Genomic DNA, 252,534 nt, shown 5'->3' with positions numbered 1-252,534 from the left:
GAGGGGAGGGGGGGAGGGGAGGGAAAGAGGTCCGGTGCACAATCAAGCTGTAAATGCGCCTCAGGCACTCAGTACGGGAGGCACAGGGCAGTCTGACTCTGTTCGAGGAGAAAACAGCCTCAGCTAGAATGACTTGTCCAAGGTGGCCTTTGGTGACTCATAAGATCTCAGTCCCTCAGCTTCCTCCTTGCCACCATATCACCTACAACGCTTTCTAGTTTCCTTCTCTAAAAAATGAGGTAATTGGAGAATTAAAAGTGTGTTTGGGGCTTGAGGTCTAGACACCACTTCTCCTCTAAGTACTCCAGTCACCTATGACCTCATGTCCTCTCCCTTTACCACACTCCCAGGCCTCTCCCTCTGCCCATTGTGCCTGGTGGTTGTCTCTGTGTGGTTATGAAGAACAGCGTGTGCCTGTTTGACGTGGTGTCTGGAAATGCATGCATTTGTGCCTCTGCTTATCACCCACGTGCGAGTACACAGTGTGACTTCTAACGTGAGGTGCAGATCCCATGTCAGTGGGAGACACTCAGCCTGGGCTTTGACTAGCTTTGAGCTGCAAAGTAGAACCAGGTGGGTTTGGGACAAGGTTGAAAAAAGGCAAAAAGATTGAACTAAAGGGGCCTCGGAGATGGGATTTTGGAAACTGTCTGATTGGGGTCAAGAGATACTAGTTCTGTGCAGAGAGGAGGGGAAAAGAGAGGGAGGGAGGGAGGGAGGGAGAGAAAGCAGCGTGGGCAACTGTAAGAGACACTTTCATGTTCTGTATTATAAAGACACACATGCACTCTGTATTGTAAAAAGGAATTATTAGTTAATTGTCTATTGTGGATTAACTACCCCAGCCCAGCCCAGATGCCCCTGGAGGAGTTCAAGGTTGATACTAGCAGACACTAGACTCAGCTTTTCACCAAGGGCCTGAGCCCCAACAGTTCCCAGGATTGTGGCTGACTACCTGACCAGAGGGGCAAAACTGGGCTTTGTCACACACACACACACACACACACACACACACACACACACACACACACCCCTATTTAGTTTGCTGACCGGAGGTAGAATTATCCAACACACCTCTAGGATGTTCCTCTGCTGTCTCCTCAGATTGCCAGCTTTAGAGGACACTAACCCTATCCCTCCTCTCTGGAATCTGCAAGTGTAACTTACCAACTAGGGCAGCAGGGCTGACCTAGAAAGACTCCACTATCCACACCCTCTGGGGTTTCGCCAGTGGCAAAATGATGTGGCCAGAGACTCCTAAACTTCTCCATTCGTATCACCTTTGTGTGCCCCTAGACTAAAGACTCACTTGATCCAAGACTGCATGTCCTACTGCAGTGACGACTTCCTGGAATGGGTGTACCTTTGGAGCCCTGACCAGCTTTTCAAAAGCAGGCATCAGGTTGGGCGCCACCTGCCTCTTTTCTCCTACATAATGATTTCTGTGCACCATCTGCTCTTTATCACAGTAACCCCTGAACACCCTGCTTCCTAAAGATGTGCAAGCCTAAGGTTAGTAACCTAGAGCTTCCCTGGGGCTAGCAGTGTGTGCGGAATATACCATAACTACTTCCCTCAGATGCCTGAGCACCAGTGGTCACTGGTTAAAAACACGGGCTTCGAAACTAGTCTGGCTAGGACCAAGATCCTGACCATACAATTCCCAGAGTGATTTTGGACTTCTTCGTCCTTCAGTGTTCCCACATATAAAAAGGGGGTGATGACAGCAGTTTGGGACGATCAAATGAAGTTTCTATGTATGATGTATTTTGCAAAATAGTCACACAGGGGATATTAGGTTCAGCTCTTTGCTCAACACAGTGTATGGATTTATGAACTGATGAGCCCACTCACTCTGCTAACAGTCTCAATTTCTGAAATTATTATTTGAAACCTCCCGAGTTACTCAGGCTTGGAAGATAAATTGCCCTGGTTTGTAGCCTACTGTGGCGGTTGAATGAGAATGGCTTCCATAGGCTCATATATTTGAATGTCTGGGTCCCAGATGGTGGAACTGTTTGGGAAGGATTAGGAGGTGTGGCCTTGGAGGAGGTGTGTCACTGAGGGTGGGCTTTAAGATTTCAAAACTACAGGACGTTTTCCAGCGTCTCTTTCTCTGCCTGGTAATTGTGTCTCAACATGTGAGCTCTCAGCTACTGCTCCAGTGCCAAGCCTGCCTGCCTGCTGCCATGCTCCCCACCATGATGGTCATGAACTAAACCTCTGAAACTGTAAGCAAGACCCCCAACAAAATCTTTCTTTGGGAAGTCGCCTTGGTCATGGTTTCTCTTCACAGCAGTAGAAGAGGAAGATACTTACCTATAAAAATCACCTTACCTTTATGCTTATGAACATATTTGAGTTTCCTACACATTGAGGCACTGTGCTTGGAATCATAGCAGTATGACTCCCAGAATCCTTACTTCATCACACCAGAGTGGTGTTGCCTAACTAGGTGTATTAGTCCATTTTCAGTTGCTGTAATGAAGTACTGAGACTGGGTAATTGAGCTCGGTTGTAAAGACTGAAAGACCAAGGCCAGGCCATCCCATCTGTCCAGCCTCCGATGAGGTCCTCATGGTGGATGGTGATGGCAGGATTGATTTCCGAAAATGTCACATGGCAAGGCCAGAAGCCAGAGCCATTCTGTAGTGGGGCTTGAACTTTACAACTCACTCTCACAGGAACAAACTGGGGGTCCCACAACAACTTCCCAGGGCAGTATCCCCAATGGCCAATCACTTTCCATTCTTAAAGGTTCCAAAGGCCCAGTGTTACCACACTAGGACCAAGGTCCCAACACATGAAACTTCGGAGAACACACTGAAACTATATCACAACAATAGCACCAGGGCTGGAGAGATGGCTCAGCAGCTCAGAGCACTGACTTCTTTTCCAGAGGACCCGGGTTCAATTCCCAGCACCCACAAGGCAGCCAACAACTGTCTGTAACTCCAAGATCTGATACCTTCACACATACATGCAGGCAAAACACCAATGCAAATAAAATAAAAATAAAAAAAATTATTAAAAACAAACAAACAAACAAAAAACAAAGCCCATAGCACCAGGATGTTTGGTGCCATGTTTTTGTTGTTGCAACTCGTGTGTGTGTGTGTGTGTGTGTGTGTGTGTGTGTGTGTGTGTGTGTGTTACTGGCTTCTAGGGGGATGGGAGCCAGTGATGCCACTGACTGTCCTACAAGGCACAGGAAGGTCCCCACAACAAATAACTATCTACACCCAGCTCTTGGGAGACTGAAGCACTGTGATTGTTGAGTTCAAGGCCAGCCCGGGCCTCTCTCCAGTTGGTGAGAGGGGTGGTAATGCTGAGGTCAAGAAATCTTAGTCTCTTGAAACTTGACAAGAGTACTTCCTACTCTCTGCCCTGTGGTAGAGTCACATTTAGTTATGAAAGCCTAATGTGTTATCATTTCTGTCATAGAGGTTTCACTACCAGCTCTGGAAACCCTTAGCGTACCAGCTGAGGCTTGATGTGTGCTATGGCACCGGACTTCCACGCTGTGAATCCCCTGCATCCACCAGCTGTGTAGAGTCATCAGGGCATCTACACCTTCCGTAGACACCCAACCAGGAAACCGTGGGCTGAAAGTCAACTGATTGCTCCTGGCCATTAATTACTATTAGCGTGCTCTTTTGCCTCTTCCTCTCTCGGGTGGAACCATGGAAACAAGACAGGGGCCCACCAAATGTAAATATGGACAGTAGGTTTCTGAGCTAAAGGGAAGTCCAGCATTTGTGGATGATTTTGTTCCTCTTGGCCTCACATTTTCTACAGAGCAGGAGTGGGGCGGGCGGTGGCAGAGGGGACTTTTTCTTTGCATAGTTTTATTTCTCTTCTTGCAAAAAATGTTATCAAGTTCATATGGAAATGCTTACTGCTCTATCGATCACTATCTTTCTCACCTCCCGTGCTTTTATCAAGTATCAAGGGTGCTCTCCCTATCTACACTTGCTTCCTGTGCTAGTATTTGAGTTTGAACACCACTCAGAGCCTTGTCCATCAGCGATCTCTCAGGTTCCTTGAAGAAAGCACAGTGAACACCGGAGAGCAGGGGCTCTGGGGGTGTATCCCAGGTGCTAGAGTGCTTGCCTGGCATGCAGGAGGCCCTGGGTACAATCCGAGCATGGCTAAAACCAGATGTGGTGGCACACACCTGTGTCCCAGCCTTTTGAGAGGGGGAAGCATGAGGATCAAAATATCAGGGTCACCTTCTGACTGCATAATGAGGTCAAGGCTGTCTATGAGACCCTGTCTCAAAACACAAAAGCCAATATAAACTTCCCGAATAAGAGGCAGGAGGAACCTTCTTCAGAGTGTGAGATGCCCACCCCACCCCGTCCCCGTCCCCACTCAGGGGCTTGGGATCCTATCCTGAGAAGATGGGGCAACAGAGGCAGGAGGGAAAGGAAAGTGTTTTTTTTTGGGGGGGGGGGGGATGACACACTCTGCCTGCTGCTCTGCAGTAGATCCTGACTGCAAGAGGAGAGACAATAGACTGCAGATTGGAACCACCCAGGAAAGGACAGGTACACAAGGTGATGCTCCTCCATGCCTCAGGCCCGTGACATGCCTCAGGCCCATGAACTTAGACCTAAAGCTAAAGGAAATAGGTAGAAACTGAAACACCCAGAGGCTGAACCGAAAGTGATGAGCTGCCTCTTTCTGAATTATTCACAGGTGAGAGGCCAGGGCAGGCATGTGAAGCACCGTGCTCACAGCTAGCCCACCACCTCTCATTAAACACAGAACCTGCTCCGAGCAGGCCTGTGAGGAGGAGGCATCGCCTCTTCAGGGTTGACACACCCAAGGTTCCGGGGTTGGCAAGCAGGCCCTAGCTGGGTTTAAGCCTCTACAAACAGCCCGAGGTTGCTATTTTCTGCAAGGTATAGCCTACATACTGGAGAGAGGTAACTCTGTCTTCTTGCTGTTGGGTTTTGTCCAAACTCTCCAATTTCATTCTACTCTGTCACACCTGGGTACCAGGTGGGCAAGGGCCCTGTGTGAGTGTCCCACTGACCTGACTGGGGTATTTCCCCAGGCTCATTGTTGTGGGCATCTCACTGAGGAGATGAAGAGAGGAGAGCAAGGATCAACCCTTTAGCAAGCATAAGGATTGAGATGCCCCCCCCCGACTGGACAGCCCTGCCTGACCCCCATCATGGAGTCCTGGTGTGACTCAGCATTACCTCCCTTGGTATAGAAAGGATTAGGACCAATCCAAAGAGGCTGCTGCTACTCTCAAGAGGCCCCAAAAGTCAATAAAGAGGAGCAACCTCCATTGTTGAGGTGACTTTAGGGAGAGAGAACTGAGGAGCAGGCCAGGAAGGCAAATAAAACAGTAACCGTAGTAACAAGAATAGCATGAATGGCCATCGCTCAGGTGTCAGGACCACGTGCCTGGCAGTCTCAAGCACGTCCTTGCATTAATTCATTCAGTGTTCACTACAGTCCTGAGAGTGTGCTGGTTATGAAGCACGTTTGCTCCCTGGGAACGGGAGGGAGACCCAAAGTCCCAGCCTTAACTGTGAAGCTGTTTGCATTTGAGACCTGCAGGGAAAGGGAAAATCAGTTTTCTCTACTCCAAATCCAGGTGTCACCGGGTCTATCAGCAATACTTGAGGGCAGGTCCCATGCCCAAGATGACAAAAAACCAAAATGAACTCCATTTGTGTGTGTGTGCTTTTTGTTTGGTTTTAGTATTGTTTTTTGTCTTATTGAGTTTTTATTTGTTTGGTTTTTTGATTACTGTTTTGTCTTTTGGTTTTTTTTTTTTTTTTGAGAGAGGGAGAAAGAGCATGAAGTTAGATTGTTAGGGTTTGGGAGAAACTTGGGGAAGAGGAAGAATATGATCAAACTATTGTATAAAAAATTTAAATAAATTTTAAAAAATTAAAAGATAAGCACAGCAGCTGGAAGTTGAGGCTTATCCTGAGACGTGACCAATACTCGGAACTCTGCCTTTCATGAAATATGCATATGTATATGGAGATAAAATTATTAATCATACAAATTAAGGGAATTGGGCCTTTGCATATGTAAGGCTGTGTTGTATGCATGCATGCATGCATGGTGTATGAGATGTGTGTGTTCAAGTGTGCACACTGTGCATGTGCTCACAGAGGCTAGAGGAGAACACACAGTTTCCTCCTCCTCTATCACTCTCCACCTTATTCCTTTCGAACATAGTCTCTCTCATTGAACCAGGAGTTCAGCTGGCATGCAGCAAGCCCCAGGAATCCTCCTGTCTGTGCCCCACAGCACTGAGGTCACGGGCATGTGCATCCATACCTGACTTTTTAAATGGGCACTAGGGACTATTCTTTTCCACTAAGCCATCTCTTCAGGCTATTTTATTTTGTAAGATTTCACTATGTAGCCCAGCCTGGCCTTGAATCTGTTATCATCCTGTCTCGGCCTCTATAGTCTGCAACCAGTGCTGAAATTACAAGCATGAGCCACCACCCCTAGGTGGGAATAGATTTACTGAATAAGAAATCTGTCTTTGGGGAAAACAACCCCCCCACTCTCTCACCTTGGAGAGTGGGACCCATTCTCTGTGGCTACTTGGGACTGCTGTGAAAGTAGTTCATTTGGGGAAAACTGAGTCCTTCTGTCAACAATACCAAAATTGCTGGCCATGAGGACTGAGATGGCCCCCACTGGACAGCCATGCCTGACCACTGTCAGTGAAGTCCTGCTGTGACTGATCCTACCTCACCCAGGTATAGAAAGGGTTAGGACCGATCCAAAGAGGCCGCTGCCACTCTCAGGAGATGGGTCCTTTTTGGAAACAGATCCCCCAGCCTCGATAGAGCCTTCAGATGATCAACACCTGACTGAAGCTTGTATGAAGTCTCAGTGTCAGCTGGGCATGGTGGCGCACGCCTTTAATCCCAGCACTTGGGAGGCACAGGCAGGCGGATCTCTGCAAGTTCGAGGCCAACCTGGTATACAAAGTGAGTTCCAGGACAGCCAGAGCTGTTACACAGAGAAACCCTGTCTAAAAATAAATAAATAAACAAACAAACAAGTAAATAAATGAATGAAAATTATAAAAATAAAAAGAGAAGAAAAAGAAAAAAGTCTCAGTGTCCTGCTAAGCCTTTCCCAAACACCTGACCCACAGAAATGGAGGTAACAAATGTTTATTATTGGTTTAAGCTATCAGACCTGGGGAGTAATTTGTTGCACAGAAAGAAAGGATTAGTGCAAGTTGGTGTTTTCATTATCCTCTCTTTGCAGATGTGGAACTGAGGCTATGGGATTTGCCTAAGGTCCTGCAAAGTATGATCTGAACCTGAGCAGCCTGGCTCCAAGGTCATGTCAAGACTCAGAATTGTAAGACAGCAGGTTCTGTGTGAGAAGAAGGGCTCAGTCTGTGGCTGGGTGACTGCTGGGTGGCTCTCCAGTCCCTTTGCCTGGGCTCTACAGTCTCCCTGTCCCAACTGGGAAGCTCTCCAGTGCACCTCTCTCCTGCTGGGACTGGACAGAAATAATCTGGTCACCAAAAAACCAGATCAGAAGAAAACTTAACCACCTTTCATTTTCTTCTAATGAGGGTCAGCCTATCCCAACCCAGGAGCCTCCGTTTGCTCCTTCTACAGAAAGATACAAATCCCTCAATACAAACTTTTTAACTCTGGAAGGGCAATTCTTTCCACTTAAATGGCAACTTCTCTCTGTGGCCTTCTCTTGGCTCAGGGCCACACGGCTCACCTAGTGGGAAAGAGGTTCATTCAGCACACACTGCTTAAGCACGTACTGCATGCCACCAGTGCCAGGACCACAAAGATGACAGGTGAGTGACGTCAGAGCAAGCCCAAAAGAGCAGGCTACAGTCCAAGACCCATTGGAACTGTGAGTGTCCCAGGGAGACCAGGGGCCAAGGTCTTGCACATGATTGCATAATTCCTCTTGCATTACTTTTTCCCCCCTTTCTTGGCTTCTTTATTTATTCTGTTTCCAATTACAAAATATAAGAAGTTACCTCAGAAAAAAATAACAAAGTTATCCATTCTTCTATGCAGAGATAGCCTCGTGGGATTTTGCTGTAAAAGATGGAGATATTTGTTCTGTTCTGTGGGGCTGTCTACATGGATAAGAGTCTTGTACACAATGGAGATCACACACCTTTATTGTAGCATGCTGCTGTGATTTAATCTGACCCTAAAAGGTCAGGGGTGAGATGAACTGTATTGGTTCACTTTCCTATTCCTGTAGGGGTGCTATTTGAATACGGGGTGTTTGGAAGTGATTGGGATTGGGTGAAGTCTAAAGGTGGGCTCCAGTCATGGCTGCAGTAGACTTACAAGAAAAGAACACCCCAAAGCATTTATTCTGTCTCTCCAGATGTCCTCCACCATGTTGTGCTGTTATTCAACAAAAAAGTCCTCCTCAAATGCTAGAATCCAGACTCATAACCTATACAAACCCTTATTCTTTATGAATCACCTATACTCAAGAATTTTGATGTAGTAACAGAAAATAGACGAAGACACATGGGGTCGAAAGCTTCTTTGTCCAGAGTGTTGTTTTTTCTATTCTATCCTTAGGTCCCCTCAATGCTTAGCTTTTCTCCTAGGGCTTGGCAGCTAGGCAAAGGGACACATCCCCCAGCAGTGACTCTCAGACACCAGTTACTGCTTGCCTCTGTTTCCTGTGTCTAAAGTGAGAAGGAAATAATAAAGACCAGGCAGTTTTCCCCAAGACTACAACACCACATCCAGTTTTTAGGAGACCAATTATGTCCTATATTTGTTAAAGACAGGATGTTTGTGTCAGTCAGAGAAAAGGGGAGATAAGAAGAGGGAGAAAAAGAGAAGGAAATCTTACACTTTTTTTTAGAGAGTGGCGATCTCGCATGAGTTCCAAGATTGCACTTTATTTTGGGAGCTGCACTATATAGCTCAGGTTGGCCTTGAACTTGTGACAACCTTCCTGTTTCAGCTCCCAAGTTCTGGGATAACGTGTGTAAGCTGCAGCGCACAGCTGAGTTACTGAGATTTATAGTAGACACATATTACCCAGACCTGTGAAGTCCCAAAGACCAGAGAGACAGCTTGAGGCCGTCCCAGGCCTCGTCAGCCTTGCACTCGGTGGTGGGAAGTACTCTTACTTATACAAGGAAAACCTCAGAATTAAAAACCCTTTCCCTGGGACTGAGGGGGTGTGGCTCAGTAGTAGAGCATTTGCCAGTGTGTGTGACGTCTTGAGTTTGATTCCAGGCACACAAACACACACACATACAAAAAAAAATTTTTAAATAAATAAATGAAACCCTTTCCCATTTATGTTCTTATCTCCTCCCGTGGACAGCTCTCCGGGCAGGTAGGAAAGACTCTCACTTCACAGATGAAGCGGCGAAGGACTCAGCAGGCCTTGGGGAGATGCCGTAGCTGGCATGGCTCGTCAGGTTCAAAGCCAGCGGGCTCATCCTGACTCAGCACAGTTACTGTGATGGGCCTGCTCTGTAGATCTCCGACTCTGTGGTGATGCTGGGCTCCCCAAAATGGGAAGAGGGGGAATTGAAAACGGGAAAACATTCTGGAATTCTGTTCCAGGAGTCAGAAAGTTACCGGGCACTTCCGTGGCAGAAGCCCAGGTGGGGGTGGTGGGGCGGGTCTCTGCCTTCCCGCTTGTCCTGTGCCTCTTATGGTCAGTTCCTAATCGACGATGTGCCGCCTCCTGTGGAGATGCAGCTCAGTGGGGACCATCTGACCCACAAGGGACATCTTCAAAAGTGCCCGGTCGTGGACAGCCAGCCACCTCCTGGTTCTCCGTGTCTGTAGCTGACTGGCAGTGCTCCCCTGGACAAGGAACACTGTTTTCTAGACCTCTGTTTTCTCATCTGTAAGATGGAAATGAATCTGGTTCCCTTACAAGCTTGTGAAAAGATGATAACGCCAGACAATAACGACTTTGGAAGAGGAAGGGTTAATAAAGAGTGTGGTTTTCTTTTCTTTTCTTTTTTCTTTTTTTTTTTTTAGTATTAAATACATTGTGCAAGCTTTAAATATTTTTAAAATTTTAAGTATTTATTTATTATTATTGTTTATGTGTGCTGGGGCGGGGCATGCCATAGTCAGTGTGTAGGGGTCAGAGGATAACTCTGTGGAGTCTGTTCTCTCCCCCAACCTTTACATGGGTTCTAAGGATTGAACTCAAGTCACCACACTCAGGTGGCCAGCGCCTTTGCTAGCTCAGCTATCCTCCTGACTCAAAATGTTTTTAACTAGTTGAATAATTCAAAAAGTGATTGAAAAGAAAATCAGGCCGGCGGTGGTGGCACACGCCTTTAATCCCAGCACTTGGGAGGCAGAGCCAGGCGGATCTCTGTGAGTTCGAGGCCAGCCTGGGCTACAGAGCGAGTTTCAGAAAAGGTGCAAAGCTACACAGAGAAACCCTGTCTCGAAAAACCAAAAAGAAGAAAAAGAAAAAGAAAAGAAAATCAAGTTTTATGTGTCCTTCAGATGTCTCTTTGTCATAGCCATCAGGTGACTGTGGTGAAGGTGCATGGGGTCAGGGATGGGGTGGGAGGGTGAGGGGGTGGAGAGGTGGGGGGCTCACAACCACCACCACTACAGTACTGCTCTGCCCACTTCCACTACCCTGGGAAAAACAACGGAAGCTGGAAAGCAGGATTGTAGGGAAAGCCAGCCTGAGGAGGCAGACGAGCACTGGATGACGTGGAGATGAACTTGTGTCAGCCTTCAGGATGTGGGCAGGTGCAGACAAAAGCAGCATTTCCCAAGGTGAAATCCACTACAAGTATCACCAATTCGCCAGCTGAGGCTTCTGATAGACTCAGCCACTCTGGACTGTGCTATTTTATCCCGAGTCCTGGACTTCTCCCCGGGAGGAGTCCACTGCAGGCGACTATCTGTCCCACAAACTGGATTTCATCGAAGGTAAATCCAGCCCTGGTTTTTTGAACTGCTTGTAGGAGCCAGAGAGATGACCCAGCATTTAAGACCATTCACTGTTTTTGCAGAAGACCCAAGTTCCTTTCCCAGCACCCAATCAGACTGCTCACAGCCACCTATGACTCAAGATCCACGGGGTCTGACACCCTCGTCCGGCCCATGTGGGCACCTGCACACCTGTGACATTCATTCAAAAACACACATAAGAATGAAGAATAAATAAATTTTGTTTTGTTTTTCAAGACAGGGTTTCTCTGTGTGTATTCCTGGATGTTCTAGAACTTGCTCTGTAGACCAGGCTGGCCTTGAACTCACAGAGATCCACCTGCCTCTGCCTCCCAAGTGCTGGAATTAAAGTCGTGCACTACCACCATCCAGCAGAAGGCTTAACATCCCTTTTCTCTTTGAAGATACTTTGACAAGGACTCTAAAGCCTGTGCTTTGCTGGCCTCTAACAGGGCCTCAGGGGAGCCAGAGGGTTGAAATCCTAAGGGAGAAGGGGTAATAAGTCAGACCCAAACTTCTCTGACTCAGAGGTACAGGGAATATCTGCCCCACAGGCCTGGCACATCTTTGAAGGTGGTTCACTATTTCGTTTAACAGGTATGGAGTGCGGGGGGGGGGGGGGGGGGGGATATGCATCCACATCTAGGGCACCTGACAAGTAAGCCATAGTGGTGCAGTGGTCTGGACTTAGGAAAAGTGACAGTTTATAATAAGGGGACAGGGTTTCCTGCTGTTGGTAGTGGCTTAAATGAAATCCCAGGGTGCTGTGGGATGGTCTGTATGTCAAATTGCTCTGATTGGTCAATAAATAAAACACTGATTGGCCAGTGGCCAGGCAGGAAGTAGGTGGGACAAGGAGAGAGGAGAATTCTGGGAAGCGGAAGGCTGAGGCGGAGAGACACTGCCAGCCGCAGCCATGACCAGAAGCATGTGAAGACGCCGGTAAGCCACCAGCCACGTGGCAAGGTATAGATGTATGGAAATGGATTAATTTAAGATAGAAGAACAGTTAGCAAGAAGCCTGCCACGGCCATACAGTTTGTAAGCAATGTAAGTCTCTGTGTTTACTTGGTTGGGTCTGAGCGGCTGTGGGACTGGCGGGTGACAAAGATTTGTCCTGACTGTGGGCAAGGCAGGAAAACTCTAGCTACACCAGGGGACCTGAGAAGGGGACCTAGACACAGGTTATACGCCTACTTCATGTATGTATGCACACATAATACAGGTACTTGTCTGTGGGATGTATATCATACTTCCAATGTCTCTTCAAGGTGCAAGTCAACACTAGCTCCTCCATCCCCTTACAACACGGCCTCTTTCCTGAACTTAGCCCATCAGACACATTGTGAGAGATGCACATTTCAGGAGAATGAGGAAGCTAGGTGTGTAGAGAAGCAAAGGATGGGATCACAGACACCCACCGTCGAGGGCTGCTGGTATCCAGAAGTGCAACACCAGCAACGGGTGTGTGCCTTAGAACAGCCCCAGCGTGTAGACACTGTCTCAGGCTGGGGAATCTTGGGGACCAGTTCTCTAGCCCTCCCACTGGAGAGTCTATGAACTACAGAATGTCCTTTTTGTTAAGCCAGCCCGAGTGTGTTCCTCTGCACGCGTGTGGGAGCTCACGTCCATTTCAGTCCGGCTGTGCTAACATCTGGCTGAGCTTCAGACGGAGCCTTGAGAGGCTTGGCTTCATCACACCCTTGACGTCCTGCTCAAACAGCCAGTCTTCACTGAGCAGGTCCCCAGTGCCAGCACCGTGTCCTCTATTTCTACAGCCAATGCAAGGCGGAGGCCCTGAGGCCAGGCTAACTCTCCCCTAGATTATTCTCCTTCTCTCCAGTCTGTATTGCAAAACCAGCTGTTTCTGCGCTGCCAACCACTGCAGCTCCCGTCCTCCATGCCCAGTCCTCCAGCTGTTTCTAATGACTGCTGACACAGTGGCTTGGGTTCCCCCACCTCCCCCCGGACCCAGCACCACCTGGAATCCTGAGAGGGTGAGCGTGTGTGTTCGTGCATGTATGCATGGGCATATGTGTGAGAAAGGTGGGGTTGGTGACTCCAAAGCCATAAATTCTGAACTCTCGGCTTGCCGGTGGACTCATTAACCTCTTTTCTCATGCTCTGGGCTCTGCTTTGCCTTTACTTTTTCTTTTTTAGAAAGGAACATCCCCCTGAATTCAGCTTTCCTTGAGGCCTTAGAAGCAATGGGTGACATTTACTGACCCCTCAGTGCCCGATAAGCTCCATGCTTATCGTGACAATACTGATTCATGCAAGTGTCCCAGCCTGTGCGGAAGCTGAGTGTTATTATCACCCTCAGTCTAGAGAGAAAACTGAGGTCGCAGACTATATTCTCACAAAATATGTAGTTGATAGCTAATAGGAATTCCACAACACCAAGAAAATCAAACCAGGGGGGAAATAGAGGGAGAAAAGCAAGAAGAATGATGAGAAATGAAGGAGGGGGAGTAAAGATGTCTCATAGGCACAAGCAAGCACAAAGTCCAAGAGGCGGATCTACTGGAGCACATCTGGACTGAGCTATCCAAAGACTTGGCCAGCTGTCACCCTGTTTCCTCCTCTGAACTGGCTTTCTGTCAACACCCTGTCCTAGAGGGGAAGGGAAGCCACTGCCCCAAACTCTTTTCTGACATCGCTGGCAGGATTCCAAGGCAGGCTCTTGATGGTGGGGCTGGAGTCACCCACATCTGGAATCTGGACAGAGACCGAGGAGGGGAGGCTTCCAGTGCTGCCACCACCGCGAAGGATGGAGCGGTGGACTCTGGGTAGCTAGAGAGGCAGGGAGGCAGGCAGCTGGCACATGAGGAGATGAAGTGGCATAGCAAATGGATTCTCCAAATCCAAAAGTAAACGCCAGCTCGCAGTCTGCTGTGATAGCATCTGAGGGCCGTGAGGGCCCTGGAGAGCCGGCTGCCCCCAGCTGCCAGTAATTAGCCAGGTTAGCTCTACAGACTTACAGAAACGACACTGTGGTCCAATCTTCTGGGGCTGTAGACATCAAATTAGACCTTGAATTAAAAAGCATTTGAAAGAGTCAGATGAAAGGTCCCTATGCATACCTTCCACGTTGGTTGTTGAAGTCAGCTTAATCTGACCCTTTTCAATAAATAAATAAATCAAACAAAAATTTCCATCAAAAGTAATACCTGGGCCTATGAGATGGCTCCCTGGGTACCTACTGCACAGATCTGAAGACCTGAATTCGATTCCAAGATCCCTGAGTGGAAGGAGAAACCTGACTCCTGAAAGGTGTCCTCTGACCTCTGCATGCCCTGCAAGCATGAACATGCAACACACACATACACAAATAATGACAATAATGGTAACGTCTGTTATGTACCATTTGAAAATATAAAGAAGAAAAAGAAGCACCGCTCAGAATCCCCCATTCTGAGATGAATATCATTACTGTTTTCTTCCCTTTTTTATTTGGACTTATCTTCTGCATAGGATGATAATGTGAGTGTGTTAATAAAAAAAGAGGGTAGGGGCTGGAGGGATGGCTCAGGGCTTCAGAGCACTGACTGCTCTTCCAGAGGACTGGGGTTCAATTCCCAGCACCCACATGGCAGCTCACAACTGTCTGTAACTCCAGTTCCAGGAGATCTGACACCTTCACACCAATGCACATAAAATAAATTAAATAATTATAAACAATTTCTAAAAAGAGGGTAATATCATATTCTTTCAAAATTCTCCTTTTTCCCTATAAACAACACTGCAATCATTTATGTGTAGAGCTAAATATTTTTTCTACAGCATCATTTAAAAAGAGTATTCTCTCATGGTTTAGCAAAACCCTTCTTACTAGACATTTAAGTTTTCTTGCTTGTTTTATTTTATCTTATTTTGTTTTTGAGACAGGGTCCCTTCCATACATGACCAAGCTGGTCTCTGAATTGCTAGGTAGCTGAGGCTGGCCTTGAACTCCTGATCCTCCTGCTTCTACTCCCCAGTGCTGAGAGTATAGGAATGTACCACCATGCCAGACTTAGATGCTTAATTATTTCTGATTTTTAACTTTAATTTTAATTTTTATATTTAAACAGGGTCTCACTAAGTAGTCCTGGCTAACCAGAAGCTTGTTATGTAGACCATACTGGCCTTGAACTTAAAGGTGTGTATTACCCTCCCCAGCTAACTAATTTTTAAATCCTAGAAAAAGTCTTAGAAAGCACATTGAATATTTCTGGATATTTGTATAAAGGATGGATCCAGATAAAAATATTTTCCTTAGAAAATTTTCTGGATGTGAATTTCCCAGCCAACCTTCACAGCTTTTAGTATCTATAGCACGTCTGGAAACTTGCACAAATCGTACCCTGGCAAGTGGTGGATGCATGTCGGTTTCTCAGCGTTGAGACACTCACCACTGCGCTATCCTTTATGTTTTAAACGTTGGCTCCATAATTCCCTCCCCTGGATTACAGTGAGCTGTTGGAGATTCTGTCTTCTTCCCATTTCATCCACAGTGCCCAAGAGTTCTGAACCTCGGTGATTTAGAGAATTCTATGAAGTCCACTAGCCTAGGAACTGGAACACCAAAGCTCCAGTCCTATGTTCCCATAAAGAAATAGTGTGACGTGACTTTTGCAGAGAAAAATTCCCTAGACTCCGTGTGTGTGTGTGTGTGTGTGTGTGTGTGTGTGTGTGTGTGTGTGTGTGTATTGGAGATCTACTGGGCCTGCCCACCTCACAGGCTATGAAAGACCATACTCAAGGGATAGGAAAGTGCCAGAGGGTTCTGTACTTTGCTCACCTAGGTTTGCCCACAGAGCTGGCAGTCTCTAAAATAGTTCCCAACAGAGGGTGGATCCTGACCATCACCCTCTTGTGTAGTCCCCTCCCCTGGCATCTAGCTTGGTCGTGAGGCCATTTCCAAATAACAGAATGCAGTAGAGGTGGCACTGAGTGACATTTAAAGCTAGGCCACAAGATGATCTAACTTCAAGTAAATGAGAAGCTAAAGGGACCAACCAGCTGGGCCTGTCAAGCCAGGAACACATGAGTGGAAAGAGAAATACACTGTTGTTACAAGCCAGTAGATTTGGGCCAAGAGTCCGACCAATTTGTTTCCAGGACCATGAGCCTGGATCCAACTAAAGCTTGATGATTAAAATCTGTTGCTCTTGGAATTGGAGAGACAGTCTGGTTTTCATCTTTCCTGCCATCACCTCAGAAGCTAAATAGCCCCTCTTGCAGACAGCAGCAAATAGGCATGGAAATGGGACCTGACTTGTGGCCGAGTTGGACCGTTCATTAGATATGGTGCCCTGAAGAATTAATTCTCTATACACTTTGGCCACAGTGGTGGTGACAATCCTTACTGGTCGTGTACCTCACTTGCCAGAGTTCCTTAATTAAATTTCCTGGAAAGTATACCTCAAACCAACCTCTTTTTAAATTATTTCTTCTATTTTTGAGCTTATAATTACATCATTTCCCTCCTTGCCTTTCCTCCATTCAAACACTCTCATATACCCCTCCTTACTCTTTCAAAGTCATGGCCTCTTTTTTCATTGTTATTATTATTCACTGTTATTATATATATATATATATACTTATATACATATATATATATACTTATATACATATATATTCCTTAGTACAACCTGCTTGGTCTGTATAATATTCTTTTTATGTATGTTTTTAGGATTGGCCATTTGCTATTAGATAACCAATTGATGTGTTCTTCCCTGGGAAAGACTGTTTCTCCTTGTCTCAGCATTTTTTAGTTGACTGTAGCTCTTTGTGTGGGCTTGAGGCCTCATGGGCTTCCCCATCAGCTTTGGCATGCCTATTGGTATTGTCCATGTTCAGCCAGTTATGTTGGTGAGGCTTTATGAGTGTAGCTCCTGGCATTCCTAGGAGACACGATCTCACAGCAAACTCCCTGATCCTCTGGCCCTTACCCCACCCCACCCCGCTCTTTCCTCCCTCTCTTCCACAATGTTCTCTAAGTCTTTGGTGCAGGACTTGTTTTGGGACTGGGCTCCATAGCTCTGTATTTTGATTGGTTGTGGTTTTCTGTCATGGTCTCCCTCTGTTGCAAAGTGAAGTTTCCTTGATGAGGGGTGAGGGCTACACTTATCTGTGGATATAAAGATAAATGTTTAGTTAGGGATTATGCTGGTTTAGTAAATATTGTTGGTTCTCCTTCAAGATCCATGACTGGCCCTGGGTAGGCTAGGTTTCCAGTACCAGGCATTGCTCCGCTCTTGTGTCAGCCACCATGGCTGTGACATAAGAAACTTTTAACACCAGCCTTGGAGAAGGACTTTCAGTTGCAGTCCCAAAGCTAGGCATTTTCAGGCACTTAGAGTTTCCAAAAGCCAGTTCCTTTAAAGAACTGTTTGCCCAGGTCATGTAATTGATCCAATATTGACTTTATTTATGGCCACATACGTGAGGTCTGCTTTACAGTCCCTTTTACAGCCATGTTTGCTTAATGGCTGATTCATCCACCTTGCTCTGCCATGATTCTACTGGAAATTCTAAAGATAAAACGTCAGGTATGTCTTAGATACAAATGGTTGAAATCACTGTTTGTAAAAGATGCTCATTCTTATTGGGGTTCCTTAAAACATCTGTGGAGTCCACACCATGCACCAGGCATGAAAGATGGAGGGGAAACACAGTCTCTGACCTTGTAAAACTTACATCTTTTTGAGGGATGGGAGGGTGAGATGACAAGTGAAAAATGGCCATGATACTGAGAGAAAAGGGCTATGAAGAGAGGCAAAGAGAGACCATGGAAGCCCAAAGGGGACCTTTTCTTTTGCTCCATCCTTCACCAGGCGTCTGGTCTGGTGGCAGATCATTCACAGGTCTCTTCTCCAGCATCTCTGAGTGACTTTGTGTGGCACGGTGCAATGTGGTCATCACACTATCTACCTTGGGGGGGGGGGATCGCTCTTTCCAGCCACCTTTGCCGTAAGTGGAGCCATGGGACCAAGCTCTGCCTCATCGTAATGTGTCCCTTCTGGAAGTTAGAACTAGTGTGTAGTGGGTAGCCACTCCAGCTTTGATCTGGAAGTTCCAGCCCCCATTGAGGCTTCCGTAACTGTCACACCTACAAGGCGGGCCGAGAGAGGACCCTGAAGACCTCTTTCCCAGACCCTGCAACCTATCCCTTCACTTGTAAGTTACCCCACAAAAGAAACCTCCCCTTTAACTACGTGAAGTGGCTTTAATAATTTCACCAATATCTGGTGTTCACGTGGGGCAAATTCCAACGGCCTGGGTGGCTCCCACCCTCAGCTCCTTCCCCGGCTGGCGGGGACTTGAAGCTGCAGGGTAGGAACTCATGAGCTTTAGACCAACAGCTATGGAACCTGCATGTGACCAGACAAAGCCCTCTATACGGGAGATAGTTGTGTAGCTGGGTCTGTTTGAGGGGGCCCTGGCAGTGTGATCTATCCCTGGTGCATGAGCAGGCTTTCTGGATCCCATTACCTGTGGTTGGACACCTTGCTCGCCCTTGATGAAGCAGAGAGGGGCTTGGTCCTGTCTCAACTGAATGTACCAGGCTTTGATGTCCCACCGTGGGAGGACTTACCCTTTTGGAGGAGGGGATGGGAGGTGAGTTGGGAGGGAGAAGGCAGAGATTGGGGGAGTGGGAGAAGGGATGAGAGGGATCTGTGGTTTTTCTGTAAAATGAATAAAAAAATTTAAATAAATAAAAAATATCCCCCCCCAAAGAAAGAAAGCAGGAGCTGCTGCAGCCCTACTATGTATATGAAGAAGATACCAACAGAATTACAGAACTAATAGTGTGACATTGCTGATCTAAACTGACACTGTCTGGGGCCGTACTTCACTTTATCATTTCTAAAGTTGTAATTAATTTCTTAATTATTGGGGTGGGGCCCACGTGTGCCACAGTGCATGTCTGCAGATCGGAGGACAACTCTCGGGAGCCAGTTGCCACGCCCCACCTTCCAGGCAGGGTCTCTCTTCCTGTTTCTGCTGTTCTGTGTATTCAGGCTAGCTGGTCCATGAGCTTCCGGGCTCTTCTGTCTCCATCACCATATCACTGTAACAACGTCGGACTTATGGATGCATGTCCCCCCACCCCACACACACACATCTGCCTTTTTACATGGGTTCCAGGGATTAAACTCAGGTTGTCAGCGTATAAGGCCAGTGTCTTCATCTGATGAGCCACCTCTCCGGCGCATTTTTTAAACTTATTACTGTTGTGCAGTGTGTGTGTGTGTGTGTGTGTGTGTGTGTGTGTGTGTGTGTGTGTGTGTGTGAGAGAGAGAGAGAGAGAGAGAGAGAGAGAGAGAGAGAGAGAGAGAGGCATGTACAGAGGTCAGAGGACAGCACTGGGGTTTGTAGGATCTGGTCTCTCCTTCTACCTGACCTGAGTTCCAGGAATTGAACTCAGGTCATCAGGTCTGTGCAGCACGCACCTTTACCAGCTGAGTCACCTCGCTGACTCTCTTTTCTCTAAGCAATAAACATCCTTGATTGGGTAGTTCTCCTCAGCTATTCATATTTGAACGCCTCTGTACTGCTGCTGGATAAGGGCGAAGAAATGCCGTTTAGATGGATAGGCAAAACGAACGGGGACCTTGGGGCCAGGTGATGTCACCCTCTTCCCCTGTATTCTTTCCACCACCCACCCCCATCTACACTGTAGTCATTGCTAGGAAACAGAAATGATTCTGGATGTTACTCTCCATTTGCAATGTGCTCTCCCCTGTTTTCTGGCTTTGAAGGCTTGAAAAGCAGGGGCCTGACTGGGGATGGGTGGTAGTAGCTCAGTCTCGGGAAGCAGACACTCATATTCACATTTTAGGTGCCGCTGTCCTCATTGTCACCTTGAGTAGGTCACTTACGTTCTCCCAACACAGCTTTCTTATCTGTGTGATGCTCACAGCATTGTCATACTGCGTGACTATGAGAATAAATCTCCATGGCCCACGAGGTGTCACGGGACACACATAGGAGTCTCTGATATAAAGCAGACACTGGTGGTCAGAACACCCTATCATGCTAGCTGGGGGCCACCATTCCCATCTTGGGGCTGAGGAAACTAAGGACAGAGAATGTCAGGTGGCTTGCCCAGCACTGATCATCACTAGAATTTCAACCTGGGTCAATGGACTCCCTGTCTAGGTTTTTCCCAGGTATTGTGCTCTGCTGATGTTGTCTGAGGTACAAAAGAAACTTTCAAAATGGAAGTGCTTCCCTCCTCATCTGCAATAACCAGACTCATTTCCAATAAAGTGCATTCCTTCGAGGGAAAAAATCTTTACTGCAGCATGCATGCCTTAAAGTCATAGAACACCCTCAACCTAATAAGCAGCTCATTGTTTATATTGATGATGAGATGCTCAGGAAGGCTGTTCTTGGTTCTGCTGTCTGCTGCCTGGCATTCACCTCTACCTCATGAAGATGAAATGAAAAGGTACATCATCATCTTCGCCTTCATGCACCTTCATCATCCAAGGAAGGTAGCTTGTCCTCATTGTCTTGCCTTTGTCACTCATACCTTCATCATCCACGGGAGGAGGCTTACCTTCATCATCCACACAGAGGCTCACCTTTGTCTTCCATACAAGGTGGCTCATGTGCATTAGCATAATTTGTGACTAAAACAGCCAAGTGATGTTTTATGTTTATCCTTTAATGCATGCACCTTTTTGGTACATTTCAGATCCAAACTATAGCAGGGAGCTTACCTGAGTGAGTGAGGCTGCAAGGCTGAGTGAAGGCCACCGTCAGATGCCAACCTGTTCCTTCTGGCATGTGTTATTCCTTCTCTGCTTGCTGGGTTTGGGGACACTACATGAGGTTGGTTCTTTGGGGATTCCCACCTTTTCAGGACTGTGGGACAATCTTAGGGCTTTGTCCTGTCAGCTGCCTCTACATAAACCTCACCCTCGCTCCCTGACCTCTCAGCCTTGTTTGAGCATTACCACTAGAAGCAGACAGGAGACTTCTCTTGAATGCCAGCCTGGTATTTCCATTAAACCAGCCAGAGTTAACATCACTAGAGCATTAGTGAAAAGGGGGAGCAAGGCCCATAAATGAGCAGATCTGACTTAGGAGAACAAAATCCTGGGGATCTCCAAAAGAAAGATTTCACCAAAATCATAACACACAAGGCCAGACAGCAGGACAGCCACTGCCTTGAAGAACCTTGGTTCCGCCCTCTTCCCTGTGACCTTGGGTAAGTGACTCCATCTCTGGGATCTGTTGTGCCACTAGGTTGGATTAGTTCCAATCAGTAATGCCCAGAAACCCCCAGAGAGTTTGTTAAGTATACACTCTCCCAAATATCAGATGGAGATCCGGAGGCCTGGGGATAAGCATTTACAAGAAGCTCCGAGGGAATTTCCTGGATCCAAAATCCATATATAGATGGTCTGAAGCCAGTTCCTCCCACTGCTGACCTTCCTTGTGTGGGGGCCTGGAGGCACGGAAAGTAATCAGGAAATGCTGGCTGCTAGTCACCTCTGTCCAGAAATGCAGCCATCAACAGCTGCCAGATGGCAGGTGGCAGGGAGGGTTAGGGAGGGCTGTATTTGCTGTGTTGTTCAAACAGCACCTGTTGGACTGCAGTGGACACAGGAAACCTCACGCGGCAGATAAGAACCCTGTACTTTCCTTGGCTTCCTTCTCATCGCAGGCAAGTGTGGAGGCCCACAAAGGTTTCCTAGTGAGATCTGAGCTTGTTTTACCCAGCAGGGTATGACTCATATGTATTAGAGGATTGCTTGACCATGTGCATGCTTACTAGGTGATTGGAAGGGTCTACACTTGGCTGAGCTACGGAAAGGTCTTTGCTCCACCCCTTGGCATTCCTATAAAAACTCTTTAGAAGAGCCGGGAGGGGCCAGCGGATAAGGATTCAGGCCCTCCTGAGGCTGTCCTGTGTTTCTGTCTCTTCCTTCTATCCTTTTATCTAAATATTTCTCACTTCATCCTCCTCAAGAGTACCCTGTGGGGGAAAAGTGGGAGCTGGTCTCCCACAGGCAAGTAACTCTTTGGAAGTCACAAACTGCGAGGTTTTTTTGTTTGCTTGTTTGTTTGTTCGTTTTGTGGGAGGTTCCATATTTTGAAATTTCAGGTTTCTCTCAGAAAAAAAACTAAAAGTTAAGTCATCGTGGTGGTTTCACTGAGAAATGTCCTCCACAGGCTCCCTTGCTGGTGGCCCTGATTGGGGAGGTGTGAGAGGTATAGTTTTGCTGGAGGAAGCATGTCACTGGAGGTGGGCTTTGAGAGCTTACCGTATTGCTTCACTTCCGGTTTGCCCTCTCTGTTCTGTGCTGGTGGTTAGGATGTGAACTGTCAGCTTCCTGTCATCCCTGCCCCTTACGGCCAAGCCTCCCCATGATGGATGCTTACCCCTCTGGAACTATAAGCCAAAATAAACGCTTCCTGCTAGAAGTTGCCTTAGTCATGGTGTTTTATTAAAGCAACAGAAGAGTTAACTAATGCGGCCATATGGCAGTCATTGTTCTTGGACAAACAGCTCCCCCTGAGAACATGCACCTCCAGCCTCCACTGTAGCAGCTGCCCCATCTCATTGCCCACCAGGCCCCTGAGAAGCAGATATTGAAGTACTTCCACTCTAAAAATGTGGCTGGGACAAACCAGAGGAACAGACAGCTGGACACAGCGTGCCCCTGAGGACTGGGAGTTGCCTCTGGGCCTCAGGTTTTCACCTATGTAGAGACATTAAGAAATCAGTGGTGTATTTATAACAAAATTGTTGCAGAGGTCACTGACCATTGTGTACATGGTTTGTCCCTGTGGAGGGTCATTGGAAAAAAGAATTCCTTTAGTCACTGAAAAATACTGTTGAATAGTTGTCAGTAAGGATAAGTATCACGTATTGTGACCCATTCTATCTCCCTAATAGAAATGAAAAGAGAGACCCTCAAAAATACTTGCATAAGGGGACTGGGTTGTAGCTCAGCAATAAAGCACACACACAGCATGCATAAGGCTCTGGGTTTGATTCCCACACCACCAATACTAACAAACAAACAAATACGCACAACACTTACACAAGATATGATGCCAATTCCTACCAAGAGAAGTATAGAAATAATAAATTAATAAAAATATAGTGTGTTTAGAAAATGGAATGTTATTCAGCTATTAAAAAACAAATTATATGTACATGGAGGAACTGAGTGTATTTGTGTGTGAATGTCTGTGTGTGTGCAGGTCATCATGAGAAAGGAGGAAAATATCTTAAGAATGGAAAGAAAGTGAATAATGCAATATATGTGGATGAAAGCAGAGACTATCAGGAGGAAGGAGATAAATGATGAAAAAAGTAGAGTGTTATATATATGTATAAGTATATGTATATATATATATATATATATACACTATGATGAAACCCATTACTACGCTAACCTTAATTTTGAAAGAAGTAATGAAAATTTAAAAAATAAAAACATGGAAGAGTTTGAAAGCACTAATGAGTCAAAGAAGCAAGATCCAAATATGTAAAACCATATATGTGAACTTCAAAACCTTACAAACCCAGTGCATGATAAAAGACACAAGATTGCCTCTGTGAGGAAGGGCTTCTGGACTGAAACCGGAGTAAAGAAACTGTCAGGGATGGTGCTGTAGTCTATATGTCTATTTGGCTGATGGTTACAAGAATGTGTGTCAAAATCCATTAATTTGGTGGATAGGGAGATGGCTCTGTGGCTAAGAACACTGACTGCTCTTCCAGAGGACCCAGGTTCAATTCCCCAAACACATGGCACCTTACAACCCTGTGAAATTCTAGTCCTAGGGATCTGATGCCCTCTTCTGGCCTCTGTGGACACAACAAACATGTACAGGTATCAATGCTGGCAAACACTCAAAAATACAAGATAAAAATAAAATCTCAAATATTTCTTAAAAATCTCAATTTGTATATATGATGCATAAAATAGTTTTTTCTGTAGGCTTTTTTTTTTTTTTTTTTTTTGTCTTTTGTTATTTGAATCAGTCTTGCTATGTAGTGACTGGACTAGAACTCAATAAATCAGCATCCTGAGTGTTAGGATCATATATGTGTACCAACCTGCATGGCATACTGGAGAGGGGGAGATTCCTGGAATGACAGCCCCAGTGTGTGCTTGTTGGAACTAACAATATAATGTAAAAGAGGGATGATGGATCCTTCCGTAGACACTGCTTTCCTACACATCGGTGATGACCCTGGGTGTCCTGCTTAGTCTCTGAATGGTGCTGATGCCAGTAAATACTTCACAGAGCGGCAACCAGGAATAAGTGTTCAACAGCTAGTGGTCTCTGGCGCAGCAGCATACCATCCTCCAGAATCAACATGGCCTAAGCACAGGCGGCCATGTGCCATAAAAAACAGTCAGTGAAGAAAAACAACAGTTTGACCCTTCAAGTGATTTCAGGTCTTGACTGACCCTTGCTTCTGTAACATGATCCAGGAAAAAAGGACTCTTCCTGTTCTAATCATCTACAAACGAAAATATGCAAAAAAGCTGAACACGGGGCACACTTCAGAACTGTTCCGTTTTCTTGACACCTTCCCAAAGTCGTTCTGATACTGGTGCCCAGACGGTGGTTGAAGCACCCAGGGAAAGCACCCAGCTCCAGCTCTCCCTGGACTACAGAAATGTCCTCCAGGAGTCAGTCAGGGGCTGCCAGGGCAGAGGGGCTGCTAACCCTGCCTTCTGCTCAAACAGGCAGAGACCAACGGCCTGCTCTCTACTTCTGAATGAGCAAGCCCTCACCCACTGCATGGACAAGCCATTTTTTGTATCTATAAGTTCAAAGTAATGAAAGCCAGGCAGTGGTGGTGCACACCTTTAATACCAGTGCTTGGGGGGGGGGGGGGGGGGGGGAGCAGAGACAGGTAGATCTCTGAGTTCAAGGCCAGCCTGGTCTACAGAATGAATTCCAGGATAGTCAGGGCTACACAGGGAAACTCTGTCTCAAAAAAAACAAACAAAAGAACAAAATTCAAGGTAATGCCTGGCTTTCTGAAAAGTTGCGAAGGGAAACCTCTTCTTTCTTCTTCCTTCTCCTTCTTTCTTTTTTGGTTTTTTGAGACAGGGTTTCTCTGTGTAGCTTTGGAGCCTGTCCTGGAACTCACTCTGTAGACCAGGCTGGCCTCAAACTCACAGAGATCTGCCTGGCTCTGCCTCCCGCCATGCTGGGATTAAAGGTATTCGCGGCCTGCCGCCGCCACCCGGCTGAGAAACCTCTTCTTATAGCACACATTTAGAATGAAATCCTGTGGCCTCTGGCATAGCACTGTGGGTCAGAGTAAGAGCTATCTAACTGAAAAGTACTTCTCTATCTTTCCTCCAACCAAGGTTGAAGATACTAGGCATATGGGACTATTAACTCCGAAGGCAAAATTTTATTTACATTAACAAATCTATACAGTTTTTATGCCCCCCAAATTCAAAAGCCAAAATCACATATTCCTTCACAGGCTTGTTGCTTTGCCTTTGTAACAAACAGCTCAGAAAAGTATTTATTAAGAGTTGCAGCCTGGCCGGCAGAGACACCTCCAACTCCTTGACCTCCCTCACAGCATGGCTCTGGTGTCTCTCAGTTCCCGTCACCTTATGTGCGTCAATCCAGAACCCCAATACCACTTTGTGACTAGAGATCTTAAGAACATATGTACATACATACATAGTAGACACGAACTTATTAAATAATAAATTTATTTCCTCCTTCATATTGCTAACAGTAGCTCAGGTTTAAGCAAGTTAGAAAATCTGAAGAAATAACACCTTTTGGTTTACATGAAGCATATATAAAAATATCTATTCAGAAAACAAATATTGGATAATTACCCCGCTCACCTATCTCTGAGAATGCCAAAAAACAAAAACCAATCAAGCTATAATAAAAGACCTGCAAACTGAATGAGGAGGCAAGATAATTTTGTTTTGTTCCTTTTGGCATTTTAGGGAACTGACGTGTGCTACTGAAATTTAAGTCAAAGTTATGGTCAGAAAATGTGAGTGAAAATGTGCAACTACTTAAAGGCATTCTTCAAACAAAACCTGCTTTGTGCTTAGAAGAGTTAACAGCAATAAAGATTACAAAACTCCCTGATTTTTCTAGTAACCGTTCGACAATAGCAAGAGGTATCACGTTGGAAGTGTCAGTATACCAAGCATTTATATAAAAAGGATCAGCACAGTAAGAGCTGCAGTTAGTTACCGTCTGATTCTCTGAAAACCCCCGAAGCATAAAATATTTGCTTGCTGGCCCATAGCTTTAAGCCGTAATCAATAACCCAAATAGCTCTTGTTCATTGAATCTAGAACAGCGTGAAGTGCTAGTTAGAAGAAAAGTGTGAAGTGCTAGTCGTCTGGGTACCCGCTGCTCACCACATTCACTGCAGCCTGATGATGAAGCGGCTCAGGAAGGTATCACTACAAAGAAAACGTAAAGTGGCCAGAAAAACGTAAGGATGCCCTCATATGGCAGAGGCCAAGGGCAGACAGGGAGCTTCTTATACAAGAGATGTAATCTGTGATTCAAAGTGCCCATAAACAAACATAGGATACAGTGTGGACTTGTTCAGTACAGAGGCAGGAGCACTTCTGCTACTTCATGCAGTATTCAACATGGACGAGCAGGTCTCGATGTTCATTGGCTGGGTACTGTACACTGCACTTGGGACATTCCACCAGGCTGTCGTTGAGTCCAGCAGTGGGGCTTTTAGGTGAGGAACCTTTCACTCTGCTTTCAGGCTCTCTCTGGAGTGGGAAGGATTGCTCTGGGAAAGCAAACCCATGTAGCTGCTTCTGCAAAACAAATTTCAAATGAACACTGTTTGAACGGAAGACTGAGGGCTGGGCAGTTTCAACTGCTTTGTGCACCCTCTGCATGCTTCAGCCCTGCAGGGAGCTTAGTTTGGATTTCTGTTCATTATTGTTTTAATGGTAACATATAAGGTAGTCATGAATAACTTGGGTAATTTAACTACTCAGGAAAGTAGTGAGTTAGTGCTCATATAGACAGACTGTGCTTAAGGCACAGAGTCAAATGTAAAAAAAAAAAAAATTACTTTTTTAATTCAGTGTACAAAATAATGGGATTTATCATGACATTTTCAAGAGTGTGTATACATTTGCCAGAAGTAAATTAAGAAATAAAGAAGTACAAAGTTCCCAGCACCTGGGAGGTTGAAGTGGGAAGATGGAGATGTTCGTTGGGGAGTGTTTCACATCCTGGGGAGTAAAATCATAATGCAGAAAAGAGAGCAGCAACGAAATCCTACACAGAATGGAGAGCAGCAGAGAATTTTAGTAGCTCAGATAGGTTACATACACAGATGACCAGGATGCTACATACCTTTGAGACTTGGCTTTTTCATTTCTTTAAAGAAAATTTAAAATAGTCAAGAAAGCGTAAACATTCATATTTTATAGCACATTATGAAGATATTTATTTTATTAACATACAAGTTATAAATTACTTTAACAACTGTTTTTTTCTCCTCTCCCTTAGAAACTAGGAGTTGTTTATAATATTCTCCATTTCCAAATGTTCTGCAGTTCAAGGACAATATATAAATGTGCACTAATAGGACATCTGGGCACATTCACAGACACATAAATGCACACAAACTCATCAGAAATATGAAAAAGGAATGCCACGATGCCCTATTTTCTACCTTCTGCCCTCTATGCAAAGTACTGTTGGACATCTCTAGAATGGCAGTGCCCAACCTGGGTAGGAGATGATCCCAGACACCAGGAAAGTAACTATGAGCAAGAGCTTCGTAAGGCCCCGCCTTCTGAGTCCTGCACTGGTGCTGTAAGGTTAGGTGCCACAGAGGAGGCAACTATGATTTGAGATAAGTTCATTTGAGGCTCTATTACTGGTTTGGGAACTGAGCTGACACATCAATGAAGAAGTAGAAAAAGAGAATGAAGAATAAGTTTTATATTAGCCATTCAAAACTTACCAAGGATTCCAACTGTGTTATTTGACTTCTTGCTTTTCGGAGTTCCTTAAGAATCACATACAGTTGATGCTGCATATTCTGGCGGTCAAGTTTTTCATTTTCAAAGTCTAGAGTACAGGCCTGCATCTGGAATATGTAAGAACAAGGCAGTTAAAACTGGTAGATCCTGCCCAATTGTAGACGAATTGCTAAACGGTCTTATTAATAAAAACCCAGAGCCAAATACTGGGGTAAAAAAAGCTGAGAGAATGGCCGGGCAGTGGTGGTGCACGCCTTTAATCCCAGCACTTGGGAGGCAGAGGCAGGCGGATCTCTATGAGTTCAAGGCCAGCCTGGACTACCAAGTGAGTCCCAGGAAAGGCACAAAGCTACACAGAGAAACCCTGTCTCGAAACGCCCCCCCCCCCAAAAAAAAAGCTGAGAGAAGCCGGGTGGTGGTGGTACACGCCTTTAATCCCAGCACTCGGGAGGCAGAGCCAGGTGGGTCTCTGTGAGTTCGAGGCCAGCTTGGTCTATAGGGCGAGATCTAGGCCAGGCACCAGAACTACAGAGAAACCCTGTCTTGAGGGAAAAAAAAAGGTGTGTGCTACCATTGCCTGACTTCTATGTTTAATATAGTGGCTGGCTTTTTCTCTGACCCTCAGATAAATTTTATTGGGGGACACAGATAAAATATCACCACACCTAGTTCTCTTTATTGACTGTTTAGTCTTTATTAGCACAAGAGAATACTTGCTGGGCCTGCTTATCAAGAACTCATCTGAGCATATCAAGATTATTAGTAAAGGAAGTTTATGGTTAAAGAGCTGCTTTATGAACTAGCAAAGCCAAGGCCTAAGGTATGGATGAGTGGAGGGCAGTTTAAGAAGTTGCTGGAGTTATTCCTAACATTCTTGGAATTTTTGGTGGGGGTGGGAGATGGCTACTCCCTGGTTTGAAATATCTTAAGAAATTCTATTATACATTGTGAGAATAAATGGTGTCCACTCTGCTTGAACTCACAGGGTGACCTAGGAAGAGACCCTGTTAGCCTAGAGTAGGAACTACAGCCATGGAAGAGCAACATTTGCCCAAGCCAACCTGTCAGGAAAACCGCCACCACACCTTTAAGAATCCAGTTTAGGGTGTACGCCTTTAATTCCAGCACTCGGGAGGCAGAGCCAGCCGGATCTCAGTGAGTTCGAGGCCAGCCTGGTTTACAGAGCGAGATCCAGGACAGGCACCAAAGCTACACAGAGAAACCCTGTCTCGAAAAACAAACAAACAAACAAAGAATCTGGTTTAGGCTAAGAACAGCTGTAGAATATGTGAGTGGTACAGAGTCTCTAAGAAAACCATCTTGTTCAATAACTTTCAAGTCGTTCTCCATAGAACAGTATAAACACCGGAGTTCTGTTTTTTACCAGCTGAATGGACTTCCGAGCATGCCCAGTAAGTACCTGCTGCTCCAGCAGAGCTACCCTGGTCTGCTCCTCCTGGTGCTTTAACAGAGACTCGTAGAGAATTCGGACCTGGAGGATGCAAAGACAGCCAGCATTATCCCACCTGCCTCTCCTCACTAGACCTGGGACAGACAAGGAACTACATCGCAAGTCCCACTTCTAACTAGGACAACACCTACTGAGCGGGATGAGTCATCCCAGCTGGTTACTTGAGGCTTTCCACTTAAGCAGGATGAGCAGTATCATCCCAAATGAAAGTTCCCTAAGCAGCCAGACTGAGTGAGGAACACTGCTCTGTGTGGCCACACCCCTTTCCTGGAGGCTTTGGTAGAATAGCAAGGAGGGAATGTGTCAAAATGGGAAGTAAAATTTCCTTCTAGCTGTTTAACCTTTCCCAAATGTCACAACTCACACCTACAGGTCAAAGTTTAGCAAAGTGAAGACGAAGGAAGAAGATATTAGGATTACTGACTCTTCCTCAGCTCTCAACTTCTGCAGGATGTTAAAAATTACAATTTAGTAGCAATAACCTCCACTGGCATCTACTTAGTTTACAAAGTGCTTTCATATTACTCAGTTGCCCCCCACAAAATTTGACTAGTGAACACTGTGTGAGACAAGCATTTTGCTGCAGGCATGTACTCTGTCTACAGTCCAGCTGTGAATTCCAAACACTGTTCTTTCTAAGGGACTCTGGGAATTCATTTGAGCACATCAGCACACTCATGAGCACAGCCTAGGAATCAAGTGGATTCCTCTCACTGCCTTTACTTCGCACACAATCTACCTCTTCACTCAAGCCTTCGCATGTGTGGTGTCCTCCACTGAAGGGATTCCCAGAGTCACTGTGCGGGATCCCACTGTCAAGTCTCTAAATGCCACAGCCCCTTTCTTCTCACATCATCTTGTTTTAGTTTCCTTGGCTTATCTGTTTATTTAGTACTAACTCGTGGTCTGCTTCCATGCTAGACTATGAATGCCCAAAGGAGGCAGGGACTGGTTCTGCTCCTTGCTGGCTCCCGGGTGGTCTGGGTTCCCTGACCTTGGTTGAAATCTGCAGAACAGAGACCTCAGTGGCTGGCTCACCTGAGATAAGAGCTCTTCAGACTTCCTCTTCTCCTCTTCCAGTTTTCCCTTGAAGATACTGCTCTCCTCCCTGAGCTTCTGGATCTTCTCTGTCTTATGTCTGTCCTCTTCCAGCTGCTGGATGTCTGCCTTTCGCTGAGAACTCAACAGCTGATTTAAATCTTCAACTTCTTTTTGACTTTCTTCATATTTTCTCCTAAACTCATCAAGTTCTAAACGCAACTGAGTTACTGTTTGTCGTTCAACTTCAAGATCCTTCTTGGCATTTTCCAAGAGATGATCATATTTTTGCTTCTCCTCTTTAAAATAAACTGTAACAAACAACATTACAATGCATTTTGTAATATCCCAAGAAGTTAAAACTTCAAACATATTCATACAAATGAGACCTCAGCATTTCTTCAGCTTATAAAATAAAGAGTCAGGAGGTGGGGGCTATGGCTGGCATTTGAGATGGTAGATCTTTTCTTCCTAGCTCACTGCCTGTCAAGCTTATTTCTTTATAAGCTGTTAAATATGACTCTTCCTGGCCCACCTTCTAAAAGATGTTGTCTAACTCTGGGGAAATGAATGTAAGGGAAACTGTAGAACACTGGGCAGAAACAGCATCATGGGTAACTACTCAAGCTCACAGCAAGGATTAAATGGTTGAGGCATCATCTACAAGGCCTGTTCTTTCTCCTGGATCTGATACAAGAGCCAAAGGCAAGCAAAGCGAAATGACGACTAATGCCAAGTATAGTAGCACACACCTATAATTCCAGCACTTAGGAGACCGAGGCAGGACGACCGCTCTGAATTGGAAGCTAGCCTGGGCTACATTTTAAGTACCAGACTGCCAGGGCTATGTGGAAAAACCTTATCTCAATCCATCATCCTACCCATTTACCCCCGCAAAAGGAAATTGGTGCCCAGGTCAGCTCTGGAGGGACTGAGAAGAACTTTGAATGGGAAAGGTGTTCATGTAGGGAAAATCACCCTGACTTCAGAACTAACTCTGTGATGGATGGCTCTCTCACCTGTGGCCTCTTATATCTGGAAACAAGGGAGAAGGAAACAGACTTGCCAAGTGCTATTTCTTACTTCAAGCGTAAAGGACATGATGTTATTTTACTTTCTAACACATATCTACATAAAAGAAAAATCTAAATTTGATGACTCACTCCTGTTGGAAAATGTCAGGCTTATCCCAAAAGAGCCCTTTTATAGCTCAGTACCTTCTGATTCCATCTTTTTCATCTGCTGTGGGAGTGAAGCAGCGGCTGCTTCTGCTCTCTTTTCCAGCTCAAAGATCTTTGCTAAAAGTCCTTTAACGTAGGCCTCTCGCTGCTGGTCATACACAAGCCACTGCTGGTTTTTCTCCAGAGCCTTAGAGTGAATGAAAAATCAACAGCAGAATAAAAAGCCCAGATCGTAATATGTGTAAGGAAGTTCCTATGACATTATCTTTTCCAACACACACAATATCTTATGACTTATAAACTACTCACAGGCAGCCACTGCATGTCCCTTTAGAGTACAGGAGGGTCAGTTTCCAGGGGATTCATTTTGTCTGTATGCCGCCTCCCACACACAGCTCCCTTTGTGTTCATGTACACATCAGTGCCTGGGAACCAGAATGCCCCTGGGGCAGATGCACACATGAGCTGTTCCAATCTCACATCTAGAAAGAGCTTTGATTCTAAGTCTCTATCCTTCACTGTTGACTCTTGGAAACTTAACCAAATCAAAATAAAAGGAGTTTGTCAGGCAGCCAGGCATTCCTAGAAAACACATACTGCTCCCCTTGCCACCTCCACCCCCTTTGCTAGGGAAGGTGGTAGTTCTGCTACTGAAAATAGGGCATGTTCAAGTGAAAAGCTACATTCCAGAAGGGCCAGGCTGAAGCCTGTAACCCCAGCACTACCGGGCTAAGCCTTGAGCCGAAGACCCGCCGCCTATGTGCTGCGGCCTTGTCCCTAAATAACTAAAAAGCTGGGTGTGGCGGCACACACCTTTAGTCTTAGCACTGGGGCAGGGGAATGGGCAAGAGGATCTCTGTGAGTTTGAGACTAGCCAGGGCTATATAGTGAGACACTGTTTCAAAGATAAAAATGAAAAAATAAATAAACAAGCTAGCTAGGGAAGACCACGAAGCTGCTGTTAATGGGGAGGGGGACAAAGTCTAGAAATTCTAACACAATATAAATATACAATGAGATTACAACTCCTATCCAATCTACTTGTTCGGTCTAATAGGAAAGAATTGTCTCCTCTTGTTCTACGATCCTGAGAGGCTGGAAATACGCCTTAACAATTATTTGTGCAAAAAGGTCATGCACATCCAAACCTGCTACCATGTGCATGTTAAATGTTTTGGGTAAAGGGTCCCAAAAGACACATACATGGTGATGTATGCCTTAAGCCTAATATTCTTTCACAGTGGCCAAACTACTCTGGATTGAGTTCTCATGAGGACCTCCAGCTCATGCTCAAATTCAGTTCTAAAGAACACCGAATGTTACCAGGCCCAGTGGCACACATCTTTAATCCCAGCACTTGGAGGCAGAGGCAGGTGGATCTCTGTGAGTTCGAGGCCAGTCTGGTCTACAGAGGGAGATCCAGGACAGCCAGGACTATACAGAGAAACCCTATCTCAAACAAACAAAACAAACCAAAACAAAAGAACACCGTGTGACCCAGAGAGCACATGTGTATATCTAACTACCTATAAATTACAATGTTACATAGTAAAGACATCTAATTTTCTATCAAACTTTGTATTTGTCCATCTTTAGGAAGTACCAATACAAATAATTTAAATCTACATTAGATGGTCATCAATGTTTTTCAAATGAACTTGTTCATACTTTACTCAAGTACATGAACTAAAAATTTAAGATTTCAGTTACAGGCAATTTACAATTGCTGGGGAAGAACCAGTCTTTCCCAGAGATGAGCCCCACTAACTGGCTATCCAATATCAAGTGATGAACCCTAAAAACATATACATGTGTGTAACATTAAATGAACTCATCAGCCTGGCGGTGGTGGCACACACCTTTAATCCCAGCACTCAGGAGGCAGAGCCAGGCGGATCTCTGTGAGTTCGAGACCAGCCTGGTCTACAGAACAAGATCTAGGACAGGCACCAAAACTACACAGAGAAACCCTGTCTCAAAAAAAAAAAATGAACTCATCAAATTGTATTTATATTCTTTAAATGTACATATACATGGAACAGTAATTAAAGATAAAAACCTTTTTAAAGAAAAGATTTAAGAGGTAATACTCAGAAAAGCCACACGATGGCGATGTTACTTAACAAAGTAAGCTCTTCTCGCCCCTACCTCTGCCTTGCCTGGCCTGGCCTTGAACTTGAGATCCTCCTGCCACAGCCTCTCAAGCATAATATTATGGTCTAAGTCACCATGCCCAGCTAAGGCAAACATTCCTTTTCTCTCCAATTCTTTTATATGCATCCACCCTTTCTTCTACTATTAATGATCAGATTAGAAAGCTCCCATTGAACATAGATATAGGTTTGAATTTTTAGAGACATCATCACATTAGCTATTTCTTCTAACTTTGTGTCTACACATACAGGAGGCATGCACTAACATGTACCTTAAAAAAATATATGAAGTGCATGGAAGTGCATTCCACCTTTGGCCAGGGATCTGCTAAGTACTCTGTGGATAAAAATTTCAAAATAGATCAAAATGCAAGCTGTACTGGAGGAATAAAACATGTGAGTTCATCGATAAGACTGGATTAGGGACGGTAGGCTAACCAGAAGTATTGTGTCCATGTTAAATTTATTAAGTTCCTGTTTAAGATATAAGAAATGCATATGTAGGTAGGGCTAAGTAATTACAGATATGTGCAGCTCCCCCTTGAATGGCTCAGAAAAAGAACTTTGTGTATTTGTGTAGGTGAACGGTAAGAGAAAAACACAAAAAACGGGATTAAAAAGTGTGACACATGGTTACATTTAGATAGAGTATAACAGTGATACAAGTATCATTCTCATTCGTAGAACTCTTCTAATAATTTATATTTTCTAAATAAAAAAATATTAAAATTACACATCTTCTCTAAGACAAAGTAAAAATCCAATTTTGTAACATTAAGACCAAAACATGCCTACTGTTTTCAGCTAGTTATTTGGTTGATATAGTTTGTACAAAAATGATAACAGTTTTGATATTTGACAACATCTATGGCATTACTGATAGCTTCCTGCAGAAAGATTATACTTCCCAGCTAGGCAAGCCAACTCCAAAAGGGAAGGAGGACTGAGGCAGGGAAGTTAATAAACACATGGTAGTCATTTCTGCCTATCTTTTTCCATGGGCATTCTCTCATGTATGGCACAATCACCCATGTGAGTGAGTTCATGTCCCTTCCAAAACATGCATGCCACACAGCAAAATGCTATGAGGGACAAGGTAATCTATTACACTTAACTTGGAGGAGCCCCAATTAGGTTTGGGGATCGCCATATTGGTCAAAGATTCCAAGAGCTTTCCACTGGCTAAGATAGACTAAGAACTCTGGAATTCTCCACTGGCCAGTTAGCTGAAAGCTCTGAGGACCTTTCACTGGCCCTATGGCCTATCTGAATCATGTGTGACAGAAGTAGAGGAACACCACCTATTTATGGGACATATGGCTCAACCACCCATCAATAAATATATAGTCCTGCCTAAGGTCAGACGCGCCTCCCTTTCTGCCTTTATCTTAAGATGCCTAAGAAATCTAACAATTATGACTAGGTAATTATTTCAAGCTGTCTGAGAGACCTAAATGGTGGCTGAAAAATAAGAAACATACACATGCATTCTAACGCTTATTTTACTTTACTAACGCTAATTCTCAATAAGATAAGCCTCCTTAGGCACTCCTCTGGGAACTCTGAGATGGAATTAGTTTCCAAGCTCTCACAAGGCGAACATGTCAGTGTAGATGAGGAGTGAGTGAGATGTCTCTTTCCCACTCTCCAAGTCTGCCAACTACAGTTTTCCTCCTCCTCAAAGATTTGCTGAGATCTTCAGGAAACCAGGCCTGAACTGCCTGGAGCTCTTCAGAAGTTAGAATGATCCAAGTGTGCTCCTGGGACCAGCAGCCACAGCAGGCCAGAGGTACAGCCCCACCCCAGACCCATTAAATCCAAATCTACATTTCAAGAAAACCATCTAGATAAACACCACTCAGTTTAGATTTAGCCTGAAGGTGAATTGAGTTAGATTTTACTGCATTTGAGTAAGTCTTTCTCATGTAAACAGAGTGCCCAGCCAGAGGAAGCAGAAGAGGAAAGGCTATTCCTTTCAAGAAGTGGCTGGAAACTCAGCGTGACAGAAGTAAACAATGAGAAAATGAAAGGTGTACAAAGTAAATTACCTAAATACATGCATCTACTCAGTAGGTACTAGTATGCACAGAGGGGCCAAATTCACTGTAAAATAAAACCCATTTATAATTTTTAAAATTATATTTATTTCAATTACCTCCAGGTAAACACTTTGATAAAGGTACCATAGCACCCGGTATAGACACTCAAGATATTTAAATTCTTCTTTTGAAAGTCAAATAGGCTTCAAGGGACACTTGCTAGATTAAACAAAACAGGAATCTTAAGGGCATTCTTATCAGTATCAGGGTGGACACACCTGTAGACACACAGGTAATGTTTCTGTAATCAGAATAGCTATCTAGTGATCTATTAATTAAAATCAATAACTTTATACTTCACATATTTAATCTGAAACCTGAAAAAATACAAATAGTCCTGTGCCCTCAGTTTATCCAATTTCCAGCAAAACTTACTTGTCCATTTGTAAGTTTGAAGTAATAAACCTTTCTGGTACATCTAAAGTAACCCTCACGTCTAATTCTAGAGAACTACTGAATATTCGTGTGTTTCCTTTCCAACTATTCTCAGAGAAAGACTTGAAGATAATGAATATATAACAAATAGATAAACAAAAAGAAAAGCATAAATTAAATTACATTATAATGAGCAACCATTTGGGCAAATTAGATTTGGGTGAAAAAGTATGCTGCTAAGGTAGTTGGAAGCTTATTTCTAGAACTTTCTAGTCTATGGATACCCTTGACAATGATCTCAAACACTCAGTTCTCCTACCTCATTAGATTTGTTTTTTTTTTAAATCATAACACTAATGCTTCCAATTTCTATGAAATTTAAGAACATATGAATTAGTCCTCTTTATCCATTGTTTAACCAAACAAACAAACAAACAAACAACTTACATCTTTCAGCTGCATTTCTTTTTCATGAATACTACTCATTGATGAGTTGAAGCAGTTTGCAGGCATGCTCTGTAAATAACCCAACATCAGTTAACACCATCCACTCAACAATACAAGTTTCATTATACTTAGTTCCATAAAAGTACAAATTATTTCTCTAGACATCCCAAACTCACCTCTGTACTAAGCCAGGGGAGAATTACCAAGGGACATTGGACAGAATTCAATTCCCTGGGAATGCGCTTGAGCTAACAGTTCTCAACATGTGGGCCCCGACCCCTCTGACAAACCTCCATCTCCAGAAATAGTTACATGATGATTCACAACAGTAGCAAAATATGAAGTAGCAATACAAATAACTTTATGGTTGGGGATCACCACAACATGAGGAACTGTATTAAAGAGTGGTACCATTAGGAAGGTTGGGAACCCCTGTCCTAAGTGATCTGGAAACCCTGAGACTTCAGACCTAATTTTATTCTGAGAGTTTTTGGATCCCACAATCCCCAGAACCTTTAATGCATATAAATAGCCCACCGAGTTTTCACCAAAAGGAGTCAAACAATTCAGCTATTTCAAAGAAATAAACCAAACTGTCAAAGATTAAAAGTTTGAGTATAGGTTGAGTATTCCTAAACTAAAAAGGGATGGGACTAAACTCTAAATGTGAAATTCATTTTTTCTTTTTTTCTTTCTCCTTTTAGTACAGGGTTTCTCTGTATAGCCCTGGCTGTCCTGGAACTCACTTAGACCAGGCTAGCCTCAAACTCAGAGATCTTTGCGCTTGCCTCTGCCTTCCGAGTGCAAGGCATGCACCACCACTGCCAGGCCGTTTGTTTCATGTACACATTACCTGTAGACAATTTTACACAAAACATTTAATGTGCCTGGATTCTGGCTGTGACAGTCATGTGAGGTCAGGTGTGAAATTTTCCACTTGATAACATTCAAAAAGTTTCAGATTTGGGAGACTATAATAATATTAATAAGTACCTCTTCAAATAGATTGCATGGAACTCAAAACATACTTTCATAACAGCTCTCCTTTCTTCATTCTTCCATAGAGGAAAACCGAGTGGTAATAATCCCAGATTAACCAGCAGACTCTAAAAATCCTGCTTTTCAGGGTTTGGGGGATTTGGGTGTTTTTCTTAAGCATCCATAAGGAAAGTCCTATGTGGGTGCTGGGGTTGTTTGGGAAGGCTGAAGAGCCTTTAGGGGCGGAGTCTTGCTGGAGGATGTGGGTCACGAGGGTCAGCCTTGGAGTTTTAAGGCAGGGCTCCACTTCCTGTTCTCCCCTGCTTCCTGAGTAACCATCAGGCCCCCTGTTCTTGCTGCCTTCCCCACCATGACAGAACGATCCCCAGACCATAAGCCAGAACAAACCTCCCTCCCTTAAACACAGCGACAGGAGAAGTAACTAATACAGCACTCCACCACTGAGAAGTTACAACTCAAACTTGTTCTTCTACGGACAGTAATATTCAAAGGCCAAAAGAACCAAAGGTTTGGCCAATAGGTAATTTCTGCAAGGCACCTGGTCAGTCATTATCATAGGACATCATCAGTGCTCTTAGCTCGGTTTTACTGATGTGAAATCAAGGCTTATAAAAGGAGACTGACCAAGCTACTCTAACACTGTCTCTCATCCCCCAGAAGCTAAGGCAATCACTCAGTGTTACATGATATCAGCTGGCAAAATCAAGATGGAGACTCAGGTGATTTTACACAGATCCTTGTTCATTCTATGACACAGTTCCTCTCAAACAAGAGGGAGAAGAAATGTATGTGCAGTTAGGGAAAAATCTATTTGGTATAACTTTTTATCTCAAATACGAAAACTAACCCAAAACTTAAACCTAATGTTTATACAAACTACTGAAATAAAATCTCAGCAAAATCTTTCTTGACTTTTGTAGTTACAGCACAGACTGTCTTCTGAATAGTCTTCTGGGTGAAACAACAGTGTGGGAGAGCAGGGAACTGCATTGTTTTTAATTTATGGAAGAAGACTCAACTAAAAACCAAAAAGAAGTGATCTGTAGGTACACTAAGGTTCTATATCATTTCACAAACATTAAAAAACTCATTATTCTTCATAAGAACTATAAACTGTAGCAGACAGGAAAAAGCTCTGAAGAAAGTCTTAGCACCTGGGACAGATGGAGGGCACAGGCCTTGTCTTCCAGTTCAGAAAGTCTTTTGGTTGTGGCGGACAGCTGCTTCTTCAGGACATCTGTCTCTTTGGATAAGGACTCCAGCAACTGCTGCTTCTTGTCACATTCCTTCGCTTTCTCCTCCAGTTGCTCAAGTAATGAGGAAGAACTGTATCTGGCCTTTAGCTGGTCTTTGAGTCTCTGTATTTCTCTGTCCTTCTCTGTGAGGTAATAAACGTTCTTCTCTCTCTCAGCTTCAAGAACTTGAATTTTCTAAATAGAAACTGAGAAGACTCTTAGAACTCAGCCAAGTCAAGCATCCAGCTAAACAATGCATTTCCATACATTTATGAAGCATTTATAAAATATTTACTACTTATCAAATTTGATTTTATGATAGATATCAGGACCAAAAATATAAGCTAAAGTTCAGTGCTATGCTCGGACAGCCCTTACATTAAGGGCAGCTGTGCTCTAGTTAACACGCACACACCCTGAAGAGGCAGACACAGAGGAAGACCCATCTGTGTCAAGGGTGGGGGGAGGAGGCTAAATCAATGCTTATCACATTACTGTGGCAAAAGAGGGAAAGAGACGAGAAAAGGATAAAAACGGTCGTCAGAATGAGTAGGCTAACAGGGCAGCAGCCAAGATGAATGATTAAAATGGGTTTCTAAACCTTTACAAGGAAACCTGAACACTATTTAATACTTTGAAATTGATAAACAATTCAGGGTATCTGAAATGCATAGATTTTTTTTTTAATTTAGTGAACTAACAAAAATAAATAAATAAATAAAATCACGAAATATTTGAGAAAATATTTTCTCTTCAACTATATATAGGAAAGCGAAGATGTGAGAATGTCACAGTATTCTTCCAGTATCCCAAAAAGCATGGAAATACCATCCAGTTCCAAGTTAAATAGCCAATAAAAATTTATAAACAGTAAGCCAGTATGTTTTACAATCTTAAACACAGCATGCTACGGCTTGACTATGATTCCTCAAATTTACTTAACCCTCACTGTACCAATGTATGAGGCGATGGGGTCATGAGGGCACGACCCCATGAGTGGATTCACAGGGCTGCCGTGGGTCACTTATCAGTTCCAATGAATTCAGCCCTGGTCCCCATATACTTCCTATGCCTGCCTGGCCTTATTTCATGCGATGACACAGCTTGAAGACCCTTATCAGATGCTCTGTGCTTTTGGACTTTGCAGCTAAACCAATCTCTCTCTCTCTCTCTCTCTCCTCTCTCTCTCTCTCTCTCTCTCTCTCATTACCTAGTCTGTAGCACTGTGTTGTAACAACACAAAACAGACTGATATTGTATAAATTTTTTTTTTTTTTTTTTTTTTTTTTTTTTTTTTTTTTTTTTGGTTTTTCGAGACAGGGTTTCTCGGTGTAGCTTTGCGCCTTTCCTGGAACTCATTTTGGAGACCAGGATGGCCTCGAACTCACAGAGATCCGCCTGGTTCTGCCTCCCGAGTGCTGGGATTAAATGCGTGCGCCACCACCGCCTGGCTCTGTATAACAAATTTTTATCAAAAATATTAATGTTGGGGCTGGAGAGATGGCTCAGAGGTTAAGAGCACTGGTTGTTCTTCCAGAGGTCCTGAGTTCAATTCCCAACAACCACATGGTGGCTCACAACCATCTGTAATGAGATCTGGTGCCCTCTTCTGGCCTGAAGGGATATGTGCAGACAGAACACTGTATATATAATAAATAAATAGATCTTAAAAAAAAAAAAAGAATATTAATGTAATTAAGATAAATAATCAGCCGGGCGGTGGTGGCGCACGCCTTTAATCCCAGCACTCGGGAGGCGGATCTCTGTGAGTTCGAGGCCAACCTGGACTACCAAGTGAGTTCCAGGAAAGGCTCAAAGCTACACAGAGAAAGCCTGTCTCGAAAAACAAAAAAAAAAAAAAAAAAAAAAGATAAATAATCAAAAAGTTACATGATGAATGCCAGATTAGCTTATTAGTTTGGTTTCAATATGTGAAAGAATACATTAAGTGCAATGACATATGCCTATAATCATAGCACTTAAAGGTGGCGGAGGGGAACCAGAAGTTTGAGGTCATCCTCAGCCAAACAGCTCAAGCTCCAGACCAACCTGGGCTACACGAGACCCTATCTGAAAAAGCAAAACAAAACAACAACAAAAGACGTAAGGGTCTGAGTCTGGAGAGTTGGCTCAGCAGTTAAGAGTACTTGTTGCTTTTGCAGAGGAACCATATTTAGTTCCCAGCACCCATATCATAGCTTATAACCATCCAAACTCCAATTCCAGGGGATCCTATACCTTCCTCTGACCTCTGCAGGCACCAGGCACACATATGATACACATACATACCTGCAGAGAAAACTCATACACATAAAATAAGGTAAATCTTTTTATAGTAAGGAAGAAAAACAGATCATAAGATCACAGCATTATATTAAAGGTACAAAACTACTCATCACGATGTCTTATTTCTGAAACAACTTAATATCTGATAACCTCAAAACACATACTCAATAACATTTTAAAAGAGCGAATTAAAGTATGTCTGAAGGTTGGTAAAATCAAAGTAGGAATTTAAGATTCCAAATTCAAGATCAACTTCCTAGAACTAGAAAGAACAGGTCAAACAAGGACATAGAAGAATGAGAACGCAGCATCAGAGAGCCAAATGCACGGCTTTCCAGAATGTGTGCACCTTTAAAGGACTCTGCACCACTTACCTCCAAAAGTCTGCATTTGTCTTTATCAGGCACTTTTCCTTTCCCACTTGTGATTTCATCCAGGGATGTTTTAAAGGCTGCGATTTCTCCCTTAAATTTCTCTAATGCAGTGTCCGATTTGGAGCTGCTAGGCCTTGACCCCCACTTGCTTTTAATTAAATCTTTGGGACTTCTGGAAGACATCTTTAAAATGATCTGTGAAAAATAGATAAATAAATACAATTTTTAAATTCAAATGCAATTGAAGTCTGAGTTTAAACTTTTATATTTCAGGTCTGGAAGAGGCCTTATGGCCTATTTGCTCTAAACAGAAGTGATTTATACAAATCAGTGGGATCCATAAAAAAACTGAGGAAGATTTCTGGGGCATTGTAATGATCCTTAAAAAAAAAACAAAAAAAAAAAAAAAAAAAAAAAACCTCAGTTTGAGAGTAGATTTTGATATAGTCCAGGCTGGTGTGGAACTCACTATGTAACCAGAATAGCACTGAATTCACAATCATCCTGCTTCTGCCTCCCAGGTACTGGGGTTATAGGAATGCACCACTACGCCTGGCAATGTTCTATAAACTAACAGAAAGTTTTTGTTTACAATTAATGGAAGGGTCCCCAAACCTCATACTTTCAAGGAGATATACCCAAGAATAAAAAGCTGGTGGTAATCTAATTTTCAGTTTATGGGCATTATAAGTCATTAACATGTGTCCTCTGTTTTAGAAGGCATGTCTAATTGAACTCTATCTTAATAGCCTTTTGAGAGTAAGGCGGGAAGAAGGGAGGAAATCCAACATAAGACATTTATAGAAAAAGAGGTATAATACTGAGATTTCGGGATGAAAGGAATTAGCGGTGGTGGCGCACGCCTTTAATCCCAGCACTCGGGAGGCAGAGTCAGGCGGATCTCTGTGAGTTTGAGGCCAACCTGGGCAACAGAAAGGCACAAAGCTACACAGAGTAACCCTGTCTCGTTAAAAAAAAAAAAAAAAAAAGAAAAGAAAAAGAAAAAGAAAAGGAATTAAGGAGTCACAGAAATAAGGATATGCTTCATATCTGCTAATAGTACTAGATGACAGTTTAGAAGCAAATGTGTAATACAAACTCTAGCAGCCAAATGTATAGTAAAATATACTGTACAAATAGTGTATAAAATAGTTCTTCAATAAGGAGATTAAAAACAAACAAACATTTTCTACCTTTTGTATGCCCTGAGATAAAAATGATGGCAGTGTGATTAAGGACTCTAAAAAAAGAGACCATTAATGCATTCAACAATTACTACACAGCCAGGCATGGGGGTGCGTGCCAATAATACCAATACTCAGGAAGTGGAGGCAAGACAACCAGTAGTTCAAGGACAGCCTCATTTGCATATGGAGTTTGAGGGCTGCCTGCACTGCACAGAACTGTTTAAACAAACAACAACAACAAATTACTACAAAGCCTATTTACCAGGTAGCCCAATAGGGACTGGGTATAAGCTGGTTAAAGCAACAGGAGGAAGAGGAGACACCAAGGTCTCTGCAGCCAGGAAGCCTTCAGGACAGTGAGGCAGGCAACAAACTACAACAACAGAAACACAGATTCACATAGTCTCAAACTATGTGAAATAATCATAGTCATAAAAGCTACCAACAGAAACAGGGAGATCCACTTAGGGTAGTCAGTGTAAGGTCATCCTGCATGAAATCAGCCTAAAAATAATAGAACTGTAAAGACAGAGTCGAATAAAGTCTACATTAAAGCATTCACCCTCGATTTTTGCCCATCATCCCGTCAAAAACTAAGGCAGCTAGTCCACTCCACTGAGGCAAATGCAGTTATTATGTCTCAGGAACCTGCTACCACAAAAGCTTCTCCCTGGGCTTCTGTTTATGTCACAGGGAGGACTTGATACCCTGGACTGGCAGAAAGGAAGCTACCAAGTCATTGAGACAAGAATGGAAGACACACAGATCAACACAACTTGGAAGAACCCTCAGGACATTTGCTTCCTAACTCTTGCAGAGGCCGCCTAAATGACTAGGGCTCCTGGCTCTGGTCTAGACCGACCTAGTCCACTCTTCCCCACGCATGCAACCCTGCTACCACCGAGGTCTACCACCTTCCTTTCCCAGTATTTTCCACTCCATTCATTCATAAAGTCTCTTCAGGAACTCCGCAGTCCCGGTGGCATCTTCTTCAGGAAGCCCTCTCTTAACTCTAAGAAGGGCCACAGAATTCACCACACAGACACAAGCTGGTAGTCACTGGTACCTGCTCCCAACATTTTTTTCAGTCAATAATTGTTCAAAAGAGCTGTATTTTATTATTTCTTTTCTTTTCTTTTCTTTTTTTTTTTTTTTTTTTTTGGTCATCCAAGAGCTGAAAGACAGATGCTCGGAAATCTCTGGACTGGAGGGACCTAAGACATTCTGGTCAGGAAGAGACCAAAGAAGCCTTTCCATTCAGTAAATCGCACCAATTGTCTACGGGAGTGGGGGGGGAGGGGGCAGGAGGGAAAGAGGAAAATAAAAACAAAGAGAAGCGCTTGTTAATAGCAAAAGGCCGAGCGCACGAGAGACCTGCGTCAGGTCGCTGGCCTCCCGATGCCTCTGTTAGGGAAGCGACAATACCGCAAAGTTGAAAGGGATCGAAAGGATGACGGTCGAGGTCGGCTGGCACCCAGCGTGGTGTCTCTCAGGAAACGGGCATGTATTCCAGCGAGCCGAGACGGAGTCCTGAGGCCGTGATCTGCCCACCGATGCCGCCTCCTGTGCGGTCCAGTCCGGCCCTGGGGCTGCGGGCCCCGGCTGTCCTCTCCACCCTCCCCCGCCAAGGCCGGGGCCACTCAGTACCTGAGACCAAACACAGCGCTCGCGCAGCTGCGTCAGACCCCCTGCAACTCTCCAGCCCGGACACCGCTTCCGGGAGTTTGAATCCCGCGGCGGAGGGGCGGGACACGTCACTGCCGGCTTGGAAAAGGGCGGGGCGAGAGAGGGCGGGGCGAGAGAGGGCGGGGCCTGCAATCTGAGCGAGGGCGAGGCGGGAGAGGGCGGGGCCTACAATCTGAGGGCAGGCGAGAGAGGGCGGGGCCTGAAAGCTGAGCAGCGGAGGGCGGGGCCTGCAATCTGAGCGAGGCGAGGCGGGGAGGGCGGGGTCTGCAATCTGAGCGAGGGCGAGGCGGGAGAGGGCGGGGCCTGTAATCTGAGCGAGGGCGAGGCGGGAGAGGGCGGGGTCTACAATCTGAGCGAGGGCGAGGCGGGGCCTGGAATCGAGATTGGCGGAGAGAGGGAGGAGCCCAGGAGCCTGAGGGCGGGGTCTGGAACCTGAGGCAGGCGGAGCGAAGGCGGGCTCTGGAATCTGGGGGAGGGCGGGGCGGGGCGGGGCTTGGAAGTAGGGGGCAGGCGGGGTAGGGGCAGAGCAGGAAACGTAAGGGCCGGCAGGGCTCAGAGCGGGACTGGGGATTCTGCCTAACCCGAACTCTTAAGAAGGATTGCATGGGGCGGGGGCAGGGGGAGGTTGTGGGTGGAGGGAGGCGGGTAGGGTAGAGTCGGGGTGTGGGGGTGGTAGGGGCGCGGCCAAGGACAGACTCGGATTCTGGAGCTGCCTGTTTTGTCTGCAGGTTCCGACACCGCTGTTCTCCATAGGACGAGCTCTGTGACCCTCGCCTGGGAATGACTAGTGGTCTGTGTTCTTTGAGAACCAGTTTTCCTCTGTGTAAAATGGAGCCCTGTCATCTCCGGGATAACTGGATTCCCCAGGGAAGCACGGCTTCCTAGTCTTCCCGGTGGACCATTCGCTTCCCTGCCAAAGTCAGGGGCGGAGCAGGGGCGCTGATAGACTCTCCCAGTTTTCAAACTGAGATTGTGAGCCCCGGCGGTGACTCCAGGTTGCTGCCTACGGACGGATGTGTCTTTATCGGTCAAGTCTGGGTCTTGGTTGGCGTCCTTGGGAATTTTATTGTTTGCTAGGGCGTGTCTTTCTTAGACGGAGGGTTATATAGTACAATGCCTCTTATTAGATGTGTGACCTTAAGTACAACATTTAACCTCTGAGCCTCAGTTTCCTGATCTATCTTATAGAGTGGCTGTGAGGGTCAAATGATAGAATCCATGGGAAATGCTTAGGGTTTAACAAATGTAGTGTGCCAATTAAAAGGCGACAAACCCTCGTCTTACTGAGTCAAGTGGATGAGAAAGCATGTAAGGAATTTCAGATTTTTTTTTTTTTTAAGGAGGAAGATGGCAATCCAAGAAACTCGAATTCTCTAATCCCCACAGGGTTCTGCTTCCTCCTGCTTGAAGTCTGTGAATGGAGAGGCGGAGATGGAGAAAAGAATAGCCTTATTAACCACAAGGTGGCATGCTAGAAGGCTGCAAAGAGGCCTTTGCCTTTCAATGGCCATCCTGGCCCCTGTCCTGTTTTTCAAGGAAAAGTATGTGGGCCCCAAATAGAGTCGTCAGTAACCCAGTGTTCCAAAGAGCAGCCTGTTGGGGTGTGCTGGCCGTGCACATCCTACTTCTTTACACAGAGCCACAAGGAGTGAAGTTCAACGTTTCTGTGTTGATTACAATGACATGTCTGGTGGAGGCTATGACCAGTTTTTCTGGCAAGCACCCTTTCTGGCAACCTGACCTCTCATAACTTGGGACTAGGGAGTGCTCAGGAAGGGGAGGGTCTGTGTTTCTAGCTAACTTCAGTGAGCAGGTGATCTACAAAAAGGTGGATTTCAGTGGGCAGCTAATTCTGGAGCGTGCAGGATGGAGCAAGCAGAACCGGGTTATTATGTATACTTTCATCTCCAGGAAACAGTTTTGGTTTTCTTCACATTTGCGTCAGATGGGAGGGATTTGGGGTGGGAAAAAGCGTGTCATAATGAAGTCAGGAAGTGAATATTTGCTGTCCAGATTCCAGATAAGAGGCAAAATTAGAATCAAGTATAGGGGTTTCTCTCTCTCTCTCTCTCTCTCTCTCTCTCTCTCTCTCTCTCTCTCTCTCTCTCACACACACACACACACACACACACACACACACACACACACTGGGGAGGGGGTACTTTAAAGCCAATGGGAAGCAGAGAACAGAGGAGGAGTAGAGAAGGGATGTTGAGGAGAAGGTAGCAAGTACACCCTGTATGACACTTGGTACTGGGGCCTGTGGAACCAGACACTGCAACTCTCCATCTGCCCTCCAGGACCTTGTTTCTGTTGAGAGCTGCCCCATGAATAGGGACTATTGAGAGAGAGGAGCAGACCGGAAGCTCATTGGGAGGCTTGGTTAATTTTATAAAGGCTGTCCTTGGATCTAGACATCAGTGTTTGCTCTTTATAGACAGGCGCTGCCAGTCCTGAAGCTTCTGGCTGTTTCCAGAACCTCTCAAGGTGATCACATTCTCAAGGTGATGGTGGTGACCGTTCACTCAGGGTATTCTAGGATAAGGATTGAAAACTCATCTTTATTCATGTAAGGAGGAAAACGGGACAGGCAGCAGAGTAGTCTTTATCTCAGCAGGAGAGCTCCTTCTCTTCCCAGGAGGAAAGTGTTCTTGGGAAACAGAGCCAAAGGCTGCTGCATGGCTTTAGACTTACCAATTGGCAATCTGGCGGCTGTTTTGATTTGAAGGGTTGCATTTTCCAAAGGGTCTCTCATGAATCCACAGGACCCTGCCTGATAACAGGTCTGCATGTCTAACAGAACATTCTGCCGGAACAGAAAACCTCCAGTGCTCTGTCAATATGGCAGCACTGGCCACCTCTGGCTGGTGACTGCTTGAAACTTGGCTGCTGTAAGTGAGAAACTGAGTTTTAAATTTTACTTAATTTTATTTTGGAACTGACACATAATTCCATTATTAGAGAAAAGTTTAAGGGCTGGAGAGATGGTTCACGGTGAAAAGCACTGGTTGCTCTACCTGAGGTCCTGAGTTCAATTTCCAGCAACCACATGGTGGCTCACAACCATCTATAGTGGGATCTGATGCCCTCTTCTGACATAAAGGCATACATGCATATGGAGCACTCATATACATACAATAAATAAACAAATCTTTAAAAAAAATTAAGTATGTTTGCAAAAAGACTTGGGTATGGGAGCCAGTGAGATGGTTCAGTATTTGATCCTCAGGATCCATACAGTAGACAAGTACTGACCCTATAAGTTTGTCCACGCACAAAATAAATAAATGTTATTTTTTTTAAAAAAAAAAAAGGCATACACATATCTTTTAAGTTGTAAATCTTAAAAAGATTTAAATATAGATCAGCTACTTCTGATGAAAACTTTATGTCCAAATTGAGATCTGATACACATATCAGATTTTAAAGACTTAGTATAAAAAATATAAAAGATTGCACTGATCCTTGTTTATCTCCTTACATATTGAAAACCATAATATTCTGGATTGACTAGCTAAAATGAAACGTTGAAATCAATCGTAACTATTGTGTGTATTGTTTAGTGTGACGCCTGGGAAGTCCACATGGTGACTATGACTCCGGTTACATTCCTGTAGGACAGCACTGGATGCACAGAAGAAAGGTTTTCTTTATTGCAGGGTGGGTTTCTAGGTTTATTTTTAAGATATTGCTTGGTGATAGAGCTTAGTGATAGAACATCTACCTAACAAGCATAAGGCTTTTGGTTTGATCCGGAGCAGAGAAAGAAAGACAGACAAAAGAAGGGGGAAGGGAAGAAATTCTTTTTGGATTGTTACTCTGTGGGGGGTAGGTGTGGGTGTGTGCTCGCACCTGTGCATGGAGGCCAGGGGTCAGCCTCAGGTGCTGTTCCTCAGGAGCCATCCACCTTGTATTTTGTTAGAAGGTTTCTCACTGGGACTTTGTCTTAGTTAGGGTTTCTGTGGCTGTGAAGAGACACCATGACCACAGCAACTGTTATAAAGGAAAACATTTAAATTGAGGTGGCAGCTTACAGTTCAGAGGTTCAGTCTATTATCATCATGGCAGGGAGCGTGGTTGTGTGCAGGCAGACATGGAGCTGGCTACTTGATAGAAGGCAACAGGAAATGGTCTCCATGTCACCACAGGGAGCAAAAGAGACCTCAAAGCCAGTCCCCACGGGGACACTTCCTCCAACAAGACCACACCTACTTCAACAAAGCCACACTTCCTAATAGTGCCACTTCCTTTGGGGGCCCTTTTCTTTCAAACCTAAACTTTCTGAGGAGGCTACGCTGATTGGCCAAGGAGCCCCAGGGATCCTCCTCCTCGTTCTTCCCTGAGCAGTACTGAGAATACAAGTGCATGATCCTTGATATGGATTCTTTGGTTCTTTGATATGGATTCCAGGGACCAAACTCAGGTCTTCACATGTGCAGAACATACACTTTACAGATTGAACCACCTCCCATGTCCCTGATATATACTTTCTCAGAGAAGGCCGTGGTCACACCTGTCAGACATGTTGCTTCCCAAAGTATCTTGAATAGTGACAAAAACCAGAGTCAAATGTTCTGAAATACGTTATCTCCTCCTGACTTCTGTGTAGGCTTGGTCTCTGCCAAGCATGTCTTTCAAGGAATAAAGACGTCAAAATACTATTTATAATTGGTTCACCTTTTAAATGGATTCCACACTCATGGATTCAACCAATTATAGAATAAAAGATATTTGAAGGGAAAAAACAAACAAACAAACCTGTATTGAATATGCACAGACTTTCTTTATTGTCTCTATTCCCTAAAAATACAGCACAATAACTACTCATACATTATTAACATAGTAGATATCATAAGTAATCTAGAGGTGATTTACAGGAGGATGTGTATAATTTATAGGCAGATACTGTTTGGTTTCATGTAAGGGATTAGAGGGTGTGTGAATGTATCCATGGTAGAGTATAGAACTAAGCTCTCATGTATACTGAAGGAAAGCTGCATGAAGTTACCTAAAAATAGTATTCACCACTGTGCAAAGCCCTATAATTAAGCTAGTAAAGTATAGTATTTTCATCCTTTTAGTTGTTAACTGAAATCATTTCTATATAAATATATCATCAACAGGTCTTGAAGTGGACTGGGCATGGGTGCCATGCTGTTAGATAATCCATTCCTAAGAAGCCGAGAAACTGGAATTGCAAGCAGATGTTGTAAATCTGTCTTCACTTTCTTCTGCTAAATTCTTTTTAGAGTCTCTACTATTTTGTTCCTCATCTCTGTATCTTCCCCCAAATTTTTCTCTCCATTCCTCTGAACATTTTGCTCTCTGTACTTCTTCTCCCTGGTGCTCCAGGGCGCAGGCCCAAAGCTACTCACAAGGATTAATGCAGAGCTCTCTTAAGTGACAAATATAGAAAACAAGGAAACAAATGTGAAGTCTTGGCTGAGGAGCAGATGGACAGATGGACAGAAAATAGTTAGTTTGAATCCCAATCAAGCTTTCAATTTTTTGAAATAAAAATTTTTACATGAATCATGCATGTGTGATGTATGCATGTGGGGTGGGGAGAGTGAACCTGTGTGGGTGTGTGTGTGTGTGTGTGTGTGTGTGTGTGTGTGTGTGTAGGCCAGAGTCTGAATTTGGGTGACTTCTTCGATAACTCTCTACCTTATTTTTGAGATAGGGTCTCTGAAGCAAGACCTCACTATCTTGGCAAGGCTGGATGGCCAGTGGATCCCAGGTATCTGCATGTCTCTGGCCCAGTATGCCCAGTGCTGGGTTACAGCAGTGATTGCTACCTTTCAGAGTTCTCTAAAAGAAGAGGACTGATAGGATAAATATTTATACTCAGTGCTGTCTCCTGACAGAAAGGCTGAGAACCCAGAATTGTTCAGTCTATGAGATCAGATGTCTCAGCTGTCCTAATTTGGTTCTGGAGTCCTGGGGAATTCCTAGGGTGTTGTGGGATATTTGTACACTGTGTGAAAATATATTGCTGTGATTGATGTAATAAAAAGCTGAATGGCCAATAGCTAGGCAGGAGGTATAGGAGGGACTTCCGGATAGAGAAAGGAAGAGGAAGAGGAAACTAGGCATGCAGGAGATGTGAGTAGAGATGGGGCGGAAACAGGACGTGTAAGATGGAAGAGAGGTAACTCCACATGATAGAGTGTAGACAAATATAAATGGGTTAATTGAAGTTATAAGAGCTAGTGGGGTAAGCCTAAACTAATGGCCAAGCTTTCACAATTAATAAGAAATCTCCATGTCGTTATTTGGGAACTGGCTGACAGTACAGAGAAAGGCATGCTACACTAGGGAGCTGCTGGTCTTCAGTCACTATGGAATCCCAGAGAAATAGGTTCTAATTCCAGTGGCCATTATTGTCTGCTTGAACTAGGAAGCTAGTGAGCATCAGGCACAAAGATCTTGTGAGCTTAGGGTTTCTTAGGGTTTCTCTTACCGTAAAGAGACAGCATTATAAAAGAAAGCATTTAATTGGTCCTGGCTTACAGTTCAGAGGTTTAGTCCGTTGTCATCGTGGCAGGAAGATTGGCAGCACACAGGCAGATATGGTGCTGGAGAAGGAGCTGAGAGTTCTACATCCGAAAGAGCAGGCAGCACAAAGAGAGACTGACACTGGGCCTGGCTTGGGCATCTGAAACCTCAAAGCCCACCCCCAATGACGCACTGCCTCCAACAAGGCCACACCTACTCCATTAAGGCCACACCTCCTAGTAGTGCCACACCCTGAGCATATGGGGGGGGCATTTTCATTCAAGCCACCACACCAGGGGGACAGAAGTGTCATATTAACTTCCTGTGATGTCACAATAAATCACTGCAAACTGAGTGCCACTAAACAACAGAAACCCATTCTCTCATAGTCCTGGAGGCCGGAGGTCTAGGACGAAGGTCAAAGTTATGTGTTCTGCCCTTCCCCCTTTCTTTCTCTACCACTTTTCCCGGTTTTGGTGATTTCTGACAATCTTTCCATTCTTTGACTTGGAGATGTGTCATTACAACTTTTCCTCTTTTTACATAGCATCCTCCTGTGTGCTCTACATCCAGATGTCCGTCTTATAAAGACACTAGTCATATTAGACTTAGGGCCCACTTTAATCCAGTTAAACTTCATCTTGACATGATGTCAACTGAAAAGACCCTACTTTACAAATAAGGTGACATAGGTTCCAGGTTGACATAAAGTTGGGAAACATTATTACCCAGTATACACATCTTAATGATATCAAGGGTAGAGTCTATGTGTTCTAGGGTGTGTGGGTAAAAATGAAGCACATTATGATCATGTTCGACTTGACCCTCAGCTCTGCTATTTATGAGCTATAAATTTAGCCAGTTGTTTAATATTGTTGTGCCTTAGTTTTCCCACCTACTAAGTGAAAAGAGAACCTACCTATAGGTTTGCTTTTAGGAACAAAGGAATTGCTGCAAAGGAAGCAGTTGGGGAGCTCATTGAGGATGGTGCCCCTGAGCCAGAGGTGACAGAAGGAGGGACGGCAGAGTTGATGGTGAGGATGCCACATCTGTTGGGGTCTAAGATACATGGATTGCCTTTTTGTCAGCCTCTTTATATTCGTATCTCCCCAGTGCGTTCTCTCTGACTGTGATAGTTCATTTTGAGCATCAGCTTGGCTGAGTTAGGAAATTCGTAGGAGTGCAGCGGTGGTGCATGTCTTTAATCTCAGCCCTTGGGAGGCAGAGGCAGGTGGATCTCTGTGAGTTTGAGGCCAGCCTGGTCTACAGAACGAGTTCCAGGACAGCCAGAGCTGCTACACAGAGAAACCCTGTCTCAAAAAACAAACAAAAAAAGAACTAGAAGAAGAAGGAAACAAGTAGGAGATTAATAAGGTAAAAGGTAAGGTGTGTGTGTTTGTGATGATATTTCTAGAAACAGGTCATGAAGCCTCTGGTTTAATCAATGGCTGAATCCTTTAAATGAATTCATACTCTGATGACATTATTGGGAGGTAGTGATGTAGGAAGTAGGACTTGGTTGGAGGAAGTAGATCTTGGGGGCCATATTCATCTCAGTCCCTTCTTATATCTCCTTTCTCTTTTTCCTCAGCCACACACTCCCACCACCATGATTTTCTGCCCAGTGCAGCTTGGTTATTTGTCAGGAGTTTTGAAACAGTAATGGGAAAGAAAAGTAATGAACACACCATCTAATACCCAGAATACCTCCCTACACACATACACACACACACACACACACACACACACACACATGCGCAAACACACAGGCACACACAGACACACCAGCAGACACACAGGCACAGACACACACACAAGCACACACAGACACAGCACAGACAGACAGACACACACACACACAGGCACACACAGACACACACAGGCACAGACACACAGGCACAGACACAGGCACAGGCACACACAGACACAGACAGACAGACAGACACACACACACACAGGCACACACACACACACACACACACACACAAGCACACACAGACACACAGGCACACACACACACACAGGCACACACAGACACACAGGCACATACAAGCACACACACACACACACAAAGGCACACACATTTAATAGCATTTGCAGCACACATGCACACACATGTCACAAGCCATCGTGACATCAGACTGGAGTTAATTTATCAGCAGTCTCTGCACATGCCCCACCTCCAACACAAACCCCTGCAGCTGCCCCTCACTCTGAGTTCTCCTTCAAACTCTTCTCCAGGAAACACAGTTCAAGCTCCTGCACTTCCAGTGTGAACCCCTCCTTGCCTTCAGTCAGGACTCTCGGTCCCAAATGGAAGAATCCAGGAGACAAATGCTAGGGGGCTGCGGAGTCCATCCTTCTCGTGGCTTACTTAACCATTTTACAGGACCAAATTGGATGCATCGTATCAAATTTGCTTAATGTACCTTAGGCCATGTTTAAAATAATATTTCTCAAACAATGATGCTGAAAATTTGGATTATGAGGCATTTATGATGGACTGTGATTCCCTGTGTTTATTACACATACTCTGGATTTCTTTTACAATTTGAATGCCTAACCATGAATTCTTATGAGATTAACATTTTTATCAATATAAAAACCTACTAATCAGCGAAGGAGGCATTCTTTTGCTTTATTCATGTGTGTGTGTGTGTTTTTTAAAATAGGATTTATTTTTAGAATAGTTTTAGAACCATAGCAAAATCAAATAGGAAGTAGAATATCCATGTACACTCTGCTCTCCAACACCCCCCACCAGAGTTCATATTAGTAATAATTAAAGAACCTGTTTGCACATCATTGGCCCCCAAAGTCCATAGTTTCCATTAGGTGCTTGCTCTTGATGTAGTTCTATGGGTTTGGACAAGTACATAGAGAATACCGTAGCTTCACTGTCCTCAAAGTTCTCAGTGCTCTGCCTGTTCAGTGCTCCCCCTCCTCCCTACCTCCTGGAGATTGTGGGTCTTTCATTGCCCCCATCATTTGCCTTTTGCAGAAGGTGATATCCTTGGAATCATGCACATGCAGTCTTTTCAGCTTGGTTTCTTTCACTTAGTAACATTCAAGTTTCTTTCATGTCTTTCCATAGCTAGATAGCTTGTGTATTTTTAGCCCTGCACAAACTGGATGCATCACAGTTCATTCATCAATTCATTCAGGACCCTTTATTAGGGACTGTTTTGGGGGGAAAAAGGATTTCTTAGAGTCAAGGCTTTTACTCCAGTGACCAAGGCTATGTTGTGCTTATATCAATGACCAAAATATGTCCATTACAATGAAATGTCCAGTGTCTTAGTTAGGATTTCTGTTGCAGTAATAAAACACCATGGAACTTGGGGAGAAAGGGGTTTATTTCTCTTACACTTCCAAGTGATGGTCTGTAACTGGGGGATGAGTTAGAGAAATCATTCTCATGGACACCTGCTATGGAAATGGGAGGTTGTTAGAGACTGCAAGGGATATAGCTGGATGGCACTGAACAGAACTCCTGTTTGCCACCCATCTTTTCTGTTCTGGAATATTGTTTCCTAGGAATGCTGCTGTGATACTGTGTGCATTCACTGGCTGCTGCTCCAATCTGGATACTTATTTGTTTATTATGATAATTCTGAGACTTATGTACCACCTCCTATGATGTGTTTTTCTGAGGTTCTGTCATCCCTGCTGGCATTAGCCCAGTCAACTTCACACAAAAAAAAGTAGACATTTTCTTTGACTGTTGATTGATGTGAAATTCCCAGCTCACTGTGGGTGATACCATTCCTGATCTGATGGTCCTGGATGATATAAAAAGGAAGTTGAACAAGCCATGAGGAACAAGTCAGTAAGCAGCACACCTCTATGACCTCTCATAAGTTCCTGCCTTCTTGAGTTCCAGACCTGACTTCCCAGAATGATGAGCTTCAACGTGTAAGATGAAATAACCCCTTCCTCCCCATGATGCTTTTGACCATGGTATTTTATCGCACCAATAGAAACTCTAACTAAGACACAGAATCTCTATCTCCTGGCCTACAGAGGACTGAGTCTTTGCCAGTGTGTTCTCTGGTGTCTTCAAAATGACAATTCCTTCAAGACCCTAGAGGTAGGTAGGATATGGTTCTTCTGGCCTTTGATGGTACTATATAATCTATCATTGTCCATTTTTGGGGGGAGGGGTATTTTCAACCTACCTTCCACTGCCTGCTAGAGAATTCAGGCTTTTCCTCCTAACTGGAGGTGGGCCATTTTTATAATGCAGGTAGAGTCATTCTTATAGTGCACTCACCCAGTGTCCAAGGGCCACTTAACATGAAACTCAGCCAGTGTCCTTGGAGAGTGTCCACATCCATAACTTCGCATCAAGGTCTGTGCCATTCCTTGAAGCAGGGTCTTGAAATCAAGTCTCTTGAGCACGACACAGCCATTGCAATCAGGAACTCTCAATAACTTCAGATGAATGTGCTGGGTCTGCACAAGAACGAGGCTTCAACAGCCAGCCATGGATGGAGGAAGGGCTCAGAAAGCCCTACTCCTCCTCGATGGACTATTTGCTTCTGACAGACTTGAAGACTGGAGGAGTCATTGCCTTTAAGTTGTGTACCCACTGGCGACTCCGACAGGCTTAAATGGATAGTCCCAATTCAGGGGTCCCACAGATGACTCTGGTTAAACTAGACAGGTCACAAAACTGAAAGTCCTAAGTCTAGGAAGGATTGATGAGAGTGAAAATGGTGTGAGGAAGGGCTGGGGAAGCTGGGTGGTGGTGGCACACGCGTTTAATCCCGACACTCTGCCCTGAGGCCAAGGCAGGTGGATCTCTGTGAGTTCAAGCCTGGTCTACAGAGTGAGTTCCAGGACAGCCAGGACTAAGCAGAGACACTCTGTCTCAAAAAAAAAAAAAAGAAAGAGAGAGAGAGAGAGAGAGAGAGAGAGAGAGAGAGAGAAGAGAAGGAAGAAAGAAAGAAAGAAAGAAAGGAAGGAAGAAAGGAAGAAAGAAGGAAGGCTCTGGAGAATGTAATCAGAATGCATTATTTACATCTATGAAATTGTCAAAGGACTAACTTAATAAAGAAAAATGAGGGTGATTTTCTAGTGGATAAAAATGTCTTTCACATATGGGGTAGATCTAGGGGCTTGTGCAGTGTGGCATCCTTTGTCTTGACATGGAGGGTAGTTAAGTGGTCACATTTATAATGTATTCATCTTTAGAGAAATGTGTTTCACAGTAAAAGGATAAAAATCAGTTAAATTAAACAAAATTAATGTTTTATAAATTCCACTTAGACTTTCTCTGGCCACTAAATACAATCCTGTATATAACTCCTTACTTTGTATAAGAATTTGAGAAACTTACTGAGATAGAATTCTATAAGTTTAGTACTACTTTCCCAATACACTTGAGTTGTCTGCTTCCAGTTGGTTCTTCTTGATTGTATGCCAGAAGCAAAAATAGGTTCTACGTTTCCACAGCCTGATCTGGCCCTTCTGAAACACAATAATCTGTTTTACCAACTTGCATTAACAGTAAAACTATGGAAATCATAAAATTCTGGCAAGACAGGCGGGATTTTCTACATGCTTCCTGCCAGGCCCCGCAGAACTTGCGTCTTACAACATGTATCTATTTATATCTACTTACAAATAAGGACATGGAAGGAGAAAATGGCTAGGAAATTTGCTCCTGTGATGTGGCCCTAAGTGGTAAAGAACTACTCATGTGCTCTAACCATCAGGAGCCATAGCCTTACGTCACCCTCTTTAGAAGCAGACCGTTCATACTCAGAACAGCGGACAGCCCCTTCTCCATTTCCACTGGAGTCTATTGCTTTCCGAGGTCCAGAGAAGCTAGGATCCTACTTTTGAAGGGTTCCTATGGCGAAGCTGTTGGGAAGGAAAGGGACCAAAGACTGAAATCTGTATAAGCCTGTTTCTTCCAGTTCCTGGACTTTAACTCAGCTATTCCTGCTCTATGCAGTAGGGGGCGCCTCTTGGCAGTTTTTAAAAAGCCTTTAATGTTGCTGAGGGGGCGTGTCCACCAGCGCAAGAAGAAAAGGCAAAAGTAAATTAAAACCCGACTGAATAGTTTTAAAACTCCCCGAAACTCGGTAAACAGTACAAGAGGTGGTAGAAAAGCAACGAATTAGGTTTCGCGAGTTACTGCTAAAAGGCAACAACATTTCTGTGGTTTTCCTGAACTGCCTGCAGTTCGTCCCGAATCCATCCTGGTTTCTTACGCTGCACAGAATTACTTTTCGTCGCGGTGTCCTTTTTCAGGTCCACATTTTGTGAATTCATAAGCTGTGCCTGTGGCCCTGCGTGGACTCCGAGAGTGTGGATATCAGTTTACACTTGGCCTTCAGCAAATAATCCTCCAGAGCACCCCTACCCCCCCACTCCCCTCCCCTCCCCGCCTCCTCCACCCTCCCGGCCCTGGAGAAACCCTCCCCTGGCCTGGAGACATCCTCTCCCAGGGCGGAGGGCCCAGCGCCAGCGCTCGCGTCTTCTCCGCCGTTTGGCTGAAACTTGGTTTCTCTAAGAGCCATGCTTCGAGTGATTGTGGAATCTGCCACTAACATCCCTAAAACGAAATTTGGGAAACCGGATCCTATCGTTTCTGTCATCTTTAAGGGTAAGGCAACGTTTTCTTCTCTTTCTGAAGCCCTTTTCTGGAAGGCTATAGGCACTTGGATCTCGTTCTTTTCAAATCAGCCCTTGGAGCATGGTGAAGCCAACCCTCTCTCTGCTCCCCTGGCGGTTCCAGGCTTACCTGGCAGGTCGCGATCGATCATTGCTGAGGGCATTTAACTTTATCTATGAGACTCACTGACTGACCTGACGTTTCTGTAAACTCTTGGGGGACCCTCTATTTGCTCCTCTCTTGATTTCAGGTATGGAGGGCTTTGCTGGTTCAAAGTTAGTGTCCATAGATGAGGGTGCATTTTTAAAACTTTCCCTCCTTGTGAGAAATGAGTGATGAGGAAGAGGAGCAATTCATTAACTGCTGGAGGCACCATTACACTATTAACCCGTTCGATGCCGCTTTTACTGTCATGTGGTTTTTCGGTACGTTGTGAGGTTACTCTTTGTAATGTTCCGCATCTCCAGGAGTTGGGGGACTTGGGTATGTTCTGTAACTTTGAGATTGCCCACCCCAAAGGAGCTGGAAGCACGTCTGCAGCTTGGGAGTCTGGCTGTGTGACCCGGGGCAAATGACTTCATCATTCCTCTGTGTCTCCGTGCTCCTGCAAAACAAGGGAGGGAGGTTTAGATTGGCTGGTCTTTAAACGGCCTCTTGGAATTCCAAGTAGTTATTTATGACACTAACTATGATTGTGGTCAAGGGGACTGGGACGGGTGGCTGCTAACACAGGATGCCCCTGCTCCTCCCAGGCGGGGTTAGGTGACCCAGCTTGGGTTGGAGGGCTGGGGCAAACCTGGACTTGGGGGTTTCGTCTGTTTTCCCTTTAGCCTCACTTCTCGGTGGGACACCCTGCTGAACCAGAGCTTTGACAGGCAGGCATTTCCTTACCACACCTTGGCATATTTCCCACCAACCCCAGGAACTTGACAACTTGTCTCTCACAGGTTCTGTGTAGTTTGCCCCTTTCTCCATTCTTGTGTCCATTTCTATTTCTCTTCTCAAATCTCTCCCTCCCCCCTCCAGAGGGTGAGCAAGAAAAGGAAAGACGGGGGTAGGGGGGTGGGGAAGAAAAGGAAAGACACAAAACTCAAAGCTGCTAAATGGCTGTCCAGTTAGAAAGAGGGAAAGGAAGGAAGGAAGGAAGGAAGGAAGGAAGGAAGGAAGGAAGGAAGGAAGGAAGGAAGGAAGGAAGGAAGGAAGGAAGAAGGGAGGGAGGGAGGGAGGGAGGGAGGGAGGAAGAAAGGAAAAGAGAAGAGACCTAGGAAACAAAACTGAGACTTTTACAGGACAGTGTGGTTTGCAGTTCTTATTCTGGATTATGGGAGTCATATTGAATCCATTTGCACGTAGTACTTACAAAAATCTGTTTATCTTAAAGCCGTTACACAACACTAAAATAACATGAAGAATTTGCACCTTTCATCATTGGCATGTAAAAGGAGTCACTTTTGAGGCAAATTGTACAGATTATGGAATGATCTGGAACTTTCACTTAAAAATCTAACTTATCTTGGAAGAATATGGAGTAATTGAAATTTAATTGTCTGAAAATATGTTGATGAATGCAAATACTCAGTTGAAACAAGGAAACTTTTAAATTGGTAAATGCGGTCTAACCAAACAATCATGTTTCTGATTCCCTTTGGTTGTACAGATTGTGTAGTAAAGTCACTCACTCACTCACTCACTCATTCATTCATTCATCTAATGAAAGATCTTTGAACTCATCTGAACTTGGGCAAGCATTTCTTCTTGGTGGGGTCTCCCCTTTTTTTGGTCCTGGGGATCAATCCTAGGGTCTTGCACACATTGCCACTGAGCTGTGTCTCTGTCCTGCACATTGACACCAGCCAGCATTCCTAAATAACTGATCGATCACCTTGGCTATCCCAGCTTGAACCATTGGGGTCTCAGCTTTTTTGGCTCTGGCATGTAGCAGGATACTCTCTTTCTAGCTTTAAGATGCTGTAATTTTCTAGGACCAAGACTTTGACCATCTATCTGCTCTCAGTGGGTTCTGAAAGCCAGTGTCTCAGAAGGTATGGGAAATGCAGTAATGAATATGATTTCTTCTCTTGCCTTCCTTATTTCTCAGCAGTCTGAAAACCTTGCTGATGGCAAATTCTTTCCTGCTGTGTATCCAGTTTTGAGCACTGTGTAAAATTAAGTAGGATTAAGTCCTGATAGAACTAAGGATCTTACAACGTGGTATCAATGTTCATAAATGACCAGGGGGAAGAACAGCTCTGCCTACTTCCTGTGGTGGCAGGAAACATGGCTGATTGAGAGGAGGACATGGGGATGATGACGCATGTGTGGATACTGTGAGGCTGTGTCCATCAGCTTTCCATCACTGTGACAAGGACAGAGATAGCCATCCAGGAAGAGAGAACATTGCTTTTGACTCAGGGTTTTGGAGATTCAGTCTATAACTGAGCAGATCTACTGCTTTTCAGCCTCCAAGGGAGGGTGGAGGTGGTGCTTCCTGGTAGGAGTGTGTGGCAGAGCAATCCTGTTCACATCATGGCCAGAAAGGGGGGAGGGAGGAAGAAATAAGGGTCTTGAAACCTCTGCAATGATACACCCCAGTGATCTAAATCCTCCCACAAGTTCCCGGCTCTTACAGGTTCACAACTAGGTTCTGCTAGCTGGACAATAAGCCTTTCACTGCTGGGACTTTGAGGACCACGTCTCTGAACCCCAGCAAAGGCCCTGCCTGCTGGCCTGCAGCCACAGTGCCATTGGGAGCATGCATACTAATCACCAGCTAGCTTGGAGCTGACCTCAGGTCTTGTGTAGCCTTCCACACCAACTATTGGGTGTCCCTCCGGGCCTCGTATGAACCAGGAAGGCTAGTTGTGCTTCTGCTGTTAGAATTTGCATGTGCAGGAAGGCAACAGAGATTATGAAGGCAACAGAGCTTATGCCATTTTTCTCCTTCTTGGGTTCCAAGAACTAGTTCTAAATTTTAAGCCAGCTTGTCTGAGAGCTGCAGGTAGCCATCTGCCTCTAGCTCCTCATAGACAGAGTGTGCAGCTGGGTCCAGCAGGAATTAGACTGTCCAGACCTCTGAAACCTCTGAACTCTGAGACATAACCATTTAGAGATTTGAAGTATGGGCTGGCAAGAAGGCTCAATGGTTAAAAAATACTTGCTTGCTACCAAGACTGGTGGCCTGAGTGCAGTTCTTGGAACCCATGTGGAGAAAAAGAACATACTCCTGTAATTTGTCCTCTGATCACCCCCAACACACACACACACACACACACACACACACACACACACACACGCATACAGACATTCACACACAGACATATACACACTTACAGACACACATTCACATACAGACACACACACAAACAAAAGAAAAATTTAAATTTTAGTCAATATCATATCTTAATTCTTTGAATAACAGCAAAATAAAGTTAAAAAAACAAACCAACACTATAGAAGAGATTATAGAGCTGAAAAGTGAAAATTCTCACTCCATCCCTTCCTATGGCTTGCACTCTTCCTGGGAATCACTAGTCCAAACAATGTGTTTGTATGAGGCAGGGGCTCATGTAGCCAAGCTCAGCCTGCAAGTCTTGCCTATCTGAGGATGAATAGAAATTTCTAATCCACCTCATCCTCCATCTCCCAAGTGCTGGCAACTTGAGGTTCATGCCATCACATCTGGTTTATTGGTCTAAACAGGTGGGTTTAAATCTCTTATAGCCTCTTGCTGTAGACATGCAAGGTGTTTCAGTCTTGTGAGCATGCACACTCCTGAAGATGTTGTGGGGGTTTCTTGTTTTGTTTTGTTTGTTGGCCTGTAGTCTTTTAAAGGTCATTTTGTTTGACGGATGTTACCATACACTTTCATTTTCCCTCTGACTCATCCCTTGCTTCTGTGTGAAAGAATTCTCTTGGAAATGTTGGTGGAGAGAAATCTTCCTTGTATACTCTTACACTGGTGTGCCTTTACAACTTGGCAGCGTTTTATTCCTAGCACCACCCTGCTCCTGGGAAACATGGCTGCCACAACAGCAGCTTTCCTATCCTGTCCTTACGATAGGGTTGTTTTGCCCCCAAGTTTTCTGTCTTCTCGCCACTTGCGGAACTTTTCCTGTGGGACGTCTACTGCCACGTCCAGATGTCCACTTGGTAATTGTTGAGTTAGTGTATAGTTTTCTGCATTCTTATTTCGCTTGAACCTGTTCTAGTATGTAAGCCTAGACATTTTGAGTGCTTCTTCCAATTAGCACATCCAACTTTGAAATCTTCCTCCCCATTTTTTGTTTTGTTTTGTTTTCGAGCCAGGGTCTCACTACGTAGCTTTGTCGTCTGTCCTGGACTCACTGTGTAGACCAGGCTGACCTCAAACTCACAGAGATCTTCCTGTCTCTGCCTCCTATGTGCTGGGATTAAAGACATGTACCACTATGCCCAGCCCCAACTTTGAAAACTTAAGAAAATCACTTCCTCTCCTTAAGAATCTTTGGGGGTATGGGCAGGGGCCAGTAGTGGCCTCTCTGGAAGGAATAAATCTGCAGAGATTCCCATGGCCTGTGAGTCTTCTAATAGTGACTTACCTGTTCTCATTTACCTATACCCGCTGGCCCCACTTGCCTGTTTCTTAGAAGAACCACTTTGTTATTTGAAATTACTACTTGAAACTTTATTATAAAATACTTGCATGTGAAAAGCATCACACACTAAAATTAACCAGACAGGAAGTCTATGCATCTCAATGAATTTCACTGTACAGTTACAATAGTCAATCAAATAGCTTCATAATAATAAAAATAACTAAATGCAATGATGAGCCAAAATCAAATGAAAAAGAAATTGCTACCTGAAATTTGTTATTTGATTTTATTTTCATTTGGGGGTATTAATATAGAATGTGTGTGTGTGTGTGTGTGTGTGTGTGTGTATGTGTGATTTCCTGCAGCAAGTTTTCTATTTTCAAGTGTAATTTATTTTTCTGTGACACAGTAATGGTTTATATTTATGAGGTATAGTGCAGCATTGCAATACAGAGCAATACACCACACTGCTGGGCATGTGGTACATGGCTGCACTCCCAGAGCTCAGGAGGTAGAGTTAGGAAGATTGAAAGCTTGGATTCAAAGCCAGATTGGGGAACACAGTAAGCATGTAATGTGTACATGTGTGTGTGTGTAAAATGGTCAGATGAAGGCAAATTGACATATTACTACCTCAAGATTTTTTATTTCCTTGTATGAGAAACATCCAAAATCCTGAGATATTTTCTACCCTTCTTTTCTTTCTTTCTTTTTCTTTTTGTGTGTATGTATCTGTATGTGTGTGATGTGTGTGTGTATGTATGGTGTGCATGCCGGTGGCACATGTATGGAGGTCAGAGGTCAGCCTTGAGTGGCACTTGTCATCTGTTGAGGCAGGTCTCTTGTTTGTGGGTGGCACACAAGTTTCTGCGGAGTCTCCTGACTCCTCTGTAAGAGAGTTGGAAAGATTGATAGAATCACACTGTACAGATTTATGTAGACTTTGGAGATTTGAACTCAGATCCTTGCCCTTGCTCAGCAAGCACTTTACCCACTGAGCCATCCCGCCACTGTCCAGAGTTAATTTTTCAAAGAATTTTTAGATGAAGTTTAAAAAGCTGTGAGATTCCACTAAGAATGGTGAGATGTGGTAGGTGAAGCTTTCGCAGGGTTCATTTGCTGTAGCCTGTGAAGATGAGGTGCTCATATAGAAGCTTGATGCACCGGTGGTACATTACAGAGTCTAGAAGATTCTTCCCAGCTAATGATGGTCATGGAACATGGGTACTTCAGTAGAGCCATGGTTTTGTATTGACAAATACTCAGGAAGGTCAAACTGTTTAATCGACTGAGTCATTCTCCTCACTTCCGGGAGAAAAGGGCTTGGACACTCACCATTGAAGGCTGGTGGCCCCACCCTGCTGAAGCATGGGGACTGTACATTTCCCAAAGGCACATTCTTTGGATCTCAGTCATTTCACAAAACCACAGTTGCCTTGTAGAAATGAATTAACATGCCCTATTTTTCCTTCCCTCCTCCACAACAGCTCACCCAATGCCTCCGCCAGGGGCACTGGCACTTTGCTGGCTTCTTTTCTGATCATTGGTTTCTTCCTGCCCCTGGGATTTCTAAGCCCTGTCCCAGTGACATGGTATGTTTATACCTTTGCCAACACCTGACACATTGATGTGGAGTATGCTTTCTCAGTGTTGACCACTGAAAGCAAAGAGCTGGCGGAAGATTAGACACATTTTGGAGGAATGAAGCCTTTGCTTGCTAATCCTGAAGGGGCCATGATGATTGGCCCATCTTCCTTTGTTCAGGAAGGATGACAGTAAAAATCCACTCAGGTGCTCGGTGGATGGATCTAGGTAAAGAGCTACTGCTCCACACGTTCCTGAACACCCAGCACAGCCAGTTTATAGCACCTGCTATCTGGAAAAATTTGCATTTATGCATTCTTATACTTGGGAAGGACTATGAGAAGCTGCTGGTTTTCATGCTGAAAACGTGTATGAGAAACATGCACTGGTCTACAGCACAAATGCTACCTAGAACACTCTGGTGTGACAACAGCCACCTTTTGACTTCATGGCTTCCACTGAACAGCTGCTCTGTTGAATGGTGGTGTACTTTGAGCACAGTTCTCACAGAAATAGCTGTGGGACATCTGTCACCTTGAGCCTTTATCAACTAACTTCTAATTGGCCATTGAAGAGCAAAGGCACTGGACTCTAGAGCCAGGGAGGCCTGAATGAGAATTCTAATTGCTGCTTCTTATGTCCTAATTGCTCACGAGCAAATGAAACATCTTCAGTGTTTTAAATAATACTCGGTGTTGGTTAGTTTCTTATCAACTGGACACAAACTAGAGTCACCTGGGAAGAAGGAACCTCAACTGAGAAGCTGCCTGCCTCAGACTGGCCTGTAGGCAAGGCTGTGGGGTCATTTTCTTGATTAGTGATTGATGTGGGAGGGCCTAGTCCACTGTGGGTGGTGCCATCCCTAGGCAGACGGTCCTGAGTTATATTAGAAAACAAGCCCAGCAAGGATGGTCAGCAAGCCAGTAATTCAGTTCCTCTCTGCAGGTTCCTGCCTTGGCTTCCCTTTATGACCATTTGGGATCAGAACATGGCAGTCAAATACACTTTCTTCCCTTAAGTTGTTTTTGGTCCTGGCATTTTTATCACAGCACCAGAAAAGAGAAGTAGAATAACCGTTACTTGTGGATCGGGTGGAAATGCAGAAGGCCTTGCACAGAGGAATTCTAAATTTCTCTCCAGTTTGACAAGTCGCTTTTATGGAGTCCTACAGTGCACCCGACAGTGTAAGGAGCCAGAGTGAAAAACAGATTGAACATGATCTATTCTTCTAGACCTAGGAAACCAACTAATTAGGACATTAGAATGAGATTAAAACTAGAATAAGCATGGGGAATTTGCAATTTAAGAGTGAAAAGAGGCCAGATTTGGTGACATATGCTTGTAACCTGGACCTGAGAAACAGATGTGAGAGGATCAGTGTAAGTTCAAGGCCAGCCTGGTCTACATAGTCAGTTCCAGATCAGGCATATATAGGGAGGCCTTGTCTCAAAAATCGAACCAACCAAGCGAACAAACAAACAAAAAGAGTAAATAGAAAATTGAAAGCTTTGGGAAGAAGGTGTTGACATTTAATTTGGTCTTAAAGGATAAGTGGAAGTTAGGAGGCAGCTGGACAGGGTTTACGTCTTAGTGCCTGGGAAGCTGAGACAGGAGTGTCACAAGTTCAAGGTCTGGCTGGGCTGAATAGTGAGATTCTATAAATGGAGAAGGAGAGAGGGAGAGAGGGAGAGACAGAGGGACGGAGGGACTGAGAGAAGAAGAAAGAGGATATTCCAGGCTTTGAAACAATCACAAAGGACAGTGGAATTGTGGGTTTGTGTGGTGAGATTAACAGTAGTCTGATGAGGAAATTGTGATTCACTGGTATCTCCGTGAATGGCGTCCCCAGTAGTCTGGGAGATTGTTTAGGTTCATTGATTGCCCTGGGAAGCATTGGCTCAGAGGGACCTCCTTCAGGCTGCCATTGGAAGGGAAGGGCTACTGAAAGGTACTAAGGAAGCAGCCTGATTGATCCAGAGGAGCGAGGAAACCACACCTAGCAGACTTCTTGCACTTCACTGGAATGGAACACCAGACTGCCCTGTGTCCAGTTGGAGTGTTTACCCTGTGGGTGAGCACAGAGTGGGTGGGGTAGCTGTAAGAGGCCATCGTGAGGCAGGCAGCCAGAGACTACAGTTTAGAATGTGAAAGTGATATTTGAGAAGAAACATAGCTGGTCTCCCAAAGGTCGAATGGGGAGCATTTCCTCAGCCAAGCTGAGATGTGGGTAGATGTGGGTCTCATTCATTCCTTTCCCTGCATCCTTGTCAATCCTGGAAGGGTAAAGTGTCACAGGCAGGAGTCATTCTGCAAGGAGCAGAAGCCTATTCCAGCTTGTGCAAGGAAAGTGTGGAGGTTTCTGAAGCCACAGAGAAATCTTACAGAGTACAGATTATGGGCTTCCCCAGAGCCAGGCTCATGTCAGCCAAGGACCATTTACACTTGTGTTCTCTCTCTCTTCCCCTTCCCTCTGTCCCCCAAGTGAGACCTGGAGAGAGTGATTCCAGCTGGCTCAGTTGTTGTAAGTTGATTCACCCCAATCAGCTGTGGCCAAAGAGTGCAGCAGTCCAGGACCTACAAAGCAGGTATACCAGATGTATGGACTGCAGTGTGAGTCCTAAAGACCTAGAAACTGAACCACTCACACGAAGCAGGTATACCAGATGTATCGACTGCAGTGTGAGTCCTAAAGACCTAGAAGCTGAACCACTCACATGAAGCAGGTATACCAGATGTATGACTGCAGTGTGAGACCTAAAGACCTAGAAGCTGAACCACTCACACGAAGCAGGTATACCAGATGTATGGACTGCAGTGTGAGACCTAAAGACCTAGAAGTCAAACCACTTGGCTCATCTCCCTTCAGCTCTGGGAACTAGACTGGTTTTCAGTCAATCACTCGACCCAAACCCCTATATAAAGAACCCCTTCTTTCTATGTGGAAAGGGATGGTCTTTGGACTAGGGAGGTTAAGTTTCACCCCTGGTTTTATTACTAGGAGGTGAATATCTTTGGGCAACTGAATTTCTAGCCTTCATTTCTCTATCTAAAAAATGTTAGGGAAAATGTTCCCCTCCTAGGGTGTTATAAGGAGTAGTAAGTGGTAAAATATCTAAAGTACTTTCAAGAGTTCGTACCCTCCCTCTCTTGTGACCTCTCCTCCCATCTCTGGGGGTGAATATGGGGGTGAGGAGGAGATGCCAGGAATCCTGGGGGACATTCCTCAGGGGCAGCCCAGGCTTAGTTGCTCAGAATAAGTGGGGTTCTCTTTAGCTATGACTGCACCAGAATCTTAAGGCAGAGTGTCCCAGGGCCTCTCTTAGGCACAAGGTTAAGTTCTTTGTTTTTAGTTGTGGTGAAAGACATATAACATTTATCATCTCAACATTTTAAAGTACACAGTTCTGTTATTAAATATTCATGATGTTGCTCTTACCTCTAGGCTACGGTGAATAATGCTGCTATGAACAGCGGTATGCAAATATGGGCCTATATGCATTTTGGGGGGCAGGAAATCAGAGGGGAATTACTGAACCCCAACATCATTTTGTTTCCAATTTACTGCTGTGTTCCACAGCAGCCGCTCTACCAGCAGTGCCCTGAGGTTCCAGTGTCTCAGCTTCATGGACAACACTTTTTCAGCTTTTCGAGAAGAGCTGTCTCAATGAATGGACCATGTAGGTTAATAGCCACCTCCCCTTGGAGTGCTCATTCAGCTCATTTGCCTCATTAGCACAATAACAATGGCTACAGTGTCACTGATTCCTGAGGTTGTGTGGCCAGAGTTGTGCTGGGAGCCAAAGCAAAGTTGAAGGCACTTGGGACACAGCCTTGGTCCTCTGCATACAGGTCTTTTTTTGGTCCGGGATCCTCAGCTGGTGCTGAAGGCAAAGGTCACTCTGCTCTTCCCACAAATGTATGTTGGGAGATCAGATTATCATTGTCCTTAAATGGTCTTGAAATCCTCTCCTCACTCGCTCACTCTCTGGCAGCACCTACTGACTGGCAGGTGCGTTCTGCATTTGCTGGACTGTAAGCTTTCTGTCTGCCCCCTCCCTTAGACAGTGCACACAGTGAACACAGTACTGGGTCTCTTTCTCTAGAAACTAACTGGGTGCCTGGCAAACAGGTAACAGGAAACAAGTAATAATTGACTTAATGACCTTGTCTGTTCTCACTCTTCTGGACCAGGGAGTCACATACCACAGGGACTGAATGGGAGCAGATCTCTGTCCCCATAACTACAAACCTGATTTTGAATGTTTAGGACTTTGGGGTTTTTACAGGCTGATTAGGATCCATGAGGCTGTACCTCAAAGAAAACTGAAAGGCAGGATGCATAAGAATACTCCTGCCCTGGCCCTAGAGCCTTTACTTGTTTTGTTTGAGACAGGATTTCTCTGTGTGACAGTTCTGAGACTCATTATGTAGACCAGGCTGGCCTTGAACTCACAGTGACCCACCTGCCTCTGCTTCCTGAGTGCTGGGATGAAAGGCCTGTGACACCACACCCATCTTATGAGTCACAAGAACCTCTCCAAGTCTCAGTTTCCCCAGCTGTTCTAAGATCTTGATCTATAAAAATAGAACAAGATGGTGTGTCTCAGGTGTCTGGACGTAAGAGGATGTTTATCTGCACCCCACTTTTGAAGTCTGCCTCTCTTTGGAAAAGCCAGTGAGCTAAGTTAGGGACTAAAGAGACAGGAAGTTTGTGAGTCAAGTGAGGACAACCGGCCTGAGCTGGAAGCTCTCCTCTAGAAGGCCAAGCTGAGTCTTGAGAGGTTTTCACACCATGGTAAAATGACCATTCAGTGTTCTAAAAGCAGAATATTTTGTTAATTTTTCAAATGTCATTCAGCAGTCATTTTCTGTGAACCTACTGTGTGCTCCATTATCTTGAGACACGCTGTCCAATAGAGCTTCCTAAGATGTGGAAATAGTCAATCAAGATCTGCCCTGTGGGATAGGAAGCCACTAACCACATGGGGTTGCCATTCACCAAAATGTAGCCACTGTGACCAAGGGATTCAAATTTTAATATTAATTGCAACTAATTTAAGTGTCCCTAACTGCATGTGGCTACTGATGGCCTATAGGACAGCACAGCTAGCAGTAGGTGGCCAGAGTGGCTGAGAGTCCATACCATCCACTTATTCATAGTTGCCAGCACCTCCAGATCCCAGAGGCCTCGTCTGTCAAACGTGAGTGTAATAGTCACCACCCCATGCAGTGCAGGTGTGAGGATTCACAGGCAGGCAGTGAGAGCAGAGGCCGGCTGCTAGTCTTCTGGAGGCCTGGATAGGTGGCCAGCCTGAGGGATCATCTCATGTCACCACCACCCCTTACTCGGTGCTCCTGCGTGCCCCCAGTGCATGCCCCCACTTCGTGCATTATTGAATCCTCATTGTTTTCTTAGGGAAGTCTTTCATCTTTATATATTACATGCAGGAAACTTGGGCAGAGGCAGGGCTGGGTTTAATTGGATTCCAGATTGTCCCTGGGCTCTGATGGAACTCAGTGTCGATGAGGAGACAGAACATAGTTGGGCCCTGACACCAAGTCGGATTAGTACTTTGGTTCCCCTCTACAAGGATGGGGTTGTTCAGTATGCTCGGGTCATTTGGATCTAGTCAGAAAGCAGGAGAAAGTTTACAAGAACAAAAGTTTTTTTGTTTTCTTTTCTTTTGTTTTTGAAAGAGAGAGAAGGAACAAAACCTAGTTCCGCTGGCTGAGCTTTGCCCCAGGTAATGCAAACATTTATGGCTGGCTGTGGGACTCAGAGGCCCAGAGGTGACATAGCTTAACAGTGAATCAATCCCACTGATAATCAAGATCGGACTGTTTTATTAGCAGGAACTAAGGTCTAACTTACTATATATCAAGTATTTCTTTTCTTAATCTCATATTTAACTGGCAGGGTGAGGCCTCATTTCATTTCACCACAGATTTCTATTTTTTGTTTGTTTGCTTTTTTTTTACCTATACCGTCTTTTTCATCCCAGTAGCACTCACTGTGTATGAATCAGGAAAACAGTTCTGCTATCTTTCTCTTCCTTCCTTCCTTCCTTCCTTCCTTCCTTCCTTCCTTCCTTCCTTCCTTCCTCCCTCCCTCCCTCCCTCCCTCCCTCTCTCTTCTCTCTCTCTCTCTCTCTCTCTCTCCTATTTTTAATTTTTTGGTTTTTTTCCAGAAGGGCTTCTCTGTATAACAGCCCTGGCTGTCCTGGAACTCATTTTGTAGACCAGGTTGGCCTCGAACTCACAGAGATCTCCCTGCCTCTGCCTCCTCAGTGCTGATATTAAAGGTGTGTACAGGGGTTGGAGATTTAGCTCAGTGGTAGAGCACTTGCCTAGCAAGCGCAAGGCCCTGGGTTCAATCCTCAGCTCCAAAAAAATAAAATAAAATAAAGGCGTGTACCACCACTCCTGGCCTGCTATCTCTTAGTAAACATTGTAAAAAGTTCTGTTTCTGCTCATCCTTCCTTACTGCCTGGACCCTCCCTGTCTCTCCATCTCTCCCCCTTGGTGGCTTCTGCTTGGGTCTTACAAATATGAATTAATCAATAAATATTGGGTGAGGGCTGCCCATATGGGTGAGGCATCGCCCCATCTCTTCGGAGAATGGGGAGCAAGCTAGATTTATTCCCTGCCCACAGGCAGCCTATAGGCCGTGCTGACACAGAGCCGAGTTTGATCAATCAAATGTTTTAAGCCTGGAAAGTTTTGATGATGAGAGCTTGGCGACTGTTATGGACTGTGTAACAGTTTCACATCTATGAACTTCATTTATTTTATCACTGAAAATATATAGTCTTTTTTTGTTTGTCTGTTTGTTTGTTTGGTTTTGGTTTTTGAAAATAGAGTTTCTCTATGTAACCCTGCCTGTCCTGTCCTATAGACCAGACTAGCCCCAAACTCACAGAGATTCACCTTTCTCTGCCCTCCCAAGTGCTGGGATTATAGGTGTGTGCTGCCCACCACCACCACCACCTGGCTGTAAAGTCTTTAAGTTGTGTTTGTGTATGTTGTATGCCTGTTTGTACATAGGTATGTGCATGTTAGGTGTGCTTGGTGAGTGTGTAGAGGTCGAAGGAGGACCTGAGCATCTTCTAATGCTCTCTACCTTATTCCTTTGAGACAGGGTCTCTCACTGAACCGTGCAGTTTTTAAGCTAGGCTAGATAGGAAACCACCACGCCTTTCTGGTCTTCCTATCTTCCAATCCCTATTAATAGGGTTACAGGTACATGCAGCCACATCCAGTTTTTAAGATGCAAATTCAAGTCCTCATGCTTGCTCAGCAAGTGCTCCCTGTGTCCCCCGCCCCCCCCCCCCCTCCCCCGCCAAGCCTTCTCTTCAGTCCAGAAATGAAATCTTCTGGAGCTGGAGAAACTGTTTGGGGTAGAATGGGGAAAGTCTCATAGCAGGTTCCAGGTGGAGTTGGGAAGAACAGTACCCTACCCTCTGCTCAGGCTGTTACATTGTTTCCTCCCCGGACAGGATTTCTTAGTGTAGTTTTGGTGCCTGTCTTAGATCTCGCTCTGTAGACCTGGCTGGCCTGGAACTCACAAAGATCCGCCTGGCTCTGCCTCCTGAGTGCTAAGATTAAAGGTGTGCACCACCACTGCCCAGCCTTACATTGTTTCTCATGCAGAGCTGAGTGTTATCTCAGCCATGTCTGCTGTGGCTGACTCTCTCCCACCCACCACACTTCTGGCACTCTTTCTTCCAAAGGAGTGCCGTAATGTAGTATTTTTGTTGTTGTTTTTAATACATTGTCTCACTATGCAGCCCTGGCTGTCCTGGAACTTTCTATGTAGACCAGGTTGGCCTCGAACTCGAAGAGATCTATCTCCCTGCCTTCATCTTCCGAGTTTCTGGGATCAGAAGCGTCAACCACCATGCCTGGCTCTAAGCTCTTTCTTTTCTACCACTGCATTTCCTTGGGAAATTCAGCCCTTGGGTTTCTTACCCTACTGGGGTCAGAGCTTGGGCACTGGGGCCTTTGGTCTGGACACTTCTGACCTCCAAGGCTTTGTTGGAGACTCCTGATGCTATCTCTGTGAGTGGTGTGACTTGGAGGAGAAGCCCTTACCCAAACACAATGTGCAAAGTCATTTCATGGACTTGGTCTTTACTTGTTCACAGCCCTAGGAGCTGCTGGGGCAGATTATATCTGTTCTGTAAGTGAGGAGGGTGTGTGCCTCAGCGAGACTGAGGGAGAGCAGAGGAAGAGGCAGAGGAGGAACAGAACATGGGCTTACATCTGGGGTGATAGCCTGGACATGACCTCTCTTCCTCAGCTCAGTACACAGCCAGTTCCCTCTGCACATCGAATCTCTCCCTTTAATTCTTCCCTCTCTTCCCTCCTAGGCTCCACTGACAGTGAGCAGCCCACCTCCACCCCTGACTCCCTGTCTTCCCTCAGATCTGCAGCTAACAACCAGCCAGCTTATTCAGGAGCTAGAGGCCAGAGGGGACCACAGCGTAGGAAGGAGAGCTGAGAATGTATTGAGTTGTTGGCAATGATGAAGCCCTCTTCAAAGAGAGAAGATTAATTGTGAGATGAGAGATTGTCTACTGTAGAACATGGAGTCTGAGGCTCAGGGTAAATTCGGTCATTTTTTTTCCCTCCGAGGAGTACCAGGATCTGATTATCACAATTTCTACTCTGCTTTGCTTTTGTTTTCAAAATTCTCTTCTGGGGTTATTTGACTTCCTCTTGATACCATGTCTTGGGTAGGGACTGGCAGATTGAAGCAGTTACTAATTCTGATTCACAGAAACTCCCCATTTTTGTTCTTTCATTTGCTTTTTGTTGCCTTCAAGCCTGGCAGGCTTTTTTGTTTGTTTGTTTGTTTGTTTGTTTGTTTTGTTTTTCGAGACAGGATTTCTCTGTGTAGCTTTGCGTCTTTCCTGGAACTCACTCTGTAGCCCAGGCTGGCCTCGAACCCACAGAGATCTGCCTGGCTCTGCCTCCCGAGTGCTGGGATTAAAGGCGTGCGCCACCACCCGGCTGCCTGGCTGGCTTTTAAATCCTCCCTTTTACAGTGGTTCTGGGCCCCCTAAGATTCATGTCTTCAGCTGGGCTGGGTGAGAATTTGCCACAGAGCAGCCTGGATTCACTCTCTAGCAGATTGTGTCTCAGAATCAGAGGGGCTGAGAGGCTTAGGAGTGGAAACTCCGGCATTAAAATTCTTTGTTTTCTTAGTAGCAGGTGACCCTGGATAAACTATTTAATTTTATTCTGTCTTAAAATGAAGGTAATGAGAATAGGTTAGGCAGGGTGTGTGTGTGTGGTGTGTGTGTGTGTGTGTGTGTGTGTGTGTGTGTGTGTGTGTGAGAGAGAGAGAGAGAGAGAGAGAGAGAGAGAGAGAGAGAGAGAGAGAGAAACAGAGAGAGAGTTGATGTAGTGCTTACTTAGCATACAGGAGGCCCTGGGTACAATTTTTGAAAAATCCCAGAATGTAGGTTGAGGCAGGCAAACTATGTATCAAGTTTGTGGCCAGCCTGGGATATGTGAGACTCTGTCTCAAAAATTAAAATTAAAATAAAAAAAGAGCAGGTAACCTCCAGCCAGCCCTTACAAGTGTCTGGCAGATTATAAATCCTGTATGTGGAAGCTAGTGCTCCCTAATGTTAGATATCAAGACTTCTTAGTGGAGACATCTAGATAGAGTCGGGAGGAGCAGGTCATACGGCTGGGAAGTCCTGAGAAAGACATGATTGCTGGGCTCCCCTGCCTATGGGGACATCTCAGAGCTCTGGCTTAGAAATGGGGCTGACATAGAGTCCTGCTCCTTCCCCTGTAGGAAGCCTGGGACAAGTCCGTTAACATCGCCTGCTTCCATTCCTTCATCTGTAAAATGGGCACGCTGGTACCCCAGGAGTAAGGTTAGGCGTGGGTCTAATTAAAGTGCCCACACACCTGCCCGTGGGGCTGGATACCGCTCTCCGGGGTGGCTCTAAGAGGGGGGTTTGTGAGTCTTTCAGACTGCCAGGGTTCACTGCAAGTCCCTTGGAGGACTAGAGTTTTATTTCAGGAGCTCACAACCCGGAAGGACGTCTCAGAGGCAGTGGGGCATTGGGCTGCGGACGGCGGAGCGGGAACCCAGCCTGCTTTGGCCTGGGGCATTCCTGTGTCTGTGTTATCGGCTGTCTCAGAAATGCACAAAGCCCCTTCTCTGTGTATCATGGTTGCGGTTTGGCCCCAGTGCCTTTTCCTTGAACTTGTTTGGCAACATCTTTCTGAAGCGTTGGAGCAGCCAGGGTTGGAATGAAAAAGTCAGACATGCCCTCAGAGAGTTCTCCTGGGTGTCTTGCCAGGACTCCCTTTAACTCCTGGGAACTGAGAAGTCTCCTCTTCCCCCTCCCCTACCACAGACAGCTCTGGCCCCTGGTCCTTGTGGAATTGCCCTATCCTTGCAGTTGCCAGGCTGACTGACAATCAGGACAGTCACTGCCCATGTGTCAGCTGCCCTAGGTGGCTACTGAGATCTGGAATGGAGCCATGAAAGAACTATTCCACCAGTGCTATCCCTTGCTTCACTGGGCACTTCCTGTCCCTTGGGGCTCTGGGGCCTGGGCACGCCCTAGGGAAGGCAAAATGGGGTTCTGCCCTGGTACTTAATGAGAAACACTCTAATGGCTACTGTTTGCTCAGGGCTTTGTGGTTGATATATTGTGCACCCCAATAAACTTATCTGGCGGTCAGAAAACAGAACAGCCACTATATTAAACATAGAGGTCAGGCAGTGGTAGCACACGCCTTTAATCCTGGCACTCAGGAGGCAGAGATCCAGCTGGATCTCTGTGAGTTCAAAGCCACACTGGGAACAGCCAGGCATGGTGACACACGCCTTTAATCCCGGAAGTGATGGCAGGAAGCAGAAAGGTATATAAGGCATGAGGACCAGGAACTACAGTCTATTAAGCTTTTAGGCTTTTAGCAGCAGTTCAACTGAGATATATTTGGATGAAGACACAGAAGTTTTCAGTCTGAGGAAACAAGATCAGCCGAGGAATTGGCCAGGCGAGGTTGGCTGTGACTTGTTGTGTTTCTCTGATCTTCCAGCGTTCACCCCAATATCTGGTTCCAGGTTTGTTTTTATTGATAAGACTTTTTAAGATTCGTGCTACAGTGCTTAGACTCGGCACTGCAGATTTGGTGTTCATGCTCTCTTTTGATCATTAAGGCAGCCCTGCTCACCACACTCATGCACACCCAACAAGTCCATCCATGCAAATCATGGGGAAGCTACTCAGTAACAACACTCTGGGGGACACCTGAATAACAGTATTAGTATTTTACGCTCGTGACCTTCAAGGAGTCCTGTTCTTTCTTTTTTTTTTTAAAGGTAATTTAAGAGGTATTTAAAACACCTCTTTAAAAAAATTTTAAATTAAAAAATAAATAAAATAAAATAATTAATTTTTTAAATTAATTAATTTATCTTTCTCTCATAAAATACATCCCAAGCATATCCTTCCCTCTCTCCACTCCTCCCATTCCCCACCCTCCCCCCACCAACCTCCCCTCTAGAAGTCATCTTCTTTAAGATTGATTTTTATTATTTGTATGCATCTGTGCATGCATATGCGTGTGTGTATGTGTGTGTGTATCTGTGTCTATACACATGAATGCTAGTGTCTGCAAGGCTGGAGGTGTTAGATCCTGAGAACTGGAGTTCCATGTGGCTGTGTGCTGACTGATGTGGGTGCTGGGAATGAAACTCAGATTCTCTGCAAGAGCAGTAAGCACTCTTAACTGATGAGCTGTCGTCCCAACCCCAAGGAGCCACATTCCTACGTTGATCCTTCACCTTTTGAAACTGTCCTGTGTGTTTTGACCACAAGGCTGAGATTCCAGGTCCACCCTTTGCTTGCTGTGCGACTTCTGATAATGGGTGATCATCACAAGACTCACTATCGAGAACTGCTAAGATGAAACCAGATAATTCATTGGAAAGGGTGGGAATAATGGCCACTTCTGAAAACCTAATCTTTGTCAGCCATGCTTAAAGGCTTAGATGTTCTGGGACATTTTTTTTTTTTTTTTTTTTTTTTTTTAGCAAGATAGGGCATGAATTTATATGTGGCTGTTCATTTCTCAGAAGAAAGGGTGTGGACCTGAGAACCTGGAAACTTAATGGGAGGACAAGTTTAGATTCAGGGCCAAACCTTTGGGCCTTTTTCTTTCTTTTCTTCTCTGTTTTTAAAGAAGATTTAATTATTTTTATTGTATGTGTGTATGTGTGTGTTTGCCTGAGTGTCTGTATGTTTGTGTACTCTGTGTGTGTGTGTGTGTATGTGTGGTACCTGAGGAGGCCAGAAGAGAGTCCCAGATCCCCTGGAACTGGAGTTACAGATAGTTGTGGGTGCTGGGAACAGAGCCCTGGTCCATTTCAAGAGCAAGTCTTAACCACTGAGCCATCCCCGCAATCCCATCATTCTTTTCTCGTTGTTTGTGAGGAAGGGCCTCATGCAGCCCAGGCTGGTCTTGAACTTGCTCTGTAGCCAAAGGTGACATTGAACTTTTGATCCTTGTGCCTCCACCTCCTGAGTACTGAGATGACAAACACGAATCACCATGCTTGGTTTCTGCAGCACCGGATCAAACCTAGGGCCTCAAGGAACTCAAGACAACATCTCAACAGTGCAAAGTCTACTCGGAAGAGTTGGCTGGCAGTGGTCCTTTCCCTGCAGGGGGTTTTAGGGTTACTGAGATGTGTGTTTGGAAGTGTTTTAAAACCTGTTACCATTGTAGATGTTGTTATTAAGAACAATGGCTATCATTAGTTAACTAAGTCAGGTTCTCTGTAAAAACAATAGGGTGATGGGGATGAGTGTGTGTGTGTGTGTGTGTGTGTGTGTGTGTGTGTGTGTGTGTGTGTAAAGAGAGGGGCAGAGAAAGAGACATGTTTTGTTTAAGGAATTGGTAGTTGCCTATGTGATTGTGCCCTAGCAGGTCTGAAGCTTGACATGGGGTGACAGTGTTGTCTGGAGGCTGAAGTTTTGGGGGATATGTCTGGAAACTTATGTCCAGAGCTTCTGTTGTATCTTGAGGTAGAATTTCTTCTCTGGAGAACTTCAGATTTACTTTTTGGACTTCCAAGTGTTTAGATGAGGACCACCTCCATGATGAAGGGTGTGATGGTGAATACCAACTGTAACTTGACTGAATCTAGAAGCATGAGAGAGAAAAGCCTGGAGAGGTCTATGAGGGATTACCTAGACTTGGGTAATGGAGGAGAGAACACTCAGACTCAATGTGAATGGTGTTATTCCAGAGCTGAGGTTCCAGAATGAATATAAAGAAAAAAGAGCCACGCACCAGCCAGCGTCCGTCTTTCTGTGCCCTCCTGAGCGCAGGAGCAGTGTGACCAGCCACTTCAAGCTCTGGCTGCCATGATGGACTGTCTCTGGACTGGACACCAAAGTGACCTCTTCGGTGGCTTTCGTTGGGTACATTGTCACAGCCACAAAGAAGTAACTAAGAGAGAAAGTAAATCTCTCTTCCAATCCAGCTGACTGTAAAATGTGAAGTCCAGCTGCCCATCACAACTGGCCTCTGTGCACAGCTGCAACAGGCTGGTCAGCCTTGAGTTCTCTGTCAGACCTTGTCTGTAGGATCTGTCCTAGATTCCTTTCTGTTAACATGCTAAAATATCCTGACAAAAAGCAACGCTGAGGAGAAAGGGCGTGTCATAGGTTATAGCTCCGGGTTACAGTCCATTGTTGGGTGGCAGGAACTTGAAGCAGCTAGTCATAACACACCCACAGTCAAAGGCCTGAAGAAGTTAATGCTGCTGGCTGGCTTGCTTTCTCTACTTTATACATTTTAGGACATCATACCTAGGGAATGCTTCCAGATATCTGGGTCTTCCCATATCAATGACTTTAATAAGAGAATCCCCCATAGACACACCCACAGGCCAAGCCAAGGTACACAATCCCTTGAGACTCTCTTCCCAGGTGATTTCTGGCTGGGTCAAATTGACAGAGTTAACCATTACAGGGTCTGAACAGTCTGAACAGGGAGCAGCAAGGAATTATTCTGTGAAAACAGACAGGGGTGTCTGGGTCTCTGGCACAGAGGCTGGCACACCCCTTCAGCTTTCCCGAGCTGAGCCAGAGACAGGCTCCACTAATCAGAAACAGGAAACGTCCGGAAGAATGCCTCCAGCCATGGTCCAGAGTGTTCTGCTTTTGAGTCTGTTGTTTTGTTCTGGGATGAAAGTGCTCAGTTCCTTTCCAAAGGAAGGAACCGTTATCTTAATAACTGCAGAGGTGGCAGCCCACCAACGTAGGTGATGGGGAGAAGGGAGAGGGCATTTCCGGCCATTTAATCTGATGTTCAGAGTCTGCAACTCTGACCTTTGGTGGGAAGAAAAGAAGCAGAATACACTGAAGAGAATAAATACCTGCCTGTGGCTGCTGATAAGAAATTATTTTTTCTACTTTTTTTTTTTGGCTAATCAGATGTATTCACCTTTTATACAAATCAGAACCCCCTCATTGGGAGAGATCCAGCTGAGTTTCTCCAGAAGGGGAGAAACTCTTTTCTGCTTCCTTGTTTGTTGGGAAGCTGGGAGAGAGCAGGGGTTATATATAAGATCTTGGAATCAACTAGGCCTGGCTAGAGGCCTTCTTCCTAGCTCTGCGTTCTTGGGTAAGAGTTCCCGGAAAGGAGCTCAGCAATGCCTGGCTCTCATTGAGTCCTCTGTCTCCACCCTCAAGGCAACGCCTTTAGCAGGTGTGTCATGTGACCAGCCTGGAGTCTACTGGAAGTTCCAGGTGAATAGCTCCACCTGGTTTGTGGTCAGCCAGCTTCTGTTTAGCTTTGCTGAATATCCATTGTTCTCAACATCTGCCTGGGTTAGGGTCACTGGATATCCATTGTTCTCAACATCTGCCTGGGTCATGTGCTCAGCAGCATGTGTTGGATGTTTTGGGGGGTAGCTTGGTTTTTCTCGTTGGCTTATGAACTTCTGAAAGTCCTTAAGGCTGGATTCTAATATGTTCTTTCCTTCATCGGCTTGTATCAGTCAAATGAAACCGCATGGAACCCAAGGTTCGCATTGTCTCTTGCCATAACCTTCCTAGACAGCCTCTACCTCCTCTCATGCCCCTCGCTTCCAGACAACGGGTGCTGTGCAGTGTGCCCAGATGTGACTGACCCCCTCCAGCTGGCCTGCCCACCTCATTGCCACTTCCCCAAGTGAGCTTTTCTTCAGTCCCACCTTGTCATTGAACCCTGACTCACCTCTTCTTCCTCTGTGAGGTCTTTTCTAGTACCCAAGCTTGACATCACCTCTCTTCCCTCTGAATTTTCACTTTCTGAATCCCTTGGATGGCAGCTGAAATCATCTTTCCCTCGTCAGTTACCTCTGGACACACTCCCACAAGACCACCTGATGGCCATGAGCACATACAGGAGATCATTTTCTATCTCCCTCAGTGTCCAGTTTAATGCCTAGCAAGTGGTATTTAAAAAAAAAAAATATTTGCTGGGTGGTGGAATGAAGGAGTTATGTTTGTGGAAGACCCCACTTAGAGAAAGAACCATCGATGTGAGGTGCCTTGGCCTGCGCCGCCTGGTCATTTCTCCCATTGCTTCTCCTCCTCTAGGAGGGAAGCTTAAGAAAGAAAGCCAGCTGGACCATGTGATGCCCACTCAAGCGGAAAAGTTAATGCTTAGCAGAGTGAGGGTCATGACTCACAGTGTTGCTATGCTGAGGTCTAGGAAGAATGAGGTGGCTAGTCCCCAGCCGGCTGTGTGCCGAGAGCAGACTCCGTGTAGCAAGCAGCTGAACAAAACCCACGACCTCCTACATTCCTCAGCAGCAGAGCAAAAGCAATAGTTAAGTGTGGCCGCCAATGTGTCCCTGCCTGGGTTTAATCTTGAACCCTACCACTTAGTGACGGGGTGGCTTTGAAAACGTTATTTAACCTAATTTGTTTGGCTATGAAAGCAGGGGATGGCAATTTTAATAGTAAAAAATACACTGCTTCCAAGGAGATGAGATGATCCTTTCAATGCATATGGTACTCAGAGAGGCAAGCTTTTATTTTGGTAAGTATTGGCAGATGGTCACAAGGCACTGGCTGGATTTACCCATTTTCTCATTAAGGTAGATGGACTTTCCAGGCTTGGACACAGAAAAAAGATCTTAAGTCTCAAAAGGTGGTCCAGTAGTGAAGGGAACCTCCAAGTCCTCCACTGGCCATCGAGAGCTAGACAGAAGTCCTTTCTGGATGAGTGTGTGGATGAGGCTTTGGGAGGGAGCCCAGCTTAATTGCTAAGCCAAGTGTTGCCTTACCAACTTTGGAGCAATGAGGACTTCAGAGTTGAAATCTCGGGTTTCCGTCAGGTCCCACTGCCACCTGTGAGCTCACTGTTTCATGTTCCATCCTCAGTGTGCTCATCTGCAGAACGGCCATCCCTTTGGATTGTTTCTGCAGCAAAGTGGAAATGTCGGTCAGGAGGGCTCCGTGAGGGAGGGCGGAGCAGAACAGCCTTCCATGATGTTGAATCCTTATTCCTTAACTCCGTGTAGCTCTGGCGATGGGGGAAAACCGACCCAGACCCAGGTGTTCCCCACACTGGCAAACAAAGGGGTAAATGGGTAGCATGAGAGGCTCTGAGGAATGGTTTTTAGGGGCGTCGAATGGACATGATCTTTAATTATTTCTAGTTGATTGAATCTCTTACTTTTTTTATTTGCAGATGAGAAAAAGAAAACAAAGAAAGTTGATAATGAACTCAACCCGGTCTGGAATGAGGTGACTTCATTGCCTTTTTCAACTTTGTTTTAAAGGATAAGCTTTGTCCGATTGTCCCCTCTTTGGGTTGGGGGTTAATGCTCTTCCTTGTAAGATGACACCCCCATCCATTCCAACTCCCTTCATGCCCCCCTAAGATCAGAGCAGCTCAGTGGTGACCAGTACTTGTGCCCATTTACTGAACACCGGAGATGTGTGCACAGAGCCTGGGCAGGAGGCGTGAGTCCTAGCCTAGCTCACTACCCTGATCTATGACCCCCCACTTCTTTAGTACAGCAGTGAACACTGGAACATCTCCAGTCTTGGAAAGCTCCATGTAAAACCACGTGTGCATGCATGCCATTTATCAAAAGACAATCCCTTTATACTTCAAGTATCTAGCTGAGTAATGACTGATTTACGTGATAAAAGTAAAGTTCTCCAATAGAAATCATAGGACTTCAGGTAAATATTTGTCTTAGTTAGGGTTTTTATTGTTGTGATAAAACATCATGATCGAAAGCAACCGAGGGAGGAAAGGGTTTATTTCATTTTGCAGCTTCCATCATCCAGAGAAGTCAGGGCAGGAACTCAAGCAGGACAGGAGCCTTGGAAGCAGGAACTAACAGAGACCACAGAGGAATGATACTTCCTGGCTTGCTCCTCATGGCTTGCTTCCTTTCTTATAACACCCAAGACCACCAACCCAAGGACGCCACACAGTGAGCGGGGCCCTCCTACATCAATCATCAATCTAGAAAACACACCACAGGCTTACCTGTAGGCCAGTCTGGTGGAGATATTTTCTCAACTGAGGTTCCCTCTTCCAAAATGACTCTGGCACAGCTGGACATAATGGTGCATGCCTTTAATTCCAGCACCTGGGAGGCAGAGACAGGTAGATCTTTATGAGTTCAAGTCTAGCCTGATCTGTTGACATAGCCAGTTCCAGGACATCCAGATCTATAGAGAGAGACCCTGTCTCAAAAGAAAAAAAATCGATCTCAAAAACACAAAAGCAAAATGATTCTGACTTGTGTCAAGTTGGCACAAAACTAGCTAACAGAATTACAAAAGAAACTTTGACTTAACTCTCTAGAAGAGTGGTTCTCAACCTATGGATTGTGACCCCTACAGGGGTCACATATCAGAGACCCTACATGAATTTACATTATAATTCGTAACAGTAGCACAATTATAGTTATGAAGTAGCAACAAAAATAATTTTATGGTTGGAAGTCACATGAGGAACAGTATTAAAGGGTCTCAGCATTAGGAAGGTTGAGAACCACTGCTCTAGAAACAAATAGTTAACTTCTATATGTATAAGCAATTGCTTTCTCCGTGAACATATTTGATGTCTGAAATACTATTATGCATCATAAATTAATGTGTTTTCCTATGATATTTATTCTTACTATCATATCCCAAGCATGTATTAGTATCATTCAACTCAAAAGTATTTTCATGGCTGTGTAATATTCTACTGACCAGAATGTAGCTTATTTATACCCCCTACACAAACACTCTCTCTCTCTCTCTCTCTCTCTCTCTCTCTCTCTCTCTCTCTCTCTCTCTCTTGACTTTACATTTATTTTATAAGTGACTCTAAGTTTAGTGTTTTTACAGACAGATGAAATGTTTCATTCTTCCCACAGAGTAGGAATTTCCCAGTCTGACTAATTTTTTGATGACCAGTCTCATTGTTTCATTCAAAATCTGGACTGAACCTCCCTGGACCAGAGCAATGTCTTTGTTATTTTCCCTGAGTCATCAGAGGAGACTTCCCTTTCACCCATCCCAAATTCTTCCTCTGCCAACTTCTTTTACTATGTCTAAATATAAAGACCATAGCTGGGCATCAGTGAGGTGAAGCTGTGAAACCTCTGTGAGAGACCCTGCTGGTCTGCAGGCTGTGACGAAGTCTACTCTCTGTAACTCACAACACAGCCAGCTGAACCTTAAGACCCGTGAGAGCAAGAGGCCCCTGGTACCTTGTGCACTCCTAGTACTTGGAGCTCCAAGGATAAAACAAAGCAAAACCACATTTGCATGCTTGCATTGCCTCTGAGTTGAACTAGTCTGACATGCCTGTCAAACCACGTGACCCAAGGAGAGAGGTTCATGTGAGGTCATTACCCACCTTCCTCCATTTTGTTCCCAGTGTGTTTCCCTCTTCATTTTACAAATGTAGTGGACAAGTAAGTCTTCTACCTGCTGTTTCGTAGCTGAACCCAAACCTCAGGGAACTGCCAGCCCACACTCCTTAGGTCTGGTGGGTGTGTTCTCATAGGAACTGTGAGGTAAACTTCTACTCCAAAGCCAATACAAGGAGGCTCAAACGGCTTACTTTGAACAATCAGTTGATTGATCACCTAGTCAATCAAAGGCATCCATGGTGCTTTGTTCTTTCTTTTGCATCGATTATTAGAAAGCAAGTTACTGGATTAAAGTGAGAAGCTGAGAAACAACAACAGCTGGATAAATCACAGCACTGGCCACAGTGGGCTTGAAGTGCATCGTAGAAGGTGGGTTTCTGGGCTAGTCATTACTGTTCCACAGTAATGCATAAAGAGCACAGGGTTTAAAAATAACCATCGAAGGAAGTATTTTCTCAACAGTTGTGGTAGGCGTTAAGCTCATTTTTCTGACCATGAGTCAGAGGTTTGATGACCCAGCTACAGCCCCAAGATCTAGAAAATGGGAAGCCAGGAATGGCCCACACATTCGCTGAATCTCTTTCTAATATGTTTTTTCCATGACCCAAACTATCGAATTTGGTGATTCAAAAGATTGTTAGTGAAGATTACTGCCCAGTATATCTTATATTCTCTTTAACAGCCTTTTTGTCTTCATAACCTTTCTGTGAACAGATTTTGGAATTTGACTTGAAGGGGATACCACTGGACTCTTCATCTTCCCTTGTGATTGTTGTCAAAGATTTTGAGACAATTGGACAAAATAAGTAAGTTACTTCCAGAGACTTTTTATCATTTTACATATTGCAGTAGTTTGAATGTAATTGGCCCACATAATCTCACAGGCAGTGGCACCATTAAAGGTGTGGCTTTGTTGGAGAGGTCATAGCCTTAGTGCGGGAAGTGTGTCACTGTGGGGGCAGGCTTTGTGGTTTCCTGTGCTCAGGATACTGCTCAGTGTCTCAGTTGACTTCCTGTTGCCTGCAAGATGTAGCACTCTCAGCTCCAGCACCATATCTGCCAGCACATTGCCATGCTCCCCGTCATGATGATAATGGACTGAACCTCTGAAACTGTAAGCGAGCCATGCAAATTAAATGTTTTCTTTATAACAGTTGCATGGTCATGGTGTCTCTTCACAGCAATGAAACCCCTAATTAAGACACATATCATCTTACATATTATAGCATTTTTACTAACAAATCCGTAGTATTTTCAATATACTAATGCTTCAGCTCTATACCCCCAAGCTCTTACCCCTTCATGAGTCATGTCAGCTGAGTGCTGCAGCCAGTGAGGAGCAGAGCTGGTTCTCCCTAGTGTTGCAGCCAGTGAGGGATGAGGCCAACTCTGTGCAGCCCTATCCTCTCGGCTTTCAGTGGTAACGGGGGCCACGGTTATTCAGTCACAGAACTTTTCCCCAGTGACTACAGCATTCAACACTTAGCCGTCACCAGTCTGTCTCACACCTTCTCTGCCGCCTGTACCTCTCACCTCTAGTCACTTTCTGAGTTGTAGCATGTTAGCTGTAACAAAGATCCTTTCTCTGATCGTGTGTGCTTTGCTAGTGTGTGCTTGTGTGTGTGTGTGTGTGTGTGTGTGTGTGTGTGTGTGTGTGTGTGAGAGAGAGAGAGAGAGAGTGTGCGCGCGCGTGCATGCCACAGTATGCATGAAGTCAGGGAAGAAATTGTGGGAGACAGTTCTCTCTTTTCACCACACATACATGTGTGTTGCGTATTCCCCAGTCAGACATATGTGGAGGCCAGAGGCGACACTGGGATGTCCTCTTCAACTGCTTCACTACTTCATTTTATTTCATTTTTAACTTTTTATTTATTCTTTGTGGCTTTCACATCATGCATCTCAATTCCATTCATCTCCCCATCCCTTGGTATCCATCCACCTTCTGCCCTTGCCACTTCCCCACAAGCCCAAATAAAATGAAATAACTTAAGAGAAAAGAGAAAGAAAGAAAAATCTCATCATGGAGGCTGTATTAGGACACAGTGAGTAACACGGTATACCCTTTAGTCCATATATCTTTACTTGCGAATGTTCATTGAAAAGATTCATTGGTCTGGTTTGAGGACCCTGGTTTCTGCCACACTATTGATACTGCGACCTCATTGGGACTCGGCTTAGATACTCTGTTGTTGCCCTGTGTCATGAGATCTTGCAGATCCAAAGCAGACCAGCCCATTCCATGCTCCAGCAAATCATGGAGGGGGTGGATTCTGGGGTGCCCTAACTCATAGCCCTGGTTCTGGGGCTGGGTAGTTGCAGGGTTGGTTAGCTCGCCAGCTCTTCCCCATCCTCACCACCAGGGTGAGCTCTCCAACACTGCCCTGGTTAGTTCACCCTAAGCAGCAAGGAGCAAGGAGTGGGGCCGGTTCTCCAGCTTTCATGTCCTCAGGGCAGGCTCACCCACACCAGCTCTACTGAGTGCTGCAGCTGGTAAGGATCAGGAGCAGCTATCCTGCTCTCATGACCTCAGGACCAGCTCTCCCACTTGCATGAAGTCAGGGAAGAAATTGGGACGCACGCACGCACGCACGCACGCACGCACGCACGCACACCACATTTCTCCCTCACCCACTATGGCAGATGAGGCGGGTGGGACCAGATCTCCTACAATCACATTCTCAGAGCTGGCTTACCCCTGCCCCCGTCGACAGGGTCAACTCTACTGTGCTGCCCAGGGGAGGTGCAGAGTCCACTCTCCTGAGTGCTGCAGGTGGGGAGGGGCAGGGCCAGTTCCCCCTAGTGCTGTGGACAGTGAGGGGTGGGGCCAACTCTATGCAGCCCTATCCTATCAGTGGTAACAGGAATGACAGATGTCTGTCTATACAGACAGTGGCGGCAGCAGGGCCACAGACCCAGACACAGGTGTTGGCAGCAGCCCAGGCCCGGACATCACCATGACCCTGAGTGACAAGCAAGCTACCTACCTCATTCTGCTCCTCACTGCCTTCTTTGCCTCTTCAGATCTGCCTCTCTCCATAGGACATGAACCATCCTGTCTGTCTTTCTGTCCCCCCCCCCTCTTTTCCATACCCCACCATGTATTTGCTCACCATAATAGTGCTCCTGTGGTAGGCCCATGTTTTCTCCTCTCAGACAGGTCACCCCGGGCAGATGTGTGTGTCTCCTTCTCCCACTCACTCTTTTTGTTTTCTTGTGTATTTTATGAGACAGGGTTTCACTGTGTAGCCTCACTGTCCTGGAATTCACTCTGTAGGCCAGGCTGGCCTTGAACTCACAGAGATCCTCCTGCCTCTGCCTCCTGAGTGCTGGGATTAAAGGTGTGCACCACTATCCCCTGGTCCCTCCTGCTCAGTCTTAATGACCTCATTTTACTTAAGAAAAAAAAAAAAACTTTTTGGAGGCAGGGTTTCTCACTGAATCTGAGACAAGCTGGCAAATACACATCCCATTCAAGTTCAACTTCCTGCTGCATTTCTGTTCTAGTGTCTCATTCATCTTTTAAACATCAGATCTAAACCAGGCTGCCCACTTTACTTACTGACTTTTTGAGTTTCCAAGAGGGAGGGCCCTGTTGGTACCCATGAGCTACTGAAGCATGTCTTCCAGATAAAACTTCTCAAGTACAGCTAGCTCCACAAGGCAGGATGGAATTCACCTCATTCCTGAAGCAGGACATTGGTCTCAAAGACTCGGAACCCAGCCTTAGGTTCATAATTCTGAGTAATGAAGTCCTTCGATGAGGCCATAACTCATGGGAAGGCAGGCAGGTTACTCTCAACTATGATCATAAGGTGTCATTGTTTATCAGGTCTACTGCTACATTAAAAACAGATTTGGGGGAGGAGGGAGGACAGGGGAATCCATGGTTGATAGGGAAAATGAATAGAAAAATCTCTTAATAAAAAGAAGAGAGAGAAAAAAAAACAGATTTGAGAGAAAAGGAGAGCCCAATGTTCAATCCACATGAGTCATAAGAAACACCTTGACATTCAGTGTTAGTGCATTTAAAAACGTAAGACTTACATCAGGCACATTTGGCCCAATCGGAAGGCTGCGATGAGAGGAATTAGGGAGCTGAGAGTGAAGCCACATGCTCTGGTTTGCTTGGCTACCTCCTGGCACAGCACAGATTACTAGTGCCTGATTTGCTGTCTGTGGGGCGTGGCTTAGACAGTCAATTCTATGGTCAACCTAATTGTTGGGGTCTTTTGCTCAGTGGTGTCAGGGAGTCTTGACAGACGTCTGCTCCCTAGATAGTGCTTTGTTAGGGAGTGTGTGTGTGTGTGTGTGTGTGTGTGATGCACTCTCAGTTTGAAAATGTGGAGGTCAGAGGCTGACATTGAAATGTCTTCCTCAATGTTTTTCCACTTTTGTTATTATTATTAATATTAATTATTATTATTACTATTTGAGACAGTGTCTCTCACTAAATCTGGGTTTTCTGGTTAGACAAGGCTAGCTGGCCAGTGAGCCCCGGGACCCACTTGTCTCTGGCCCCCAGCATCAGGGTTACATTGCCATCAAACCTGGCTTTTTATATGGGTTCCAGTGGTCCAAACTCATACTTGTGTACCAAACACCTTACCCACTGACCATCTGAACTTCAGGCCTTTTAAAATGTACTCTATCACTTACTCAAGCACTTTGCAACTAAAACAGTTTTTTAAATTGTAGAAGTTTATTCTGGAATGTTCTGGTCCTACCCACTCTCTTAGACTAAAAACCAATGTAATATTTTGTTTGTTTGTTTGTTTGTTTGTTTGGAGACAGGGTCTCATGTAACCCAAACTGGTCTCAAACTTGCTGTGTGGCAGGAGATGACCTTGAACTTTGGGGTTTTTTTTTTTGCTCACACTTCCTGAGTGCTGGGATTATAGGGATGCCCCACCACACCCAGCTCCAATCTAGCCTTATAAGGTTATGTTGCATATCTTAGTTTTGAACCATTATATAAACAGTAATCTTCCCCTCAACCTCCAGAGGAGAGTTTTAGTTCCCATAATTCACCGTTCTGGGGAAGTGGTTAGTAGAGCCCACAGCAGCCTCCGACTGTCACCGGCAGTATGTACGCCCTTCTCTCCCCCTCTCTGCAAATGGATTCATTGTCAGTGTTCTAGACAAGCCCCCTCCGATAGGAATAGCTAGAGAGTGCACGTGCACCTTAACATTTCCTAGTGGTTACATTAGCAACATGAAAATGAAACCAGAGACATTAATCCTACCGTTCTTAACCCAGCATATCCAAGATGGCATCACCTCAGCCTGGGATCAGTATGCCTGAAATCGTCAAGATAGTGCTTGTACAGCCTGTGAAATCCATTCTACACTCTGCCTACTTCTCACTCCAAGGCTTGACGCATTTCTAGACAGAGTGGTTGTGTAGTCTCTCTGAATCTCTCCATTCTTTTTTTCCAGTCTGAACAAAGGAAATATGATAAGTTCTGTTATAAGAGGACCCACGTCTTGGGGATTCTGCACATCTTGCTTAGATACAGATTTTTATAAGCAACTGTTTATTGTAGGGTTTGGGGAGGGCATGCTATGTCAGCAGGGGTTGGGGAGGGCATGGCTGTGTCACCGTATTTCTCCTCCGACCATGTAGGTACCAGGGATCTAACTCAGGTAATCAGGCTTAGCAGCAAGTGCCTGTATCTGCTGAGCCTTCTCTTCATCCTTGTTTTTGTTTTGTTGAGATATGATCTCATGTAGTCCAGGCTAGCCTCTAACCCCTCTGTAACCAAGGATGATGGTCAAGTTCTGGCCCTTCTGCCTCCCCTCCCAAGTGCTAGATTACAGTCATGCACCACCATGCCAGTTTTATGCGATGCTAGCGATTGAATGCATACCACGCAAACACTCTACCCCCTCAACTATATCTCCATACCGTGACTGAGATATGCTGCTCTTGTTTCTGGGTGTAAAGAGCAAACGAGAACATGTTCACTATAAAGAGCAAATGAAGCACATGTTCACTATACAGACCAGAGGAGCAGAAACAGGTCAGTTCTAGACAAAACATAACACTGGTCCTCATCACTCTTTTCTCCCTCTCCATCCCCCTTTTCTTCCCAGTGACTAAGGTGCCCAGTGCCCTTGACTTCCTGGGCTCCCATGGGGTACCCACCCAGCCTGCCCTCTGGCTGTGCGTGTACTCTCTGCGAGTTCTTTTCTTCATAGAAACTCACCTCCTCTGTAGTTCCATGGTCTTCAAGGTCCCACATTAGGTGCTGTCTGAAAACCTGAGCTGAGTGATGCTAAGTGGGTACTAGGAGCTTCCAGGTTGTCTTAGTTATGATTGCTGTGATGAAACACCGTAACCAAAAGTAACTTGGGGAGGAAAGGGTTGATTTCACACACAGTTCCTTTCAACAGTTCATCATCAAAAGCAGTGATGGCAGAAACTCAAACAGAGCAAGAACCCGGAGGCAAGGAGCTGAGGCAGAGGCCATGGAGGGGTGCTGTTAACTGGCTTGCTCCTCAAGGTTTGCTCAGGATGCTTTCTTATAGAACCCAGGACCAGTATCCCAGGATGGCCCCACCCACAATGGGCTGGGCCCTCCCCCTTTCAATCGCTAATTAAGAAAATGTCCTACAGCCAGATCTTACAGAGACATTTTTTCAATTGATTCATCCTGTGTCAAGTTGACATAAAACTAGCCAGCACACAAGTCATCAACTCAGAAACACTAAGTTTTAGATTGAGGCCCACTCACCTGAAAAAATGGACAAAATGGATTTTAGTCTGTATGGTCCCATCAAGTTTTTTTTTTTAATTATTTTATTGATTGATTGATTGATTGACTGGTTTTTTTGAGACAGAGTTTCTCTGTGTAGTTTTGTGCCTTTCCTGGAGCTCCCTCTGTAGTCTAGGCTGGCCTTGAACTCATAGAGATTCGCCTGCCTCTGCCTCCCGAGTGCTGGAATTAAAGGCGTGCACCACCACCGCCTGGCCAGGTTTTTTTTTAATGAGATCATTTCTCTGCACTGAAGATGTCTCTCTGTATAGTTGCTTACTGTCTTGAAATTCTGGCCTGCGTCAGCTCAGCATGGAGCAGAGGATGCTTTTCCATCTTCCCTGTACTTACTCTACTAAGAGCATGCCCAGAACTATGCATAACCTTTGGCTCTTTAGACATTTCCACCAAGCCAAAGATACATCCAGAGATGTATCTGTGCCGGTCAAGTTACCTGTACATTTTAGGAGGGAAAGACATTGGGAATACGCTGTATGTTTGTGCAAAGTATCTGTGCATTTGGCTTTTCTGCTAGGGATTTTTAGCCTTGGGGATCTGCTGGCTGCCTAGGGAGGGGAGGCTTTTCAGGGTGGGGCTGAGGGTTTTTCTGCCAGTTTGAGGATGTTCTCTGTGCTGACTTACCTGTTGCCATGGAGACTGGCAGTACAAACACAAGTTCCCACTTGGCTTCTGCTGTTCTATTGCTTAGGGCCTGTCAGCAAACAGTGCCAGGCAGCCTGGGCTGGCCTGTGTGAGGTGGCCACACCCACAGGGATCAGCCAGGCGGTCCCCGCATGCTGTGCATTGACTCAGCAGCAGCAGGGATTTGCTCCAGGCTGGGAGCCAGTGGATTGCTCTAGCCGGCCCCACTTCAGTCCTCGGAGGGAGAAGAGCCGAAAGCTTCATGTTCACAGGAGGCACATGAAGGGATATTTTTAAAAGTCTATTCTGAGATGTCAGAGTGGAATGATTGGTCCAGATAGTTCCCTCTACAGACAAGCAATGGCTTCACTTGTAAGGATTTAGCTTAGCAGAGACCAATGGCTGGCCCAGCACCCACAAACAGGCTCACAATAAGCCAGGGCCTTTCTTCAGAGTGGTTTGGTAACCTGCTCAAAGCTCACTCAGCAGGCCTGAGATGGAGTCAGGTCATTTTCATACAGACTTAAAGTTTTGACTTTTTGTTGTTGTTGTTGTTATTCTGGAAGCCTCGGACCTGTTGGAACAAGACTGTAGATAGAATGACAGATTTTGTCTTTGCTAAAATAGAAGCATTTTTTCTCCCTATTTCTAAAAAAGAGACAACCCTTTCCCACAAAAATAGTTGACTGCTCTCGGTGTCAAGAGTACTGGTGCCGTTCCTGGGCTCCTTCTTTAAGATGGCCTGTTTGTGCTGTTAGATAGTAAGTTACTTATGCTCGTATACGGCACTGGTCAAAATATGGTCCAAGATAGTTTTGCATCTCAGTTAAACTTCATACCAACCTTAGAGCAGAGGACACTTGAGGCTCAGAGAGGTTGAGGACCCTGATCCTTGTCATCCACTGGAGTTCCTGCAGAACAATGGCCTGGTTCCTAGATGGGCAGGAATGAGAGAGACTGCCAGGTCCTCAGATGTGCATGTACATGCACACATGCATGTGCACACATGTCCATTCAAAAAAGAACCCAGGAGGAAACGGCACCAAGGAGGGTGTCGACATCTACTGCCCGCTCTGCATGGGATGCTCTTTCCCTTACACTGCAAATGTGACATCTTGCCGTGGGTCCTTGGCCACTCTGATCACCAAGTCACAGCACAGGAGCCGAGCCTCTCACTTTGTCACTGCCCTGTCCTGTGCAGCTCTGAATGAGTGTAGCAGTGATGTGGGGAAGCAGAATTTAGGCCAGGTCGGAGATCAGTGCTCAGCATATGTGCTGTCCCTATAGCTGCTGCATTTAGCTTGGCATTCATCTCCATTGTCAAGGCTCTTGTGTAAGTTAGCCATTTGTGTCCTTTTGCTAGACTATAGGCTCCATATTTGTGGGCTGACATGACAGCCACAAGGTGACTGTAAATGGTAAATGCCACCCATGTAGTAGTGTCATAAACACACTTGTTCTCTCATTCCGTCAACAAACATTTATTGAGAGCCCCATGCATGCTGGGCATGAACAGTGTAACAATGCCATTTACAGTCACCTTGCGGCTGTCATATCAGCCCACTAGTAAGAGGCTACTTTGTAGAATCTGTCTATCTCGGATCTCTGGAACAGTTCTCAGACAACTTACTTTTGGCTATAAAAGGCTCAGGACAATTAAAACACAAGGGACAGAAGTGTCCTCGCAAAGCCAGTGCCCTTTTGAGGAGATGTAGAACTGAAGATTGGGCTCATAGGCGGCGAGAGAACCGAGGCTAAACACTGATATCTGGAGACAACGAGACTGGTTAGAGATCCGCTCTCGGTCAGTAGGGAGTGGGCCTTGGGCACGTTGCTTGCTGTCTCCCAGCATCAGGATCCCCATCCTTAAAGTGCCCATAGTTTAGCATAGCAGTTCTGCTTTAGTGAAGGCGATATTACAGGGACCGTATTTACCCTCCAACCAGACACAATTATAAACCTGCGCACAACGCACGTGGCGGTAGTTTTCAGACGGCAGATGCTCTTGACACAGTGCTGTGGTCCTGAGCGAGGGAGAGGAACGATGTGAGCCAGCTGAGTACCCTAGTACAGTACAGTGAGAGGGTCCAGGGCCGATTCCGGCAGTCCCTCAGAATTGGAGAGATGCAGGTAAAGTTATACAGATGCCCAGGAAACTGTAGGGTCAAGAGGGGGAGACCTACAAAAGAAAGAAAGGAGGGAAATAGTGACTGACCCAGAGGGGGATAGTGACTGACCCAGATGGTATTGTCATACATATGAATGGTGGATCAGTGCCAGTGGATAGATTAAAGAAGATAGAGGCATGTGTAGGCAGTAGAGACAAGGATGTTATAAACAGGATCGAAATTGGGCTGCTGGAGAAGGAAAATGACAATGTCTGAGATACAATGACCATAATTATCTCTGCAGGAGCCTGTGTTTCAAGGGTTCTTTTCTCATTTGCACGAATGTACGTGTTCATGCAAAATCCCCACCACATCCTGCCACCCCAACACACACACACACACACACACACACACACACACACACACACAGTGTAAAATTAGCAATAGTGTCGGAATGTTGGTCCCTGGGCAAGGCTCTGATTTGCTATATTGTGCATCAGAAGGAGGTAACGGAAAGCCTAGTTCTATACCAAGAAGGAAAATTACCAAGTTCTTGCATAAGAGATTGCAAAGGAGCCAGCTGCCTTATCCTGGGCTTAGGTGGGATTTCATTTTGCCACTTACTAGTTGGGTAACTCTTGAGGAGTTCCTTCATCTTTACAATGGGAAGTACAGCACTTCCTCAGTTAAGGCTGGCCAGGGCACATTTGATATAATTAGAGAACCATTACTTCAACTTCCTGATGAACAATATAATCACTGTTTTTGTGGGTTTACAGAAATCCAGGGATTGGACTACAACTATTCCACATGGAGCTGCATTTAATCTTCGTAACAATTCAGTCAGACAGTCATACCCTCAATTGACCAATGAGAGAAATATGGCTCAAGAGGTTCAGCAAAGCACCGAGGAGGGTCACCCGGCTCCCTCAGTGGAAATGAGTGGAGTTAACTGGGGAATGTTAAATCCTCTTATCCAGAGGCCGGAACTGGTTGTCTCCCTCCGTGGGTGCGCACATGCTCTAGGGTTGAGAGTCAGGATTCGAGAATGGGAGCGAGAGGACAGCCCGGCAGACACGAGTATGTAAGCGTGCACACATGGTTTGGGGAGATATGAAATAGAAAACGAAAATGACAGATTTACGTTGTGCAATATACTAACTTCCTGAGCAAAAGTGCTTTTCAACTGGAGAAGACAGGAAGAAAGACTGGCTTGGAATGAAACGAACTCTTTTCTGGGGCAAAGTGTAGTCCTGCTTGTGAGAAGTTTTGGTTCTGTGGTATGTCAAAGACCTTGCCTTCTAGCCCTTAATCCTGTTTTTTCTCATGGCTCTGACTTCCTCCTGAGAATGACTGTCCTGTCCTCTCCTGAGGGTGCTTGGTGAGAGGTCAGAAGCTGTGGTCTCTACAGTTTTCCTTAAAAGAGAGAAGCTCTTAGGAAAAGTTTTCTTAAAAGAGAAAAGCGGAGAGCAGCCCTACCAGCCATGTGAAAACCCGAGCAGACGCAGGGGGACTGTGGAGTAGAATCCCTAGTTTGGGTTAAAAACAAAACCAACCCAACCAAAAAAGCCTGTATTTTCGGCAGAGCAGCCCCAGTATGAGAAGACAGGGACTGTTACTGATGAATATCTTTGAACGCTGGAGAGATCTCAGAAACAGACAAACGTGTCTGTGTATTTCTAAAGCGTCTGGATTTATGGACTAACACTAAAGTCATAAGGGATGGCGGCTTCGTTGGCAGCAATTTGCCAGATAATCCCACTTTCCTTGATAGCTAGGACTGAGACAATCACAGGTTCTTTTATTCCAACCTTAATTGCTAATATTAACTCTCAGATCACATGTTACGCATCACACGATAAATGCCTATTTTTGTAAGTATATATGTATGTATGCATGCATGCATGCATATTACATCATTACAGAGAGGCTACAAAGGGTTAAAGAGGCAAGGCATTTCAAAGAAATCCTAGCGGTCAGAGCTGGGAAACTGATAGAAATGTGAGGGAGTCCTGTTGGGCGTGGGCCAGGTACCAAACCCAGCCGCACAAGAGGCTGGAGGAGCTGCTGGCCGTTGGTAATAGTCGGGCTGAAGGACCCAAGTGGAGCTGCAGAAGTGAGGTGAGAAGGACAGACCTGGTCTGGACAGATGGCCAGCTGAGCAGATGGATGGTCAGCAGGTCCAGATGGGTGAGCAGATAGATAGACAGACAACAATTCCAGTAAGCGGCATCAGCAGTGGGGACCCAATGAAGCTGAAGGCCCTGGCACAGTTGGAAGTTCTCTGCCTGTCCATCCCTTGACCACATAGAAGGCAGTCAGATGACGTTCGCCATCACAGTGTCAGAAGTCCATCTCTTTATGGGGTCCAGGAGAGGGGGTTATATCTTTCCTCGGTCTAGCGTGTCTGGTAAGTTCTTGGTCCTGGTTTTTCTACTGTGATTTTAATATGCCCAGGTGGCCCCAGAGTCTCAATTGACATGAGAAATTTATAGGGCCACACTCTTTGTACTCTCAGGAATAGGTCATTTTTTGGTCTGTGCTGTGAAGGTGGTGTTTGACAGATGATGCCGTTCACATGTCCACCCAGATGCAGAGTCATCCTGCTTCCTCAAAATGGATTCAAAAGCTGCCTGTAAATGGAATCTCTCAAGGCAAGATGCAGCCTAAAGAAACAACTATTTCACATGATACAGGAGTAACTTAAGGCAGTGCACAGTCCAATCCTAGTAAGAAACTGAACTACAGGACCTGAGGGAGGCCAATGACATTCCTAGAAGTTCTAGGCCTCCATTTTGGTCATATGAGTAGGTCAGCATGGAGCATAGATCTTGAGAAAGATGTGCTGGGAAGTGAAAGAGAAAGGCACTTCATAATAGTAGCAGCCGCAATGACCCCTTTGCTCTTCAGAGGCCGATCTCTTAAGAGAGGAAGCTTTATAACGTATAAACGATGTGCAGTCATTGGACTATCTTTAATGACAATGTCAGTTCACTCACTTGTCCCACAAACACTCACTAATGCCTAACTCATGTCAGCAACAGCCGGAGGCACTGGGGACACCCCACACCTTTCATAGAGGTAATGTCTGATCAGAGGGTCAGGGTACAGTTCAGTGGAAAGGCATAAGGCCTGGGTTTGATTCTCAGCCCTGCAAAACAAAGCAAAAGAAAACAACTTCTTCCCCACGCACTTGTTTGAATGGAGGGAACAGATCACCAACAAATAAATACATACACAGTAGCAGCAGATGATGAGATACAGGAAGGTCTTACTTAGTAGGGGTTGGGGATTGGTATAGACGTCCCATTCAGGACTGAGCACTCATAGAACTTATTCTTAGCACTTTGACCGATTTGCATCTCTGCATTGACTGCTGTCCACTGCAGAGAGGCTTCTGGCCGAGGTTGGGGGCAGTATTAATCTATGGGTATAAGCATAAGTATTTAGAAGACAGTTTGACAACATGTTGTATAGCAATAACAACTGTAGTTGGTTCCTCTCCAGGCCTGGGAGGTCGCAGCCTTCATTTGACTGACAGTTTCCTTTGAAATGTAAAACTTTTTAATTTCATGAGATACTGTTTGTTGATTATTGGCCTTATTTCCTGAGTGATCAAAGTCCTGTCCAAAAAGTCCTTACCTATGCCTATATTTATAAGTGTGCTCTCTAATTTTTTCTTTAGTAGTTTCATGTTGGTTTGTTTTTCAAGATTTCTTTTTTTCTTTATTCATGTGCATATATGTTTGTGTAGGTGCTTGTATGCATGTATATGCAGAGGCCAGAAGAGGACAGCCTGGTCTTTCTGTATCATTCTCTGCCCATTTCTTTGAAGCAGGGTCTCTCCCTGAATCTGGGGCTTTTGTTTTCTTGTCTAAGCTGAAAGCCAGCAAACCCTAGGGTTCCCCTATCACATGGGTTCCGCAATTTGAACTCTGGTCCCCATGATTGTGGAGCAAGTGCTATTAACCTCTGGGCCTTTTCTCCAGCCCCTTGCTTGTTTGAGACTGTCTTGCTGTGTAGCCTGGGCTGACTTCAAACTCATGGCAATCTTTCTGTCTCAGATTCTGGGGTGCTAGGATTCCAACATTTTCTAAGAAATCTTATATTCATGCCCACCTGCTCTGCCCATGTCTTTGGGGATTTGGGCTGGGCATAGGTCTGGACCAGAGGTCCCTCCAAGTATCCTCCCATGCTTTGCTTAGCTTCCTCTTCCAGAGTAGTATCTGAAATAGTTAAAGCCGATTTTTAAGTACTTGACACGTTGTTTGGCTTTTTTGTTTGTTTTATTTTGTTTTTCGAGACATGGTTTCTCTGTGTAGCTCTTGCTGTCCTGGAACTCACTCAGTAGACCAGGCTGGCCTCGAACTCACAAAGATCCACCTGCCTCTGCCTCCCGAGTGCTGGAATTAAAGGTGTGGGTCACCACTGCCAGACTTTGTTGTTATTCGTTTGTCTCGGCACTATTAGATAAGATCTGTCATCCCCATTTATAGATACAGAATCTGGGAGCTCTGAGAAGTTAGTCTGTTCACAGGTGATAGTCGAAAGCTGAGTCCAAATTAGTTAAGTTTATGTCTTCAGAATCACTGTACTGTGATATTCCCTTCGCTCCTAAGGCCCACGTGTGAATGGATGAAGGAATGTGTTTATGAATGATAAAAACTGATCTGATTCTGATATCTAGGCAATTAGATGGCCAGAGTCTGGGAACCCCACTGACCTGTTGCAGAAAGCAAGCATAGATTGAAACCCTTGAGCACTGAGAGAACAGAATTGGAAAGAGTGGAAAGAGTAAAGTATCAGAGTACAGTCATTAATCACAATTATATTTATTTAATGTGTGTGTGTGTGTGTGTGTGTGTGTGTGTGTGTGTGTGTGTGTGTGAATACACATGCCGTAATGCATATGAGGAAGTCAGAGGACAACTTGCAGGGATCAGTGTTCTTCTTCTACCATCTGGGTACCAGGGATCAAAGTCAGTCATCGTATTTGAAGGTAGCAGCCTTTATCTGCTGAGCATCTCACCTGCCTGACTACAGCCATTTGTAAGAAATAATATTGAGGGAGTGGAGTTTGTGAAGAGTGCAGAGAAGGCCTGCCCACGTCAGCTTTGGGAACATTGTGGAGGGCCACTACGTCTGCGTTTTGTTTTTGTTTTTGTTTTTAAGCTCATGATGCCTTTGAATGGCCAAGAAGAATGCCTCAGGGCTGTCTTTAAGAATCCTGGTCTGCAGCAAGAAGGGAAGGCCATAGGAAGAGTGTCTAGATACTGATGGAGTTCTGTTGACTACAATTTATTCTGGGAAATAATTGAACTTCTATACACATTTCTCACCTGTGACCCTGTATGATCATATTGAATGATTTTGAAACACTTCCTGATTCTGCTTTGCCAGACACCTTCTCCAGGCCCTCATGAGAGTTCCTGGTATGAGGCTATGGGTGTAAGAATCACCTCAAGGTTCTGGAGAGGTTAATGGTTAAGAGCACTTGCTTTTGTAGAGGACCGGGTTCAGTTCTCAGTGTCCACACAGTGGGTCACACTCATCTGTAACTCCAGTTCTAGAGGACCAAGCTTCCTCTTCTGGCCCCCATGGTCAATAAGAATACATTCAGCGCACTAATTTACATGTAGGCAAAACACTCGTACACATAAAATAAAAATAAAAGGAAAGAAAAAGAATCGCCTTAAGAAATAATCCAACTCTAGGCTCTGGGAATCTGCAGATATCTGCTGCTGCTGCTGCTGCTGCTGCTGCTGCTGCTGCTGCTGCTGTTTCTGGGAGCTTCGAGGGCATACTCTGAGGGACAGTTGGGGCAAGATCAGAGACCAGTGGGAATGGGCCCCTCTGGTGCAACTGAATCTGAGAACTGAGGGAGTGCCCTCTGAGGGGCATTTACCTTAGTAAGGGACTCTGGTGCTATGACCTCTGTCACTGCTGTGTCCAAGAGGAAACTGTTCTGTGCCACGTGTTGAGGAAGAATACCCAGGGCCATCGCCACAGGTACAGGACGGATGAACTACAGTAGAAGAGAGAGAGATGGGGTTCAAGTCCCTACACAGCAAAGCCAAACGTGAAAGTCACAGCCAAGGGGCAGGAAGGGGTCAGTGGATGGAAAATTTCTAAGAGGAAACATCAGGGATATGGGAAATTCTGGCAAGCCTAAAAGGATTCTTGCTGAAGACAGGCCAGGGTATCCCCATGTCACAGTCACGTGGTTGATTTTTCTCTCCCTTGTTCTCAGGACGCAGGAGGAGCTTGATGGGCATAGGCCCAGAGGGGAGAGCAGTGTGGGGAAGTGATAGGAACCCCATACAGGCCCAACCAAAATGACAAAGGCAGCCAGCCAGAGCCTGAGCCTTCAAAGAATGGGATAGCATGGTCTCTCCAGATCCAGATCGTCTGCAGGAGACTTGGGGACAGCTTGGAAACTTTTTCTGTCACCAGCTCATTTGCAGGCTATGACTCCTGCCAGAGGATGGCAGTCCTCTGGCTGTTTACAGTCCCTAGAGGCAGCAGCAGTGAGCGTATGATTAATTTTCCTTTCCTTTGTGAAGGAATTTCCAGCAGTCCCCATGGGCTGTGTCCCAGCTGCACAGAGAAGGGACCTGCTGTGCTGTTATATGAGCTCCCTGCCACCCCCAGAGGCCCTCAGCCGGCAGAGTCCTTACTCACCACAGAGGCATGTGGCTGTAAATGTGGGCCCGGTCTGTGGGGAGAACATTTCCATTCCTCTTTTTAAAACCAGTTGCATGTTTGCAGAGGAACACAGCGATGAAGAGGTTCTTAACTGACACCACGTAGCTAAGCTGACTAGCTTGGCTCTCCCCCCTCACCCCTCCCCCCACGTATAACGTCTAGTCACCAGGTCATTCCCGTGGCTTAGAATTAGGTCCACGGCATGCATTAGAGGCCTGACAGTCACGGATGGAAGGGGCAGCGGCCTGGGTTTCCTTCAGTGTCAGATGCACCTGGAGCTTGTTAGTTCCCCAAAGAGCTGCAGGGCCAGGGCCCTGGCACTTCTTCCGCTGTAGTTTCCTTTAGGGTCTGTGGCCCATCAGTTGTAGTCTAGGGGGCAGTCCATAGGAGGCTCTTCCTTTTCTGTGAGCCACAGGGCAAAGCGCCCCCATTTCCAGCACACCCTATCATCTCGGCCTAGTTACAGTATCATATTAGAAACAGGGAGGGAAAGAGGTCCTTGACTCATGTCACCTCCTTTAAAGGAAATAAGCTTATGGTCAGACTGAGCCGTTCCTGTCCCTTGTGTAGGAGGCCAAGCTATCATCCCCCATGTTCTCATAGTTTTCCGTATCCAGGCAACGGCTCAGGAAACAGGCCCGGCTGGCCGTCCTGCAGGACTGGCCGGAGGAGGCAGTCTTCCTTCAGTTCCCAGTCAAAGGTCTCGGGAGCCGCATCTGTTTACATCTCTCCTCAACTCAACCTCACTGTGAAATGTCTGAGATTATCTTCCAAGGCTCTAACAAAACACAGTCTTTACATGTAGTCTCTCATGCACTCACACACAGACACAGACAGACAGACACACACACACAGACGCACGCACGCACACAAACACACACATGCAACAAGTTTTCTTTTACATGCCCCCCCCCAATAAAACCATCAGAATTTTATGACAAGAAAGTAAATCTTAGGAAGTAGGACTCAAGCTTTTTAAAAGACGGAATTAAGTTTAGAGCTTGTAATTGGCTGCTTTTACTTTTCTCCATTCCTGCCCAGTCATCTGAGACTGCCCCCTCCTGGGGAAGGAGACCCAGCAGGCTGAGTCGGAACAGGTCATGAATCATTGAGCAGCCTAAAAAGATGAACCAATGGGCTGTGCACGTACTCAAGCCTGTTCTTTCCAGGTAGCCACCAGTCCCATTGTCTGCTACTGTACTGTGGAACGTCACTGTATTTTATGGTTCTATTACGGACTTCATCTTTGCCCCTACACTGTGTGTGAATGAGTTTTGATCTGTGACATTATAGAGCAATAATTTGGAAGGTGGAAACCCTGCCTTTCATGAAGATCCAAAACAATTCTAGGAGATTTTAAACACACACACACACACACACACACACACCCCAAAAGTGGTAAAGTAAGAAAGGAACTATTTAATACATAGTAGTCTCCTAAATAGACGTGTATAGGACACATCATATGTGTAAGCCTAGCCTGCGATATTATTCACTTCTTTCCATTTGTTTGCCAATAATACAATGGCTCAGGGAATGGAGGGCCTAAGGCAAGGCCTCAGAGGGAGCTAGAACACAACACTTGGGGTTACAACAGCAACTGTTCTCCACCTGGTGACTTAGTCCTCCAGGACTCTAGGTAATGCCTCTGGTGGTCACAGCTAAAGGGACTGTCCTGGGCATCGAGTGGGTGGAGGCCAGCGGTTCTGCTGCATGTCTGACAAAGTGCAGGGTAGACCCCACAACATGGATGTTCTCAGGTTCAAATGTCATTAGTGGTGAGGTCTAGGATGCTGGCTGATCCCTCGTCAGGCCTTTCCCTGATGGCCTTTTCCCACATGGCCTGGGCATGGCACCCTGTCCTGTTCTCAGATTTCTTTACTGCTGATAAGAAACTAAGATTGTTCTGGCTCTGGTTGGCTTTACCAAAAACAAATCAGTACATGTTCAAGTGTGTGATGTCATTCATTATCTTAATCATAGAACTACACCATGAATCACAGACTGTGAAGGATAACGTTTGTTTCCCATCTTGCCAGGAGAACACCATATTTAGACAAAGCCAGACAGATTTTCTATAAAAGAAGGAAAAGTACACATTTTTTTTGTGTGTATGTGATTGTATGATGTGAGTTCCTGTGGTGTGTGTGTGTGTGTGTGTGTGTGTGTGTGTGTGTGTGTGTATGGTGTAAGTGCATGTGATGTGTGTGTGAGTACCTGTGATGTGAGTGTGTGTGTGTGTGTGTGTGTGAGAGAGAGAGAGAGAGAGAGAGAGAGAGAGAGAGAGAGAGACTGTGGTGTGTGTGTGTGTGTGTGTGTGAGAGAGAGAGAGAGAGAGAGAGACTGTGGTGTGTGTGTGTGTGTGTGTGTGGAGAGAGAGAGAGAGAGAGAGAGACTGTGGTGTGTGTGTGTGTGTGTGTGTGTGTGTGTGCACATGCCACTGTACAGAGTGGAAGTCAGAGGACAACCCCTGAGAGTCAGTTCTCACTTTTCACCTCATTAAGGGAGGGTCTTTCTTGCTTCTTCTTCCATCTCTATGTACTGTAGGCTGGCCAGCTCACAAGCTCCTGTCCATGCCTCCCACCTCCAGGCAGGAGTGCTGGAATTACAGATGTGGTCTAGTACATCTGGCTCTTAACACTGAATTCAGGTCACCAGGCTTCCACAACACACAAGTACCCTTAAACATTGAGTCAGCTCCCCAGCCCTCCCAGGTGACTTTCAAGCATGCTATTTTTACTATATTGATCTTTTTAAACTTGTAATTTTAATTTTTTGTGTATGTGTGAGTGATCATGTGTACGGATAGACATGTGTGAGGAGGTCAAAGGTCAACCTTGGGTGTCACTTCCCAGGAGCCAGCTACAATTGTTTTTGAAATAAGTTCTCTCTCTCACTGGCGCCTAGGCTACCTGATTAGACTAGGCTGGCTGGCCATCAGGCCCCAGGGACCGCCCTCACCCCCACCCCCTCAACCCCCCACCCCCCACCATCTCCCCCTTCCCAGCAGTGAGATTACAGTTGTGCACCTTGACAGGAAGCTTTTTACATGGGTGCAGAGACTAAACCCAAGTCCTTGTGCATTTGCAGCAAACATTTTATTGACCCCAACCCCCCATTTCATTATTCTTAAAATATCAATTAACCAACCCCATAGCTGATTGTCGTATTTAAAATCCATGAATCAAAACTCTCCCTGGGTGTCTGTAGGGGCTGTGCAAGTGTGGTGGAAATAGTAGGGCCCTCATCTCGTGCTGTGGGGTAACTGTTTTGTCTGGTGGAGGTGGATTGAGGTGTGTAACTCTGTCTTCATCGTGTTAGAGAAATCCAGCCCAAGTAAGGTGAAAACAATGCTCCAAGTATACTAATTTTGTTTTAATATGCTAACGTTCATTAAGGTACTGTACAAAGTTCCCATCCGTTCTCAGCATTGTCTGGTAGACCTGACTGCTGTATGGATCTACAAAGAGTAAAAAGCTCACTCATGCTTCTGGGGGCCAATGACTTTCTATTGCTGGCTTGGGGATGCCTTGTGCTGTATCACAAGAGATGAGAAAATGAGATGGTTCTCATATGCAGAGAGTTGTGTGTACATACGGCTACATATCAGAACATGTACTCTTCCAAGAAACCATGGCCAAATAGTCCAGATACCTAGGCAAACTGTGAAACTGCCATGATGTTCTGATCTTCTGCAATAGAATCTACTATTCCCAGAGTAAAACAGCTCAATACCCAAAGTCACTGAGGTATGTGGTGAGCCACAGATCCTATAGGCTGAGGTCTGGGAGCATGGATGTACATATGGCACTCCAAAAATGATGTGCCTATACCAACACCAAGACTTCAAAAGATGATATATCCATACTTAGCCTTCACTTCCTATTTTTTTTTTCTGGTGGTGCAAGAGATTGAACCCAAGGCCTTGAGCATGATAGGCAAGAGCCATATTCCAAACCTGCTTCCTGATTTTTAAAGAAAATATAATACAGTCTAAGATGAAACAGTTTTCTACAAGATGAAATTTTCTGATTTTTACTTATGCCTAAAAGAACACTTTACCTAGAGTTACATGAAAATAATCAACCAGTCTCTCCACCATGCGCTGTTGTTGGGGATGTTTTTGGAGGCAGGGTGTTACTATGTAGTCCTGGCTAGCCTTGGACCCTTGATTCCCCCTGTCTCTGTCTTCTGGGTGCTCAGATTATAAATGTGTACGGCCATGCTTGGCTTATCCTGATATACACAAACATACACATATAACATACATACATACATACATAAAAACATAATATACTCATACATACACACACATACATATGTATATACATGTGCATAGACACGCATGTTGGTACAAGCCAGTAATGTCAGCACTCAGGATGCAGAAGTAGAAGGAATTTGAGTTTGTGACCAGCCTAGCCTAGGCTACATAGTGAGTTCAAGCACATCCTGAGTTACTTAGTAAACCCCTGTGTCTTAGTTTCCTTTCTATTGCTGTGACAAAACACCATGACCAAGGCAACTTAACAAAATGAAACACTAATTGGGCTTACAGTTTCAGGGCTGAATGATGGTGGAGCAGAGGCCTGCCAGCAGGAGCTGCCGAGAGGTCACATCTTGATCCACAGCAAGAGGCTGAGAACAGTGCACACTACAAGTGGCAAATCTTTTGAAACCTCAAAGCTCAGCCCCAGTGACATAACTCTTCCAGCAAGGCCACACCCCTTCATCCTTCCCAAACAGTTCTACCAGCTGGGGGCCAAGTATTCAAACAGATATGCCTATAGGGACCATTCAAACTACACACCCTGTCTCCAGAACAAAACAGAATGAACAGAACTATGAATCTCTTTTGGCCTGGAGATGCAGCTCAGTAGTTGGGTGCTTTAGCATCATGTAAGGTCCTGAGTAGCACCACAAGCACAAAAGTCATGCCCCCCCATCAGTTAGGGCTCAGCGCTCAGTTTTCTGTTTTAACGCTAGTGATACTCTGTTCTATAACATTGCTTCCTATTAATAGGAGTCACTGTAAACATCGATGAGTTGTAAGTAACCGGACATCATTCCTCCTATTTCTCTATCCCCTTTTGCAGTCTGCACATTGAAATGAAAGCCCCCAGGCTCCATGCCTCTCTAATTCCTCCTCCAGCCACATTTCAGGTAACATCCTCCAAGTTAGAGATAATTTTCCATGGGTTACTTTTCCCTTTAAACATTTTAATATTAACTGCTTGTGTATTCTATTAAAAAAACTTTTAAAAACAGGCCTTAATTATATAAAATTTTCAGATATTCATTCGCAGTACCTGTAGACTTACTCATTCTTCCCACCAGTCCACAAAGACCTTGTAAGTGCCTGCCATGTTCCAGACAATGGGTTGAGCAGAACAGAAGCAACCAGTGTGCCCAGGGAGCATATGCTAGAGACCGGCCCACCGTGTGCTCTTCTGCCCATCGGTCTTGTGCCCAGGGAGCATATGCTAGAGACCGGCCCACCGTGTACTCTTCTGCCCATCCGTCTTGTGCAACAGGGAGCAGAGGAGTGAGTGACAGGGACCAGACACAGAGAGCAGAGAGTACATCTTCATGTGGATGCTGTGGCAGAGGGTATGGGCTAGCGAGTCAGCCCCAAATGTAAGTCTAACCCCAGCAGCCAAGTATTAAAGCAGCACTTCGAGAAGGGTGACTTGGGGAAATACTGCCCAGTGGGCAGTGTCTGGATCCCTTTAAGTCCCTGTTAGAAAGGACTGCTGTCCTTGACTACTGAGGTTTTTCTTACATCTCTCTCTTTCTGAAGTCTGGGGGCCTGTACTCAATGGATCCCTCACTCATGATAGTCAGAATTTTGTGGACATGGTTAGTCTGACTCTCAGATGAGTCCTGGTCATGGAGAAGTAACATATGTCCTGTTCACTGCGGAAATACTGTGGCCCACATTCATTTTGCGGTGATTTTAATGAGATGTTAGGGTCAAAGCCTGGGCCCTGGCAACCCTAACAAGTTAGGCTCAACTACCCATCCCCAGGAAGCCAATTAAAGAGAGACCTAGCCGGTCGGTGCTGGCACACGCTTTAATCCCAGCACTCAGGAGGCAGAGGCAGTTGAACTTCTGTGAGTTTGAGGCCAGCCTGGTCTACAGAGAGAGTTCCAGGACAGCCAGGGCTACACAGAGAAACCCTGTCTCGAAAAACCAAAAAAAAAAAAAAAAGAAAGAAGAGAGAGAGAGAGAGAGAGAGAGAGAGAGAGAGAGAGAGAGAGAGCTCAAAGGCAGGGAAAGGTTTATTCAGTGTGGACACACCAGGTGAGAGTAACAAGTAAAGAGGTAAACTGCCCCCCAAGTCCGTCTTTGGGGTCCTGATATGTGTTTTATGTTTAACAGGGGGTAATGGGTACACAGAATTGAGTAGTCCTGATCAAGGTGTGGCCCCACCCATCAATGACCTATCATCACTAGTCCCCCCTAAGTTCCTCTTCTGGCTGGTACAACATTTTAACCTCTTCCGTCTCCTCGAATGAGTCTCCTTGGGGAATACTAACTTCTTGGGGACCACTGTTTCAATAGTCTGACAGCCAAAGGGAGGGGCATGCATCTCTCTTCAGAGTATCTGCGTTCCTGCCAGGGCAGTTACCGGGATGGATGGGTGTGAGGGCAGGGAGTGTCCCAGGGTCTGTGGATGCATGTCCCACTTAGGCTGCTGTGTCTTCTCGTCTCCCTGCAGATTAATTGGCACAGCAAGTGTCTCCCTGAAGGACCTGACCGGGGACCAGAACAGATCCTTGCCCTACAAGCAGATCTCCCTGCTGAATGAAAAGGGGCAAGACACTGGGGTGAGCGCTCTGCTTTTGTGGAAAGGCAAAATAAGATGGTTAAGTCAAACCTCATTTAGGAAAGACTTTCGTCTGACGATCGGCTCACTATACAAAATACTGGAAGTCTGATTTCATGATAAATGGGTCCATTTGTCAATGATATGGGCCTTATCCTCCTCAGTGTTCAGTCACAGAGCCAGCAAATTTGAGATTTGATTTGATTCGATAGAATTCTGTATGGTAAGCTGGACCCCTCTTGATATAGCTCAGTGCTATCCATGTGAATGTTGGCATTTGGGTGGTGGCCGTTAGCTTTGGGTAGCTTTGAGAACATACCAGACATACAGAAGGTTTTTTATTATTATTATTATTATTATTATTATTACCTTCTGTGTTACAATGGTAATATCATGGTAACTGTCACCACATCGGTTGATGAGTATTTTCTGATCCCAGCCCCTCTATATAAGTATGTATTATCTAACATAAAACCAGAATTCAAAGCTGGGTGTGGTGGCTCACACCTTTAATCCCAGCAATCAGGAGGCCGAGTTTCAGCCTGATCTACATAGTAAATTCCAGGCCAGCCAGGGATACACAAAGAGATACCGTGTTTAAAAAAAAAAAAAAAAAAAAAAAGGATTCAAGTGTGTTTTGCTCAAGAAACTCAGGTTTAGATGTCATGTACCTACTAAGAAGTCTTCAGAAACTCAGCCCATGACTTCTAACTCCTTCATTTTCCAACCAACTTGCTTTGCTTGTAAATCTGAGCCAAATTTTATAATACAGACATTACTGTAAGCCTTGTCAGAGGCGAGAACTCTTGGAATGCAGGGGAGAGGATGCCAGTGTGGCTGCACTGATCTCTGAGGCTATCAGCTTGCCATGAGTCAGGATGCTAATCATAACATGTGCATTCAGAATGCCCTCTGCCATCTGACTACCCAAAACTTGGCCGAGAGAAATGATGCCAAGGCGAGATGGGACGTCTGTGTTCTTTTCGGATTGCTGGTGTTTTATAAAGCATGGAAGGAAGCTCATGGACTGTCCAACACAGCAGAACTATGAGATGAACACTGCCCCTGGGATGCCCTCATCCCACTGAGATTTCTAAGCGTCCCTAGGAATACTGGGGCAACTGGGACTGCGGCATGTAAAACAGCAATCTGAGGATGAGTCACCATGGGTTCCACTGGGTTTTAAAAGTACAATTTCTCATGTTAAATTTGAGCTCCAGGGTGCCAGCACATGGCCTTCATGTTGAGCCTTGGTCTGTGGAATAAGTAGCCACAGATGCTGTTCTTGTGACTGCTGGCTTGCTATAGAACTGTGGGCAGGCCTATTGACTAATCTGTTCAGTGTCCCCAGGCCAGTCTCAGGCACCAAATGTGCTGATCCATGAGAAAACATTCACTGATGAATAGAGAAGAAAAAACAGGATCAATACAGACATGTGTCTGTACATGCATATGTGAGAGTCACTGGCCATAGCAAACCCGAAAAAGAAGGAAGAGAGGCCCACTTAGATTTGGACTTCAGAGAAATAATGAATCATTTTTAACACTGATATGTCCTAAATATTAGAATATCTTATTCTCTATTTAAATTTTTGTTTTATTTGTTTTTGTTGTTGTTTTTTAAGACAGGGTTTTTCTGTATAACAACCCTGGCTGTCCTGGAACTCGCTTTGTAGACCAGGCTGGCCTCAAACTAAAAACATTTTTTTTTAACCTTTATTTTTATTTTATGTGAAGGAGTGTTTTGCCTGTATGTATGTCTGTGCACCAGGTGCACACAGTGACCACAGAGGCCAGAAGGAGGTGTCAGATCACCTGAGGCTGGACTTACAGAGCTGCCATGTGGGTGCTGGGAATCAAACCCCAGTCCTCTGCAAGAGTAGCTGGTGCTCTTAACCACTGAGCTATCTCTCCAGTCCCTGTATTTTATCTTCTAACTTGGTGTGTGTGTATGTGTTGGGGTAGTAGATGTGAGGTGAGAATCCTCATTTGCAAAAGACTTCCTTAGTTTTAAAGTTTGTCTTTCCTCACTTTGGGTATCAACATGCCTTTCTTTTATGAAATGATTGTGGTAGGCAATGGGCATGTGTTTGCTGGGATAAAAGTTGTCGACTCTTCTTCAAGGTTGAGGATGTTGTTCAGGGTCAGAATATTTACATAGCACGTGTGAGGCCCTGGTTCCCCTCCGTGGTACTGAAGAGAAAGAGGCAATACATTTTTTTCCCAGCAAACTGTTTTGAAGTCTTGTAGGTCCGTGAAATGTAGAGACATAAGCTTTGCCTTGGTGCCCTTTTGTTTGATTCCTGGGTATCTTTGGATTACAGTTAACACAGGAGGGGTGGCAACTATGTTATCTTTATGATTTGTGCATTTCTCTTTAATCAGACTTGGTTTCCCCTTTCATTCTGTCTTATGACTATGCTACTATATACCATTTTGTTAATTACTTAAAAATCTTTCCTGGAGAGAAATATAAAAATAAACCCTAGTAATTAGTATTCATGAGCAACAAATGAAGTAATCGTTCTAAACGAGCATCTCTGTTGATATTTCTATGAGCAGAGGCCCGTCTCCACTAGCTAGCTACAAGTTCACACAAGCTTGTTACAGTTTTACTTCAGTCAGTGAGGTTGCCCTTGGCAACCTGTGACAAAGCGGCTTCTTTCTAACTCTGCCCTGGCTCCCCTGGGGGAAGACAGGCACAGTCCAATGTGACATCACCCTCCCCGCCTTTCCAGTCTCACTTTCTTGCCCAGCTCTTCCAAGACTCTTACCCCTATGAACTATTCATACTGAGTCTGTGATATTCTTTTCCCTGCCCTGATTCTCTGTGCAATGGATTCTTTCTACTCAGGCCACCATTGACCTGGTGATCGGCTATAACCCACCTTCTGCTCCACATCCGAATGACCCGAGCGGGACCAGTGTGCCAGGCATGGGTGGTAAGTTGACCTTCCTGATGACCCAAGGAGAATCTGCCAAAGCACACAGAGTCTCTTAAGAAATGGCCTTTGCAGTGCCCATCGCACCCTGCCCACCAGACAGATGCAATGGTTTACAAAATGCCCTTCCGGTAGGTAGAGCGGATGCTGAAACAGCTCCCAGGGCGAGCTCTCTCCCAGCCGCGTCCGGTATACGCGGACTGCAGCACGTTATGGTGTTGTTGCAGCTTTGTGATTTGCACTGGCTACAGTGTCTCAGGTTGTGAGGTTCACCAGCGGCTTCTCTGTTCCCCCTCCTGTGTCACAGCTCCCAAAGGTGTGACTGCTGGGATGTGTTCTCAGCCACTGGCCTGTGGATCCTCTTTCCTCCCCCAAACACCCTCTCTGTCCTCTGAGTCGTTTCCTCCGCACAAGCCGCTTGGAGTCATTTTGTCAGCAGACGGCACTCTGGACGGGGCAGCCTGGGGCCTCTGGGAAGGGCTCTAAGCCTCAGGTAGAGGGAAGGTCTAGAAGACGATCCAGTCTTTCACAAAGCTGAGTTTGACTTCCCTTGATGTTTTCTGTGGGATGACAGTGGTGCTGAAAATGAGTATTGTCCCAGTGAAACAGGAAGGCTTTCAGAACAAGCTGTGTATTAAACTACCTAAGGTGGAGGGAGATTTTGTCTCCTTAGATTGTCCAGAGGAGCCCAAACTACTCCGTGCACAAGTATGGTTTCCCCAGAGTGGGTCTCTCTGCTTCCTTAGAAATGAGCAACCCTCACAGGGAAGAAAGCCCCCCCCCAACCCCGTATCCCACAACCCCTCGCACCCCTCCCCCAAAGGCTCCCTTTACCGAGGCTGTTTCTCAGTACTTGGCATGATGTCGTCTGTAGAAGCCTGGTGTCCTGGTAGCACTGTAGACTGGAGAGTCTACCCAGGCCCAGGCGGCTGCCTCCCTGCAGCACATGGCAGACACTGGGCAAGCACAGGCCAGGTCTCCTATAGAGGCTCCACAATCCTGATCGGCCTGATGGACTGCACTACAGCGGAGATGAATCAGCCCTGGGGTTCCCTGACTTGGGGTTTTAAAGACCATGACCGTGCACTGTACTGCAAAAGAGCAGGCTGTGTAAGGGCAAGGGACAGTGTAAGTGTGATACGACAAGGCGAGATTTCTTGATTTAGGAAAAAGGACAAGACTCTTTAGTCTGAAAGTATTCTTTGTCATACAACATGGTTCCTCACCGAGGCTGGGTCAGGGGTGGCATTCAGAATGCTGCCCTCAGACTCAGGATGAAAGACACTTCTTTGAGGAGGTACAAAAAGGGAAGAAAGACAGAAGGAGGGAAAAGGAGTGTGTGTGTGTGTGTGTGTGTGTGTGTGTGTGTGTGTGTGTGTGTGTAGGTGTGTGTGTATCAGAGTGGGGGGCTATGGAAGATAAGACCACAACCGTTGGTCTTACTGTTATACACCTTAATGGCATACACAGGGCATCTGGCCTAGAATTATTGCACCTTACCCCCTTAACTTATATAGATATTTTCAAATTTTCTGCAATTTTAGCTTGTTATCTTTTTTTGAATACAAAAGAAATATCTGCTTATTAAAATGCAAGCATCACAGAAAAGACCTCATAAGGCACAGGAAGGAAAAAAAAATCTCCTTCTCCTGAGATACATCTGCCAGCAGCCATTGGCAGTGATGAGGGCAGTGAAAGGCATCGACTCCCACAGCGGCTGCTACACAGAAATGTGAAATCTTAGTATAACACAAAGGTAAGGTGGTCAGAGAATGCCCTCAGCAAGCTGAAGAAACTAGTCATTACCGTGGACTGAAGAATCGAACGCTGCAGGAGTTCCCTTTGAAGGAATGCTTTTGATGAGCCTTTATGTCAAAATGACAGAAGATTCAGAGCTGCATGCATTGGTGATTGATTGACAGTATGTTGTATCAAAGATATCCCCTTCACTGACTGCCTTTGAAGCTGGTCCTGTAGCAGAAAGATGGGCTGAACCAGTCTATAGACTTGGCAGCCTGGAAACTTGTTACCATGGCAACTTGTTCACCTTCTGCCAGTCAGCTTGGCTGGAGTGTATATTTCTGTTACCAGAATGAACTATTTTTAAAACCTCACATCTATTTTTAAAGAACCATCTGTTAAATGTATACTTTGCCCAACTAAAGAAAAGCGAAACTTCATTCATAGCCCGACTCCAGTATTTTAAATTTATATCATTTCATGAATAACAAAGTGTTTTTGCTTGGAGCTAAATTTGATCTACTTCAGAAAAACAGTTACTGTTACCTGTACACGTTGCTCGCAGAGATGATGAGAAGGGCAGTGTTTGGCCACAAGGAGCTCCCAGTCAGTAGAAAGAAAAGATACAAACTGAGTAACAACAGCCCAGCAAATGTGATACATTCTTCTCCAAAAAGGAGCCAAACGGGCTGGAGTGCGGCTTGGTGGTTAAAGAGCGCCGTCTGCTCTTCCAGGGACAGGGGTTCAATTCCCAGCACCCACAGGCAGGCTCTCAGTGATCTGTAACTCCAGTTCCAGGGGATCCAATGTCCTCCTCTGGCCTTCTCAAGCTCTGCAATGAACACGGTGCACAGATGTATACACACGCCGAATACCCAAATACATAAAATAGAATGAAAAGAGTTTAAAGGAGCCAAACAAATTAGTGCGTGTTTACCCAGTCACCTTATGCCAACAGGCCTATGAGGTGGTGTACCCCACGCTGTGCTAGCAAAGACAGATGTGTTTCTCTCACTGTTTGCTAAGTACTTTTCTTCAGTGTGTGCGTGTGTGCGTGCGTGCGTGCGTGCGTGCATGTGTGTGTGTGTGTGTGTGTGTGTACCATGTCAGAAGTTTCTTGGGGCACACTTAGTGCTATTTATCTGAGAGTTGGGATGGAAGGATTAGGAATATCTTACAGTAGCACACAGTTATAAACTTCTAACCACAACAAAGAAAAAACAACAAAGAAAAGAAACCCAGAAATATTGTAATTAAACATCCTGCTGCTATGGTACCCTTTTGTGTTTCTAAGCTTCCTTTTTTTTTATGTTCCATATTATATTTTTCTTAGTATAATTCCGTCTAAAGATTTATTTATTTATGTGTTTTATGTATATGAATGCTTCATGTACATCTGCAGGCCAGAAGAGGGAGTTGGATCTCATTATAGATCTTGTGAGCCACCATGTGGTTGCTGGGAACTGAACTCAGGACCTCTGAAAGAGCAGCAATCAGTGCTCGTAACCTCTGAGCCATCTCTCCAGTCCCTCTGTATTATATTTTGACCTTACTCTGAAGATAATGTTCTGGTTTACAATGACCTTTGTTTCAAGATCATAGGATTCTACCTTGACCAGTACAGACATCCAGCCAGACTTCATTGTAAGAAGCCAGATTACTATCATAGGCAAAGAAGGCCAACATGGTGGCAATAGGAAAATAGTAAATAATTGGCTGAAGGGGTGGAGAGGAAGAGACTAGTCTAGAAAAGCCTTTTTTATTGAGAACAGAAAGGATTAAGTGGGTACTTAGGCAGAAAGAATGAGTGGTGTGAGAGCCTGAAGAAGAGGTCTGTGTGCCCTAGCATGAAGGTCGAGGTGACTGGGCAAGTGCTGTTCCTCAGTGCCATCCCTAGGCAGCCCTGCCTACCCTGGGACCTCCTGCCAGGCTCTCCCTCCCTAGTAGTGTGAGGGCAGTGGGTGGCCCGCAGATGTGGTAACATCTGTGCTGTCTTCTGCTGGGTGGGGAAAGGGCATGAGGAGGGTGCCTGGAAGGAGCAGAGCAGTTGGCACCCATGGGCAAAGAGGCAGTCAGGATGCCAGAGGCTAGCTAATGTGATTGAAGTGTAAGGTGTCTGCACACTGCCGGCTTTCTGTGGTGGAGAAGAACTGTCCCTGTTACCAGGATTGTGTAGAGTGGCAGTCTTCAAAAATACTACTGTTAAGTGTCCGGAAAGAAGATGATTCATTTTAGGAATTGGGAAGACTCGTGTGATTGAGTTGCTGGTGCTATGATGGGGGACCAGTCCCGAGTATTAATGGAAACATCCCTGGTAGAATAAGGGTTACATAAAGAGCTGCTAGCATTTGGGAAGGGCTCGGGTGATCAAAGCTTACGAGGATTTGACCAAGTAACACTGTCTGTCATTGTTAGGAAGCAGGGTGGCATTTGTACAGGGACACAGCTAGACAGGGACACTAAGACTCTGAGCTGCAATAAGTCAGCAGATCTGATTCTGAACATTGGTGCATTCTCAGGTGGTCAGTCTCTCTGATCCTCTAATAACTTGCACCATCGGGAGACTGGATTAAACGGCACATAGCGTCTCTAACTAGTAAGCTCTATTTGTTGTTGTTTTAAGACAGGGTCCCCCTGTAGCTCAGACTGGTCTGGAACCCACTATGTAGTTTGAAGGCAATTTTAACTAGCAAGAGGAGGTGAGATCTATTTAAATGTAGTAGTTGGTCTGAAGTTGGGAGTCGTGGTTATTTCAGGAGAGAACACACATGTTAGTAGGATGGTTGATTTATAGTTGAAGAAAATGGAGATTTTGCATCCAGGCTCTGTTATCTCAATGAAATAAGCAGGATCATTAATGGAAATTGAAGCTTTCCAGGTAAAAATAACTGCTGGGTGTTGGAGGCTGGGAGTGTAGCTTGGTGGTAGAATGCCTGACTAGCTCGTGCATTATCCTGGGTATATTCTCAGCAATGAAAAAGTTAGGCGTTGAGAAAGATGAACCGATGTGACCTTGGTGGCTTAGAGTAGCCCTCTCAGGTCAGGATCCAAGAAAACTTTGCCTTAGAAATGTTGGAGATAGCCAGGCCACCCCAGACATCCACTTAAGGTTGGTGAGACCAGTTGAGATGGAGTGTGCCCTCCTCAGCTGGCTTGAGCTGTCTAGATGCAGAGGGAGAAGAAGTCCAGAGTTGAACAAGCACGTGGGTATGATGCATGAGAGGAGAAGGGCTGAAGGGTGTGCATGGCAACCGCAATGTTAGATCACAGGCTCCAGTGCCTAGGAAACTACTGAAGGAATGGAGGAGCACCAGGCAGGAAGGTTGAGTGGGTGGTGTGGACTGGGACTGCCCATGTAGAGAAGTCGGTAAGCAAACCAGGAAGAATCAAGAGATGCCTTCTCTAGTGGGTTGAGTAATGTCTCCTGAAAAGTCATGTGTATGTGAAATTTCAGAACCCATCATTTGGAAATAGTATGTGTATGTGGTTGGTTAAGATGAGGTTGTCCTGATTATGGCAAACTCTACATCCCATGACTGGTGTCCTTAGGAGATGAAGTAAGGGTACTCATCTATGCAGGGAGTAGGTCACATGATCACAGGCACCGACTGGAGTGAGGCATGGCTGCTAAGAACTACTAGGGGCCACTGTGTGGGAAGCAGCAGGAGAACTCTTTCTCAGAGGCTTCATGTGGAATATGCCTCAGCCCACACCTGCGAGTTCTCTTCCAGAGTCTGGAGCTGGCAGAGAACATTGCTTCAAGCCCGCAGTTTGTAGATCTTTGTTAGGATAGTGCTGGGAAGGGCCACACCCCTTCAGCGAGCAGCTCCTAGCTTGGCATTGTGCTTTGTGGTCATGACAGAGTCAGTCATTGTTTGTGGCTCTGGGTCACATCCATGCCCGGGTCTCTTTAGTGTACTGTGCCAGCATAGGTGCTAGCATGTTGGCAAGGAGACAACCTGTGCATAGGGTGTGTCCAGCAAGACCTTGGGGTTCCCTCACCCTTCACGGAACACTCTCTGTTGTTCAGCCCTGAAACGGGGAAGTTCAGGATCCAAAGGTAGATTGAACAAATGCTGCTATTTTTCATCTTCTAGGCTTTCTTAGCTTATAGTCTACAGACAACCAGGAGTTTGAAGTCTTGTCACAAGTGTGTCTAGAGGTCAATGTCTGATGACTTCCTCAGCTGCTCTTCACCTTATTCTTTGAGATGGGAGTCGCCTATTGAACCTGAGGCTCACTGAATCAGCAAGGCTGCTTAGCCAACGAGCTCCAGGGATCTGTCTGGCCCTGGCTCCCTCAGCATTGGTGTCGTACTCTGCTGAGTGGGCCGTCTTCCCACCCCCTTTCTGTCTGCTAAGAAATGAAAAGCTCCAGTTTGTCAATGAGTTTCAAGGATTTAGTGAATGGAAGAGAGGGGAGAGGAGATAGGCAGAGTTGATTTTCAGTTTTGTAGGGAAAGAAAAGTTTGTGTGTGGTTGAAGGCAGGAGGGAGGTGGCCGTGGGAAGGAGGAGCCACTGGGGGTACTTAGGAGTTAGGGGGCATTTGTGGAGTAGGACCGTAGAGACAGCAGAGGGTGGGGACATTAACCTGCTAAGTGGGGAAAACTTTCTCCCTTGAATCCATGAAGTGGCAGGGAGGAAAAGGAGGGGCAGATGAGTGTTGAAGAAACAGACAGGAAGACAGGGGCAGGACGCGGCCACTGTGGCTACTTGGCAAGAAAAGGGAAGTTTTCATCTGCCACGAGGGCACTCTTAGCGATCACGATGATCATGAACTAAGAACCTGAGCAGGAGGGATCCCAACGTGGCTCCTGGGTCAGTCTTCAGAGGAAGACCTGCAGTGAGAAGCAGGTGGTGGGGGCTTGAAGTGTGTCTATAAGTTTGGCTCTCCATGACATTTTCTTATCTCTCTAGCCCCTGATCTGAAGCTGGCTCCTGAGACGAGAGCTCACATCACAGCCAATCCAAGACCACAGTACTCCTCTCCCTGGGCTCTCTGATGTTCTCTTGTCTATTTGAAGGCAACCTGACCAATGATCCTAAGACACTATGAATGCATTTTCTTAAAGAAGCTGTAGCTTAGCCCCAGCCTGCCACTCAGGGCCACCAAAAGCATCTCCTTCACCTGCTACCTCAGAAACAGGACACGTCCAGGAAGCCAGGGTACTAGACTGTTACAGGCTAAGGGCCATTGCTAACTGGACCCCCTTTCCATATTTCAGAAGAAGAGGATGAAGACCAGGGAGATGAAGACAGGGTAGATGGTATAGTCAGGGGCCCTGGGCCCAAGGGGCCATCTGGGACACTGTCAGAGGCTCAGCTTGCTCGGAGGATCACCAAAGGGAAGAACAGCCGGCGGATGCTGTCCAACAAGCCACAGGATTTCCAGGTGGGAAGGGATCGGCTGCTCTGTGTACTCACTGTCACCTATGGCCCATGACCCAGCCACTGCTGTGATGTCGGGATAGACCCACTCCTATGGGAAGGACTCATCTGCTAAAACAGAAAGGAGAGTCCCATGCCCTACAAGCATGAGGGCATCAGAGAAAACAAACTGTTCAGAGTGATGTAACTAGAACCTTCCTTCCCTGTTAGTAGGTGAGAGCTAATTAGCAAAGAAGAGCAGCTCCAGCACCTGTTGCGTTTTTTCTTAGCTCTCAGCATGAGTGTATCGCAGAGACACTTGAAGACCAGGCGAAGGGCTACAGTGCTATGACCTCAGCTTGCCCTGCTTTTCCCAGGCTAGCTCTGAACCCTTTTCTCCTGCTCAGCAGGTCTGGGTTGAGTTCCCATGTTGGAGATGGTCAGAGATGGCCCCTTCTAGACTGAGGGTCTCAGTACAGTAAAAACTGCCTGCTTGGTTTTAGCTATCCTTGTGAGCCAGAGAGCAGAGGCGACGCCTGAGGATTCCTTCGCACCATCCAATTGGGAAGGTGCGGTAACAATGCTGCTTTGTGCTTGCAGATCCGTGTCCGAGTGATCGAGGGCCGACAGTTAAGTGGCAACAACATAAGGCCCGTGGTGAAAGTCCACATCTGTGGCCAGACACACCGAACAAGAATCAAGAGAGGGAACAATCCGTTTTTTGATGAGGTGAGTGGGTGGAGAATGCGTGGCCCTGCTCACCCGGTCTGTCCTGTTTGTACTCACCCCCTCCTCCTGCCAATCCCACCCGGTTCACAGAGGAGGCAAACAGGGCTCAGAACTGGAAAACATAACACAGGGCTCCGGTGTAAAGCGCGGAGAGGTCAGAGCCACACGGGCCTGAAGCCATCTAACCAGCTTCCACTGATTGCCGACTGCCCGCGTCTTCCTGTCATTCTTACAGTTTCCCTGTGGGTCCCTTCATCCTGGTGATGGAACACGTGATGTCACCTGCACCCACCCTAGCTCTTTTAGATCGCAGAATGACTCTGAAGGTTGACTGTGTCACTGTGTGATCTATATTTTAAGAGGTGTCGAATTATGCTTGGCTGCAAAAAATAATTCCTATTAAAGGAAAGCCACATGCACAAACAAGGCCTTGTTTTTCTTTGTACTGGGAACACAGCCCATTCTGTTGACTTCTGTGAGACAACTCAGTGGTGTTTAATACCTTACCAGTCATCTCCCACACAAAACCATAACTGGGTATGGGCAGAAACGATTTAGGAGTCTCTCAGAGGCTAGCTGTGCTGTGCTGAGGAGATACAGCTCTGAGCTTCCTGGGGCTGAGCTTCATACTCTGCTCTCATGCATGGTCTTTCCTAGCCTCTCTTTGTTTCCCACAGCAGCTAATCCCAGCCCCAGGTCTGCCTTTGTCTTTTTTCCTGTCTATATTCACGAAAAGAGACTAGTTTCTGCACCCTGTCTCTTGTCTTGTTCAAGTGAAATAAGGAACCCCACTTTCTTCAAACCTGTACTTCTTAGGTGGAAGACAGACAATAGCATATAGATGCCCACAGATGCCGGTGACTAGGGGCTTTAGACATGGGACCTGTCAGTTAACACCTTCATAATATAGGCTTTATGTTCACTAAGCTTCTATAAGGAGTCCAGCAAGAGTCTCCATCTTCCTCAGAGTTTTCATACTCATCGTCTTAACCAAGTCATTAACTCATTATTACCAATAACACAACAAAATGACATAGATACCTTTTGCTTGTGTGTACGTGGTACCAGGCATTGAACCCGAAGCATCGTCCATGCTAGGTGTACCCTGATCTATATCCCCAGCCCCCTCCCCCTTTTATAGGACACATATGTTAAACAGAAATGATAGAACTTAAAATATTAGTGAACTAAATGCGCATTCCAGGCTTCAGCACCCACTTTAGTCAAAGTGACGATGTGGGATAACCTAGATCCATTTTAGTTAGCTAGAAATGCCTAGTGCTAAACAAACAAGTTTGCTTGTAATGTTAGGTAAATGTTTATATTAGTTATTTCTCGTGTTTTCCTTTGCCGGCATATAGAAATGGGTAATGTGTTCACATGGCCATACCTAATTATGAAAGTGTTTTGTCGTCTCGCAGACAAACTGTCAGTGTCAGATCCTCTAGACCCAAGTCACCGGCTAATATGTGATTGTGTTCTGTGTCGTTTGACAGTTATTTTTCTACAATGTGCACATCACACCTTCCGAACTCATGGATGAGATCATCAGCATCCGGGTAAGGGGCTGGGGCATGAGGACACTGCTCACTGACCACTGGATGAAGGCCATCAGCTCACCTCTCTCCTGTCTTCCAGGTTTATAATTCCCATTCCTTGAGGGCAGATTGTCTGATGGGGGAATTTAAGGTGAGTGGCAGCAGCGTACTTCTTTCAGTTATGGGAAGATGAGAACTCTCATAATGAGGAATCTGTTGCACGAATCCTAAATGGTCTTACAATAAAAACTCGGTCTGGCATCCAACTTTTGGGGCACGAATTCACAAAAGGAGTCTGACTCACAGCCAGACCTCATGGCACACATCTTGGTGACATCTTAGGGTTCTAGGAAAAGAGCAGAGACACCATGATTTTTGCTGAAGGCTTCACGAGTTTTGTCTACCCTCAAAATATAACACTAATAGTTATATAAGTCACCATAGGCATGGTGCCTTGGTGTGTCACTGAGAGTCCTTGCCAGCTCCCGTCTGTGAATGGAAGCAAAGCCACTGTTAGAAAGAGTGTGCTTGGTACTGACAAAAAGCCCCTCAACTAGCTGTACTTACCAGTGACCCCAGTGACCCCAGAGCTCTGTCTGCAAAGCCAGTAGTTGTAAGTGAAATGAGAAAGAAAAGTGAAATTGAGCAAGAGAAGCCACACTTTTTTAAGTAGTTCCCACTGGGCCGATTCTTGATGGGCACCTCAGCAGTTCTTAGAGGATGAGCTACCTTCTGAAGGAAGAAGTTCCAGTCACCAAAATGCTCATAGGACGATCTGGGTCAGACGCACCTCTGGTCATACCCCTGCCTGCCTGACACCTGGGTGAAATCTCTTAACTGCTCTAATCCTCAGTTGCTTCATCTGCAAGAGGGAATCATCACAATGAAGATGTGGACAGACATCATGGAACTGTCCAATCAGAGATTAGATTAGTGTTCACATTAGTGTTCACTGGAGAAGAAGGAAGGGTGGACAGGAGTTGGGGCCAGGTGACATCCTGCAGGGTGATTAATGGTCCCAGTTTCTCTGGTATTTTCAATGCTGAAACTAATGAAGTCTTAGGCAAACTGGGGCATGTGGGCCAACCTGCTTTCATGGTCTCTTCTAGCCCTAAGTCTAGCTCATTCATTCAACAATGATTCATTAAGAGTCTTCTGCATCAGGCATAGTGCTGATACAGAGTGGGTGAGGTAGAAATTTAGGTCTTGGAAATTTAAGAGCAAGAGTTTTGTATCTAAATATAATGCTGTTTTCTTTAAAATGAATAGACTAGTTTTAAGATCTATTTAACTTGCTTTTAACTTTCCCCCAGATTGATGTTGGATTTGTGTACGATGAACCTGGTAAGTAATGTCCTTCCTATCAACTTGAAGTCTCAACTCCTAATTCTGAAGAAAATTCTAGAGCTTAAGAAAATCTCAAAGATTGAAGAAATGTCTTTTCAATGGTGGTGATTAAGTTCAGGTCTTTATAAATACTAGGAAAGAGCTCTTCCATAGAGGCATACTCCCCAAATCTATCACAGGAATAAGGAAACACTGTTTCTATGATGGGGAGGATGCTGAATGAGAATAGATAATAGCAGGTGAATACAGATATCTATTTTTATTTTATTTTAACACTCATTAATAGGTAATGTCTTTGTTTTGTGATGGTCTCTTGATCTTACTAAGATCAAATAGTGAAAGTGTTACAGAGCTTGGAGAGTCTTGCTTGAGTCACACACCAGGATAGGAGGGTGGGTCTAAGGTGTGGGTAGGGAATGAACGTGAGATGTTGCTATGTGGACTTGATCAGGGAATTGGTTGAAATCACAGACCTGCCGGCACACCTTTAGAATGTCCCTGTTCTTTTGTTCCTTTGTGTTAGGCCATGCTGTCATGAGGAAATGGCTTCTTCTCAATGACCCAGAAGATGCCAGCTCGGGTGCAAAAGGTTACATGAAAGTCAGCATGTTTGTCCTGGGGACCGGTGACGAACCTCCTGTGAGTCCCTCATCCTCTGCCTTCCGTTATTAAAAAGGAACTAAGCAAGCGGGCTGTGAAACAGAGCTCAGCCTCCAAGCTGTCACCCTTGCCCAGGATTCTTCCGATGCCAGGAAGCCGTCCTTTCTGCTCACTGATTACCAGTGTAGCTCAGCTTCCTTCTTGGTGCTCCCTAGCGTTTGTGAGGCTTTCTTTTAGGGGACAGGGGTGCTGAGTCAGGGTCTCGTGTAGCTCAAGCTGGCCTCAGATCTGGCTAGGTAGCTAAGGTTGGCTTTGAACTTCTGGTCTTCCTGCTCCACCTGCTATGTGCTGGGATTACAAGCGTGCACCACAGCATCTGGGAATAAGGTGTGTGTGTTTAGTAATCGCCTTGCATCATTGGAGAGACTCGAACCCATCTTCTGTGCAAGGATTCCTTACCTCATCACTGCCTTCTACCCAAAGGGTTAGCGATAGTTCTGAGAAATCTAGAAACTAGGAACAGGAATGGGCCAGAGAGAAGCCAGAACACAGAAATATATACACATCCTTAACATGGGTGCTTGTGAGACTACAGAAGGATGTGGAGACACTGAAGCATTGATGTTGTAGAGGCTTTAAGGCTGAAGGAAAGTCAGTGGGTGAACCTTTAAGCTCCAGACATTAGAGACCATAATGGAGACCGTTCTGGGCATCAATAGCTTGGTTTCTTTTGGAAATGCTTCTTTTTATACGTGTGATGTAACCGCGTGTCTCTGATAGCCTGAGAAACGAGATCGTGATAATGATAGTGATGACGTGGAGAGCAACTTGTTACTTCCGGCCGGCATAGCCCTCCGGTGGGTAACCTTCTTGCTGAAGATCTACCGCGCCGAGGACATCCCCCAGAGTATGTACTGCCTTAGTCACACGTGGGGTTTCAGGAGTCTTTGAGGTGGTACATGTTGGACTCACTCTGAATGCTGATGGATGCTCCGTCCGTAGGTCCCCTCTGAAAGGCCTTCTTGGATTTACTTCCATTCATCTGGCCCCACGGAACGCTTTCTGAGCAGCTGCTGGGCAGCCATTGCTCATCCATGTTCCCTCTTGAGTGCCTGCCTTTGATCTTTCTGCTCTGTCCTTTCTCCCTTCCGTGTTCTGTTTCCTTCTAGAGACTGCTAGAGAAAGATAAGCAGTCAGCACTTCCAACCTCTTTTTTTCCCCATTCTATTTAGTGCATGTATGTGTGCGTGTGTGTGTGTGTGTGTGTGTGTGTGTGTGCATGTATGTGGGGGGGCGGCATAGGTACATGTGCCACAGTACACATGGAATCAGAGGACAACTTGCAGGCGTCTGTTCTCCCTCCCATCATGTGGGCCTTGTAAGCAAGAGCGCAGTGAAACCACTGAGCTGGACCACTCCATGGAGAGAAAGGAAGGCTTATTGGGGACCAGACTGCCAAGGCTCTCCCTTGGGGGCCAGAGAGAAGCAGGGTGAGGTCGTTGAGCTGATTCAGGCTGTTCAGATTGACCCAGAACTAGATGTCCTTACCCGAAGTGGGTGATCTAGAAGGTGGACTAAGGGAAGCTCCTAGTAAACAGGAAGCCATCTTTAGGCCTCTGTTACCCACTAACAGTCCTTCCGTTTACATGGCTAAATCCCTCTATTTTTAGGACACTGTCACCAGAACTGCCATTTTGGGACCCCGATTTGGACCTAACTGATCTCAGGGACTGAATTCAGATTGTAGGGCTTGGAGGCAAGTGCCTCTACCTACTGAGACATGTTACTGGACCCTATAAACCTTTTTTTCCTAAAGAAAATGTACAATTCTATAACAAAAAATGTGTTTACTATTGAACTATTAAATATGGCTGAGCAGCGACCAGGAAGATGGATCAGTGAGCAAAAGTGCCTTGCTCTGCAGGGTGGACGATCTGACTTCAGGTCCCCAGAACCCAGGTGAAAGATGGATGTGGTGGCTTGTACAGGCCTAGCACCCCTAAAACTAGATGGGATGCCAGACAGGGATATGCCCCTGAAGCTGGGTGGACCAACTAACCTGGAGTACACAGCATAGCAGCAAACAGCTGAGGAGACCCCACCTCAAACACAAGTTAGAAGATGAAGCTAGACACCTAAGGTTGTCCTCTGACTTCTACACGTGTCACGGCATGCATGTGCCCTCACATACAAAACGTGTACACACACACATTATATGCACATATATATGCACAATAAGTAAGTAAACATATTTTAAGAGGTATTGAGCAAAGGACAGTCAAGTCTCAACAACTATGTCTGTCCCTATTATGAGACATGTTTAATGAGAGATTGACCATTTTAAAACAAAGGACTTACAGAGATTTCACTTGTAGGGACCAAGCCAACCACTGACTAGCACTGCCAAGCCAGCATCATTTCTGTCTCCCCTGCTGGGCTCTGGGGCACAGGACTCTTTCCCAAGTCCCCAGGTGGCAGCACAGACCATTCACATCTTCAGGATTTGCTTCTTTTCCTAGGAACTCTTCCCTCCTTTCAAAGATGCTAGAATGTTCCCATACTATCTTTCCCTCAAAAATGTCTTCAATAGATTAAACTTAGCATCACATCATTCTTCCTACACTGGCCCATTCAATTGATTTTGTCCACTTTAGAGTTTGATGAAACAGAGCCACCCACATTTGTAGTGAGCTGATGTGTGAGAACTGCCTGACTTATGAATATGTTGACTTCTCTTGCATTTCTCTAAAACATCATATTGGGCCTGTATCATTTTGACCTGATACACATTCTCCAGATTGAATGAAGGCCTGAATTTGACAATTGCCTCTTGCCCTAACCAAATGGATGTCTGGAATCCTATTTTTTCTTTCATGAATGATCAATTCTTTTTAACATAATAATTTATCAGTTTATTTTTCAAGGCACTCTATTATTTGAAAACTTCCAGGGAGAAAACATGTTCTTCATCTCCCTCTTCCCCCTCCCACTAGACAAAGAGGGTTTCTGTGGCTCATGCTTGCCACCCCAGAGAACAATTCTTCTTAAAGTTCTTTTGACGTGTTGGGGAAATGTTTAACTTCATTGTTTGAAGAGAGTAGGTTTGGTTTCTGCCATGTGACCTGTTCCTTTCCAGTGGATGATGCCTTCTCACAGACAGTGAAGGAGATATTTGGTGGCACAGCAGATAAGAAAAATCTCGTGGACCCTTTTGTAGAAGTCTCCTTTGCTGGGAAAAAGGTTTGTATGTGGTCTAAATGTGTGCATCTCTTACAACAGACATTTGAAGTGCTATGATTTCCTTGGGAGTGAATTCCTGGTTATCTTTGGTAAGTAGTTCCGGCCAGTGGGCCACCCTGCAGTGAGATGGGCTATTTGAATCTGGCTGTGCCAGATTTCTCCACAGCCTGTTTTTGGGAGTAAAAGGTATCGTCGACTCAATTAGAAAATCCTGCCTTCTGAAGATTAGAACAGTGAGAGCTACCACTGGACTGTTGTAGTTATTTCTCAGGTTCAGCTATTCTCGTAATCTTGAGCAAAACCTCCAGCCAGCTATTAACCATTCTGTTGCTGAGATAAAACACTCCGACTAGAAACACCTAGGGGAGGGAAGGGTTTGTTTCGGCTTCCAGATCAGGGCCCGTCATTAAGGGCAGTCAGGCAGGGGTTCAAGCAGAAACTGGAAACAGAAACCACACAGGAACACAGCTTACGGGCTCAGGTTCCCTGGCTCATGCTTAGCTAGCTTTCCTACACGCCCAGGATCACCTGCTCAGGGAACGGTGCTGTCTGTCCCAGTGGGCTGGACCCTCCTCCGTCAACTAACAACCGAGACAGTCCCCCCCCCCCAGACGTTCTCACGTGCCAGTTTGATGTAGGTAGTTTGTGAAAGGACTTTCCTCTCAGATGACTCTAGACTGAGTCAAGTGGACAATCAAGCTTACAAGGACACCCCAACTCCTGACTTCTCGGTCCTATCAGGTTTCTCGCCTTCCATGCCCTAACAAGTTGTTGAGACAGGAGAGTAGAGCTGAGAAGCCTCATCTTAGAGCTCTGGAAAAATCAGAGAGACCCTTGGTATAAGGGAGACCATATCCACCACAGAGATGGTCAAAGGCGGAGACTTTCATTTCATAGAATGGCATGTCCTGGATGGTTACAGGAATGAAGAGCCAGCACCTTCTTTGTGTTGGAGCTAGTTAGTTATGAATGCAAGAATTCTAAACACGTGTGACTGGATAGGATTTCCTAAGAGGGTCACTGGAGATGATGCAGTGGGAAAGCCCCTGCCCCTGGGATAAGATGAAGTCTGATTCGAACTGCAGACTTTACTCCACAGTCAGCCACACTCCCTAACTTAACTCCGATAGTTTCAATTTCCTAAACTGTAAATGTGAGTGCTAATGGTCTCATAGGATCGTTGAGTTGGTTAATTAGTTTAAGAAGTAATTCGTCTCGTGTTCTGGGAACGTGGAAATGAGTACATCGGCCAGCCATAGTTCTCACAGAGCCTAGAAGACACTGGCTGTCTTAATCTGTTTCCTGTTGTTGGAACAACATACCCAAGACTGGGTAATGTACAGAGTAGAAGCCTGTGTGCCTCGTGGCTTTGAGGCTGGAAAGTCCAGGAGCACAGCACGGATGTGTGCTCAGCATCTTGTAAGGACCTTCTTCTGCACTGTACTGTGGCAGAAGGGCCACATGACAAGAGAGAGTACATGTGACAGTCAAAGTCTCCTCCTCTCCTAACAAAGCTACTAATGCCATCATGGGAACCTCACTCTCATGACCTCGTCACTTTTAATTTTCTCCGAAGGTCCCACTTCCAAACACTATGCACATAGGCATATAGGTACTAGGTTTTCAATTTGTGAGCTTGAGGGGAACCTATGAAACTGTCACATAGTTAACAAACAAGCAAACAAGAACTGGACGATTTTAGTGGTTGCTTAGAACCACACAGAAAGCAAAGTGACAGCGAGTGATAGATGTGTATATGCATGTGTCTGTGTGTATCTGTGTGTGTGTGTGTGTGTGTGTGTGTGTGTGTGTGTGTGTGTGTGTGTGTTGGGGGGGTGGGTACTTAGTGACATTACCAGGTGGCACACCTTGGAAGAAGTAACATTTGAGCAGAGGCCTAGATGTGTAGAGATTCTAAGGAGCAGGGGCTTCCAGGCAGGGACAGGAGCAATGGGAGAGGCCATGAAAGAAGAAGCATCCTTGCAGAGAAGGAAAGCCTATGCGACCACAGGAAAGCAAGCAAGGAGAAGTGAGATGTGCAGTCAGCAGGGGTGGATAGGGAGGGCTTTGTGAGGCAGAGAGAGCTCTGAATTGCATTCTAAGGGAACTCTGGGGGAACACAATAGAGTGGTGTAAGAGTCAGGAGGCAGGAAGGGAAGTGAGGAGCCAAGTGCAGATGCTTGTGAGGACGTGTGTCCAGTATGTGAGGAAGAATGTCAGGATTTACTGACAGGTTGGGTGGGATGGGGGAGGAGGGGAGAAGGATGTCTCACTGACTCACCGTAACCTAAGCAACTGAGTGACTGGAAATACCGAGACAGGAGTAGACAGGAAGCTGGTGAATGGGATTGAAAGGACTGGTTAATTAATAACCATGAGGTGCTTATCAAATAGTATATAATAATGCTCAGTAACCTCAGTTCCTGTTACATTCACTGGTTAGACATCTAGTAAGTGAAAACTTGAAGACATGGATAAAAAACAACTTTTGGTGGACAGGAGAAACAAAGGCCAATGCTAAACTCAAACCCTTGTCATATTTTACACACTTGTTGCCAGAAAAAATAAACTTCAGGCCTAAGGTGTAGATGTACGTGCTCTGTATGTGCAAAACCCTGGTTAAGTCCCTGTCACCAAGACAAAAAGGGAGGGGTTGGGAGACAGGGAAGACAGAGAGGAAGGAGAAGGAGGAGAGGGAAAAGAGAGAGAAAGGAGGAGAGTGAAGAGAAGGAGGAAGAAAGGAGGGGGGAGAAAGGGAAGCAAGGAAGGGAGGGAAAGAGGGAGGAATGATGGAGGGAGGGACAGAGGGAGGGACGGAGGAAGGACTTACAGGTTACTAAATATATAACGAATAAGTAGACTGCTAAAGTCACAGCTGTAGGCACACACATGAAAAGCTCTCAGCAGTTAGAAATGTGGCTGTCTACTGTTTTCTTTGGTGATTTTTGCAGGTTTGCACCAATATAATTGAGAGAAATGCAAACCCCGAATGGAATCAAATTGTCAATCTTCAGATCAAGGTTTGACTTTCTTTTCTTTCATAAAAAACTAAGCATGTTGACTCCATTAGTTAGTGAGTGAATGAAGAAATAATTACCTTTTTCTGTTTCACTTTAACAGTTTCCCTCCATGTGTGAGAAAATAAAACTAACTGTATATGACTGGTGAGTTGACGGTGTATTGGATTCAGTATTAGAGTTAAGCATTTGGGGACCAAGTGCATTGCTTTAGGTGATCTAACTCACACCATTTGGTGTATTTGCCATTTTTTCATAAGAAAGCTGAACCTGGAACTGGGTGGTAGGGGGTTCTTTAAAAAACACAATAAAACAATGACAAAAACAACAACAACAACAACAACAATAATAATAATAATAATAATAATATAAAAGGTTTTTCAGAAATGTTTTGGATATCTTGATTCAATTGCTCATAAACAAAATTAGGGAGGTAGTCACCTAAAAATGCTCAAAGGTAAGAAATCAGGAATTTTAATTTCATTAGTCTGTCCAAAATAGGTTTTAGAAAGAGAATAGACTGGTATTTAGGAAGAACCACCAAAATGTCTGAAAAAAAAAATCTTTGTTATTATAAGAAGGGAAAAATCAATAAAATTGCTTACCTAAAGGCAAAACAAATTTTTTTTTCATTAAGTCAGGCATGATAGCACATGTCTGTGATACCAGAATTTAAAAGGCTGGGGAGCATTGTGAGTTCTAGGTCATCCTGGGCTACATAGTAAGACCAGGGCTCAAGAAAAAAAGGGAAGGAGGAGGAGGAAGGAGGGGATTTGTTGAAGTCTTCCTACTAGACCAACTTCTCAGAACCAATTGGCCGTCATAAGACCACTCATAGAATGTGCTTGTTGGATGGAGTGTTCAAATGGCAGCCCTCAGCCCTCTGAGGAAGAAGCATGGGCAAACGTCATCATCATTTCCATGGTGACTCTGTGGGGCAGGGACTGCTCTCAGCTTCCCTTGACAGTAAGGTCATGAAGCCCAGAGAGGCCAGGTGACTTACTCTCAGACACTTGGTGATTCCAGACACAGCTGAGCTCACATGCTGCCTGGGGGCCCCACATTTCTCCTTTGGTCCCATGCGTCTGACTTTCATGTGAAGGCCCTATTGGTACCACAGCAAGATGACATCCTAGGTGTGGAGAGCAACACTTACAGTGTGACCACATCACAGCTGAGAGCTGCAGCTGAGATCTGAGGACAAAATGTCCCCTTCTTTCATGTAAAAGTTTCAAGACACTGGGGATCCTCAGCTTCATGGCAGCAGAATGAACGGTCAGATTGGATCAGGGTTTCTAGAGAGGCTGGAGAGTCATCAGCATTGGACTCACGGGCTGTGTGTACACTCCTGGACACTAGCCAAGGTTTCTTGAATTGAGCTTGGGTGGATGAGGATGGGAAGTTTCCACATAATCCTTAAGTACATTAAGACTGGAGGCCACTGGGTAGCATTCTTCTAACTCTTCTGTTAAGAATATTGAAATGAGCCGGGCGGTGGTGGCACATGCCTTTAATGCCAGCACTCAGGAGGCAGAAGCAGGCAGATTTCTGTGATTTAGAGGCCAGCCTGGCCTACAAAGTGAGTTCCAAGATAGCCAGAGCTGTTGCACAGAGAAACCATGTCTCAAAAAAACCAAAACAACAACAACAAAAAAGATGATTGCAATGAGGCTATAACTTCACAGGCAGAAGGTGTAACCTTTTGTTTCACACAGGGACCGGCTTACCAAAAATGATGTCGTTGGGACAACGTACCTATACCTCTCTAAAATTGCCGCCTCTGGGGGAGAAGTGGAAGGTAAGTCCCTTGTGGGTCAGAGCGAGACAGGATCCAAAGCTTCTAGAAAAGAAGGGGCCAAGGTGCTCCAACAGTTTCATGGTTAGGGAGTAGTACTTATACAGTGAGCATGAACCAAGGTGGTTACCTGGGGACAGGCTTGATGTCTTAAAAGGCAAGTGTATCTGGGCCTGATGGCACAGGACTGTAACCCTGGCTGCAGAGGGGGCTAAGACAGGAGAATCACATGTTCGGGGCCTGTCTGGGCTACATAGGAAGGTTCGTTTTAGCCTAGGCAACTAGACCTAACAAGACCCTGCCTCAAAACAGAAATGAAAGATAGGGCCGGCAGTGTAGCTAGTCAGGAGAGTGTGCGCCTAGAGAATACAAAGCACTGCACTCAATCCCTAGTATCCCCTCAGCCTACCCCGCCAGCCTCCCAGCACCCCCCTCCTCACCCCCACCCCACCCCCAACAGAAACACAGTGAGTCCAGTGAGCAGAGCCAGTGATGTTTGGGTGATAAACAGCAAAATGATTAACGATGGCAGCAAATGACAATTTAAATATTTTTAGGTTTCTTGCTCGCATCCAAACCCTTTTGGCCAGGACCTGTTTTAGAATTGTCCTGATCGGCAGTATAGTGTCCACACACTATTGTACCTGTTGCTACAATTTGGTGCATACCCAGGGACTGAAGTGAAGAGAAGGAAAGCAGTTAAAATGATAAGAAAAAATAATGTAAGCGGAGTAATACCTGCAGCCTGGGTTTCCCAAGGGCCGGTAGATTAAACATACTGAATAACGTGAAGTAATTTGGAATATAACCTTGTCTTGAGAAACTGGGGTTTCCTTTTGTCCTGATTTTATGTTTTAAGAAGAACATCAATATGGGGATGGAGAGATGGCTCAGTGGTTAAGAGCACTTACTGCTATTGTACAGGACCCAGGTTTGATTCCGAGTACCTTCAAGGTGGCTCACAACCATCCGCAACCCCAATTCCGGGGCCTCTGGTGCCCTCTTCAGGCCTCTGCAGGCCCTGTACATATGTGATCCACATATATACATGCTGGCAAAACACATAAAATAACAAATAAATAGTATCAATCCCAACCAATGTCAAGAAGATAGAAGGTCCTCGAGATAAGATTAAAAAAAGGCACCAATTTCAGATCTTGAGACGTTAAAAAGAAAGGCAATTATAAATCTCAGGGAAAACTAATGGAAATGCATGGGCCAAATATAAAGCCATGTGTGGCATTATTTTAAGCAAACAGTTGAAGTCAGAATGAGATTTCCACCTGCACATTCTCTGCTGAAGGGATCATATGACTGGAGCTTCACCAAAGGGAATGGAATCATGGCCCCTTTCTCTGCAGAACACAAGTATTAAAATGGTTACTAAAACATAAGAACTAGTTATTTTCTTTTTTCTAAAACCCACAGCCTTAACTCTGAACAGAACATAAATATCATCACCCTTCTCAAATGTAAAACACAAGCACAGAACGTAGAGATGAAAAGTGGACAGAGGAAGGGTAGGTGTGCTCAGGGCCTCTTTTTGTTGAGTGGGCAACATGAATGCACCCACTTTAGGTTAAAGAAAACCAATAGAGGCTAAAAGGGGCCACATCTGTATAGAGAATGAGTAAAAGCAACCCAATCCATTTGTTAAGTAGGGAGTCACTAAATAGTATCTAAAGGTAGTGGTTCAAAGAGATACTGGTGAGAGCATTTTACTTCGTGATAATATCAAAACCAAACCCAGAAATTGTTACAGGCAGTTTCACCGCCCTTCGCTGAGAATTCTTGCCATTACCGGTCCTGCAGGTGACCTGGTTCAGGGTCTCAAAACAACAAGGAGCTGCCTCCCCACCCCGACCCCATGCCTCCCCAACCCCCGACTCCATGAACACAAAGAAACAAACCATGCTTTGCATCACATAATCCAGGGTTAACTGCAGCTGTGTGCTTATATTACCTCAAACCAAATTAACTTGCACTCTCTGGCCATGGGCCCAGCTAAAGACATGTAAATGTTTTATTAAGAGCATGCTGTGTCGTTAACTTCACCCGCTTCCTATGGCTGTGGGGAGCCAGCTCTTCTCAAATGCGGGCTCCTTGGAGCTGGTGAATTTGGATTATTCACATGTGCTGGTTCTACCACTTGTCCCAAAGCTTTGAGCCAGCTGACATTTAACTGGTAAGACGAGTATAAATTCAAAAGGCTCATGGGATTTGGGTGTGAGCTGGGGATTCGCTGCTGTTGCTAAGCGGCTTATTCAGCACAGAATCCCATTAACTTTGCGATGTGTGTTTTATACTGTCCACGTTTCTCTTGTTTTTAACCAATCATGTTTTTACTACATAGATTTCTCATCTTCGGGAACTGGGGCTGCATCATACACAGGTTTACGCTTTGTAATTTTGCTGTCTTCTCGAGCTCACCTATCAACTGTCATCTTACTAAGAATATATTAATTCATTGCCTTAAAACCTTTTCATTGATGTTTCACTGTCTCAAATACAGTTTTCCTAGAGTTAGAATGTTCCATGAGTGGTGGGTGCTTGTCCTGCATGGCTAAAAACTTAAAGTAAATTTGATAGCCAGCCTTTGTGCTATGTTTCATATTTTCAACTTGATGCACACCGTTCTGTGCGGCTTGACTGCAAACAACTGTTTGTGAGATACACTACTTTTTGTTACGGTTTATGTTCAGTGGGTAGAGACGTGGGGCACTACTAAGTCAATAATTCTAATGACGTGTGATGTATCTTTGCCCCACTTCTGATGTGAATCTCTAGGTTGGAAGATACAAGTACTTTCCACTTTTTGGGCCTCCCCAATAGGAGATATCATAACATGTCCCTCGGTTTGTGTAGTCAGTGCTCGCCATTTTTTGCAAGTTTGCCCCGTGTTGGCCACCACAGTTCTCTTAAGACAGATGTTCGTGTTCCTCTAATAGATGAGGTTCTGAGTTAGAGAAGCATTGGCTTTAGCAACCTTCTTGTATAAATATTTTTTTTCTAAGACTCTCTGCTTCAATCCTTTATTCCTAACCAACACCCTGGCCCTATTCCACTGAGTGTTAAAGACATAAAATCAAAATAAAAAGAACCAAATTTGACCTCCATGTACTGTCCAAGAATGTTCCTAACTCTGTTTTTTGGAGAAAAATCCACTTCCACTTGGGAGGTATTCAGACTGTTGAAGAAAGCTCTTGTATTCCCTGTGGTCACCCATGATTTCCTCTGGATTTGGCTGTTTCCTTATATTGTTCTCAGTACCCTTTATTGAGGGGTAATCTTGCTGAGTCCAAGTAGCAGAGACAGAGCCTATCAGATGATCATCGGAGAGAGGAAGCAGTGAATGACAGCCTGCTTAACACTTCCGGATATCATTTTAAAATTTCAGCATATTTTTAATGTACCTACTGTACTACTTAAGGTTAAGTGACATTCTTATGGGAGATATATATATATATATATATATATATAAGTAAATCTGGTACATCATTTAAATAACTTCTTAAAACAGTATCTTTTACTCCAAATATGACAAAATATTTAATGTCGGTTATAAACTTGCAAAAAATGGGAAGACCAACTTATGATTCTTTTGTTAAATAGTGTTCTTTTCATAAAGATAAGTTTTCTGAATTATCTCAATTTTTTGTTTATTATCTTACAGTGAATAGTAAAATGGAAATATGGCAGGTCCCAGAGTATTCATAATTTTCACTAATACAGCTAATTCACAAACTAGAGGAAAAACTTCATCTCACCTAACTGACTAATAACTAATATTTATTTCCATGGTTTGAAATGTTAAAGACCTGAAATCTAATGGTGATGTTTATGTCTCAGCAAATACAGGAGAGACAGAGGTGGGCTTTGTCCCAACATTTGGACCTTGTTATTTGAACCTTTACGGAAGCCCCAGAGAGTACACGGGATTCCCAGATCCCTATGATGAGCTGAATACAGGGAAGGTTAGTTTCTCAATGAAGACTGTGGTTACCGGGCACTGGTTAATGGGATTCCTTCTTATAATAGCAATAAACATTTCATGTACGGGCGCTAACATTCCCCACCCCAACACAGACCTACCATTCAGCTGATAAAGTGTTAAAGGAGAGAAGTCTTACACTTCTTAAGACTTAGAATTAAAGAATAGAAAAGGATCCTGGAAGGCTGGGCATAGTAGTACACACCTTTAATCCCAGCACTCAGGAGGCAGAGGCAGGAGGATCTCTGTGAGTTCGAGGCCAGCCTAGTCTATATAATGAATTCTAGGCCAGCCAGAGCTACACAGCAAGACTCTGTCTAAAAAAGGAAAGAAAAGAAACAGATTCTGGAGACCAAGTAATCAAGTATGGGGCGAGCGGCACACCCACGTCCATCCAGTCTTCAGCTTCACATCGGTGGGAACCATCAGCAACCAGTGCTGGCTGGCTTCCTAGAACAACATCGCACCGCTGCATCCCAGTGACCATCCATGGATCAGCAGTGACGCGACTGTGGAGACACCATGCTGTCCTTGGGCTTCATTTCACTGATGGAGAATTCTCTTTTGACTACAGTAGAAGCCAAATGTCTTTTGATTATCCCCCAATACTAAAAGCAAAACAAAACAAACAAACAAACAAAAAAAAGGATTATCAATAGCCCTGGGAAGGGAACAGTAAAGACAGTGAGGAATTGGGAACCTCTCATTTCTCTCCAGCTGATGCTATTAGCAACCACAGCCGAGTGTGGTGGGAGGAGTATCCACTCTTGACTTGCACTTTAGCATACCCAGAGCATCTTCATCCTTTGTTTCCTGGCCACTCTGAGACTCCTAGTTGCCACATGTCGGTTTCTTTATTATGAGAAGAAGAGAAAAAGGTCCAAGTTAACAAACACAAATGCAGGGCTGTTCTGATGAATTGAGATGGAGGTGACTTTGAGCTTATTCTCCTCACCACCCTGCTTAAGGGACTCCTTCCAGACCCAGAGCATGACTTCAAAACCTCTGGTCTTAGTCAAGATAAGGCCATTTTCTGCCCTGGCATCATTTGGAATCCATTTGAAAGTAAATGGCTCTTCCTTCAGATATTAAGGACTTAGATTAGTAGGAAATGCTAGCTGGTTCACTTAGGGGGTTAGGACCATGGAGAGAACAGTGTGTGTGTGTGTGTGTGTGTGTGTGTGTGTGTGTGTGTGTGTGTGTGTGTTTTCTGTTGCAGTTCCTGCCTATGGGGACAATCCTGTGTTCTTGCCTTTCAGGGAGAAGGAGTAGCCTACAGAGGTAGGATCTTGGTTGAACTGACCACTTTCCTTGAGAAGAAACCACCAGAAAAGAAGCTTGAGCCCATTTCAAATGATGACCTTCTGGTTGTTGAGGTAAATGTCAGTGTGAACGTTGTGTGGGATGGAAGGGATTGGGGGCACTAAGAGCTACCTGTGGGAGAGTTGGAAAAAGACTTGCTTCATAGTAAGTCCCTCCAACATTCCCTTGATATATCCATGGCAGCCCTAGGAAGATAATGAGTCTTGTTTCAGCCATTGAGATGTTAATAGGTATATCAACCTTTGGCACTCCAACCAAAATTACACCGAACCTAGACAGCTTCAGGTCAGAAGGATTCATTTGGCTCCCTGTTTCTATGGGTTTGGTCCATGGTTGTATAGTCCAGTGCAAACTGACAGAACAGCATCAGGGAAGGAGTGTGTTGAGGGACTTCTTCATTGTGGACAGACAGCAGAAAGGGGGAAACAGAGAAAGAGGCCAGGATCTCACAGTCCCTGTGAACTGCTCCCTCCAGCGCCTACTGTCACCAACTCCTGATTATGCCATCATGAGATAAACTCAGCAAGAGCTAATCCAGTAATTATATCCAAGACCTAATGATCTATTGTCTCTGTAAATACAAAGAAATACCCAGAGGTGTGACCAGTCTTCTAGGTTTGTTAATCCAGTCAAGTTCTAAATCAAGACTGACCACCACATACTCTACTGTACCTTGCTAGAACAGAGTGCCCAAACAGTCCCCTTGGGTGGAAAGGATGTGAGGAAGAGCTGTAACACGAATCTTAAAAGATCTTATTAATAAAAACAAAACAGGAGCCAGGTATTGGGGTGAACGCTGAAAGGTCAGAGAAACAGAACAAGTCACAGCTACTTCACCTCACCAATTCCTTAGCTGATCCTGTTTCCTCAAACTGGAAGGAAGCCTCTGAATCCTCATCCAGAATGAATCTCAGCTGAACTGCTGCTAAAAGCTTAAAAGCTTAACCAGCTCTAGTTCCTGGTCTTCATGCCTTATATATCTTTCTGCTTTCTGCCATCACTTCCTGGGATTAAAGGCTTGTGTCATCATGCCTGGCTGTTTCCAGTGTGGCTTTGAACTCAGAGATCCGGATGGATCTCTGCCTCCAGAAGGCTAGGATTAAAGGTGTGGGTGCCACCATTTTCTGGCCTCTATGTCTGTCTAACAACTGTTCTGTTCTCTGACCCCAGATAAATTTATTAGGGTGCACAATATATTGGAGAACACAATATCACCACAAAGAGCCCCTTCCCCAAACAGCACAGGTACCAGAGTTACCCCTTTCCACCTTCACAGGCAGCTGCTACATCTCAGGCTTCAGTGATGAGGACATGCCTACTTCTGGCTGCCATTACAACGGTTCTAAGTTCCTTCCTCTTCAAGACGAGAAGTCTGCTAAGTTCACCTCTGTTTCTGAGACTCTCAGGTCAATGTTCTGAACTGCCTGGGAGAGCAAGGAGCTCACTGACACTCCTCTGCCCAGGGCCTCTCCTGGCTTGGTTTAGATTGTCCTGGGCCCACCAACTTCCTCAGGCTGCTACGCCCTCCATTCTGAGAACTGGACAGGGCTTTCTCTTATTTTTCCATGTTACAGAAAAACTAAGCAGCAACTTTACAAAAGAGGTCAGCTCTGAATCAAGTAAACAGTGGGATGGCTGGCATGAAGTGACTTCTCAGAGCCCATGAGCGCAGGCAGCTTTTGTTAATCCTGAGACTGGCCGGAAAAAAACCAGTTCCACCACTTTGGGCCAAATTTAAAGCAAGCTTTTATTAAAATATTAAATACTGACGAAGATGAAATTTGGTCAGGACCACTCCCTGGAACTTTCCAGCTGAGTAGCCTTGAGATATGTATTGTCAGGGGACAAAACTTATAGGCCACAGTACTTCCCCATGAGGCTTTTTTTTTCCCCCGAAAAACTACAATTCCCAGAATCCCAAGGAGTTACTTAGTCCTTGGGCTGGTAGGGTTTACACGTTAGGGGCATAACACTTTCTAAATCCCTTATTATCAGTCTTCCTGTCCATTTCCAGCCTGCCTTCTTCCAGCTGGTCCCAGTGGGTGCCTTGAACACTTCTTTATCTCAGCTTGTCATGGGTTGTCAGCTGAGCCAGGGCACTTTCCTTCCTTGAAGTAAACCAATGTCTGTCTGCTGTAAACTCTGCATGTAAACTTTAGCATGACTGACAGGGAGACCATCTACTCATTGTAGCAGAGACTCTTCCTTCTCCCTTACACTCCCCGGCCTCGTTCACTGACTTGCACTAGGACAATGAAGTCAGGCTGGTATCTAAAGCTGTACTGATGGACTTTCCCGTCAGACGTGGTGTTTGGAACATCTGGAGTGCAGCTGTTGGGCTGCACCAATCCTCTCACTCTTTCAAGAGCAAAGGATAATGTTCCCCCATTCTTTCTGGGGTTGTCTTTCTCTTCACCCCTCGCTTACCCCTTATTTATCCCTCCTGGAAGTAAGCCACAAGGCACAGCTCTACAAGGAAAAGAAGGATTTCTCCCCTCAAGTTAGCAAATATCATAGCCTGGGCAAAAATTCCCTCTTGGAAGTTTATGTTACCGTATAGAACGATTCAATTTAGATAATATAAACAGTAAAAGAACCATAGGAGGCACTTACTTTTAAATGTAAGTAAAGACTCACCCACAAAATTTTCCAAAGAGAAGGATAGATGATCTGCTTTCAATGTAAGTTCACATGTCTGCCTCTAGAATCAGGAATTGCTTACAGCTCTCCTAGAACAACTTTTCTGTGTTAACGTATCAAGCTTAACATCCTTAGGATGGATATTTGTTTTGAGCCAAGATTTACAGGCTAACAAAATAAGTCGTTACGAGATAACTGTTAAGAAGTTTCTGCAGGTAACACCATGGCACCATTCTTGGATTTGGGTTTTGATGACTCCTGAGTTATCCTAGTCTCTTGATGTATAGTATGGAAGGCTGTGCTGAGACTTTAAATCAAGGATTCTCAAAAGCAAGCATATGAATGCCCCCTAGTACATTTAGTCAACCACGGGGCATGCTCACCGTGTGAGTGAGGCTCCATGGTCCATTAATCCCAACACAGGTGCAGTAACTCTGCATTAAGATCTGAAAGCATCCCCTAACCCTAACTCTCTGCTACTTTGTTATAATTCCAATGGATATACCAAAATGTGATGAAGCTCTTGTATTCTGAGGATGGCTTTAATCTCAGGAACACAGTCCTTGTAAGTTGGTATAGTCTGAGTGGTTTTGTCATCCCAAAGACAAATGAAGGAAAAGGAACAAAAGGAGAGGCAGGTGGGAACATGGGACAGCTGCATGCTACTTAGTGTGCAGTTGTGGAGGAGGACAGCTCCCCATGCCCTGTGGGCCTCCACGGAAATCCGAAGCAAGTGACTGTGTGGTGGCATTAAGCCTGAGCAGTCAGTCACAGATTGTGCCTGGACTTCAAATCTATCATTTGGAATTGGGATTATGAAGAAATGCCACGATAGATGGACCTCCAGTCATTATGACACCTACCTCATGACTTTTTATTTGTTAGCTGTTTTTTTCTCTGTTGTCAGAGTGCAATTTAAATCCAGATTCTGTTTCTTTCCTGTGAACAACCGCAATGAGAGAAGGGGGAGCAGAGCCACGGAAAATAATAATTAAATAGCAGCAACCAAAGAGACCTATTTCATTCATTCATTTAAAACGGAAAGCAGAAATGAAGACCAAAGCACAAACGATGTGTATTGCCCGTTGCCTATGTCAGTGATATAAAAGAAAAGCCTTTTGTTAACTGGGACATAAGGCAGAATTTGTCGTCTTTGTTTCAAATAATTAAACACAGATAGCGAAATAGCTTGTACCAGACATTTAGGTCAAAGCAAAATGTCAAAACCAACTAACATTTCAAGGCAAGAGAGGAGCCAAGAGTCTAAGCGTACCCCACCATGAAACAGTGGGGGCCACACAGAGTGGGAAGAACATTTCTGCCCCTTGAGTCTGGTTAGCTCAGCCTAGAACACAGGCCTGTTCTACAATGGTCATGTGTCAGTGAGGCCACAACAGAAAGGGAACTTGTTGTCAAAGAACCAAGAGTACCCTGCTCCCTAGAGCAGAACTAACCTTGTTCTAGATGGGCGTGGTGGACGGATCTCATCAGGCAGGAAATGCAGCAGGGTCCAGCCTGGTGCTTCCATGGCTGGTTCCAGGCAGATAGAAGAAGATCAAGGGTTGCAAACACAGCAGTTCTAGCACCTACTGCCTCCTGCCTCTTGGATTTTTTTTTTTTCATGTTTCTTCCCAGATATGGGATCTGTTTTTCAGTTTTTCATTTTACACTCCATGTCTTTTTTCTTACCTCATGCACAGTTGCTTGTTGTCTGGTTTTGCTGAAGCAACAAGACAGACAATACTTGCTACAGTAATGCTTGTCAAAGTGGCTGGCTAAGAACACTCCGGAAACACATGCCTCCTAAGGCACTCTTGCCGTTTTCCTCTATCTCAAAGCATGTCAGGACAGCCAGCTCGCCCGCCCCACCTTCTCTGCTACTTAATCTTCATGAGAGTGGTGTAAGACTTCTTTTCTCGACACTACCACAAAGTCTCAACCAAAGATGAATGTCTTTTTGAATATTATAGTTAAAGTCCATCCATCTTCCAGTCACTTACCAGCAAAGATCAGCCTTGGCTGACAAGGAGGAATTCCTTTCTCATCCTGGATCTTGATCTTTACATTTCTGTAATGTCAGAGGGTTCGACTAAGATGGCCTTCTGTATAAGAGTCTTTGTGAAAATCTGTATCTTGGTGGTGGTTCTGTGAGACCAAAATGAGCCATCTTAGAAATAAGATTAAAATGCTTTCACCCAAAAACTAAGGCCTAAGATTTCTCTTTCTAGGAATAGGCCAATAGTTACTGAAACAAGTCAGTCCAGATTCCAGAAACCAGGAAGTGTAAAAGTACAGAGTCACAAGGTAGTCACAAGCCTGCTGGACTATAGAATGTCCTCTCCCTGGTTTCCAGGGTAAGTGACCACAGAAATGCCTCCACCTGAGGGCAGCCAATGAGAAATGGTGGCGGGCAAACACTCCCTTAGAAGTAATTTCTAGAAGTCCCTAGAAGCGAGCCATTCAGAATTGTACCTGTACCAGCACCCCTAAATGATGTATGTAACCTTGTGATTTTTCCCTTTAAAAACTGAGCTTACAGACAGGCAGGCACTTACTTCCTCCAGCCTCCACTGCGTTGGATGTATTGGACAAAGTCCTACCTAGGCTTGTATTGCTTTTGGATATCCAGAATTAAACCTTGCTTTTGCATTCCGACATGCTCGTCTTTGGTGGTCTCTCTGGGGGTCACGGTCTGGGCACAACAGTTCCAACTCAACTGTTGGGTCATCTAGACTCTGTTTCTGAACATGCTGTCTGTGCTCCTCCTTCCCCACCTCCTTGTGTATGACTGAACATAATCCTCCAGCATTTTACGACCTTGTGTTCTCCCTCAGGCACAACTGAGACTCCCTTGAGGTCTCCCATTGGTCTGGACAATATTAAGGGCTCAACAAACATTGCTTGAATCAGCGTGTACAAATTCTCCCATCATCTCAGCCAGTTGTCAGCCCAGACAGACCAAGGGCAGCAAGAGGAGGATTTTCATGTCATGTGTCTGTCTTCTTTGACACTGACCTTTAGTGCCCCAACCAACTAATACAACAATGATAGGGAAAAAATGAGCCATGATCAATGACTAGATAGTAATGAGATATTTGGTTTTGACTGAGTTGAGAAAAAATGTCTCTAGATGGTGTACAGGAATTCTGATCACTGTGGTAGACAAGACGCTGGAGAAGGGCTTCCTGTTTAATGTAACGCTTTCCTGAAGGGCTTCATTTAGTGATGGAAAGCAAAGGCCTCTTTAGGAGCTCTGGGGACTGGAGCTCTGAGAGCTCGAAAATAGAAACATCACCAAGAAAGACATGAGAATAATTATGTCTGATTATACTTAATAAATAAAAAGAGTCTTAGGGTTTTTTTTTTAAATGCTTTTGAGGCAGTTGTCTGGGTATCTCTATAAACAGGTGGCCAAATTTTTGACTCATACAAGCCAGAAGCCCCACCCACAATTAGTGATCCATTCGATTGAATAAAGCCATGGTATAGATAGAGAAGGAAAGGGTCATCAGTTAGGTTACTAACAGAGAGAGAGAAGAGAGACTGGAGGTGGAAGAGAGAGAGAGAATACAATTTCACTTATTTTCCAATTGAAAATTAAAATCTTGGTTGTTATTTCTGATTAGAAAATTAAGACTTCAGTGACTCAAAATATCAAACACATATAAATTAGAAAATAAAGTTGCCATTATCTCTCTGCCTTCTATGATAATTATTACTTTTAGAAATTTGAGTTATATTCTTCCAGACCTCCCTCATGTGCATCAATATTAAAAAATACTTAATGAATTTATTTTAAGTATAGGAGCTGGGGATGTAGCTCCCTGGTGGAGTACTTGCCTACTATGTATAAGGCTCTGGGTTTAATCACCAGCAAAACTAAGTAATAATAAAATTAAATACTCCCAAATTCTACATTTGCACTAGGATTTACTTAAGTTGTTGTAGATTTTCATCCTATTATGACAGTAACATAATTTGTTTAAACAGTGTTTTGTAGACACTTATATTGTTTCCCCCTCTTTCAACCAGCTCCATGGTGATAATCCTAATACTTGAATCTCTGCCCACTTATGTGAGAGGTGGGACTGATGAATCCAAGAACATTCCCGTCTGGCATTTAGTGCAGCACTAATTAACTGGGCTTAGAATTGTATTTGCTAGAAATCCACATATAAATACAAATGAAATGGTACTGAGCCTTGTATCTACTCCCATTTTATAGAAATACCAGCGAAGGCGGAAGTACAGCCTGTCTGCTGTGTTCCATTCAGCCACAATGTTGCAAGATGTTGGAGAGGCCATTCAGTTCGAAGTCAGCATTGGGAACTATGGCAACAAGTTTGATGCGACCTGTAAACCTTTGGCGTCAACAACCCAGTACAGCCGTGCAGTGTTTGATGGTAAGACTGGTGTTAAGTGTCTCTTATTTATTCTTGCTTATAGTGGGTACATCCCAGGACAAGAAGCACGCACTGAACTCTCCCTCTGGCAGCCATTATGCCCAGCATCTCATTGGTTAATATAGTGAGGAAAAGGATTGGAGTTTAGGAACCCACAAGAGTGGTTAACTTGGGGGCCAGTGAGATGGGGGCCAGTTGGGTGAAGGAGATTGTCAGCAAGCCAGACAACCTGAGTTTAGTCCTCAGAACCCACAAGTTGTTCTCTAATCTCCCCGACTCCTGTGCACCACCCCAGCTACGTGGGCAAGCTAGCACGCGGGCGGAGAGGGGATGGAGATGGCCCAACCCAGATCCCGTTTCCCAGGAGCTGAATCGCAGGTTCCCAATCTTTGCCCAGGCTGGACACCAGATCTCATAAAATCCCAAGATGGTGACCCCGCTAAGTATCCCATTCCTTAAAGCAGCTGTACCCCACCACGTACTCTGGCTCAGATGCTGGCAAAGCCAGACTTCGATCCTCACTGTTACACTCACCCAGGCCCATCACCTAGTTCTCTCTTAAAAGATTCTGTTTTTCTTTTTAATTATATGTTTATGTGTATGGGTCTGTGCACATAGACAGTCCAACAATATCGCTATATTTTACCTCCATTTTTGGACAAGACGATTTAAAACCTAAAATGCCCTAAAAATGTCAAGTACTTCGTCTTAATTACAGAAAGCTCCTGAGTGATGCGACCCCCGTGCAGGCAGCCGAGGTTTGCAAAGACAGGCTTGGAGTGGGGCGGTTGCCCCTCTTGCAGCAAAAACAATCATTTAAAAGGATAGTTGTCCCGGAGAAAGAGTGACTCCGACCTCCAGTGCTCTCTCCTCTTGTTACAATGCATGTGATGGAACCATCGTGGATGTTCAGCTGTTGATCCTGAGATTATGGTCCTCTGTTTGTTGGTTATTTTAGAGAGAGTTACAAAACGGATGGATAAACCATGTATTCCCCTGTTGCTCAACTGAACAAAATTGATGAATCAGGATAGTGCCCAGGTGTGGCTCAGTAGTAGAGAACTGTCCTAGCTTGTGTGAGATCCTGGGTTGGTCTCCAACACCCAAACCAACAAAACAAACAAACCCTGGCCAAGACCATTCCCCAACCACGTGGATTAATGAGCATCTCTGTCAGCACGTCTATTTAATAAACGATGTTGCCCACTTCAAGTGTCCAGTGTTCCTGACTTCTGACACTCTGTACCAGGGAACTACTATTACTACTTACCTTGGGCCCACACGAAGCCGGTGGTCACCCTGACTTCCTATTGGGAGGATATTAGTCATCGCCTGGATGCAGTGAACACTCTCCTAGTCATGGCAGAGCGGCTGGTGAGTTATCTTTCCTGCATTTCCTTTTACCAAACAGTAAGTTAAGCACCAGTCAATATACAAACTTGGCAACTGCAGCACAAGAACTTAAAAGACAATGGTCGACAGGTAAGAGCAATTTCTGACTAAGAGCTGAGGAGAACGGTATGAAGCTAGCAGATGTTCATTGGGACTGGGGCCAGGCTCTTTCCCGGTGGTTGCTCTACTCAGTATGAAGGAATTACCTCAGTCCATCCCATAAAGACAGCTCACCACAACATCCACCCTCCAGCCGAAAGGGAGGGAAAAAAGTTAGGAGAAGATGACAAGGACCTCTCACCAGGAAAAACCCAGACGTCATGCACTTGATTTCTGCTCACTTTCCACTGGCCAGAATCCAGTCATACAGCTCCATCTAAGCACAAGGAAGTTCAGTCTTAGGTTTGTGCAAGCACATGCCAGGATAGAGGTTTTCTTCTTGAGAAAGACAGAATGCAAAAGGCTGGAGGACAGAGGAAAGGGAGCTCATAGTGTTGCCGTGATGTATATACGAAGAGTGCTTTGTTCCAATAGCTGTGTGCAACCTGTAGGGCTTTGCTGTTGTTACAGTAGTACTTTCTGAAGAACCAGGCCAGATGTTCTCTGCTCTTGCTTCAGACTGGAGGAACATCCCTTCTTTGGAGATTGGGGCAGGGGGTTCCCGCTGGTAGAACTGCATAAGAATGGTATCTGTATGATTACCCTCTTGACACTGGTCCACCTCAGTCGTGAGGAGAAAGGTGGCACATTTGAGACGTGTCTACTCAGTTTAAAGATACTAAGTTACTTCTGTTAGGTATGGGTAAAATCTATCTGGCATTAGTGTTTTTATTGCAATATTATGTTAATTTAGAGTATAGGAAAAGGGGAAAAGGGTGGTTGGAAATAATCGATATATGTCATATGCGTTATCATTCCTGACACTCTAGCTGCTTCCAGAGTCCCATGGTTGCACATGTGCTGTCAGCATTCAGGCAAAATGTTTAGTCACTCCAGGGCCTTACATCTTATGTAATCTGTGCGCAGCATGGCCACATAATCTATGCACATATGTGGCATGGCCATGTAAGCCCCTATACGCATGTGCGAGGTGATCCTTAAAAGCGGACTCCACCTGTCCCCTCCCCACCTTTTCACACATTTCTCTCCGGCAGGCCTGCTGCACTAGCCCCTCTTTCTATCACCCCCAATAAAACTCTTAACGTGGGTTTCCTTGTACCTCGTGGTCTGTTCTCCTGCCCAGTAAATAACACTATGTATGAAATATCACACCAATCTCATTAATATGTGATTAAATATCTTAATAACAAAGTAATTTTAATTAATATCAATATTATTTTTGTAAGGGCTAGACCAAGATATGTGAGAAAATACCTGATCAAAGACTCGATAGCAAAATAAAAATACTGCTTTTTGTTATAAGGGCAATAAGAGTTCTCTTTCTACCATCTTTCTATGCCACCAAAGTGGTGCACGTGAATGTCCTGGCCGATGCACTCAAGAGTAACAACATTGCTGAGAAAGAGAGGCGAGTGCTGGGTCCCTGTAGGTTCCAAAGTCGTAGTCTGGTTTCTGTCTGTGATGAGGAAACACGGTTACATTGGTGAATGTGAGGTCATTGATGAATATACAGAGTTGGGAAGATTGTCCTGAACCTCACAGGCAATGAGTGATCACAAGTATGGAGCGATCAGCCCCAGACTTGACGTGCAGCTCAAAGGCCTGGAACTGAAACTGAGTAATTTGTCCCCGCTCCGCTCCATCACTTTGGTTTCATTTTGCTGACAACCCCAGGGAGCATCACAGATCATGGAGGAGCAAACATACTTATAAATAAAATGCCTTCGTGTGTGTGGGTGGGAGCACCTATACAGAAGTATAATTGAACTTCAGTATAATTTCTCATTTAATAAAGTTGAAATCAAGGGGACTGGATAGATAGCTCTGTGGTTAAGAGTGCTTGCAACTCTTCCAGAGGACCTGGGTTCGGTTCCCAGCACTCACATGGCAGCTCACAACCACCTATAACTCCCATTCCAAGGGAGCTGATGCCCTCTTCTGGCATCCAAGGGCACCTGGTACATGTGTGGTGGACAGACATACACACAGGCAAAACACTCGTGCACATAAATTGAAAATACAATTTAAAATAATAAAAATAAAGTTGAAATTGAAATGCAACATTCTTATTAGTTTCCAATTCCCTTTCTCAAGGGAGTTAGTTGGTGGAGAATTGGTCCCATCTTTCTTCTAATGATGTGTGGGATAGTTTTCAGGGTTTTTTACCCTGATTCTTATCACCTCTCTCCACTGGCCAAGCTGTTTGAGCTGCAAGCTAATCTTGACAGAGATAGTGGCTTTCCATGACCAGGACTTTGGCTAGGCATAGAGGGAACTCCCTTCCCCTCTCTGTTGACAGCTGCTCAGCACTAGCACACTAGAATGTTCTGAGCTTATCTTGCCCTTTCTCAACCCCAGCCCTGAAATAGCCATTCATCTGAGATGCTTTAGTTACTGTAATGGGAAGTGGCATTTGAAAAAAAAGAATCTGGGTACTAGAGTGCTCATGGCTACTGGCATATTGTTGCTTATGGGCTTTGTCAGCCAAGAAAACATTCATATTTACTTCCATATCTATTAAAATATTGACGGCCAGAATGGTGCCTCTAATTTTAATGTTCTACCAAGGACTTAGTCTATCTTTCCTACAGTGAGACTCCAGACTCCAGTTCCTGCCATCAAACTTAAATTCCATACATCATTCCCTGTGAACTACAAGCCGTTTACAGCTTAGTATAGTTTGGATTGCCTTTGTCTTGTAACTCAGGCTGAATGGTCAAAATGGTATTTTCATAGGTTATATTGGTTAGTTCAACTATTCATCCAAAATAGAACTAAGTCCATACTGTTTCTAGTATATCCTCTTGAGGGTTCCCTCACCTATTCCTGACTCTTTCTTCCTGTTTATTTTTGGACTATATAAAATATTTACATGGTTTCAAAGGTCAAAATACATGATAAGGTCTTCTATTGCTTAAACTTATTAGTGTCAATTGCATTTGGAAGGAAATGCACAAAGTAAATAGCACAAAGCTATGGCAAATATTACTAAGTGGGAACAAAGCCTCGGGCTTTTGTGTAATTATATCTTTTTATGTCCCTACCCCATTCTCTACCCTACCTTAGGAATAATGTTTTCTTGGGTGTAATGGCAGAGTTACCAGCTGTCTCTCCTCTTTCTTAATTCTTCAGCAATCAAACATAGAGGCTGTAAAATCAGGGATCCAAGGTAAAATTCCTGCAAACCAGTTGGCGGAGCTGTGGCTGAAGTTGATCGATGAAGTTATAGAAGACACAAGGTACAGTGGTGCTCTTCCTGTCTCCACACCCCAGTCATGGCCTCATCCCTGCATCCTAAGACGGAAAGCGCTTCTAGAATCTTCTCAAGTATTTCTCTGAAAAAGGCATTTGAGCATTGTTTGGGGCTTCTTGAGAGCCTCACCCCACCCCAGGAGGAGTTTCTGAGTCTCCCGGAAAAGCCCAATTCTCTGGCTTGTTGCCAAGTCCAAAGCAGCCCAGGGAGGCCCAGGTTGGACTCCAGGAAGCTGGTCCCAGCAGCCTGAGGCAAAGGGTGGGAGATGGGGCGGGGAGGGGTAACAAACCTGAGCACCCTCCCGAAGAAGGACTCCTGACTTCCACAGGGAGACAGGAACATGGGTTCCACCACTCAGAACAATGTTCCTAATCCATGGTTTTAGAAATAGCTTACTTTTTGAACTGGGTGTCTCAAGCACTCTACACCCCTTGAGAAGCACTTACAGTAAAACAGGAACAACAGAGATAGTTAGGATGACCCTAACAAGGATGACATGCAAAGTCATATTAAAACACCACACACATGCGCACACACACACACACACACACACACACACACACACACACACACACACCATGCCAGGGTGGACAAAACCAGTACATAGACTTAGCCAGAGGACATCTCATTGCTGTGACTTGGAGAAGTAACTCGGCTCTTTTGGCATTCAGAAATGAAAGGGGAAAGTGATTCACCCAAACTCACTTTAAATATTGCCTAATAAAACCATAGCTCAGAGGAAACATTTTCCCCTCTGGGTCAGGCCCTCGGTCACCCTGTCTTCTGGTGCCTTCTAGTGGTTTAGTCAGGTCATTGAAGAGCCGCAGAAGTCCAAACGCCCCTGGCTTTGTGAGCACTCAAAGCTCACACTGAGAGACTGAGGGAGCCTAAGGGGTCCCCTCTTAATTACAGATTAGAAAGCAGAGAGGCCCCAGTGGCAGTGAAGCTGAGAGTGAATTACCCTCTTAGCCCCGCTGTTCCTTGTCATGGTCATCGTCTCACTCCCAAGGGCTCAAGTGTGATTCTGATCTCAACAGCTTTCCCGTGCATTTTTGCTTTACACGGCCACTGAGGTTCTTAACCCTTTACACACACACACACCGCCACGGTCATTAATGAAATCCAACCAGCGTGCAATTACGGCTTTCACTCCAAAAATGCCTGTGAACTGTGGATTTGCTGAAGGAAGCATAGCCATATCTAGCTGAACTTATGATACAAGCAGTCTTCAAAGACGTGAGCTGGGGTCTTTTAAGTGCTACAGAACAGGAAATTCCTCGTTTGAGGAAAACCATGCTAGACATTCTTCGCTTAAGGAATTGGGTGGAATGCAAATGACTGGAAATTCTAGGTGGGGACAATATGAGTCGAATTTTCTGATATAGTGACAGTCTTGCCCTGTGGTCTCATCTACTGCCACAGCATCGATAGCAGGGGGCTAATCTGAGTCACTCACTCAGCCACCCCTCCCTTTCTTTGGGGGTCCCACCACTGGGTCTTGGATGGAAATTGTCCTATGCAAGCGGTCCTTCCTATTTTCTGGAACTCTGTGAGAACCTTCTGAGATGAGGCAGAGATGAAGATGATGGGGATATTGTTTAGACTCTACTGCTTTGAAATGTTTATTCTCTTTTCTGTTCTGCCAGGGCCACAGAGGTGTCCTCAACTCTGGCTTAAACCAAGCAGTGCCGCAGAATCAGGAGATGCTGGCACTTCAGCCTACATGAAATGCATGCAGACATACATTAAACAAGCGTGCAAATATAAGAGAACTCAGTTTTGAAGTCTAGAATGCCAATCTTAAGTTCTCTTTCTTTTTTTCCCCTTTCTTACAGATACACCTTGCCTGTCACAGAAGGAAAAGCCAACGTCACAATTCTGGATACTCAGATCCGAAAGTTGCGGTCCAGGTTTCTCTCCCAGATACACGAGGCAGCTATGAAGATGAGATCTGAAGCCACGGATGTGAAATCCACTTTGTTGGAAATCGAGGACTGGCTTGATAAATTGATGCAACTGACTGAAGAGGTAGACCTTGGAATTACACCAATGTCATTCGCTCCCAGAAGGATTCTGTGGCTAGCAGCAAGGGTGGGGTGGGTGGATGGAGCATCTGGCATGATGTTTGGGAACATGAATGGATCTGATCAATGATAAAAACCCAGGGGTTACTGGGAAGGCTACTGAGGACTGGGGTAAAAGTCATTGAAATCAGGACAAGAATTTTGAGTAGGGTCCTGAAGGAAAATCATCATTTTCATAGTGCTGTCATAGAGTATTTTAAGTGATGGAATAATAGAACACAACATAGAGATTTAAAATATCACTTTAGTGTGAATTAGGAAGACCTAGATTTAAATCCTAAATCATGTGTAACCTTGGGCAAGCTCTTCAGCCCACTTAAGCCCAGTTTCCCCATCTGTAAGGTGGAGAAAAAAGAGTACTTACATCGTGGTACTGTTGTGGAAAGACTCAGAGATGGTGATGATTATCAAGGGGGCAGCACAGTGCAGGGCGGACAGTAGTTGCTAGAGAAGTGTCAGCTGTCCCTCACGTCTGTGACTGAAAGAACAAAAGTAAACAGACTCTTCCTGTCCTTTGAGTATCCAGGGGGTAGTGTCTTAGCGCCTTCTCTGCTTCCGTCACACAGAATACCACAGGCTGGGTAAGTTATAAAGAGTGGACATTTATTTCTTACAGTTCTAGGGGCAGGGATATCGAAGACTGAGGGTCTGAGTCTGACAGGGGATTTTTTGTTGTGTTATTTCACTGCAGAGGACTAGATTGAGAGCGATCGAGCAAGCAGCTGGGAACTGAGCCTACTCTCATACTATGCCCATTCTTAGGATAACAAATCCACTCCTGCAATAGAGGCATTAATCTGTGCTTGAGGGTAAATCACTCACGACCTACTCATCTCGTTAGGCTGATTAACACTGTTAAACACATGTAACTCTGAGGAACACATTCAAACCATGGCAGTGAATGATAGCTTGCAGCTTTTTCAATCCGATGATGATTTTCGTCAAATGATGTTTGAGAGATGACAGGGTATTTTCTAAAAGAAATACCTTTCAGACCAGAGTGGGTTGCAACTCTTCATTTGCTGCCCCATCCCCAGACACACGCCCCGGCCATCCACAGCCCATTTCTTAGGCCTGTGTAACCATTGTGTGACCATAGACTTGTGTCTCCTGACCTTGAGACACAGTCTTGACCCCAGTCTCAAGTGTCTAGCCTGCTATTTCTCCAGTCTCTCTACATATAGACTCATCTTGTTTGCTTTCTTCTCCAACCAACCTACGGCCCAGCCTCAGAACAGTATGCCCGACATTATCATCTGGATGATCCGTGGAGAGAAAAGACTTGCTTATGCACGGATTCCTGCCCATCAAGTCTTATACTCCACCAGTGGTGGGAATGCGTCTGGAAAGTACTGTGGGAAAACCCAAACCATCCTTCTGAAGGTACATCTTCATTGTGGAATGGAAAAATACATGCAAATTTCTGTTCTGAAGGAGGGGTTGCTTCGTCATATTCTATTTGTTACATATCTAAGGTGTTTAAAATCAGTTCTAACCTGTTCTGGTCTCTTCTTCTGGGATCATAATTTTTATAGAGTGACACGAGACTGACTGGCATTCAACCAAGGCACCTCTCTAGATGTCTCTGACATTAATAGTAACATGACATTGTCATTTGCTTTCTGACATGAATTTTCCACTCTTGGTGTCTCGTACAAGCAATACATTTCTTCCACTTATGTTAGTGAGTGTTTGGGGAAGTGGGGGGGGTATAGCCAGTCATGGGATCAAAGTTCTCTAGAAGAACAGAATGAATACTCATTAAAAGGGAATTTATTAGATTGGCTTATATGATAGTGTCTGGGTGGCTCAGCAATGGCTATCTCAACCAGAAAGGCCAAAACTAGTGACTGATTGGTCCATGAGGCTGGATGTCTGGCACTCTCAGTTTGGTACTGAAGGCTCAGAAGATCCCTGAAGAGCCATTGGAAGCTGGACGCTGAGACCTAATATTAGGGAAAGAATGCAACAGGGGCAGCAACACAGTTGATGAACTTGCCAACAAAAGTGAAATCAAGCAGGCAAAAAGAAAACCTTTCTTCTGTCTCTTTAATCTGGGCTGCCACCGACAAGTGCCACCCACATTTATGATAGGTCTTCACACTTCGAATAATCTGATCAAGAAAGTTCCTCACAGGCATGCCTAGCATCTTGCCTTTTAGTTGATTCAGATCCAGTCAAGTTGACAACCACGACCAACCATCACAAACAGAAGTGCTCTAAATATAGACAAGTTTTGATCATTGCTACTGTAAGCAGAAGTTTTGAACATCATCATCACCATCATCACCATCATCATCATTATTATTATTGGTTTATTGAGACAACATCTTACTATGTAGATCAGGCTGGCCTGGAACTCACAGAAATCTACCTGCCTATGCCTCCCAAGTGCTGGGGTTAAGGGCATGTCTTAGAAAACTTCCTGAGGCTGCATTTAAGAGTTCAACATGGCTCCCACTGACGTGCTTTGACACCCTATCTGCCTACCCCAACAGGGGTTCCTTGGATTTAAGAAAGGAACAACAAGTTTTAAAAAGAGAAAAGGCTGAGTCAAGGTGGTATGCTCTCTAAAATAAGGAGCTGTCTGCTGACTTCTAACAGGTGTTCACATTGTTCTTAGCCAGGAGGCTGTAAGTAGCGTCAGAGTGGCCATCTCCTTCCGGATGCCTTCTGCAGAATGAATCAGACTTAAAACAGGACCTCAATTAAAATCCCCATCAGCAGTACTGGAAACAAACTGATTAATACCAAAGCTTCAAGGGGGTGTGCTCTGGGTTAGGTTGTAGAATCTAGTGGATTAACAGAAACAAATGCTTTTAAGAAACTATATATTTGTCGACTTTGATAATCCTCATTATCTGGTTTGAGAGTTTTTTAGTTCAGTGGGTTTTTTTTTCTCTTGGCATCTCTTTGTAACATTAAAAACATTGTGGAAGACTACAAAGGGCTTTCGTTCATGTGGCTTGTATCCCCAGAATTTGTTGTAACAGAAATTAAAATAGAAAAACAAACACAAGATGCAAGAGACTTTGTCTCAACACACATACACACACACACACACACACACACACACACACACCTATCTCTTGGTCAATTTATAACAGCTTTTTGTCAAGACAATGGTCATGTGCTAATGTGTGAGGTGATCTGTGAGAGCTTCCTCTTTTATCACACCAAATATTAAGAAGCCAGGCACTAAAGGGTGGGGATTTAACAAAACTAGTAATCAGGCCTGGGTTTAAAAAAAAAAAAAAAAAAAACTCCATTTAAAATTTTTTAGTTCTTTAGTTTTTTTTTTTTAAGTCAATGGAATTCTTTAGTGGAACTGGCGTTTCATCTTCTGTACTTGAGAGTTGAGTGCTATTAATACCGATGGGTACAGTGGAATGTCACTACCTCCTCTGTGCAGATGTCAATAAAGCAAGACAGATCTCACGCTGGTGCTGTTAGGAGGAGTGATCTGCCCTTGTAGACCTCCTGAAACAGTCTCAGGGACAAGTGGGAGTTTATGACTCACACTTTGGTTGATTGACTGAGTGATTGAATGAGAGACAGCTTATCAATGAAGAAAAAGATGCTCTTGAGAACGGAAGCGAGCCAGAGAGCTGGAAAGGCCAGGCACTCGGACAGCTGCACAGAACTCCGGGGCTCACTGCTTTAGCCCGTTTGCCTTTGTTGTAGGGTCATTCGTCAGTTTCAACCAAAGCAAATACAGACTCAGTCTGGTGGGAGCAATGAGTGGAAGTTGAGCATGCTTTGAGCTTTAGCATGATGTCACAGTGCATGTGGTGTCTGTCCCATGTCACCTGAGATGTTATTGTTCATCCACAGTATCCACAAGAGAAAAACAATGGTCCCAAAGTGCCTGTGGAATTGCGAGTGAATATCTGGCTGGGTTTAAGTGCCCTGGAGAAGAAGTTCAATAGCTTCGCCGAAGGCTCCTTCACCGTCTTTGCTGAAATGGTACTTTTAATGACAGTCCTGTCTTCTCTCTGGTAGGGCGGAACTTTCTCTTTTTACCTACCTATAGCTGTCGTTACTACCTCCTGAAATGCCTGTAAAAGAATCTTAGCCTAACAGATGAGGAGAAGGCCCTCCTGAGTGGAACACTCCGGAGTGACCATCTCCTTTGTGTGATAATTCAGCGGTGACCTCCAGCCAGTGACCTGGAAATGCATGATCTTCCAGCCTATGGCACTAGATCCAGTAGCAGTTTGTTGAACTGATGCTGACACAACACACTAAGTAGGATACACAAACATGCTCGTGTTTCTGGGTCTTCAAAGTCCTTCACACGTGCCAGTTCATGAACACCTCCTACCCTGCCTACTGCTGCTGTCTCAAGGCCATATCCCAAAGCCACTGAAGGTCACCACCTCCACTCTTATGAAGCTCTGCTGTCCTTGCTGAAGTTTGTGCCTGGATCTGACTAGCGTCCTGCTGGCTTCCAAGTCCCTCCATTCTGTACCCTTGTCACACACATCCTAGTTTCATGCATCCTTGTCATAACCACTTAGGGGAGCCTCCTCTCAGGTGCAAACCAACACCGAGACTCTACTATTGTGCTCTTGCTCCAATGCCATCAGGGACATACATTTCCTGCCTTCCTTTGCAGGTAAAAACTTACCTGTGCCTTGGGCAACTCATCTCTATAAGATCAACATCAGATAGACATATGACTTTGAGACCAAACAAGGACACCCATGGCCCTGGGAAGTCTCACCTCTTTCCACGGTTGAGAGCATGAAGATCAGACCATCAAGGATTTATAAATGCTAATTTAGAAGGGAATGGCCAGGGTAGTGAGATGGCTTAGTGGATACAGGGGTTTGTAGCTGAGGCTGACAACCTTAGATTAATCCCTGGGACCCACATGATCAAAGGAGAGAATCAACTACCAAAAGTTGTCCTTTGACCTCTGTATGAATGTCAGGGCTTGCGCATGTGCATGTGCGCGCACACACACACAAATAAATTTTCTTAACTTAAAAAGGAACACTGTAGCCGGGCGGCGGTGGCTCACGCCTTTAATCCCAGCACTCGGGAGGCAGAGCCAGGCAGATCTCTGTGAGTTCGAGGCCAGCCTGGGCTACCAAGTGAGCTCCAGGAAAGGCACAAAGCTACACAGAGAAACCCTGTCTCGAAAAACCAAAAAAAAAAAAAAAGGAACACTGTAAACCAGGCAGCCATTGCCACCAAACTTGCTTTCCAGAAAGTTCTTATTCTACCTGCCATATTCCAGAAGAGACTCAGCACCATTAAACCCCCATAAGGAAATTGTGTTTCTGATGTGTTCTTTGTCTACTGCCTGGGAAATAACACTATCAATTAGTTATTTCTATGGATAAATGTGTCCAAATCTAAGCAGCAAACTTACAAGTAGACTTTACAAAATCCACACATTCATAAGTTGAGGTCTGTTGTGGATGCTTCGCTGACATTCTCCCATTAAGTGTCATTCAAATAACGGAAACAACTCCCATGATGCATCACGGCTCACAGAACACACTCACAACTGTTTGCATGCATTAAGTGTAAGAAACCTGTTGTTCCCAGTTTACAGATGAGCACATTGAGTCTTAGGAGGATGAGCGACTCCCAAAGCTGCCTGAGCACTGGCAGGCCCGAGTTTAGGGTCGTATTTTGTGGGTGTACAGATTTTTTTGCTTTCTGTCATTATCTGGGAAGACTTGGATTTCATGACTGGCTTGCTTTCTTCATCTCTGATAGTATTTCTCCAATCGTGTCTGTTTTTAACAGTATGAAAACCAAGCCCTCGTGTTTGGGAAATGGGGCACATCTGGACTGGTAGGACGTCATAAGTTCTCTGATGTCACAGGAAAAATAAAACTCAAAAGAGAATTCTTTTTGCCTCCCAAAGGCTGGGAGTGGGAAGGAGACTGGATAGTGGATCCTGAAAGAAGGTTTGTGTTCGACTTTCTGTGTCACTTATTAGTGTGTGTGTGTGTGTGTGTGTGTGTGTGTGTGTGTGTGTGTCTGTCTGTCTGTCTTGGTTAGGGTTCCTATTACTGTGAAGAGACACCATGACCACAGCAACTCTTATAAAGGAAAACATTTAATTGAGGTGGCTGCTTCAGTTCAGAGGTTCAGTCCATTATCATCATGGTGGGGAGCATGGCAGCGTGCAGGCAGACATGGAGCTGGCTACATCTTCATCAGAAGGCAACAGGAAGTGGTCTGTAACTCTGGTGGGATCTTGAGCATATATGAGACCTCAGAGCCCACCTCTACAGTGACACATTTCCTCCGACATGATCATGACCTACTAACAAGGCCACACCTCCTAATTGTACCACTCCCTTTGGGATTGTGGGGATCAGTTACATTCAAACTACCACAATCTCTCTCTCTCTCTCTCTCTCTCTCTCTCTCTCTCTCTCTCTCTCTCTGTATGTATATAATATTTGAGCTAGATGTTATATGTAGACCCCGGAAAAATGGCTGAGGTGCCTATTTAATGTACCAAAGTGGACTCCGGCCACCAGGTTCTCAGCAACTACCCGTTACATAGTCATTCTGGCTGGCTAACCCTGCCCCATGCTAAATTCTCCAGCCCAGGACTGGGCTTCCCTTCCCCCAGCTTCTCTGATTCCTTCTAGAACCCAACCATTTTGGCTATGCCAGCCTTTTTGCCCCTTGGTCTCTTGTCCACTTTGTCTGTGGCTCCTCTCTTAGCCGCCCCCCCTTCTCTTCCTTTCTCACCCTGCTACATGACACCTCTCTCAATCAATCAACAATCAGTAAGTAAATAAAAATGTGACTGACAGCATTATCCTAGAGCTCCCTCTTCTGGCCACCCTGTGATGGCACGCTCCGGGACCTGTATCGTAAGGTCTCCACTATAGCTTGGGCCTTAAAAAGGGAGGGAAATGAGCAAGCATGCTGTTTGTTCTGCCAGACCCAGTACCCACACATCCTTGCTTCTGGTGCAGGACGGTTCATTTTGTTTGGAGTTGTGGGGATTTTTGAGGAGAGGGTGGGGGTGTTGAATTGGACAGAAGGGAGGGGGTGAGGCCTGGAAAGGTAGAGAGGACCGTGACTGGAAAAACACAAGGCTGGGATGCCAGAGACAGTGGCCAAACCTTTGGGTCTCCTCTGGGGTGCAGAGGAGTGATGGATGATTTCAATTTATACAAATAGTTGGGGCTGTTTGCTTTTTGATACCATTCCAAGTGTTTGACTGCACGGAGGGTAGAAATAGTAAAGGAAAAAGAACCTCATTTGAGGGTCCCTGGCAGAAAACTTCAGGCAAAGTTGGAGCCTCCGTGCCTTCTTCTGTGGGTTTTTGAAGTAGCTTTAAACCCAAGCAAAAGCTGGCCAGACAGAGTCAGTGCGGTGCAATCAAGGGCCCCAAAGGGTCTGGAGTCTGAAATGAGCTGGCTTGGCTCTCTACTTAGAAACCATCAGTTTATGTCATGTAGAGCAAGCCATGGGCACACATTTCCACACAGCTTCACCCCACTTTTTAAAATAGAAAGGACACAGAGGAGTATTTCCCTGTTCTTTGAACTGTCAGCCAAGAGTTTTCCTGAGAAAGAGCTGGAAAGCCTCTGCTACACCAGGAAGTGTGGAAGACTCTCTGTGCTCGCTGTAGGGAACTGCTCACAGTGCTGCTGCTGCTGCTGTTTTCCTGGCTCTATCCTAATTACCAATGTGAAGAGCCCTCTATAATTTAGGTCTCGCTGGCCCAGCCCCCCTCTCTAAATGAATGTCAAAAGCTTTTAGTTCAAAGTCAGATTTGGAGTGGAGAACCCAAAGCGCTCAAGCCAGAAGGCTAGTGGTGTCATTCCAAGCTGTAGAGGTCTCCTGCCAGTGTGAAATCGCGGGGGTTGCTGGTCCTGTTTCTCCTCAGTAATAGGCGCCATCTCTCACCCACAGCCTCCTGACTGAGGCTGACGCAGGTCACACAGAGTTCACGGACGAAGTCTACCAGAATGAGAACCGCTATCCTGGAGGCGAGTGGAAGCCAGCAGAGGACACCTATACAGACGCGGTGAGCACCTGCTCTCAAGAGGGACCCTCATGTCCCATCTCTGTGCATCATGGGACATGCTCTGCCCTCTCTTCTGCTACATCCCTGCTTCCAAACAGTCTTCCATTTACAACTGAAGCCACACAAGTGCATGGTCATTACTTGCATCCAGTAAAAACTGGGCCTCTGGCTAGACACCGCTACAGCATAAAGTTTGAGTTGTACATGTTTTTTAGAGAAAAGTTTATTATCTAGCTAGTTTTTAAAATCACAAGGAATGAAATGTTCACTTTAAAGAACTATACAGGCGCCGGCGGCGGTGGTGGTACACGCCTTTAATCCCAGCACTTGGAAGGCAGAGCCGGGTGGATCTCTGAGTTCGAGGCCAGCCTGGTCCACAGAGTGAGTTCCAGGAAAGGCACAAAGCTACACAGAGAAACCCTGTCTCAAAAAAATAAAATAATAATAATAAAAAAAAAACAAAAAGAAAAGAAAAAAGAACTACACAGGCAAATAAAAACAAAAAATAAAATAATAAATAAATGGAGCTGAAGGGCTGTGTTAGCAGCTAAGCGCACTTGATACTCTTGCAGGGGCCTGGAGTTCAGTCCCCAGCACCCATGCTGGCCGCTCACAAACACCTATACTGCAGCCGCATGGGATCCCATAGCCTCCTGTGGCCTCTGCGGATTCTCTTGTGCACTTGCATATATTCACGCACATCCCCATAAATAAAAATAAACAATTTTCAACAAAATTCTTTAAACTTTTAAAAAATCCAAGCAGTGTTCAAGGAAATGAGAAATATCTCACCCTGCCTAACACTGTCGTCTGTTAAATAATCACTGTTGTGGGTTTCTGCTCACATACAAGTGTACTTTTTCCTCTTCTAATTGTGTTGTAATTTGTATTGTGCACATAGCTTCTACAACACATATCTTCACATAATGATGTATTTAAGCACGAGTGTGTGTACATGTGTGTAGAGGAGCACATGCAAGTGTGTGCACATGCATGTAGAGGCAAGGTTCCACATGCCGTGTCTTCCTCAGTCACTCCCTGCCTCGTTTGTTTTGAGACAGGGATTTTCAGTGAACCTGGGGCCCCCTGACTTGGCTGGGCTGTCTGGCCAACAAGCTCCCGGGAGCTCTTCCTGTCCTCGTCCCTAGCTCTAGGGTTACAGATGCGGACTTCCACTCCGGCCTTTATGTGCATGCCGGGCTTCTGACGTAGTTATTAACTGGGCCATCTCCCCAGCTCCAGGTCGTCTTTGATAACGGCACATACAGAGCTGTGAACTTTGCTATAGGACCCTATGGTCATTTATTTGTACATCTCATAGACATTTAGGGTTTGGTAGTTTGGGTGAGTTTTTTTTTTTATTTTGTTCCAAAATGTTTTCTTTGGTCTTTATTAAAAAAATGTGGCAATGAATATCTTTATACAACCATTTTTACACAAGTAATGGAAGCTTATGTCTAGAAAAATGTCTTTGGAATGGTGTGTTCAAATTCTAAATGATTAAAAAACATTGTGATACTGTTGCCAAGCGGCCTTGCAGGGAAGCGTACACACTCATTTCCAGCACCAGTGTAACGGGGACTTGGTTTCAGTACCGTCCCACTACGTCATCTTTGTTGATCCCTAAACAAGATCCCTGCCCCTGTTACACTTTGTGTTCCTGTAATTTAAGGTGAAGCTGGGTGCTTTCCATGTGTACAGACGTCTTTATTTCTTCTACATATGAACTTCATATCATAACTCTCTGTGAGTTTTAATGTAAATCTGTCAATGTTTCCTATAACTTTTGCTCAGCCTCACATGATCAGCATCATGAGCCTCCAGTAGCATTTCCTGAACTTGAACACATGTGTCTTAATGCTTGATCTGTTCTCTGTTTTGTTTTTCCCAAATAAACTCTCATAAGATGAATGACACCATCAAATAGTATTAAATGAGACCTTATGAAATTGCTAATGTTTGAAATTCACATGTTCAACTTAATACTATTCTCTAAAAGTAAAAACAGAAGGTACCATACTGGTGACAAGTGATTTTCATGTAGCATTTGTATGTAAGTAAAGATTAGAGTTTTTCTGAATAGAATGAATCTCGAAGATGCTATCTATAAAGACGTGCAGGTTCTGTAGTTAAGTATCAGGAAAGTTTCCTCATCTTTGGATCTCATTCACGTCTGTCCGTCTGTCTGTCTGTCTGTCGCTCAGAATGGAGATAAGGCAGCATCACCCAGCGAGCTGACTTGCCCTCCAGGTTGGGAGTGGGAAGATGACGCATGGATATATGACATAAACCGAGCAGTGGATGAGAAAGGTAACGTGTACATCCGTTTGCCTGAGTGTGAGTCTGCAGAAAGGCCTTGGTTAACCAGAGCAAAGGTCCCATGGAAGGAAGAGCCCTACCCTCACTGGTCTATGACAATTAGGTCATGTGGTGTTATCCGTGACTGTTCAAATGAGTGTCGTCTGACTCACAAATAGATGGACAGAAGGTGGGTGAGGAGATGTTAGAAGTGGAAAATGGAGGTGATGGGGCCAATGAGCCGGACTTTGGGCTACTTAGAAATCTAGAGAAAGAATAAAGGAGAGATCTAGAGCTTGGATTTTCTCTCTTCTAATCACACTCCGTAATCTTCCTGGGATAATCAAACTTAGAGGTCCTATAACTCAGGCAGGAGAATGGCAAAATGTCTTATATGTCATCCCACTAGCAGTCATGTGATTGACATAGCTTTATTCTCCACAGTCAAGTCAGATGAACTTACCATTTGGAACCATCAAGAGGAAAAATAGAATTGATTCTTTCCTCTAATATGTGATTATACATGAGCAGAGTAGGACTGATACATAAGACTCCAAAAGGATGGTGAATTCTACATTGATTGTGATGCACACACCAGGTCTTAAAATAACGACAATTATTGAGCAACAACTGTGTACCAACCACATAGTTGTGTATCTTTTACCTCTTAAGGCTGTCAAGTTGGAACATAGACAGGTTTACCAATTTGCAGGAAATGCTACTGAAGGGCTAAGACTGTAGCTCAATAGCAGAGCACTTATCTGGTATTCACAGGGTCCTGGATTCAATCCCAAAGAAGCAGAAAGGTTACCCAAAATGCTGGGCCCAGAGGAAGTGGTTTTTGTTTTGGGAAATGTTTAGATTTTGGAATATTTGCACACACACACACACACACACACACACGCGCATATGTACATACATACATGCATTCACACATATATACATACCTTTGTATTTGTGGCATGACAGCACCCAACGTTTCAGCATGGCGCACTTCATATTTTCAGATGACGCATGTTCAACCCTGTGACAGTCGCAATAACATGGAACATCTGTGGGCAGAAAGGAGCTACATATTATCTAGCAAGTTATTTGCTGATCAGGCAGATGCTTCTCCTTGGAGTAACTATGCTCAAATTCTGTTGCAGGCTGGGAGTACGGAATTAGCATTCCTCCTGATAACAAGCCCAAGTCCTGGGTTGCAGCAGAGAAAATGTATCACACTCACAGACGGCGGAGACTGGTCCGAAAACGCAAGAAAGATTTGACACAAACAGCTTCGAGCACGGCAAGGGTAAGAGGAGCAGGAGGAGGTGCTGGGCCGGGTGCTCTGCCTGCCACACCATGCAGAGTTCCAGCTGCATGGCTGTTCCTGCAGAGCCATTTGCAAATCAAGGATCTGATACCGGGACTCAGGGTTCTGCAAGTGTACCCTGCCTGCCTGATATGTTAGAAAAGCCTCGCTCCAGCATCTCTGGGGATGAGAACAGCTATCCATGCTTCCACAAGCCCTCCAGAAGATGCTGAGACAGTGGGTGAGGCCTTTGGAAGGATAGAAAAAGGCTCTGAGGTTATGCTGGCAGAATAAGACAGTGGTGCTGATACCTCAGGACTTAGAACAAGATGCAGAAAAATTCAAGCTCCGACTCTAAAGTTTTTCTCGTTGGTGAAATGGGAGCAAGACTTAGAACCATCTATCTTAGGTAGGGTTTTCTTTTCTTCTTCTTCTTTTTTTTTCTATTTGATTTTTTGAGACAGGGGTTCTCTGTGTAGCTTTGGAGCCTGTTCTGGATCTCACTTTGTAGACCAGGCTGGAGTCAAACTCACAAAGATTCGCCTAGTTCTGCCTCCTGAGTGCTGGGATTAAAGGCGTGCACCACCACCGCCTGGCTTACGTAGTGTTTTCTATTGCTGTGATAAGACCCCATGAAAGTAGCTTGGAGAGGAAGACTTAATATTTCAGCTCAGGTGTCCTGATCACAGTCCACCATGAAGGAAAGTCAGGACAGGAACTCAAGGCAGGAACCTGGAGGCAGGAACTGATGCAGAGGCTGCTTACTGGCTTGCTCCTCATGGCTTGCTCAGCCTGCTTTCTCATAGCCCAGAACTACCTGCCTAGAGGTGGCACCATCCACAGTAAGCTGGGCCCTCCCACATCAATCATCAATCAAGAAACAGTCCTCCAGACTTGCCCTTAGGCCAACCTGGTAGGGACATTTTTCATTTGAGGTTCCCTCTTCCTAAATGACTGTAGCTTGTATCTAGTTGACATAAAACTATCCATACCCTAATTTAATTAGGGTATTACAAGGATTTAAACTGCATAGTAAATTAAGTGGAATAATAATTTGAAATTAATAATAAATGGTATGTTTTACATGTCATTTAGAATACTCAGCACACATATGCATCATGCATGAGCTATAAGGTCTGGAATGCTGCTCATTCTGGGGACGGTGTTCATAGCCATGAAATAAACTTGCTGTAGGTCATATCTCTAGAAAGTGACCAAGATGACCTTTGAACGCAGGTTAGACTAATACTAAACAGGAACTCTTCCTATTGCTCTAAAGGCTCGACTCTAGTTGGTGCCATGAAGTTACAGTTTATTCAGTGATGATCTCCCAGGGAACAAAAATAGAGCTACATCATCTTGGTGTCCACCTTGCTTAGCAGCCTGCTCTTGGTACAGAGTGTGGTAGAATAAATGTGTCTTAAACACAGCATCGTCCCACCCTGATTGGGTGAGAAATTTCTAGATGTGGTTCACTTTCTCTTTTCACATGAGCACCAGCATGATTTGGGAAGAACACTGGGCCACTGGTCAGAAATCCTAGGTCCATTCATGAGCCATGCTGAGACCTCAATCATGTCTTTAACCTGCTTCATTTTCAGTACATACACAAAATATGCCATTGTCTTTATTCACACTATTAATGGTGGATTTATTAAGGCAACTCCACATAGTTAAAAGGGAGGTTTATTTTGGGGTAACTTAGAACAGGTAAAGGGATAGTTTACAGGGTCCAGGAGAGGTGAAGTGCAGTCCAGCAGTGTTCTCTGGAGAACTCTGCTCGGTCTACCATCCAGCACCCAGGATCACCAGGAACCAAGAGAGCTGGCACATCCGGATCTCCGATCTTAAGGGTTCCCGTCTCGGCCCCATCTCAGGGGTAGGTCATAGGTAGGCATGACAGTTACTGGAAACCTCACTGAGGGTAGTATTTCCAGGTCAAAGCTGGAACAGCTAGCTACCCACTACATACTATCACAGAGGAAGTGACAAGATCATATGAACCTTGGGTTTTATGTTTATTTGAAGTGGGAAAAAAAAAAAAGACCACAACCCTACATGGAGCTTTTATTTCTAAATTCATCAATAATATCCAGTATTATTTTCCATTTGTTCAATCTAGTCACACTTGTAAGACAGTTATATAAATTTTTGTCCACTCAAATGTCAAATACATGGAGGCAAGGCCACGTCTATCCTTTTCTTCAGTGTTACCTCCGCCTTGAGGACTATTTCTGAAAACAGATCATGTGCATATGAATCATGTTTAACTTGAGAGTACTGCACTTGGTTAATAGTTACCACAGAGATAATATACTCTGGTCTATCACATCATCTAATTATAGCAGCTTTTAGCATAAACAAGACATTTAAATCCTAAGGGATGATACCATTCTTCCCCGTATATAAAATGCATCACTTGTTCTTGTGAGCTCAGTCTTAAGAAGAACCCACTCTTACGCACTCCCATGGCTGAATAGTTGCTACCTTTGCCTCTCTGAGGCCCACAGTCTGCCGGCTCTGCCAAGTCAGAGCTGGCATCTATTCAATCTCTGTAGCATCCATGGCTCCTCACATAGCACTTGACAGAGAGTGGACTTCCGTGATTACAATTTGCCCATTGACCTAATGGTCTGCTTTATCAATATGAGGGAGATTATTATTTCTCATTAAAAGGTATGCTTCTATTTTAGGCCATGGAAGAATTAGAAGACCGGGAGGGCTGGGAATACGCTTCGCTGATTGGCTGGAAATTCCACTGGAAGCAGCGCAGTTCAGACACCTTTCGCCGCAGACGCTGGAGGAGAAAAATGGCTCCTTCAGAAACACACGGTGCCGCTGCCATCTTTAAACTTGAAGGTGCCCTTGTAAGTAACCAGAAACCAAAGGGTGAATAAGACTGGTGTAGAGAAAACGTGTGAGTGATGTAGAAAGCACAGCCAAGTCCCATGTAACCTCAGTGCTGCACGACTGTGAAGAAGTTGGGGGAAAGGAATATGCTGTGAGCGTGCAATGACCCCCATCTTAGGAAGAAACCACTACCGCAGGAGAGGGCTTCAGAACAGTGCTGCAGGCACATCTGTTCCTCCCCAAATTTCCCAAGTATGTCTGCCAGGGCCCTGGTTTCAGGAAATTGGAAATTGTAGTTATTTAACAGACCAAAAGAGCTGAATATATAGACCCAGGTGAAAGAAAAACAGAAGGATGGCTCACAGAGTTAAAAAATGAGTCAGGTGACGGCACAGTGAAGGAGGTAGGTGTTGGGGGTGGGGGTGCAGGTCAGTAGAAGGAATAGGAACAGCAATGAGTGATCTGTGTAACATGGCAGCCACCATCCATTTCCATGGGTTGGGGAGACGGCTCAGCGGTTAAGAGCATTTGCTGTGCAGTCCTAAAGGACCCAAGTTCAGACGTCCAGTACTCATGTCAAAAGCTGGGTGTATGTGGTAGTGGATGACTGTCACCCCAGCACTGAGGAGTGGGGAAATGGTGGCAAAGGGGAACAGAACGGTCACCGAGACTCGCCACTGGCAGCTGATCTAGCCAAAAACTAGTGAGCTCCAGTTCAACACGACCCAGTCTCCAGGGAATGAGAAAGCAAGTCATAGCACAGAACACCTGATGTCCTATTCTGGCCACACACACAGCTGTGCATGGATACATGCACATAGGTGCACACACATCCCACTCACAGACACACAGGGAGGAAGGGAGGGGGCGGGGAGTGGAGAGGACCATTTCTAAGTACAGTCTGTTTTCTCCTCTGCACTCTGACCCTACCACACTCTGCTGCTCTGTCCTCCTTCTCCCAGCCTTGGAGAGCATCCACTATTTCCCCATTATTTTAACAGCAGGGTTGGTAAACCTAGACTTGAGGCTTCCACCTCCTGCTCTGGCACCTTCTAGCGGGGTGACTCTGAAGAGGTCACTCACTGCCCTGCGTGTTACTCACCTTGGAAAATGGGGTGGTTCATGATAAAATCTGTCCTCAACACCACTGTTGCAGTTGTTTGTTAGTCTCACCTTTAGCTTGCTTGTTTTTAGGTTGTGGTGGTGATGATGATGATGGTAATGATGATGATGATGCATGAGGGTGATGATGATGGATGATGATGATGATGATGATGGTGATGATGATGATGATTTCCTCCTACTTTAGGGGGCAGACACCACAGAGGACGGAGATGAAAAGAGCTTGGAAAAGCAGAAACACAGTGCCACCACCGTGTTTGGGGCAAACACACCCATTGTTTCCTGTAATTTCGACAGTAAGTTTTAAACACAGCTGTGAATTCTGCATCTGTCACTTTTATTTCTAGAAAAATCTTCAGATCATCAAATGTGATAAAAATATCACTCAAGATGAAAGGTGACTTTCAAGTTTTTCACTCAATGAAGATTTTTAAAATACATTCTTAAAAATTATCATATTTTGGGTGAAGAATGATTAAATCACTAATTTTACTGTCTGTCTAAAATATACTCATTCTAGCAAGAAAAACCCTAAATTATTATCTTAATTACAGAAAAAAGGCTAAAATTTTAGGGGAAATTGCTTTCAATGTCAGCCTTCAAGAATTTCAGAATGTTATTAATAATGGTACATGTTTATGTATGTCTTAATATGTACCAGATAGTCAAGCATTCCTGGTTCTGGAATTCATGCATTCAGTCACAATACTCTGCTGCCCCTCAAACTGTGTGTGTGTATGTGTGCACATGCATGCACGTGTATATACGTGTCGGTCTGTGTGTATGTGTGTGTGTGCATGCATGCATGTGTATCTGTGTGTGCATGCATTAATAAGAGGAGTTTGAAAAATTTTAGAAGTCAAAGAAATGTTTAGCAGAAAACTACCCGAGACCTGGGTCTAATGCAGCATCTAGGTCTTGCTCGGTGACTGCTAGAGACCCATGCTCATAGGAGAGTCTGTGATGAGCAGCTGTGCACTAAACCCAGGAAGTTCAGAGCAGAACTAATGTTCTCCTGATTGCCATGCTAGCATTGAGATTGTCACAGCAGTTACTTATTTGATTTTATTTTATCTTTGGAAGGGGTTTCTGTAGGTAATCCAAGCTGCCTCTGCCTATTGCATGCTGGGATTGAAAGTGTGCAGCACCACCCCTGCCATATAGTAGTCTAAAGTATACCCTTGTTACATGCTCCCCCGCCTCTTGCATGCATTAGCTCCACCCTAAGACTCCCCTGCCAACCCTGCTTGTAACTGTCTCGTGTTATATGTACATACATGTGATAAAGTTTAATTTATAAATTAGACACAGTAACAAGTAAATAGCAGTAACATGATAAATATGAAACAGTTATTAATACACTATAATAATGTGCCAGTGTTACTACTCTTGTGCTTTGGGCTTTTATTAAATAAATAAGTGTTACTTAACAGCCCTACAATATAACTACATCAGTCAGTTTGATAACTGAGATGAGGAACTACTGAGTGACTAATGGGCAGGCAGCATATACAGCATGGATACACTGGACAGAGGCACGACCCACATCCCAAGGGAGACGGAGCTGGGTGCTTTGAAACTGATCACACTACAAGACTTGCAATATGAAACTTGTGAATTGTTTATTTCTGGACTATCCCACTGTTTACATTGGAATTTAGACAAACATCCTAATGTTTGTGACCTGAGGTTGACTATAGGCAGCTGAAATATGGGAAGCAAAACCATGGATAAGAGGTCCACTGTAAGTTTGTTTTGTTGTATTGTTTTTATAAGAAACCACTATGTTGGGAATATTTGTGCTCTCCGCTGTGGGGAAATAGATAAGTGACCCACGTGTCTGAAACACATGCCACCTCCAAACATTCCAGAACAACCTTGCTAACAGTGTCCTACTTCTCGTCACCCTCCTCTTTTCAGGAGTCTACATCTACCACCTGCGCTGCTACATTTACCAGGCTCGGAACCTCATGGCTTTGGACAAAGACAGCTTTTCAGGTGAAGGGAAATCCCCGACACACTATTACATGGTGGGCCAGCTTGATTCTACTGCCCATCAAGTAGTTTTGTGTTTTGTTTTGTTTTCATTTCTTATAAGGGAACCCTTTTCATATGGAGACTACTTTGGTACATTGGAAGAAAACGGCCCAGTCATTACCTAAGGAATTACCAACTGCTTTAAGAACTGTTCCTGGGTACTAGAATACACAGGAGACACAATGGCCCCTGGACACTAATAATTACTTATTGAGCAATAAAGTGCCGTGAAGAGCAACTTCTGTGCTCTCTTTGTGTACATGGCTACTTTTTAACCCTGGGTCCTGCCTGGGCCGATTGGTAAATGAAGAGTCTTTACATTTGTTGGTTATGATCTCAAGATGATAAAAAGATCACACAGCAAGCCCATGAGCCCATAGCACCTGGCTGTGAGCCATACATAGTATTTTTTTTTTGCCTCCTCTTCTGCCTACCCCACCCTCACCTCCACCCCACCTCAGCCACCTTCTAGCACTATGTAACTATGAGGCCTCAATGTCCTCACATTGGTGCTCCACATGGTTTTTGACTGTGCTCCTTCCTCTGAACGTACAGATAGTACAGGGACCATCCTGGGCTATTAAGGGACCTTCCACTCAGAGATCTGCAAGCCAGCAAAGTTTGCTTGGTTTCTCTATGGAGACAGCTCTTAAAACACTTGTCTAATACTATCATGTACTTGTATCAGTTCTGAACTGTGTCCCAAGTATTCATCTTAATCAGTATTTGTGAATAATTTCCTTCCCTAATAAATTAGACAAGATTAGCTAGATCTAGTCCATAAATTAGATCTTGACCTACAAATTAGATAAAGATTATCCTATTCTGTGGAACAAAGCTTCAAAAATGTTTTGAAGACATTTTCAAATAGTATCCACCAGGGGGCACTCCCTCACTGTAGATCCAATCAGAATGTTTAGAAAACTCTTCACTGATGTTTGCATAAAACTTTAAGCACATTTCTCACAGTTGGAGTCACAAGATTTATCAATGAAGCAAAATAAAAAAAAGTTCTAGTCATGTGATGGCTACCTGCAATGCTAAAAGCTCCCCCTTGACATACACAAGAGCTTCAAGTTAGACCTTATTTTATTGCTGGAAAACGTCAACTCTTTGGGAAACTGTGAAATGGTTTATTGTAATTATTTATCATGTAGGAGAACACAGAATACTTCTTGGTATATAAGATTGAAAAGCCTTTTCTGCTGTTACAAGCTGTAGATTCTGAGAGCAGCTGAGCCTTTCTTAATTACTGCTATATTCTTAAAACCCAGCACTCAAATAAAAAAGTTTCTGAATAGATAACATTAGAAGCAAAAGCATGAAATATGCTGAGGTTTTGTTTTGTTTTGCTGTTGTTTTTATTATTTTTATTTTTTGAGACAAGTTTTCTCTGTATAGCCCTGCCTGTCCTAGAACTCGATTTGTAGACCAAGCTAGCCTCGAACTCACAGAGATCAGCCTGTCTCTGCCTCTCCATGCTGGGACTAAAGGCATGCACCACCATTCCCGACTTATAAACTGGTTATTTATCAGTTTATCAAAACAGTAGAAACAAAAACATAGAAATAACTGATATTTATCAGTGATGTGAATAATAGCTCTGTCCTAAGCAGCCTAAATTTTTCACACCATCTCATCTTCTACCCAATGGGAAACAGATGGCAGAGAGGAAGGAACCAACAAAGATTAAATATTTAGGAATATTAAATACTTAAGAAGATTAAATATTTTTCCTTCCTGTCATGGGGACAGGGGCTTGCCACTACATGCATCTGGTTGCAAAGCTTATACTCTCGATCGTGAAAGCGCAAGTGCCTGATTAACTTTGATGGGGGTAAGGATACTCCAGAGAGACACTCCCTTAGGTGCCTCTGACTCACCATGATACTTTGCTCTGTGATGCCCTGCTTTCTAGAGTCCTTGTCTTCAAATGGTTAATGAAAGCATGTGACCACTATGTCCAGAGGAAAAGCCTTCGGAAGAAATGAGCTGTCCCAGAAAGGTAGACTTCACCATGACTCTGTTGTTATTATCTTTTTCTGTCCGTAGATCCATATGCTCACGTCTCCTTTCTCCATCGAAGCAAAACCACGGAGATCATCCACTCCACCCTGAATCCCACTTGGGACCAAACAATTATATTTGATGAGGTTGAAATCTTTGGGGAACCCCAAACAGTCCTACAGAACCCACCCAAAGTGATCATAGAACTTTTCGACAATGACCAAGTGGTAGGTAATATGAAATTTTGAGATGACTTGGGGCCATGGTAGAAGGCCGAAGGGTCACTTGATCAGGAGTCTGTGTGTGGTTTACTTCTCTAGGGCAAAGATGAGTTTTTAGGTCGAAGTATTTGCTCTCCTTTGGTGAAACTGAACTCGGAAACAGATGTTACTCCTAAGCTTCTCTGGCATCCCGTTATGAATGGAGACAAGGCCTGTGGAGATGTCCTTGTGACAGCAGAGCTGATTCTGAGGAACAAGGTACACATCACTCTGTTCTTGCTGATGTATTTCTTGAGCTGCTTGAATGCATCCTAGTAATTGCAGGCGCTCTCTGCTTTGATGAAAGGGAAGCATTGACAGCTTGCGCTTGTTTCACAGGATGGCTCCAACCTTCCCATTCTTCCCTCTCAAAGAGCACCAAATTTATACATGGTCCCTCAGGGGATCAGGCCCGTGGTTCAGCTCACCGCTATTGAGGTATGTATTCTCTCCAGGTCTTACTTCGTCAAGGCAAAGGGCAGAACAAAGCAAGAACTGTTAACGTAGGGAATGGCATCATGCTACATGTCTATAAAATCTTCCCCATCCCCCAAGTAGAAATAGTTATAGAAAATGGAAGTCTTAAAGCAACAAGAAGCAGGTTTCTGAGATTTGGGGAGGTTTGCCAGAGAAAGAGAAGATGGCCCAAGAGAAAATGCCTGTGTGAACAGAGAGAAGGTCTGCAGGGGAGGCAGAGGCAGGGAACGGGGGAGCTTGTGGACAGTGGCGACATGAGAGATGATTAGGGCAGACGCGGGCTGGTGGAGATAACCTTGTGTCTTGATAGAGTGTCCCTGATAAGGCAAGCATGGTTAGCTCGTCTGTTTTGCTGGGCGTTCCAGAAGACAGACACGGGAAGCTTCAAACGGCAGCTACCAGTTTGGAATGCTTGCAAGTCCCTTACCGGAGAAGAGGTTTATGCTTGTTTTTAAGCTCTCCAACAGAAGGAAGGGTAGAACTACTTCCTCTGTGTGTCCGCAGGCTCCTGAAGATAACATTCCCTGGTACTTTAGATGAATGTGCATCAGTCCTCTTAAAGACTGTCTGGTGATTGACACTGGATTTCTGCTTATATGATTTGTTGTTCTTCGTTTTTTGTTTTTGTTTTTTTAATTATTTTTTATTTTTATTTATTTATTTTTTGTATGTGTTTGTTTTGTTTTTCAAGATTGGGTTTCTCTGGGTAGTGCTGGCAGTCCTGGAACTCACTCTATAGACCAGGCTGGTCTCGAACTCAGAGATCCACTTTCCTCTAGGTGTGTGCCACCACCACCCAGATTTATATGGCATTTTTCATATGTCAGGTTTCCTTCCCTTCTCTTTAACTTGTTTTCCCAGATTCTAGCTTGGGGCTTAAGAAATATGAAAAACTACCAGATGGCTTCTATCACATCCCCCAGTCTCGTGGTGGAGTGTGGAGGAGAAAGAGTAGAATCAGTGGTGATCAAAAACCTTAAGAAGACGCCCAACTTCCCAAGCTCTGTTCTCTTCATGAAAGTGGTACAGTATCTAGACTGCGGGAGCCCATGTGTGTCCACGCCTGAGGTGTGAGTGTGTACTCCATGTGTGTCCACCCCTGAGGTGTGAGTGTGTACTCCATGTGTGTCCACCCCTGAGGTGTGAGTGTGTACTCCATGTGTGTCCACCCCTGAGGTGTGAGTGTGTACTCCATGTGTGTCCACCCCTGAGGTGTGAGTGTGTACTCCATGTGTGTCCACCCCTGAGGTGTGAGTGTGTACTCCATGTGTGTCCACCCCTGAGGTGTGAGTGTGTACTCCATGTGTGTCCACCCCTGAGGTGTGAGTGTGTACTCCATGTGTGTCCACACCTGAGGTGTGAGTGTGTACTCCATGTGTGTCATCAAGGCCCCGACATTCCAGGAGCAGTGAAGGCAAAATGAGTTTCTCTCTTTGGCTTTGACGTTCCAGCACTGCAGGACTCCCAGTCTGTTCTTCCTCTTGAAGGGTCATCTATGTCTCCACCATTCCTAAATTCTGCTGAAGCCCTGGCTAGCAGACAACTAAAGTCCTGGACAGTTATTACCTTTGAAACTCCCTGTGGGAGAATGGGGTCAGCGACGAAGACTCAGTCCACATTTGCTGGCTGTGTACACTCTAAGTGCTTCCCATATGGATCCCACAACTCTGCTGCTAATGATGAACTAACCGGGCACAGAGGCTTAGAAAAGTTCCCTAAGGTCATGCACTCAGTGACAACAGAGGTAGGATTTGATCTCCCAGAGCCCAGCTGAAAGAGGATGCTCTAAGCTCTGGGCAACTCCATGCACCCCAGGCACTGGAGTACTTAATGGAAGGTCCCTTGGGTTATATTTATAGGGCACAAAGAATCTGGGCTGGTCCCTTGGGAGAATTGACTAGCAAAGCTATCCCTGTCAGATCTGGAAAAAAAAAAAAAAAAAAAGAACACCTGTTTTTGTGATTCCTAGTTCTTGCCCAAGGAAGAACTGTACATGCCTCCACTGGTGATCAAAGTCATTGACCACAGGCAGTTTGGGCGGAAGCCCGTGGTCGGCCAGTGCACCATTGACCACCTGGACCGCTTTCGCTGTGATCCGTATGCGGGAAAGGAGGATATTGTACCACAATTAAAAGGTACGTCTGTAGGCAAGCCTACACATTACTCTTTTGAGCTTTTCACACCTAGTCAGATTGAATGTTTGCCAACCATATTCATTGTCTAGATGCTACAGAGGAAGGAAGTTGTGATTTACAGTGGACTAGGTAACTCTTCCAGGGAAATCCAGATAGTCAATGGTGCAGCCAGCCTGAACTCTTGAACTACTTTGAGGGGTAGAATCCTGTGTTCAAGAGGCTGCCCTCTGGCAGGTCTTGCCTTGCTCCTGCATAAACATAGGATGTTTTTTGAGGGAGTGTTTCCTGCTACATGAACTTTCCTATTTGTCTTTAAAGAAGGGTCCTGAAAATTCAGGGGTTACTCTTCCTACGTCAGCAAAAGGGACTGAGACATTCAGCCTCCAACAAATGATTGCTGAATGTTCATAGAATGTTGTTCATTGGTCCAAATGTTGGGGAGACCAACGGACCAAAACAACCTTGTCCTCCAAGTCCAAGAGCCCAACAAGGAAATGAGTGTGTGTAAGTCAATGCCGTAAATACTTTGGTTTGGAGCACAGGGTCTCCTGTCTGTGGAGACAGAGATCCCGACCATGAGCCTTAGAGGAGGAGATTTTTCTTTCTAAATGACAGGGGTTTTCTTTATAGTACAGGATGACCTTGGACTCTGCATTCTCCTACCTCTCCCTCTCAAGTGCTATGGTTACAGGTTTGTTTTTCCTGGCCAGCTCTATGGAGGAGATTGCTATTCCAACTCACTTTGTCTATGGGCCCGCTTCAGTGACGCTTGACAAAGATGTTGTGAGGTCATTGGAAAGAGATCCCATTGTTAGCCACACAAGAAAACTTTAATGATTTACCTTAGGTTGTATAGTTAGTATGCAAGTAATAGAGCAGACTATAATATTTAACTTAGACTTCAATTATAATAGCTAATGATACAGTGTTTTGCTCTTACCTATTCAATAGATCCTTGTTTTTATTTTACCATATACTTAATACTGTGTTAAGGGCTGGGGATGCAGTCACTTTAGTGTCCAAGATCCTAGATCCTTTGTCTTCATGAGTTTAGACCTAGGTCGAGGATTGGAAAATACTGTTCATTTACTACTGAAAATTCTATTCAAGCTGTCAAGGTTGAAATGGATCTCTTCTGTTTAAGCAGATATGCTACAAGTCAGTCCTGGGCTAGCTAGCCTCCAGAAGGCTTAGTATTGATATTACAGAGCCTCTAAAATCTATCTGTAAAAGAAGAAATATATCAGGCACATTTGAGCAAAACCCTACATGTATTCTCCCAGTTAGTGATACTACATAATTAAAATGATGTACACATTGGAGAGCCACAGAAGAGAAAAATCTGGCATTTTCTTAAACCTAAGAGTAGAGTCAGGTCTGCGAGTGAACCTTGGGTAGTCTAAAGTGGAGAACTGGCATTTGGGAAGAGATTTGCATACATGCATTTGTATTCATGCATCCTTGCCCATCTGGCTCTTGGGTCCTGTGTGACTGAAGCGGTCTGCAGTTGCAGATGAGCTTATATTAGAAGTTTCTAGGCAACTTGTCTATCTGAGGATGCCAGGCAGATGCAAAACTCCACCTTAAAACATCTGGTGTATCATAGATGCTCAGTAGATGCCTGGTTCCTTCCTCTACCTGAATGTTTTTCTGACATTCATTGAGTGCCTACTCTTCCCTGGGCTCTGGGGTCATTGATAACAAAGAAACCGGTCTAGTCTAGGAACTTATTTCCAACCATCAAGGCTTAACCTGAAACAAATAACCTGCTTTCCTGTTGCTTTTGTGTACGTTTTATCTTTAAAATGGAGATTATAGTGTAGTTTAAAGATTATCAAAGGGCTGAATGAGATCATGAAAACAATGTGCTTAATTAGCCCAATGCAGGGAGCATGGTAAACTCCCCTCCCCAAAGTACCTTCCTTTCCGTCCTTCGTGTCCTATATGTCCAATGCCTAGGTGGGTTACAGGAAGGTCTTTAGACTTGGTGGAGTTTCTTCTGTCTGGGTTCTTACCTAGGACCTCATGGGTCTTCTCCAGTTATTCAACTGTGACTTCACTATTCCTGTGGCTCCAACCCGGCATCAGGCTGGGCCCTTGGCACCCGCCTTTGACTGAGTGAGATAAGCTGAATGACTCAGGGCCTGCTCCTGTTCCTAAGCTCCTACTCCCAAATCCAGAGTTACATACATCTGGGAAAGTGCATGTAAGATCACGGCACGGACCTTCTCCCTCTGCGTGCACTGGGAGAGCTAGGGCTGACCAGACCACAGCAGCTTCACACCGCTGAAAAGAAACACACCCCTGCTTTTCCTCTTCCCTCCTCTCCCTTCCCTTCTCGTCTTCTCTCTAATCACCTTCTCTGTCCTCTTTCTTCCTCCACTCCTCTTTTGTGTTTCTCTATCCCATTTCCTAAGAAAACGAGGCGCTTTTAGACACAGGCTCACCATTCTCAAGCTCACTCCTACCTAATCAACACAATCCTTTTAATTATTTTTATTACTCTGTGTGTGTGTGTGTGTGTGTGTGTGTGTGTGTGTGAGAGAGAGAGAGAGAGAGAGAGAGAGAGAGAGAGAGAGAGAGAGAGAGAGAGAGAGCTGCCTAAGTGCCTAAGTGAAGGGTAGAGACCCACTTGCAGTCCTCTCCTTCCACTGTGTAGGTCTGGAGAACCAAACTCAAGCCATAGGTTTGGCATCAAGCACCTTTACTTGACGAGCCATCTCCCTGGTCTCCAATACAATTCTTTTTCAAGCACTTGTCATGGGTAGGAATTGTGTTAACTACCCCAAAACCAAGAAAAATGGGCCAGATAGGCCCCTCTAAAATGTCTAAAGCCAGATGCTATACTGAGAAGGTGATGAGTGTAGGGTCATTTTCTACATCCAGGTATGGTCCTCCATTGGAAAGTCTCACCCAGGTTAATGTATCATCTATCCTGGGGCTGCTCAACTTGAACATGGAATAGAATGTTCTCCAGGATGTTCTTCTAAGTGTCCTCTATTATAAAGTTCTTTGCCTTGCAGCCTCCCTTATGTCTGCACCCCCATGCCGGGATGTTGTTATTGAAATAGAAGACACCAAACCATTATTGGCTTCTAAGGTAGGTTGTATTCCAGATGTATAAGCAATGGGTGAACTCAAACAACCATTCAAGGCTATTAAGATAATGGTCATCAAACCAAGTTACAAAGACTAAACAGAAACAAGATCTGAATCTTGTATTTGTCTGCAGTTACAGTGACATTTTATCAACCAGGGCTTTTTAAAAATTTTCCATTCATAACCCCTTTTCACCCAAGAAATTTTTACACAACCCCAGCTATAAAGGTATATAAAATAAGGTACACAAATCAAGCATATACTAATAATTAATTATAAAAATTTTACAAATAATTCTTTGCTAGACACAATTTTACCATTTGTCTAAAACAAAATCAAGTTTGTATTCTAATGAGATAGACATACTTGCTCATTTTTACATGAAGAATTAAATCTCAGCTGCATATGTAATTCTGCAGGACATAGAGCATCATTAACAATTTTCAGGGTTGATTAATATTTTGATTTTATAATCATCAACTCTGAGATTCCACTTTGCATAAATGTGTAGAACTAATACAAAATGGCAGAAGTATGTTTAGGGCTGTTTCAGAAATGGTTGGAAATGCTGTCCTAAATTGAAGCCAAAATTCATTTAACTTTTGTGTGTATGTGTGAAACTCAAATCAGCAACTCAAAGAGAAATCTTTAAAACTCGAACATTCTAACATAACGCAATCCAAAGATAGACTAATTTGATACTTATATGTTACAGAATATGGCAGGAAAATATCATGTCTTTATTTATTTTCCATTAAACCATTATGTTTCTATGTGAGCTGAAAACTTGCTATGTAAAAATACTGCAGTTCATAGAATAGACCGGTCTTGGATCTGAACCGAGGTGTTTCGGGTGGTATTCACTGGTGTTGTGTGATGTGACTACATGCACAGAGCAAAAATGCATGCATGGGCTGTGAGTTCAGAACCAAGGCTGCAATCGAGTTGCATGGTACAGTCTGGGTGAACATTGCCAAAAGCACATTGGATTCACTACACATTTTATTTTTAGCTAATTTTTAGTTGTTGCACATTCAGAAACCTTTCACTATTGTTAAATTTTCTGTGACACCCCCCTGTGATATTCAGGTACCCAACCCCAAATGAGATCATAACCTACAATTTAAGGGGTTAGGGTATGGACTAGTGGCCTCAGTCCCCACTAGTCAGTCACCTAGGATACTTAAAACGTTATCCATGTACGTGACACAAACACATGTATTCAGAACTGAGAACCGCTGGTGGAGGCAGCCCAAGTGATACCATGGGTTAGAAGCTTCTAGAACTAATTAAAACACTGCAACAATAGTCAGAACACACGTGTCAGGATTTCCCTCTGTGTGAGGTGGGATTGCCATGGTTTGGAATGACCCTATTTGTCAGTATATGGAGCACTCCAGGTTTTTATATTCACTGTGGAGAAAGTTGGTGAGAATCCTTACTTGGGACCCAGTCTGAAAACCAACCCAGCCACTTCTACAGGAAGGAACAAGAGAACGTCAACCCAGAAAAAAGAAAACACCAAATAGCTCCCTGTTTCTTTTGGCATTTATGAGAAACTTTCACAGCATGTTTTCATATGCAAACTGACTGAAAAATGCACATGATTGCACTTTAATGTGTTATGTCCATAAACGGTACCTTTAAAAAACCCACTTCTTCCCCTTGCACAAACTCACTAACAACTGGACCGTATTAAATGTGGGCTCCACAGCCAGCACTGGATGGTTGTGTGCTTGATTCTACTATGTGGCGAGTCTACACGGTCACAGATGACAGTATCGAATTCCCAAACCCCATCGGGCAACATGACTATGTTCACTTGCTGAAAATAGTCCCAATTAGTCTCAATAAGACAGTAGTTGCCTAGGGAGAAGTTATGTATAATAGACTTAAGATTCTTCACGGCGATTTTCACAACTACTCTGGGAAAAGGCAGCGTAAGCCCTTACTCGATACTCTGCCTCCAGCTTACCATCAACCGTTGCCAATCAATCCTTCCTGCATGCCTTCTATCCAGTCACCCTCAGTAGTACTAGGGAACAAGGCAAATAATGTCAGTACTGCATGCAGGTATTTCCACTCTTGACAGTGCTCAGACTAGGTTACTCCAGCAACACCCTATGAGAGGTTCCTTTGCATCAGCTTTTAACCGGAAGGAGCAGCAGGCCAGGAGATGGTCATGTGAAGTCATTCCCATTACACTATGAATGACTCTAGCTGGAGTGCTCCCTCACACCTAGTCGATAAGAAAAGATGAAATCTCCTCTAAACACCCAAGTCCCTCTCTCTGTCAAGGTAGACATTACATACATATCTCTGTAAAATCCAATGAGCAATGCTGAGATTTGGAAGAGCTTACTAATGCCCTTTATTACATGTATCACTTGTACATGTAATGTACACATATTACCACTAACTCAAATAAGAACTCTTATCTGGATAAACTGAATGAGTCTGTTTATGCTGTTGCTGAGGACTGGAGGCCGGAGGCTGAGTCTTCCCGGGATGGCATCATCCTCTATGATGTCTGTGGGAACTCTGAACAGATGATTTTAGCACTATCAAAAGAAAAGCGGGAAGTGGGGATGTGGGGCAAATTGGTAAAGTGCCAGCCAGACAGCACAGACATTCCTTCCTGGCCATCTCAACAACTGCCTTCCAATTCCAGTGCTTAAGCAGTATGTCAACAGCACTCAGCAAAATGGCCTCTCCAAGGACAGTGCATGTATGTATAATAAGATGCATGAGGCTGCATGGGCCTGGGGGAGCTTGATCTAAGGACTTGAATTCCTCCGGGGTCTATTAGTAGATTTTGGAGTGAAAGGTGACCTTTAGACAATAATATCATTTTAAGTAGCAGGGGAGACTGGCCTGCGCCATGTAGTCCTTTGAATTGGATTTTCAAGTTCATTTATTAGACCAAAAAAAAAAAAAAAAAAAGGAAGTCCCACGAGTGGCTGTCCTTCCTTTTCCGCATGGAATAATGAACAAGCAGACATGAAGGAAGCCTCCTGGGCTAGCTCTGAAATTTAAAGTCAGCAACTTGTCTGGATGCTTTTTAAACACGGCCTGTTCTTTACCCCAAATCAGTTCTGTATAACTGAAAATAAACATGAATGAACAAACTAAATATCTGGATTCAAGACATTGAGACTGGGAAAAGATATTTTTTTTAAAATTCCTCTCTCCAAAATCTCACTCCAACTGTGATTATTTAACCCTAATCTTGTTTTGGAATGGATCTAATCAAAAGAATTGCTACATCTCTTTCTCTCTGCCTCCCTTGGCAATTCTGTTATAACAAGGGTCACTCTAGGTAGAAATACTGAGGACCTGAAAAAGCCCGTGGCCCTCCACACAGCAACCACAAAAGTGTGGTAGTGAACCGTTGCTCTTAGACTGGAAGTGAAGTTGGGACTTCAGGAAGGGGGACTGGGTAGCATTTTCTTAAACTGGCTTAGGGTGAGCTTAGCAGTGTCCCAGCAAGGACCAGAAGGAAACTCAAAGTCCACCAGACTCCAGCTCTTCCTTCTCTCATTCCTGGATGGGCCCTAATGCCAGGGGCAAATTCTCCAAGCAGAAATCTCAGTGGGAGGATTTGGCTAACGAGAAACCTAGCAGCCTTGTATTAGAGGACTGTTCTCATATCAGTATTTATGTGGTATTCTCACAGAGGTATGGGGAAAACAGAAAAGGATTGACATGATGACCTCAGTCACACACACGTGTGACAGGAGAGTTCTTGAAGGGCTGAGACTGCGGTTGTATTGGGGATATGCTTTTGAAGCTACGTGAGATGAGAGGTTGGGAGGAGGAAGATGAGTAGCTCCATCACCCCCCCCCCCCCGAGCATCTCCTGTGTTAGCTGACCACAGAACAACCCGGCCCCACTGAAAACACAACATGGGTGAATACCTCCAAGCCATTCAAGGACTGTGTGGAACTCCTCCATGTATTTCTAGAGAAGAATTCTAAGATATGTTCAGTGATGAGATGCTCTTGACTAGAATAATTAGATGATCTGTTAAATGTTGGTAATATAAAGCATGCCGGAAAATAATGTTTCTTACTCTCTTTCTTTTTAAACCCAATGTTCATGGGATCTTAAACCAAACATCCGTGTGACCTTCATATGGTTTTCCTTACTACTGACTTCATACATTCAGCTGACAGAAAAGGTAACTATTGTCCATATTTTCGCACATCTAAGACTCATGGGGTTAGGGTGCTTCTCAGGAGTAAAGAGCTTGACTTTGCATGTGCAAGGCCCTTGGTTCAGTTTTCCATACATGTATTTTCTGTCTACAATTGGTATGTAAAGTTTTCTTCCTACGTCCAGGGATGGATTGATGATCTATAAAGGGCAAATAACTCTTTGTAACTGCACACACACACACACACACACACACACACACACACACACACGAATTATACATCTAAAAACACATGTAAAGATGCACATGTACATAAGCATTTACTTATACACATAAATCTGTAAATACTTCCTCCCACATACAAATAAGAAACAGACTTTTTATGATTTCATGTGTATAGATGTGTATGGTGTGTGGGTATGTACATGTATGTATAGGTACCTGTGGTGGCCAGCAAGGGGCATCAGATACCCTGGAGCTGAAGTTCAGGTGATAGTGTGGGTGCTGGGAATTGATCTCCGATGGTCTGGCAGAGCAACAAGTACTCTTAACCACCGAACCATCTCTCCAGCCTGAAAATAGCCTTTGTGGCTCCTTGTTCCTCTCCATCCCTACAGAACAGGAGGGTTACCACAGGTGACACTTATTTTTGACAACAGCACCATTTCTAAGGCAGATTAGAAAAAGCAGTAAGCAGTTCCCACGCAGATGTTACAAGGCAGAGTGGAGGGTGGGTATGGTACTTCATACCTGTAATCATAGCTCTTCTGAGACTGAGGCAGGAAGATGATTAGTTTGAGGTCAGTTTGAAATATATATCAAGACTGCATGCAGAAAGGAAGGAAAGAAGGGATGAAGAAAGAAAGGAATGGATAGAGGGAGGGATGGAGGGGGAGAAGGGAAGGAGAGAAATAGATAAAAGGAGACTATTTGGCTCTATGCAGGCCCTGGAATATGAGGGAGGGCCTCATATATTATCTCTTCTGCCCAACCAAGAGCCACCCATCAACACAAAAGTCGAACAGCTCTGGATGTAATTGAAATCACTGGAGACTTATGCGACCATAATGAACCCCAGTTCTCAGCCCAGAATGGCTGAATCGGAATCTTCAAGGATGGGGTGGGAGCCACTGATGTAAAGGAACCCTAATCCTCTCTACCTTGGTTTCACACTTTCAGTGTTTCAGAGCTGGCTCTCTTGGTGATCTTACTTGATTTCCAGATCAACTTTATGGGCAGGTGGAGGCAGTTGGTATTACGCCACTAGATGAAGAAACTGATGCTCAGAGTTGCAGGACAACTTGCCCAAGGCACTGTGGCTTGTAACAGAAGGGCTAGAGCTAGAACCAGTTCACCCAACTCTTCGTTTAGAGAGATTTGCATTGTTGCTAAAAAAGCCAAGGAAATGAGGTGATAGAAAGCATGTGTTGGAAATGCTATGCTACTTTATTGGTGGATACAAACGTTAACCGAGTAAAGAAACAAAGGGGACAAATTAATAGATCCTATGTATCAGATCTGAGAAAAACAGCTGGTACAGATGTGGACACTGAAGCGAACACATTTCATGAGGGGTTAGGCAGAGAGTGCAGTGGGTGCAGCGCTTGCTCACAAGTTCGGGCCTTGGGTTCTAGCCCCAGAATCCACGTGAAACTGCTGAGTAGTATGGTGGTGCATGTGTGTATTCCAGCACCCCGGCTCCGGGGGGGGGGGGGACGGGGACGACGACTGGGTTTGCCGGCCAGCAAATCTAGCCCAAATGTGAACCCCGGGCCCTAAGAGAGCTGCTTCCCAGGAGGTGAAGAGCATTCACGCAGTGTCACCTTGAGGTTGTCCACTGACCCCCACATACACTCCTACACATGCACACACACACACACACACACACACACACACACACACACACACACACCCCACATGCATGTCATTGGTTGAGGTCTGCCTCTGAGCAGAATTGTGGGTGTGCTGCCCACAGCGCATATAAACAGAGGCATATAACCTCAGAGCAGTTAGCAGTCTCTCCTCTATTCCACAGCAATTTTCCTGTGTAAATTAGAAATCCAGATCATCAGTAAAGATGTTTTTCATTTTAACATGGTTTTAGGAGGAAGAAATCGTTGACTGGTGGAGCAAATTTTATGCTTCTTCGGGGGAGCATGAAAAATGTGGACAGTATATTCAGAAAGGATATTCCAAACTCAAGGTACTTGAACCTATGTTTGTGCGTAGAGAAAAGCCAGTCCCAGCATGCATAAGGCTCTGGGTTTAAAAGGCCTCACGGTAGGTACTGATGGAGAGGGGCCAGGAGTACCTCTGGTCTCCTGGAAAGCCCTCTTGCAACAGCTCGCCTTGGCCAAGGACCAGGACTTGAGGAAAGCTGCTGAGTTATGTTTGCGTGACTTCCACTTTGAGGCTTGGGGGCATCTGGCAGCAGGCTAGGAATGGGCTGGTACCATACTAATGAGGCCGACAATTATCCAGACTTATTTGGCTCAGGGAGACCCAGAAGTCCCAGCTGCCTTTGCAGAGCAACTGATGTCAGCATGCATCATTTTGTCTTCCGACCAGTCATCAGTTCGGCTAAGTGAAAAGTTTGTTCTGTTACGTGTATGTGCCCGTGGTTGTCACGTCACAACCATGGGCACATGTGTGCAGGAGGAGGCTGCGGAGCTAGGCAAGGGTGGCCGTCTGGACTATCTCCTATTCATGCTCTGAGTTTTTCAGTTCTCCGTTCAGTTGCTAACTCTGTCAGCTACAAATCCATAGTCAGAGCAAGGTATCAGAGAACATTAAATGAGAAACATCTAGTTATCAAAATCATTCTATCAAAGTAGAAGGGCCTGTATCCTTGCTTGTTGATGTTATGATCTCTTTGTGTAGCTTAAGGAACATCAGCGTGTAAGCGGTCACACTGAAAACTGATGAGACCAGGCTGAGGGGACAAGTTCATGTTCCTTCTCCCTCTCCTCCCTGACTCCCTCCCTTCCCCTCTCTCCCACCTGTCCACCTTTCTCTCTTGTCTTTTTAAAAAGTCAGGATATAATTTATATGCCGTAAGGTGATCCTTCCCCGAGCTTCGGAGTTGTACACTCCCGTGCAGAGCAGCACCCGGGGCCAAGGGGAAGACCATGTCCACACACAGGAAGCTCCTCTGTGCTCCTTTCAAGCCAGTTCCCCGTGAGCCGCAGCCTTCTGGTGGACAGCCCATCTGGTTTCCACCATGGTACCTTGGTTTCACCTGCTTGTGTGCTCCCTACAGCTGGATTCACACCATATTCACTCTGCAGTGCGCTCCGTGGGTCCCAGACTCGGCTTCTGAGACTCATCCTGCTGTTATGGTATTACTAGTTTGTCTCTTCTTGCTGAACAGTATTGGACCAGACTGGCCTGGGGGCGGGTCAGCTCCACACTCTAGCTTGCCTCCATCCCCCCTCTCTCCCTCCCCTCCCTCCTTCTTTCCTCCTCCCTCCCCCTGTCCTCTCCACAGTTTGTTAACTTTCTCCCAACACTAGGGGCATTCTTGAACCATGGGGACATGCTTTTGTTCCTCTTGGGTAAATTCCTAGAAACACCATTTCTGGACCATAGGATAGGTGGATATTTAACTCCTTAAAGGAAGTGCAGCATTTTTCCAAGTGGTTGTTTTATGCCGCCCCCACCAGGAGAGTGAGTGTCCCAGGTGTTCCGCAGCATCCTCCTGCCTTCCGGTACTCAGTCCCGTTGACTGGAGACTCTTCCTGTGTTTTAATGAGAAACTGAGAGTCTGTTGGTGGTTTTCAGATCTACGACTGTGAACTGGAGGATGTAGCCGACTTTGAGGGCCTGACAGATTTCTCAGATACCTTCAAGTTGTACAGAGGCAAGTCCGATGAGAACGAAGACCCGTCTGTGGTAGGGGAGTTTAAGGTGAGTGAACTGTGTGTGTTTGTCCTGTTGAAAATCCATCTTCATTTGTGGGTCTTGGAGGAAAGACAGCAGATGTCTGCAGCTGGGTGTGTCCTCTGCCCTCTGCTGGAAGGAAAAGCTGCCCTAGCAAAGGGGCCAAAGGGAGCCTGGGTATTGCTTTTTCCTGCTTGTCTCAGCCAGTCTTGAATCCTCCAGGGCCAGCTCTGTCCAAGATCTACTTTCTTCTCTGTACTTCTGCCCTCGGGGGTTTTAGCAGGATCCCTGTGGCAAGTTCTCAGGCCAAGATCCTCGCCACCTTTCTCCTTCCGACCAGTCCCTCCTCACTGCAACCAAATCTGAACGGCTCGTCTGACCTCATCTGAATGGCTTAAACACACCTCTCCATTTCCCAGCTCAGGTCTCAACTCCTTCCAAAGCTAGGCAGGCCTTTCACAAGCCAGGGTTCCCTCCTGCATGGAGGAACCACTCCCAAGTCCCAAACACACCTTGCAAGTCCTCTTGACGGATGCACAGAGCCTTGGACCAGGCCACTCTTCCTTCCCTGGATGCCCTCCCTTTCCTCTCTGTGCTCTGACCAAGCCCTGCTCCTCCACTGAGCCAGCTCGAATGTCAGTGTTTGTCAAGAGTCGTCCCCTGGTTGCTTTGGGCAGCATGACTCAGCCATGCTCTGGGCTCCCACAGGTCTGGGTTCACCTCCTGTCAGATTTGATGGCTGCTTCTCCTCCCCAGCACACTTGGCAAAGCCAGGGCACCGAACACGGCCACGTCCTAATCCTGTGCCAATAGCAGACATGGCTAATGGATCAGAGGATTATACCCGACACAGGGTCTCAAATCCTCCTTGCCCCAGCCTCCCCTAAGCCAACAATAGGGCATGGAGTCAAGCTAACCTAGCATCTTGTGCCACACTCTGTTTCTTGAGTTTTGGGTCCTCCACACCCAGTATTCTGTGGCTGCTTGCTTTGTGACATGTTCCTGAATGTAGCCGGCCAGAACAATGGTCCAAACATCCTAATCCCAACCTCAGTACCTTTCCCTGTGCTTAAGATAGCTTCATAACAAAGCATGCAGTCTCTCTAGCTGAGGCCTGAAGCCGAGCATGGATTTACTTGGAAGTGGGGCCCAGGCAGGTCGGGCTGACACAGAAGGGAAGCCATCTTAGTACTCCACTGGGCTTCTGCCATCTCCAAAATAATGTCAACTCTTTACCTCTCTCTGAAATGATGGCTATAGAATCCCCTCACGTTCCTTACTGGAATCACTCAAGAGCCAATGCATGTCGTCTCTTCCACAAACACAGACCTGCATCCCCCAGACTGTGTGGTAGGGAGGGTGCCCTGTGTGCTCTGAAGGGGGGACAGTGCCTTTGAAGTCATCACTGTGTGTCTCTGTCTCTCTCTCTCAGGGCTCCTTCCGCATCTACCCCCTGCCCGATGACCCCAGTGTGCCAGCCCCTCCCAGGCAGTTTCGGGAACTGCCTGACAGTGTCCCGCAGGAATGCACGGTTAGGATTTACATTGTTCAAGGCTTAGCGCTCCAGCCCCAGGACAACAATGGCCTGGTAAGAGTTTGGGTGTGGGGCCTTCTCCTGTAAGCAGGATAATTACAGTCATCAGCCTGTGGTAATTGTCACCTTCTTTCTTGCTGGGCGTCTGTTATCTCACGAGGAGAAAGATACTCTATCAAAACAATGTGTGCAGGAGACTGTCCCCATGGGGATTTACCTAAGAGCTTTGAGGAGTGGGAGGTGCCTAGGGCTGTTCAGTTCATCCTTCTCATGTTACTGATGTGACCCCAGACCAGCATGAGCAGAGCCAGGTCACCCCTGCTTCCACTCCACCCACCTTTTCACCCACACAGCTGCTCGGAAGGCACGCTGGCCCCCTGCCACCCAAAGGAGAACCTTGCACCCAGCTCATCTTCACCCTTAGGTGCCCCGGCACCACCTTTATCATCAGTTGGGAGTAGGGAAGCAAGCCAAGTCTATCCCAGAAATTGACTTCAGTTTGCACCCTGTGATGATATAACAACTCACCTCTCTTGTCTCCACAGTGCGATCCTTATATTAAAATAACCCTGGGCAAAAAAGTAATTGAAGACCGAGACCATTACATTCCCAACACTCTCAACCCAGTGTTCGGCAGGTAACTTACAGTTCAAAACATTCCTCCTTCACAAAATGTGCCCTGCCCTGTTCCAGGCACTAATACTGGGAGTGTGTACAGGTCCCTCATCAGGGAAATAGGCAGAAGGAGGACTAGGAAGTACCATGAGCATCACAAGATGGGTTTCTCTGGGTCGAGATCTGTCCCAAGTCCTTAAGGGGTAGAAGCAAGGCCCCATGAGACAGACATTAAGCATGGGGAGGGGCTCAGCCCCCACAAAATCCTGTTTTCACTTCCAGAGGCTAGTTTGGGCTCTCTTTATTGGACTGTTCTAGCTCTCTGCTTTTGATCCAGTGAATGTGTCCCTGAGGGGAGGGTGCAAAGAGACAGGACAGATAATCTGCTTTATTGGTCATTAATGCCCCAAGATTCTTGACACAGCATTGTTTTCTTCGTGGTTACAATCTTGACTTGTTTCTGAGCTATAGTATCTGTATTTTAGAAACACTTTTATTTACGTCACTTTTAGGAACATGTGTATACATGTGGCAGTCAGAGGCAACTTGGTTCCCCCCTTCTACTGTGTGGGTCCAGGGATGGATCTCAGGTCATCAGGCTTGGCAGCAGGAGCCTGTACCCAAAAGTCATCTTACCAGCCCTGTGACATAAATCTTGTCAGAGCTGTCTCTGTCACCAACACCAGATGATTATTAAGTAAAACCAACATTATTCCACTGTGAACACCTTTCGTGTTCAATAACAATTAATATTTGCTGAGTACTCAGAGTGAGCAGGTCCTCTGCTGAGCCATTTCTAGAAGACACCTTAGAAAAATCTCACAAAACTCTGACAGGAATAGAAACAGGCCCAGAGAGAATGTGTGCCTAACACCGTCCTGGTCACAGGCAGAGGCCGTACTTGAACTCATGTCCTATGATACCAATGTCTTCACGGCTTCGCACTGCACTCTGCTCTGTAGAGGTCTGACTTTCTTCTGGGTTAGATTCACTAGCCAGGCAGGGCAGGGTCAGCAGCCCCACATCTCAGGTGAGGACACAGGGTCCCACAGCTGTCAGTCGGTGATAGAGACAGAAGGAGCTAGAAGTCCACAACTCCAGGGCTTTTCCAAGTCCTCAGCAGTATTCCATCTTCACAGCAAAGTTACCATCTGTAGGAAAATGTTCTTCGGGCCGGCCATTTGAGGAAGGGCTGGGAGGTGATTCCGTGACCAGTTGTGTGAGCGTGAGGACCTGAGTTCGGATCCCCAGCTCTTCTATCCGTAAACTAAAGTAGAGAGCAGAGGCTATGGCCCAGTGGCCACAGGATTCAGACAAACCAAATTCCATCCTTGGGATCCTTAAAAAAAAAAAATTACCCAGAAACTTCCTGGCCATCTAGCCTAAAGTATGCAGCACAGAGCAGAAACAAGAGAGACCTTGCCTTGAAAGGGTGAGAGGCAAGAACTGACTCCCAAATTGTCCTATGACCTTAACCCATGCACCGTCACATATACCTACCCCCCATCACAAAATTAAGAATTAAAAATATTTGTTCTTAATTTTTTTTCTAGACAAAGTTTTTCTGTGTAACAGCCCTGGCTGTTCTGGATCTTGCTCTGTAGGGCAGGCTGACCTTGAACTCACAGAGATCCTCCTGCCTCTGCCTCCAAAGTGCTGGGATTACCACCACTGCCCAGCTTTGTTCTTAATTTTTTTTTAAAGTAGTAAATGATAAAGGAAGACATTCTGGCCTCCACATGCACAAATGAGCACAATAGTTTGCACATATGTATACACACACACACACACACACACACACACACACACACACGTGCTCGCACACGCACAAAGGGGGGAAATGGTATTATTCTCCCAAAATTTTGCTAGGTGAAGAGCACTGTTCCTGTTTGTCCTATGCCCTATGTACTCATTAGTTTGTGCCTTACCGCCTTACACATATTCCTCTCTTTCTTTTTCTGCCTCTCTGTGTTTGTCTCTCTCATGCACACTTGTGTACACACACACACACACACACACACACACACACACACACACACACACACCTTGGTCATCCAGTTTTAGATTCAACCCAAGCCATCCTCACCAGCAGGAACACACATGTACAAAGGACCACCCACTTGGCCCCCAGCGTGTGTGTATACATGCACACACATGCATACACTCAGACACCTGCACACCAACAGCCTCCATGCTGCGCACCCCTAGGCCGAGTGCCGGGCCCAGGGAGGAGAAGTAATCCTCTGGCACAGGAATGTGATCATTTTCCCTTTCTTCCGCTGATCCAGCCCCAAGGTCTAGACAGGAAAAGGCATGCAGGACAGGAAGGAGGGCTCCGAGTGAAGGAGACTAGGGAGCGGGCAGAGCCAGCTTTGAAGGCAGAAAGGCAGCCCTGTCTGAAGGGCTTGTCTCAGAGGTGCCAAGCACAAGCTTAGTTAAGTGGCAGGAAAAGTCTTTCTCAGAGCCACCCTGAGAGCAAATGATGCCGCCAGGCTCTGCTAGGTCAGTGGCTGTCTAGGGGTTTGCACAGACTTCTGTCCATCCAGCCGGTGGCTCCAGGCGGGGACCTCAGTCTTGGGAAGTGGCTTGCTTCTCAGTCGAGAGACTCTGGGACAAAACTTGCGAAAGAAGCCTCATGTCCTGTGTTCTTGGCCGTTGTTCATCCTGGCTTCTCTGTATAACATTAAACTCCTGACCTCCATGTGTGGGCTGTGGTGCCCACATTCACCCACGTAGCACCCACACAATAACAATAAACTAAAAGATTGAAAAAAATAATTGATATCTCATGGGAGAAGAATATTCCTTAGTCAAGAAACTTGAAGTTTTGGGTTGTTTCCCTTGAGATAGGATCTGGGCTGGAGAGATGGCTCAGCCGTTAAAGGCTAGGCTCACAACCGAAAATATAAGAGATAGGATCTTACTGTGTATTCCTGGCCGTTCTAGAACTTACTATGTAGATCAGGCTGGCATCAAATTTACAGCAAGCCTCTTCTGTCTCTAAGAGTGCACCACCATGCCCAGCTTACTGTTTTTCTTTTTGTTGTTCTTGTTTTTTTGAGGCACAGTCTTTGTACATAGCCTGGCTATCCTGGAACTCAATCTGTAGACCAAGCTGGCCTGCAACTCACAGAGATCCACCTGCTTCTGCTTTCTAACTACTGGGACTAAAAGTGTATGCCACAGCACTTGACTACATTTCTTTTTAATTTAAAAAAAAATTTATGTGTAGGGGTACTTGAGCTGCGTGCATACCTGCATACTGTGTGTACATCTGATGCCCACACTGGCTTCGATGCTTTGTGTATAATTATGACACAAGTACCCCGTTCCCTGCAGTCACCTGCCTGCCTGGAGCCTCAGGGTGGCTGCTGCATCTAGGGAGGTCTCTGAGCTTGGTGCAGGAGACATCCAGGAGCTTTCTTCCAGGGTGCCACTAACCAGTCATCCCTGGCTCACTGGACAAAAGCCTGTGCACAAGAGGGAGCCCAGAGCAGGAGACCTTCACAGTTTTTCCTCTAGGAACATGCACTGAGCACTTGCGAGGAGAGGGATACCTCCACAAACAATGCAATACTGAGGCTAAGCCCTGCCTGTCTGGAGCTGACACATGCAGTCACCATCCCCTGGACCACATAGTTCACCCACCAATCAGATTGCTATTGGGTTATCTCTTTGTGTCTTAGAGGTATTCACATTCTAATGCAGGTCCCATAGGAAAGCTTTAAGAACTGGACGAAGCCTGTGGCTGGACCAGAGGTCCTGGCAGGCCCCCTACGCCGCACACTATGCAAGTTCATGCATGCCCTCTGCACCCTTCTAAGGGATGGGTCAAGTTGTTCCCTGGGGCAGGGGTCTCTGATGAGCAGAATACAGAATGAAGCGGGGTTCAGACAAATGGTTTATTGATCTTCCTGCAGAGAGGAGAAAAGATGTCTCAGGTGGTAATATTAAAACCAGCAATATAATGTATTATTATTCTAAAACTAAGTTTTGATCAGTACACTCCTACTGAATGTTTTCTAAACATTTCTTCACTTGGCTCTTAGAATAAAATAGGTGATGTGTGTCACTGTGATCATTTCACAGAGGAGAAAACTGAGAACAGGGAGGCTGAGTAAGTGGCATAGCTGGGATTTGAACCTTGGTATCCAGCCCATGCTTTTCTCCTGAGCATTGTTTTATTACTAGTGTCTACTGTTCATCACATCTCCCCACCCACACCAGTTGTCCTCCCCAGACATCGCCACCACCTGGCATTTCTTTGTCTGAGTCTTGGTTTGTGGAGAAGCATGGAAGACCCCTGATCATTCTCCGTGTGCATTTTTCTTAGAATGTACGAACTGAGCTGCTACTTGCCTCAGGAGAAAGACCTGAAAATCTCTGTCTATGACTACGACACCCTCACCCGAGATGAGAAGGTGGGAGAAACGATCATTGACTTGGAGAACCGCTTCCTTTCCCGGTTCGGATCCCACTGCGGCATTCCTGAGCAGTACTGTGTGTAAGTTGTTTCCCCATGAGTGGAGGTGCTCTGCTGTGCCCGAGGCTCACTCAGTGCCTGGCTTCAGTGTACCATGGCTCTATTGGCCCACCCAGTGTCATTTTTCACAAGATTATCTGAGGATGAAGCAGGACACCACGTTGCCTCATTCACATCACTGTTTGTTGAAATGGTGGTTCCTCGAGCAGTGCAGTGCCCTGCGTGTGACACAAGGTCAATGCTCTGAGAACCGGTCCCCTCTCCTATTCTTGAGCTCCTGGAGGCCAGGGACTTAGGCTAGCCAGGTGGCATGGCAGAGGTTCTCTAGCTTTTATAAATAGGGATTGATTATTAACTACCAAATCTATCCTCCCATTAACTCACCACCAATTATCTACCACTACCACCACCACCACCACCACCACCACACCACCACCACCACCACCCACCACACCACCACCACCACCCACCACCACCACCACCAGGATTCTATGATGCCTAGTGATCCCTGCTGCTAACCAGTGACTCTCTAAACATCCAATGAGACAGCAAGCTACTTCTGGTTTTAGAATTTCCCTCTATGACTATGATGATCCCAGATTCTTCATTTTTGTTGAGGAGGGAACTGGACACAAAAAATAAACATGGTGAGTTGGCTGAAGCCAAAGTAATATGTGGGTTTTATACCTCTGAGAGAGATGTCCAGGACGCAGTGTGTAGACATGTCTCTATTCAGTTATATGTGTGTGCTTGGACACGTGCACTTGTGTGGAACACTGTGTGCCTGGGGCACTCAGTAACTCCAGAACCGTGGTACTGCCCACAGTTCTGGAGTAAACACCTGGCGAGATCAGCTGAGACCAACACAGCTGCTTCAGAATGTAGCCAGATTCAAAGGCTTCCCGCCACCAGTCCTTTCCGAAGATGGAAGCAGAATCAGATATGGAGGACGAGACTACCATCTGGATGAATTTGGTGAGCACGAAGCTGTGGGTTGTAAGCATGGTGTAATAACCCATTTCTGCTGCTGCAATTGGAGGAGGGACATGGATGATTCCTTGTGAGACTGTCTATCTGACCTAACCTAAAAAAAAAAAGCCACAGCAAGGGACAGTCCTTTGTCCCTCAAATGTCATAATCGACACATTTTCCTGTCTGTCTTAGGTTGCACCCACTCTTTTCAGATCATCGTCATTTGAACTTTAACTATAAAGGTCTAATGACTAGCCAGTTTTCCTGTAATACATAATTAGCTTTAAAACGTTCCAATGACAGTGAAAGATTCTATCCCAAAGCACTCCATCATAGCTGGGTGGTGGTAACTAACACATGCTGTTAGTCCCAGCACTCAGGAGACAGGCAGGCAGATCTCTGAGTTTGAGGCCAGCCTGGTCTATAGAGCAAGTTCTAGGACAACCAGGACTACACAGAGAAACCCTGTCTCAAAAAAACACAAGATACAGAGAGAGACAGATGCAGATACAGAGACAGAGAGACAGAATGAGAGATTGACTCCATCATATTTGAGCGCTTTCCTGAGAAGTCTTGAGGATGCTGGAGACAGTACAGACAACCTGCTTTGTTCCCATCTGGCTCAGATTGAAGATTGGGGTCCTGCCCCTTCATGACACATCCATCCTACACATATCCAGTTAGCCATACTGAGACAGTGATGGAAATATGCTTCATAGCATGTGGGCTATAGGATGCTCCTATGGTCTCTGGGGAAGAGAAGGGGTGGGACTCCCAAAGAGGGTCATGGTGAGGCTGTCCTTCAAAGATGCCTGGTAAAACTGAGTAAAGACATGTGGGGGTGAAAGTGGTTCCTGCTCCCCAACTTGATTCTTGACATTGTAAGAAACTTGGCTCTCTCTTTTCATTTTGAAGAAGAGTTCATCAGTCTCAGGGGAGATTAGCTGCTTAAAGAGCTGCTGATGCTGTAGTTAATGTGTGGACTTGCAAAGGCAAAGGAGAACAGATGGAAAGCATTATGGTCAGGTGGTTAAAGGTGGCCCCCAAATTATGAGATACCCCCCAATCTGTTGAACCTCAAAAAATCACACAGCCTCCTTTCTCCTGTTCTCTGGCTTTGCCCTGTCTCCAGATTAAAATTGGAGAGATACAGAATCCACCTCCCCCTGAGAGAGATGTCAGAGACCTAGGCACCATGTTTTTAAATGCCACAATGGTACCTGCTGCCGTAACAGATGAACTTGCAGATCTCAGTGGCTGAGTGTGTTGGAAACTTAGGGTGACCTGTCATCTAAGCAAGCGCATCGTGGAATGAGGACGCTTTCCTCCTACAGGCTCTGCTGTTCTTCAGCACAGTTATCTAGGCTTTTATCTTCCTCCACATCCAGAAGAGAAAGGCACAGATTGTGTCCTATCGCAGAGGGCTGAGTCCAGAGGTGACACCCATGTCATTCTATCCATGTTGTCTTCTAGATGAACTTGGTCACATGGCCGCATCGGACTGCTTGTAAGGGAGGCTAGAAAATAAGATGGTTGTGAGCCTGTGCTTAGAAAAGTAAATACAAGCTACTCACCCATTCTAGCATGCTCTGGTCTCTGCTGTTGGCAGACTACAAGGTAGATGTAAGCCTCAGTAGGGAAGTCAAGAGCTGTTTGTATCCATTTAGTCCTTCACAAGTTCATATCGACATTGTACATACTGGTGATGCCTGTCTGTTTTTTACGAAGTTTGGGATGATATGCCGCAAGTTGTTGGGGCCATCTGACTGGATTGTTCCTGATTCTTCCTCCCTATTTCAATACCACTTTGCATTCCAGAAGCCAACAAAATCCTGCACCAGCACCTTGGGGCCCCCGAAGAGCGTCTGGCCCTCCATATCCTCAGGACTCAGGGGCTGGTCCCTGAGCATGTGGAGACAAGGACTTTGCATAGCACTTTCCAACCCAACATTTCCCAGGTAAAGGGGGGACCCACCATCCACTCCTCAAATGCAATGACAATCACTGACTGTTTTGCATCTTGAAGGGTGTCTTTGTACTTTTAGATATGCAAGAAACAGAAAAGAAACTCAAACCAGCTTCATTCCAAAGGAGTTTGTTGCAAAGAGTTTTAGGAATCTCATTAAATACTGACAAGAGATTACCTACAATTGAGAACAAACTCAAGCCAGGGTCTCCCTTGTCTTTGTTCCTATTTCCGGTTCTGGTCAATCCTTTCTCTTGCTGTCACCACTTTCCTGAGTCTGAGTACTGCAGAGGGTCCCTGAGTACTTGCTTCAGTGTTCTATACTCAGGGATTGGTCCTCCCAATGTGGCCCAGCTGTCTACCAATGGAGCAGCCAGCTGTAATCAGGAGAGCAGACTGAGCTTGGCCTGGCTTGGGGGAGAGGTGCCATCTAAGTCTAAAGGGTCAAGGAAGCGGGGGCACAGCACACAAATAGTTGGTCAAAGGGACTATGTGCACGATGATGGGGGGCAAGCCAACCCCCAGAAAATGGGCCCAGTTTCTGGAGAAGCAAAGTAAGACACATTCACTGACAAAGTAAGCCATGTAGAAGCTTGTTGTAGTGAGTGCTTCCAGGCTGTGTCCGCAGAGATTTAGATACCAGAGGTCTGGGTTAAGTCCAGGAATGTGAATTTCAATACATGCCTCAAGGGCTCTAATATAAGTAGCTAGGAACTCACACTTTAACAAATATTAACTTACTAGAAGCAAATATCAATACCTACTAAAAGACTACAGACATGCTTATCACTCAGAAGTGGCCATGGCTTCTAGGTAATTTTGTCACATCTTGCTTTTATCCTGTGCTACATTTCGATTTCTTCTTGTTCTTAGTGCTCCTTCTTTCTATTCGAAGCCTATTCATCCTGATCTCCTTCCTCCCACCCATCAATCTTGGATGGGGTCTCAAGAATTGAAAAGTGAGGAAGATTTCTTCCTGAGAAGGTTCCAGCCTGCCTTCGCTTCTGCCTGCAGTGGTAGACGCAGACTGTGGCTGAATCTTAGGTGACGCCTGGATGCCTAATGTCCTGTGGTGTGCCTGATGTATGGTAGAGCCCTGAGCCTAGAGATTAGTTGGAAAAGAGTCAGGATCATAGTAAAATATATTCCCTTTCAGGGTTCCAGGTAATTCATTTTGATCGAAATGCATTAGGAAGCCAATCCAGTGGTTTCCTTGGCAAACTTCTCAAAGACTAGTCTATGTTTGTCTGAAGGCAGAGTCCATACAAGATCCAAAAATAATGTAGAGACTATAAATTGATTTGAATGGTTGGGTAGCTTTTTACTGGCATTCATACCTGTCTGGAAGAACATTCCAGTGAAGTAGAAAGGCTCAGTCCATAGTAGTCAGAGAGCAGACCAGGACCTCACCAAGATGGCAGCACAAGTGTCTGTCCAGGCCCTGCCCCTTCCTCTCATATGAGCCTCTGCTGCGGGGGTGGCACCGTGACACAGGGACATTCACTTTCTGGAAACCGAGTCACTGTTTTAGAGTCACCTCCCAGAACTACCTTGGTTTTCCTTTACAAAGCCAATTGCCATTTTGTCACTCTGAGGTAAGTGGGAAATCCAGTCGAGACTGAGTCAGGTAAGCAGTGTGACCACGGGTAGAGTGTCAGTGTGAGGGAAGGACTCAATTTTAAATGTTTGAGAGTGAGTGTGTGCATTTTTTTGGAAGCTGCTTGTGTGCACTTCCTGTTTTTATTTTTATTAGGTAATATTATTTCCTTCTTGGGTCTCTGAGGGAGTTGAAGAGCAGTTAGTTATATGTTGAAGATTAGATAGTTATGGTTTTCCTTGTTAAGAATTTCAGAAAAGGAACTCACTAAAGAGTAAGTGTATAAATTTGAAAGACGTTATAAGATAGTTCAGTTAGTAATATAAGTTAGGATAGAAAGTGAACCAAGTACATTTTGGACTTACCAAAATAGGATAGATAATGGAATTATTTTCTCTGAATTTGTCAAATGCAAACGGACTAGACATTGTTTAGGTATTTATTGCTTGTATATATGGCATATAGTTATTGTACTTTTGTATATAGTTTTTCTTATATTAGTTATAACTTTTTTCTTTTTATTAAAATAGAAAAGGAGAAAAAAGAGTGAGTGTGTGTATGCATGTATGTCTGTGCATGTGTGTGTGTGTGCGTGTGTGTTTGCACTAGCAGCTGTAATAGGAAGCCCCTCATTTTATTAACAAGGCAATTTCAAGCCGTGATACAGATGGGTGAATGCAGCTCTGTTACTCTTGGGGTGAGAATGGAAAGTGAGTGGCTTATGACGTTGCAGACAAGCTTAACTTTGGCTTGCTCTTTTCTCCATGATGGCTCATGTGGAGTAATAAATCAGCAAGTCCAAAGAAGTGGTTTCTCTTAAGAAATGGGATGGAGGAAGTGCTTTTATAGCTCAGTGGTAGAGGGCTCTCCTAGCATGTGGGAAGGCCTGGGGTCCATGTTCAATGCTGCCAAGAAAAAGGAAAACTGTGATTTCTTCCATATGTGACTCTAGCCTTCTTTCCTTTGTGTATGGTTTAGGGGAAACTTCAGATGTGGGTGGATGTCTTCCCCAAGAGTTTGGGACCACCAGGTCCCCCTTTCAACATCACTCCCAGGAAAGCCAAGAAGTGAGTAAGCCTAAAACCCTGATCCCTGGAGCAGGGACTCCATCCAGGACCAAAAGAAATCTACTTTCAAAACGTGTTGTTTTTCAGGTACTACCTGCGTGTGATCATCTGGAATACCAAGGATGTCATCTTGGATGAGAAGAGCATCACAGGGGAGGATATGAGTGACATCTATGTCAAAGGGTGAGGACAGCAAACAGACTCCCACAAGCTGGGGAACGAAACGGACCTCTTCTTTTACAGGGCACCACTGTTTGAGGTGCCCACTGATGTTACTGGAAACTACTATTTACCAGTGTGGTCTGCTTAGGGAGTGCCAGAAAAGCAGAATGCAGGAGGGGCACAGAAGAAAAGAGAAAGCTCTCTAGACTGTATGTAGGGTAGGATCATCTCTCAACTACAAGAATTGATAAACATGTCTTCATTCCTCATTCTTTCATTCTTTACTGCTAAGCAGAGATATTTCTGAGACTCCTTAGCCATGTAGTTGCTTATTTCTTTATGATATTGTGGACAACTAGCCTTAAAAACCCAGTAAAGCTCCCAAAAGTCCCTTCCTATACACTCTATTGCCAATAGCCAATGTTTGCGAAAAGTAGGCAACATTAATAGGTGTTTAAGAAATAATGCATCTCACTGACATTTGCTGGGTGTCTTTATCCAATATGAAAAATGTCATGCCTATTATTTTCTTACTTGTATAATTGAATTTCAGGCGGTCCGTGTTGTTGTTAGTTTCTGCTGTGCCATGATCATAGATCCATAGACGCTGAGAATGGTGCTATAGAGTGGTTAACAGCCAGACTTTGTAGTCAGACCCCCTGTGTGAGAACCCCGGCATCTTCGCTGCTAGTTAGGGAAACCAGACACTGCCAGTCACTCGCCTGTGCAAGGGAGTTGATGATAGTGCTGCTTCCTGGAGAGACCAGAAGATTCCATTACTCAAGGCACAGAGACCAGCCCCTGGCAGCTGGCCTGCATTGCGTGGGTGTTAGAATTATTGCTCTTCCACATGGACCGAGTTCCTCCTTCCTTGATATGCAGAAGATAAGACGTATTGAAATGTAATATATTCATCAGCAAAAACAAAGTTTCCTTCATGATCCCTAGTGAACTTCAATCAAGACTGGGCTAAAGATGTAATGACTATCATTCAGACTCACTGTAGGCTTCATCAAGTTCTTCATTATTATTTGCCATTTCAGGACTTCATTAGCATTCCCCTGGGAAAACGAATTGAGTCCCAACTAATTAGAGCTATGCAAATTTATTTGACTGTCGTAAGAATTTTTTTTTTTTTCAAATCAAGGGAACAAACAAGCAGTGATGGGCTGAGATAAAACTAAGAGAAGAATAAAACTCAACCTGAAGTAGCTTGTGAAGTCTGGAATTGCAGCCTCAAGACCAGGGCTGGGAGCCCAGCTCAGAGCTAGAAGGGCTCCCTAGACTGAGAATCTGGGGGGGTTGCTGCTGTTAGTTGTTTGTTTGTTTATTAGTTTGTTTTTTAGCTAAGATATCTCATATAGCCTGGGCTGGCCTCAAACTCTCAATTTAGCCAAGGATGGCTTTGAACTTTTGACCCTCCTGCCTCTGCCTCTCAAGTATTGGGATTACAAGTATAGACCACCATAATATGCTGAGGCTGAAACCCAGGGCTTTATGCATGCTAGGCAAGTACTCTGCCAATTGAACTACATCGTCAACCCCTAAGAATCAGGGTTTGATCTACAGAACAGCAGAGAGGGAGAAGGAGAGGGATCTAAATATTGTATGTGAAAAGGTGACACATAAATACAATGCCTTAACATGACACACGTTGACGTTACACACACAAGCACATATAACTAAAGCATTTGCCTAGTTAACATGTCTTAAAATTAAAATGAGAGAAGGCTTGTCAAAAAGAAGGTGGAGGAGGAAGATAAGGAGGAGAAAGAGGAGGAGGAAGAGGAAGAAGAAAAGAAGGAGGAGGAGGAGGAAGAATGAGGAGGAAGAGGAAGAAGAAGAAGAAGAAGAGCCAGAGAAGAAGGAGAAGAAGGAGAAAAAGAGCCAGAGACTGGGAAGTCTTGGGTCAGATGGTCATGAAGTTTTAGGGCTGGGTCAAAAGGTAAAGCTACCAGGGTCATATTAAAGAAAATATGAACTCTTCAGTAAGCTAGTTTAAAAGTTAACAGTTAAAGCCAGGTGGTGGTGGCACGTGCCTTTAATCCCAGCACTCAGGAGGCAGAGGCAGGCAGATCTCCGTGAGTTCGAGGCCAGCTTGGGCTACAGAGTAAGTTCCAGGAAAGGCTCCAAAGCTACACAGAGAAACCCTGTCTCAAAAAAAGGAAAAAAGCTAACAGTTAAAAAGAGTCATGGTGCCTGGGAGGATGGAGGGGATTATGGTAGGACAGGCAAGTGAGGAGATATGGGGAAATGTTGGGTACAGGGGTATGCATGTGTTCCTGGGGATCTAGCCCTCTACCCCTGAATTACAGACACCCAGCCTCAGGAGTCTTCCGACTGATTTATCTAGTCAGTTAATTAATCAGCAGAAGAGAATGCTCTTGTAGTTGACTGATAATGCTATGTTACTAACAATAGGACCTAATGGTAGCAAAGGACATTATCATTTCCATAGTCTTCTGAAGGAGACTATCAGATGTGGACTTTGAATTAGACCAGCCTGGGAATACTGGCCACATGACCTGCTATTAGTCTTAAACACCTCTGGAGCTCCCGTTCCTCGTGTGTAAAATGGAAATGGTTGACCCGCTATTGGGTGGGATGAAATGACACCAAGTGCCCAGATCATAGGTAAAAATCAGAAGACTGAGTCAAGGACTGCTTCCCTGAGCTACGACCTCAAACTCTGTCCTCACACTGACTCACAGAGGACAGGTGGGACCCCAGGGTCCAAAAGCTCCCCAGCCAGGCTCTCCCCTCTTTGTGTATGTAGGAGCTGGTACTTTTCAAAGTTCCCCAAGTGTTTCTAATGCGATCCTACCACTCTGCCGGTTGAAAAGTATCAACTCTTGTTTTGTTTTGTTTCAAGACAGGGTTTCTCTGTATAGCCCCGGCTGTCTTGGAACTCTGTGTTATAGATCAGCGTAGCCTCTAACTCAGAGCCACCTGTCTCTGTCTCCCAAATGCTGGAATTAAAGGTGTGCACCGCCATGCCTGGCTGAAAAGTGTCAGTTCTTAGGCTCAAAGCAGAGGCAGGCAGGTGTGACAGCAGCTTCCTTAGGGACACAGCCATTCACTCCATCAACAGATAGTTTATCTCATATCCACTCCATGCCAGGCACAAGCCAAAAAAATGTTTCCAGCAGCCTAAGTTAAGACGCTGTTGACGGGAGGAATCTTCTCAGCTAGGCATCTGGAAATAACAGCTTGCCTCTTCCTTGCCCGTCTCATTAACAAGATCATAGTGAATTTCAAGAATAATAAAAAAGGAAGCTGCAAGATTACTTGCTTGGTACCTCTTTTTGTTTGCTTAAGTAAAATGGGGGGAAGGAAATGCTCGAATTTTGAGCTAACTTGCATTCGTTGGACCCACCAGGCCCGATGATAGACGCTAATGAGTCATAGTTGTGAAGTCCCAAATCATAGCCAGCAAGCTACAGCTTACCCAAAATAGAAGCTACATTGTTGATGATATTTTCCAGCAAATTTCACCTTAGCCCTGCTAACTACAGTCTAAAGGGTTTCCTGCTTTGGTTTTAAAAGAATTCTATTTTATTTGGCTCCAACCTGGGTTGGATACCAGTGAGCGCCTCCCCTTCATAAATCACTCCCAGCATCCCTGGAACCTGCCCAGAGAAAGGGCATTACTTCTGCTCTTCGCTCCCCTAATCACGGCACGGTTTTGCTGCTGCTCGATCCCTTGTCAGTCACAGCAAACTGAGTCTGTTTGCCTCCGCTTTACAGCTGGATTTCCGGCAGCGAAGAAAACAAACAGAAAACAGATGTCCACTACAGGTCCTTGGATGGCGAAGGCAATTTTAACTGGAGATTTGTTTTCCCGTTTGACTACCTCCCTGCTGAGCAGCTTTGTATAGTCGCTAAAAAAGTAAGCCTTGAAAGATGTGGGCGGGATGTGGACATTTCGGGTCTGCTTGACTCTGGAACTCAGAGGAGGTCAGGCCTGCTCGGGACCTGGGAGGTCACTGAGTCCAGCTCCCACTTGGTACAGACAAGGAATCTGAGACCCGCAGAGGGGAAGAGCCTTGCCCACGGTCACACAGCTACGACAGGCCTTTATTTGCCTATTTAGGACTATGAGGAATGCAGCTTCCCTTCTATTGCCTATTAGCAGGCATGTCGAGAGACAGGGCAGGACAAAGGCTTTTGCATCACTGTACAAGCGTGTTCTTTGCGGAATGAGTAGATGGTTACTCTCCATCGTAGTAGGCCACACACAAGCCAAACAGTAAAGGTGAGGCGTCCCTTTTGCCTCCCTTGTGAAGCCTCGGCATCTGCAATTCCTGCACTCAGAAGCGCTTCTAGGAGGGTTGGAGGCCCCCGGTGGACTTAATTAGAAAGACTTTCAGTTACAGAACTTAGACCCAAAAAGTGATGTATTGGTTCCCATTCCTAACAAGTCCAAGGTTGGCTCATTTTAAGAACGTCTGGAGCCCATGTAGAAGCAATGTCTTTGGACGTTGGTCCCACATTCTCCCACCTCTTCTCTCTGTCCTCTGTGGACCTCACTTCTAGGCTGGCTCTTCCCTGGAGGAGGAAACAGGGTAGCCAGTGGCCCACCTATCTTCCCAGCAAACCTCGGCACAAATAGAAGGGCGTCACGATGGCACCAGCAGCATTCTAGAACTGGGCCCAGGGCCTCTGTCTATTTGTGCCCCTCCATGAACCAAGCACTGTTGCCCAGGATGAAGTGCTCAGGCCAGGCACTGGAATTAGAGATGGAGTGAATCTCCAGCTACTCCGCTATCCCACCTCACCCCCACCCCTGCCCAGACTGTGCTAACTGGGGAAGGAAGAGTTCTCCGAGGAAAGTCTGGGGCCTGACACCTTGGTAAACAATCCTATGATCTCAAGAGGTCCAGTCCCATCCCTACCTTCCATATTCCATCAGTCCTCCATACTTCTATCTGCCCACATCATCTCCCTATACACTACAAAACAGTACCTGTCCTGAGTCCCATTGCCCTCTGATAGCCCTACCTACTGTGGATGCTGTGGTGAACACTTGGCCTATGCTAGGTGGAATGGAGTCTGCAGAGGGGACTTTCCAGAGGTTCAGAGGCTCAAAATGGTGTCAAATTACTGTAGCTGGAAGTTTTTCTGTGTCCCAGCCAGTCCTGCAGCCTCTCAGACCCAAGTAAACACGCAGAGGCTTATATCAATTATGAATTGCATGACCATGGCCTATGGCTCAATTTTCTTGCTAGCTAGTTCTTATAAATAAATTCAGCCCATTTCCATTAATCTGTATGTCGTCATGTGTTCTGTGGCTTTACCTGTGTGCCATTACATGCCACTCCCTGAACAGCGGGATGGCATCTCCTCCACCTCTGCCTTTCTTCTTCCTGTCTCTCTCCTGGATTTCCTGCCTGCCTTACCATAGGCCAGATAACTTTATTTATCAACCAATCAGAGCAACACATATTCACAGCATACAGAAAGACATCCCACAGCAAATTATGTATCCTTTCAGAGGGTGAAGCAAAGTAGGATATATGTGGGATATTTGGGGCCAGTGGGGGCTGAGAGATGGTTGCTTTTCTTTTTTACTTACATTTAAGGCTAGACCTCTCTTCCCTCAGTGGTGCTTAGAGGACAACCCCACACAGGACAGACAGTCAGGGACTAGCTGTGTGGGCTTTCAGAGCCCCTGGAGCCCTAAGAAAGAGAACCTTCCAAGAATATGAAAAGGAGAGCCAACCCCATGATCTTCTTTCAAATTCCCAGATCACTAGTGGAATTCCTGGTCTGTGCAGGCCAGGGGAACTTAGGTGTAACTGGCTGTGGTGCTATGTTCTTAACTAATGTCTGGGCTGAAGTGGTGACTATCGGTGGGAACTTGGCCATCTGAATACCTACCTTCAGTGTGAAATATCTGAGGGTCTTAAGTGTCCACAAGTGCATAAAAGTCCATGGTATTTTTCAAAAGCTAACAATCGTAGGACATTTTAGAATCTATACTGAAACTAGAGTAGAATCTGAGCCCTGGATTAAACCCACTGCATGTAAAATGAGAGACTGTCAATCAAGCCTTGGAGATGGGGATGGGAGGTTGCTCAAAAGAGATAAAGACCCAGCGATGACACTGTGAGCCAGCCTAGAGCACCTAGCTTTAAGAGAGCCATGGTGGTCTTCCGGGGAAAGGTTAAGTTCTTTACACCCCACAGGAGTGGCAGCAGGAAGTCACACTGGTAGGAATATGGTGAGAAACCTGCTGTGTGGGAACTTCCTGGGACATCCTTTTTGTTACCCAGCTGGTGGTTTTGAGACTTCCAGGGGAGCCTGAGGGCCTACCAAATACCAGAGGAAGGGCAGGCTGTCCCACAGGGTGTGGAGGTGGAAGTCTCAGTCTTTAGCTCTGGCTACAGCTAAAGTAAGGGTCTCAGAGTCCACTGACCATGACCGTGTGATCCATTCATGTCTCTTCTCATTTTAGGAGCATTTCTGGAGTATTGATCAAACGGAATTCCGAGTGCCCCCTCGACTGATCATTCAGATATGGGACAATGACAAGTTTTCCCTGGACGACTACTTGGGTACTGCTTAACTTACAATCACTAACACTGTTCTTGAATTACTGAAACCAATTACAATTTGGAAGCAGTTAGTTACTTCCCTAACACCTGTCATGGGGGAAACAGGGGATGTGCTCACTGATTGGGTGCCCTCCAAGGCGGTGTGGTCTGCTTGTGAATACCACTCCTTTTCATGGGCTCTGCTCACTCTTAAGACCTCAGTAGTAAGCTAGAAAGGCGTGAACAAAGCCCTGGGTTCAATCCCCGGGGACTGCATAAACAGGGAATGGTACTACATGCCTTTAACCCCAGCACTCGGGAGGTCAGGGCAGGAGACTTGGGAATTCAAGGTTATCCTTGGCCATATGGTGAATCGGAGGCCAGCCTGGGCACAGAGAGATTGCAACAGCTCTGCCTTCAATTTCAAGCAGCGCACTCTCTCTTTTCTTGGTGCTTGGGAACCGACTTCACCAGCTTGTTCCTCACTCTCAGCAGTCACTCAGGTCCCCCAGGCCTCACTGTCCCTCCTTCCCCACTCTGTTCTTCTCCTTAAGCCCGCACTCCTCTGCCTTGAGGCTCTCATGGCATGCATCCTACCCAGCCCCTCCTCTTCTTGGCTGTTCGGTCTTCCTGCTATCAATCCAAGCTTCCCCCCTCCCCCCCCGAGGTTTCCCGACCCTTCTGCAGCTCCTCCCCCATGCATTGTCTGCACTGACATGTCAGCTGAAGGGGAAGTTCAACTGTTGCCCATCATCAAACTCTGGATGGCTCCTAAACCAGGGAAATAAGCTGGGCCTCTCACAGCCCTTCACAAAGACCTATAGGAAACTATTCAGGGGCTGGAGAGTTAATGCCTCCTCCCAACCCACAGCAGAAAGTGTGTCTCTCCAGACACCCTGAGCCTGGCTGGGATTTCTCATTTCCTGGTGGGGATTTTCAGTTGAATTATGTCCTTTCAAGCTCCTGTTTCTGGGGTCACTCCAGGAAAGAGCTGTACCAGAATGTTCCAAGGAGCATCCCATGCTCCAAGCACCTAATTGTCCTTCCCCAAAGGCAATGACCTCTGTTCAGGGTAACTCAAAACCACAACTAGTACCTCTCGAATACAAAGGCCCTGAGTTCAGTGGAAATGTTAAGTGTGGATGTTTATCGATTGGGATTTACAGAAGAGCTGTTGATGCTCACGCCTTTGAGAAAGAAAACATGGAGTCCTCTGAGAGGCACTGAGCAGTGGACAGCTGTTTCTTCTGCTATCTCCCGTCCTGGCTGGAAAGAATTTAAACATCGCGCATGATCTCTTTTGCTAACTTACCCATCACCTGTTCAAAATCACTGTTTCCCCTGGACGAGAACATTCTGTTCCTCTAAGAGCAATGGCGTAGCCACTTGAAACTCATCTGGACCTCATGTTGTGTTTTTGGTGCCAGGTTTCCTGGAGCTTGATTTACATCACACAGTTGTCCCAGCCAAGTCATCAGAGAAATGCAATTTGGACATGATTCCAGACCTCAAAGCCATGGACCCTCTCAAAGCTAAGACTGCCTCTCTCTTTGAGCAGAAGTCCATGAGAGGATGGTGGCCATGCTACGCGGACAAAGACGGCTCCCGTGTGATGGCTGTATGAGTATTTTCTAGTTGGGGATTATTTCTGTTCTTTATCAGTAGACCAGATAAGGTGATCAAGATAGAGGACACTGTGGGCATGTGCTTGGAGTTGGGGGGAGGGCATGGGTTGGAATGGGAACCAAGAACCTAGTAGTGGCATTGTATTTCCTTAAGGTTCCTTTACAGGTAGGTTACTGCATGCTGAGCATTCAGAGTAGGAAATGAAATCCCCCGTGTGAGCTTTTCACATCTTAAAGAGGAAAGGGTAAAGGTGCTGAAACAAAATCCATATTTTACAAGCATCCTGGAGAATTCAGGGCAAGCTTTAGAAAGAAACAGTGCAGTTCACCATGCCACCAACACTACCTCCCTCAGTACTGACTGGTACTAGCTAACGTTTGTGAGGCAAGTAACATGTTAACTGTCTCACATGTGTGATGCCATTTCTGAAATAGCTTCCCAGTTCATATTAATTGGAGTTGGTGTGAGGTATGGTGGGCGCTGATCCAATGCTGCCTCCTTTTTCTTCCCCATTCACCACACACCCTTTCTAATCTTTAGGCTGCATTGGGGGTATGGTGCTTTCCCATATGAGAGCATGTGTGGTTGTCTGGTAACTCATCCCCAGAAGTTCCCAGTTCTTTGCTTCTCTCCCCTGCCTTCAGGAAACTGTTGATGGACTCTCTGTCACCAGAGGGATTAGTTTTTATATTATCTTCTTGGATTCTGCTGACAGGCCTTCCTTTGAGGTAGACTCAATCCTCATTTTATGGATTCAAGCAAACAGCAGAGATGAAGGCCCTGGCAGGGTCAGGCATTTAATTTCACATGGCATATAAACGGGGGTGATGCCCAGGCCCCTCCACCTAAACAACCTCTGTGTCTGCGTTTCTCGAGTTATTGGGGACCTAGAGGATTTATCTTGGTCCCAAAATGTCAATTGCAGCTTAGTGAAGGCTGGGTATTCAAGTTGGGATGTTGCCTGATGTGCTGGCACATCCTTTAACCCCTGACCTTTGGAGCGATCCAAGAGGCAGAGGCAGGCAGACCTCTGAGTTCAAGGCCAGCTTGGTCTACATGGTGAATTCCAGGCCAGCTAGAGCTTCATAGTAAGACCCTGTCTCAAAAGAAAAAAGAAAGTTAGAATGTTAGACCTTTCCTGAGGATTCCATGAGCATTCTACAGGTTATCTACACAGAACTCCTCCCCGTGTGGATGTACCATGCAGGGACCTGTCAGCAGAGAAGCAGCCTCCATTCACCCACTGATGCAGCGAAGACACCTTGAGTCCCTACTAATCATAAGGTCTGCTGCTCACTGTAGGGCTGCAGTCTAAGCAAGAAGAGACATGGCCCCGTCTCTGGGAGCCATGAATGCTAGCTACTGTTCTTAGCAGGAAAGTTGCTGAGGAAGTGAGAAAGAAGACAAGGAGATTGATGTGGGAATGGCGAACCACGGGGATGCTGGAGAGGGAGAGCAGGAGGAGGAGGAGGAGGAGGAGGAGGGAGAGTAATTTGTCCTCTCAGTTTCCCACATGGCGTCGCTTTAGAAACACATGGGAGCGGAAATGTGAGGAACTCTCAGGAGGAAAATTTGAGGCAATCTAAGGATTGTTTTACAAGAATAAAAATCGTAGCTTGGGGAATAGTCCTTGGGTTGAAGTAAAAATATTTGTGAAACGTGATGTCATGTGTTTAACCTGTTCTGCTTTACTGAAGGGGAAAGTCGAGATGACACTGGAAGTCCTCAATGAGAGGGAGGCAGACGAGAGGCCAGCCGGGAAGGGGCGGAGTGAACCCAACATGAACCCCAAGCTTGACCCACCAAAGTGAGAGGCCTTCTTTGTTCTCCATGGTGTCTGGTCCCCAAACACCTGCAGTCCGAAAGCCCCCCTTCCAATTGGCTTAATGGGCTGGATTAGCTATTGGCCTGCGCATTTTGTTCTTCACGGTGGACTGTGGGGGATGGAGTGGTAGGGGCTGTGGTCTCGTTTTAACCATTCTCCTTCCCTTTAACCATTCCCTATTAAACTGGAGTTTGGCGTCCTCGGCATCTTACAGAACGGGTATGGGGACCTGAGCTATTCCCAGCCAACTCCGGATGCTAACCAAAGAGGACTCCTGGAGTCTGGGAAGGTGCTGGGGCACAGGAGGAACAGCAAGGCTAACGCTGATAGCTCAACTGTGTCTTGTCCCACATTTATTAATTCCCTATTCCTGAACCGCTGCAGTCTGGTAGACGGCCCCTCATGAATTAAGTAGGGCAACCACTTCTTGCATTGCAGCCGACCGGAGACCTCCTTCCTCTGGTTCACGAACCCATGCAAGACCATGCGCTTCATCGTGTGGCGCCGGTTCAAGTGGGTGATCATCGGCCTGCTCCTGCTGCTCATCCTGCTGCTGTTCGTGGCTGTGCTCCTGTATTCACTTCCGGTACGAAGCCTGGGCTTCTACAGCTCTGTGGTTCCACAGCCACTGGGCAGCAACCCTGTCACAGCCCTTCTGCTTCTGAAAAGCTTAATGCAGTGTCCAGTAGTAGAAGCTGCATCTTTAGGTTTTAACAAGTTACCAGCAGCTATCATGGTCTAAACAAAACAACAACAATAAAAAAAAAAAACAAAAAACCAACAACAACACTGGCTTTCAGAATTCTAGGAGAAAGTCCCCAAGCCTCTATCAGTATTTGTCTAGATTCTGGGCAGTGTTTCCAAGTGACTTAATGTGCGTGCGTGCGTTGCGTGCGGTGCGTGCGTGTGCGTGTGTGTGTGTACTCACCCATCGTTTTAGTGTGGAGGCCAGAGGTCATTGTCCAGTGTCTTCCTCTGTCATTTGCCACCTTACTGTTTGTGATGGGCTCTCTCACTAACCTGGAGCATCACTGCTTCCACCAGGATGACTTGTTAGAGAGCACTGAGGTCCGCTGGTCTCTGCGGTCTGTGCCCCGCAGCCACCATGCCCTGATGTTATGCGGGTGCTGGGAATCTGAACTCTGTCCTTGTGTTTGCAGAGTGAACGCTTTACCCACAAAGCCATCTCCCAGCCCCCCTCCGTCACCTTTCTTGTTGCACACAATCCTGTACTCACACTCCTGGTCTACACACTGGTGGTCCCCAAGACCTCCACAAGACCCACATTCCACTCCAAACAGTTACTGCCTTTGCCTCTCTGGTTTCCTGTGCCCACATTTTGTCTTTCAAAATCTTGTTCTCGACGGCCCATATCACGTATGGCTACTTCTTAAATTTCTCTCAGTCACCTTAGTTATAAACAAGAATCCAAACTGAAGATTTGGCTGTGTGCATAGATGCTGTGCTTTTATTCCTCTATGCAGGGAATGCATGGAGCATCTAATTAAAATGCAGCAATGAGAATAAACAGCCTGAATGATGTTATATAAATAGCATGAATGCTCACTGTCATGTGGACAGGAAGGGCTTAGCTAGGAACAGGTGACTTTCAGAGCCCATTGCTAAGGACGTTTTCACTGGGGAAGCACTTAAATTCAGTTTAGTCACTAGAGAAGGCATGGTCCAGGCACAGGAAGCCATGAGCAGAGGCAAAATGCATGGCCCTGGATGGAGCAACAGGCATCCTGAAGCTCTTTCTCTAACTCACTTCCATCATGTAGATCTTAGACATTCTGAGTTTGGAGACACAGCCATGCAGCCACAGAAGCATCTCTATGTATGGCTCCTACTCTTCCCTGTGTAATATTTTCAAAATTGACTTTGATTCTATGCACAGTGTTTTCTGGTTGTAGATTATACAATCTGTCTTGACTATTAAAAAAAAAAAACTCTATATAGTTACTTCTTTGTGATTTAAATTCTATCCATGGTGTCATCTAGAGGATGTTTATCAGTGTTTAGAGACACCTGGAACTCATCAGGCACTCAGGAGATGGAGGGAGGCCAGGGTAGCTTTGACAGTCCAGTGATACAGGCCTGCCCAGCCATGCTGAATGGCAGCATGTCAGACCCAGAAGCCACATTTCCATGTAGTCACACTGTTTCTGTTTCTCTTTCAGAACTACTTATCAATGAAGATCGTGAGGCCAAATGCATAATGAACGCAAAGCCTTCAGTCAGGCAGCGATGAAGAACTCCTGCCTCACATGCCTAGGTGTGATCTCAAGTCCAAGACCACCTCAGGTGGGGCATCAAGTACCTCGCCAAGGCATGGCAGTTCCTAGTGGGGTCTAAACCTAAAGGTCAGACAACAGGCAATGTTTTTATCCTATTTTCTTTTTGAAGTATTAAAAACTTTATTTTTGAAATTTTTAAGCCTATTTCCAGAGTATTTTTAAGGTGGCTGGTTCCATTTAAGAATCATCTTTTTATGTGCTCTCCATTCTAGGATTCAAACTTAGGAAATTACTGAAATGAATTTGAAATGTCCTGTGTCTTAATGTCATGTATTTCTTATTTGTAATCAAGAGGAAAACCTGCATCATAAGAGATACAGGGGACAATTAAAATAGCTTTTGTTTGTGCCTGCAGCCAGTGTTGTGGGATTTTGTACGGACAAATGTCATGAAACTTTTTGCAACCTCAGTGATGAATGCAAATAAAAATATCTCACCTGGTACACATGGATGTGTGTCCTCTATTCGGATTGAGTTGGGAGAGAGGTGGGTTCAGCTCCTCTGGTCCTAGTGGGCAGAATGCCATGGCAAGCCCTTTACGAGCATGCTGCCAGCATGGGCCAGTGGATCCAATAATAAAGCTAACACTTAGGAATAGTAACAGCCTGCCGCCCTCTTGTAAATGCTCTACGTGTGTCACTCAGTGAGTCTGCCGTGTACCCCACAAATTTAGGCCAACAACACTATTAACCCCGTTTTCCAGCAGAAGACACTGAGGGTCAAATAAGTTAAGTAGCTTTTCTGAGGCTACACAACCAACAAATGATAGAGCCTGGATTTAAACCCAGGGATTACAGGTCTGCCACCACCCCACCCCCACCCCCAATTTGCGTGGTACTTCATGGATACTAGGCAAGCACTCTGCCAACTGAGGCACATCCCCGGCCTCTCTTAAGACCTCTTAAAGCAATACTACATACAGTAAGGAAAGCTAGGAATATTACAGTGTGACTCCATGCCAATACCAAAGATGTTCAGTGTCTGCTGGAACAAGTGAGAACATTGTGTTGTTCATATATGTAAGAGAAGGTCATAAAGTCACCAATAGTCCTATTCAAATAACAGCTCAAGACTAAGGAGCAAGAAACGGTCCAGTAATTCTACATAGCTGGAAACTGGGACAGTTTATACCGCAAAGGCAACTGTTGACCTCGTTGCCGAGGTGTTCCGTGGTTCTGATACTTTAATTCCCTCTAGTGTCCTGCCAAAATTCCCAGCAGTCCAGCCGTCCTCAGTCACAACAAACTGTTAAGCAATGACAGCTCTGGCTGGATTGACACGCTATCGGCCCCCTGTCACCTGAACCCTCCCCCAGCGAGGCTGCATGTGCAGCCACCCTTGTGAAAGGCCACCCCTCCCATTCACTGGCAGAACTCCGGAATGCCACTTTCTCCTTGGCACCTAGGCCTCAAGTGATTCTTTGGTCTCAGAGGTAATCTGGTTACTTCAACTTTTCTAGAGAAATGTAGACAACGAAAGACCTACAAACCTCTGTGCCCTCTGACTCAGCAAACTCCACTCCTGAGTATTCAGTCCAAGGAAATAATCAGAAGGGTAGAAGAAGGTCCATACAAAACCACCTAACAGTGTGCTTACTAATGGCACCAGCTGTGACCTTCCCAAGTACCCATTATAAGCCAACAAATAGAAAGATCGTAAAGATTCCTATAGACTTAAAAACTTAAAATTGATCTTTTCTCGGGGTACATATTCACATAAAATAAGCTCTCGTATGTATAAGTTACGTAATGAAATGCATCAAACACAGAGAGTCTGTGTTCAGTTTGTATTTGCACATACTGAGATTACAGTTTGAGGGTCGGTTGGCACTGGGGTTCTTAAATCTCTTCCCACAGAGTCTAAGCTGGGTTTGAACATTGCTATTGTGTGTTTCATTTGGTAGCCGTGAGCTGTGGTTCATCTTCACAGCTGACGGTACGCTCCTTGAGGAATGAGGAGCACCTATAAGACCTGCACCCTGGGTACCATGGAGCAGCAGGCTTGGATTTGCACCCTGGACCAGTCCTCAGACAGATTCATGTGCCACTTGGAAGAAAGAGTGTCACCTCTAAACTGAGGTGAGGGGGTCAAGTGTCCAGAAGGTTCTCAATGCAGGTGGCTTTAGTATCGCCTTCAACTGATTAGAGTTGGGTGTGTCATTCTAAACGTGGAGCCATGAATGGGTTCTCTTTACCCAGGACAGAGACTCACTAAGTAGGAGGGACCTATGTCAGGGGTAAGGCTGCATCTGCTTCCCAAGCTGCAGCTGCAAGGTAGGGGAATTCAAACTCATGGTTTCAAGTTCAGTGACAGTGAGGACACTCACATTGCTCAAAGACCAGAGGCACGTGTCCCATTTATTATCTCTGGCTGTACCATAGACCCTAGGTGCAGCTCACTAGTATATTCAAAACTTTAATGAAGAGCAGTCCACTACCCGCAGGTGAGGCCCTCACATATACATTGCCTTCCAACCTTCAAAGCCACACTGAACCCACACGCAGACAATTACTTCCCAACATGGTGACATCATCTTGCTTAGGCCCTAGTTGAAAGCTCACGGCTCTCATCTTATATAAGACAGTATATTCTTTTCTTTTTTTTTTTTTTTTTTTTTTTTTTTTTTTTTTTTTTTAGACAGGGTTTCTCTGTGTAGCTTTGCGCCTTTCCTGGAACTCACTTGGTAGCCCAGGCTGGCCTCGAACTCACAGAGATCCGCCTGCCTCTGCCTCCCGAGTGCTGGGATTAAAGGCGTGTGCCACCACCGCCCGGCAAGACAGTATATTCTTAGAGGGGAAACAAAGTCACTTCACAAAAGAGCATTCATTGTTTCAGACATGGGATGTTATTTGAAGATTTTCACGATTAGTATAGTACTGGCATGGGCCAATCGGAAAGATGTCTTTACACATTATGATGGAGACAGGCTATTTAACATTTTAGAGCAGCCAGCCATACCAGTAGGCACGGACTGGTTATCAGCCTTCATTCTGGGGACTCCTACCACCATATTCTCCACAATGCCTCAGTGAGAGAATATTTGCCAAGTAGACAAGGGAAAGGCTGTCAGGAGAGTCTCTTCCGTGCCCTCGCCATACCTATGTGGAGTCACCCTCCTTTTGGGTAAACGTCAGCAAAGTTCTGCTGGATGAAATGATTCGTGGAGAGTACCAGGCAAGGCTTTCTTCCCCTCCCTCAGAAAAAGCTTCATCGTGTCAAAAGATAATGGTCCCTCAGTTGAGGTCGTTAGTGGCCTGGTGACCTATATATGATAGCCACAAGCTGGAACTAATCCCAGCCCTGTCAGGTTGCCGCTTCACTGTGAATCAACACTGGGTCCTAACTCCTTGGAGCAAACACCACCATTAACACTGGAGCCTTCATTAGGAAAATGGATCTCAGTCAGTGTGGGAGGGGAGAGGGGACTGGAGATTCTGATGGGCTAACCCTGGATGTGGTTTTCTTCTTTTTATTTTAAGTTGAGAAAATAAAATGTCACCTTTAGACCATCCTGTTGGTTAGAAAGCTATTTAAGAGGTGTGCAAAGTTCTGAAACCCACAACGGGGCAGAAAAGGACCGGTCTACCTGGCTACCCCTCTGAGTCCTACCCTGGCTCTAAAGGTCGTTTGCCCAAGGACTGGCATTGTCTCATTTGACTGTGGAGCAGATGATTATGCTAATGCTAAAAAGTGAGAGTATCTTCTAGAAACTTCCCTTTCAGTGCAGAAAATACAAGGCCCACCATATGGAGAGACAACCTGATTTCAAAGTTTCAAACCCTCTACAGCACAAACATCTCATGCTGAAGAGCTTCTTTGGTGGGGCCGATTCCTGGCGCACTCTGGACGGTAGGCACGCCGTTCTGCCGGCAGCTGGGAATTCCATTCAGAGGGACGCTTTGTAAAGTCTGCTACGTGAAATGAGTTCATAATGAGTCAACGCTGTAAAGAGATTAAGCGCCCACCATCTTCGCAGCCGAGTCTTGTGTTTGTTCAGCGCTGAAGGAGAATTCCCTAATCTTCCTTCAGTTAAACATGATGAGGTCCCAAGGAAGATGAAAGGGCCGCCACTTCCCCCTGGATATACATCCGTGAAGTGAAATGCCAGAGTTCATGAAGTTCAAGAAAAACACAAGACAGACATGGAGCTGGGACTAACTTGGAGGCCTAGAGAGTGTGGGGACATAATGGGAAATGCAGGCCCATGTGTGCTGGGCGCTCTCCTTACTAGGGTGCAGATTTCCAAGAGATGCTTGGCCCCAGGTTTTAATGATCTGAATAAACTGAGTAAGGTGTGTGTGTGTGTGTGTGTGTGTGTGTGTGTGTGTGTGTGTGCGCGCGCGCACGCGCGCGCAGCTGAGAGCATGTACATATATAACATTTACATTTGATCTCAGCCAAAAGTCTGAGAAACAATGAAAAAAATCATAGTTTTGGAACATCTCCCTCCTAGCATACTGAAGGTTGCTTCTCAGGGCAACCTGATTTTGCCAAAATCCCTCTCAGCTCCTCACAAGGGCTCTTTCAGCCTTTGACTAGTATTAATGTACCACTTCCATGTATTTTCACAAAGTCCTAGAGCCAAACCTGTAATCCTCTCCCCTCATATTTCAGTGAAGTCCTGCTTGGGTAATTACCAGGAGGAGGACCAGGGATATCCAGCTGGATCCAGATGCGGCACGGCAGCCTCACAGACGAGGTTTCACCTGGGTCAACGGGATAAACAAAATAAATGATGGAATCCTGTCTTAGAGCTGCAAGAGCAGGGGCCAGGGGATTCCAGACGTCTGCAAGCCTGTGAGCTCAGCACAGCTTGGTCACAACCTAACCCCACGAGGTGGGGTATCTCCTCCAGGGAACCAAAGTTCCCTCACTGAGAAAGTGAACCCAGAGTTCAATGATCTTGTCTGTCACCACATCCGTTCAGGTTTCTGCTTCCTTGTGACTCAGTTTCCTTGTATGTAAGATAGGGACAATAATCTTCACAGATTGTGAAGATAGAATGACTTAACATACAGAGGTTTTAAGCCCTCAGTGTCCTCTATCTATCATCCCAGGCAGCGCCATCATCATGACGGAACAGGAGCTGCCCAACAGATGTAAGTCAGAGGTGACACATGGGACAAATGTAGCCATAAAAAGTGACACAAAAAATGGGCATGGCGATGCACACCCGTAATTCCAGCACTCAGGAGGCAGAGGCAAGAGATTCAAGAGTTGAGGAGGCCAGCCTGAGCGACATACTAAGATTCTGTCTCAAAGAAACAAGTCACACAAAAGCATTGCTGTTCCAAGTGAAGCCACCCCGGGTTCTGACTGCACACTCCTAACTAAAGAAAGCAGCAGGGGCAGATGTAGCTCAGGGGTAGAATCCAGGCAGTGCCCTGGGTTCAATTCCTACCACCGAGTGAAAGGATGAAGGCAGGAGGGGGAGGGAGAGTGGGAGAGAAGGAAAATAGAGAGTAGAACATCACTGTTCCAAAGCATGAAATAGAGGTTACCCAACATTCCAGCAATTCTGCTTCTGGATGTGTACTCAAAGGACAAAAATAAGGACTCAAAACCATTTTTGCAGTCTTACCGTGAATGATCGAAGTTAGGAATAAGCTACTATACACTGAATATTTGTGCCCACCCCATCAAAATTTACATGGTGAAACGCTAGTTCCGGGTAATGATTTTAGGAAGTTGGGACCTTCAAAAGGTGACTAAGTTTTGGGTGGAACACTCGTGATTGGGTGGTTAGTGTCCTTATAAAAGAAATCCAAAGCAGATTCCTTTCCCTTCTCCTTGCCAGGACACAGTGAGAAGATGGCCAACTATGGACAGAAATCAGGTCCTTACCAGACACAGAATCCGCTGGTGCCCTGAGCTGAGATTCCCCAGCCTCCATCACTGTCAAAGACAATTTCCATTGGTTATAAGCCACCGAGTCAGTAGTGCTCTGTTATATCAGGCCAATGGACTAAGACACTACTCAAGGGACCACTGATGAATGGATGGACAAATACCAGGTGGAATATACACACAGTGGAATACAGTGCAACCTTAGGAAGCAAGGCCATCCCAACATCCTGCAATATGAACAAAACTTGAGGACATTAAGTGAATAAGCCATGGGCGAAAGGGCAAATCTTGTATAATAAAATACGTTGTTTGTTCAACTTCCTAGAGAAAGTTAGGAAATCGAGTGCTGGTTACCAGAGGCTGGGGGACAGTGGAATGAAGGAGCTAGATGATACAGTTTCCGTTTTATAAGATTCAGAGCTCTGTGGCTAGGCTGTGAAGGGTGCACATGAGTGCATTTAATGTCATTGAGCTACACACTTAAAATGGTTAATCTTACGTTATATGTATTTTACCGCAAAAACATTATGAGTAATGAAAGTCCTTCTCCTGCCCCTCTGTGAATCCAGGAGCCTGCTCTTTCTCTCATTTCCTGTAGAAAAGTACATGCTCAGACTCCTGAGGATGGGTGGTACCTGATGAACCTTGTCCCAACACACAGGTCACCGTGGATCTTTTGATGGCTAAATCCAAAGATCGCTGCTGATGTTTAGGAACTGGGGAAAGTCACATATATAAAATCATCTACTAGGCTTCTTCTTCTTCTTTTTTTTTTTTTTTTTCTTTTTCTTTCTTTTACATATTGAAAGGTCTGGCAGGACTTCCAGGAGAGAAATGGGCTGGAGATGTGTCACCAAGTCAACATAGACCTTTGTGCCATGGACTCTTGATGCCCAGACTCTCGGGGCTCTGGGTGTAGGACTTGGTTACACTGTGTCCTCAGCATCACCAGAACAGAATGAACTGGAAACTCTGAGGTTGGGCAGCTCTCAGGCTTTATCTGCAGTCATGCCCTGCCTCAGTCCACCCTAGACTTCAGAGAAGTACGCCCCCTCCTGTTAGGCCTTCATGACATTCCAGGCACTCCAGTCGGACCAGACCTCAAGGTTCCAGGGAAATGCAATTAACTGAGCCCAGCAGGCCGTCTCAGAAATGCAAACTTGTATGGTCTATATGATCAGACACTCAATCGTGTTAATGGGAAGAAAAGTTAAAATGACAAGGAGGTAACACACAAATGAGCACACTGCGTGTGTGTCGGGGATGGAGGGTCTTGGGATTCAAACCCAAGGCCTTCCACATGTCAGGCAAGCATTCTACCACTGAGCTACATCCACAGGCCTGGAGATTTTGATAGAGTCTTACTATGTAGCTCAGTCTAACTTCAAACCCTCAAGTCTTCTGCCTCTGCCTCCTGAATGCAGGGATTACTGGTACCCACCGCCAGGCCCGGCTCCTGTATCATGATGTTGCAGACTGCATAAATCCTACCGCTTTTTGCATCCAATTTTTAATTTTGAAAATATTAGAGTTGCTTCCCTTCCTGAAACAACTGAGTCTCTGAATTGCACATTAAGGGTAAAAATAAAGACCTTCCTGTGAGGCATGGTGGTGCACAGCTTTTGACACAGAACTCCAAGGCAGAGGCAGGCAGATCTCTGAGTTTAGACCAGCCTGGTCTATATCGCAACTTCCAGGCCAGCCAAGGCAACATAGTGAAGCTCCGTCTCAAAATACATAGATACCTTATTTTTAAGTAAGCAAGCACATGGCATAGGTCATCTAAAGATGGAATGCAAAAGAAAAGCTTTGTTCTTGTGGTTATTCAAAGCCACAGGTCTAGCCAGGAAAGAGAGGCTCTGTGAGGGACTTCAACAGAGGTAATGCGTACAAAAGTCACCTCCCCCATGCAGAGAAAGGGACAGACAGAATCATGCTGCCCAGTAGGAACAGGAACTTCAAATGACTTGCAGATACTGCCACATACATTGTTCATACATTGACAGAGAGAAAATGTCCCGTGCCCCTACCCCATGCCCCCATCCTCCAGCCAAACCAAGCCAGAGAACACATTTGCCCAGGCCAGCTTTTTGCCAGACAGAAGAGCAAGGGTAGAAACGGCCTGAGCATACCCAGGCGAGGAGGGCGGCGAAGGAGGTGCAGAGCCCAGCCAGTGTATCTGGTATCATTTCAGCCCTCCATTTCTCCATCTCACGTATGAAGAAAGCTCAGAGGAATTACCCAAGAGCCCTCAAATTTCCTAACAACGTACTTGTGAAACTAGGATTCGGGCCTGAGCAAGCCGGTGCCAAAGCCACTCGGATCTGCTAACACCACCTTGAGACAGATTATAGTCAAGTCGGATGAACTATTAACCGAATCAAACAAAGGGACCAAAAATCTAAAGATTAAATCAAGTTACTTAACAACCGTCCTGGTTTGGTTTCTGTGACTGTGATAAACACTATGACCAAAAACAACCTGAGGAGGAAAGGGATTGTTTGGGTTCCCAGTCACTCCACCATCAAGGGATACCATGACGGGAGCTCAAGGTAGACACCCGGAGCAGGGACTGAAAAGAGGATGGAGGACACTGCAGAATGACTCCCTTTCCCCCTGGCTTGCTCGGCTTGATGACCACGAAACTCACGGGGATAACTGTGCCCCAAAGCGCTATATTTTCAGGTTTCCTGTCATTTGTGTGCAGTCTTGTTCGTGGGCCCTGCTTACACTGGTCTCAGAGCAGGGGCAGGACTTCCACAGTGGAGCCAATGGCTCAGTGTCCACGCCTGGCACCCGGTGGCTGCAGCAGAGAGGAGTGTGAAGTGCTGACGTGGCCACAGTCAGTTCCGCAGGGAAGTTCTGGAAGCCATGTTGTGGGAGGGGAAACTAAGCCTTTCTATACCACATCATGGAAGGCTAAACCCATTTCCTATGAATTTTATCCTTCTTAGTTATCGATTTTGAGATTTTTAAATGGGGCCAGAGACATGACTCAAAAGCTAAGACTACTCGCTGCTCTTTCAGAGGACTGTAATTCTGTTCCCAGCACCCATTTTGGGCAGCATACAAGCGCTGGTACTCCAGCTTCAGGAAATCTGATGGCCTCTTCTGGCCTCTGTGGGTACTCATGCTCAGGTACACACTCACAGACATGCCCCCCCCACACACACACACACACAATTTAAAATAAAATAAATCCTTTAAAATTAATGTAATTAAATTCATTACAGAAACTTGAAAAGACACACCAAAAATGCAAGAAAAAATTAAGATATCCATATTAATGTTATCGTAAGTTATCACATTAATATCTCACAGTACTTCCTTCTATTCTGTTTCCAAAAGACATAAAATTGGAGTGCTAACCCAGGACTTCCTTGGATTTGCCTTCTTAATACCTTAGTTTTACATCTTACTCTTCTTCCTTCTCTTAAAAATTCTATTTCATAAGCATTTTCCCACAGCATGGGGAATAGTAGCTTAACAATCCATCATACTGGCACTGTAAAAAATCATAATAAGCCTTTCATATTGATCTGTACTAAGCTAACTAGCTTCCCTATCATTAGACATACTTTGTTTCCAGTTCTTTGCTATTTAAAATCCTTCCTTACACATCCATGGCCAACGATCACAGCTTACACTTCGGGGCCTTTGGAGCTCGCTCTTAAATCATTAATATCATAAGAGCAGAGAGGATGTTTGCTTTGGTTCACCCAAATTTATATCTGAGACAGAGCAGCCATTGTTAAATGGATGAATGCCTTTCTCTTTCCTCCTTTAAGATATCGAGTTTTCAGAAGGAAAATGCCTAGGCCGAAGGGCAGACGCGTTGAAAACCCTGAGGACATGTTGCCAATTGCTTCCTGGACATGTAGGACCCGTTTGTACACACAGCTCCCAGCAGGGTCGGAGAGCCTCTGGCCAGACCTGGTGCCCTTTCCTGGGCCTTCTCCTTCCCTGTGAATTCCTCCCCAAGTCCTGATTGCTGGGCTTCAAGAGTATCTTAGAAAGCAGAGAAATCTGCAGGTCTGCTTTGAGGGTCTCCCGTGGGGTCCAGAATTTCCCTCTTCACCTGGAGAAGCTAAGAAATCCTTCAACGTCTTTCAAAAAGAAGCATGTACTTGGGATCTTTTCACTTAAAAATGTGATTCCTCAAACATCCCCACACACACAAACACAGAAGACTTCAGTGTACTTGACATGCGTGAAAGTAACTCTAGCCGCTATACTAAGGTCTACACACCCACCTTCTGGCCTCACCAATTATTAAAACAATACTTTTTATTTTTAAGATTAAACTTCAAATTTTACATCCCTTTTAAAGGAGGAGGGCTTTCACTTAGTTCACTCAGAAGAAGTGGGGGGGTGGGATTTGGCAGAATCAACTGTAAAACAGGATTTCACAAGACTGTCCATAAAGTTGAATGTAATTGTTCAGGTTCGGTTTTCCAAGTGACTTAAACCATCTAGGAAAACAAGTGAACAGAAAATGCAGCTGTTTTCACTTGGTTTATAAAACTGTTGAGATCCTCGGGGGAATTAAAAACATAAAACAACAAAATACCCAGACCAGAGGTATGGCAGGGTAACTCCTGCTGTAATGGTGGCATTCGGGACACAGAGGCCAAGGCCAGCCGGCACTGCCGGGGTGTGCCCTGCCTCAAGCAAGAACACCACCACAAACTACCAGCTATTTTTTTCCTATTTGAAAGGGGGAGGGAGGGCTGGAGAGACGGCTCAGTGGTTAAGAGCACTGGCTGCTCTTTCAGCGGACCCGGATTCTATTCCCAGCACCCACATGGCAGCTCAGAACTGTCTGTCACTCCAGTTCCAGGGGATCTGACACCCTCACACAGACATTGGTGCAAGCAAACCACATAAAAAATAAATCAAGCCGGGCGTTGGTGGCGCACGCCTTTAATCCCAGCACTCGGGAGGCAGAGGCAGGCGGATCTCTGTGAGTTGGAGGCCAGCCTGGGCTACCAAGTGAGTTCCAGGAAAGGCGCAAAGCTACACAGAGAAACCCTGTCTCGAAAAATCAAAAAAAAAAAAAAAAAAAATCAAAAATTTTAAAAAAAGAGGGTCACCATCCCAGTGGGTAACATGTTTGCCACTCAAACATGAGTTTGATCCCAGTATCTTCATAAAAACTAGACTTGGTCACAGGCACGGGACCTAAGCAGGGGTGGGGTGGGGGTGGGGTGGGGCTGGGTGGGGGTGGAAGGGGAACCGTGACAAATCCCAGGGCTTGCTGGCCAGTCAGTCTAGCTGAAATAGCAAACTTCGGGTTCAGTGAGAGAAACTGCCTCAAAATATAAAGTAGAGAGTAACACCCAATGTCTAACCGTGACCTCCATATGTGGGCATACAGGCCAGCACAAACCCCAAACCCCAACCGCCACACTGAAGGTAAAAACATCTCCTCAAAATTTCAATATACTTCCTACATTTGCTGAGTCCATGATCAAGGCTGGCGGGTGTTTTTATTATTGGCAACAGTACAGAAGGGCTTTTCTTCTTCTTCTTCTTCTTCTTCTTCTTCTTCTTCTTCTTCTTCTTCTTCTTCTTCTTCTTCTTCTTCTTCTTCCTTTTTGTTTTTCGAGACAGGGTTTCTCTGTGTAGCTTTGGCCTTTCCTGAATCTCGCTCTGTAGCCCAGGCTGGCTTCCAACTCACAAAGATCCGCCTGCCTCTGCCTCCCAAGTGCTGGGATTAAAGGCATGTGCCACCACCGCCTGGCCAGAAGGGCTTCTTATTAGCAACTTTTAACAAAAAGCATAATCCCAACAAATAATCCATCAAAGGGCTTTGTTGATCCAGCTGACATATGTACCTATGATGAAGAACCAAATTCTTAAATTCTTTTTTGTAAATAATGTATTTATTTTTATTTTATGTGCATTGGCTGTGTTGCCTGCATGCATGTCTGTGTGAGAGAGTCAGATCTTGGAGTTACAGACAGTTGTGAGCTGCCATGTGGGTGCTGAGAATTGAACCCTGGTCCTCTGGAAGAGCAGTCAGTGCTCTTAACCACTGAGCCATCTCTCCAGCCCCTAAATTCTTAAATTCTTCCCAAGGTGTTGGTCATTTCCACCAGGCTTTTACAGGGGGAGGAGGATGCTGAAGAGAACAAAGCCTCACTCTTCACGAAGGTCTAGCCTCAAGGTCAAGCTGCTGATGACCGCAGAAGTCTCCGTGAGCTCCATGTGCAGATTGTGACACGACCTGGGGATGGCCTCTGAGGGGACCCAGCCTCCTCTGTACCAAGGCTGGTTTCACCTAATGCAGCACCCAATTTTCTCACTGCAGACCTGGTCCCGGGCCCACCAGCTTCTGCTGCTCACAAGACTGGCACTGCCAGTCAGCATGACGATGCCAAGTGGCTGATAACTGACACTATGATCTCAAAAATATTCTGGATGTCAAAACCAAGATGCTGTGCTGGGGGCACATAGAAAGCCTTTTGGATCTCTGCAGTACCTAGGGCAGAAATTAGGTGGTGGTATAGAGACAGGTGTGGAACATCTGTTCCTGCTAGGCATTTCAGAAGCACCCAAACAGGGTGGGTTTTTGTTCAAGCCAAGTCCGAGCTCTCAGGACACTGCAAGGGTCCCCCTAACCCTGCGGGTCCAACTTGGCTTCACTCAAGTCTTGCTCTTCATCTTCCTCCCTCTGCCCCTCTAGCTCTCTTCGCTTCTCCCATCCTCCCCCCTCCTCTCTCTTCGCCTCTTCTATTTTCTGTCTCATCATTGTCTGGGGCCCAACAGCACTGCTTCTAGTATTTAGAGCTGTGATGCCTCCCTGCGGGGCAGGCCAGAGGTGCTGTCCCTGAGGCACCTGGCCTGATGAATGAGCCCGTGTTCTGTCCCTGAATGAAGGAGAAAAGACGACTGTCCCAAATTGGGTTACTGTGTGTGGCATTGTCTCTATACAAAAGGATGACATACGGGTATTTGAGGAATGGTTTCTCCAAATTCCCCGGACACACAAGGACACAGTTAGACCCACAAAGTGTGTACCTGCAGGTCTAAAGCTTTCTGACAGTCTTTCTTTTATAAATGTATTCTAATTTTTGTATTCCATCTCACAGGCTTTTAAAAGTTAACCTTTGATTCCATCTAGTACAAAAAAAAAAAAAAAACAAAAAATAAAAAACTGCTCACAAGTCTTCATCAAACACGGAGGCTACGCTTGAGTAATTCAGCTCAAAATACAGACTCTGAGTAGACGTGAGACTAATCTTGGGCCGCCATCTGTGGGCTGTTGCTCTTCCCTCCTACCCACCCAAGCAAGCAAATGGCTTCTCACATGCCAATGGCTCCAAACAGAGTGCAGGTATGAATTTAATAATGGTTACAGCTCAGGCTGGAGTGATAGCTCAGTGCTTAAGCACATGTATTGCTCTTGCTGAGGACCTGAGTTCAATTCCCAGCCCCACGTCACCTGACTCACGACCACCTGTGACTCTAACTGCAGAAACATCCAACACCCCTGGACTTTGTGGGCACCTTCACTCAGCACTTACACTGGTGTGCATGTGCACAGATCCACACTGAGGCAAATGCATGTGCGTGTGTGTGTGTGTGTGTGTGTGTGTGTGTGTGTGTGTGTGTATCTCACTGTATGAGAGTGTCAGATCTTGGAGTTACAGACAGTTATGAGCTGCCATGTGGGTTATATAATTTAAATAATGGTTACAGTTCTCCTGAGCAGTTCTGGGGAGGGTGGTTCATGTAAAAGAAGGCTGTAAGTAACTAATGGAGTTGCTAAGCACCCCACTAAAAATCTACATCAATTGTCAACTAGAATATATTTCAGAAGGACTGGATGTGGGTGGTATACACCTTTAACTCAACACTTGCAAGGGCAGAGGCAGCCAGATCTCTGTGAATTTGAGACTAGTCTGGTCTACTTGTCGATTGCTAGGTCAGCCAGAGCTGTATAGTAAAACTCTGTCTCAAAACAAAACAAAGAATAGATTCCAAGAACACACTGAATACCTCTGGGGTGGGTTTGCATCCCACCCCAACATAGACAAGCTGGGCATGCCTTTACTCCAGGTTAACAGATGTTTGCATTCTCTTAATATACCACATACATAGTTGGTACACAGAGGTCAAAAACATCTCTGTACTCAGAGGTCAGGGATGTAGCTCAATTGTAGACTGTGTGCTTGGCAAGTGTAAAGTCCTGGCTTCACACAGCACTGCAAAATATGAATGAAGGATTTAATTTTTAAAATCTGTACTCAATGGCTTTGGCCGGTTCTCAGATCCCTGTCACTGGGGAAACAAATCATTGAGACACAACATTGATTGTGGGCACCAAAGCAATGTCACACCAGGCCTTGACAGAGGAAGAAGAAAAAGAAGCAGTCAGGAAAGTGTGCCATAAATGGCTATGAGTTAGGTCAAAACAGATAGGTCGGGGTCAGATCTTGGTCTTATGAAACTGTCTAAAACTCAATAAATGTGATATTATTAATATTATGATAATTATGATTACTTACACAAGAGAATAGAAGTAAGCTAAGGGTAGGTCTGGAAACATGGCCTAATGCTTTGCAAAGGAAAATATTCCTTAGCAGAATGGGCCAAAGATTCTTGGGAAGAAACAGAAGTGTGCTTCAAATAGTGTCCACAAGATGGCAGCAGCATCCTCAGGTTCTCAGTTGGCACAAAAGGCATTCCACTCAGTCTGCATTCCCCGGAACCCCACCCAAGACAGGCATCTCTGGGACATATTTTAAGTGGAAGGTGACCAGCACCACCGCATCTAAAAGATGCCCTTTCTTCTGGAATGCTCTGGAAGTTTTCGACTAAACGGACAAAAATGCTCCAGCCTTGAGAAAAACTGGAAGCCACCCATTCCCATTCATTCACTTAGTCATTCACTCATCCAGGTACTGAGACCCTGCTGAATCCCATGCTTCCTGCAAAGAGGTGAAGCAGAGATCTGTTCCCATGACCTCATTTTACACACAGGCTACCAAATCAGAAGGGTCCTCCGTCCAACTAAAAATCTCTATCCTGCGGACTGAGGCAAAGCACACTGAAGGTTAGAAGTCAACCATGGCATAGAACGCTGACAAAGACTCCATTCTCTAAGCTGTCAAGAACAGCAGGGAATTCCAAGTGAGACAGCCTGTGGCAGCTTCCCCCCCCCCAACCCCACCCCCCGCCCTGTAAAACGACTTAAGTTCTTTTTTCTACAGCCCGCTTGAAGTTAAAAATCTGGGCCGGCTAATGGAAGCTGCCACCTGGAATGTCTGGGGCAGTAGTGCAAGGTTACATTCCAGGCTCCTAGCAAAAAAATGCCAGCAATTTGCCGTTTGTCAACTGCAAATTAAAGTAATTTCCATGCAGAAGGTTTCTCCTGCTGGCGGTGAGCACCCAAAACACTAGGGCGTTTGCCGCAAGCTGTGACCTGCCCCCCACCCCCAGGGCCACCACACCTGAGGTTGGATGCACCTTGGGGCTGCAATCAAAGTGCAGCGGGCCGTCTTGCCTCTTCAGGCTCTGAAGTGCCAGACCAGATGGGCATTAGTGGGGTGACGCAGAGGAGGGAAGCGCAGAGTCCCCCACCTTCTTCGTAGCTCTTTCTAGAACATGGGGCAGAATGGCACTCAGCTCCAGGTAGAGAAGTGAGTCTGTGTATGCTGTAATACCTGGCACTGTGATCGGAGCGCGGAGCCAGAGGTGGTGCCCGTGTCCACACATCATGGTGAAAGAGACACTATTGTCACTGCAGACGAGGGACCTTTGGAGCAAGTCCCCGGTCATCAGTGGAGAGAGTAGGATTTGAACCCTCATTGTCGATTGCCAGCTTTTTCAGCCCCATGCGGTCAGCCAGCTGCAGAGGTGGAGGGTGAGACTGGTCCCCACCCAAACTTAACTCTGGGGATCGACCTGGGCCCTGCACTTCCCATGCTCCAAAGAAGGAAGGAAGTCAGTCCCTAGTGTCCAGGTGAACTGCAAATGAATGGTGTCTCTTCACATGCAAACCGTATGGCTGGTTGGCCAATCCTGTCACTAAAAGTACACACACACACACACACACACACACACACACACACACACACACGCCATTCTGCATCCAATGCCGGCCTGACTGAGGACCTCTCAGATTCTGGAATCTAGAACCTTCTCAATCCTACACTTCTCCCTGCATGTGGGTCAATCAGAGTCCTACACTCCATGGCCAGGCAGCACTGGAATTCTATCATTTGTCCTAACCTGTGACCTTCCTGAGTCTTCTTTTCCTGCTCTATCAGGCCAGGTGACCTGATGTCTCCTTCAGCTGAGACAACTCTCAGAGCTACAATGTATGAGCCATGCACTGTGCACCAGGAGTGGGTGGTGGCGTTCAGGGTTTCACAATCGTTGCCTCTCCCATCTTCTCCTGCACTCTGTGAGGGCTTTGTAGATAAGGATTTAGAGATAAGAATCCGGCGACTTCTCCAGGGTCACACAAACCGAGAGCCAGCAGTAGAAACCAAGTGGCCTGACCCTTTTGATCCTTTCAGGGTTAATGAACAAAATACCCAAAACGGAGTGGCTTATAAACAACAGAAATATATTTCTTACAGTTCTGGGAGCTGGGAAGTCCAAACAAAGCCAGGGCAGACTTCTATGTCTGGTGGCAGTCTCTTGATAGAGTGTTTGAACAAAGCTCTCAGAGTCCCAAAGGACTCAGCTTTGTCCTGTCCCAATTCCAATATGTCAACTAAAGAGGTAGGAGGAAGATTCGATTAGTATGCTCAGAGAAGAAAGAGAAACAGAGGAGGGGCCAGTGACCCCAGGCCTATCTTTGGGATACCAACACGAGATTTAGATTTAAATGAAACAGTCCTGGCGAGGGCCAAATAACTTGGGCAATTAAGCATCCCTGGTCTGGTGGGTCACTGGCATTTCTGCTTCTGCAAGGTGGTGGGAAGCAGTTCTTGATGCTTGGGATCCTTATTGTTCCTGGGCAGTGATTAGTCTGCTCCAAAGGCCAGCCTCACAGATAATCACCCTCATCTGGGGCCACGTGCTCTGCAAGCCTCTGCTGTTTCTGGAATCTAAGGTGATTGCGGGGTTAGGTCTCGGACTGGAGACCTTCAGGCACCTTCTGGAGGTCTGGAAGAGGGCATTGTAAGATGCCTCGGTCACTGTTATCTTTGTGCTTTCAACCTGCAGGGGGACTAAGATAGGTTAGGAATCGCTGGTTTCTAAATAGCTGCTCTGTGAGTGATTAACAGGCCGATGTGCAGAGGTTAAGCAGGCAATCCAGGCTAGAGGAGGCGGGTGCGAACCGAAGGCAAATGTCGGGCCTTGCTTCATCCTGCTTTTAGTTCCTGTGGGCCCCGGTGAGGAGTCAGGGCTCTCCAGCAAACAGGCCTTCCAAAGAGTAAGCAGCTTCCAGGTTCAAAGGTGTTGGCGCTGTATTTTCACCCAGCAGGAAGACGTGAGACCTCTTCCACAGAGCACCAGCCCCCTTCCTGAGGGGAAGAGCCTCTCCCCTAAGGCCTGACTTCCAGATACCCTGTATCAGGGGTTGGGTTTCAAGTGTAGATCTGCAGGGACATAAACACTTAGTTGATGAGACCCACTATCAAAGCCCCCGGGTTTCTCACTTCCTCTAAAAGGAAGAGTTTGCCAAGGTTTCCTTTCAGCCCTCCAGCACTGGCCAATCTTCCCTCTGAAGCCCTCCTCACCCACCACTTCCTGCTTTCTCATCTCGCCCTCTCGCCCTCCTCTCCCCGCTCCCTTGACTTGAAAACCTCAGGACCTAACTAATGGCAATGTCCCCTGACCCCTTGACCTTGTGCTGTCTGAGGTCCTGTAATTTTTTATCATCTCTCTCTAGGTACCTCCCACCTCCAGCTCAGACACCTCTCACGCCCCATGGAGAGACTCCACCTCCAAGACTTACAAAGCCAAGCCCTTAACTCCGGGCATCACTCCAGCCCCGAACCCCCTGCTTAACACATGTATCGTGCATGACCTTCATTTGTTCTCACCCTAACCACCCTGTCCTCCAGCCCGGTCCTTGGCCTTCCTTGCCTTCATCCTCAGAAGAGGTCTCAGACCTTCCCACTGGGTAAAAATACACGTCATGTCAGCCATCTCGCTTCCACCTTCGGCCTCTTGGCTCTTTTCGCCTGCCCAAAGGAAGAGGGTGTTGGATCCCCTGGAACTAGAGTTACAGAGGGTTGTGAGCCTCCATGTGGGTGCTAGGAATCAAACCAGGGTCTTCTGGAAGAGCAGCCAGTGCTCTTAACCACCAAGCCATATCTCCCATCCCTCCCTCCATCCCTTCCTCTCCCCCTCTCCCCCCACCTTCCCACTCCCCACCACCACCACCCCCCCCCCACCCCCACCCCCCTACCCCTGCCAACTTTCTCTTTTGAGTCAAAGTCTCACTATGTAGCCCTGGCTGGCCTGGAGCTTTCTATGTCAACCAGATTGGCCTCAAACTCACAGAGATCCTCCTGTCTCAAACTCATGGGAATCTGTCTGCCTTTGCAGGAATTAGAGGCATGCCCTGCCACCACACCGGGCCCCTAATTGCTCCTCTCTAACTCCTACCTCTCACAACTTCCCATTCATCCTTTCCTCTTTCTCAGGGACCTCCTCTGTAAGCTGCCAATCCTCCAGGGAAAACCTGCCTTTCTCAGTCCCCCCTGTCCTCTGACACCTCAAATTCCCACTTCCCAGAGACCACTTCCCAGAGCCTGAAAACCTGCTCAAGCTCCAAGCTCTACCGGCACTACCAAGTAGACTCAGTGGTGACCTCAACCAGAGCTGTTGCAAAAACTTCCTCGTTGTTTAGGTTTGGTTTTCTTTTCTTTTGTTTGTGTTATTTTGAGACAGGGCTTCTTGTGTAGCCCTGGCTGTTCTCTAGAGCAGGCTAGCCTCCAACTCAGAGCGTTGCCTGCTGGGATTAGAGGCATCTGCCACCACAACCCAGCTTGGTTTGGTTTTCTTTTGAAACAAGGTCTCATTATGTAGCCCAGGCTAGCCTTAAATTCACTGTATAGCCTCAAACTTCTGGCAATCCTGCTGCCTTAGCCTGCTGAGCACAGGAGTTACAGGCATGCTTCGCCGGGAAGACCATCTTCCTGTCTGGCTTCACAGAAACATCACTCCTCAGCCACCAACTTTTAGTGTCTAAATCTAATGACCTTCTCTCAGTTCTTCTTCTTTGTGACCTCAATGAGGAGGAGGAAATGACATCCAGAGAGACCAAGGAGAAGGCCTTGCTGGGCTTCCCCTTCTGTCTGGTCTATTACCTTAGATGGAATCCTCACCTCTTTTCCCTCCTTCCTGCTCCATTCCCTCCTACCCTTCCCCACGCCCCATCTCAGACAGTCTTCCTATTATAGCCCATGCTAGCTTAGACTTCACCTCCGGCCTTCCCCTGACTGCTAAGATTACACACACCCACTGCTATGCCCAGCAGATTATATACACTTTGTCCAATCACCTTTCAGTATGGCTGACCATTCTTCATCAAATTCAAGCAAAAAGTTTTCCCTAATCTCTGGGTCCTATGAGTTTCACCTGAAGTCTGTCTTCCGTCTCCTGTTGACTTGTCTTATGAATGTTGGCCCTAATGATGGGACAGCCATAGTGGGGTTGCTGTGAACTCTGAAAAGACCGGGTGCTCAACAGACTTTTCTCCCCCAACCTGAATTTCTCTTGATACACAAGCCTCTCTAGTGCAGAGACCCTCATGTCCCCCAGAAAACCTAGGAGCTTTCTGTGCACACAGTAGGTGTGAAATAAGCACTGGGCGCTCCTCTGTGGCCTTCAGCCGCTTCCTGTAGTTTCATTTCAATAAACCTCAAATGTTATTTCCCACCCTGACTTGGCTGCCTAACGGTTTCAGTCCTTTGAAAAGGAAAATGACTCCCTTATTTTTTACTTAGTCGCTGCAGAGCGAGAGGCCTTTGATGTTCCAAAACTCTTTCAAGAAGGCCTCCTTAGAAATAGGAGCTTGGCTTTTGCCACGGGGAAGTGAACTTGAACCCCAAAGGTTGTGCTGGGACCCCAGAGTCCCAGGCTGGTGCTCGCTTCGTGGACTCCAAGTCTGACCCCCACTCGGAGCTCGAAGAAAATGCTATTTGCAAGCTCTTTAGCCTTCTCAAAGCTGTCATTTTGGTCAGCCCCACCGGGCATTTTGACAAATGCCTTTGCTAATTACTTAATTATTTTGGCCTGTACAAGTGTGGGAGCTGTTTGCTTAAAGAAAAGAAGGCTTAGCTAGTCCATTCTTAGCCGTGCACGGCCTGAGAGGAGCCAACCTCAATCCTATTAAAGTGTTTGGGTAACCAAGCACCCCCACCAGTCAAATTAACTCAAATGCATTATGATGCAAGTCCCCGAAGCCAGCTCAGGCCAGCCCTTGCTTTCTTTTGCCTTTGGTCTGTTTCTTCTGGTTCAAGCTTCTTTTGCATGGGAAAGAACTCAGTGCTTATCTGCTGGCTTTCAATTAGAGAAACAATTAGGCTAAATGGTAACTGTGTCTTCGCTGGAATTAGCCGGGAGTGCGAGCCTGTCACCCAGTCATCAGCGCGGCGGGGTGCTGCGGTGGGCAGCGGGAAAGCCTGGAAGAGATTCCGCTCTGGGTAGGAGGTTGAACTGGTGACCTGGCCAGCTGGCCAGGCTGACGCTCTTAATTTCTCTGAGAAATTCTCTCTCTCTCTCTCGGCATCCTCTCCTCCTAATGTCTACGGAAGTGCAGCACCTCACTGGACCCAGAAGTCTGTGTCTTCTCCCTGAACAAAACACCTCGAAGTTTCTTTTATTTGAGATCTTTACATTAAAAACAAACAAAAACAAAACAAAACAAAATCTCAAACCAACCCTCCAACAAAAATTGCACTTGGTGATCCTAAGATGTTTACCCTGACAAACAATGCATGGGCCCCTCCTTAGGCTGCCTGGGTCCCTGATGCAGTAGATGGAGGAAAAACTGCTGCCCATCCTGCTGGCGTCTCCCTGAGGGAGAGTTTGGGCCCAGTCCCTGAGAGTGACTCACGGAGGGCTCCAATTAAGGTCGACCTAGGTATTTGTTTGCACAGCTGGGACCAGAGACACTGAGCTGACCCGGGGTCTTTCTCATGAAAATGCATTGAGGGCAAAACTAGCCCTGAAAAATCCCAATGTGAGGACCACCTCAGTGCACCTAGCTTAGCTGACTTCAGGGGGAACAGAGAGGGTCCCTCAGGAATAAGCGCTCTCTCTCTCTCTCTCTCTCTCTCTCTCTCTCTCTCTCTCTCTCTGTGTGTGTGTGTGTGTGTGTGTGTGTATTCACACATGAGTGCAGGTGTCCATGGAGGCCAGACAAGCAGTTGTGAGCCACCTCACTGGGATGCTGGGAACTGAACTCTGGTCCGATGAAAGAACATCACCTGCTCTTAACCTCTAAGCTATCTATCTCTCCAGCCAGCTCCCTTCCGTACAGATGAGGAGACTGAGGCCTGAAAAAGATGACCTGTTGCTTAGAGTCAGCCCAGTTAGAAAATGGGAGACTCGTGGCTGGGTGGGAGGCGCAGCTCAGACAGGGCCTTACCTGCTGTGCCAGAGGCTGCAGCAGCGATCTCCAGCACCATGCAACAGACACAGCAGTAAAACGTAAGAAGCCTGTATTTCATTTGTGGAGGGAGCTGAAAAGAGAAAAGGTCCCAAGGATGACCTCTGGGACTTCTGAGTGTTCAGGAGCTGGGGGTGACAGTGGAGCTGGAGGACACTTTGAAGCTCCAATCAATTGTCAAAAGAAAATGGAGGTGAGTGGGAAAGCACCTTTTTTTTTTTTTTTTTTTTTAAGTCTCAGGATTATGTAGCCCAGGCTGGCCTGGAACTCACTCAAAATTGTCTTACTCAGGCCACCATTTCCCAGCAAATTGACAGATCTGACTAAACCAAACAGAAAATGTGTAGTGTCTATGTGGCAATAATGTATGCAATTGACAAAATGATATAAGTAAAACTGGGGAAACTGCTTATGATCTGTGGCTAATAAAAAGATTAATTTCTGCCATGAGCAGTGAGCCGATCTGGACTCCCAGTACTTGGAAGGCTAGGGACCATAGGCTCAGCTGGAGTCTGCAGAGAAAAGGCTTTCCTGGTTTACAAAGCACTCACCCCAATCACAAGATCTCTGTGCACAGCTCAGCAGAGGAATAGCAAACTGAGTGCGTGAACTGGCTGTTCACAAAACCAAAGAGCCAGGGATGGGGGGGGCAGAATTTACAATGGTACCACTCCAGCCCATTGGGCAATCTGTCCTGTGATTGATTTTTTTGTGGATTGTTCATTGGCGTTTGCTTAGGATGGTCATTGCTGGTTTTACTCTCCCTGGACCAGCCCCTTGGTACAAAGAGTTCCAGGCACATCCTGAGAAAGCGAGGCCTGCCTAGAAACCCATGGGAAGGCCCCAAAGAAGTGGCCAGATACACTGCATGAAGTTTTCTGGGCCCCATGCAGGCTGGAGAAGACCCTAGCTGTCCACCCACATCTGAGAAAGGAGGGGAGCCCTCACCATGTTACTGTATCTGTACCCCATCCTGTCAATGCCCTAGGGCTCTTGGCACCATCAACACTGGTGATTTTAATGCTTCACATGGGTTGGGCTACCAAGAGCCCAGACAACCCAGGATGGGGGTGACAGGAAGCCTTCTCTCAAAAGGTCCCTTGTAGCCTCTTAGAATTGATTCTGACGCTTCTGGGTCCTGAGTTTCTATTCAGTTCCATCAACACTGTGTCTGCAGGTTCCTCTGCTACCGCATGGCAAAGATTGCAGACAGGGTGGGGTTTGCCACAGGGAACCAGCTGATTGTAGATCTGTCCAAGACCGGAAACACCAAACCAAAGACATATTTTACGCTGAAAGAATCAGCTATAGTGACAATTGCAGTGTGTGTGTGTGTGTGTGTGTGTGTGTGTGTGTGTGTGTGTGTCTGCACCTCTGAGAAGTAAGAACAATGTGGAGTGTAATGGAGTATGGCTTTGAGCTGCACGGAACAAGGCCTGTAGTGTGTGTGATAGATGGCAGGAGGCAGAAGCTATTGTGGCTGAATTTCAGTTTCCAGACAAGAATCTCAATTCTCCTTATTAGACCATCATTTCTCTCTCTCTCTCTCTCTCTCTCTCTCTCTCTCTCTCTCTCACACACACACACACACACACACACACACATCAAAAACAAAGATTTAAGATCTTGAAGTTTTGTTGAATGTATAGGCAAAAATTCATTTTTTAACTCAATGATTGTGGTCATAAGTTTTCTCAAGTTCCATCCAGCCCCCATGGTTTTATGTTCCTCCGGTCCTGCCCAGCTCCACAGTCTCTCAGCCACTTATAAAATAATCATTCAGAGGCTTAATATTAATTGTCAATTGTATGGCCTATATCAGGCTTCTTGCTAGCTAGCTCCTATAACTTAACCCATTTCTATTAATCTATAAATGCCATGTAGCCATGGCATTACCAATCTGCTGGCATCTTGCTGCTTCTTCAGCAGCAGGAAGACATCTCCTCTGCCTTTGCCTTTCTGTTAGGGGCTCTGGCACACATGGAGTGGAGACTCCAGCTGTATGCAGCTCAATACTGAGCTGGGACGTGCAAGGCCACAGGCAAGTGGCTTTTTCACAAATTTGTGCCACCAACATTGGGCGTCAGATGTAGTTCAAATCTTAGATAGTCTTATAATTAAAAACCTGGAGCCAAATATCAGAGTGAAAGCTGAAAGATCAGAGAAACAGAACAGCCAACCACTAGCTTACCTCTACGAAGTCCTCAGCCTGAAGAGAGAGAGTTCCTGTTTCTTCCCACCTTACACATGGTTCTGTGTCCTGCCATATTACTTCCTGGGATTAAAGGTATGTGTCACCACTGCCTGGTTCTGTTTCTCTCATGTAGCCCAGTGTGGCCTTGAACTCACAGAGATACAGATGGATCTCTGCCTCCCAAGTGATAGGATTAAAGGTGTGTGCCACCACTGCCTGGCCTCTGTGTCTAATTCAGTGGCTGCCTCTGTCCTCTGATTTCTAGGCAAGCTTTATTGGGGTACACACTATATTACCACAAACGATGATGATGATGATGATGATGATGAGGATGATGAGGAGAGGAGGATTAATTATATAATAACAACAATCAGTTGTAAACTGAAGTTCTCAAGGAAAAAGAAAAACCCAAAACCCTGTATCCAAATTCTACAAGGTTGCCTGATTAGAACTTCCTAATTGTAGAAAGTTAGAATGTTGCAGATCCTGAGCCAAATTATCTTGGGAGCACTCTTTAGTCCTAGGAATCTCTGTTTCTGATTTAACATCCTTTTGACTATAAGGTAAAACTTTAAGAGACAGTCAGCTTCCGCAGACCCCAAAACTCAAAACATCATCAGATGGCATCTGAGGCCCACAGGGGAGACTGTCACCACTTTGCCGTAGGCCACCCGACTGGTGTTCCCAATAATCTGATCAAAGGGCATCTTGATTCGTGATTTCCTTTGCTCTGTAACTGTAACAACTTTCTGAAGCCACTTCTACCCTGGAACACGGTATTTGTGGAATCCGAGTCCATGTTCCTGGCCATATTCACTTATATTCGCTCCAGAACAAACGATCTCTTACTCCCTTTGAAATGAGAGCTGTGCTTGGTGACCACTCGAATCCCACTCACAGTGCTCTGGCAGATGCCAGGCACAGGTCTGATTAACCGGCCCTACTAGGAAGTGTTTCTATTACCTCTTGGTTTACAGAAGAGACTGGGTTCAAGAAAATGAGTAATGTTCACAAGGTCTCACTTGGAGAAAATGGTAGGGCTGGAAAGTATGACTTTTCGAAAGAACAAAACAGCAAGATATGTTCAATACACACACGTTCACAGTCAGGAGTTTGTGTATCTATATGTACAAACAGAGGAGAGGGGAGCCCCAGGGCTGGGTGTGAGGGGCAATTGATCTTCACTTTAGAACTTTTAGAACACACACACACACACACACACACACACACACACACACACACACTGTAATTGTCACTATAGCTGATTCTTTCAGCGTAAAGTATGCCTTTGGTTTGGTGTTTCCGGTCTTGGACAGATCTACAATCAGCCAGTTCCCTGTGGCAGACCCCACCCTGTCTTTCACTTTAGAACTTTTGAGTGTTGGGTTTTTTTTTTTTTTTTTTTTAAATACATGTATTACCTAGTCAAGAAGTTAAGTAACAGAAAGCCGAGCATGATACAGAAAGTATATGTCTATAATCCTAACATTAGAGAAGCTGAGACAGGAGGATTGACATGAGTTTGGAGCTAGATAGGTCAAGAAAAAAGGTTTCCCCCTTGTTTTTGAAAGAGAGTTTCCCTTTGGAGTCTAGGTTAGCCTCAAAGTCACAGCAATCCTCCTGCCTCATCCTTCCAAGCACCGGTGTTACAGGCATGAACATCACTATGGCCAAAAGGGGATAAAAAACAAACTATTATTAATACAGTAACTGAGTTTTCTTGGCTCGAGCAGCAAACACCCCCCCCCACCCCCACCGTCCCTTAAACTGGCATCTGCGCCATAGGCTGTCCAGGTCCCGGATGCCGCGCTTGCTCCAGGCTACGGACAGGCAGGCTGTCTCTAGAATGGACTTCACTTTCAGAAACTCTGGGAGTTTGGGGAGAAAAATCAGTATTTTGGGGGATCCCCTGCTCCCCAGTTTCTCCAGCACCAGGCTTGGAAGTAGAATGTCCGGGATAGTAGGGGGTGGGGAGGTGGTGGGGGGAGGACTCCCTTTTTTTTTTTTTTTTTTTTTTTTTTATTAGAAGTCCACAGCCTGCTTTTCCTTTCTAGGGGAGACAAAGCCTCGCATTCCACAATTAGCAGCCAAGCTTTCAAATGCAAATTCCTGGAGGAGTTTAACCTCACTAAAAATGTTTCCACTTAGGTGTTAATTACGACCACCTCCTTCCTGGGAAGGACTCTGGAGAGGAATAAAACCCGGTGGAACCCTTGGCCAGAGGTGAGAGTCCTGGTAGCGGTGAGGGCGTTTCCCAGTCCTCCCCCTCCATAACCCCTCAACTCATGCTCTCAGCTGGGTTTGTCCGAGGCCGCGCTGGTGGACGAAAAAGTCTCCAGGCAAAGACAGTTGGGTCAGAGAGGCAAAGTACCCCCCAGTGCCCTCAGCACCCCTTCTGCTACTTCTGCTACTCAAAACGTGACCACACCTGGGGGGTGTGCAAGCCTCTGAAGGGAAGTTGCAAAGGGATAGAGAAAGAGCAATTCAGTCAAAGGATCTTGTTCCCAGGGGCTGCAGAGGGCAATAGCTGGAAACCAGTGGAAGCCCCGGGGAGTGAGAAGGCAATGATGGTTCCTGAAGACAAGATGGGGGGGGGGGTGTCTTAAACTACACGAGAATCATAGGCGTGCGTCTCATGAATGACACAGCAGAACTCCACCCGTAGAGTAGAGCAGGCTCTTTTCTTACAGTGACGAGACGACGCTGTCTACCCTGTGTGGCTTCTCTGGCAGCTGTTCTTCGCCCAGTGAACATCTTACATCTTTCTGTAGGGATGTATTTGACAGTAGCTTAAATGCTCTGTGGAAAATAAACTTTTTTTTTTACTGATTCCAAAAGCAGTGAATATCTTAGACTCTAAGAGATACTGTAGACCTACACACACACACACACACACACACACACACACACACACACACACACACACACACACAGACAGAGAGAGAGAGAGAGAGAGAGAGAGAGAGAGAGAAATCCCAAAGCACCCACAATCCTACCACTTTGATCTGTTTGGAGGGAGGGAGCAGGCACCAGGAGCTGGGTCTTAAGGCAGACTTACCCGAGTCCTGAACCGTGCTGCTGCCAAGAATGGATGGGGAGGTTGTCATCAAGGCTCACTGTCCCTGAGACACAGGCAGAATGTGTTCTACAAGGTTGGCAGCCAGAAGTCGCTGCCCTTACTAGTCTGCCAAGCTCTTTCTGAGCTTCTTCCCCAGGGATGTATGAAGAAGTCTTCAACAGCTTGACATGGAGTTCTCAGGGATAGTCTCGTCTCCCTCCATGCCCTTACCAGCCACCACAGGGTAATGAGCTCCCTAAGAGCAGGGCCATCCAGGATACCTGTGAAATGCCTGCTGAGTGAATGACTGGGCTCCACCAATCTGTATGTGCCTCCCTCCTTGGCTCATAGCCTTTCCCCAGCCTGAAGCACCCTTTCATTTCTTCATGGAATCTGTGGTCACTGTGTGCTGTGGTTGGAATACTTTATCCCCTCCAAAATTCATGTTGATGCTCAACCCCCAGCATAGCGTTGTTGAGAGGTGTGGGACCTTTGAGGGATGTTTGGGCCAAGAAAGACAAATTAATATAGACAAACGAATGCTCTCTTACAGGGGAAAGTGGATTATCTTTATGGGGGGACTGAATTAGTTACCACAAGACAGGGTTAAGAAGAAAAGAACCACGGTTATCTGTTTTGTTTTGTCTTGACACACACTATTTGGTCATCCACTCTGTCATGAACTGAAGCACCATGAAGCCTTCACCAGAAGCCAAGACATCAGTGCCACGATTTTGAAATTCCCATCCTCCAGAATCATAAGTCAAAATAAACTTCAAGGAATGTGCCCAATCTCATCTGGTCTCAGAAGCTAAGGCAGGTCTGGCCTGGTCAGTTCTTGGATGGGAAATAGACAGTCCACTTCAAAGTTCATCTTCTCTAAGCTTTCCCGGCAGGCTTACCTTCTTGTCCTCTAACTAGCTCTTGCCAGCGAGCCATTTACCAAATAAATTGCAATTTACAGCTAACCATATAAATGTGTGTGTGTGGGGGGGGTCCATTCATTCATTGTAACTGTTCACTTCACTTAACCTTTACCAAAGGCCAGGACTTGATAAAACTATTCAACTTCACAAGCCATCTTGCCTCCTTAGAAAACTTTGTGAGCCTCAATTCCTGGCTTCCATTTTAAGAGTCTAAAACTGGAAAGGGCTGTGGTCGCCCGCCCCTATAATCCATACTCAGGAGGCAAGAGGACCATGAGTTTGAGGCCAGCCTGGGGTATCCCTAGGCTGCTGTGTCTCCCTTCCTTCCTCTTGGGACGACTCCAGTCACACCAGGCCTAATGTGCCCTTATGCTGGAGCCTTACCTCTCATCTGCTGTGATGAGACTAGACTTTTGAACTCACCTACACCCCTGTGTTCTAGTTGTGGAAGTTGTTTGTTTTTGGTTTCTTCACTTCTGCTACATCTCTTTCTCATTTATAAGCCCTTTCTAATAACTGTCCAAGCTAGTAATTTCCACAGTAAAGAAGCATTTTATAATCCATCTTTGCTAATTACACTATCAGAAGTACATGCAGGCTGATTATGCTATTTGTCATCCCCCCCCACACACACACACACAATAGTTAAACCTGGGCCTATGCTAGGCAATTTCACCGTTGAACTTTAGGCCAGCCAATTGTGTTAGTTCCCTTCATTTTTAGCTCCATTGCATTTTTTTTTTTTTTTTTTTTTTTTTTTTTTTTTTTTTTTTTTTTTTTGGTTCTGGTCCCAGTCTTAAATTACACAAAATGCTTTCAAACGACTCATGGAAACAAAATTCTCAGGTCATTCTTAAATCTCAGCCATTCACAATCATCTCGAAGCAGGAAAAAGCTTTGGAAATAAACCTGCCAGGCCAGGATCATCTATCAAAGTCTGTTGCAGTTCAACAGACCGCTTTTAACTTCATCTCTGTGCAGCTGACTTCCGGTCCTCACTCTTCCATCCTTAGCCATAATTCACCTGCCGCCCCCGGGCTTACATGATGATTGTGTATAATGTCTATAATGTTGTCAGATCTGTGACAGCTGCCATTCTCTTTACAGCCTGCTCACTGAGGGCATGTCTTGCCAAAGTCAGAGGGGTCAAGAGTTGAGACAAGGATGCCAGTCCCTCGAGTGCCTCCGCTGAACCAGGAGCCTCTCCAGCTTGGTGGGTAGTGCTCATGACCACAGAGACTGAATTCCCAAATCACTGCCCTGCTGGGCACTGGGCTGGAAAGCAGGCTGGGATGGAAGGAGCCACCCTGCCTTGGACAGCTCCAATGGTTGGAAAGTCAGTGCTCCAACTCTTTCTAAATGAAGCCAGGGTTCCCCAGCCCGGGAAGCCAGAAACTCCTGTGATTTCTCCTGCGTTCCCCAACTGAGGGAAGGACAATCGCCCAGGAAAGATGGGAGGAAGGGGGAGGGACAGACCTATTAACAGGAGCCTGGGCCTATTGGGTTCAGACCTATTGGGGCTAAAAGCCCCTAGAGAAATGTCACACCTACTTGTAGAACTCTTTACAGCAGGAAGTTAGAGAGACAGACCACTGAGGTGAGGTCCTAGAAAATGCTGGCAATAGCCAGAAAATTGACATTTTGGAGCCCTCCTCCAGGAGGCCCCAGGTAGGAGACAGTAAACACCTTTTCAAAGATGTCCCGTCCCCTTGTCAGACTCCTGGCTGCTGGAATGTGTGGACCAGGCATTTGCTTTTTAGTGAAGAACTCTGGTGTGGACATGTTTAAGAATGATTACCTTCACAACTGTGAGAACGAACCTGTGGACCCCATGAAAGTGTGACCCCAAAGGTGACAGATCTGGCTCACCTGGCTGGTCTCCCATGTAGGACAAAGACCGGCAGGAAAACCTTTAGAAACTTGATGAATTTCTTTGAGCTTCAGTTTCTTGATTCACAAAATAAAGATAGAGCAAACCCCCTGTTGCAGGATGGTATTAAAAGAAGGAAATGACCCCAGAGCCCTTTAAGTGTATGGCACACAGCTAGCAAGGTTGCCTTGCATTTGCCAAAGAAAGCAACTGAGGTCCAGTACGGTGCCGTGATAAAACCCTGCGTAGACTCTTTTTGTTGGGTTCTCAAGGATTCGGTGTCTTCATCTTTAGAAGGACTGTGCAATACATACTGTCAATATTTTCTCTGACACCCTCAGAGCCGGCTTTCAAGCCTTCTGTGGGAATAGCACACCTGCAGAGAGGCAGGGCAAGACCCAGGCATCCGTCACATCAGCATGTCTTCAGGAAAATATGGGCAATTACATGAAGTGGGAAAAATAGAGGGTGTGGTAGGGTAACGAGAAGTGTAGGTCAGCTTAAACTGCTCTACAGGGCCAGGGACAATTTTAGACCTGGGTATAGTGGTGCACACCTGCAATCCCAGCACTTTGGGTGTGGAGGCAGGAGGACCAAGAATTCAAGGACAACCTCAGCTCCATAGTCAGTTGAAATTGGAGCTCCATGAGAGCTCCATGGAGCTCTAATCTGGGCGACATGAGACCCTGTCTCCAAAAAAAAAGTTATTTATTTGTTTGTTTGTAGTTTCAGAATTTTAGGCTGTGGGTCTATAAAACCATCTCCCAAATGGTATGGAATATCTGGAAGTGGCCGTACACGACTTTGATCCCAGCTACCAGGAATGTTGAGGCTCACAGGTTAGAGGGTAGCCCAGACAATCTGGCAAGACTCTGTCTCAAAATAAAGTTCAAGGAGACGAAGGTGTAGCTTAGTGGTAGAGTGTGCTTGCCTGGCATGTGCAAGGCCCTGGGTTCCATCTCCAGAGCTGTGCCACACACAAACACACAACAGTCTTGAGTCAGTCGTTAAGCATCGAGAGGCTGGCCATCGGTGGGTGGATCTCTGCCTTCAAGTTAACTCACCCTATCAGTTAGTCCACTGTCCTCCCACGGCCTTACGAGCTTTCAGGTCACGGAGAGAGTCTCACAGGTAAGTAGATCTCAGCACGCTCCAGGAAGAAGCCGCTCCTAACTTCGTGCCTGGTCTAAGTATACAGTGCACCCCTTCATGCCCTTTATGGAGAACAGAAGAGGGCAGTGCTTTGTGAAGATGCTCCATATCAGCAGGTGGAACCACGCACCTCTGAGACGCCCCTAAAGCATCCCTCAACTCCTACTAGGTGGTCCTGATTCTGGGGCTTCTGGAATCTGTGCCAAAGGTTATTTCAACCGGGAAACAAGAAGATGATGGCTCTTCCCTGAGCACCAAAAACCCTGAGGGCCAGGCAGGGAACGCAGAAGAACAAAGGGACCCGGGGTGGTTGACAGTAAATAGAGCAGTGCCCACCCATTCCAGATGCCACCCACTTAGACTTGTTAGTTGGCATACAATAATTAAGCCTGGTACTCACCAGCCTTTTAATTTTTCAAGAGAGCTTGAAATTCAGACTGTGAAGTGCCCTGACGTTTTACCTATTGACCATCCATATCTCTCAACCCCGTAGGACTCTAACAAAATGTACCTGTGAGCCTCCTATCTAAATGACCCAGTGACTGTCATATGACTAAGAGCTTGCTTGGTGTTCAGGAGTGTGGGCAGGTGCCCTATGTGCTACACTCAATCTTGCAGCAACCTTGGAACAGAGACACCATTGATTCGTTTACTTTTTTAGGAGATGGAGGAGGGGTTCACCATGTAGACCAGGCTGGTCCAGACCTCCTGGACTCAGGAAAACTTGAGCCTCTCCAGTGAGCGGGACTACACACCACTGCGCCCAGTCAGGTGAAACTATCAATGGCATTTTACAGAGCAGAAAAACAGACTCAGCTGACAAAGTCAGATACGGGGGTTAATGTTCTACAAGTCAATAACAGTGACCTTCGGGCTGGAGAGGTGACTCATGGGCTAAAGGCTAGGCTCACAACCAAAACATCAAAAGTGACCTTGGAGGCCCTCATTTTGCAAACAGAAATAGTGTATGTCTTTACTGGAACAACTCACAAACAACTTATCAATCTTCAACAAGGTAATATCCAAAGTGCCCTAACCAAACCTTAAGCAACAGAGCACTGTCAACACAGACTGTCAGGACCAAGTCCTGTGGCTGGCTGGCCTCAGCAGTGGAAATGCATCCTCTCACAGCTCCCCAAGTCCAGGATCAAGGTTTTGGGGACTGTTTCGGGTGAGAGCTCTCTCTCTACCTTTCAGGTGTCTGGATTTTTTTTGCTATGTTCTCACCTGACCTTTCTCCAGGATGTACAGACTGGTGTCTTTCACAGGGACTGACTCCTGTTAGACCAGGGCTCCACTCTTTCAGCCCTACTTAAGCTAGTTTAATTCCATATAGTCACATACCTCCTGTGATGGTTAGTTGATTTTTGTTTGTTTTATTTTGTTTGTTGTTGTCACTGGGGTTTTGTTTATGTTTGTTTTTGTTTTTATTTTTGTCTGCTTGACACAAAGTAGAGTCATTTGAGAAAAGGGAACTTCAATTGAGAAGATGTCCTGTAGGCAAGACTTTGGGGTCATTTTTTTTTTTTTTATTAATTAATGTGGGAAGGCCCAGCTCACTGTGGGCAGTGCCATCCCCAGGCAGGTGGCCATGGGTTGTATAAAAAGCAAGCTGAGTGAGCCGTGAAGAGCAAGCCAGTAAGCAGTGTTCCTCCATAGTCTCGGCTTCAGTCACTGCCTCGAGGTTTCTGCCTTGAAGTTCCTGCCTTCAGTTCCAGCCCTGGTTCCTTTTCATGATGGACCTTAAGCCATGAGATGAAATAAACCCTTTATTCTCTGAGTTGCTTTTGGTCATGGTGTGTATCACAGCAACAGAGTAACCTAGGACACCTCCACATGCAGTTTCACTGGGAGTTCAGGCCTCAGCCTATGAGGTCGGAGGAAAATACAAATATTCAGATCTGAGCGGAGAATAAATAGTAAGCTAAACAAAACGTTAATTCCCACAGCATCAGGAGGTCTATAGGTGAGCTTGTTGGATGTGTCATTTAAAAGGGCATGTAATTATTTCTTTGATTATTCCCAGGTTTAGGATAATTTCTCTTAATGAGAACTCTGGGGATCAAATCCCAGGCCTCAGGGATGCTAAGCATGGGTTCTACAGCCAGGCTGCACTGAGCCCCTAAAGCAAACTCTAATAAGTCATCATTTTATAACTCAGGAAAGCTGTCTTAGTCACATGAAATCAGTTAGCACTGAAAATTACCAAAGACACAAACAAACAAAAATTATCCATTGATTTTCCTTTTTAGCAATATTCTTCTTTCTTTTTCATTTTCCTCAGCTGGGTTTCTCTGTGTAGCCCTGGCCAGCCTGGAACTCGCTCTGAGACCAGGCTGGCTTCAAACTCCACCTGCCTCTGCCTCCTGAGTGCTGGCATGCACTATCACCGCCTGGCTTTGAACCCATTTTTTTTAAATGTGTTCTTCTTTTATTTAAAATCTTTTTCAAATAATATGTTTTGATCATGTTTCCCCTCCCCAACTCCTTTCAGACCCTTCTTGCCTCCCTACCCTATAACTTCATGCTCTCTCTCTCTCTCTCTCTCTCTCTCTCTCTCTCTCTCTCTCTCTCTCTCTCTCTTCTCTCTCTCTCTCTCTCTCTCTCTCTCTCTTCCTCCCTCTCTCTCTCTCCCTCCCTCTCTCTCTCTCCCTCCTCTCTCTCTCTGTCTTAAAAAAAAAAACCACAAAATGAAAATCAAGACAAACAAACAAACAAAAACCCAATAAGACAAAAAATGCCAAAATGAAACAAAAAGCCCATAAAAACAAAGAAACCAACAAAACCCCACAGAGCTCTTTTTGTGTTGACCAACTGCTCCTGGACATGGGGCCTCCCTGAAGTGTGGCTGATAAACCCAACAACGATCCACCAGAGAAAACTGATTTTTCTCTGTCAGCAGGTGTCAGTCGCAGATAACTTCTTGTTATGAGTGGGACCCTGTGTCTATTTGCCCTTCTCACTGCTGGGACCTCATCTGGCTGGAACCTGTGTAGATCATGTGTGTGCTGCCTCAGTCTCTGAGGTCATATGTGCATCAGTGCTGTTGTGTCTGGAAGATGCTCTTTCCTTGGAGTCTTCCACTACCTCTGGCTCATCCACCATCTCTGGCTCTTACAATCTTTCAGCCTCCTTTTCCACACAGGTCTCTGAACTTTGAGGGACAGGACTTGATGAAGATGTCCTATTTAGGACTGAGTGCTCCAAAGTCTCTGACTCTACACATAGTCCAGTTGTGGGTCTCTGTTAATTCCCATCTACTGCAGGAGGGAGCTTCTAATGAAGACTGATCACAGAATATGATGGTAGATCCTTTATCAGATGTATAATTGGTAAAGGTCTTTTCCCATTCTGTGGGCTGCCACTCCTCATGGACAGTGTGTCCTTTGTCGTACAGAAGTCTTTTAGCTTCATGAGGTTCTGCTTACTGATTGTTGGTCTTAGAGCCTGTACTATCAGGGTCCTGTTTAGAGAGTCCTCTCCAACGCAAATGAGTTCCAGACTGCTCCCTATTTTCTCTTCTATGAGATTCAGAGTATCTGGGCTTCTGTTGAGACCCTTGATCTATGGAGTTGAGTTTTGTGCAGAATGATAGATAAATGGGAATCTATAAACTGATCCCATTTATAGGACATGAAAAATGATGCTCACAGCTCACAGCTACTGAACAGGAAGGCCAGAAGTCAGACTTCCAATTTTTTTACTCCAAGACAGACATTCTTTCTATGGCTGGGCAGTTTGGGTGCTACAAATATTACACAGGCAGACTACACCAGCTATTATTAATGAAACTAAGGTTTGTGAGCACTGAGCACTATATTGCTTGATACTGTGACTATCGCAGGGAGTGTGATTGACAGAGTGCCTGCCCTCACAGTGGTTGGAGTCTGAGGGTCAGGTTATCTGCGTCTGTCATTTCATCCGACCTCTGCCAACCCACCGCCACTTCTTCAGGCATCTTGACAGCTTTTTGCAGGGAAAATATTTTCACAGCCAGTCTAATCCTCAAACTTTGAACTTTTATGCTACAAGAAAGAATTTATTCCTTATAGGCAAAATATGCTGATTGTAGTAGTTCCTATTTTCATTAATGAAGATGTGTTACAGCTTAATTATGATGATTTAAAATTGATGGCAATTTTTCTTGACATAGAGAAAAGTAACTGCATACAGTAAACTCCAGAGCAGGACAAAGCTTTCAGGATGGGGATTTAACAACAGATGATGGAAGAAAGAAGTGGGTGTGACTCAAAGGATGCATGGGCAGCTAGCTGAACTAGTAGTTAGGATGACTTTTCCTTCCTTCCTACCTTTCTTTCTTTCTTTCTTTCTTTTTTTAATTTATTTTATTTTATTTTATAATACTATTCAGTTCTACATAACAGCCACAGATTCCCTTGTTCTCCCCCTTCCTGCCCCCCCTTCCTCCCAGCTCACCCCCCATTCCCACCTCCTCCAGATCAAGGCCACTCCCCAGGACTGAGATCGACCTGATAGACTCAGTCCAGGCAGGTCCAGTCTCCTCCTCCCAGATTGAGCCAAGTGTCCCTGTATAAGCCCCAGGTTTCAAACAGCCGACTCATGCAATGAGCCCAGGACCTGGTCCCACTGCCTAGATGCCTCCCAAACAGATCAAGCCAATCAACTGTCTCACCTATTCAGAGGGCCTGATCCAGTTCGGGGCCCCTAAGCCTTTGGTGCATAGTTTATGTGTTTCCATTCGTTTGGCTCCTTTCTTTCTTTTTGATACAGAATCTTGTATATCATTATGAAACCAAAGATGGCCTTGAACCTCTGGTCTTCCTGCCTCTTCCTCCTGAATGCTGGGCTCGCAGACGTATGCCACCATACCCGGCTTTTATGTGGTGCTGGGAATGGAACACAATGCTTTAAAAGGAACCCATGCTCAGTTAGCACTCTACCAATTAAATTCCATACCCAGCCCTCAGGATGGCTCTAGACTCAGTTTTCCTCTGTCACATAATGAGAATATTTTTCTATTTAGCAAACATGGCTTGGATAGTACTGGGCATTTGATAGCATCCAGTGACTCACCAATGCCCTCCATGAGGCAGAGCAGAGTTTGTCGAATGTGGTCAGGACTGAAGACACACATGAGTGTGCCTGCCCCATGCCCATGCATTCATCGTCCTTTGAACTATTTTTATTCTTTACTTTGTATCCATGGTATTGTTCCACAATCCTGAATAACTGGGCCTACCGGATTATATTTAGTGTCTCTCTTCTCTGAAGGATTTATTGCTGTATTATTGTTTTCACGGCCTCTTGATGTCATAGAGTAAAAATGCCTCATTCTGAAAGGGATGGTGTGTTTTTTGCAGAAGAGAAAGGAAGAGTCATAATTGGTTTTGATTGTTAAATGTTAAGAATAGGCCCTATCATCTCTATTTAAACTCAGTGAGATGAGAAAACGATGTTGCCGCTCTGAATGAAGGATCTATACTGCTTAGGTAGTGTAATTATAGAGAGATAAGTGGAGAGACACACTTATCCACAGGCCACAGGCAGGCCCTAATGCCCGGTTGTCTCCATGATGCAGTTAGTTCTTCATCTACAAAATGAGAGATGGAACCTGAGCATCCCTTCCCAATTCCTGACTCTTCTCCCCAGAACCCTGCTGCTTACTCACTTACTCGAGTTGTGGGGCTTTCAAAGCAAAACAACAACAAAACCCTGGTGTTATTTCGCCCCTTCCTTTTCCTCCATCTTCCCTCTGCCAGCCTCAAGCACTTTTTTCTATTTTTTTTTTCTTGCTGACCTCAGCTTCACCCTCTCTTCCTCTTGGCCTCTCTCCTGAGCATCCCCATGGCTAACTGCCCACCGATCTCTGAAAAGAAAGAAAAAATTAAAAGACAGTTCATAGAAGTCACGGAGCGCATGTTGAGTCCCTGTGGATAACACATGGAAAAGGCACCGGGGGAGCAGTGCCTGAGAATCTTAAGCCAGGTTTCACACGAACGTGGTTGAACGCTTCAGTTTTCGAAACAGAATGTTTACACGGCTGCTTTCCTCCTGTTCTTCCTTCTGAGAACATACTCGCAACAAGAGAGCCAGGCTGGAAGTGCATGGAGGTGCAGGACTGCCTGCCTGTGGTAGTACTGGTGGGAGTGTCCCATGGCAATGGGCTGGGCCTCTGTCACAGTGAGACAATTCACAGGACACCCAGACTGAGGGTGTCTTCTGTCCATCTGCTCTGGGGTAATTCAGGAGCTCAGCTACTTTGAGAATTGATTCCAGGATATTGAACAACTTGGATAGCTTCTTCAAAAATCTCTTAAAGACTCCCCAAATAAGGCCAGCAAGATGACTGAACTGCTTCCAAGCCTGATGACCTAAGTTTGATTCCCAGGTGGTAGAAAGAGCGAACCAATGCTCACAAGCTGTTCTTTGGCTTCATACACACGCTATAGCGTGTCATCAGATAACCTCTGAGGTCTCTAGAAAAACTTGCCCCATCTTGCTGTACTCACCTCTCTGGTACACCTACCAGGGCATTTTAAACCTGCCTTAACCTAGGAGCTTCTTTGCTCTGTAAAAAAAAACTATAAACGTCATGAAACTTCTTCCATGTTGGAACATGGAATTTGGGGTAACGGAAATTTGTGTTTCTGGGCCATAGTCACTCAAATGGCCCCAGTTTTTAAAAAACAAAACAAAAAAAAATGATTTCTTATTCCCCTTTAGGATGAGAGCTGTGTGTTTGCGTCGACAGGCTGTGCTCGTCCCCTCAACCATTTTAAAGTATACCATTTGATGGCATTTAGTATATTCAGATGCTGTGTAATGGCCATGCCACTACTGTCTGGTTCTAGAACATTCTTATAAACTCCACAAAAAATCCTGGACAGTCACTCACTATTCATCTCCCAGAACCTGGCAACACTAATCTGCCTTTGGTCTCTATGGATTTGTCTATGTTGGGCAAAACACATTTAGAATTATGTATCATATATTCATTCATGACTGAATTGTCATTTAGCATGTTTTCAAAGTGAACTCATGTTGTGGAAAGTATCAGTATTTCGTTCCTTTTTATGAATGAATACTATCCACTCCATGGATATATTACATTTTTGCTTTCTACTCCTCTCTAGATATTTGTCTTGTTTCCACAATTTTTATTACACTTGATTGATTTGTGTGTATATGTGTGTGTGTTGGGGTGCATGTGTGTGTACACCCATGTCATGGCGTAAGAGTGGAGGTCAAAGAACAGACCTGTGGGTGTAGATTCTCTCCTTCCACCACATGGATTCTGGGGACGGAGCTCAGTGTGTCAGGCTTGGTACCTGTACCCGCTGAGTGTCTCACCAGCCCTGTTTCCACACGCTGACTATTGTGAATGCAGCTGCTATTGAAAGTTGGGTGCTGCTGTTTGCTGTGCTCGAGGTCACACTTAGGACCTTGCATGTGCCAGGCAGGCATCCCCCACCGAGCTACACAGGTGCGAATTCCTGTTTGTCCACCCATTCTTTTGGTTGCATTCCTGGGAATAGAATTGCTGATACATACTGTATTTCTCTTTTATTGAAGAAAAGTGCATACAATTTATGACCTCACAATATTAGATAACAATTAGGAATCACTATTAATTTTGTTGACACTGGTAATGGTGGTGTCACATACTTGATGGTCCTTACCCTTTTATTGAGAGATCCGTTTAATTACTAAAATAATACAATCATTAAAATAGTTGAGAATCCAGTGAAGTTAGTAGCTTCCTTCACAGAATTTTCACTCATGTTCCACCAGCTGAGCAGGTAGAAATCCTGTCTCTACTCCGTAGAAAATAGGCTCCACACAGTCCTTCTTTGTAAGGGCCACCTAGAAGATCGATTGCTCCCCTGCCTTTGAAGCACTGGTCATGCTGACATCTACAGTGATAACTGAAGACACGAGATTTCTACGTAACCCACGCTGGTAATTGTATGCGCTTGTTCTCTCTGCCCTGCTTCTGATATTCCAGGAAACAGCAGACCAGCCGCTCATTTCCCCCAGGAGCCGCTGGAGGGTCTCCTGGTTGGCTTTGGCCTTGCCTCATAGTCAGTCAGGCATGAAGGTTACCAACATGCTTTGGATCAGCCCAGAAACATCAGCCACCTTGAACAACCCACTATATTTCTCTCTTGACTAATGGAAGATATTTTTCTTTTGCCCAAGAGAAGTTTAAAGGAAACATTATCTTAGAATGAAAGGAGATGACCTTTGGGACCAGAGCTTCCTGACTGCATCCCAGCTTTTATGGCAGCAGTCAGTTGACCCTGTTAGCTTATCTACTCCCTGGTGATAAAGGACTAAGGGCCATCAAGATAGCTCAGCAGGTAAAAACACTAGGTGCTCAAACCTGATCACCAGATTCCTAGAACCCATGACAAAGCCGGATGTAGTAACTCATCTGTAAGCACAGCACTCCCAACCGGAGTGGAGGCAGAGACGTGAAAATAGTCAGGATGCTTATGGGCCAGCTAGCCCAGGGTATGAAGAAGAGAACCTGTCTCAACAAGGAGGAAGGCAAGAACCAGCTCCTGACCTTCAAATAAGCTCATTTACCCCCCCACACACAAATAAATAAATAGACAAATAAATAAATATCAACAAGTGTAATACCTAGGTAACCACAATCTTACTAGGAAGCAACTGCATATATGATATTTTACCATATCCTGCTGTGGGATGTTCTGTATGTCCTGTGGGAGCCCATCCTTGGGTTCCTCATGGCTTTACCCAGCAGGTCCACATAGAGGATGATTAGGACCACGGGCCTGAGTGCAGGTGTCTGAGATGGTCTGCACTTGGCTGTGCTGTGGGATGGTCTGTATGTCAAGTTGCTCTGATTGGTCAATAAATAAAACCTGATTGGTCATGGCTAGGCAGGAAGTATAGGAGGGACTAACAGAGAGGAGAAATAAAAGAACAGGAAGGCCAGGACAAGCCGCATGTGAAAATGCTGGTAAGCCATGAGCCACGTGGCAGGGTATAGATTTGTAGAAATGGGTTAATTTAAGCTATAAGAACAGTTAGTAAGAAACCTGCCACGGCCATACAGTTTGAAGCAATATAAGTCTCTGTGTTTACTTGGTTGGGTCTGAGCGACTGTGGGACTGGCGGGTGACAAAGATTTGTCCTGACTGTGGGCAAGGCAGGAAAACTCTAGCTACAATATCCCATACTCATGAATGGAAAGGAGTTCCTCTGGATTTCTGAAGATAGATGGATATGGATGGATGGATGGATGGATGGATGGATGGATGGACTGATAGACAAGCTGAGGATCAAATCTAGACACGTGTATGCATGTACGCATGCATGCTTGTATCTGTGTGTTTGTGTATATGCATGTGTGTATAGTGATACCTTTGATCAAACCTAGAGCTTCACACATGCTAGGCATGTGCTCCATCACTGAGCTACATCCTCAGCACGTTTCCCCACACTTTCTATGGGAATAGTGCTTTATGATTGTGTCCCACTCTCAAAATGGAAGTGTTGCCCAACAGCAACAACAAAAAGTTTTTTTAAAAAGAAATTTTCTTATAGTTGAAGATAGCCTGAAACTTGCCTAAGTAGCCAAGGCTGACTTTAACCTCTGATCCTCCCTCTACTCTCCAGTGCTAGGCTTATAGGCTTGGGCCACCATCCCTGGTCTGTATAGTGAGCTCAGGGCTTTGTATAGTCGAGATAAACACTCGACCAGCTAACTCCATCGCCAGCCCTACTGATGCGATGCTAATGCTGATGGTTGACTCATGGTCTTTTCTCTGAGGTGCCATGTCCACTCTCCACTACACTATGGCATCCCTGGAGAGTCTGCTGGTGGTCTCTATAGGCAAAATGGAAGGAGTGTGAAAAAGGCCAGCCTTTGCTCTGCTTGGTGTGACATTTTGTCCCTGGCCTGTCCTTGAACGGGGTCTCAAAAAGCCTCTTACAAACACAGGTCCATCCGCCATGCAAGCCCTGTCTCCACACAAGGAATCAGAAGCTGTCATCTCCATGCCCTCCCTTCTCTCCTCCTTCTCCAAGCATTCTGAGAGAGAAAACTGCAAACTTTTCCCTCCTCCAAGAGCTCAGGTGAGGTATGCATCAACTCATGTGAACAGCCCGGGATAAGGAGGCCAGAGAGGCCCAGCTGGCTCTCTGTCCCAGTTCAGTCTAGGCAATGGCTTTCATAAACACCATCCCAGTTTGCCAGCTGGTATTGTCTTTTCATAGACAAGAAGTATCACAGCATGAAATGTTCCATATTAAAAGAAACAGACCAGAACTCTCCAGAAGCGGCTAATGTTGGAGTCCCCGGCCAGGGATTTGGTTATCTTCAGGCTCATAGCTAACATGCCTAGTATAAACTTCACCTAACATGCCTAGTATAAACTACACCTGTGTGTAAACTTCCTTCGTGGCTCCTTTCTCCAGCTAATTGTTTAAGACTCGCCCTGCTCATCTCCTATCCTCACTGGCCCGTGGTCTTTTATGGCCCTTGATAGGATCACAGACACCGCCCCCTCCCTGCCCATGTAAAACTTAGGTTCTGTGACAAGATGCCAATCTCCGGCTCCCAAAAGACTGAGCTGACAGAGACAGCCTGGGTCTGGCTTCTTTGCTTTGTTTACCCTGAATGGCAGGAGGAAACAAGGTTCTGGAAGACAGGGGTGTAAAAAAAGGCTTCTGTTCTGCCATCCCTTAGGTGGGGCTGGAGACTTAGATAAACCTGGGCTAAGGAGCTGTCCTCTTCCAAGCTCTGGGACTACATTCACACCATGACCTCAGGCATCGCAAAGGTTCTGAGGGGAAATTTCTAGGACGTCCTAGCTTAACATTTTCATTTTAACACATTGTTTTCTTTGGATGCCCTACCCACCCAGTGCTGGAGATTGAACTCAGAGCCCCTGCATGCTAGGGAAGCACTCCGCTGCTGAGCCACATGTTGAGCTGGTTTCACATATCCCTAACTCAAATTTAGCGTTTCCTTTTTTTAGGCAACAAACTTCAGGAATACTGACATTGCTGGTTCTTGGCCACCAGTGGAAAACATGGCATTCTAGTTATTGTAATGTCTTAAAATGACATTCATATTCGTCATTGTTTGTGGGGGCTGTAGATCTAGAGCTTTCTAATGCTGCTACCCTTGAATATAGTTCCTCATGTTGTGGTGACCCCCCAACCATAAAGTTATTTTTGTTGCTATTTCGTGATTATAATTTTGCTACTGTTATGATCATAATGTAAATTTTTTTTTTGGAGATAGAGGTTTGCCAAAGGAGTTGCAACCCACAGGTTGAGAACCACTGGTCTAGGGGTTATAATTCAGTGACAGAGTATGCGTTTGACAGGTACAGGAAACTAGTTTAATACTTTAGCCTCCCACCTCAAAAATGTAAAAAGCAAAACCAAAATAAAATGGTTATTAGGCTTGCTACTAGATCTTATTTACTGTATTTGTAAAGGAGCTGAAGTTCTTTTTCTTTCTTTCTTTCTTTCTTTCTTTTCTTTCTTTCTTTCTTTCTTTCTCTCTTTCTTTCCTTTCTCTCTTTCTTCTCTCTTCTCTCTCTCTCTCTCTCTCTCTCTTTCTTAATGTGCATTGGTGTTTTGCTTGTATGTATGTCTGCGTAAGCATGCCAGATACCTTGGAAGTGGAGTTACAGACAGTTGTGAACTGCCATGTGGGTACTGGGAATTGAACCCAGGCCCACTGGAAGAGCAGTGAGTGCTCTTAACCAATGAGCAATCTTTCCAGCCCCCTAAAATTATTTTTAAGTCACAGTTTATCCTTAAAATGTATTGGTAATTGGCTGAGCATGATGGCACACACCTTTAATCTCAGCACTGGGGAGGCAGAAGCAGGGGAATCTTTGTGAATCTGAGGCCAGCCTGGTCTACACAGAGAGTTCCAAGCCAGCCAGGGCTACATAGCAAGGACTCGTCTCAAAAAAAACGTATATAGTAATTATATATCAATATAATTGTTTCATTTATATTCATCACACACACACAATTTTAAGCATTTAAAATAGCACTTGCTACATTATTAACAATAACAGAAAGGTGGAAGCAACTCAAATGATCATTGATGGATCTATGGCTGAACAAAATGTGGTCTGTGGGAGCCCAGCTGGGAGATCGGCTCCCACACTTTACAACAGGGAACTCTTGAGGGATAAGAAATATTAGAAGGACAGAGGGGAGAGAAACAGATAGAAACACAGGATAGCCTGGAGAGGGCCTGGATCATTATCCACCAGCCCCTCCTGTCTCTTCTAAAGGGCTATTTATAGGAATGCCAAGGGGTGGAGCATAAGACCTCCCCCTAGGTCAGCCAAGTGTAGACCCTTCCAATCACCTGGTAACCATGCACATGGTCAAGCAATCCTCTAATGCAGCTCTGCTGGATAAAGCAAGCTCAGATCTCACTAAGAAATCTTTGTGGGCCTCCACAACTCCTCCTTCTTGATATAATAAAGCCCCCCCCCAAGTCCTTCAGATAGACTGTGCCTATCTTAGGTCATTCTTCTTGATTAATTTTACACTCAGGAAGCTATTAAGAAGAAATTAGCCCTTCTTTTGCTACCAACCTCTGGCAAGAGGGGGTACAGAGCATAACTCAGCTCTGGCCCAGGTCCCTGCTAAGAGCTTGCAAACATCCACAGCGATCTCCATGGCTGCCACACCTCCCAATAAAGGAGTAGAGGATAATAAAGATGGAATATCCTTTTTGGAATGAGTCTAAGGTGACTACAGCAGTCTCAGCATCACTAAGCCCTTTTCCAAGATCAAAACTCTCTCCTAACAGATGTTCAATAAAAATTTCAAGAGACTATTTTGATCCCCAGGAGAAAACAGTCATTTCAAAACATTTCAAAGTATCCACTCAAGTAAACAGAAACCCATGTTAATTATAAAGACACTTTTACAAACTAACTCAATTGTGGGAGGTGTATCCCTTTGTGGGAGGCCTACCCCTTTCTAAACAGAAACAGAAGGACTGGAAACTTCTAGGCAGAAGACAGAAAAGCTCCCCTAATTATGACACCTTTGCTTAAGTTTTCCAGGGGCCATTGAGATCATACGATCATATGTTAAACTATCATAAAAAGTGTTCAAATATATCTGAAGGTAAAAGAGTAATAAAAGCAGTTCTAGTATAAATGTCACTATATGCTTTTTACAAACTTACATTCAACATTTACATTTTTTCCATTCAATATTTACACTTTTTCCATTCAATAGTTACACGTTTTACAATCTTATATTCAAGGGGAAACTTTATAGAACTATTTTACAAACTTATATTCAAAAGGAAACATTACAGCATATGTCTAGAAGAATCTCTTAACAGAACTAATTTACATTCAAAATCAAACTCTATTAGCAAACATCTAGAAGAGATTTTTACTTAACAGTACTATTTACCAAACTTATACTCTAAAGGAAAGTCTATAGAACTATTTTACAAACTTTTAGAAGAGATTTCTTAACTGAAATAACTTACACTAGAAAGAATTTCTAAGCAGAATTATTTTTTCATTCAAAAGCAACCTCTATAGGACTATTTTAGCAAACATCTAGAAGATATTTCTTAACAGAACTATCAACAAGACAGGAAGCATGTAAATTATTTTTAAGGTTCAGAGTTTATAGTCAGCTTTGATATCATTTGAAAGTTTTCCTGACAGTTTGAAGTCAGAGCCTAAGTGGCTCTAAGCTTGACTGAGAGTGAAAGTTCCTCTTCTTAATTTTTTAAAGCTGCTTTTTAAGATTATCATGAGAGTTTCAATGATCCCAATGTTTCTCTTTTTCATTTCAAGCACAACCCAAGTTTTTTTTTTTTTTAATTTGCTCATGAGTTTTTTTCTTTTTTTCACATCTAAAGCAATTTCCCAGTGTACAGACCTTTTCCCCTAGTTTTCTAAAGGGCTTCAAAGTGACTTGTTGACAAACAGTGTTAGCATTTTAATTGCCTCCTGACAGGCAAGCTGTTTGCCTATTTCTAGTTCTCAAGAGGCAAGCTAACAAAGCTTGTGGAAAAATAGCATTTTGAGCTGAAAAAAACACTAAATAGTTTGTGGGCAGTGCCATACTGGTATCTCCTTTATGGACTACATCTCCCAAATTGCCTTTCTCTACATTGCCACACTGTTACAAACCATGTTATGGACTACATTTCCCAGGCTACCTTTCTCTGTGTCTGCACGCTGTTATGAACAAACCACATTTCTCATGCTGTCTTTCTGGTCTACTGCACTCCCATGTCCATTTATACAGTCTGTGTTCATACTGAAAATTAAGATCATTTGTGTATAGGAGGGCTACTAATTTTTTTTTTTGAGTGGATCTTGTATCCTGCCACTTTACTGAAGGAGTTTATCAGCTGTAGGAGTTCCCTGGTAGAATTTTTGGGGTCACTTATGTATACTATCATATCATCTGCAAATAGTGAAAGTTTGACTTCTTCCTTTCCAATTTGTATCCCCTTGATCTCCTTTTGTTGTCTTATTGCTCTAGCTAGAACTTCAAGTACTATATTGAATAATTATGGAGAGAGTGGACAGCCTTGTCTTTAATCCCAGCACTTAGGAGGCAGAGGCAGGTAGATCTCTGAGTTGGAGGCCAGCCTGGTCTACAGAGTGAGTTCTAGGACAGCCAGGGTTACACAGAGAAACCTTGTCCCCAAAAAACAAAAAAGGGGGAGAAAGACAGACAAAGACAGGGTACTAGTATGCAACTCAGGAGACCCTCTTACCTCCCCTCCCAAGGGTGGGATTCTAGGCATGAGCCGCCACTACCCTCAAGTTATTTTTCTGCTGTCTACAGAAGTTTAATAAATGGATAATGGCCTAAGGAGAAAAAAAAAAAAAGGAAAGAAAATTAAGACCAAGTGAGCTTTTTCACCACGGGAGGTTCCTGTTCTCCTTGAGTTGGCATTGACAGGTGTACTTCCTTCACCCAACATTGTCTCTGGAGCAGGCTGTGTCTGCTCATCCACGACCACTTGGATGTGTTGAAACAGGGTCTCATGTAGCCCAGGCTGGCCTCAAACTTATTATGTAGCCCAGGCCAGTCTTGAACTCATTATAATCCCCCATCAGCCTTCCCAGTGCTGTAATTACAGGTGTGAGACATTATACCCACCTCTTCAAACTTTAAAAAAAAAAAAAAAAAAAGACATTCTGACCCATGTACAATATGAATGACTCTTAAGGACCTTATGCTAATGACTTGTACCAGATCCCAAGGGACAAACCCCATGTGGTTCCACTCAGAGGAGGCATCCAGGGTGATCAATCTCATGGAGACAGAAAATAGAATGATAGTTGCCAGGGGGGTTGGGTAATGGTGGGAAAGAGAAATTGTCTCAGGGGATAGTTTCAATTTTAGAAAACAATAGGAGCTTTGAATGGTCAAACAATGGGAAGGCACCTGATGCTCTGAGCCCAAATGGTTAAAATGCCAACTTTCAGATTGTGTGATCTAATCATTCTTATCGGTTTTAAAATAACAAAAATAAGAACCAGTTTTTGACCAAAGATCCATAGACTTTAAGGCTGCCAGAGGAATCTGACAAAAAGAAAGGTTAAGAAAAATGTTCTTAGAGGTGTAGCTAGAGTTTTCTCCAGTCCTACCTGGCCCACGGTCAGGACAAATCTCTCTCACCCGCCAGTCCCGCAGCTGCTCAGACCCAACCAAGTAAACACAGAGACTTATATTGCTTACAAACTATATGCCGTGGCAGGCTTCTTGTTATCTAGTTCTTCTATCTTTAACCCATTTCTATAAATCTATACCTTGCCACATAGCTCGTGGCTCACCAGTATCTTACGTAGAGGAATGATACAAGTTAAGTAATGACCTCACCTTCACACACTCACACACATACACACACACACACACACACACACACACACACACACACACACACAGGCATGCACAGTCTTGTGTAGCCTAGTGTAGCAAAGCATTTGAAGGTGAACTTGGATTCCCAATCATTCTGCCTGCACCTCCTGAGTGCTAGAATTACAGGCATGCTCCAGCAGAGCTGGCTTACTGGATGCTAGAGCTGAAACCACAGACTTCATGGTGCTAGGCAAATACTCTATCATCTGAGGTGCATCTCCACCCCTTACCCTCTATATTCTACCCATAAATTTTCCTGTTTCCCTGCTACCTGTAGAAGCCAGGGACCTCCTTCTGTCACAGAGTAGCCAGGTACCAAGCTCAAACACATAGCCTCTAAGCTTGTGGTTCTTCAAATGGAGGTGTACCTCTGGACCTTTTTTTTTTCTTGGGGCTGATGGAAAAATCAGTGGAGGCCGTGGTACGTGCTTCCATCCTCACTGTCCATCCT

The 252,534-nt window shown here is 45.3% G+C and overlaps 2 protein-coding genes across 8 annotated transcripts; one reads left to right on the top strand and one right to left on the bottom strand.

Moving 5' to 3' along the window:
• Window positions 1–25,642: 25,642 nt before the first annotated feature.
• Window positions 25,643–44,532, bottom strand: Cep55 (centrosomal protein 55). 3 transcript variants are annotated; one of them, XM_028882904.2, is made up of 9 exons: window positions 44,433–44,532; window positions 41,599–41,793; window positions 38,858–39,133; window positions 36,705–36,773; window positions 31,667–31,817; window positions 30,450–30,760; window positions 29,361–29,432; window positions 27,922–28,047; window positions 25,643–26,755 (listed from the first exon to the last, which is right to left on the bottom strand). In XM_028882904.2, exons 2-9 carry the CDS (start codon window positions 41,779–41,781, stop codon window positions 26,555–26,557), a joined length of 1,389 nt encoding a protein of 462 aa, XP_028738737.1. In that variant the 5' UTR covers window positions 41,782–41,793; window positions 44,433–44,532; the 3' UTR covers window positions 25,643–26,554. The 3 variants fall into 3 exon arrangements, with proteins under 3 accessions (XP_028738737.1, XP_037062506.1, XP_028738738.1); XM_037206611.1 differs by having other exon boundaries at window positions 44,160–44,506; XM_028882905.2 differs by having other exon boundaries at window positions 44,211–44,506.
• A 12,870-nt stretch (window positions 44,533–57,402) lies between these two features.
• On the top strand, window positions 57,403–205,989 carry Myof (myoferlin). 5 transcript variants are annotated; one of them, XM_037206600.1, is made up of 55 exons: window positions 57,403–57,585; window positions 80,478–80,533; window positions 83,386–83,477; window positions 105,604–105,712; window positions 108,566–108,653; window positions 115,619–115,785; window positions 116,361–116,489; window positions 117,986–118,048; window positions 118,128–118,178; window positions 119,341–119,371; window positions 119,898–120,013; window positions 120,755–120,881; window positions 123,111–123,214; window positions 126,166–126,234; window positions 126,335–126,378; window positions 127,947–128,029; window positions 130,380–130,418; window positions 131,876–132,000; window positions 133,277–133,393; window positions 140,206–140,383; window positions 141,633–141,757; window positions 145,028–145,134; window positions 146,984–147,176; window positions 148,460–148,615; window positions 151,067–151,198; window positions 152,996–153,159; window positions 155,135–155,249; window positions 157,454–157,559; window positions 158,696–158,841; window positions 161,535–161,708; window positions 163,001–163,109; window positions 164,734–164,811; window positions 166,903–167,084; window positions 167,178–167,336; window positions 167,457–167,555; window positions 168,456–168,617; window positions 169,564–169,729; window positions 172,753–172,829; window positions 175,500–175,556; window positions 176,998–177,009; window positions 179,090–179,188; window positions 180,766–180,891; window positions 182,297–182,452; window positions 182,944–183,035; window positions 187,347–187,517; window positions 188,323–188,471; window positions 190,287–190,426; window positions 193,010–193,098; window positions 193,186–193,281; window positions 197,008–197,149; window positions 199,718–199,817; window positions 201,224–201,414; window positions 203,120–203,229; window positions 203,686–203,833; window positions 205,428–205,989. In XM_037206600.1, the coding sequence occupies exons 1-55, from the start codon at window positions 57,498–57,500 to the stop codon at window positions 205,464–205,466; spliced, it is 6,243 nt and encodes a 2,080-aa protein (XP_037062495.1). In that variant the 5' UTR covers window positions 57,403–57,497; the 3' UTR covers window positions 205,467–205,989. The 5 variants fall into 5 exon arrangements, with proteins under 5 accessions (XP_037062495.1, XP_037062497.1, XP_037062504.1 ...); XM_037206602.1 differs by lacking the exon at window positions 130,380–130,418; XM_028882900.2 differs by lacking the exon at window positions 175,500–175,556 and having other exon boundaries at window positions 57,404–57,585.
• Window positions 205,990–252,534: the final 46,545 nt, after the last annotated feature.

This window comes from Peromyscus leucopus, chromosome 1 (assembly GCF_004664715.2).
Source record: "Peromyscus leucopus breed LL Stock chromosome 1, UCI_PerLeu_2.1, whole genome shotgun sequence".
NCBI lineage: Eukaryota > Metazoa > Chordata > Mammalia > Rodentia > Cricetidae > Peromyscus > Peromyscus leucopus.
Note: the sequence above shows the minus strand (reverse complement) of the source record. Positions and strands in the feature narration are given on the sequence as shown.

Bases quoted from the DNA above. Each gene is read 5' to 3' on its own strand.
- Cep55 (XM_028882904.2), bottom strand. From the start codon at position 41,781: ATGTCTTCCAGAAGTCCCAAAGATTTAATTAAAAGCAAGTGGGGGTCA. The intron at 39,134-41,598 runs GTAAGTGGTGCA...GTTTCTATTTAG, and splicing joins ACAAATGCAGACTTTTGGAG to AAAATTCAAGTTCTTGAAGC. The intron at 28,048-29,360 runs GTACTTACTGGG...TACATATTCCAG, and splicing joins TAGCTCTGCTGGAGCAGCAG to ATGCAGGCCTGTACTCTAGA.
- Myof (XM_037206600.1), top strand. From the start codon at position 57,498: ATGCTTCGAGTGATTGTGGAATCTGCCACTAACATCCCTAAAACGAAA. The intron at 116,490-117,985 runs GTGAGTGGGTGG...GTCGTTTGACAG, and splicing joins ACAATCCGTTTTTTGATGAG to TTATTTTTCTACAATGTGCA. The intron at 157,560-158,695 runs GTAACGTGTACA...ATTCTGTTGCAG, and splicing joins CCGAGCAGTGGATGAGAAAG to GCTGGGAGTACGGAATTAGC.